The sequence below is a fragment of the Schistocerca piceifrons genome, chromosome 1 (genome assembly GCF_021461385.2).
Source record: "Schistocerca piceifrons isolate TAMUIC-IGC-003096 chromosome 1, iqSchPice1.1, whole genome shotgun sequence".
Classification (NCBI taxonomy): domain Eukaryota; kingdom Metazoa; phylum Arthropoda; class Insecta; order Orthoptera; family Acrididae; genus Schistocerca; species Schistocerca piceifrons.
Window position 1 is genome coordinate 336,551,243 of NC_060138.1, and position 288,358 is coordinate 336,839,600.

At 39.2% G+C, this 288,358-nt stretch overlaps 2 protein-coding genes across 3 annotated transcripts; both read right to left on the bottom strand.

Moving 5' to 3' along the window:
- Positions 1-60,271: 60,271 nt before the first annotated feature.
- On the bottom strand, positions 60,272-225,598 carry LOC124783363 (U2 snRNP-associated SURP motif-containing protein). Of its 2 annotated transcripts, XM_047254015.1 has the most exons (22): positions 225,465-225,598; positions 225,209-225,325; positions 218,680-218,770; positions 210,685-210,883; positions 198,022-198,104; positions 191,093-191,175; positions 190,830-190,995; positions 187,071-187,234; positions 177,769-177,837; positions 162,802-162,845; positions 116,776-116,880; positions 116,572-116,687; positions 113,641-113,749; positions 113,102-113,264; positions 112,789-112,868; positions 107,941-108,130; positions 101,971-102,163; positions 92,391-92,685; positions 90,173-90,326; positions 86,872-87,062; positions 83,181-83,252; positions 60,272-60,844 (listed from the first exon to the last, which is right to left on the bottom strand). In XM_047254015.1, the coding sequence occupies exons 1-22, from the start codon at positions 225,486-225,488 to the stop codon at positions 60,550-60,552; spliced, it is 3,003 nt and encodes a 1,000-aa protein (XP_047109971.1). In that variant the 5' UTR covers positions 225,489-225,598; the 3' UTR covers positions 60,272-60,549. The 2 variants fall into 2 exon arrangements, with proteins under 2 accessions (XP_047109971.1, XP_047109972.1); XM_047254016.1 differs by lacking the exon at positions 83,181-83,252.
- Positions 225,599-226,983: 1,385 nt separating this feature from the next.
- Positions 226,984-227,322, bottom strand: LOC124719911 (piggyBac transposable element-derived protein 4-like). The gene has a single exon (XM_047245131.1). It carries the CDS (start codon positions 227,320-227,322, stop codon positions 226,984-226,986), a length of 339 nt encoding a protein of 112 aa, XP_047101087.1.
- Positions 227,323-288,358: the final 61,036 nt, after the last annotated feature.

Consider the following 288,358-nt stretch of genomic DNA (forward strand, 5'->3'; position numbering starts at 1 on the left):
TGAGTGTAGTGAAGACCCCATGAAGCCATGGACCCAATTTGTCAATAAGGCACTGTGCAAGCTGGTGGTGGCTCCATAATGGAATGGGCTGTGTTTACATGAAATGGACTGGGTCCTTTGGTCCAACTGGACCAAACATTGACTGGGAATGTTTATGTTCAGCTACTTGGAGACTATTTACAGCCGTTCATGGATGTCATGTTCCCAAAAAAGATGGAATTTTTATGGATGACAATGCACTGTCATCAGGCCACAATTGTTCGCAGTTGGTTTGAAGAGCCTGTTGACAATTCAAATGATTAATTTGGTCACCCAGATCACCCCATATAATTTCCATCGAACATTTACGGGACATAATTAAGAGATCAGTTTGTGCACGAAATTCTGCACCAGCAACATTTTTGCACCTGTGAATGACTGTAGAGGCAGCGTGGCTGATTATTTCTACAGGGGACTTGCAACGACTTGTTGACTCTAAGTCATGTCAAGTTGCTGCACTAAACTAGGCAGGGGGAGGTCCAACAGAATATTAGAAAGTATCTTACAGATTTTCTCACCTCAGTGTATTTTCCTCTTGCCATTTGGTGATATTATTTATACTTGCTACATGGATCTCAAGCAGACTGTTATTGTTGCAACTATAAATAAACACAGAATGAATACAATAGAGGGAAACATTCCACGTGGGAAAAATATATCTAAAAAAAAGATGATGAGACTTACCAAACAAAAGTGCTGGCAGGTCGATAGACACACAAACAAACACAAACATACACACAAAATTCAAGCTTTCGCAGCAAACGGTTGCTTCATCAGGAAAGAGGGAAGGAGAGGGAAAGACGAAAGGATGTGGGTTTTAAGGGAGAGGGTAAGGAGTCATTCCAATCCCGGGAGCGGAAAGACTTACCTTAGGGGGAAAAAAGGACAGGTATACACTCGTGCGCGCACACACACACACACACACACACACACACACACACACACACACACACACATACACAGACACAAGCAGACATTTGTAAAGGCCTTTATAAATGTCTGCTTGTGTCTGTGTATGTGCGGATGGATATATGTGTGTGTGTGTGTGTGTGTGTGTGTGTGTGTGTGTGTGTGTGTGTGTGTGTGTGTGTGTATATACCCGTCCTTTTTTCCCCCTAAGGTAAGTCTTTCCGCTCCCGGGATTGGAATGACTCCTTACCCTCTCCCTTAAAACCCACATCCTTTCGTCTTTCCCTCTCCTTCCCTCTTTCCTGATGAAGCAACCGTTTGTTGCGAAAGCTTGAATTTTGTGTGTATGTTTGTGTTTGTTTGTGTGTCTATCGACCTGCCAGCGCTTTTGTTTGGTAAGTCTCATCATCTTTGTTTTTAGATATAAACACAGAATGAGGTAGTCATGCTATGACTTTCAGAAAGGTTGTTAAATTGTTTTTGATAAGGAGAGGATTGTCTGTCCTCCAGTTCAGGCTGATCGTCTCCTGAATTATATGCGTGTGTCAATGGGGAAAAGTGGGTGCTTTGCTTTGGGTGATCTCTACATAGAGTTTCTAAAACAATTAGCAGCAACAATGCTCTGGACTGTGCCTGACAAACTAGATTACCATATAGGGTATGGGTTGCTTGCCAGCAAGTTAGCATTTATAATGCTCAGGAATTGGAGATTGACTATATTGTGTGTCTTTTTGAACCGCCTTCATAAGTGTAATGGAGTCTAGTATCGTCATTGGTGGGTCCGTATGGATTTCTTGTTCCAGTGCTGTGTTTACAGCTGATTCATCTAAATAAATGCAGAGAAAGCTGGTCTCAAAGGAAAATGACAGAGTATGTTTAATAAAATTTGAATGTCAAAATGACAATATCCAGTGCCAATATTTTTATTTTATATCATATTTTTTTCACAATTTTTGATAAATACTTAAAGTTGTTCTATTGAAAGTATAGTAGAGCATAATTTTACTTTCAGTGTGTGAAGGAACCTTACTGCCTTTTGAACTTTCATCATGTTCAGTCTTTGAGTGTGGGAAGCAAGTATATGTGGCACAGGAGAAGTAGTCTGATTGCACTATTGGGGGTGGACGGTGTGAATGGAATAACAGGATTTCTGACGTGAAGAAATAGCACACTAGTCGTGGTTAAAAACAACTTTTAGTGCAACTCGTGTGCTATTTCTTCACATGGCAAGATTGGTCTTTGTGGCGGGCGTAGACTTGCTAGGGGAAATAACTACGTAATCAGCTCTTTGCGCTACCAACAGGAACCGCAACATTTAGTTTCACCATGCAATTTCAACATTACAACTGCTAGGTAACTGGCGTTGACAGAAACGAAAAAACAGGGAGTTATCCTAGACAGATCCAATATGTGACAAAACTGAATGACGGACCCATTGGACACCTTCTATTGTCACTTACTTTCAGTTACCATTATTAGTGAAGTGGTTGTTGCCAAGCATGAAGATGCATCATTTTCCTTTCAGTTCTTGCTCTAAGGGGGATAGGCAGGCTGCAAACTTGTTGATTTACAGAATATCGAATAATAAATCAATACTTAAATATACGGATCTAAAAGTGGCATATTTACAATGTGCAGCCGATATTTTTATAGGCCGGTATGTTGATATTTTTTTCGTCGAAATTTCATTACTTGTTTCTGATATATTGAGAGCCGATAATTATACTTTTTTTTTGCTATTGATGTAGTGGATTCCCGATGTTTTTAAAAATGTCAACAGTCCTAGCTTTGACACCAGAAAGTCTCTCCTCCATTAATTTTATGAAAGCTGAAAAAATGGGAAATTCTTGGTCATCTAGCCAGTGTTTAGTGATTATAAGATCAGTCAATGTTACCTCTTAATATCAGGATGCAAAATTGCTTTTGGAAGTGCGTAATTAGATCAGGATTATTTTATAAAATTGTTTCATGATAATATAAATGTAATTAATAACTTTTGGTATAAACTGCTCAAAAAATGTTTTGCATCATCTGCATATCAATGAATAGACTTAGGAAGAAATGAAAAACAAGCCGTATGAAATTTAAAAAGTAACTTTACTGTGAAACAAAAGCAAAATAATATCCAAAGTTTAGTTCAGAACTATATATCATTACACATATGTGTAAAAGAAAAATATTGTCAGGTAACAGACAATATCACTGCTCTCTGTACTGTGCACTGTAATACACTGGAATGCTTGGCATGCTGGCCCAAGGTGGTCAAGACCTTGCTGCTCGAGCCTGTCCTGCTTCGTGGCAGTTGTCCTCCAGAAGTCATACTGTGTGCCAGGAGGATTCCTGCCATGACAAATTCCAAATTTCAGCTGATCCCAGGCATGCTCAGTTGGATTTACATCAGCAGGTAGTGGAAGTGATATGACGGGCCCACATTCGTGCAGAACTTACGGGACTGCATGTCTGAAATGTACAATTACACTTGATTATCTACACTTTCTTCTACAATGATCATTTGGCCTCAAACAAATCCTGCACTCAATACCATTAATGCGGGTTCTGTTACAGGTTTTTCCTCACTTACATTCTTCACGCAGCAAGGTTCTGGGAAATATGTACTGCTGTTTCTAACAATTACAGGCCAAAGTGATTGTGTCCCAATGGTTCTATGCTGTGTGGGTTGAACTGGCCTCCATTTGCTTCAAAAAATGCAGCACACGGTCCTGTTGCATTCTCCTTGGAGTACCTGTTAGCCACAGTTTACAGGCAGTGATAACTTGCGGGTGCTGTTAACTACAGGTTATTGCTACAAGGCAGATCTTCAGTGTTTTATACCTCACAGTAGCAGTTGAATGTTCAGACGAATTTGCTATTGTGTACACCATTGCAGTGGGCAACTTCCTGTGCTGTCAAATCTTCTTGCTGTAAAGTAACAATGAGTGTAGGGTCGAAAGTTAAAATGACTCTTTGTGGCATGTTGACAGAATGGACAGTGTGCACAAGCCACATTTTCTGCTGACGATTGGAGTCACAGCCCCATTCCACTGAACTGCTGTGCGAATACTGGTTTACTTCCACCTCTGTTAAACAGATGGCTGAAAGCAGTGATCGTTGCACTCCTTCTCTAGCTATGTGCTCACTCAAATGGCAGCTTTCTAAGGTCGACTGGAGGCTGTACTCCTCCCTGGCGACCTTCGACAAATGACATTTCTCCAGTTGTGATGAACAAGTCAAATACCTTATGAACACTACCCTCACCACTGCAGAACATTCCATTCCTCGAACTTCATATTTACAGCACTGTTTCCTGGTCCCTTGGTGACTGAGGCATGCCACAATGCAATTTTCATGCAAAAACATGCTCTCTCTATTTTTAACCATCATCCTACGATGACGAACTGTATTTGTTACCAACAGTTGCAAGTGCAGAGTCATCACGTTCTTTGGCACAGCAAAAAAGCCAGGTGGATTTCATTTACTAGTACTTTTTAATAGTTCCAATCCCTCTTCCATCATGTGGAACAACCTCCGACAACTCTTAGGACCAAGGTTCATTCCCTGATTTCTGGCGTGACAGTAGCAGGTAATGTCATGGTGGACACTATTGCTATCTCCAACATCTTGGGCCGCTATGTTGGAGAGGTTTCGAGCTCCACCCCCTATCACCCTGCCTTCCTTCATCAAAAACGAGTGGACATAACTTGGGCGATACCCAAATCTTCTCAGAATTATGAGTGCTACAATGCCTCTTTTACTATGAGGGAGCTAGATCATGCTCTCACTTTACCCTGATCCTCCACTGCAGGGCCAGACATTGTTCACATTCAGATGTTGCAGCATCTTTCTCTTGCAGGCAAGCACTTTCTCCTTCATACGTGCAATTGCATCTGGGCAGAGGGCACATTTACCAGGTGCTGGCATGAAGCCACTTGTCATAACCATACCTCAGCCCAGCCTTCTCACTATTGCCCCATTTCTCTTACCAGCTGTGTTTGCGATGTGATGGAACGTATTATTCGTGCCCAGCTGGTATGATGGCTCAAGTCTCACAATTTACTAACCACTGCACAATGTGGATTTCAAGCACACCATTGTGCAGTTAACATCTTGTCACTTTGTCGAGCCATGTAATGAACGGTTTTCTGCAGAAATACCAGATTGTGTCCATGTTTGTTGATTTAGAGAAAGCCTATGACAACTGCTGAAGGAATGATATCCTCTGTGCTTTCTACAAGTGGTGCTTCTGAGGTCACGTGTCCCATTTGCTTCAGGGATTTTTAAAAGACCAAGTTTTCAAGGTACATGAGGGTTCTGCCTAGTCAGACACTGTTATCCAGTAAAATGGTGTGCCCCAGGGTTCCGTCCTGAGCATCATCCTCTTTGCTATTGCCATTAACCTTATCATGACCTTTCCCTACAGGGCATCACGGTCTCCCTTTTGGTTGACGATTTTGCCATCTATTCTCCACAGACTTATCTCCTCAGCATTGCCTTCAGCATAGTCTCAATTGTCTTTACTTGTGGAGCATCGACATTGGCTTTTGCTTTTTCACTGACAAAACCATTTGTATGAATTTCTGGTGTCACAATTGGTTTCTTCCAGCACCTTTACATCTTGAACCTATTGCTCTTCCATTCATTGAACCTATTACCTAGGGCTCATGCTTGATAAACTTTTTTGGTCCTCCCACGTCTTACCTGGCCGCCCTACATCTCCTCAGTGGTATTTCCTGGGGAGCGGATCAGACCATCTTCCCCTGTTTGTATTGGCCCCTTGTCTGTTCGAAACTAGACTATGGGAGTTTCATTCATACATCTGTCCATCTTACACCGCCTCAATACAGTCCACCATCATGGCATCCGTTTGGCCACTGGCAGCTTTTACACTAGCCCAGTTGAGAGTCTGTATGCAGAAGCTACCAGACCACCGCTGTCATACCACAATGATTTTCTCCTTAGCAGATATGCATGCCATTTGTCTGCCATGCCTGGCCACCCATTTTATGCCTCCTTCTTCAATGACTCCTTTGATCGCCATTGTGGGATGTGTCTCTCTTCTCTGGTACCGCGTGGCTATTGCTCTGGTAGACTTCATGCAATCTGCCACTTTCCCAGTGGTTGTGAACCCTACATCAACTTGGCTTTGTGCGGCGGCCCATGTTCATGTTGGATGCCATTCGCTTCCTAAGGACACTACCCCAGAATCGCTCTATCGCCATAAGTTTCTTGACCTTCGCACGGAACTTCACAATAGTACCTTTGTGTACACTGATGGCTCTCAGACTGATCATGGTGTTTGGTGTGCCTTCATCATTGGCACCCACTATTTTCTGTATCGACTGCCGAAACACTGCTCAGTATTTACAGCGGAGCTCTTCGCTCTTTATCAGGCCATGCAGTACATCCGGCGACACAGGCTTTTCAATTGTGTCATTTGCTCTGACTCTCTCAATGCTCTTCAGAGCTTCTGTATGCTCTACAACATACATCCGTTCATGCAGCAGGTCCAGGAAAGCTTTCACGATCACGGTGGTCTGACGGGAAATGAGGCTGCTGATGCTGCTGCCAAGGCTGCAGTCCTCGTACCTAGGCTCACTAGTTCTTCCATTCCCTCCAATGATCACTATGTTGCAGTCTGTCAGCGTGTGGTGTTACTTTGGCATCACCACTGGTCTTCCCTTCATGGGAACAAGCTCCAGCGAGTTAAACCCCTCTCATCGGCTTGGCTGACGTCCTCTTGCCGTGAGGAGATCATTTTAACTAGGTTGCACATTGGCACTGTTCTTTTAGCCATTGCCATTTGTTAGGTTGTGATCCGCACCACTTTGTACTCATTGTGCTCAATCTTTGATGGTTCACCATTTCCAGACAGAATGCCCTATTTTTTAACCACTTATGTTCTAATTTATGTTTGCCGTCTGAGTTATTGGCTGTTTTAGCGACTGATGCATGAGCTGTCAGCCGCATTTTACTTTTTATCAGGACGTCTGTTGTCTCTATGATGTATTTTATGGACCTTTCTCCAACTCCCCGCTTTTAGCTGACTTTCCTTCAGTTGATTGGGCATAACGTGGAGTCACTTTTAACTTGTTTTTCGTCTTCATATTCTACAGTTCCGACATGGGTGTGTATGGCCCTAATTGTTTTTGCACCTTTTTTTTTTTTTTAAAAAAAAAAAAAAAAGAAAAACAGTGGTCATTGTGTTCAAAAGAGTATAGAAAAAATTTTCCAGTCAAAAAAGTACTATGCAAATCATTAGGGTGGAGTAACACATTTTTTAATGGATTATATGACCATTAATACTTCATTTCCTTATATGCTCTTCATTTCTAACCAGTGCTCTTATATGTGAAACATACATTATAATGTGCATGCCCTATGTTTTGTGACTGTGATCTTCCTGTGATGTCCTACTGATTTGTTCAACAATCTAGAAAATTTACTAGTGATAGGATGATGGGCTTGCTGTGTCCTCAATGTTCTACACAGCTGCAACAGTCTTTGGGTTTTCTCAATAGTGAGCGCTCCAGGAGGCTTGGTCCAGATCGTCTGGGCTTAGCTTTACTGAAACGGGTGGAGCTGGTGAGTGGGGAGTGTCCTTCAGCACCTGTAAACTCTGGAGGTGCTTCAGCACCACCATTTGGCACGATGACAGAATGCTCACACTGATGATCTCCAGCACTCTCATTGGAGGCAACGGGGAATTCAGAAGTTGGCCATAGGAAACAAAAGAAACAATTATTTGACCGAAATAAGAGCTGGCTAGTAGATGAGGAGCTACAGACAATACCATGGGTGTATCAGTTAGTTGTAGAAACAGTGAGGAAACATAGGAGGCATTAATTTGATGAAAGACTGTGAACATTCATTCCCTCTATATGTTGCAGAACTAGCTATATGCCACGTAGATCAGCCTTGTCTCTAAGAACATTGCTGCTTTTGTAATAATCAGTTAAATTATTTTCATAATATTAAAAGAAAGATCGTATATGTGGCAAATTTTTAACCCAAAAGCAAAGTATCAAGTTTCTGTTGATTGTTTGTAACTTACTTTGATTTCACTGATGGTAAAACTATTTTTAATGCAATTTTCCAAAGACAATAACTTTTTTCCATGCTACAAAAAAAAAAAAAAAAAAATGTGTAGTCTACTGTTCTGAGGCTGTATTAGCTGCCCTCACTGGAGCCTTTTTTTCCTGTTCTCCACACCAAGTCTAGCAATATTAATGTTAATTTAAATTCGATCACAAATCAACAGATCTTTTTGTACCTTATTTGCTGTTACATCCTCATAGAGAACAAAATTCACTTCATACTGACCACCGAGCAAGTTTATACACTGTTATGAATTTGGACTTTCTATTTAAAAGATAGCAATACATTTTAGACACTTTTTCTTTTTATTTTCATTTTTAACCTCTCTCAATGACAGACACAAATAATCTGTATGCAGATTTATCAGTAACTTCCTATATAAACGAATGCAGCCATCTTATCCACCTCTTTGAACTTCCTGCTCTTCCTATTCAACCAGAGGAATTTGGAGATTCCAATTGTAATGCTTCGAAATCTCAGCTTCCGGAAAAACTGCTCTGTGATGAAAACTATGCTTTGTACTTACCATCACATTAACCTCATGACTGTGAGGACCTCAAAGCTTATCAATCAACGTACCGGACTATTTTTCCTTCCAGGAGTTCTCAGTGCAAGTTGTGTGCTGCCATGTTTAACTGCCAGGAAGCTCACTCATATGAAACACAAAAGCCTTTAATCAAAAGGAGCATGGCCTCTTTTAGCATAGCATCATAGTCATTTGCTGTCAATGATCACACTTTTGTTTTCTATAACTTGCAGGTCCTTTTTAAATGGGAAGTGGTGGCAAACCTGCTCACCACTAATTACTTTGCAAGCTGGCTCTATCCTTCAGAATGAGCAGTACCTGAAGACAGACCACCAAAAGTGATTCTTGGTTAGATGAATTATTTTGGGTGCAGACAACATTCAAAATTTGAGTAGATTTGAGTGAAATACAAGGTATGATCAAAAAAAAATTTTAGCAGCAATTGCTGATGCTACAACCATTTGATGTAATTTGTCTCACAGCCTGATCTGTTGAGACAGGCAGTGTTGAGTTGGAACACAATCTAATGTGTCGGTCAGCACCCAGACACACTTGAGTGAGGTCGTATTTAAACCTATCTGTCTTTCATCATGGATTTCAAACAGTGCATAAAATTAAATTCTGTTTCAGATTTCCAAAAACTACAAAATGAACTCATGAAATGTTGAAATTGGTGTAATGCAATAATGCTGTGACTCTGAAGACTGCTTACAAGTGGTATGAGCGTTTTAATAGCGGAAATGAGCTGGTAGATGATGAGCAACATTGCGGACAACCATTAACCTCAAAAACAGAAGAAAGCTTGCAGAAAGTGACAAAAATTGTTCATTCAAACAGGTGAATAACTATTCAAGAGCTTACAGAAAAACTTAGCATCTCATACAAATTTGGCAAAGCATTTTAACCGATGTTTTGCAAATGAGATGAGTGAGTGCAAAATTTGTTCCCAGATTTTTGAGTGATGAACAGAAGGAAAATTGTATGTCAGTTTGCACAGAGTTGAAAGATCATCTTCATTCAGATGCAGATGAAAACTGAGTGTTCTCACTGGAAAACATGTGAATCTCCTTGCCTTAAAAAGGAACGCCAGTGAAAATCATATCAAAGTCGTGATAATTGTTTGCTCAAAAGGCAACAACTGTAAACACCAAATTTTATAAGGGCATACTTCAGAGTTTGTGAAACAATGTACAAAGAAAGAGACCAGAAAAATGGGCCAGTGGTTTCGTTCTTCATCACAACAGTGCGCTATGCCGCTCCTTGGTTTTTATTCATGAGTTTTCAGCCAGAAATTGTTCCTGTCTGTCCATGTCCCCCTTACACACCAGATTTGGCACCATGCAACTTCTGACTCTTCTCAAAAATTAAAACTGTGCTGAAAGGATAATGTTTTGATCATTCCTGACATTGAGAGGGCCATGACAGAGCAGCTGAATGCCCTTCCAAAAAAAAGCCCGTCAGTCAGGCTTTAAATGTTGGGATAAGTGCATTGCTAACCAAGGACATTACTTTGAAGGAGATTAAATCAAATTCCATGTAAGCTCTAATAAAATTATTCACTGTTTTTTTTATTTCATATATATATAAAAAAGCAGGCCAAATATCTCAAGAAATAAGCATCAAACAAAAAAACTACAAAGAACGAAACTCGTCTAGCTTGAAGGGGGAAACCAGATGGCGCTATGGTTGGCCCGCTAGATGGCACTGCCATAGGTTAAACGGATATCAACTGTGTTTTTTAATTTAGGAACCCCCATTTTTTATTACATATTTGTGTAGTACATAAAGAAATATGAATGTTTTAGTTGGACCACTTTTTTCGCTTTGTGATAGATAGCACTGTAATAGTCACAAACGTATAAGTACGTGGTATCACATAACATGTCCGCAGCTCGTGGTCTCGCGGTAGCATTCTCGCTTCCCAAGCACAGGGTCCCGGGTTCCCATTCCCGGCGGGGTCAGGGATTTTTCCTGCCTCGAGATGACTGGGTGTTGTTGTGTCATCTTCATCATTATCATTCATTCCCATTACAGTCGGAGGAAGGCAATGGCAAACCACCTCCACTAGGACCTTGCCTAGTAAGGCGGCGTGGGTCTCCCGCGCGCTCCCCTACACTCTGTAAAGGAGTATGGGACTCATCATCATCATCATCATCACATAACATTCCACCAGTGCAGATGGTATTTGCTTCGTGATACATTACCCGTGTTAAAATGGACCATTTACCAATTGTGGAAAAGGTCGATATCGTGTTGTATGGCTATTGTGATCAAAATGCCCAACAGGCATGTGCTCGGTATCCTGGACGACATCATCCAAGTGTCCGGACAGTTCGCCAGGTAGTTACATTATTTAAGGAAACAGGAAGTGTTCAGCCACATGTGAAATGTCAACCACGACCTGCAACAAATGATGATGCCCAATTAGGTGGTTTAGCTGCTGTCGCGGCTAATCTGCACATCAGTAGCAGACAAATTGCGCAAGAATCGGGAATCTCAAAAATGTCAGTGTTGAGAATGCTGCATCAACATCAATTGCACCCGTACCATGTTTCTATGCACCAGGAATTGCATGGCGATGACTTTGAACATCGTGTACAGCTCTGCCACTGGGCACAAGAGAAATTATGGGACGATGACAGATTTTTTGCATGCGTTCTATTTAGCGATGAAGTGTCATTCACCAACAGCGGTAACGTAAACCGGCATAATATGCACTATTGGGCAACAGAAAATCCACCTTGGGGCAAGATGTTTCACTGCATGACAGAATGGCTATGTACTTCCAACATGATTGATGTCCGGCACATAGCTCGCGTGCGGTTGAAGCGGTATTGAATAGCATATTTCATGACAGGTGGATTGGTCGTTGGAAGCACCATACCATGGCCCACACGTTCACTGGATCTGACGTTGCTGGATTTCCTTCTGTGGGGAAAGTTGAAGGATATTTTCTATCGTGATCCACTGACAACGCCTGACAACATGCGCCAGCGCATTGTCAATGCATGTGCGAACATTACAGAAGGCGAATTACTCGCTGTATTGCCAAATGCATTGAGGTTGACAGACATCATTTTTAGCATTTATTGCATTAATGTGGTATTTACAGATAAACACACTGCAGCAGCATGTGTTCTCAGAAATGATAAGTTCACAAAAGTACATGTATCACATTGTAACAACCGAAATAAAATGTTCAAACGCACCTACATTCCGTATTTTAATTTAAAAAAACCTACCTGTTAACAACTGTTTGTGAGCCATATGTTTGTGACTATTACAGTGCCATATATCACAAAGCGAAAAAGTAGTCCAACTAAAACATTCATATTTCTTTACGTACTACACGAATATGTAATAAAAAATTGGGGTTCCTATTAAAAAAAACGCAGTTGATATCCATTTGACCTATGGCAGCGCTATCTAGCAAGCCAACTGTAGCACCATCTGGTTTTTGCCCCTTCAAGCTAGACAAGTTTCGTTCTTTGTAGTTTTTTCGTTTGACGCTTATTTCGTGAGATATTGGCCTGGTCACGATCAGTGGACCACCCTGTGTGTGTGTGTGTGTGTGTGTGTGTGTGTGTGTGTGTGTGTGTGTGTGTGTGTGAGTGCGAGCGCGCAAGAACAAGGAGTTTCTGGGTGTCATGAATTGTTCCATCTTGCCACAAAAATGTGGGGGACAGCAGGGAGGATTTTGGGCAGAGGTAGGATAGTCTAGCTGATAACATGTTGAAGTACAGACTACTCATAAGCCACCGCAAGAGGTAGCTAGATGATGATGGTACAACATTTGTACACTATAATTTTTAAGAGCCAGAGCTTAGCCTTCCACAGGTACTGTGAAGTTCGGAAGTAACGAAACAAATTTTAACTCTACAAGCAGTGTAGTCTAAGTTGGCATGCTTGTGGGAACTTCTCGATACATTAGCTGCCTCTCACAAACATGACTTCAGGTTGTATGGAATGTTGAAACAACTCCCCAGTGAGCTATCTTGCGCTACCACAGGATGCCAGGTTAACCTTTGCCTAGTCTCATTGTTGGAAGCCAGAAATCTTACTAACCATTATAAGATTGGATTAAGGAAAAATAGACATATTCTTAAGACAATCATAATGAAGTACTGCTGGAAGCACACATATAACACTCATTCCTGCATGAACAACAGATGACAGGAGTATTTTTTGACATTCACAAGTCTTGCGATACGACTTGTGAGTATCATGTGATTATGAATGTGGCTGTCATGGTCTCTTCCCAGTTTATTGAGAACTTTTGTGGTAAAGTGCTATTTTAAATGTAAAGCTGAAAATAAACCTTAAAATTTCCCTGAGGAGACTGGTGTTCATTATGAAGAGCGGATATTAAGTGTCATATGGTTTAAATAATGTGTCATACACAGCTGCAATGCCTGTGCTATGTTCTCTGTTTGTGGAAGACTTTAAATTTTCTATTCCTCCTCCATCTTCACAACTGCAATCCCTTCAACTGCCAGGGGAATAAGTGAGCAAGCCATCTGTTTTTTGTATGAAACTATATGTACACTGTCTGAGGAAAAAAATTAAAAAAAAAGAAAAGTGAAGCGCACAGAACACATGGTCAGATGTGAGTGTAACATTGCACATTATGCACCATTGGCAGGTATGTAAAGGAACGCAATTGCAGTTCTCTGTGACAGATAGAATGACCGCCAGAGTGCATTAGTGTTGTTCGTGTTTACTGTTGTTGCTGGGCATGGTAGGGCATATAAAGGGTATGAACAGCACCAGACATTGACTGATCATTGAAGAACACTGAGATGCTGCATACTCTCTGAGAAAGCTTTGTCGGTGTCTGACAGAGTTTGGGCCTCATTGTGGGTCTACACTAGGCCAGCTGGTTGAATCCTATATTACTGAGATTTATGGGGCATTTGGGTGTAACATGGGCCTGATGGTGTACTGTAAGGGAACGTGAGAGCAAGCATACGCTTCGTTGAGGTTCCAGTCAGTCATGTCTGACCACCACAAGGAGGGATCACTGTATTATGCACTAAGCATTTCATAACCCTTCACATCTGTGCCTGCCATCAGAGAACAAGTAATGAACTCCGTGCAACATTCTGCGTTATCCTGCACCCTTTGGTCGGAGACAACCAACAACTGGAATTACCATCCCATGCATAGGCTGCTGTTAATAATTTCACTACACAAATGGTTGTGTTTGGAATGGGGAGGGAAGGGGGTCAGGGGTGCATGGACTGCTGATGGATGGCATCACATTATGTTGTGTGATGAATCACGTTTTTGCACTACCCAGGATAATCATTATTGGAGTCTGCGGTAGCAATGTGAAGAGAAGGCACATTCCTCCAATGTTTTTGAAGAGGCACAGCAATGTTATTCATGGTCTGATGGTGTGGAGAGCCAACGGAGAGTGACTTCAGTTTGTGGCTGGTAATTACTGAGGGAACTCTGATGGCATTACTATGAATAACAGGCATAGTTCATCCTCGAGTGTTAACTCTAATGCGACAGTATGGTGGTGCCATTTTTCAACAGGTCAATGCTCATCCACACATGGTACATTACTCTATAAAATGTCTAAAAAAAAAAGACAAGGTATATTGATAACTATCACCTTGTTATTGCATTTGAAGTACTCCCGTGTCCAGCCAGATCCCTGGCTGTGTTCTTGATAGAACATGTTTGGCACCAGCTCGGACATAAACTCTGTCCTGGCGCCAGTTTCCATTATATCAAGGACCAGTTACAGCAGCTGTGGGCCAGCTTGCCTCAGAAGAGGATACAATGGCTTTATGCCACCCTTCCCAACCAAATCCGTGCATGCATCCAGGTCAGAGGGGATTTTACCTTTTACTGATAACTGGGCTCAAACTGCCAAATTCTTTGTGAGTCTGACTTAAATTCGTGATCACTGAAATAACATCACATATTGCGTTGATTGACTGTTCCGTCATTTCTTGGTAAAATATTTTATACATTATGAATGATAACACACACAACACTGATGTAATATTCTACAACAGAATATTACACTAATGTTGTTCGTGTTTTCATTCATAACATCAAATACCATCTCAACCTGCGAAGTTTCATTTCGTTTCATCCGCACCTTCTGTGTGCTTCACATTTTGTCAGGCAGTGTATATTTTTTAACATCCTGTTTTCCATCTATCACGTTTACAAGTGATGGATGCCATTCTCAGTTTTAAGGAATCAGTGAAGTTCCTAGGTCTCTTATTTGTTAAACTCACATGGCACCCCACTCTGAAGGATGTAATGGTAAGCTGGCTCAGCCATTAATGATTAAAATGTGTAAAATGAAAGAACAGAGAGGCTAATAGATTGTGCTTATTGCAATTTGCAAGAGCTTCATCCGGCCATGATTGGGTTATGGTTGTGTTATGTGTGGGTCAGTGTGACCACTGTATCTTATGCTCAACTCTTTGAACTATAAGGGTATTAGATTAGTCACTGGCACTTAGCGGACAAGTCGCATATCTAGTCTACCTGCAGAGGGAGAGTCGCGACTAACTGTCTTGCATATGCTACTTATTGTGCAAAATCCTTAAGCTCTGAACACTACCACAGTTAACTGGATTTGCTTCTGATGCTCGTGCATGTAAGTCCGTGAGCTACAAAGCCATTTTAAGTTCGGCTAAAGTGGCACGTGATATGTATTGCAGACATGATTGACCAGACACAAGACTGGAACAAATTTGCACCACATTTATTGATAAGGTCCAGGTTGGTTCCAAATTTCATTTACACTTCTGGCCATTAAAAGTGTTGGACCATGAAGGCAGCAAGCAGCAAACATCAAGTGGGAATGATGCCATGTTCCTTTACTTAAAAATTCATTTGATACAGTTCTGCATTATCATTTAGTGATCAAAAAATGAGCTTGCAGAGTACTGGATCCAGTTTTTTGATGGAGTCAAGACTTTGTAGCAGAAATAACTCTGCACGTTATTCTTCACAGAACGAAACTGACAGATGTAAAAGTAATTTTGGGAGTACCCAATGGATGTTATATGACAATTATGGTTGACAGTGTGCATAAATGATGTGTTGGATATGGTCTGATGTTCCATGAGGATTTTAGTGGAAGACGATGTATTCTATAGGAGGGAAGCAATGCCTGTGCAGAGACTGGAAGTTGACTCTGTAAATAAATGTACCATGTTGTGCATAGTTGCAGACAGGCATAGTTAAAAGACTCTTACATAAAGCTTTCGGCCACAGCCTTCATCAGCAACAGGGAACCACGCACCATTCATTCAATCAAGCAAGCAAACACACCTCATGCACACATGACCGCCATCTCTAGCATCTCAGGCCAGAATGCAACTATCATATTATATGGAAGCAGTAGTCTGGAGGGGGTGGGGAAGGGGATGGGCTATTAGTATGTGGATCAGGAGAGAGGCGAACACTGTCTGGTGGAATGTGTAGGGACTAGAATACCAACAAGCATTGTTGTGGGGAAGGGAGGTGAGGAAAAAAGGAGAGGAGCAGGGAAAGAGGGCGGGTACATTGGCAGAGGGTGCAAATAAACAAAGTCAGAGACAAGAATGGGTAGGAGATGATAGGACAGAAGGGCTGGAAACTGTTGGGTGGAGGGTGTGAGGACAGTATGTTACCATAGGTTGAGGCCAGGATAGTTACAGGAGGGGAGAATGTGTTGTACGAATAACTCCCATCTGCACATTTCAGAAAAGCTGTTAAAGGAGGGAAGGATCCAGATGGCTCGAGCAGTGAAGTAGCCATTGTAATCAAGTATGTTGTGTTCAGCTGCCTGTTGTGCCATATGGTGGTCTACTTTGCTCTTTGCTAAGTCTGGCGGTGACAGTTCATCCTGCACGAGATGCTGGAGTTGGCTGTCATGTGTGCATGAGGTGTGCTAGCTTGTGTGTACAAATGTTGTGTGTTTCTCTTTTGCTGATGAAGGCTGTGGCCGGAAACTTCATGCAAATGCCATTTAACTGTGCCTATCTGCAACTTAATGTGTCTTCTTCATGGCAAATAGTAATCTATCTTATGCTACATTGTTGGTATTCCTACCTGGAGTTTCCATTGTTTCATCTTGTGTATAAGTAGATTAAGAGATCCAGCTTTTCATTACACTGTTGGTGACAAATCACCGGAACCAGCAACAACTGAAAAATACCTTAGAGTAGCCATCCATCAGTGATTGAGCAGCGCTGCTGCATGGCGGTAGCCATCAGTACAGTACAGAGTGGTGCTCTCGCTGCTGGAGTACTGATTATTCTTCATGTTTTACTGTCCCTGTTGTATATAAATAAAACGTATAATGCTGTAGATTAATTTGGAACTACTCTATTGAATTTGCATGTAAAATTCCACTTTTAAAAATCAAAAAATCTTTTCTCATTTTGCCTTCTCTCTCTCTCTCTCTCTCTCTCTCTCTCTCTCTCTCTCTCTCTCCCTCTCTGTGTGTATGTGTGTGTGTGTGTGTGTGTGTGTGTGTGGTTTTTTTCTTTGTTTTTAAAAATGATCTTTGTTTCATTTTCCTGTTTTATTTGTATTATTGCTCCTTTCATTGATTAAATCTAATATCTTGTGTTGTCCAAAGGTTTGCTTTGAAGTTTTTCTGTTGCTTGATGATTCCTATTTTCACCTTCAGTATTTCATTATCACAACTACCCATTTGTCTTCCGTTGTACTCCTTTCTCATGTTTAAAGTAGGCAATCCTTAGTGGCTTTTGAAACACTAAACAACGTCTTGTTCTTGTAATTTACCCTGGTCCCTTCTCATTAATTTTTTACCTTTCTGCAATTCTTTTCAGTGTTAACCTGCAGTTAATAACCAGAAAATTATGGTCAGAGTCCACATCTTCCTCTAGAAATGTTCTGCAGTTGAAAACCTGGTTCCAAAATCTCTGTCTTACCATTATGCAATGTATCTGAAACCTTCCACTGTCTCCAGGTGTCATCCACATATACAAACGTCTTTCTAGATTCTCAAACCAAGTGTTAACAATTTCAGCAGCATTTTTGCCATGCAGAAAACAAAATTTCACAGCTGCATGTTGTTTCCTTGACCTTGACATCATAAGAAACGAAACAAGAACAAAACAGCAGTAACAAAAACAGTACTTGCAGATGATGATAACACAGGTGGCACTGAACTGGCCATGAGTTCTGCTATACATGCCTAGCAGCAGAAATGTGTACTACACAAGCTCCCCTTGTAAGTCAAATGATTTGTGCAAGTCAAGAAATACAGCGTCTACCATGTTGCCTTGATCCATAGCTTTCAGTATGTCCTGTGAGAAAAGAGTGCTTTGGGTTTTCAGAACCAATTCTGTTCTGTTCGAGGTGCCTCATTGTGTTTTAGTTCAGAATCTTCTAAGATTATACAGCAGAAGGATGTCAGTCTTGTTACAGGTGGATGTCAGTGTTATTGGACAATAATTTTGTGCATCACTTTTGCTACTCTTAATCTAGATGAGTTTGACCTGCACTTTCTTCCAACAATTGTGCAAAGGATGTATGGTATATTTTAATTAAACAGGGGCTAACACCTTTGAGAATCCTATAGAGAATGTGATAGGGATTCCACTGGGCTCTGTGGCCTTGCTCAGTTTTAGCAATTTCAGTTTTTGCTCAACATCACTGACACTATATTTAATTTGCTGATCTCTGCAGTGTTGTAAAAATTCCTGGAGAAGCAATCCTTTATCATCCTTTGTAATCAAACATTTGAAATTGTTCAGCACATCTGATTTTACTTTGATACCCTCAATTTCAATTCCTGCATCATCCAAGAGTGTCTTTGGTGTCCCTGACAGTCTTTACATATTTCTTTGGGTTTGTGAGAAATTTTCTTATAAGATTATGCAACAGCAATCTTTGAAAGCTCTGCACATTCTCCCTTTGAGAGCTAAATACTAAATACTCTCTATCTTTCGCCCAATGCTTTTTTTTTATGCTTATTGTGCGGTAGTCACTGTTTCTTTACAGAGACTGTGTGCCATGAAGGATCCCTCCCATCATAAGCTCTTCTTTCTAGGTACATATCTATTGAGTGCTTGATCAACTACTTTTCTAAACTTGAGCCACAATTCCTCTAAAAGCTCATGCCCAGAGCTAAAGGTTTTGAATTCAGGACCAATTGTGTTAAAAGCGAGATCAATAGTTGGCCTATGAGTCCTAAAACCATACTGTTCTTCCTTAATGGTGGTTCAACATATGTGCTTTCCCTGCTTCAAGTACAGGGTGTTTCAAAAATGACCGGTATATTTGAAACGGCAATAAAAACTAAACGAGCAGCGATAGAAATACACCGTTTGTTGCAATATGCTTGGGACAACAGTACATTTTCAGGCAGACAAACTTTCGAAATCAATTTTCAACAACAGATGGCGCTGCGGTCTGGGAAACTCTATAGTATGATATTTTCCACATATCCACCATGCGTAGCAATAATATGGCGTAGTCTCTGAATGAAATTACTCGAAACCTTTGACAACGTGTCTGGCGGAATGGCTTCACATACAGATGAGATGTACTGCTTCAGCTGTTCAATTGTTTCTGGATTCTGGCGGTACACCTGGTCTTTCAAGTGTCCCCACAGTAAGAAGTCACAGGGGTTCATGTCTGGCGAATAGGGAGGCCAATCCACGCCGCCTCCTGTATGTTTCGGGTAGCCCAAAGCAATCACACGATCATCGAAATATTCATTCAGGAAATTAAAGACGTCGGCCGTGCGATGTGGCCGGGCACCATCTTGCATAAACCACGAGGTGTTCGCAGTGTCATCTAAGGCAGTTTGTACCGCCACAAATTCACGAAGAATGTCCAGATAGCGTGATGCAGTAATCGTTTCGGATCTGAAAAATGGGCCAATGATTCCTTTGGAAGAAATGGCGGCCCAGACCAGTACTTTTTGAGGATGCAGGGACGATGGGACTGCAACATGGGGCTTTTCGGTTCCCCATATGCGCCAGTTCTGTTTATTGACGAAGCCGTCCAGGTAAAAATAAGCTTCGTCAGTAAACCAAATGCTGCCCACATGCATATCGCCGTCATCAATCCTGTGCACTATATCGTTAGCGAATGTCTCTCATGCAGCAATGGTAGCGGCACTGAGGGGTTGCCGCGTTTGAATTTTGTATGGATAGAGGTGTAAACTCTGGCGCATGAGACGATACGTGGACGTTGGCGTCATTTGGACCGCAGCTGCAACACGGCGAACGGAAACCCGAGGCCGCTGTTGGATCACCTGCTGCACTAGCTGCGCGTTGCCCTCTGTGGTTGCCGTACGCGGTCACCCTACCTTTCCAGCACGTTCATCTGTCACGTTCCCAGTCTGTTGAAATTTTTCAAACAGATCCTTTATTGTATCGCTTTTCGGTCCTTTGGTTACATTAAACCTCCGTTGAAAACTTCGTCTTGTTGCAACAACACTGTGTTCTAGGCGGTGGAATTCCAACACCAGAAAAATCCTCTGTTCTAAGGAATAAACCATGTTGTCTACAGCACACTTGCACGTTGTGAACAGCACATGCTTACAGCAGAAAGACGACATACAGAATGGCGCACCCACAGACTGCGTTGTCTTCTATATCTTTCACATCACTTGCAGCGCCATCTGTTGTTGAAAATTGTAACTACTGTAATTTCGAAAGTTTGTCTGCTTGAAAATGTACTGTTGTCCCAAGCATATTGCAACAAACAGTGTATTTCTATCGCTGCTCGTTTAGTTTTTATTGCCGTTTCAAATATACCGGTCATTTTTGAAACACCCTGTACTAACATCCAAATTTTTTTGTCCTTGTCACAGCAATGTTTCACCTGTCTAGTGCATGTATTTCTTGATTTTACCCTTTTTTTTAAATAATGGGGTAATTACTATTCCCAGATGCTGTGTTGCTACATTTTCTATGTTCACTTGTAGCAGCTGCAGTTAGTTTCGAATATGCATAACTTCTTCATGCATAGAATGAGCATTTCAACTCATATGGCTGTGTTTATGGTCACTGAACAGACCAATCCTGGCATTAAACATGGCATTAAACATGTTCCCACACAAATCACACTGAACAGTTGGAAATTGATGGGGGTTGATGGAGATTTCTTGCTTGTCGCTTGGCCTCTTTATATCTTCATTGTTCTCCTTCTAACAAGTTGACAGCAGTGGTTTTAGTGTACCTCCACAGAAAGTGGTTCACAGCATGTTCTTCCCATGTTTGCATATTTATACCAGCTGTCTTCATGATATGTTTCAGCTGGACTTAAAGCAGTTAACAGGGGTTCCAAGACATTTCCTACCAGACCAGGTATTGCCATAAAAGATTTGGCAAGGAATCAGTATCACCCATGTGATGAAAATTGGGTGTTCCATGCATAGTTTTGAATTGTAGTCCGTGTACGATCTGTATCCTGATGTATGTGTGTCACCTTTACATCATAAATAATTTTCGAGTGCCGTTCTTGAAGTTGATTATTTTCATGCTCCTCCTATGCAGTGCCATGGTTCTGTGCCATTGGGCATTGTCACCTTGTTGTGATGTGCGAGTGCTGGAAGAGAGCTTCAATCACTCTGAGCTATTAAATGACGTAACAATTTTCCATCAGCTCTTCTGTTTTATTTGTGCAATGTTTTTCTCTTGTACAACTTCAGTTACAATACAGGATGAAGAGATCTATCTTATTTAATAGTTCTGGACAGACTGTTACAAACATTGAGATGCATACCTGCACTACATGTTAAAAGCCTCATCTCAAGTCATACAGAGGATAACTTTAAGTTTGTTCTTACAATGTACCTACTTTTCCCCTTAATTATAACGTATGACACATCTATTTTATATCTCATCAGTTCATCAATCTCAGGTTAAAAGTCAAGGTAGATTGATAACTATTGCCTTGTTATTGCATTTATTCAAATCGTTTATATGCTAGTGCTATCTCTTGTGAGGTAACCTGTCTCTCTTATATTACATTCACTGCTCACTTGTTAATCAATCTGTTAGTGTGCTCTCTCCAGAAATAATTACATTTTCAAAGAAGGCACCAGACAGTTTTCTCGTGGAGTACTGTGTAACCTTTATGTGTATGTTAGTTCATCATACCTACCTTCACTTAGGGGGTGGTTTCCAGGCTTGTGACATGGCTAACACATGTATCACTACCACATATATCATCTGAAACAGTTAACTGTATGTGCACGTTGCCATTGTAGATTAGAAGTTGTAATTATCACAATGTGGTTTCTGGAAAAGAACAGTTTCAGTGATAGAAACATATAAATGTGGAAACAGGGTCGATAGAATAGATACTCCAGTTGGAGAAGTAAAAACAAGAAAATTAAGAATGATGATTTTGTTAAGTGATCACATATTTACTTCAAAAAACTAGGTGTGAACTGTTTTTCAATCTACAAATAATACATATCAAAACAAAACTATCATTCTGGGTCCAACTGATGATGCCTTAAAGTGAAAAAGGGTGAAACAAGAAAAGGTGAGTTTTGTTTACAAAACAAATAATTAAGAATGAGTTTATTATAATCAGGAAGAAAGAAGATAGAACCCCCAAAGACAGAATCCCATATCTCCCTAACCCAGGATTCCCTCCCTGATGGGTTCTTCACTGAGATGCTAGAAGATGAAGTGTGGTCAGCATACCCTACAGAATCGGCTTCTCTTGCCTTCACCCGCACAAGCCCTGAAAACTAATCTTAACATACCTGTATTGTAAGCGTAATGGTTTGGTGTAACAACACATTAATAACTTGTTAAGCAGTCATTGTCATAAGTAAGTATGTTTATTGTCTCTGTCTCCCTACGTTGCTACTAGCTTTCAGCAGATAATCTCCCTTACAAAAAGTCATAGAAACTCAACCATAATAGGTCATTGTATACAAAAAGTAAAAAATTCTCCTTAAACTTAATGTACATTATATGTCATGTATATGCCAATTCTGTCTTGTCATATACAATCAACTGTAATGGGTTCTGTGTTATTTTATCTGTTTCTTATATTTACAAGAGAATTGCATAAGTTTCTCTCTGGCATCATTCAGTGACTAAAATTAGGTTAAGACAGTGAGGGATACAATCGAGTTAAAGGTCACAGGATAGCAAGAGTAAAGAAAACTGCTCCGGAGAAAAAGAATTGTGAAGTACTGAAACAGTTAACTTGGGTATCTGACGTACGGCAGCCTACTGAATCTGTAAAGCCCACAGATTTTCCTGTAAATTTAAATTTCTGTGCCATCTCAATATTGTATAAGCACTTTTCTAATCAAGCCTTAGGATCGACTAAGTATACAGCTTTTGGATATGGAAGATCTAATATCTATCAACCGTATATGGTCTGGTGTATTTTAAAAAAGCACCTCGTAAAGCCCCACCATCTGGCCACAAGGTGCATGGCCACGGAGGAGATTCCTCTCATGACTCAGTACCACCCAACACTGTAGCAACTGGAATACCTCTCATTGTACCCTGAAATGAGAAATATGCTACCCACTAGCCACCCACTCCCCCACATTGGTATTCCATTGCCCACTGAACCTATACAATACAATATACTTGTCCATCCCTACACAACTCCTGCTCCCAACCCCATGCCTCATGGCTTATATCCCTGTAATAGACTTAGATACAACGCCTGTCCCATACATCCTCCCTCCACCACCTATTCCCTCCACCATATATCCCATCAAAGGCAGGGTTACCTGTAAGACCAGTCATGTGATCTACAAGCTAAGGTGCAACCACTGTGCTGCATTCTATGTGGGAATGACAACCAACAAGCTGTCTGTTCACATGAATGGCCACCAACGAACTGTGGCCAAGAAACAACTGGACCATCCTGTTGCTGAGCATGCCACCCACCACATCATCACTCATTTCAGTAACTGCTTCACAGCCTGTGCCATCTGTATCTGTCCCAACACCAGCTTTCCTCAATTGCGCAGGTGGGAATTCTCCCTGCAATATATCCTATGTTTCCACAATCCTTCTGACTTCAACCTTCGTTAGTCATTTTTCTCACCCTTCCCTGTTCCCATTCCAGCACTGCACAGCCCTCTACTCCACCAATGTACCAAGTCTTTTTACTTCTCTCCTTTTCTGCTAACCCCACCCTCTCCCCCCTGCCCTCCATCTAACCTCTCGACTGCACCTGGCTGCACCACTCTCCACCTCGTCCCTGCACACTCCCAGTAGCACTTTACCGTTCCCCATCCCTATCCTGCTATCCCTCCTCCTCCTCCCAGCCCCAGCCTCCTCCTTAACCCCCACCCGGTTGCCTCTCCTATAATGCCCTGCTGCTCACAGTCTGCCTCCAGCTGCCAGAGACTGTGGTCATGTGTGTCTGAGTTGCATTTGCATGTGTGTGTGTGTGTGGGGGGGGGGGGGAGTTCTATTTTTGATAAAGAGCATGTTGGCCAAAAGCTAATTTTCTGACAGTCTCCTTGTTGTGCCTTTCTACGGCTCAGCATCTCCGCTTTATGGCGAGTGCCAACTATCCTTTTCATTATATTGTTACATTCCATCCTGGATTTTCCATTGTTTTAAAAAAATTGCTTGTCTCTTTCTTTAAATTTAAATTCTGAAAGAGGGTGCGGCTTACTTTATTCATAACAGCTTTGACTAAGCATTAAGCAAGTTAATAATAAGGCTGTAGAATCTCAGTTAAATAATAAAATTAATCAATAAGGCAATAAAATAACAAACATAACTAAATATAATTAAACACTTCCAGTAAATAAATAAAGTTTGTACTGTTTTGTACCTAGCCATGTAAGAGAAATCACATCACTAATGATCAGTGGTGTCCTCTACATTAATTATTACCCTCACCTCCCTTATGTCTTTATCTCCCTCTGTTGCCTCAAACAGTACACATACTATTAGCAACTACTGCTCATCTATGTTATGTAGGATACCTAGCTCCACACAGAGGCCATCTGTAACAAGCTCTGCTGTCTCAGCTAATAATAGATGACAATATAAGTTGTTGTTGTTGTTGTTGTTGTTGTGGTCTTCAGTCCAGAGACTGGTTTGATGCAGCTCTCCATGCTACTCTATCCTGTGCAAGCTTCTTCATCTCCCAGTACTTACTGCAACTACATCCTTCTGAATCTGCTTAGTGTATTCATCTCTTGGTCTCCCTCTATGATTTTTATCCTCCACGCTGCCCTTCAATGCTAAATTTGTGATCCCTTGATGCCTCAGAACATGTTCTACTAACCGGTTCCTTCTTCTTGTCAAGTTGTGCCACAAACTCCTCTTCTCCCGAATTCTGTTCAATACCTCCTCATTAGTCATGTGATCTACCTATCTGTAGCACCACATAACATGTATTCACAACTTAATACTCCGTGCATATGTGCATTCATATTTATGTACTGACTAAAATCAAACTTAAAACCAGTAAATATTTTAGTATTTCCACTTGTGGTCTAACTTTCCTGAAACACACTATCTTCAAATCTTTAATCTTTGTGAGATTATTCATGTTTTCTTTCTTTTAGTGTTCAACCCTGAGGTTGGTTTGCAAAAGAGTGCCTTTCCTCTCTTCTGCCTGCCTTCCTCGTCATTTCCACGTATGTGTTACATCCAACATCATTCACGATCTGTTGCATGTTGTTGGTCATCCCCGCTGATTCTTTCCCCCATAGCTCCTACTATTGTTCAGATGATGAAGTTGTGTGTTAGGATGTGCCCTGCAAGTTTGTCTCTTCTTGTTTGGATGTCCCTCCACAGAGATCTGGTTTGCTGTACTCTTCTAAGCACCTCTTCATTTGTTACTTTGTCTCTCCAGCTGAACTTCATCATCCTTCTGTAGCACCGCATCTCCAGGGTCTCTAGCTATCTTCTCTATTCCCTTCCCATTGTCCAAGTTTCACATCCGTATAGGGCCACACTTCAACAAAAGCTTCCATGATACGTTTCCTTACTTTCAGACTGATGTTCTTGCTGGTGAGTAAGTTCACCCTCAAATTAAATGAAATTTTGGCTTGTTGTTTTCTGCCCGCAATTTCTTTCTGGCTTCTATCATCGTGATTTTGCTTCGCAGGTAAGGTAAATTCCTCTATCACTTCCAGCACCTCTCTTCCAATTCTCACTCTCAGAGATTTATATTCTGCTTCTATAATGCACACCATCACTTTAGTCTTTTTCTTGTTTATTCTCATTCCACACTGATTGCATAGAATCATTTCCATTGTTCTGAGGACTTCCTCTAGATCTTCTTTTGTCTCTGTGACTATAGCAATATCATCTGCATAACGTAGCATGTCTATCTTCTGCCCATTAATTTTGATCATCACCTCAGTAGTTTCTCGAACTTGGTCTATAGCTTCCTGGATGTAAGCATTGAATATAAGAGGGGAGAGAGCACATCCTTGTCTTACCCCTTTTTCTAATATTTGCTTCTTGTTCCTGGTGACAGTTCCTAATCACTGCCACCTCATTCTTATAGAAACTGAGTATCACATGGATGTCTTTGTACTTCATTCTACTTTTCCTCAGCACTCTGAATATCTCTTGCCAGATAATCTAATCAAATGCCTTTTCCAGGTCTACAAATGCAATATAAGTTGGTTTATTGTTCTGTAATTGCTTTTCGATAAGGAGTCTCAGTGCCAGAATCACTTCTCTTGTTCCCAGTCCCCTTCTGAAACCACACTGATCTTCATTCAGCATGTCCTCCACCTTCTCTTCAATTCTCTTTAGAATTATTTTTATGAGAATTTTTGATGCTTGTAATATTAGGCTTAAAGTCTGGTACAGTTCACATTTTGTAGCTGCTGCCGTCTTTGGTATAGGAACAATTATGCATTTCTGGAAGCCTGTCAGTATCCCTCCTCTGTTCTAGATGGATCTAATAAGTTTAAACAGCATTCTTTTTTAGTTCTGCAGGCATGTCATCAATACCTGTTGCTTTGTTGTCCCATAGTTCTTTTAGAGCTTTGTCAAATTCTTCTTGCAGAATGTTATCTCCTTTGTCATCTTTGTCTGCTTGCTCTTTTTTTCCTATTACCTCCTCTGAAACAGATGTTCCAGCATAAAACTCCTTAATGTATTCTTTCCATCTCTTCACCATGTCTTCACCAAACAGCATTTTCCCCTCTTTATTTTCTATTGCATCTGAGAGTTTTGTGCCGCGCGGGATTAGCCGAGCAGTCTAAAGCGCTGCATTCATGGACTGTGCGGCTGGTCCTGGTGGAGGTTCGAGTCCTCCCTCGGGCATGGGTGTGTGTGTTTGTCCTTGGGATAATTTAGGTTAAGTAGTGTATAAGCTTAGGGACTGACGACCTTAGCAGTTAAGTCCCATAAGATTTCAAACACATTTGAACACTTGAGAGCTTTGTTTTGTTTGTTAAAAAATTTATTTGCTGTTTTGTAGGCTACATCAGTTCTTCTGTATTGCGTATTTTCTTCCACTTCCCCACACATTTCCTCAAGAAAATTTTCTTTTGCTTTCCTAGCTTCTTTATTGACTAAATTCCTTAGTCTCCTGTATTCAACTTTTCCTTGTTCATCAGTTGCGTTTTTGTATAATCTCCCATTTTCTGTAAGCTCAATAACATCTGCTGTAATCCATTTCCTTTTATTCATACAGATTAAATATTTTTCAAAATGAGGTTTATGAACATTGTATGCTCTAGTACACTTGCTAGGACACCAGAACTCTTCTTGGTATTCAACTGTATTTCCCATAAAACTTAGTGTACTGCTGATGGATACAACTTTTTCTTGTGCTTTTTGTTTCAGATTTCATTGTGAAGGTTCCTCCAAACTAATCAAAGTGTTTGGGACATGAACTACTTCACCAAATTCTTTATTTTGCAAGCTGTGACATGGTCATGAATAAAACAGTGACCAGAATATAGAGTAAATTTCCTTTACTTTACATCTTTGGTCACAAATTTTATGTCATCAGACTACCAGTTTTGATCTATAATGACCATCTTTAGATCTGCAGCAAAATGTGGGAAAACATAAATACGCTAGCAATGTGTCTACAGCTTAAAACAATAAAATTGACCATAATAAAAATTACTTTGACATACATGTACTTTGTGTGCTTTAAGTATGAAGAGGCATACCTGTTTTATAAAAACATGTTGTAATGTACTGCAGCCAGAGCGGCATCATCAAATGTTAAACACAAAATTAGCACCAGCATCATCAAATATATACAAATAACAGCATATGCAAGAGTCATCTTGTTAGCAGCACTACTGTTCAAAACAAACTGCCGTACAGTAGCCACAAGCTGTTTGTGTTGCAAATTCACCAGACGTCGCTACTGTAGGCATAAACATATTCTTCAATGATTAATTGAACAACTTAAAATAAAGGGGGGATACGGTTGGTAAAGTCTATAATGGGCTTATAAGGTATAAGAGGCAATACAGTCATAAAAAGCAATGAAATAAAACATGATAAAAGTTAGATCGTTAAAAAGAGGTGTGCCATAGGGTATGAGGGGCCCCCTGGTGTTCATGTTCCTCTAACCACTTGTCGCCTATGCAGAATTCTGGCATTAGCGCTAACGGAGGGCACTGATTAAGTGTGGCAGTCTGTTTCCTCTCATTGTGGCTTATTTAGCTATTTGTTTTATAGTTTTTATATTATTCAGTGCACTCTGAAAGCTGTTTATTATTTATGTCATTATCTATAATATTGGCACTTGAACATATGTCAATTACTGTCTCTTAAGTCTTCCTCTTTTTACAATCTAACTTTTGTCCTGTTTTATTTCATCACTTTTTATTACTGTAATGCCTCTTATACCTTATAAGCCCATTATAGACTTTAACGATTGTATCTCCCTTTACTCTAAGTTGTTCAATTAATGACTAAAGAATACATGTGTGCCTACAGTAGCGACATCTAGTGAACTTGCAGCACAAACATCTTGTGGCTACTGTACGGACGTTTGTTCTGAAGAGTAGTGCTGCTAACAAGATAGCTCTTGCATATGCTGTTATTTATATATATTTGATGATGCTGGTGCTAATTTTGAGTTTAACATTTGACAATGCCACTATAGCTGCAGTACATTAGGACATGTTTTTATAAAACAGGTATGCCTCTTCATACTTAAAGCATACAAATGTACATGTATGTCAGTAGTACTTTTCATTATGGTCTATTTTATTGTTTTAAGCTGTAGACAATCTGCTAGTGTAGTTATGTTTTCCTATATATTGCTGCAGATCTGAAGATGGGCATTATAGACCGAAACCAGTAGTCTGATGACATAAAATTTGCGACCATAGACATAAAGTAAAGAAAATTTCTTCTTTATTTTGTTCTAACATTTCTACCTGTTCTCATATGCCTGAGGTTTGACTAACTAACGTCATAGGTTCATTGCGTTCCTCAATGAACTGTTCATTCTTTCTGTTTCTCCCCAGGCTACAGTGTCTATTTAGTTTATTGTGTAATAACATGGAATTCTCCCATGTTGTCTATGAGATGCTTCTTCACACACATGCCAAAGGTTGCTTAGTATACCTATGAATCTGCTGCTGTGGTCAACTATTTTTCTTTTCTCTGCTTTTGATACTAATTAGTACTCCTTCATTTTGTTTTTTCTTAGTTGTGTACCCACTTGTATTGTCTAAGCAGAAGCATGTTTTCTTTAATTATTCTTACAAAATTCATGAAGATTCACAAATGCGCTCTCTCCTTTTCATACCACTCATTTGTGTCCTGCACTAGGGATCCAAAATGACTTAAATTTCATCTGCACATATATAAAATGAGAGCACACTATGTTAGATGTTCTACACTTAACTACTACCTAAACCACACTTTCATTTCTCATGAACATCTTTCATCTGCCTAAGAGCATAAAAGTGGGATTTGTAAGAATCCTGTGTTACACATGGCCTAATCATCTCGACTGAAGAGTGATGACGGTTGCCTCAGTGCTGTTTAGGTGGCCTTACTCAAGAACTGTAATGTTGTCACGTAGTCCTCCCATTTGATGTTCAAGATGTATCTCATTTCTTGTTGGTGGGAGTAGAAAAAGTGCCACAAATTAAATTTTGTTAAGATTGCATCATGCAAGGAAGTGACCCACCCTGTAAGATCTTGGAACTATACTCCATGGCTCAAATTAAATGAGGTGTGCAGGTTCTAGAACTGCAACTGATATAGACTCTCGTAGACTCAAACTGCCATTGAGAATTGCATCTTCATTGCTAGTCCATCTGTCATGACCTCATCCACCTCCATGAGATCATTGAGAACCACAAAAAGAGGGTTGTTCCTCCATCGATTTTGCTGTTGGGCCAAAGAACACGGGTTTCCTTTATCCTCCAGCATGACAATAAAAAGGGATGAAAGGTACACCATTAGTAATCATTAGTAGTATTCAACACCCACCGCTGGATAAAAAGGTTGCACTACTGTCTTCAGCTATGTTCATCTTAGAATGAAATTTTCACTCTACAGCGGAGTGTGCACTGATATGAAACTTCCTGGCAGGTTAAAACTGTGTGCCAGACTGAGACTCGAACTCGGGACCTTTGCCTTTCGTGGGGTACTGGCGGAATTAAAGCTGTGAGGACAGGGCGTGAGTCATGCTTGGGTAGCTCAGATGGTAGAGCACTTGCCTGCGAAAGGCAAAGGTCCCAAGTTCGAGTCTCGGTCTGGCAAACAGTTTTAATCTGCCAGGAAGTTTCATGCTCATCTTAGTTTCTGCTGGATGTGTTGAACATTATCTAACCACCTTCCATTAGGTTGTGATGTTGGTCTTTCCTTATCTCTTGGAATTCAGCATGTTAGTTTCATGATGAATGATGAAACAGTGTCGAGATTTCATCACAAAAGCCTCTATGTGTATTTGTTACTACTCAGTATCCATTAGATGTTCCAAATTTCTTCAAAGGGATACGGAATTAGTATGTCTGTATGTTTGGCAGGGCAGGATGGGAGTTTAGCTTGTGAAGACTTTTTTTATATGGTGGGGGGAGGGGTGGAGGAATGTGCAGCTATCCTCCCCCTTAGCTCCTCCCTGGTTATGCCCTTGCAAGTCTTGTGTGTTAATTACAATACCACGTTACTCACTCTTTCCTCTACAATCTTGAACCCTCACTTCTGCTCCCAAATACTCAAAACTCGTGTCTCTACTTTTTTATGATTTCATGCTGCCTGCAACTGTCAATTTGTAATGTATTTTCCACATTACTGCACAATTATGGATGTAGACCATTTTATAGTATTTAGATGCATTTGTATGCTGTGCGATCATCAGAAATCTGCAATAGCAAATATTGCCATACTGGTCTCTTGTACATGTTGCATTATGATCAAACAGCTAACAAACAAATCTTTGAAATGGCATAAGGACAAAATTGTGCAACAGTGTATAAAGTAAATTAAAAATTGACAATTGTAGGTAGCATAGAATAATTCTCAAAATTCTTAGTAACTGTGGATCCTGATTCAAAAAAAATTATTTCTGTGTGTTTATTGTCCTGCTAGTGTTTCTATGTGTTTAAGCAGGACCCTCACAGGCAAATGCATGTGTACACGTGTGCGCCCCCCCCCCCCCCCCCACCCCACACACACACACACACACACACACACAGAGAGAGAGAGAGAGAGAGAGAGAGAGAGAGAGAGAGAGAGAGAGAGGGAGATATTCAAACCAGTATTAACAGAGATGTCACTATTTTTCTGTAGCTCACAAAAAATGATCACATTATAAAAATGTCAGAGAGCTGCTTCATCTAAACGAAGCATGCTGTCTGCAAAACTCACAAAAAGATTCAGTAGTGAACCAAGTGAAACATAGTCATAGCTTTGCAAACACAGTATTTCCTCAGCACTTGACTGATAGAGCTACTATGCAACATGTGATTGTGACACAGTTTCCCTGTCATGTATGTGTGCATCTTGTTAATATGAATCAGAAAATCTCCTGCCATGTATTCACACCACAAGCAATTTCCAGTGGTTGTTCCTGTAAACAAAAGACTCCAATCTTTAATAATTTATTAACAATTAATTAATTAGTCTGTAAACTAATGGAAAAATAATAATGTTAAAAGAGAACATTTTCATTCGAAAATTATCTATACTTCCTGCAAGCAACATGTAACAACAAACTCCCCAGCTCGTGGTCTAGTGGCTTGCGTTGCTGCCTCTAGATCACAGGGTCTTGGGTTCAATTCCTCCCAAGATGGGGATTTTCTCTGCCTGGGGACTGGCTGTTTGTGTTGTCCTCATCATATCATCATCATCATCATCATTCATGGAAGCAGCTAGATTGGACTGTGTGAAGAGTGAGACTTTGTACAGGTGCTGATGGCCATGCAGCTGAGTGCCCAACAAACCGATCGTCATCATCATCATTTTAACAACACAGTTTACAAAATCTCTCTGATTTTTCATCTCTTTCCCTGCAACACTTATGTAAACTAAAGCCGAACTCAATAGTGAGGTCATTACTGATAAGCATGAGTCCAAGCGTTAACTTTTATGGTAGCATTAATTAGCTGTGATGATATTGGACACATTCTTGTTGGAGAAAAGAGAAGATCTAAATCAGGCTATCCGTGATTGCAAGCTTGATGTACTACAGTGCAACAACTTAACTGGCACAATTCAACAATGGAAAATCCAAGATGGAATGTAATAATATTATGAAAAGGATAACTGCTACTTACCGTACAGTGGAGATGCTGATAGGCACAACAGAAAAACTGTTAGAAAATGAGCTTTCAGCCACCCAGGCCTTTGTCAGACATACACTCACACAAATGCAACTCACACACTATGGTCATGGTGTGTGTGAGTTGCGTCGTTTTTGTGTGTGTGTGTGTGTGTGTGTGTGTGTGTGTGTGTGTGTGTGTGTGTGTGTGTGTGTGTGTGAGAGAGAGAGAGAGAGAGAGAGAGAGAGAGAGAGAGAGAGAGAGAGTGTTCTATCTCCGACAAAGGCCTGGTTGACCAAAAGCTCATTTTCTGACAGTCTTTTTGTTGTGCTTGTCTGTGACTCAACTGGCATGACACACAAATTTCATTTGCATGAGGGCACAGCAGTAGAGTTTAAAAGTATAGGAGCTGCTGAAAACATTAACTTACTGGATCAATATACAGCTCATTTCTGAACAAACCAAGCACATCTGTCAATAACTTTTTTCACAATTTGAAACACCTCATCCAAAAAAATATAAAATAATACTCAAGAATGAGTGGTAATGTGTCATGCAACACAGGAACTCTGAGATAATTAATTTCAGCTACCTAATATGGTACATAACTAGGGACAGGACAAATATATTTTATGTAATGGTCAATTTCAGTGTTATTTTCTGACAACTTATTTATCACATTTATTCTTTGTTTTCCAGTGTTACACTGAAATGAAAGTTTACAGATCAGGTGCCAGTATTTTATATTTACCACACATTACACACATCATTTAGATATATTGTTGGTAAGTAAAAGAAACATTTACATTGAAGCTGATAAATCTGATCAGTTAAAGAAAAGATAACATTTCAAACATTGTCAGGATGTCCAAGTTCCATGCTGAGGGACTATGCAGCCTATCTGTCAACTGTTCAGTATAGGGCAAAAATAGCTACTCAGGGTCCATATCAAGACATGGAGGCTAAACTGTCTAAAATCAGCAAACATTTGTTGCATTCAGGAGGAGGATGGTTCAAACCCACATCCAGCCATCCAGGTTTAGGTTTTCTGTGATTTCCCTAGATCAGGGCCCGGCAAATTTCCTTCCCCATACTTGACACAATGTGAGCATGTGCTCTGTCTCTAATGACCTCAATATTGACAGGATATTAAACCCAATCTTTCTTACTTCCTTCCTTCCTTCCTTTTAGACATTTGACAATGTCTACATTTACTGTTAGCATGAAGCTGTACCTCCTATATATACTGAAGGGATTTGTGTACCTGCATAATGTCAGCATTGCTAGAGTTCACTATTATCATCATCCTTGGGGTGAAATAAGAATGTAGGGCAGTCAACACAGATTTGCCTGCATCTATGGCTCTAAGATTTATCACCATACTTTGAAAGTGCAAGATAGTGTGTTTGAAGTTTACCTTCATCTCCAAAGTATTTGTCTCTTCATATGGTCCAAATGGTTGCTTGTTTTATCACCAAGAACTCCTTCCCCATATAAATTAAACCATCTTCAAGTTATTTTAATTTTCAACAGAGTTTGTGCAAAGTAGGATATTTTGAATACTCATTAACAGAGCAGCATGTTCTTTTACAATCATGGCCCCCACAATTGAATTTCTTTCATCATTAGCAAGTGAATTAACAAATCCGATATCTGCATTTAATAACGTCCACTTCTCCAAAATTTATTCAAAATGTTCATCCATGTAAAATGGGAAATAAAGAGTACCTGTGTGTTAATACTGGAAGAGGAAAAACCCCCAGATCTCTCCTCTTTGCCTTCAAAAACTTCAAATAAAGGACCTTCCTGGCAGATTAAAACTGTGTGCCTGACCGAGACTCGAACTCGGGACCTTTGCCTTTCGCGGGCAAGTGCTCTACCAACTGAGCTACCGAAGCACGACTCACGCCCGGTACTCACAGCTTTACTTCTGCCAGTACCTCGTCTCCTACCTTCCAAACTTTACAGAAGCTCTCCTGCGAACCTTGCAGAACTAGCACTCCTGAAAGAAAGGATATTGCGGAGACATGGCTTAGCCACAGCCTGGGGGATGTTTCCAGAATGAGATTTTCACTCTGCAGCGGAGTGTGCGCTGATATGAAACTTCCACCTTGTAGCTCAGTTGGTAGAGCACTTGCCCGCGAAAGGCAAAGGTCCCGAGTTCGAGTCTCGGTCGGGCACACAGTTTTAATCTGCCAGGAAGTTTCATATCAGCGCACACTCCACTGCAGAGTGAAAATCTCATTCTTCAAATAAAGGCCTTCTCGTTCTCCTGGTCATAAGAGCTCTCTTTAAGTTAATTATTGCAGTGTTCAAAATGTAGGCTGTAGAGATGGGCAGTCTGCTTCTAAACTGATTCAAAGAGCTAGATCCTTCTATGGAGAGAGCAATCAGTACTCAGAAACAAGGAATGGTAGCTCTTTGGATCTAAAATCTCTCTCCAGTAACAACAGTGAGCAGAATGAAGATTATAGGGTTATATGCTGCAGTAGCATCCCAAGCAATGTGCTTTGTTAGTTCTGTGGTATAGACCATTATAGTAAGAAACTTCTCCCAAGTGAGAGAAAAATATGATGTAGATGATGTGTATGTATGTAAGCATTTATGTACCATACTAACACAAAAAGTGTTTGTCAGCCAAGAAAAGAACAGAAAGGTCACTTCTTTAGAATGCTGGGTCAATGCAAGGAAACACTTCATCACCTTTTATTTCTGCTCATGATTTGAAAAAACACCTTGCAAGTTGCTACCATGCTGGCCCGTACAACACATCACCTTGACGGGGGATGTTCTATAGAGTAGAAGCACTTGGCAGCTCACTCAAGAGCAAGCGAGCTGCAAGGAAGTTACTCATGAGAGCTGGTGAGCTAGTCTTCTATTCACTGCTCTTCTACAATCTTCTCTCCCCTACTGCTCCAAACTCTCCACAGAGTGTATCGAAATGCAACTGAGGAGTCAACCTACATTTGCACTCAGCTTCCTCACTAATTCAGCTTGCATTGCTTGTTCACTGATTCAGCTCACAGTTCAATCTGATTCCTTCTTGAACCAGTGCTCTACATTCACATTCAGCGCACCTTGAATACTGCTATCTTATAACAATAATAATAATAATAATGGTATTATATCACAGTATTACATTATACGTATACTCATCAAATCTAAAGAGACGTCTAAAGTTCAAGCATCCAGCAGCACCTCTGGAATGGTGTGGGTCAGGAAACCACTGAAGCTCGCAATCAACTCATGTGTCAGGTCACCTAGTCAGTCAGAGGCTATCAGAAATTTTTGTTGTTAATTTAAAATTTAAATTTTCACCTTCAATATTCAGACACCAACTATTGTGGCCTACATGCCAACAGAATCATTACCTCATCAGAAGTTGTTTGCTCTCATAAAATATGCTGAGTGACAAGTCCCCCATATGCCACGAGAGCAACCAAGAAGTAGTGTGGCAGAGGAATCGTGTTGGGTGCAGAAGTGATGTGTGGACATCCTCTCTGGCTCTGACTTCCAGCTAAGCATGACATACTTTCTCTCCTCTCTTACTTAATTGCTCTCAGACTTTATTCCATGGCAAACACACACCACCTGCCCACCTTCCAGCAGCTCAGCCAGCCTTGCTGCAGCTGCATGCCATGCTGTACTCACTGAGTCGGTAGCTTCCTCACCAGTCACACTGCCTGTTGACTGCTTGCTGCCTGGTCCTGCAGCCTGCTTGCCATTCAACATTGCAGTGCTGCCTCATCATGACCAACCTCCCTGCACTTGTCATAGTCTGCCTTTTGCACTGTCTAAGGGTCCAAGGGTGCACTATTTGTTGCCCGGGTCACCTGCATCATGCTGCATTGACAACATCACTAGACGGCATAATTGATGCAAGTGTCACTAAGCAAAGCTTTGCAATTGCCGACCAATCTGCTGAGAATGTAGCAGTCGCTGGAGATTTTACTTCCAGGTGCTGACCCTGAGAGAAGTGATGTAGCTTCTTTGCTTGGTTATAATAAAATTATGTTTCAAATCTTGAGTGGATAAAACGTCCACTACACACTCATAAACATAGAATAGTTCAGAGACGAGCAGTAGTGATTCACTCAGAACTTTTGAAGACCAGATAGTAGCTCTTATACTTAGGACATACTGAATTGCTGCAACAGCTACAAGCCAAACAATGCCAACGCCTTCCCAAAAAGTACATTTAAGCATTCTGGCAACCCCTGATGATTCTATAGGGTGGGTTGATGGTCCTTTGTCACAGCCCAGTGTAATAAACAGTTTTTCTGCAGTTACTTTCATCCCTCCATTTGCATGGGTTGCCTTTGAGAATTTTGCCTCATTTCTGCAAAATGTGTGAAATGTTGGCTGAATTTGCTCATGGCTCAATAGGTTTCAGTTAAATATTCACATTTAAAGTTGGCAGCAGATGCAAGAACATACGAACTCTGTTAAAAAAATTCCGGAACTTGTCCCACAAAATTTTTCTTCTCTTAACTTTTACTTATTGTGCATAGTCTCCTTCAAAATACTCTTCTCCACAATTGAAACACCACTCCCACTGCACTTTCCACTTCCAGAAGCAGTCTCTGTATGCCTCTTGCTGGATTGCATGAAGCACTATCTGCAAATTTTCTTTTATCTCGTGTATCATTGCAAATCTTCTCCCTTTCAATGGGGTTTTCAACTTTGGAAATAAAAAAAGGTCCACAGGGACCCTGTCTGGAAAGTACAGATGACGAGGAGCACGTGATTTCATTTTTTGTGCAATGATCACACACCAACAGGGATGAATGTGCACATGCATTATCATGATGCAAGAGCCATGAATTGTTTCGCCGCATTTCACGCTGTTTCCTTCTCACATTTTCTCACAGGCATCACAACACACCCCAGTAGCATCATCAATTAACAGTTTGTCCCTGAGGCATGAATTCATGATGGATTAGTCCTTCAAAGCCAAAGAAAACTATCAGCATAGCATTGACATTTGACCTGATATGACCAGACATGACAAGGGGTTTTAGTCTTGGAGAACCTTTCCCTTCACAGATTGTGTAGCAGTGGTCTTTCTGGTCTTGAGTCATGCGGCGGTATTCCAAGAAGCTTTGTGAGGATTTCATTACGATACAACTGAAATGTTACATTCTTCTGCATTCTCTCAGTCAGTCCGTCCTTGATTGGCACTCACATATTTGTTGACGTTCCTGACAGGAGCATCATCAGTAGATGAGACAAAGAACGTGATGAACAAGGATCATCTTTAACTCTGGTCTGGCCATTTTTAAACCATGTGAACCATTTTTAACACCAAGTATGGATTAAGTACTCATCACTGTAGGCTTCCTGCATCATTTGGTGTATCTCTATAAGGTTTTCTCGTGTTTCACATAAAATTTAATGCAGATGCATTGCTCCTCTAACTCCGCCATCTCGAAATTCACAAACTGTATGACACAACAACAATGAACAATAACTAACAAAAATACAGTGATGAAGCTTCCAGCAGTTACACATTAAACACAGCCTTGTGTAGGGATGCACACCATTGGTACGAAATTGTGAATGTTCCAGAATTTTTTGAACAGATCTCATATGTTGAATCGGTTGAGTCTCTGGGAAATGCAGGTAGTTTTGATGTGTTGACCAAAAAGTTATCTGACCATTACTCCAACAAAAAGAGTGCAATAATTTATTGTGACAAGCTGTCCACACGTCATCAGCAGACATGGGAAGATTATGAGTTTTGCTGACAGCATATAAGTTGTAATGTTGTGCGAATATCCTGGGGTGAGACAATTAGAGAAATGACAGTCTACTTGTAGAAGCACAGACAAGGGCTGTGTATGTATGTTTATCAAAGAAATCAGTTTGCAAATTGGCAGAGAAGTTAAACTTTACTCCCCACCCCATCTGTCTCTAGAAGATGCTGTACATCTCGCACTGCTGATAGAGGAGGCACCTTCCTCTTGTGGCAGTGGCTTCTGTCCCTTGCTCATAATGAAGAGAAATTGTGGGTGCAGCAAGCATATCGGTACATACTTCTGGTGTGTGTTGTGACCCTTGTTGTACTTACTGTAGAGAGATTGGCCACAGAAGTTCAACTGCAACCATTCACATAACGGGCTAGACCAAGGCTGTGGAAGATTTAGGGGAAACAGAGGGAATGGAATGAAATTGCTCCAAGCTCCTGATATAACCTGCTGATCCAGATAGTTTTCAAGGATTAACCAAGGTGGCAAATGTGATTGTGAAAGGAATATTCAGGGGAGACCAATTACGACTTTAATAGATATGGGCACACAGGTGAGCTGCCTTTACCACCTTGTGATAAGTAGGCTTTGAAGCCACCTCGCTATCACATTGGTGGACTGGGGACAGAGACTATAAATCTCTTGGAATATGCTGTGTCAAGGTAGAGATTGTTGCAAAAAAATATTGTTTCACTATCAAATTGCTTAGAAAAATGGGGCAGGATTTTAAAGCTATACCGGGGAATGATTTCCTGTGCTATTTTCAGGGAGTAATTGACTTTGACAAACCATCCAATTCACAAGATGCTGTGCACCAATTTAACAGTGACACCACTACGGAGAGACATGAGTAGCTTGAAGAAGAAGAAGGCCTATTCCAAAAATCTACTACAAACCACACATCTTAGACTAAAAATCAACAAAAACAGCCTTGATCGCATTTTCGAATTTTTTATTTGTTAGCAACCGGTTTTGGACCTTTCCTCAGACAATCTTCAGGCTTATCGCCACCATTATGGCTACTAGCGATGGCAGATGGAGCAAGATGCATAGAAGTACGGTTGTCACTGCACTTATAGTCGTACTTCTAAGGATTTTATACCAATTGCTGTGCTTCAATCAAGAATTCTTTCTGAATTTTTACTTATCTTACAGTTGAAAGCCATGTCTCTGAAACAATATGTGATGGAACAGGGGAAGCTCTCTGGATAACAACCAAAACCTGAGAACTTACAGGAACTATCCACCTAGTTGAGATCTGCTCACCAGAAATGCCAGAAATGAAGTTTCAGACCACCTGCAGGTTCACACAAAATGAGGCCTTTGTGAAGCAGAAAGCCTAAATAGAAAAATCTGTGTACCAGTGTGCCTGGACAATTTCCGCACACAAGATGTGACAATTCCATATGAAACAGTACTGACCGGTATACAAGAGATAGCAGCAGCAGATTGAACAGTTTCAGATGGAAGAAATTCAGTTTCTGGAGACATAAAAACTACAAAATCAGAAAACATTCCTGACATCAAAATTGTTTGAGCATATAAAAAGAATCCCCATGGGGCTTACCACTCTTTGGTGAGTTCGTGCTTGGCTACCACAGTGCACCAGCCTATGCAGCAGCTCTTCTCTTAACATGCTGCCTGTCATTCTCTTTTCCCCTCCCTTTGGGAGCATGTCTTGGGTATTTTTGGGAATGCATTCTGAAGTTTCAGTAGCCCACAATCAGAACAGTCTCTTGTCTGTTTTTTTCCTCCTTTCTTAGTTCTCCATCTCCTCCCCTTCCTCTGCTTCTCTGTTTATTCTTCCTCCCTGTGAACTTCTGAAGGCCAGCCCAAGCATTTCACATGTAACATGTGACTGGGTAATGTGTAATTCCTAGCCCTGGGTCAACAGGTTTGATTCATGCGTACTCCCAAGTACAGGCCAGGCTCAGGGAGGGATGATTGCCTGAGTTGTTACCTTTCCAACTGCTAATTGGTCCTTCTGTCTGGAATTTGGGAGGTGTAACCTGAAGTGTGAACAATCAGCTAAGGTGGGTGAGCCCCTCTGAGGGGCCCACTTGTAAGAAGGAGCATACAATCAGAGGTGCTGGCAATCATGAAGAATTTTTTTGCAATGAGCCAGTCATCTTTATCTCAGTCTACATCTACTAAATTAAACAGAAAGAGGCTAAAGACCCAACGACTTTCCCAACTTCACCTCAGTTTCCCATGGTGTCACCTGCCAAAGGTGGTCAGTATTTTGCTGCAGTTAATCCATTTATTATTCAGAAAGGTGTTGTTGCAGTTGCAGGCCCTATGGAAGCCTGCTGTCGCTTGCATAATGGGACTTGTGATTTTCAAGCCAACATCTCTTCACTCCTCCATGCTATGAAGTAATCACGGTCATGACCATACATTCCAAACCTGGTTGCTACCAGTGCACTGTTATAACCTCACTCATGTGTCCTGTCAAAAACCAGCTAAATGTGTTACTTGTGGTAGAGATGTTGATGTGGGAGATTGCCTGTCTCCATCTCCCTGCTGTATCAGTTGTAATGGCAATCATGCCACCTCATCCTGTGAGTGTCCCATGTATCCCAATGAGTGGGCCACCCAGGAGATCTGGATGAAGGAAAAAGAACTCTACCCTGTCACTCGCAAGTTGGTGGCTAGTTGAAAGCTCTGCATTTTACCATCTGGCACTTATAGTACCGTTCTTGCTATGCCTTGCTCCACGAGGGACATGGCCACACAGAGTTGCGGCCCCCAATTCAATATGGCAGTTGCTAAATTGCCCAGTATCACAGTAGCATCCCCCATCTCCTTCTCCTACAGCTGTGCAACAGGCCACCAAATCTTTGCCCCCAGCAGTGATATCACCTGCTACACAATCGGCAGGCCAAAAGGACAAAAGGAACACTCTTGCAAAGACTTTTTATGTCCCTTCATCCAACAAATGCCTGAGTCTTTGTATGACTACTGTGATGGCTCCAAGAAATTGAACAAAGGCAAATGGTCTTCTCCTTTACTGAACTGGAGATCCTCTTCAAGGGTGTTGTCATGTGATACCTTACCGGGCTGATTTCCATTTCACTGGTGCACAACACCTTTCATTTTTCTGCTCTGGAATTTGCAGGCCAACCCAGGGAGAATGCTGCTGCCTCTGTAGATTTCATGGATCAGGATCCTTCAGCTTCTGCACCCTGTTGCAGTGTTTCTTTGAAAGCTGGCACTAAGCAGCTGCTGAGGTGACTGCCCTTTGTTTGTTCCCTCCTCCCCATTTCCCATTATGACTCTTCTCCAATGGAACATTCATGGCATTAGATCTATCAAGGAGGAATTATGGTTGCTCTTGGAATTGCAGCATCCAGTTATTTTCTGGCTCCAATAAACGAAATTGCTTTCTGTGAGCACTCAGACCTCTCACATTTCCATCCAGTCACCTTTGACCTTCCCCCTGAGGATGGCATTCCATCTCAGGCTGCTCATTTGAGATGACATCCATAGCTAACCCATCTCACTGAACACCCAGCTGCAAGCTGTTGCAGTCTTCACTTTCCTTCCGTGTTTCACCTTTTCTCTTTGTAACATCTACATCTCTTCTTCATTTGCTGTCAGCAGGGTAGAATTACTTCAGCTTATTGGTCAGCTCCCTCACCCCTTTTTGCTGCTAGGTGATTTCAGCGCCCATTATCTCCTTGGGGCTCTTGAGAACCTGTACGAGAGGTTCCATCTTGGCTGACCTTTTCAATCAAATCAACGTCACCTGTCTTAACACTGATGCGCCCAAATTCCACGCAGACTGCCCACACACTTATTCACATTTGGACCTTTCATTTTGCACTGTCCAGCTTGCCCATCATCTCAAGTGATCCATTCTTTCTGACATGTACCCAAGTGGTCATTTCCTGTGTGCTATCCATTTTCTGACTCCTATACCACCTGCATGTAAATCCAATTGGCAGGTTTCTAAGGCTGACTGAAGACCTCACTCCTCCCTGCCAACTTTTGACAAACAATATTCCTCCAGTTGTGATGACCATGAGGAGTACCTTGTGAATGTTATCCTTACCACCATAGAATGTTCCATATCTCGCACCTCTTCTTTACCACACTGTGTCCTGGTCACCTGGTGGACCGATGTGAGCCATGATACGATTCACGTATGGAGCAGCCATGATATGATTCACGTGTGGAGATGTGCTCTCCATTTTTTTAACCATCATAATATGATGGTGAACTATATTCCTTATGAACAGTTGTGTATGAAATGTCATCACATTGTTTGGGATAGGAAGAAAGCTAGCTGGATTTCCTTTACTAGCTCTTTTAACAGTTTCACTCCCTGTTGTGTCATATGGAGCAACCTCCATCGGCTCTCTGACACCAAGGTTCATTCCCCAATTTCCAGCCTGGCCATAGCAGATGATATCATTGTGGACCCTATTGCTACCTCCAACACCTTGGGCCAATATTTTATGGAGATTGTGGGCTCCACCCACTGTCACCCTGCCTTCCTCCCATGAAAGCAAGTGGAGGAGGTGTGTGTGATATTCTTCTCCAATCAGAATCATGAATGTTACAATGCCACCTTTACTATGAGGGGACTTCACCATGCTCTCATCTCCTCTGTATCTTCTGACCCACGGCTGAACAATGTTCACATTCAGATGTTGCAGCACCTTTCTCTTGTGAGTAAGCACCTTCTCTTTCATATATACAATTTCATTTGGGCAGATGGCATGTTTCCCAAACACTGGCATAAAGCTCTGGCATACCTGTACCTAATATTGCAAGGACAAACATCTTCCTTCTTGCTACCACCCCATTTCTCTCACCACCTGTGTTTGCAAGGTGATGGAACATATGATTCATGGCTGGTTGGTGTGGTGGTTCAAGTAAATGTCAATTGTAGATAATTTCAAGAAGTAGACAATTAATTTAAATTACATACTATTTTATTTTCAATGAAAACATAAGAATAAGTTTTTTAATTTTCGAACTTGATAAAAATACTCAGATTTTTTTGAGATATTTTTAGTGTTTACTGAAATCAAAATGCAGGACTTTTCAGAAATCTTCAAACTACAAGTTATGTAATGGAAAATTATTAATCCTCTTCCTGTGTTCTTCCAAATATGTTAAAACCACGAATTAAAAAGGCAAGGCTTCTTCCTTACATTTGTTGTAGTAAATGAAAAGTGAAAATAGAATCATTAAAAATAGCTAGCTCATTGCAGTGAGTGAGGGGTTCTAATTTGATCCCAGAAAAGAATGGCTTTGGTCATCTCTAGTATGCGGCACTAAAGATGACTTACATGGTCTCCAATAACAGTTTTGGAATATTATTTAACACTACAATAGTGAAGCCATAGTCACCGTATATAAATTTTTTTCTTTAAAAAGAAAGGATTACATTACCGGTGTCAACGAACTACACCATGATTTTCAAATGTAAAAGCATCAGTTGGAGAATATATAATGGGAATTATGACAAAACATCTGACAAAAATTACAGGAAATAATGACACCAGGCAACTGAGGCAATGGTCGTGACTCCAAAAGCCTCAGGTGATCCTGCAATGTATTTTGTCAGATGTATGGTCATAATTTCCATTATACATTCTCCAACTGAGGTTTTTACATTTGAAAATGACAATGTAGTTAGTTGAAACTGGTAATGTAACCCTTTCTTTTTAAAGAAAAAACATTTATAAACTGTGACTATGGCTTCACTATTGTAGTGCCAAGTTTTTAAATTATATTATAGTCACACTCCTTATAACAATCATGTCAGGATATAGAGTTTTGGAAGAGCTGACTCATTTTCTTCACATATCATCATTGGACACTGATGAAATGATATGGCACTGAACAACGAAAGTTAAGGTGTTAGGGACTGCCAGTATCACAAAATGGCAAGTGCAGTGTTAGGATGGAGGAACTAACAGGGGCTAGAGTTTATTATCAATGAAATCAAAATTCATTATGCTCAGTAAATTCTACACATTGCACAGAAACTGAAAGATCAAGAAAAATAATATACAAACATTTCAATGTATGAGCAAGTGTGATCAAATACGAGGGTCGTCCACAAAGTAAGTTCTGTTTCTAATTCTATCCGCGGCAGCGCTACGATTGCAGTTCTGAGCATGCACGGCAGTTACTCTGACTCAAGGAAAAGACATGTACGCCATTTTCAGATCCCTGCTGACGACGTCTGCTTTGTAGTGCTCCTTTATAATGTCAACCATAATTGAAAATGCCACCGCATGTGAAATCACGTCTGTGATTCGTTTTCTAAATACAAAGAAAGTTAAACCAAAGGAAATTCATCAGCAAATCTGTGAGGTTTACGGACAAAATGCTATGAGTGATTCAATGGTTAGAAGATGAGTCAGACTGTTCAATGAAGGATGTGATCAAGCGCACAATAAAGAACAAAGTGGACATCCGTCTGTGGTTACTGTGAACTGGTTCACACAATTTGAAGAGAAGATTAAGCACAACTAGCGACTTTCATCTCTTCTTACACCTAAAATCTGTGCTTGTGGTCAACACTTCAATGATGATGACGAGTTGAAAGAACATGATACCACATGGTTGAATACACAGGTGGCAAACTTCTATGAAGAAGGCATACAAAAACTTGTGCCATGTCATGACAAGTGCCTACAAAATTTTGGAAGCCATGTAGAAAAGTAGTTTAACAGTTGTAGATTTTTTTGCAACAAATATCTTTTCTGTATCTGTACAAGTTTGTTTTATATAACCAAACAGAACTTACTTTGTAGGCATACCTCGTATATATATATACACACAACCCAATATGCAATATTTAGAATGTGATAATTATTTTTTTTTGTTCATTATGTCTTCTTTTATCTCTATTTGCCAAATAATGACAAAAAACTGTATTTATCCCCATCAATAGAGTTGACTTCCACTACTGAAGCAATTTTCATGAAAAACTTTGCTTAACTATATATTTCCTTATTTATGCATAGTGTTGGCTTTTTATTTGACAAGTTATTGTAAAACCTAAATAATTTTTCACTTTCAGATCTTGAGCTTTTTTTTTTTATGGGAAAGCGTTTGAAGGAAAAATAACAATTCTCATCAACCTTTTCAGCATGTCATGAAAACAAGCAGAAGAGACAACAGCATAAAATTCAGTACTGTAACATCAGTCGGCAAGAATATGTTAACTTCCAATGCTAGCAGGAGGTGGTGACAATCGATTCTGTGACATCCTGTATCAACTGCCCATAAATGTCTGTCCACACTGACAATAAGAAAAAATGTCTGTCACACTTGGTTAATTTCCCACTATCATCACAATAAGATAAACTTGCACATTACAGGCAACAGGATCCATTTATGTCGGAAGTAAAACTGCCAGTGTCACACAGTGTATTGTAGAGTAGCTTCACACCTTTGTAAAAATAAAGTTTTAACAAAATGTCAGTTTGGTTTCCAGAAGGGTTTTTCAACAGAAAATGCTATATATACTTTCACTAATGAAATATTAAATGCTCTGAGTAACCAGAAGTCACCTGTTGGGATTTTTTGTGATCTATCAAAGGCTTTTGATTGTGTAAATCATGCAATACTTCTAGATAAGCTCAAGTACTGTGGTATGAATGGGACAGTGCTCAAATGGTTTAAGTCATACCTAACTGGAAGAGTGCAGAAAGTTGAAATAAACGCTTAACATAATATGCAAAAAACTGGTGATTTCTCAAACTGGGAAACAGTCAAGAATGGGGTGCCGCAAGGTTCGGTCTTGGGTGCTCTGCTGTTCTTAATATATATTAATGACTTGCCATTCTATATTCACGAAGATGCAAAGCTGGTACTTTTTGCTGATGATACAAGTATAGCTATCACACCCGACAGACAAGAATTAACTGGTGAAATTGTAAACGATGTTTTTCAGAAAATCATTAAGTGGTTCTCTGCAAATGGGCTCTCATTAAACTTTGACAAAACACAGTATATTCAGTTCCACACAGTAAATGGAATGACACCATTAATAAATATAGACTTCGATCAGAAATCGGTGGCTAAGGTAGAATATTCAAAATTTCTAAGTGTATGCATTGATGAGGGGTTGAACTGGAAAAAAAACATACTGAGGATCTGCTGAAATGTTTGAGTTCAGCTATTTATGCTATTAGGGTCATTGCAGATTTTGGCAATATACATCTGAGTAAATTTGCTTACCACACCTATTTTCATTCTCTGCTTTCGTATGGCATGATATTCTGGGGTAACTCATCATTGAGTAAAACAGTGTTCATTGCACAAAAGTGTGTAATCAGACTAATTGCTGGAGCTCATCCAAGAGCATCCTGCAGACACTTATTTAAAGAGCTAGAAATCTTCACTGTAGTCTCACAATATATATATTCACTTACGAAATTTGTTATTAACAATCCAAACGAATTCAAAAGTAATAGCAGTGTACATGGCTACAACACTAGGAGAAAGGATGATCTTCACTACTCAAGGTTAAATCTGACTTTGGCTCAGAAGGGGGTAAATTATGCTGCCACAAAAGTCTTTGGTCACTTACCTAATAGCATCAAAAGTCTGACAGATAGCCATATAGCATTTAAAAGGAAATTAAAAGAATTTCTTAATGGCAACCCCTTCTACACATTAGATGAATTTTTGGATATAGTAAGTGAGTAATTTCCCAACCCCCACAAAAAAAAGAAAAAAAAATTAAAAATATTGAGTGTCCTGTAATATTTTGTCTAATGTAATATCTTGTATAGACACCTTTTATTGACCTTACACGTTCCACATCATTACGAAGTGTCGTAATCGTGATCTATGGAACAAGTACTAATCTAATCTAATCTCTAACCAGGAAAGCTAACTATTTTCCCACTGATCTTGTGACATCTTGTCTAACTCACAACTACACCATTAATTCTTCACACAAGCAATAAACTCTCACGTTAAGGTTAATAGGTGACCCTTGGCCTTGAGTAAAGGGTCAAGACACAATTTCAGTAGCCAGTATTAGCAATCTGTTGCCCTTGGATTTACTAAATTTTTAAATGGGATGGGGAAAAATTCTAAATATCGCAAAATTTAATTAAAAACCAACTATTTCTCATTATGGGCTAAAAATCTGACAATTTTGCTTTATTTGTCAAGTTATCATTCACATGAAATATCCATGTCCCTAGCTATGACTCAAGCTATAACCCAATAAAGTAAATAAATAGATTCCAAGACACATTTGCTTCAGTGCACTGAACAGTAACTAATAGAATCAGAAAGGACACACTGTCACAACAGTAAAGACAAGACAGTGCTTAAAGTGCTATACGAACATCAAAACTGTATCCTCTCTTAAAACAAAAAGTCATTTGCATGGGCAGTAAAAGTTCCTGTAGAAAGTGAAAGAACAGATCCTGCTTTTTACACAGACAAATGAAGGAAAGACTGTATGCTCTAAATGACAATACACAAGGAAGTATTAGCAGTGATTATAGGTATCATACTTAGCTATCAATCTCTTTGGAAGCCACATTCTTGGTAACAATAAGATCATTTATGAAGAGTGTTCTTTTTCATTTTCAGCACATATGTCTAACACAAAGTTCTAAGTCTATAACAACAAAAATAATAAATTTTTGATAATATCATGTAATTAGATAGATGAAAAATATCTACTCACCAAGCGGCACCAGGAGAACACACACATAAAAAAGAGGTTTTACTTATGCAAGCTTTTGGAGCCAGTGGCTCATTGTTCCAGCAGAAGGGTTAAAGAGAAAGGAAGAGGGGTGAAGGAAAAGGACTGGAGAGGTTTAGGAAAAGGGTTAGAGTTCAGAAAAGTCACCCAGAACCCCAGGTCAAGGGGGAGACTTATTGGACGGGGTGAGAAGGGAACACTGATTGTTGGGGATTGCACCAGACAAGATTAGAAAACCTGAGAGCTTAAAGGTAGAAGACAAAGTAATATGCAAGACAGAGATTACTGCTAACAGACTGTGCACAAGTTGATAAGAATGAAAAGCTAAGTGCATTGCATGTGACATAGGTGGGAGAGGGGACGGTGAAAAATAGACGAGTCAGAAAATGAAAGATGTTGAACACTAAAGTAGAGTGAAGAAAGGAGTAGTTACTGTGAAGAAATGCTGAGACAGAAGAAATTAACATAAATTAAGGGCAGGTTGGTAGCAAAAACCAAGGACATGTAGTGCTAGTTCCCACCTGTGGAATTCTGAACAACTGGTGTCTGGGGGAAGAATCCAGATTTTGTGTGTGGTGAAACAAGCACAGAGGTAACGACTGTCATGTTGTGAAGCTTGCTCTGCAACAGGACATTGTGTGTTGCCAGTATACATCCTCTGCCTATGCCCATTCATTGTAACTTATAACATGATGGTGGTCATGCCTCCATAAAAGGCTGAACAATGTTTACATATCAAGTGGTATATGACGTGTGTCATTTTACACGTGGCTCTCCCTTTGATAGTATATGTTTTGCCAGTTACAGGGCTGCTATAGATGGTGGTAGATGGTGCATAGGGCAAATCTCACAGCAGGTATGGTCACAGGGGTAGGAGCCACAGGGTAGGGAGATGGGTGCAGAAGGAGCTTAGGGTCTGACGAGGATATTGCAGAGAATGGGATAGTGACGAAAAGCTACTCTAGGTGTGGTTGGTAAAATCTAGACAGAATGGATCTCATTTCAGGGTATGATTTTAGGAAGTTGTGGCCTTGTCGAAGTAGCTGATTAACGCATTCAAGACCAGAATAATACTGAGTGACAAGCGGTGTGTTCCCAAGTTGTTTTTTCGGAAGGATTAGGACTACCAGGATTGGATGTGACAGTCTGGGAAATCTGCTTTTCAACTAGGCTGATGGGATAATTATGTCCAGTGAAGGCTGAGGTGAGAATGGTGGTGTATTGCTGTAAAGAGTCTGCAGCCAAACAAATATGTTTGCTTCAAATGCCAAGGCTGTATGGGAGGGAACGTTTGATGCGGAAAGGATGGCAACTGTCAAAATGTAAGTACTGCTATTTGTTAGCAGGTTTAATGTGAACAGAAGAGTGCAGCTGGTCTTCAGTAAGGATGAGATCAACATCAAGGAAAGTGGCATAGGATTCAGAATAGGACCACACAAAAATTAACTGGGAGAAGCTATTTAGGGATTCCAGTCATTAAACAGGTCAGCCTCACCATGATCCAATATATCAAAGATGTCATCAATGTATCTAAACCAGACCAGGGGCTGAAGGCTTATGGATCCCAGGAAAGCCCCCTCCAAGTGACCCATGAAAAGGTTGTCATAGAAGGAGTCATCCTGGTCCCCATGGTTGTGCCCCTGATCTGTCTGTATGCCTGCGCCTTAAAGGTGAAGTAGTTGTTGATAAGTATAAAGTGGATTAAGGTGAGCAGAAAGGACATAATAGGTTTGGTATCAGGTGGGCACTGACACAGAAAATGTTCAGAAGCAGGCAGACTACGTACGTGGATGTTGATATAGGGGGAGATGGCAAGCAAGGTGTGTGATGGGACTGGGACGGCATAGATTTCAGATAATCTAGGAATGTTTGGTGTCTTTAATAAAGGAGGCAATTGATTGATTGATTAATTGAGGGGGCTGATGGGGCCAAACAGTGAGGTCATCAGCCCCGTGATTCTGAAGTTACTCACAGAAATATTGAAGTTAAAACACACAGTAAAAGGTATAAAATGTGAGACCAAATCTAAAAACTGGAAAAAAGGGTGGTCTTTCCGTGAGGGAGTAGTCATGGGGTCCCAGACGGAGAAGATACGAAGAGAGGTCCCAACCTCAACCACAACCATGACCACCCTGCCGTTGCTCCAGGAGAAAAGCAGAACCTTATATCTGGAAATAAAAACCACTTTCATGGAGGAAACTGAGGACCAGTTCAACCATCCAAGAATCATCTACTAATATTACAATTACAGAATCGGGAAGACTATACTTAGCACGAAGAGCCAAAAGCATGTGGGATACCGTCAGTCTGGCTCCACAACCACATTGTGGGGGTGGTTTGTTACGCAGGAGGAAACAATGGGTGAGCCTGGTACGTCCAATGTGTAGACAGCGTAAAACATTGAGCTCCTTCTGAGAGGAGCAGAAGAAAGAGCGCCAAACTGCAGTAGACCCCCTGATTGTGTGGAATTTATTACTATGAGCAGCAGTGGACCAGATGTCATTCCAGTTTTGGGCACAGAGAGATTTGACATAGATCCACGTATCCACAGCTGGAATCATGAAGGGGAGTGGGTGTTCAAGTAACTGCTTCTCCAGCCAAATGGCCAGCTAGTTCATTTTCTGGTATATGCACATGACTTGGGACCCAGAGAGAGACAACTGAGCAGGCAGTATGGCCAAGAGCAGAGAGGTTGTGGACTCCAGAGACCAAAGGGTGACTAGAGTAGCATCGGTCGGTAGCCTGCAGGCCGCTCATTGAGTCTGAACGAATTAAAACTCTGTGGAGGGAGGCCTGAGAAACAAAATGGAGGCTAGAAGCTCTGCTGTGAACTCGCTACATGATCCTGGTAATAAATATTGTTCTAATAATTAGGAGACATGAAAGTGTATCCCAGCTTATCGATTGTCTCAGAACTATCAGTGTAGAAGATGGTGGCATCCTGGAACTTTCCAAGGATGACATGTACAAGATGCTGGAAAACCAAGGGAAACACAGACTTTAGGACCCTGGGGCAGTTTGGTCCTAATCTGTGGTCTAGGCACCATCCAAGGGGGCTGGGGGGTGGGTATGGGAGGAAATACACGGAGTGCATTCCAGTGAGTGGAGATGGAGATCCTGAAAGAGGAAAGTGAGACGCGTGTCAACCGGCAATCCCACCCGTGGGCAGTTGTCAGGAGGGAGACACCCCTCGTTTACAAAGAGGACCGGGTATATGGGATATTCAGAGATTGGCAAATGGTAATTGTGTAAGAAACCATGAGTTGGTTCCATCATATTTGTAAAGGGGGAATCCCCACATCTGTGAGGAGACTGGCAAAGGGACTTGTGTGAAAGACACCATTAGCCAGACGCATCCCACAATGGTGAACAGAGTCAAGTAGTTGCAAGATGGAAGGAGCCACTGAGTCATAAACCTGATTACCATAATCTAGTCTGGACAAGACCAGAACACAGTAAAGATCAACAAGAGTGGTACTGTATGCAGCCCAAGATGTGTGGGCCAGGAGGTGGAGAGCATTAAGCCTCCACATGCATGTAGTCTTTAGGTGGTGAATAGGGGGCAACCATGTCAGCTTTTTATCAAAAATAAGGCCCAAGAAATGACACTGGGCTACAAAATCAAGAAGCTCGTCGCCTAAATAATGTTCTGGATCGGGTTGTACTGTGGGTCGACAACAAAAGTGCGTAACCCACTTGATGGAGTCATCAGCTTCTAGGGAACACAAGGCCTGAGGTTCTGCAGAGGACAGGTTAGGGTCATGTTGTAGGGACCTGAGGAAGGGTTGTGAAGCAATGCTGGATGTGAGGAATTCTTGGAAGGCTTGTAAGGTATGATTTTGAGGTAGTGGTGGTGTGTCAAGTAGGGGTCATGGTTGGAACTGTTCAAGGTAGGGTTCAATGTCTGGTTTTCTGTTGGATTGCTTTTGGAATTGGGTTGCAATGTGGTATTTCCACTCAACATTAAGTGTTAAGGGAAGCAGGTCCTTCATCAAAGCAGCATGATTAGATGCGGGTTTAGGGCTGAAAGTGACGCTGTTGGATAATACAGATAATTCAGGAGGAGAGAGTGCTTTAGATGAGAGGCCGAGAGCACTGTACTATTGTGATTGGTTCTTGTGATTATGAATTATTCTTGATCTGGGAGGCTATCGGATGTTAAGGAAGCTGGCCATGCTCGGCTTGTAGGAGATGAGTGGTGGTTGATGGTGTAGCTGTTTAGGGAGCTGCAGAGGGACAGGAGGAGTAACACTACTGTTGAGGTAGTTTAGGAGAAGGTGGGATAGGTTTTTGAGGTGAAGTCAGGCATGTTGTTGCAGTTTAAAGTTGCCTTGGCAGATGGTATCATTTAGAACTGTAAGAGAGTCTGGTGCAGAACAGGATTAGATCCAGAAACAGTGACTTTCGAAGTTAGGCCTTTGCCAGTAACTCCGAGGGACAAGCAAATTTCAAGAAACAGAATGTGGAACTATAGTTTCCAAGATCATCTGAAATCCCTACACCAACAACCACATGTACATGTCTGCTGCTGAACATTTCCACACTCAGCTCTCACCTGATTCCAAACCTATGACATCTCTCTTGCTCACCTTAATGAAATTTATACTTACCAACCCCTACATCATCTTTGAGGAGCAGACATACAAACAGATCAGGGGTGCAGCTATGGAAACCAGGATGACTCCTTCCTATGCTAATCTTTTCATGGGTTGCTTGGAGGGAGCTCTCCTGGTATCCAGAAGACTTCAGCCCATGGTTTGCTTTAGATACATTAATGACATCTTTGCCATATGAGCTCATGGTGAGGCTGACCTCTTAACATTCCTGGGATCTCTAAATACCTTCTCCCAGTTAAATTTCACATGGTCCTAATCCGAACCACATGCCACTTTCCTTGATGTTGATCTCATCCTCACCATAGGGCACCTACACACTTCTGTTTACATTAAACCAACTAACAGTTGCCATCCTTTTAACATGAAAAGTCCCCTCCCATACAGCCTTCCAATTTGAGACAAAAATTGCATTTGTGTGGATGCAGACTCTTTACACCAATATACCACCATTCTCACCTCAGCCTTCAATGGATGTAATTACCTCACCAGCACAGTTCAAAAGCAGATTTCCTGGGCCGTCACACCCAATCTTGGTACTGCTGAACCCTTCAAAAAACAACTTCGGAGCACACCACTTGTCACTCAGTATTATCCTGGTCTTGAATGTGTTAATCAGCTACTTGACTTCCTAAAATCATGCCCTGAAATGAGATCCACTCTGTGTGGATTTTTGCCTACCACACCCAGAATAGCTTTTCGTCACCCTCCCAATCTCTGCAATATGGTTGTCAGACCCTATGCTCCTTCTGCACCCACCTCCCTATACTATGTGTGACTATACTGTGACTGTCCCTGTTGCAAGATTTGCCCTATGACTCTCCTACCATCACCTATACCAGTCCCGTAACTGGCAAAACATATACTATCAAAGGGAGAATCACCTGTGAAACACTACAGTTAGTTAGTTACTTGTTATACCTAAATATTTCTATTATCTATCCCATTCCCTTAAATGGCACAAAATGCATATGTTATATCTCCAGATTTATTTACTCATATTCAAGAATTCATCTTTGGTATAGAAGGAGTTGTCGAGGAGGTATGATTTCAATTTCATTTTGAAACTATTACTGCTGTCTGTCAGACATTTCATTTTATCTGGTAATTTATCAAAAAGTTTTATAGCAGCATATTTTACCCTTTCTGTGCCAAAGATAGGTTAAGTAAAGGATAGTGTAGGTCTTTCTTTTTTCTGGTATTTTAATCCTGAATGTCGCTGTTGATTTTAAACTGGTCCATGTTGCTGAGAAAAAATTTCATTACTGAGTAAATGTACTGTGAAGCAATTGTAAGAATTCCTAACCTTTTAAACAGACGCCTAAAAGATGTGCAACTATGAATCCCACACATTGTTCTAACTACTTTCTTTTGAGCAGTGAATACCTTTTGCCTAAGTGTTGAGTTGCCCCAGAATATTATTCCGTATGACATCAGAGAGTGGAAGTATGCAAAGTATGTTAGATTACTAATTTCTACATCCCCAAAATTGAGCAATTATTCTGATTGCAAAAGTTGCTGGACCTAGTCGCTTTAGGAGATCCAAAATATGAATTTTCCAATTAAGATTCTAATCTATATGTACACGCAAAAACTTAGTATGCTCTACCCTGGCTACTGACTTCTTTTGATGTGTTATGTTTATTGAAGGAATTATACTTTTTGCAGTAGAAAATTGGATGTACTGTGTTTTTTCAAAGTTCAGAGCAAGCCCATTCGCAGAAAACCAGTTAATAACTTTCCCAAAGACCTTATTTGTATCATTTTCTATCGGACTTTCTTTTACTGGATTAATAATTATGCTTGTATCATCAGCAAACAGTGTCAGTTCAGCATCCTGTTTCACGTAAGAAGGGAGGCCATTCACATATATCAAGAACAGGAGGGGACCCATGATCGAACCTTGTGGAACACCTAATGTAATTTCACCCCAGTTAGATGAAGTGGCAAACTCTGAATCACTTGAAGCATATAAAGAGACTTTTTGCTTCCTGTTCTGTAGATATGACTTAAACCACTCATATGCTGTTCCGTTTATACCATAGAATTGTAATTTCTCTAACATAATGTCATGGTTCACACAATCAAATGCTTTGGATAAGCCACAGAATATTCCTACTGGTGTCATTTTACTATTTAAAGACTCTATTATGTGGACAGTGAAATTATATATTGCTGTCTCAGTGGAACAGCATTTCTGAAATCTGAACTGTGATTTACGAAGTATCCCATTACTGTTGAGTTGGCTAACCACTCCTGAGTACATTACTTTCTCAAAGATTTTTGAAAATGCTGTAAGCAAGGATACTGGCCAGTAATTATTGACATCTGTGATTTCCCCCTTTTTGTAGAGAGGCCTGACAATGGAATATTTTAACCTGTCTGGAAAAATACCCTGAGTCAGTGATGCATTACATATGTGACTCAAAACATCAGCTGTAATTGCTCCCCATTGTTTTAATAACATATTAGAGATGTCATCTACTCCAACAGAACCTTTATTTTTCAAAGATTTAATAATTTTCCTTAATTCACAAGAGGTTGTTAGATGAAACTTAATCTGACTAAAATTTGTCAAAATTGACTCTTCCATGTACTGCCTGGCTTTTTCTTTTGAACTATTCTCACCAATTTTTTCTCCTGCACTTAAGAAGTGGTTGTTAAATGCATTGGCTACCTGTGCACTATTGGTTAGGATGATCTATTCTCCTTAACAGTAATACTAACTACCCCAGTGGTTACTTTTTCTGTCTCCTTTCTAACAACATTCCATATTGATTTGATCTTATTGCTGGAGTTGTTAATTTCTTCTCTAACATACATATTCCTTGATTTCCTTACAACTTTTCTCAGTCTGTTACAATAATTTTTATAGTGTAAAACTACTTCTGGATCATTACTAGTTCTTGCTGTCTCATACAGTTTTCCTTTTCTTTCTGAAGACACTTTAATAGCTGTAGTAATCCAAGGTTTCTTTGAAAAGTTTGTAGTGTTACATTTAGTAATTTTCTTTGGAAAACAATGTTCAAAAAGGGATATAAATTTATCAAGAAATATGCTGAATTTATCATTAGCATTTGGCTCATTATATATATCTTCCCAGTTTACAATTCCTAAACTTTCTCTGAAGTGATCTATAGATACCGAGCTGAGCACCCTCGCACTTTTACTTAATGGTTTCTGAAGTGTACGCCCTGTTAGGTTAATCAGTTATGCATCATGGTCAGATAATCCATTCACCACAGGGAAAGCATGTGTTTGTTCTACATCCTCTTGCTGCACAAATACATTATCTATTAGAATACTACTGCCCTGAGCTGTGTACGGAAATTGATCACTGATTCTAAGTTATATGTTGTTAACAACACTTTAAGTTCACTTTTCCTATCAGAATTGCTTAGAAAGTTAACACTGAAATCACCGCAGATTAATAACTTCTTCTTTTTGTCTGACAGACAGCATAATAGGAGTCAAACTTTTTTTTATGAATAGCTCCCAATCTCCTAGTGGAGACCTGTACACTGTTGCTAATATCAACACATTATCTAGCTGAAGTTCACATGCACAAACCTCAAAGTGCTGATCAACACAAAATTTGCTTACTTCAACAGTTCTGTATTTATACCTTTGTTTTATGAAAATGGCAACTCCTCCTCTATCCATACTCAATCTGCAAGTGTAAGATGCTAAATTATACCCATTTATACAGACATTTTCCATCCCCACAGTTACATGGTGCTCAGACAGACAACGTATATCAATCTCATTCTTATTTTTGAGATCATCTAAACACATTATCAGCTCATCTACTTCATTTTTTATTCCCGATATTTTGGTGAAGTAAGCCCTAAGCTTTATCCCTATTTGCTGTGCATGAAGTTTCTTTTCTTCTATTTTCCTTAGTTGTTATCTGTCTGGAATTTGGCTTTAACCTAAAAACCCTGTATGCTGGTCCCAATAACCATAGGGATCACCCCTTGTGTGACTGTGCCGCCCCCCCCCCCCCCCCTTACAGTATCTGCTAATAGAGAAGCTAATTTATCTTTCCCCTTCCTATTAAGGTGCAGGCCATGTGTAGTGTAACTGCACCTACCAATAGCATCAACTGGAACAACACTCATGTGAAACTTTGCCAGTGTCTGGAGCATCCTTTTCAGCTCAGTGTCGACACGCCTTACAGCAGTGTTTACCCAGGGCTGATCATGGCGCTGAGACCTCCAACCCCACATTCATGTGCCCAGTTTCTGCTCCTATTTTATCCAGGTCACACCTAATACTATATCTTGGATTCATAGCCAGACTGTTTCCTGCTCCCCCAACTATAATCACCTGATCTTCCTTCTCAACATCCTTGCATAGCTGACCTAAGTTTTCTGTCATCTGGCTAAGGCTAGCACTTGGTTTCACAAAACTTGTGACCTGGTACTCTGTCCCTAATTTCTCCTGAATCTGTTGGCCCACACCCCTCCCATGACTGCTACCTATAAGCAGAATTTTTCTTTTCCTATTCTGGTTTGATCCCGACCTGTCTTTATTTCTTTAAGCTAGTATTCTGCTTCAACCTACATTCAACTACATCTGAATGAGTCCCTTCCTCCACTACTACAGATAACAAGCCGAACTGATTTGCTAACTGAATTTGGAAAGTTTTATCAATTGTTTCCCTTTTTCGCCTTTTGCTTGCTATCTTTTCCCAGTGCCCAGAATCCTTTTCCTTCCTTAGCTTACATAATTCCAAATTCGCGATTTCTAATTCAGCCTTAAGGGCACAAATCTTTGCCTCCTGTTCCACGATTTTTCTGTCCTTTCTACATAACCTACACTGTCATGGAAGAGCCTCATTATCTACCCTCGTTTCCTCCTCATTTTTCACAGACCCCTCTCCCACCTCCGTTACATACAATGCATTTAGCTTTTCACTCTTATTAACCCATGCATGATGTTTTAGCAGTAATCTCAGTCTCGCATATTACCCTGTCTTCTATTTTTAAGCTCTCAGCTCATTTTGTGCAATCTCCAAAAACAATCAGTTTTTTCTTCTCACCCGTCTGATATGTCTCCTCTAACCTGGGGTTCTACATGACTTTTTCGAACTCTCCAGTTCTTTTCCTTCACCCTTCTTCCTTCCCCTTCAACCTTTCTGCTAAAACAAGGAGCCAACCTCTTTTCTGTGTGTGTTCCCCTGCAGCCGCTTGGTGAGAAGATGTTTTTAATCTATCAAATTGCATTATAAAACTGCAAGACTATATTTCATTCTCCTTGCCTTCCATTAATCAGTCAAATAAATGTACAATGATTGAATCCTGAAGCCTATTTCTTTCCTTATGATGGCTTTTGTGTGACACATGAAACTGATTTCAGTTCTTAGGAAATGTACCACCTTCACCATGGTAGAAGTAAGCTGGCTCAGAATAAATATTCAACTCCATGGGCTGCTCTGCTAATGTAAACCATCCTTACTGTTCATTTTCTACTTTCCATTTGAGACTGTGCATGCTATATTGTGTAAGTAACATTAACCTGGCAAGACCACAAAATAATTGCCATAACTAAGGGGATTGGTGTAATCAGATAAGAAATACCTGAAAAGACTGAGAGCTGAACTGTTATATTAAGTGTGACAGATGCAAGCTTTTATTTAGATTGATAAATTACTAGAAAGGATTAAAGTAAAACCCTTTTTTAATGAATCTGTCATTATTTAAATATTTTATCTTCAATCACAAAATCACATGACTTGGCCCTATTAAATTATCACATACTTTTCATTAATTCAGAAAAAAATGTTTATATACAAAAGTTGTTATATTCAACTAATGGCATAGATAAATATGACTACAGGAAAAAAACCTTTAAATATTATCCTTTATCCCTTGGGGAACAAATGTCATCTTCTTCTACAACAACTGACACTAACTTGCAGCCAGCATTTGTAAATCTGTCCAATGCAATCTGTTAGGTTACAGCATTCTACGCAGCACCAAATGTGTATGTGGCCTACAAATATTCATTTTCATCAGGTCCTTTCTTTAGATGAGTAAACTGGCTTCTACACAACAGCCATTCAGTATTTGGCTTTCATAGGATGAGTTATGCCCAGGTCTAGAGGCTGCAGTACAGTTGGTAGGAAGAAATACCACATCATTGTTCTTGAGGAATGTCATTACCTTTGAGTGTGCATGGTGTATGTCAATACTAAGAATGATTTTTCTTACTGCTGCATCCATCTTGGCATCTAAGCTTCACACAAATTTCAGTAAAAATGCAGGAATTGCTAATAAAATTATAGGTGGACAATAGTGATTTTATATTTTTAAATCACCTGAGAGTTTGAAATTGTCCCATTATCAGTGGCAGCAACTTCTCACTGTCATCACTATTGACACACTGTAGGGTCATTACTCATTCTTTGCTTCTATTGTCTTTGTTCCATTTTCTGCCCTGAACAAAATAGGCTTAAGTTTTAGAATGCACTTTAGGACAGTTTCTCAGTCATTCTATCACAATAGATTTTTGCCCATGGAAATGTTTCCAGTTCTCACTTCATGAAACTATTTTATTAATAATGGCCTTATGGGGCCAGTGTGCAAAGTGATTTAATATGAAAGCAGAAACTCCGTGAGTCCTGAAGCAATTCATGGTGGTGTAGTGAAGGAAATAAGCAACTTCAGATACATTTTTTAGAAATAAAGCAGCAGCACAGCAATCTGCAGCTTTCTTTTTGACGTCTTCCATTGTCACTTTATCATCATGAAAATTGCAGTGAACATTGTACTGAAAGTCAGAATTGAGAGAACTGAGGAAGAAGCCTGAATGTAGACACTCACACTTCTGTTCACATAACTGTATGTATTTTGACTTGAATAAATAACTGAAATATGATGGTGTCAAGTTGTGTTCTTTACCATGTGAAAGAGTTTTTAATATTCTAACTATCTTCAGTACCACAAATAATTATCAGCTTCTACTGAATCTTAAGTGTTGTTCTTTGTCTACACATAACTACAATTCAACGCAATGTGATCAATTTGTGTAGTTGAACTTATATTTCTGTGATGTCAGATCACCTACATGCATAAGTTGGCATTTGTTTGAAATTACTGATGTACTGGCAATACAAGTTGTTGTGAATTACAAACGTTTTCGGTATCATTAATTTAATGCAACTCATTTGAAAGTGAAAGGGATAGTTGCAAACTGTTTAATATTTATTCCTTAAATGTGGACTAGTTCTTAAAGCAAAGTTTGTTAAAACCGAATATCAGTAATATGGCAATTTCATGGGGACCAATGGAACTTTTCATTATTTCCTGTGACTGCAATATTTGCCTGATTAATTGGCAAAAAGTACTTGTCAAAATATCTATACTGACCAACAGCTTGTTTTGTGCGACCCTTACCACACTGTACAACTTTTTCATCAGGCACAGGTCACGTGGAGGAATAATAAGTGTGAAATATTGTAGTTTTATCTAAGGCTACAGGGAACTAGACTGACACTCAAAATCAACTTTGTCGTATACTACTTCACTCTCAGAAGTACACATCCTGGATGAAGCTGAATGCCTTATATAAGATTAACAAAAATTAATGTAAAATCCTCTTGGAATCTTGTATAAGAGGACCAGACTGACATCAATAAAACATCCAGAACTGCTTAAATAACTTAAACCTCATTAGAGAGAGAGAGAGAGAGAGAGAGAGAGAGAGAGAGAGAATTGCCACAATGATCTGTAACCCCAAACTATACAGATAAGAAAAATGAAGAGAAAGATTTTTTCAAATCTCCTGTAATATTGTGTAATTACAAAGAAACAATAAAAATCAATTTCAACCACAAAATACATAATGTGGCAATGTCTTTTATGTAATTACAGTGACGGATACATGTAATAACTTGCTAATAAATACATCTCATCTCTCATTCATATTTACACTTCCATGCAGTCCACAAAAAAAAAAAAAAAAAAAAAAAAAAAAAAAAAACCTGCAGGATTCTCCTGCAAATATTTTATACAACTTTTTTTCTATTGGCAAAAGACACACACAGTCTTCTGACACTAAAAGTTCATAAATGACAGACTGGGACCATTTCCTCCAATAGTGGAATGCAGCAATATGTGACCCATATCACAAGCTGCTATTACACAAAATTCATTAGTTGTCAAATATATGTACAGTGTCATTCCTTAGTATTTTCTTACTAAGGAAACTGAGCAATTGCCCAGCAATGACTGATGTCCTTCAAGAAGTGCAATTTAATTTTAATATTTGTGTTTGTGCTTGTGTTTCCGAGGAGGTGAAGAAGGCGATGTGGCACGATGCGAAGAAACTGGTGAACCAGAGCCACGTCGTTTACGAGGTGGCGTTGACGGAGATGAAGCTCTCCGTTTGCTGCTTCGGGGTGGAGAAGGGGGTGATGGTACTCGGTGCTTTGTGCGGCTGCTTGACGGTGAAGGAGGAGACGCAGGACGGCTTTTTTTGCTTGTTCCACTGTGGGGAGATCGTGAACGCCTCGAAGATTTTCGGCTACTGGAGGCAGGACTTCTACTTCGTGATCTGCAGATTTATTATTTTTTTTAGCATATGGCATAGTACAGCACATGAATTAATTACACATAAATAGTATACAATACAAACATTAACTATGCATATAAAACATAGAGGTAATAGGAAAAGAAAAAAAAAAGAATAGATATAAAAATACATAAAATACCCAGAACTACTGCCAAATTCTTATGTTGCTGATGAACTCTATTTTCTTTTCAGTAGCATGCAAGATTTTGGATTGGTCACCTGTTATGGCTATCAACAGGCAATTTTCAACAATGGGGTTTACAGTTCACCTAGCAGCTCCACAATAACAGTGCAACAAGCCATTTTCCCCACCCATTTGGGAAGTCAGCACATCTACCACAATCTGTATTTTATTTAGTGTAGATCAAATAGGTACAAAGATGATGTGTAATAGAAATACTTGGGTAACATAAGTAATGCTGAATTTAATTGAGGAAAGGAGACAATATAAAATTGCAGTAAATGAAGCAGGCAAAAGGGAATAAAAATTTTTCAAAAATTGGATCGACATAAAGTCCAAATGGCTAAGCAGCAATGGCTAGAAGACAAATGTAAGGGTGTAGAAGCATATGTCACTAGGGGTGATATCACTGCGGGTAAGATAGATGCTGCCTACAGGAAAATTAAGAGACCTTTGGAGAAAAGAAAACTACGTGTATGAATGTCAAGAGCTCAGATGGATAACCAGTCCTAAGCAGAGAAAGCAGAAAGGTGGGAGGAGTATATAGAGGGTCTATACAAAGGAGATGTACTTGAGAGCAATATTATGGAAATGGAAGAGGATGTAGGAGAAGATGAGATGGGAGATATGGTACTGCATGAAGAATTTAACAGAGCACTGAAAGTTCTAAGTCAAAACAAGGCTCACAGAGTAGACAAGTACTGATAGCCTTGGAGAGCCAGCCATGAACAAACTCTTCCATCTGGTGAGCAAGGTGTATGAGACAGGTGAATACCCTCAGACTTCAAGCATAATATAATAATAACAATTATAAAGAAAGTAGGTGTTGACAGGTTGAAAATTACTGACACGAATTCTTTACAGACAAATGGAGAAACTGGCAGAAACTGACTTTGGGGAAGATCAGTTTGGCTTCTGGGAAAATGAGGGAACACATGAGGCAATACTAAAAATTCTACGACTTGTCATAGAATATAGGTTAAGAAAAGGCAACCCAATGTTTCTAGCATTTGTAGACTTAGAGAAAGCTTTTGACAATGCTGACTGGAATATTCTCTTTCAAATTCTAAAGGTAGCAGGTGTAAAATACAGGGAGCAAAGGGCTATTTACAATTTGTACAGAAACCAGATGGCAGTCACAGCAGTTGAGAGGCACAAAAGGAAAGCAGTGGTTGAGAAGGGAGTAAGACAGGATTGTAGCCTATCCCTGATGTTATTCAATCTGTATACTGAGCAAGCAGTAAAGCAAACAAAAGAAAACATTGGAATAGGAATTAAAGTCTACTGACAAGAAATAAAAACTTTGAGGTTTGCCGATGACATTTTAATTCTGTCACAGACAGCAAAGGACTTGGAAGAGCACTTGAACAGAATGGTCAGTGTCTTGAAAGGAGAATATAAGATGAACATCAACAAAGGCAAAATGAGGATAATGGAATGTGGTTGAATTAAATCAGGTGATGCTGGGGGAATTAGATTCGGAAATGAGACATTTAAAGTAGTAAATGAGTTCTACTATTTGGGTTGGTTCAAATGGCTCTGAGCACTATGGGACTTAACATCTGAGGTCGTCAGTCCCCTAGAACTTAGAACAACTTAAACCTAACTAAGCTATGGACATCACACACATCCATGCCCGAGGCAGGATTCAAACTTGCGACCGTAGCGGTCGCGCGGTTCCAGACTGTAGCGCCTAGAACCGCTCGGCCACCTCAGCAGCAAAATAGCTGATGATGGCCAAAGTAGAGATAATATAAAATGTAGACTGGCGATGGCAAGAAAAGCATTAGTAAAGAAGAGAAATTTGTTAACACTGAATATAGATTAGACAAGAAGAGAATAGAAGCTTTTGAAATGTGGTGCTACAGAAGAATGCTGAAGATTTGCTGGTTAGATCACATAATTAATGAGGATGTACTGAAAAGAATTAGGGAGAAGAGGAATTTGTGGCACAACTTGACTAGAAGAAGGGATCGGTTGGTGGGACACAGTCTGAGGCATCATGGGATCAACAATTTAAAACTGGACAGAAGTGTGGAGGGTAAAAATCGTAGAGGAAGGCCACGAGATGAATACAGTAAGCAGATTCAGAAGGATGTAGGTTGAAGTGATTACTCGGAAATAAAGAGGCTTACACAGGATAGAGCAGCATGCAGAGCTGCATCAAACCAGTCATTGGACTGAAAATGACGACAACAATAACAACAACAGATCAGATTTTACGAGACTTGTTGAATCTGGGCTGTGTGGTGTAGGGATGCGAAAAGCCAACCACTTAAAACTGCTACCAATATATTAGTTCTGAGTAACTGGCATTTGGACACTAAGTAAAAAATGCAATATCAATTAACCACAGCAGTTGTGCTAAAATTTTTGGTTTCTAAATAAACGAGCAACAAACACGTCTCATAAGATTTGGTGCAGCATTTCTGAGACAATACAGTATTGTTACTGTGGTGTGGCCTATTAGATGGTATGCGTGTGTGTGCAGTGTGCAAGACTTGCCCCCACCTGGTTTACATGGTAGTTTCTTATTGTTGTCATCCGACATGGATTGTATTACAGAATGGCACCATCCCTAGACTGGTAATATTTTATGCTCCATTTGCTTTAAAAGATTAAAAATGGGAAGAGCCACAATAAACTTGTGAAATGATATAAAGAGAAAAGTTAAAACTTACAATTAATTCACAGTTTATGACAAAAATAAGAAAGTAACAATCTATTGTCTGTGTCTATGTAATACATTTTATCTGCTTGTAGACCTTGAAAATGGACAAATTAATATGAAAACAGAGTTCTTCAATCTCAGTTTTCAGCCTTTAGCAGTGACTATTCATAATGCCCAAACAGTGGTATGATGATCAATTACAACATGATATTTGACCAGATTTTCAAAAAAATGAGAGTCACCAGGAGATTATTGGTGATTTTTTGCAGTATTAAACTGGTTATTCAAAAATCGTCACTTTTTGTGAAAGGCAGCGAATGGTGGACGGAATAAGTTGTAGAATTTTAGAACATGTTTTTTTGCTCGCATATCATGTCATTTCTGGAAACCCAGAATCTACTCTCTACGAATCAACATGGATTCCGGAAACAGCGATCGTGTGAGACCCAACTCGCTTTATTTGTTCATGAGACCCAGAAAATATTAGATACAGGCTCCCAAGAAGACTTCTGGAAGGCATTCGATACAGTTCCGCACTGTCGCCTGATAAACAAAGTAAGAGCCTACGGAATATCAGACCAACTGTGTGGCTGGATTGAAGAGTTTTTAACAAACAGAACACAGCACGTTGTTCTCAATGGAGAGACGCCTACAGATGTTAAAGTAACCTCTGGCGTGCCACAGGGGAGTGTTATGGGACCATTGCTTTTCACAATATATATAAATGACCTAGTAGATAGTGTCTGAAGTTCCATGCGGCTTCTCGCGGATGATGCTGTAGTATACAGAGAAGTTGCAGCATTAGAAAATTGCAGTGAAATGCAGGAAGATCTGCAGCGGATAGGCACTCGGTGCAGGGAGTGGCAACTGACCCTTAACATAGACAAATGTAAGGTATTGTGAATACATAGACAGAAGGACCCTTTATTGTATGATTATATGATAGCGGAACAAACACTGGTAGCAATTACATTTGTAAAATATCTGGGAGTATGTGTGCGGAACGATTTGAAGTGGAATGACCATATAAAATTAATTGTTGGTAAGGCGGGTGCCAGGTTGAGATTCATCGGGAGAGTCTTTAGAAAATGTAGTCCATCAACAAAGGAGGTGGCTAACAAAACACTCGTTCAACCTATACCCGAGTATTGCTCATCAGTGTGGGATCCATACCACGTCGGGTTGACGGAGGAGTTAGAGAAAATCCAGAGAAGAGCGGCGCGTTTCGTCACAGGGTTGTTTGTTAAGCGTGATAGCATAACGGAGATGTTTAGCAAACTCAAGTGGCAGACTCTGCAAGAGAGGCGCTCTGCATCTCAGTGTAGCTTGCTGTCCAGGTTTCGAGAAGGTACGTTTCTGGATGAGGTATTGAATATATTGCTTCCCCCTACTTATACCTCCGGAGGATATCACGAATGTAAAATTAGAGAGATTTGAGCACGCATGGAGGCTTTCCGGCAATCGTTCTTCCCGCGAACCATACGCAACTGGAACAGGAAAGGGAGGTAATGACAGAGGCACGTAAAGTGCCCTCTGCCATACACCATTGGGTGGCTTGCGGAGTATAATGTAGATGTAGATAAGTTTTCTTTTATATGGCTAAGTTTCCTTTTATTTGCTTACTCAATTTAATATTTTGACTTTTATGTATCTTGAAACTGAGAGTTTCAAAATTTTCAATCTTCGTTCGATTTCTACGTTTACTACAGGAATTAATACAAATAAAACACCAAAAATCGATTATTTCAGAAACTGGTTATTTTAAGTGGTTTTAACGTAAGGTTAAACTGGAATTTAAAAAGCTGATATAACCAAAAACTGGTTGTTTCAGTGATAGCCTGCATCCCCAGAGCGGTGGTGAGGCCAAGGCTGTGGGCAAGGGTGAGGCGAGGAATACTATGAAAGGCAGGGGAGGGTCAAGGGGAGGGTCTGCCTGGTCAAGTCCTCTTTCCAGTGGCAAATTAGGCTGAATCCATTTTTATCCAAAACTGTTTCACTCTTGAAGGGTTTATGTCTGCAGTCTGATTCTCTCACTCAGGGAGGCCTGGATGGATTCGTACAGGATGGTTATTCTTGAGCTTTTTGAGCCCTCTAATGAGTGATTTATCTCATCACCAATGAGGATACCTATATTGCTTACTAAGGGGTTGCCTTTATTGTGCCTGTAATAGGGCACACAGTCTGATTTAGGTGGACATCGGTACGACTAGTGCGAGTACTATTGACCCCAACTGGAGCACAACAGGCCACTACTGCATAGATTACAGCTGCAGCTTAAGTCTGTAACATGGCACCTGAAGATTTCCATCAAATGCCACGAAGTTTCTGCAAGGTGTTGTTGTGAGTTCTAAGTTTGGGACTTCATTCTTTGTGGCACTGCGTTGCAATCTTCAACGGCAAAACCACACTCCACTAACTTTCAGGTCCTTTGTCAAAATGTCCTCAGTAGCCTCTATATCTTTAGAACTTTCTCCCAGGACCCAACTGTCAGCATATTCAAACTTCTGAGAGATGGTTTTGGGTGTATCAGCTATGTATAGGACATCATTGTTCAACTTCATTTTATGGCTCAATCTACTACCCATAATCACTTGGACGCATCTATTAGAAAGCATGGCACTGGTCAGGTTGATGGTAGTTTTGCAGGGGATATCTTTCATGAACCTGAGGAGGAGGAGATTACTGTTTAACATCCCATCAACAACAAGGCATTAGAGACGGCGCACAGCTCAGATTAGGGAAAGATGGGGAATGATATCATCTGTGCCCTTTCAAAGAAATCATCCTGGCATTTGCCTGAAGTAATTTAGGAAAATCATGGAAAACCTAAATCAGGATGGCAAGCTGTGGGTTGAACAGCCGTCCTTCCGAACGCGAGTCCAGTGTGTTAACCACTGTGCCATCTCGCTCGGTTTTCGTAAGCTTTAATATCATGCCATCTCACAACCATATTGTATATTGCTGTAACGTCAATAAATACAGCAGATGTGTTTGCCAGCCTGCTTCTCCGAATGTTGTTAATGAGAGAACTAGATCCAGGCAGCACTGACAAGGTCGAAATCCTGCCCGTTTAGTTGGGATATGTGTAAGTAACTCAGGGCTAATCCTGTTATACAGTAATCATTCCAAATGTTTGTAAATTTTGCTGAGCAGTGCAACTGGTTTATAATTTTGTGGGGAATCATTTGTTTTTCCTTGCTTTTATATGGTGATCATCTCAGCTCTCTTGAATTGATGGGGTAACACTGCCTGTCCACAAGAGATTGGTGAGAAACCTGGAAAGCCACTTTCTTGTATGGTTACAAAATGTATGAGATATTCATGTAATTCAAATTTACTCTTCCACATATAAATACAACCTAATTTGAGAAACTACGTGAAACACAAAATGTGACTTTTGTGTGTTACCTGCAGACTACATCATTTTTTCCTTTAAGGGATGAAATCCTGTATTAATCTCACATTAAGTTACAAACACTAAATGGAATGAAATTATTATTAAAAAATGGGGAAAAGCTATTAAAACTAACAATGGTGTTATAAACAAGGGATATGTTATCCCTGTAATGAAAGAACAGATTTATGTGCCCATATGTTGAATTTCAAATTCATTCAAATCAGACAAAGAGATATCTTGATGATATATTAATGAACCATGGAACTCCTGATGGGGGGCAGCGGCCTTTTCAGTTGTTGCAGGGCAACAATCTGGACGATTGACTGATCTGGTCTTGTAACATCAACCAAAACAGCCTTGCTGTGCTGGTACTGCAAATGGCTGAAATCAAGGGGAAACTAGGGCTGTAAGTTTTCCCAAGAACATGCCCTCTACTGTATAGCTAAATCATGATGGCCTCCCCTCGGGTAAAATAGTTCCCCATTCGGACCTCTAGGTGGGGACTACTCAGGAGGATGTTGTCATCAGGAGAAACAAAACTGGCATTCTACAGATTGGAGCTTGGAATATTAGATCCCTTACTTGGGTGTGTAGGTAAGAAAATTTTAAATGGGAATTGGACAGGTTGAAGTTACATAAAGTGGGAAATACTGAAGTTCGGTGGCAGGAGGAAATCAACTTCCTGTCAAGTGAATACAGGGTTATAAATACAAAATCAAATAGGAGTAATGCAGCAGTGGGTTTAATAATGAGTAACAAAATAAGAATGCAGGTAAGCTACTACAAACAGCACAGTGAACGCATTATCGTAGCCAAGATAAGACACGAAGCCCACACCTACCACAGTAATCAATCGTAACAACTGGTTTAATTATCATAAAAGAAGGTCAAACTTGTGGAAGAGAATTGGAGATACTAAAAGGTTGATTATGTACTGTTAGACAGAGATTTAGGAACCAGATTTTAAATTCTAAGATTTCCAGGGCAGATGCAGACTCTGACGACAATTTATTGGTTATGAACTGCAGATTAAAACTGAAGAAATAGGAAAAAGGTAGGAAACTAAGGAGATGGGACTGGATGAATTGAAAGAACCAGAGGTGGTTGAGTTCTTTAAGGGTAGCACTACACGGCAAGTGACTAGAACAGTGGAAAGGAATACAGAAGACAAATGGGTAGCTTTAAGAGAAGAAGTAGAGAAGGCAGCTTAGGATCAAATAGGTAAAAAGACAAGGCATAGTAGAAAGCCTTGGATAACACAAGATATACTGTCTTTAACAGATGAAAGGAGAAAATACAAAAAAATAGACTGACAAGAAGCACAAAACTGCTATGCAGGAATGGCTACAGGACAAATGTAAGGATTTAGAAGCATATATCGCTACTAGGGAAAATATAGATACTGCCTAGAGGAAAATTAAAGAGGCCTTTGGGAAAAAGAGAAGCAGCTGTATAAATGTCGAGAGATCAGATGGTAAATCAGTCCTAAACAAAGAAGGGAAAGCTGGAAGGTGGAAGGTGGAAGGAGTATATAGAGGGTCTATTCAAGGGAGATGATTATAGAAAGGGAAGTGGACATTGATGAAGGCAAGATGGAAGATATGATACTGTGAGAAGAATCTGACAAAGCTCTGAAAGATCTAAGTTGAAACAAGGCCCCAGGAGTAGATGATATTCTATCAGAACCTGGGAGAGCTAGCCACGACGAAACTCTTCCGTGTGGTGTGTGAGATATACAAGACAGTTGAAATACCCTCGGCCTTGAAGAAGAATGTAGTAATTTTAAATTCAAAGAAAGCATTTGCTGACAGGTGTGAAAAATCACCAACCAATCAGTTTAATAAATCATCAATGCAAACTACTAACATGAATTCTTTACAGAAGAATGGAAAAACTGGTAGAAGCAGACCTCGAAGAAGATCAGTTTGGATACCGGAGAAATGTAGGAACATACAAAACAATACTGACCCTACGACTTATCTTAGAAGATAGGTTAAGGTAAAGCAAATTTACATTTATAGCTTTTGTGGACTTTTTAGAGAAAGCTTTTCACAATGCTGGCTGGAATACTCTCTTTGAAATTCTGAGGGTGGCAGAGGTAAAATATAGGGAGTGAGATGCTATTTACAACTTGTAGAGAAACCACACGACAGCTATAAGGGTCAAGGGGTGTCAAAAGGAGGCAGTGGTTGAAAAGGGAGTAGACAGAGTTGTAGCCTATCACCAACATTATTCAATATATACATTGAACAAGCAGTAAAGGAAACCAAAGAAAAATTTGGATTAGGAATTAAGGAGAAGAAACAAAAACTTTTAGTGTTGCTGATGACATTGTAATTCTGTCAGAGACCACAAAGGACTTAGAAGAGCAGTCTAACAGAACGGACAGTGTCTTGAGGAGGATGTAAGATGAATGTCAACAAAAGCAAAATGAGGAGAATAGAATGTAGTCAAATTAAATCAGTTGATGCTAAGGACATTAGATTAAGAAATGAGACACTTAAAGTAGTAGATGAGTTTTACTATTTGGGCAGCAAAATAACTGACAATGGCCAAAGTAGGACATAAAATGTAGAATGGTAATGACAAGGAAAGCATTTCTGAAGAAGAGAAATTTGTTAATACTAAATATAGACATAAGTGTCAGAAAGTCTTTTCTGAAAGTATTTATTTAGAATGTAGCCATGTTTGGAAGTGAAACATGGACGAAAAACAGTTTAGATAAAAAGAGTAGAAGCTTTCAAAATGTGGTGCTATGGAACAATGCTTAGGATTAGATGGGCCGATAACGTAACTAATGAGGTGGTACTGAACAGAACTGGGGAGACAAGGAATTTGTGGCACAACAAACGACAAGGGATCGGTTGATGGGGCACGTTCTGAGACATCAAGGGATCACAAACTTGGTATTGGAGGGAAGTACAGGTGAAAAAATCATAGCGTAAGACAAAGGGATGAATACAGTAAGTAGATTCAGAAAGATGTAGGATGCAGTAGTTATTCAGAGACAAAGAAGCTTGCACAAGATACAGTAGCATGGAGAGCTGCTTCAAACCAGTCTTCAGACTGAAGGCCACAACAACATATTTATTTTAGTCCATACTTAATGAACAGACAGAACTCTATTCATGTGACTATGAGTGCTGTACTCACTCACAAATAGAAATCAGGAAGATAAGGCTAGAGAAATGTCAAAGTGTCACCATTCCATTTCTCTACCTGTTACTTCATCACCAGTGTTACTTCATCATCAGAAGTCAGCTAACAATATTTTGTTTCACATGAAAAAAATTGGATGTATTACAGGTTTCACATGATGGTCCAATTAACTCTGGCATGGTATAAGGGATCAATATATTTTACTAAGCTAAGGCAGCCAGGAGACAATAAATTGTTTGATTCTGAGACTCATAATATCAGATACACTATATGAGCACAATGTGCCATATGGTGCTGTCGAAGTAACAGTTATGCATGATTTAAGTGAAGTGTTTGATAATGGTGAAGTCAATCTTCACCAGGAAGTGTACATGTAGGTATATTCAATTCGTATCGAAGAACAGAAATTTAAAAGACTGGAAACTTTTTGCAATACATGTTATCAGATGGTGAAACAGATAGTTTGAAGCTGTATCCTATTTGGAAAGTTGCTTGCATAATATTGTAAGGTTCTTCAAGTAGTCCAGCTTATAGATCTATTTCAGAGCTCAACATACTTAACATTACACATAGTGTATCCTAAACTAGACAATCTGCAAATAAATTTTTTAGTCATATGTGAAGGACAGTATACAGAATCAAGAGAAAGAACATTGCATGTTCTAACTACATTATAACTAGACAGATGCAAATGTGTGTTTGGCAAGTCAGCTAATTCTGCAAAAAGCAAACATGCTATGCTTAGAAGCAAGGGTCCACGCCGTATTGGGGTTTGAGGCTTTCACTCAGATATTTTATCCAAGAAATGTAATTTAAATAATAATCACAAAGAAGCTTCCCAAGTTGTAACACTTTTTATGTTTATCAGATGTAACATGGCATGCAATGCCTAGTTTCCATGCAAATTTTAAGGAACTTGTTAAGAAGAAGCTAAAAGAAAATGACAAAAGTTGATACGATAAATGCAGTGCTCTCTCACTTTTATATTCCTGTGTTTTACATTTTCCTGTCATTTACACATTTTTTTCCAGGATCCAGTCAAATTTCGTCTGTTCAAAATGCACTGAAAACCTCGATTTTATGTTTCTGAAATGTTTGTATTTCCCACATCATGCCTGGCACCTCAAATTTGAAAAACTGAGTAAAAGGAACCTTTTGATTTTTGTACAGGTTCCGTAAGAGTACTCTCTTTAAAATGCGTCGTTCAAACTGTGTATAATTCACTAAGATTGGGAGACGCTAAGCCTCCAAGCTGAAATATTGAACAAATACTTGACAAGTGAATTCAATCAAATGTTATTTTTGTGTATTGTTATCAGCTGAACAAAACACTACTGTAAATCATTGTAAGATAATGAAACACATTTTAGGCCTATTTTACCAAAACACAACTTTCTTCTCAGTGTACAAAATTTGTATACCTATTAAAAACAAAGCTCAACTGCAATATATTTTAATTGAAGCTTGGTATGTGGTTTGGGGGTATCATAAATATGCTGCGTTCTGTGCACTGTTCTTAGATGATGTCATAGCAAAAGCTAATAACTGAGCGAATCTCTAGTGTTTTTGCAAATGAAGAGTCTTGTTTTGTGATTACTGTTCTTGCTGTTGAAACATTAAAGTTGCGATTGGTGAGTTATTAGTGCATTTGTGAAGTTTTGTTTTGTTTTTTGTTACTGTTACTGTATCTGAGTTGAGAGGCCAAGTCATTTGCCATAACCTCCTTTGATGAAATCTTCTTGGGCTTCCATTTGGGTAGATGCATCGAAAATCCGTGACGTTTCGATGAGTGTCATTCTCATCATCATCTTCTGGCGAAGTGTCGATGGACCGCGACCGTCCCTCCCCACCCCTTCTACCGGTGCTGGGCTGGTGGTGGTGGGGAAAGCCGCACGAGGCCAGGTGACGCCGGCCGCCTGCCACGTTAGTCTAGCTTAGAATTGCGGAGCATTAGCAGCTAAGCACGGTCCCAGTGTATAGCCGCTATTGTAGGCTTCCACGGGGAACTTAAATAGTAGCCCTTGTCCCTGTTGACGAGATTGTTATGTAATCTTATTTCGACTGATTCCTTGATGACACTCTCCCAGAAGCCACTGGCTCCGCAAAGCGTTTTCGTTTCTTCAAATTGCAAGATGTGTCCCTCATCGAGGCTGTCTTCTGCCATGGCCGATTTGTCCTTGTGCCCCAGCCATATGCGTCTAATGTGTTCCTGGCAGCGTTGCAAGACACAGCGTTGAGTTTGACCAATAGCCCACACTCGCATGGTATACTATATATACCAGGAACTTGTAGCTGCTATTTGTCCTTCACCGAGCCCAGTAACTCTTTCGTTTTTGGAGGTGGTCGAAAAATTGCTATGATGATGTTTTTCCTCATTATTCTCACAATTTTGGCTGACAGAGGACCACTGTAGGGATAAAGGCAAGTTTCTTTTCCTCTTCCTCTCCTTTGTGGATGGCTGTGTCATTCTTTTTCTTCCTCAAAGCACGTCTAATATGCATTTCGCTGTACCCATTCTGACGAATCACATCCTTAAGGTGAAGCAGATGCGGCTGCAGAAAGATGATTTACTTGTCAGCTTTGCCGTAACATCCCTCTTTACACGTGTACCACTTCAGGATGCCTTGGTACTGTTGGCAGATCATTTCAAGCCCAAGATAGTAAAATTATTTGAACATGTGCTCACCACAACGTATTTCAAATATGATGGGGTAGCCATGGGTTCACCACTTGCTCGAGGGATTGCCAACGTCTATATGGGGCACTTTGAGGAGTTGGCACTAGAAACGGCATGGCTTAAACCTAGACACTTCTTCCATTACGTTGATGACACATTCATTGTGTGGGAACATGGAAGAGAAGCGCTGAATGAATTCCATGAAAGCCTGAACAGCTTTCACAAAAACATACAGTTCACAATGGAGTTAGAAGAAGATGGATGTTTTCAATTTTTGGATATCTTTGTAAGGAGAAAAGCAGACGGCACGCTAGGACATGCAGTATACAGAAAGAAGACCCACATGGACCTATATCTACATGCTTCGAACTCCCATCACCCAGTGCAGCGGCACACCATTCTAATGAAACCGGTTCACAGAGCAAGAGCCATCTGTGATGAAGACATCCTTCCAGCTGAGCTGTAGCCCCTTAAGGGTGTGTTTTGTCAGAATGGTTACAGCGAAGCTCACATCAGACGTGCATTGAGGAAGAAAAAGAATGACACAGCCATCTACAAAGAAGAGGAAAAGAAACTCGCCTTTATCCCCTATCCCCAACATTGGTCCCCCGTCAGCCAAAATTGTGTGAATAATGGGGAAAAACAACATCAAAGCAATTTTTCGACCACCTCCAAAAACGAAAGAGTTACTGTGCTCGGCGAAGGACAGATTGCAACTACAAGTTCCAGGTATATATAGTATACACTGCGAGTGTGGGCTCCAGTACATTAGTCAAACACAACGCTGCATCTCGCAACGCTGCCAGGAACACATTAGATGCATACGGCTGGGGCACAAGGACAAATCGGCATTGGCAGAATACAGCCTCAATGAGGGACACACCTTCCAATTTGAAGAAACGAAAATGCTTTGCCAAGCCAGTGGCTTCTGGGAGAGCATCATCAAGGAATCAGTCGAAATAAGATTACATCACAATCTCGTCAAAAGGGACGAGGGCTACCATTTAAGTTCGGCGTGGGACCCTACACTAGCAGCTATACACCGGGACCGCGCTCAGCTGCTAACGCTCCGCGATTATAATTTAGACTAACGCGGCAGGTGGGTGGCGTCGCTAGGCCCCGCGCTCTCCCCCCCCCCCCCCACCCCCCCCACCCATTCCATCGCTGGTAGGAGGGGTGGGGAGGGGAGAGGGACGGTCGCCGCGCACCGTTGACCAGCTATATATAGAGGATGACTGCGGTCCATCGACACTTCGCCAGAAAATGATAAGAATGACACTCATCAAAACGTCGTGGATTTTCGACGCAGCTACCCGGATGGAAGCCAGAGAAGATTTCATCAGCAGTATACACCGGGAAAGCCTACATTCACATAACCTCCTTTGTTTCTTGTATCATTTTCTTGTTAATCTTCATGTGAAACAGTATTTTTATCATTCTGTTACCAGATATTTCTGGCCAACAGAGAGAAAAGAAAAAAAATCTTTTACTATGGAGGTGGTCTGGATTTTGGAGAAAGGGGATTCCTTCCATGGAACACGAGTAGAACTTGCATGCGAATTTCAACGTTCAATATCAAGGCTGAACTCTAATACAGAAAACAAAGAAAATATCATATCTAGTGCTACAGAAAGTGGACCAACAAAAAAAAAACAGAAGTATGTGGGCTACTTGAAATGCAATAATTTGGAGGAAATGAAAAAATAGTGGTTTCAGACATCAAGGGCAGCAGATATTCCAGTTGTTGACATGCTTTTAAGGAAGAAAGCACTTAAAGTGGCCAACATTCTTGACATTGAGAATTTCTTCAACTTCTATGCCTGGATTGACAGGTTTAGAAAAAGGTGTAATGTCTCTTACAGAACTGTCCGTGATGAATCAAATGATGTAGACAGTGATACTGTGCATCAGTGAATAAATGGAAAATTACAAGCTTTAACTCAAAAATATGAAGCCAAAAAAATATTTAAAACACTGACAGAAGTTGACTTTTTTTTAATGTGTTGCCAAAGAAAACTTTGTGATTCGAAGTGATAAATGCCATGGTTGCAAACACAGTAACAGTGATGTCTGCAGCTAATGCTGACGTCTCTGGGAAGCTCCAGTCCTGTGCAATAGGGGGCGGGGGGGGGGGGGGGGGGGAGGAGGAAACCTTGTTGTTTTATGAATATATGTTCACTTCCAACTTTGTACTATGCCAACCAAAAAGCTTGGGTGACCTCACATCCTTTTAGAAAGCAGTTAACTGCGCTTGAAGTGAAAATGGGAGCTCAAAATAGAAAAATACTTCTTTTTGTTGATCACTGACCTCCACAACCTGCTGATATGAACTTATCAAATGTGCAGTTAGAATTTTTCGCAGCTAATAGCACAAGCAAACTGCAACCCATGGATTTGGACTTACACGCTCCTTCAAATCATTTTATAGGAAGAACCTTAGTTAAAGACTTTTGTCCAAGATGGATCTCACATCTAGAAGGATTTCAGTGCTGAAAGCACTTCATTTTATTTCTAAGTCATGGAAGGCTTTGAAGGCTTATACAATGAAGAAAAGCTTTTTAAAAGCAGGATATGAGGTGTCGGCTGTCAAACAAAAAGGAGGAGGAGGAGGAGGAGGAGGAGAAGGAGAAGAAGAAGAAGAAGAAGAAGAAGAAGAAGGCTTGCTTCCTGCTGTACGGGATACATTGCAGCCAAAGTGCGCTTTTAATGAATTTCTGCAGGTAGATGACAATGCTACAACTGCAGACAACAGAACTGTAGAAAAACTTCCAGGTAATTCCAGACTAAGGATAAGAAGACGGTGTGCTCAGGCAACTGCAGCAGTGGAGGTGCCACAAAGATACAGGGTAACAATTATTGAACTATATGAAATAAAAATTGTCATAACTTCTGAACAGTTTGCGTTAGGATATTAAAACTGCACGGTTGACTGCGGGGCATCATGGGAATTAGTATGCGCAGTATGGTTCAGTTTAGCGATGAAGCCCACTAGGGTGGGTTCACCAATGAGCAAAATTGGTGCATTTGGGGGACTGAGAATCCGCATTTCGCTACCAAGAAGTCTCTTCACTCTCACTCTCAACAGGTGACTGTGTGGTGTGAAATGTACAGTCACCGAATTATCGGTGTGATACCTTGATGACACGGTGACTACCGAACACCATGTGAAGATTTTGGAAGATGATTCCATTCCCATTATCCAGAATGACCCTGATTTTGACAAGATGTGGTGCATGCTAGACAGAACTTGACCTCATCGAAGGAGGAGAGTGTTTGATGTCCTGGAGGAGCACTTTGCAGACCACATTCTAGCTCTGGGGTATCCACAGGCCACTAGTATGGGCCTCTATTGCTCACCATATTCTCCAGATCTGAACAAATTGTAACTCCTTTTTGTGGGGCTATATTAAAGACAAGGTGTACAGCAGCAACCCCAAACCATTGATGAGCTGAAAACAACCATTCACGAGGTCATCGACAGCATCAATGTGCCGACATGGCCATAGCCTAAATTCGAATATCCGTAATGACATTTACACATTGAATAAATTGTGCACATGCCGTAGTTTGCAACTATTTTCAATTTTTTTTCACACAATTCAATAATTGCACCCTGTATTTTTCTTCTATTGAAGGTGTGAAAATAAGCTCAACACTCTATGAACTGTAGAAACAGATTGACTGCATACCAAATTATTTGAAAATCTATTATTGACTTCTTTGGTTGAGAATAATAACTGTTACAACTGTCTTTTTTTTAATTGTAAATACTGAGTTGTTATTAAAATCTGAATAACATTTCTATTATGGAGAGCTCTATTTTCCAAATTGTAAAATATAAGCACAACACAAGAATCAGACCAAAGGAAGGCTATCCCACAATGTTGTAATTGCCATTGGATAAGCAGAATCAGAAAGCAGAGAAATAGCAGCAGTTGCTTTTCACTGGAGATTTGAGGTAAGTACTAGAAACAAGACCTTGCACATTATTATAAATCAATAAGCATTGTGAAACCTCTGCTTGGCTTTTCCAGAGCATTTCTACCTCTGAATATGATAACCCCTCCCGTTTCCCAGTTTACGCCACCAACCCTCTGATCCACTGAAAAATGTAAAAGAGAGATAATACTGTGTCTTACTGCCATTTGGACAGGGCATTAGCATGAAATGTTTGCCGAACATCATTTGGATTTATTATGGACACTGACAGCAGATATTGCAGTACAATACTGTTGTTGCTGATGGAGGAGGTGTAATCTTGCATCGCGCATGAAATGCAAACATATATTTTAAAAAATGAGTTGCAAAACACCAGTTTTCTTTTATTCTTCAAATAGGTTGGTGACATAGCAGTAGTTAATGAAGCAGTTGCCAATTGCATGATGTCACCTAAACTAGCAACAGGGAGTAATAAGTTCCAAAAAATAGATGCTACATTTTCAGGTTCCTATGTATCAGTTTTACCCAAGATTAAGAAGATGCAGTAGGAATAGCCTAGGAAAGAAGTCCGAGAAAAATCACTGTGCCACTTAGCATTTCAGTCTAGTGAGTCAACAGCTTCTGCTCATGTAACTACCCTATATCCCAACAGAAACCTTAATGACCAATTCAGACACTGTTGCTCGCCATCAGTACTGCGACTGGCTATTGCAGTCAGTGCATAGTGGAGAGGTTGATCCTGAAATGCTCCTTTTTTTATACATAAAACATGGCTGCATTTATCAGGGACGTAAACTCAAAGAACAATCAATGCTGAAGGTCTAAAAATCCTCATCAGTTACGTCAAAAGTCTCTGCAATATGTGAAAATAGGAGTTTGGTGTTCCATAATGGCAACACAAATTATTGGACTTGTCTTTTCCCACCAAAAATTGACTTCTGATAGGTATGTGAACAATATCTTCCAACTTCTACTTTTCTTTCTCCATAAAGCTAATGAGAACAGCTACAATTATTTCACGCAGGACAATGCCACAGGTCACAACAGAAATGCAATGAGGTGTTCTTGGTGATAGGAACCAACCTAATATTAACAACAGTATGTGAATTGGAGAAGGGAGAGAAGGAAACATAGTGGGTGAATATGGATTGGGGGAGAGAAATGAAAGAGGAAGCCGTCTGGTAGAATTTTGCACAGAGCATAACTTAATCATAGCTAACACTTGGTTCAAGAATCATAAAAGAAGGTTGTATACCTGGAAGAAGCCTGGAGATACTAGAAGGTATCAGATAGATTATATAATGGTAAGACAGAGATTTAGGAACCAGATTTTAAATTGTAAGACATTTCCAGGGACAGATGTGGACTCTGACCACAATCTATTGATTATGAACTGTAGATTAAAACTGAAGAAACTGCAAAAAGGTGGGAATTTAAGGAGATGGGACCTGGATAAACCAACTAAACCAGAGGTTGTACAGAGTTTCAGAGAGAGCATAAGGGAACAATTGACAGGAATGGGGAAAGAAATACAGTAGAAGAAGAATGGGTAGCTCTGAGGAATGAAGTAGTGAAGGCAGCAGAGGATCAAGTAGGTAAAAAGACGAGGGCTAGTAAAAATCCTTGAGTAACAGAAGAAATATTGAATTTAATTGATGAAAGGAGGAAATATAAAAACAGTGAATGAAGCAGGCAAAAAGGAATACAAACGTCTCAAAAATGAGATCGACAGGAAGTGCAAAATGGCTAAGCAGGGATGGCTAGAGGACAAATGTAAGGATGTAGAGGCTTATCTCACTAGGGGTAAGATAGATACTGTCTATAGGAAAATAAAAGAGACCTTTGGAGAAAAGAGAGCCACTTGTATTAATATCAAGAGCTCGGATGGAAACCCAGTTCTAAGCAAAGAAGGGAAAGCAGAAAGGTGGAAGGACTATATAGAGGGTCTATACAAGGGCGATGTACTTGAGGACAATATTATGGAAATGGAAGAGGATGTAGATGAAGATGAAATGGGAGATACAATACTGCGTGAAGAGTTTGACAGAGCACTGAAAGACCTGAGTCAAAACAAGGCCCTGGCAGTAGACAACATTCCATTAGAACTACTGACGGCCTTGAGAGAGCCAGTCCTGACAAAACTCTACCATCTGGTGAGCAAGATGTATGAGACAGGCAAAATACCCTCAGACTTCAAGAAGAATATAATAATTCCAATCCCAACGAAAGCAGGTGTTGACAGATGTGAAAATTACCGAACTATCAGTTTAATAAGTCACAGCTGCAAAATACTAACGCGAATTCTTTACAGACGAATGGAAAATCTGGTAGAAGCCGACCTCGGTGAAGATCAGTTTGGATTCTGCAGAAATGTTGGAACACGTGAGGCAATACTGACCCTACGACTTATCTTAGAAGCTAGATTAAGGAAAGGCAAACCTACATTTCTGGCATTTGTAGACTTAGAGAATGCTTTTGACAATGTTGAATGGAATACTCTCTTTCAAATTCTAAAGGTAGCAGGGGTAAAATACAGGGAGCGAAAAGCTATTTACAATTTGTACAGAAACCAGATGGCAGTTATAAGAGTCGAGGGGCATGAAAGGGAAGCAGCGGTTGGGAAGGGAGTGAGACAGGGTTGTAGCATCTCCCCGATGTTATTCAATCTGTATATTGAGCAAGCAGTAAAGGAAACAAAAGAACAATTCGGAGTAGGTATTAAAGTCCATGGAGAAGAAATAAAAACTTTGAGGTTCGCCGATGACATTGTAATTCTGTCAGAGACAGCAAAGGACTTGGAAGAGCTCTTGAATGGAATGGAAAGTGTCTTGAAGGAGGATATAAGATTAACATCAACAAAAGCAAAACGAGGATAATGGAATGCAGTCGAATTAAGTCGGGTGATGCTGAGGGAATTAGATTAGGAAATGAGACACTTTAAGTAGTAAAGGAGGTTTGCTATTTGGGGAGCAAAAGAACTGATGATGGTCGAAGTAGAGAGGATATAAAATGTAGACTGGCAATGGCAAGGAAAGTGTTTCTGAAGACGAGAAATTTGTTAACATCGGGTATAGATTCAAGTGTGAGGAAGTCGTTTCTGAAAGTATTTGTATGGAGTGTAGCCATGTATGGAAGTGAAACATGGACGATAAATAGTTTGGAAAAGAAGAGAATAGAAGCTTTCAAAATGTGGTGCTACAGGAGAATGCTGAAAAGTAGATGGGTAGATCACATAACTAATGAGGAGGTATTGAATAGAATTGGGGAGAAGAGGAGTTTGTGGCACAACTTGACAAGAAGAAGGGACCGGTTGGTAGGACATGTTCTGAGGCATCAAGGGATCACAAATTTAGCATTGGAGGGCAGCGTGGAGGGTAAAAATTGTAGAGGGAGACCAAGAGATGAATACACTAAGCAGATTCAGGAGGATGTAGGTTGCAGTAAGTACTGGGAGATGAAGAAGCTTGCACAGGATAGAGTAGCATGGAGAGCTGCATCAAACCAGTCTCAGGACGGAAGACAACAACAACAACAACAACAACATCTGAATTGGTAAGCCTATGTACTTTTGTTACTTTATAATATGTTGTTGTTATTGCTGTTGCTGTGGTCTTCAGATCAAAGACTGGTTTATGCAGCCCTCCATATTACTCTATCCTGTGCAAGCTACTTCAAACTACATCCTTCCGAACCTGCTCACTGTATTCATCTCTTTGTCTCCCTCTACAATTTTTACCCTCTACACTTCCCTCCAACACTGAATTGGTGATCCCTTGATGCCTCAGAACATGTCCTGCCTACCGATCCCTTCTTCTAGTCAAGTTGTGCCACAAATTCCTCTTCTCCCCAATTCTATTCAGTACTTCCTTATTAGTTGCATGATTTACCCATCTAATCTTCAGCATTCTTCTGTAGCACCACATTTCAAAAGCTTCTGTTCTCTTCTTGTCTAAACTGTTTATCATCCTTGTTTCCCTTCCACACATGGCTACACTCGATACAAATACTTTCAGAAAAGACTTCCTAACACTTAAATCTATACTCGATGTTAACAAATTTCTGTACTTCAGAAACGCTTTCCTTGCCATTGTCAGTTTACATTTTATATCCTCTCTACTTCAACCTCCATCAGTTATTTTGCTCCCCAAATAGTAAAAATGTGACTGATTTCTGAATCTAGTTCCCCCAGCGTTACTTGATTTAATTCAATGACATTCCATTATCCTCATTTTGCTATTGTTGATGTTCATCTTATATCCTCCTTTCAAGACACTTTCCATTCCGTTCAGCTGCTCTTCCCGATCCTTTTTTGTCTCTGACAGAATTACAATGTCGTTGGCAAACCTCAAAGTTTACATTTCTCCTCCATAGATTTTAATTCCTACTCCTAATTTTTCTTTTGTTTGCTTTACTGATTGCTCAATATACAGATTGAATAACATCGGGGATAGGTTACAACCTTGTCTCACTCCCCTCTCAACCACTGCTTCCCTCTTGTGCCTCTCAACTGTTGTAACTGCCATCTGGTTTCTGTACTAATTGTAAATAGCCTTTTGCTCGCTGTGTTTTACACCTGACACCTTCAGAATCTGAAAGAGAGTATTCCAGTCAACATTGTCAAACACTTTTTCTAAGTCTACAAAGACTAGAAACGTAGGTTTGCCATTCCTTATCTTTTAAGATAAGTCGTAGGGTCAGTATTGCTTTATGTGCTCCAACATTTCTACAGAATCCAAACTTATCTTCCCCAAGGTTGGCTTCTACCAGTTTTTCAACCATGACTTATTAAACTGATGGTTTGGTACTTTTCACACCTGTCAACACCTGCTTTCTTTGGGATTGGAATTATTATATTCTTCTTAAAGTCCGAAGGTATTTTGCCTGTCTGTCATGGTTGGCTCTCCCACGACTATCAATAGTTCTAATAAAATGTTGTCTATTCCCGGGGCCTTGTTTCGACTTAGGTCTCTCAGCGCTCTGTCAAATTCTTCATGCAGTATCATATCTCCCATTTCACCGTCATCTATATCCTCTTCCATTTCCATAATATTGCCCTCAAGTTCATTGCCCTTGTATAGATCCTCCATATACTCCTTCCACCTTTCTGCTTTCCCTTCTTTTCCTAGGACTGGTTTTCCATCTGAGCTCCTGATATCCGTACAGGTTGTTCTCTTTCCTCCAAAGGTCATTTTCCTGTAGGCGGTATCTGTATTACCCCTAGTGATATATGCTTCTACATCCTTACATTTGTCCTCCCTCTACCATCCCTGCTTAGCCATTTGGACTTCCTGTTGATTTCTATATATCAGATATAATATATAAGTTTATATAATACATCAGTTTCAATTTATGCACAGCTCTGTGAGTAAACACAATTCTGAAGTGCTACATGGTGCCACGATTTTCTTTGCCTTCTTTCCAAAGCCATTACTGACTAAAACCAATAATCCACCTGCCACACTGATTGAATCATGGCACAGAGCGTGTGATGGTGCAACCTCCCTACAGGAGTATTGCTTCCCATGCAATGACTGACACTCTGCTTGTGTTGTACATGGAACACCCTGTATTTTTTTCCATGGAGTTGTGTTGATTCAGATTAACTTAAAGGTGGAACACTTTTGTTGGTTGGCTGATTTATTTGGGGGAAGGCACCAAACAATGAGGTCATCGGTCCCATTGGATTAGTAAAGGATGGGGAAGGAAGTCGATTGTGTCCTTTCAAAGGAACCATCCAGCATTTGCCTGAAGTGATTTAGGGAAATCACGGAAAATCTAAATCAGGGCGGCCAGACTTTGGTTTGAACCATTGTCCTCCCCAATGTTAGTACAGTGTGCTAACCACTGCACCACCTCACTTGGTGGAACACTATCTTTTAGAATGTTCGAGGTGTTTATTACAGCGAAGGAAGGGAAATTAAAGGGTAATGAGCAGTAGACAACAAGTTTACATGAAATAGAGCAGAAATTTGAATTAAGGAAGCAGGAGCCATCCCAGTGTTTCAGAGAAACTATGAAAAGCCAGATCTGGAATGCTGCAGGAATATCTGAACATCACTTTCCCCATGCACCTGCTCACTTGGTGATGATGTTATTGATGAACAAAACTTCATATGCAGAAGGGAAGTCACATGTTATTAGGATGCTGCTGATACAGCTCAAACAGGTGCAGGGATTTTTTTAATACTAAATATGAACAATACAAGAAAGAAATAAACATGTACCATGTTATGAAGATATTTCAGCTTTCCAGATATTAGTAATTATTGAGATTGTACTTGTAGGAATTCTCACCTGTAGCGTTTTGTAGCAACTGGACTATCAGAAGAACTTCGAGATCTTTTTGATTTGGACCTCGAACTTGAACTGTGAGAGATTGAAAGAAAGCTGTAAGTATATGGAGTGTAAAGCCCACAATTATTCTTAATTAACACCAGCAAATTCCATATTAAGTCATCTAACAAGCATTCTAATCATAATGTTATGTCAGCTTTTTTTATTTTGCAGTTATTATTGTTTCAGAATGGTGAAAAGTATTAATTTCATCATATTATTTATTATTCCTTAATAGCAACATTAGTTATTAGTACCTTCTTAGTGTATAAATTCTTCTTCTTTAAGTAAATAAAAAATGCCAGATGTGTTTTGCTTCTTACTATAATCAAACAATGTGGTCAGAAACAGTCTGGAACACTTGTAAGGGTGTTGAGGGATAGGTTGTGTTGTGAAATAATTGTTAAGAAAACAATATGATATGTTGTCATTTTCAAGTTAACCAGCACTGAAGTCAGCCAGCCAATCAGGCCCTTGTGTGCACAAATTCAAGCACCCTGTCAGAAACAGTGTTGGCAGACAAGTCCTTCGTTGGGCATGGGATGGTAGAAATGATCAAACCTGAGCCAAAGGCATAGTAATCTTGTATGCTATTATCTACACTACGTGAACAACTGACACTAACTGTATCTGGTGGGCTGCTTGAATCTGCAAGCACAATGGCCTGATTGGCTAGCTTCATTGTCAATTACCTTGGCAGCGGCACAATATATCGGGCTAACTTCAAGGCTCAGCAGTGCCGCAACATCCATTTTTTTTCTTAGCAATTATTTCTCAGTAGAATCTATCCAGCAACATCTGTCCAAGTTTTTCAGACTGTTTCAGACCACCCTTAGATTAGGTATGTTCTCAACATGTTCATACATTAGTTTCTTTTGGTTATTTTTAGGTTAAAAACAACTTTCTGGTGCAGAAGCTACTCTAGATTTTTAATAGCTTTTTTCTTCCATTTATAATTTTGCATAGTAAAACATTAACCCTATTCTGAATGTTTTACCAAAGTTCACACGGAAGTAAAATTAAGCTATTACTGCAAATAATGCTACAAAAGCATGAAGGGAGTGTATAGATTAAATGGAGCATAGCACACTTTTATTAAAATGGTACTGGAAAGTCCTGAGCGTAATGTAAACAATGGAAAAGATAAATTAGCTTCTTACTGTGAAGTTGAGGCATTGAGCAGTAGACAGGCACACAAACAAGCCAGAGACGCACACAAACAAGCCAGAGACGCACACACAATTCAGATTTCAAACTTTTAGTTTAGCTTTCAGACAATACCCTTCTCCAAGGTTAATAAACATGCATACACACAAGTAGCTACAATGTCCTATGACTGTTAGTTGACTGGGATGAGATGTGTTGCATGAAGCGTGATTCATCCAAATCAAGTCTTCACAGCATCTTTTCCCCAAACCGCCAGGACAATATGTAACTATGTGTGTCTTTATGTTCATCAGCCCTGGAGGATGACGCTGTCCCAAAGATGAGCTACAAGCTCCAAATCTTGTTTACATGCCAGTCTACTGCTCAACAAATTAACAATAAAGTGAGTGGTAAACATTGATTATCTCTCCTAAGAATTATCAGGTGGATTTTATTTGGTGTTTGTCCAAATAAATGCTGTGCACTATGTTTTTCATGCAATGTCCAGTATCAACAGAAAGTCTCAGTTTGTTTCTCCTTACAAACAAATTTATTTTTAAAGCAGAATTTTTGGAGCAGTCCCAAATTAGTTTAGTGCAAGATTCATTTTACTGATACATTTTAACAGGAACAGTAAAACATGAAAAATAACCAGTACTCCAGCAGCAACAGCACTACCCTGGTCCGAGCTGACTGAAGCACTGCTCAATTATTGCTGAAGTATGGGTTACTCTTTGTATTTTACTGTTCCTTTTAACACACATGGATAAAATGAACATTGCACTAGACTTATTTGGAACTGTTCTATCCAACGGGCACATGAACCTCACACATTAAAATAAGTTTGTTTGTAACAGGAAACAAACAGGCACTTTCAACCGACACTGAATGTCACATGAAAGATGTGATGAGCGGTGTTTGTTCAGGTTGATTCCAGCTACACATGGCAAGAAAAAAAATTGCAAATATTTTACAAAACACCAGAGGAAACATGTCTGATGACCCTACATATGATAACTAGGTGGAAAAATATGAAAGAGTGTGAAAGATATACAGGGGGCGAACAAAAATATGGAACACCAATGACACAAAACATTAGCATGCCTAATATGGCGTAGTAAAACAGTTGGCATTCAAAACAGCTTCCAGTTTTCTTGAAATAGATACATACAGGTCCTACATGGTTTTTAAGGGAATTTTATACTAGTCTCGCAGCAAAATAGTGGCAAGTTCATGGAGGTGGATAGGAATCATACATACTCCTCTCCAAAGTAACCACAAAGCCTCAACAATAATGACATCTTGTAACTGTGGTGGGCTGGGGACATGTGGCAATTCATTCTTGTCCTCACAAATCCGGTGTTGGATGATGTCAGCAGTGTGAACAGGAGCCCAGTATCCATGGACCACAGCATCTCCATTGGGGAACAAACATTGTACCATGGGCTGGACCAGATCAGCCAAAATGGTCACATAATCTTTGGCAGTAATATGACCTTGCAGAGCAACCACAGGACTCATGGAATGCCGTGATGTGGTCATTCAAATCACCATTGAACCCCTGCCAGAACACCATTGTTCTGACCATGGTTGATGCTTGCAAAATACAGAGGATGCTGCACAAGTGCTGATCTTGGTCAAATACAACAGTGCAACCTGCAGATTTGGCTTGCATCTGCATCTATGTTCACTTATGCATTCCTCACAGTCTTTCCATGTTTTTGTCCATCCCGTGTGCCGTGTCATACTTTTGAAAGTATTTGCACGCATCACTGCACTGCTATATATAAAGTACCTGAACAAAGAGCTGAAACTGACTGAAAGATATGATGACATAAATGAAGAATGGCATATCTTAGTTATGGCCACAAAAGTAGCAAATGAGATCTCAGAAGTAGGGGGAGGGGGGAATTAACAGAAAGGAAAAGAAAGCAGTTAAAGAAAAAGTGGAAAATACTGGATGGAATAACTACAATATTATGAAAAGGATAAATTGCTACACCATATAGAGGAGATGTTGAGTTCCAGACAGGCACAATAAAAAGACTGCTACACATTTAAGCATTCAGGCAAAAGGTCGTCTTCGCAGGTAGAAAATGCAAACACATTACTGCAAGCACAACTCACTGAATCCAGTCTCAGTGGCCAGAGACTGTGGAGACAGTGATCTTGCGAGCGAGCGAGTATGAGTGTGTGTGTGTGTGTGTGTGTGTGTGTGTGTGTGTGTGTGTGTCCGCAGGTGTTCTACTTTAGAAGAAGGCCTTTTGGTCGAAAGTTTAATGTTGATTAGGAGGCAGGAGAAAAATTGAAAAAAATGGGAAGCTCCACCTAAATTGGGAGTGTGGGCAGGTATAACAGTGGTGTCAGTCAGAAAGAAGACAGTTTCTGTACAGTAATTCTCAATCCTCAGCAGTGGGACTCCAGTCCTCAGAAAAATAGTGTACACTAAGCTGGCTGTAATCATTGTTAATAGCCTATTATCAGTAAGCACATTATATTTACTTACGTCTCTCTGTGATAATAATTCTCATCTGGTGAAGAGCTTCTCCTGTTACTGCGCTCAGACCGGTTTTCCCTGCGTCTCCTGTCAGATGAGGTCTGACGTTCCCTCTCACGTTCTACAGGAACCTCCTGAACATCCTTATCAGCCTCTCTTTCATCTCTTTCTGTCTGTCTCTCTTTCTCTCCTTTCTCAGCCTATAAAAATCAAAAAGCACTGTAAGACAAATTATGAGTATCCTCACATCTTAAACACAATACTGATTAACAGGTTTGTCCTTAGATAGTTAATCACTCACTAAATCTTCCACTTCACTGGAACATTCAAAGGAGGTGTAACATTACCATTAACTTCTCCGTCATTCTTGCAGTCATTTAACCAATCAGTGAAAATAGAATAAAATTTTATGCAACACACACATCCTGCAAATGTCACTTATTCACCCTGAGTGAAATGTGAGGACTTTAAAATTAACCTTTCAAATGAGTAGAAGCCTAATGAGTTTCCTGTAGGTTCTATCACAACTTGAGCATACATCTGCATTAACTCCAAACTGCAAATTTACAATATAGGATAAAATGAATATTCATATAATAATGTGAGAAGAATATTTCCCTAAACATATGGTCCACAGATTAAATGACAAATATTTATCAGGTCAAAGCAAGTGGTAGCAAAGTCAAATGGAAGTGAACACACTTAGAAAAACATAAAAGACAGCTCAGTTATTATTGTATTTAACTAACTACAAGATGAGTTTTTCTTCCTAAATTTGTCATTTGAAAACTACAAGTAAATTCACAGCTTAAACTACTGTATCTGAGGTCAGCATTTTTATTCTCTGCAACAGTTTTGTCTTACATTTACAGATGAAGCTTTGGCGACTGAAGTCTTGTGCATATTTAATTTGAAGAGTTTGGAAGTTTGGGAGGGGAAACAGCATTGTCAGCTTGACAAACCACTAAGATGAATGTGGGAATGGAGTGGTGACAGGGCAGCAAATTTTGCTGTTCTGCCAACCACAGAAATGTATTTCACACACTTTGGTATTTTATGAACATATACCGTGCTTCAACTACAGTTTACTTTGATCCAATTGTAGTTGGAATTGAATTGACTTTAAAATTGGACAAATACTCAACAATAGTACATCTTTCTAAAGCAGACAAATTTATTTAATGCTAAAAACATGTGTTTGCACAAACCACAAGCATAAGCTTCATCAATGGCACTACAGCTGCTACTGCTTTATAGCACTGTTTATTTTCAAGGTTGCCAATAATGTTGACCCCAAGTGATATGATTTCTGAGTTGTTAGGAGATAGGCAAGACAACACATTGTTGTCATTGAGTTTGTTTATATTGTCAGTACTGGAAAAACTGCAAATTGTAGCAATCTATAATGGATGCAAATCACAACCATGACCCTGTTGAGAAATGTGTATCTATGAGTTCGTGGTTCACAACTGGCTAACGCAGACAATTTTAGGTTAACATAATTCCTGAAGCAGAGGCCATAAACAATTGTGCAACAGGGAGAAAATTTGGTGTTATAGAAGCGGATGTTCATAGGTGGAGTCAGTAGGAGGATAAATTAAAGAGTGCCCATTCTAAATGCCAAACTTTCAGGGGACAGAAGCAGAGATCGTTTCAAGAACTGGAGTAGCAAGTTGGTCAGCAAGTGCAAGAGAAACGTAATGAAGACTTCTTGATTATTGGAGAAATTATCCAAGTGAAGGCACTGGAGATACAGAAAAATTTTGCAACTGAATGCATTGCAGAAGTAAAAGTAAGCACTGGCTGATGCATGGGATGATGATGAATGCTGGGTTTACATTAAGGCAGAGAATAACATTAGCTCTGCAACTTCCCAAAGCATTTGGTGAAAAACTGCTATAATATCTGTGTCATAATCACTATACGAAATGGGCATGACTATTTGCTGGGCCATATGAACAAGACAGATCAGATGCCTGTTTGTTTCAATATGCCTTCAAATGTTGTTATCAACATAAAGAGTGTAAAAGCATTCCTATAAGAAGTTCTGGCAAAGAAAAGGACACAATAATAGTAATGCCAGTGGAGCTACCAGAAGGAAGAAAGCTCCTCCCACATGCGATTCTGTGTGGGAAAACCATACCGAAACCAAGACTGCCTGCGGGGCTAACGTTTAAGATGCCAAGAAAGGAGATAAGTGACAAGTGGCATGATGTTAAATTGGTTGAAGGTTGTATGGAACAGAATATCATGTACTTTGCTTAACAGAAGAAAAATTGTCAATGCTGAATTCTTATGGGGACACTTCAATCAGGAAGTTAGTGGTCTGATATCAAAGAACAATGCAGGTCGGGTAATAATTCCTTGTAGCATGACCTCACAACTTCAAGTAAGGGATGTTGTTGTTGTTGCTGTTGTTGAATATACCTTTTAAAGCATACCTGTGACATCTTTACTATGAGTGATGTCTTCAAGGAGACCATGTCTTCACTCCAGGAGGGAAGGCTCTCGAGATAATACCTATACTGGGTCAGTGGAATTTATCGCCTGAGGCAGAATCTCAAATGAATTTATAATCAAAGGATTCAAAAATGGATGTACACCCAATATTACAAATGGCTCACAAGGTGACATAATATGGGAGAGAGCCAGGAAGGAAGAACTGGTAGTAGGCTTACAACGAATACGATACAAGTGATGGTAGTGATAATGACTAAAAAATAGTAGTACAACTAACTAATCACTTACGTGGTAAACAAACAAGGAAGTGAAGACAAAAATTAACATAATCCATTTCTTTTTGTTTATTTCACCACTAAAATGTAGAACATCAATAAAAGACATTAGTTTAGAATAGATATGTTAATAAAACTATTTGTAATTTTGAATAGTCAGAACGTGTAGACAATAAAACCTGTCAAGGAGCCTCTTGCACTCTGATGAACCCAGTATATTCACATCATGAACTCTTGTACCTTTAATAACTTAGGCCATGGAAAGCATGAAAAAATACATATGGCTTACATAACACTCGATATATCCTACCCACTTTATCAAGTTTCTCCTATCTGTGTCAGTTTCCTTGGGCCCTGAAGTAACTCTTATAAATCTTCATATTTTTCCACAGCTAATGCAACACTGACATTGTAACCAAAACATGCTATCCACAACTATGCAAACCTGCATTTCTGATATGACATGTGGAATATTGTGCATCTTCCCACGTACACCACCTTTTTCTAGTACTAAACAGCAAAAATATTTGTACATTTGCTTCTAGACTTCTTACCAATTTCAATGGCAAACTCACCTTTCTTAATAATTTTCGCCTGTAATGTTCCACTTGCTGTTGAATTGTCCAACCACTTTTTAGACTTCTTTGACCACATTCCAATTCATCCTGATACTGTACAGCTTTCAATTCAATTTCTCGTAGCCTGGCTCGTCTTTCTTCATTTAAATCTCTGGTGTAGAAAAGAACATTGGAAAAATAGCTTAGGTGAGACTGCACTACAAACAAACACAAAACTTAAGACTCACATGGTTACAGTGTTTGTCTCTCTTTCTATTTTTATTCAAGAGGGAATAAAATGAAAAGCTTGGTTGGTGTAATGCACACAATGAGAAATACAAAATCAATACAGAATTATACTTACGCTGGAAGCTTTCTCATTTTCATGCACTGTTACAGATGATGAAAAATGTGTTTACTATTCTGTATCATAATCTAAAAGACAAATTGTGGAATCACAACACACACTGTACTCTATGAGCAAAAATGCAAGTTTGCTGCTTCCATTTAAAATACTTTTCTTGAGACTGTTTTGGGATTTGAGCATACCAAACACAGAAAAGTTTCTGTTAAAAAGTGAAGAACAAAAAACTTAAAAGTGCAACATGATGCTGTAAGAAAAAAATGAAGATGCAAGTCAAAAGAAACACAGGAGTTCTCAACAAAGTTAACAGCCCCCACCCACTTCAAAAAGTGTAAAAACCAGAATAATATTCAACAGTTGTCATCATTCAAAAATTGAAATTATAAATCAAACTTAATATGCTCCAAAGGTTCTTTCACTGTTTAAGAAACTACAGAAAGTATGCAGATCGATAATACCATGAATGAAGCTTTGGAACCAATCTGAAATTATTTTTCCCTCTAGGAATCTCAATGAAACATAATTTCCCTTAATCACTCTTTTTTTAAACTCAGTTTCTTTCTGTAATACAGTTCCCGGCATGTGTGTGCTGCCTATCATTTTAGATAGCCCTTTTAAAACAGTTGAAAAAAAAAGATTTATGTATTTGTTCCCCAGTTTTCACCACGTCCATAATGCAATTTAAGGCAACAGTGGGAAATCTATGTTCTAACTGAAATAATATGAACCCAATATTAACTTTTCTGGTTCTGGCAGAAGGAAAAACAGTTATAGAAGGAAAACAAAGGATAACTGCAGAACAAAGTCAACTTTTGTTTCATTTACACTTGACCAACAGAGTAGATGGAACATCACTCAGTATGTTAGTTTACCAATATTATGAAAAGGAAAGTTTGCTAGTCACCACACAGCGGACATGCTGAGTCGCAAATAGGCACAACAAAAAGACTGTCTTTTCGTTGTACCTAATTGCGACTCAGCGTCTCCACTATATAGTGTGTAGCAACTTTACTTTTCACAGTATCTTAATTTACCATAGACATAACTATCCTATGGATAACTTAACACTTCAGATAAAAAAATTATTTCTGACCAATGCATCTTTCTTTTTTTAATCTTTTATCTAAAACCTTTTCCTCTTATAAAATCAAATACATAGGATTTTCCACAGAAAAAAAAAATCTTTTTTATTTTTTACATCATCTTCAAACTAATGTATCCTTTACTTGTATAATGAGATAGTCAAATCCAAGTGAATTCACTGTTAATTGCTATTTATAAGCATCTCCAACTGACATTTCCACAAAGAACATCATGAATCCTAAGATGAATGTTTTCCAATACTGTGCTTCAGAAATCAGTATCTTCACTGCTAAAATGACCATATTCTAATAACAAACAATGGAAACACCTGGTAGGAATATCAACAACATAGGAAAAGACAGGTTGCAATTTACCATAAAGAAGACACGTCAAGTTGGCAGACAAGCACAATTATAAAGTGTCTTTTAATCATGTCTGTCTGCAACTTGGCATGTCTACTTCAGGTAAGTAGCAATCTATCTTTCCCTACCTTGTTCATATTTTAAATATATCTGCTTTTACTGCTACCATCAATTTTTACAATGCTTTGTGAAAGAAGCTACTTTGTGTTTCATTTGGTCCAAAGAATTCTACCACAAAATGAAATAGCTAATTATTATATTCAAGACTGTACAAACTGTTTTGTTAAAAACTTAAGCACAAGGAACGTCTTTATAACTAAAGAATGTTTTTAACTGAAAAGGCATGGAGCAAATATTTTTTCATTCTACAAGACCTAGTGATTCCAACATAAGAACTAAAAATTGTATAAATAAAAATTTACTATACCTTGACTCATAGTTTGAATACTCTCCTTCTTGAGAATCTTCTCCACCACCAGGGCTCTCACCCTGGTCCTCACTTATTTCCTGGTGTTCTGGTGGTTCAGTCTGTTCCAGCATGTCCCACTTGCTGGTGGTCATTGCTTGAGCTTCAACCTGTTCAGGATCAACTGTTTCCCAGCGAGATGGTACAAATCCTGCAGGCATGTTTGGTTTATCTTGTTTCATTGAATTCATTGAAGGATGTGTATCGAACTGTCCAATATCCTCTTCCATGGGCTGACCGTCAATATCATCATCCACTGAAAAAAGATTTAAGAAACCATATTACTTGCAGAAAAAAAAAGTTTGATTTCCATTGATAACTAGTTAATTAACAAAATTTAGTTATCTTATAGATGATGTGAACACGGGGGGCTTTCTGAGCCCCTCACCTCTCTCACTACTGATGCCATTGTGGGGTTTCTGTTACAACAGATATTTCTGTTCTTATACAATTGATATTAATTCTGACATTAATATGAGACACTGTTTAAAGATTTTTCTTGACTTTTGCCAGCACGAGTGACTGTGACTGTCACTGTCAATGTGAACAATGTGTTTCAAATGTGAACACCAGTCACTCCTGCTGGCCAAACTTCAGGAAGAGAGTTAAACAAGCAATGGCAGAGGAGCCCAAGACAGAAGCCAAAAGACAGTATGTCATAAGCAGCCACAAAAACCTCAAGAATTTTGTATAAATAAGAGACTCTTCTTCCTAGTTTTGATGTTAAAATCATATTGAGAGACTGTCCATCTGTTTTCATGAACGTGTTTATCGATAGTATGTTCAAACATCTTCATAAACAAATGGTAACATCAGATTAACAAGTGTCTCCATACTCCGGAATGATTTTTTCACTCTGCAGTGGAGTTGTGCACTTCTTTTGAAAATTCCTGGCAGATTAGAACTCTGTCCCAAGGCACACTGCTTTAATCTACCAGGAAGTTTCTCAATACTGTCTACTAACAACTATTTAAAATCACAATTTTGAAATAAAGTGATCAGTTTGGTAGTGGAAATGGAAACAGTAAACTAGTGGAAGAAACTTTTATTAATAAAAATATATACCATTTAATTCTGTACATAATGAGAGTAACACCACGTTCATAAAGAGGTGTGGCCTAAAGAGCTCTCTGAATAAAGTTTTTGACAGCTTATTCAGTAAGTGTATTTTGTCCCTAAGGCTGATCAAAAGCTAAGAAGATTAGCAATTTGATAATATATCTGATGAACATGACAAATCATAAGTTTACAGTGTTTACTCTTTTATTTTTTATTTTTTTAATTGCTGGGGTTGCTACTTGAAACTAATTTCTACCGAACAGCATACAGTAATCAACCATCAATTTGGTTATGTATTTAATATTGTATTTTCCGAGGTTCGCTGTTTGATTAATTTTGAAGCACAGTAGAAGTGTATCAATCAAGACCACACTCGTTCTGAGATAAAAAGTTTCTTTCAGTATATAGATAATGGCAGAGGCAGAACTATAGGCAATTTTTCTATGTTAAAAGTATGGTTTGGATTGTTATTATTCTGAGTAATTATAACATCCAAATAGCATTTTTGGTCAATATTGTCACAAAATATCTGTTACTTTTAAGTAATTAAAGCTTAAAAATCATGAAATTTCAAGATTTGGTCACATGATCAAAAACACAGTATGGTGACATCACAGGTTAGCAGAAAGACAAAAGATACAAATGTGTTAAATGGTGCTAGCCAAAGTTAATAGGTTTTTTCTGTACTTTTTCTGCAAACGGTTCAGCTATTTAGTGATGAAAAGTGTAGATACAACTTTTAAGTAACAATGGAAAGAAATTTTGTGAACAACGATAGAGGAAAACTTCATAAAGTTGATGCGTTTACACTCACTCATTTAGAGTGCGGTACGTGCAAGGATGGGCATTCTTTTCCCTGCTCCATGCAATTGCATTAAACTTGCTCAAAGTGGGTCCATATCTTACATCTAGATTGTTGAGTATCAGATTCATGTGAAATACATTTTCGGAAACTATGATGAGCTTAACCTGTAAAACGTGCCCACGTCCGTTGTCACTGCAGATGTGAAAGATGACCCAAAACACAGTAAAATTCTTGGCAAATCTCAGTACTGACTTCCTCGTATGCAATACCGTCAGCAGAGGTAACAGTGTGGGTCAGTTCTGTGGTGCAACAGGTAATGCGTATGACTGGGTCACAAGATTCCAAGTATGAATCCCGATGACATCATAAGTTTTTAAAAGTTGCAAGGTCGTAAAATTTAAAAGTGTTACATGAAATATGATAATAGTTTTGGCAAGAACTCACTGTGGGAGTTGTTTGTATGGTTTTTCATTAATTTTAGTGGAGAAACGGACAACTGAGGATAAATGAATTTGTGTACACACGAATGCCAACAGTACAAAAAGGTGTAGGGGAATGAGGTTTTGTATGTCAAAATAGATAAAGCATTTGCAAAATGCAGGTAACATACATGTAAGGGGTGGGAAGTTAGTGAGTTGAAACTGATGTTAATATCTGAAGCACACTTTCTTCATCTTTATGTACGGCGACGAAACTTTAAAACAACAATGATGCCAGTCGGACAGCATGAAAGTAAAACAGGATCGTTTCCAATAAAGTAAAAAGTGTGTGGCCACATTAGAAAGCTTCTTAAAGGTGATGTGTGTTAATAGTGATTGTAAATGTAAGTGCATGTAAATGGCAGGAAAAACTCAACAGTACTGAGTTTCTGATCAGTTTTGCGAAGTTTTGCAACTTTGTTTTCTTAATGAGAGGACTGTTGAGTCATTTACAAATAAGTTAAAATTTTTGTTTGGGTTGGATTTGAACAAGTGACCAACAGGTAATGTTTATAATTTGTCACAATCCATTGCTCTACCAGGAGGGTTACTGAAGCTTTCATGTAGTATTGGATGTAACTCAACAGTCAGTTCTCCCAATTTTCACTTGAGTGTAATTTCAGTGAGCTAAGCTGGATAGTTGTATGTTACAATATCGGGCAATGCAAGAATGTGCTGCCATGTGTAGCAGCGATATACATGTGAAACAAAGACTTAAGCTAATGAGACTGTTGATGAGGTAGCTGACAGAAATAACTGAATTGACAGAAGTCGATATACATTGATTTGGAATTGCTATGCTGTTGGTATCAATTTTAGCTGACCACAATCATGTTGTTTATTGTTTCTTACGTATTATCTGATAGGATGATTTCAATCTCAGTTACACTACACATTTCAGCAGTCCAGAATGAGATTTTCAATCTGCAGCGAAGTGTGGGCTGATATGAAACTTCCTGGCAGATTAAAACTGTGTGCCTGACCGAGACTCGAACTCAGGACCTGTTCACAGGAGAGCTTCTGTAAAGTTTGGAAGGTAGGAGACGAGGTACTGGCAGAAGTAAAGCTGTGAGGATGTGGTGTGAGTCGTGCTTAGATAACTCAGTTGGTGGAGCACTTGCCCGCAAAAGGCTAAGAGCCAGAGTCCGAGTCTCGGTCCGGCACACAGTTTTAATCTGCCAGGAAGTTTCATTTCAGCAGTCATTAACTCTGTGTGTTGCTACTAGTTTTATAGATATGGTTGCCTCAAACACAATGTTATCTGCTAATTACTGTTGTGGTAGCGACCAGAGACCAATAAATGCTCGTCAGTGTAATCTCATAATCAATGCCACTCGCAGCGTGATTATGTCAAATCTGAAAGACTTTCTCGAAAGCTCATGTTGAAATTTGAATTGTTTTGTTTTTACTGTTTCATTGTTTATATGTGAATTGAGGGTTGCAAGTCTGTGAAAACACATGATGCAGCAGAGCAAGATGCGAGCCAAGGTTTATACGCTACAGATTCCCAAACAGTGTTCTGCAAATTTTGCAACTGCCACATTGGGTGTGAGTATAAGGATAATATAAAAAAACATATTAAATCAGAGAAGCATTCTGCCCACCATTAAGTAAATGTGGCTGTTGCTTTTCACAAGAGGCAATCATTGATTGTTGATTGCTTAAGCAGAGCCGAAAGAAGAAAGCAGGATAAAGACATTTTCGGGAAAAACTGTTGAGGCATTTTTGAAAGCCAATATTCCAATGGAGACGTTGGAAAACGCTGCCTTACAATCGTGGATTTCTGAATTCTCCAACGAAGATCTGCTATGTGGGAATACACCGCATGAGAAATATTTACCAGATAAGCAATTTATTTTTGTGACTTCAGATTGTGGTGTACAATAGAAATAAGGGAAACAAGCAACCCCTCAGATCTGGTGCGTTAAGTCTTGCATGAAAAATACTTGAGTTTCGTGTACAATGTGAGTATGCCATTATTCACAGACCTTAGGTAGTGAATAAAACAGCAGATTCTTGTGGTTGTTCTAGTCTTAAATTCAAGCAGAATTATCAAAATGACAAGTATACTTCCCGAATGTGTGGTTTCTGCATGTAAATAGGCTGTATTGTGTTTCTTTGGCAACGTCTGTTATATAGTGATAACTGATTTATTGAGCTTTGTTTCAAAATACGCTGCCATAAAAATGAGAAAATCATAAAACAGATACTTTAGTACTCCTTGTTTGCTATGCTAGTTTTTTTCATTTACAATTTTCCGAGTAAAATTTAAGAACTAATGTTGAAAGTTAAGTTTCACAGTGCACAGTAAAAACACATACTCCGGGCGTTGGCACATCCTATTAGTTGCTATATTTGTAAAAAGAGGTGGTTTAGTTTTTCATTTATCAAAATGTTTACTGCATTGTACGATTTTTGTTTCATGTCTGACATAATTTGTATAAGTGTGTTTTATTGTGTGATATAGCATCTTAAGTATGGTGCTCACTGTGTTGTAGTTGCTGTAATAAATTGATTACATGTTATTTTATCGTTATGGGTCTATCTTGTCTTATAGGTCCTGCCAAACTTTGCACAAAGTCATATGCTAATGACCACTTACAATTCACTTCTAGATACCGTCACTGTATTCACTTTCACATTTATAGGCCAAGATACACCAGTAACAATAAAATTTTCATGTGTTTAAATACAGTAATCACCTCCATGATGCAGCAGTTCACACAGGTCTACAGCATCATACTTAAAATGCCATAGTGCACTAAGAAAACTTGCTTGACGAAATTACTTGCTGTAACATGCTGTGCAAAAAATAATACACACTATTACACGTAATAAAACCATGTCAAGTTCCAACAATCATTTTATACAATAGAATGAACTCGTAAAAAAGCAGACCTACTAATCTAACTTAACTGCCCAAATTAACTTCCAGCCTACGTCAGACTATGATATTTATTTTGTGATTTGTGTTTTATGATAGAAAAAAAAAAAACAATCGGTTTTAGAAATTGCCCTGACCACAAAAAACGCACAAGTGGAGCTCTAACTAGGAGAAAAATAAACATCTTGTGTGACAAAACAACAGACAAGATGGAACGCTGTGTTTTCATTGTCCTGTTTCAAGAGCCGGTCTTTGAAGACTGCAAGCTATTCCCTACTTCAGTGAAAGTCCTAGATACAGTTAATGCAAGAAACTGCTCTTGCATAATATTAGACATTAAGTGATCACACAGTTGCGTATGAAGCTGTATGGGTATTAGTGCGTGACAGTGTTCCATACATGACTCTGTGATGCTGGACAACAGCTATGACCGACTTAAATCAAGTAGTGACAATGGTAAAACTGGCTTTCTTAAACACTCGGAAACACAAATATAAATATGTCCAGTTTTTAAAGTCCAATAGTGCAAATGTAAAAGAAGCCAAACTTTTTCCAATATCAGTTGTGACTCTTAGGAAGAGCTGGTTTTGAAGCTGTGTCTTATTTGGAAAATTACTTTCATGAGAATCTCAGTTTTTTTCAGTTGCCAAATATGAAAGACACTTGCAACAGTGGTGTGAATTTTTCAAAAAAATTTGATGGAGACATGAAAAAAATTCACACACACTTGGTGTTTGTTAAGGATCATGCCAAGCCACTTATGGATCTGCTAAAATGACTCAAGCAGTCAAAATATCCCATATGTCACATGCTGTATCCTACATTAAACAATCTGGATTTAAAGTCTGCAGACATGTGTGAAGGACAATACTCTGATTCGACAAAAAATGCGCTGCAAACTGCTTTGGAGCAAGCTGCTTGTAAGGACATCTTTTTTAAGGCCATTCATGCTGCCAAAATCAAGCTTGCAGCATTTAGAAGCAGGGATCCTAATTGTAAGGAATTTGAGGCTTTGGCAAGGGCATTTTATCCAAGAAATGTCATTCTAAATAGTGCTAAAGATCCTCAAATTGAGACACTTGTGAGTTCCACAACAGTAGCAACACACACTGTGTCTAGTGGGTATGCATGTTTCAAAGTACTTGTTGGGAAGGAGCTGAAGGAAAGCAATAGAGTTGATGATGTGATCATTGCTTTTAGCGTCATGTGGACAGAAAGTGAATATGAAATGTTTGCCACACATTGTTTGGATTTATTGTGGACACCCGCAAACAATGTTAATAGTGAGGGAATTGTGTCTCATTATAATACCGTTGTAACCTATAGGAGATGTAATCTAAAAGAAAGTAGTGCAGAAATTTGTACGCTCCTGTCTTTTGAGGAACAGAATTTGGCATAACCGTAATGGTATTACTGCTGAAATTTGTACTCTATAAGCAACAGAAATACACATTTTAAAAATTCTGTTTTAAAATACCAGTTTTCTTTCATTTCTCCAACACATTAACTGTACAGTAGTATTAAATGAGACATTTGCCAACAATAGGGTGTAACAGTGAGAAATCAGATTATTTTATTGGTCTAATTGTTGCCAAAAAATGTATGTTAATTTGTCCCAAACAGATGCAAATCTGGCTAAAAATAGACACTAATTTCATAAAAAATATAGGCTACAAATTACATTCCCTAATTATTCTTAATATCTATGATGGAAAAGGCCACAAAATGAGTTACTTAAAACTCAGGTTCATCAAACCAGTATTTAATACCGTCTGCTGTCTGATCTGCAGTACTGTCAGCCTGGAAGACACAAACCCCTAATGGTAACAATCATATGACACTGCACCAGTTAGCATAAAGTGGTTTTGCAGACACTAATGACCATATTTACTTTACTCTTCTTCAGCTCTACATCCTCTCTTGATTCTACTCAACAATCTATCACAATCTACCTCCACACATCTGTGTGTGTGTGTGTGTGTGTGTGTGTGTGTGTGTGTGTAGGGGCAGTCACCCCCCTTTCATCTTTGGATTTCCATTTTGGTAAGGTCAGCCAACACAATGTCCATCCATCTTGCTGTTGGATATCCTTTCCTTCTGTTAGAATACAATCTTCATTTACTTTTCTGTTGTATAATTTTCTGTATTTAATGATTATATCTTATTCTCCAATCCTCCGCCTCACCCAAATGACCATAGATCTTTCATTAAAATACTCTTAGGTTGTTCATGTCAGTTTCTGCCACTGTTCACATTTTTTTACTCAAACGTAGCAACTAGTAATACAAGGAAAAAATGTATTTTAATTCTGTTGTTCTTGTAATTAGAGAATTCTTAAACACCTGTTAGTTCACCACACAAGCTCTATTCCTATTTGGACCCTTCTTTAATACATTGTTTCATGTTAACACCATTGGCTAAAAGGTCACCTCAATAATTTAAGCAGCTGACATCAAAATCTTTAGCTAGAGACTTTACGAACACGTGGTGTTCATATGGCCTTAGAATTTGATATCATCATATATTTTGTCTTCTTTCATTTATAGTGAGTCCAATATCTGCACCTTCTGTTTCCATTATTTGATATATTTCTTTAAGAGTTTTTGTAACTCTTGCCACAATTGCAATATCATCTCCATATGCAGATATCTTACTGAGTTTCATCATTATGCATGTTGCACCTCTATTGTGTACGTTCTTTTTTTTATCAGACTAGATAGTGTTAAGTTTAATGGGATTGCAGAATGACCATCATCCTGTTTCAGTCAAAATGAGAAGATAGACGATTAGCTTATTTTGTTATTTATGTTTACTGTTGTCTTTGTTCTGAATATTTCTCTGGTATGCTGTTCTGCATGTAATGATAGTACACTAGAGTTGCTTTTTTTATACTTTTTTTTTTAAATTTATTGTTAATGGTTTCAAGCAAGGCTCATTTTCAAGTGGTACGCAATGACACTGTATGTGTTACTCTGAAAAATAGCATTTACTATAGTATTGTGTCCAGCTTGAAAATGAGCCATGCTCAAAACCAATAGCAACAAATAAAAAAGCAGCTCTGGAGGATTATCATTACAATGTATTTTACTATCTATGCATCCTTCAGTGCTAAATAATCTTTATTTGGGAAGTTTCTTGTGGTGGCCATTTTTGCAGCAGTTTTACACTAAATTGCAGTAGTTTGCAAGAAAAATACACTTTGCAAGCTGCTCTTTAACATTTTAATTTTATTTATGCACCCAGCTGTAAACTCATCAAAACTGCATTTTCATACTAGAAATGTTCCGTAAGTGGCCCTCTTTTCACACGATATGTGTCCAAATGGTAATCAAGTTTGTTCCACACCTTGCGTAGCAACATCCTGTCAATGGTTGTCACAGGAGCAGTGATACATTCCATTTGCTGATCAAGTGCTCTTTTTAATCTGTCATTTAGTGTGCAGTCTATACTTTTAAAGATTTTTAGTGTGAAATTTGTTTGCTGCATCTGACTTCAATTTTTCAATATTAATTTTGTAAAATGAACTCTTTAGTTTTGTCAATTATTGTTTGATCAAAAACAATAATATGTTGATAAACTTTGATTTGAAAATAATTATGTTTTCAGTTTCTTTCTCCGTTTATTTAGTGTTATGGATTTTGTGTTCTTATTGTTTTTGTCATTCCTCTTTTTCATGTCTACTATAGTTCTACACATTTCTTTTTTTTAATCAGTTATCATTAGGCCCAGTGGTCATATAATTAAAAGCAGTAACAATGAAAATAACAGCTGTGAAAGAATGCATTGTATGATCAAAAGAAAAAATGACATACTCTGAAAACAGACAGTTTTGTTTTTGTTTGTGCTGATTGACTTACAGATGTGTGAGTGGAATATCTGAAGCACCCTGGGAATTTCCAAATATATATTCACTTTTAAGTTTACATCATCTAAAAAGCAGTAACAAACTCTGTTTGAAACGGATGATACTTCACTCGATAAAAGGGAAGAATAAAATACTACAAAAAGAGGAGGGATGATGTACCTAGGAAGGAAGAGGTACATCATAGGAAATTGTTGTACAGGTATCAATCACATACATCTTTGAACAAAGATGTAGACCACCAGCAAAGAACCAAATTAAAAGATTTTTTTAAAGCCAGCAATGAATATCTTTTTGGTCTCCCTGTTCCTTCCCTCAAACCTCTTTCTCATCATAAGAAAAAATAAGTTTTGAAATTTCAAGATAAACAGACATTTTACTTCTAAGGTAATCACACTTAAAATAAAATTCATAATACAATATTTTTAATTTTTTAAGAGGAAAAATCGTACTTGGAACTCCATCAATGTCCTCTTCAATTGGTGGTGGCCTATGTTTCATAGCTTTTAGTAATGCTGCACCATCAAGAGGTACACCATCTAAGTCCTCCACTTCACCTTCACCACCGGACATAGGTTGCCCATCAATATCAGCTTCCCTTGCATTGTCCATATCATCATCCATATCACTCTCGCCCCGTTCAGACTGCAAAAATATCAGATATTAGTTAACCACAGAATGTTGACACACATTTAATAAAAAAAAGACTTCTGTTATTTACCAGAAAGTGAAACAAAGGCCAGCAACAATACATAGCAATTGGACATCTCAGTTTTCAAGAAAACTGAGCGCGGAAAAAAGACTACATAATTCATACTATAGATGATGGTAAAACAAATCACATAATGTGCTGTTACAAAAACAACATAGCACGCTAGTACCATGTATAATGGGATTCAATTTCGATTGCATTTGTTTATGTACTGAAAGTAAACCAATAGTTACCATACAAAGTGAAACTATGTCAACACAAGGATGAAAAAAATGGTACAAAATAGTGCTGAAAACATATATTTTTGTAGCATAAGAGGTAAATACATGGTCCAATCACATTAATGTGACTACCACTTATGTTCAACATCAACATGCAATAACCACTCATAGATGGCACCTGGCACCACTAGCAGTGGAGGGCATATAGAACATATCATGGGAACACAGAAAAAAGTGTAGTCATTGTTGTAAAGTGGAAATGGAGTGATTTAGCTGGCTTCCAAAAAGGCATGATCATTGGCTTTCAGGCCAAGGGTGGAAGCATTTCCAAAATGGCTAAGTTTCTAAATTGTTTGCTTGCTGGCATGGTTAAAGCAGGAAACGAACTGTGATGCACCATGTACCATAGATGACAGGGGTGAACGGCAGCTGCAAAGATGTGTGCAGGAGAACAGAGGTGCAACTGTTGAGTAACTGACCGTCCAGATGAACCAAGGAGCTACCAACAGTCTCTCCTCAATGGCCTTTCAGCAAACAATGCTGTGTATAGGCCTTCAAAGAGGGTGCTTGGATCATTCACCCATGGATACAGCTGTTTATCAGCAATGAAGGCTGGAATTTGTATGCCAACACTCAAATGGAGGTCCACTAAGTTGGGAAAAGATGGCGTTTTCAGACAAATCACATTTTATGCTTTATTGGCGTGAAACATCTGAAAGCAAACACTCTGCAATACTTGCCAGAAGGGACCAGGGTGTAAGAGGGGGCATTCTGGTCTGGAGAACATTTTTGTGTAATTCCCTGGGTGATATCAGAATTCTGGAAGCACAATTGATTAACACAAATCTGCATCTATCCTTGGGGATCAGCCCCCCACCCCTCCCCCACATGCAATTTGTTTTTCCTCGGCATGATGGTATCTACCAGCAGGACAATGCAATGAGTCTCACAGCTTGCAGTGTACATGCACGGTTCGAAGAGCACCAGGATGAGTTTACCGTAACCTTCTGATCACCAAACTCCTCAGATATTGACTGGGCTGTTCGCACCATGTATCCTCAACCGAGAAACCTAACGCAGCCGGACACAGCACTGGAGTCAGCATCCCTGTCAGTATCTTCCAGAGCCTCGCTGACTCCCTTCCTGCATGTCTCACAGCAGTATATGCTCCAAAAGGTGCTTATTCAGGCTTCTGACAAGTGGTCACATTAATGTAACTGGACACCATAAAATCATCAGCCCATCACACTCTTAGAAACTGAATGTTACTTTTATAAGCAATGGACTAATCTGTAAGGATTATAAAGAAGATGCCAGTAAAAACTGTTATACAAAATAGGTGCACAAATAGATCTCCCCTGTGGTATTCAAGTAAAAAAGATGCCAGTAAAAACTGGAGAACTGAACTGAAGACTTTTATACAGGAACTGCGAGTCATCTTTATCTCCATTTTACACATGTATTCAGGAATGTTGCTTATGCTATGAAATACTTGTTTTTATACACACTTAGATAGTTATGACAATATCATCTGCTAGGCTTTGTTATCTTGTTCTTCCCTGAATATAATAACATACTAGAATGAAATTTTCATTCTGCAGTGGAGTGTGCACAGATACGAAACATCGTGACAGAGTGTAAGTGTGCACAGCACACAGTTTTAATCTGCCAGGAAGATTCATGCTAACATATTGTCACCAATACTTCTTTCAGATATACACTATGTGCTCAAAAGTATCAGGACACCTGGCTGAAAATGACTTACAAGTTGGTGGCGCCCTCTATCAGCAATGCTGGAATTCAATATGGTGTCAGCCCACTCTTAGCTTTGATGACAGCTTCCACTGTTCATCAGGTGCTAGAAGGTTTCTTGGGGAATGGCAGCCCATTCTTCGCCAAGTGCTGCACTGAGCAGCAGCACTGATGTCGGTCAGTGAGGTCAGGCACAAAGTCTGCGTTCCAAAACATCCCGAAGGTGTTCTACAGGATTCAGGTCAGTACTGTGCAGGCCAGTCCATTACAGGGATGTTACTGTCGTGTAACCACTCCGCCACAGGCCGTGCTTGATCGTGTTGAAAGATGCAATCACCATCCCCAAATTGCTCTTCAACAGTGGGAAGCAAGAAGGTGCTTAAAACATCAAAGTAGGCTTGTGCTGTGATAGTGCAACATGAAACAACAAGGGGTGCAAGCCCCCTCCATGAAAAACACGACCAAGGCGTAACACCACCGCCGCCGAATTTTACTGTTGGCAGATGATGTTCACCGGGCAGTTGCCATACCCACACCTTGCCATTGGGTCACCACATTGTGTACCATGATTCATCACTCCACACAACGTTTTTTCACTGTTCAATTGTCCATTGTTTACGCTCCTTACACCAAGCGAGGCGTCGTTTGGCATTTACTGGCGTGATGTGTGGCATATGTGCAGCCACTCAACCATGAAATACTAGTTTTCTCACCTCCTGCCTAACTGTCATAGTACTTACAGTGGATTCTGATGCAGTTTGGAATTCTTGTATGATGGTCTGGATAGATGTCTGCCTATTACATGTTATGAACCTGTTCAACTGTCGGTGGTCTCCGTCAGTCAACAGATGAGGTCAGCCTGTATGCTTTTGTGCTGTACGTGTCCCTTCACATTTCCACTTCACTATCACATCAAAAACAGTGGAGCTAGGGATGTTTAGGAGTGTGGCAATCTCACGTACAGATATATGACACAAGTGACACCCAATCACCTGACCACTTTCGAGGTAATTGAGTTCTGCAGAGCATCCCATTCAGTTCTCTCATGATGTCTAATGACTACTGAGGTCGCTGATATGGAGTACCTGGCAGTAGGTGGCAGCACAAGTCACCTAATATGAAAAACATTATGTTTTCGGGGGTGTCCGGATACTTTTGACCATGTAGTGTATCTACGATTTTAGATGCGCTCTTTGTAGACTTCCCTCTGTTGACATATTTCTTACTCTCAACTGATAAAAAAAAGTCAGATTGTCAACATTTACCCAATAAGAAACATTGCTACTGATCACTTTCTCATTTTTCTGCTAATTCTGTAATTGCTACATAACTGTCAGCAAGGGCTGCCTCTCACTATCATGTGGTGTTGTAACTAATGCAGTGTCATCTCTGTAACAGTTCTAATAACTGTGCCTTATCCAGGGGGCATGTCATCCAGGTATCCCCCTCAGTGAATCACAGACTCCACCACCTCTGCCAACCATGACTTCCCAATGTTACCACCCTAATAAACTGAGGAAACTGTTAAAAAGAGCAAGAGCAGCCGTAAGCTTGCCTTGTTTATGATCATGTCTACTTATAACAACAGCTCTTGCTTACTAAGGCTGTTCATCAATCATAGAACTAGGCTACATCTCTGGACTACACTCTTGTAAACTCTGCTTGCCATACTATTGTGTATTATATTTCCTTATGACAAACTTATATCCTACTACTATTTTGTTCTGACAACTCCAGATGGGTTGTACTAACGAATTTTGCTTGCCGCCACAGTGTATGTTACACTTTCTTACAAAGAACTTCCAGTACAATTGCAAATATTAACACTGGTAGTTTTATGCTTTTACTAAGAGCCATGTCCTACACTGCACTTGGATTGCATTTGGCAATTTCACATTGTACGAGGGTAAGTCAATTATTATCTGCAATTTAGTTGTATTTTCGTAGTACTGTCGTTTTACTTTGATGACACATGCTTTATTTATTTTTTGTTATGTCTTTGCAATTTTCAAGCTGCTAGGTTAGTTTCATTATCGCTTCCGTGTTGTTAATCATGGCTGCTCGGCTGTCTATTTGCACCAGAGAAGAGCAACATTCAATGATCTGTTTTTTTGTGGTTGAAAGACATATCGGGCCGAAATTCATTGAAGACTTTTCGTACAGTACGGAAACAGTGTTTTGCCACAATGGAGTGTCCACGAATGGATTGAAAAATTCCGAAATGGTCGCACTAGTGTTACGCATGATGAAGGAGCCGGGCGACCATTTACCGCCACAAATGTAGAAACCATTGAGCCTTCATGTGAAATGATTCTCTTAGACAGACAACTAACTATGGATGAAGAGGCACATCGTCTGAAAATTAGTCATTGTTCTGCCTACAAAATCATCCACAACAAACTTGGGTTTCATAAAGTTTGTGCAAGATGGGTCCAAAACAACTCACACAGTTGCATAAACAAACGCGCTTGAACATCTGCAAAAAACATTTGGATCGCTATGGTAACAAAGGGGACAACTTCTTAGACAGGATCATTACTGGTGATGAAACATGGATCAATCATTACGAGCCGCAGAGTAAACGGCAGAGTATGGAACAGAAATGTCCAAATTCACAGTGCAAGAAAAAGTTTGAGATCCAACCATCCGCAGGAAAACTGATGGTTACGGATTTTTGGAGGCACAAGGTCCAGTACTGGAACATTTTGGGGAAAGGGGCACAACAATAAACAGTGTATGTTGCAATGTGATGCTTACTACCAGGCTAAAGTCTGCAATTCGAAGCAAATGCCGAGGACTGCTGCCAAAAGGTGTTGTGTTGCACAACAATGCCCGTCTGCATACCGCTGCCCGCACTGCTGAAATGCTCCAGAAACTCAAATTTGAAGTACTGGATCATCCTCCATATAGTCCTGATCTTGCCCCTTCTGACTATCACTTGTTCGGTCCACTCAAATAAGCATTAAGAGGCAATCGATTTGCCTCCGACGAAGCAGTGAAAGACGCGGTACATTCCTGGCTCACAGCTCAACTGAGAACCTTCTTTTATCAGGAAGCTCATACAATGATGGACCAAGTGCATTGAAAAGCAAGGAGACTACGTTGAAAAATGATGTTCTTGTAAGTTTCCTACTTGATTACAAAAAGATTTTATAACTACTTTGAGGGTAATAATTGACTTACCCTCGTATTATTTCTCTTTACTATCATTGTTTTTGTTAAATAAATGCCGTTCCTTCAATAGAATATGTTATGTGGAACTAAAATATTGTAGCTTTTTGGAGCCTGTCTCTATGGCACTTATTTCATCAGCATACAGTGTGGATGAAAATGAAATTCTGATCTGACATGGACAAATGATATAATAGTTGCCATCTTTTGTAAAATTTAACACGCTTGATTCTTACTGGGCAAAAACTACAAAAGAATACTTGGAATGCTTTTGCGTATTAGCTGACTAGGGTCAATAATTTTCTCAACAGAAATCCTGTGTGTGTCATGACAATATATCACTTGACAATTAAATTTACACAAGCACATAGCCAGGTGATACTTTCAGCAAACTAATTATGCCAAACTGTACAACATATATTTGCTACACTGCCTTCTTCTTTTTTTAAAAAAAAAAAAAAGAAGAAGGAGAGAGAGAGAGAGAGAGAGAGAGAGAAAAGAAAAAAAAAAAAGAAAAAGAAAAGAAAAGAAAAAAGATAAGTAGATCACAAATACAGGGCACTTACTGTGTTTGAAATTCCAAGAAAAACATTCTGTAATCTAATGAGAAAGTCCTTAGGATACACAGCCCATTCTTCCCAAGCTCTGAACATCTGCATGACACGAACTTTAAATCCTTCAGCTTTCAGTCTACTGTCCAAGTTAACATATGCTGCATGAACATCTTGAAAGATCTGAAGCAGCCTGCTTTCCAATCTGAATTAAAATTCAAATAATCAAGTACATATAATACAAATTACATCAAATAACAAAATTTAGCAAGAAAATTAAATGTTAATACAAATAATGAAAATTTATTCAAAAAACCTTCCTCAACCTTCACTCCACCAATGATCTACAGTAAAAAGCTGCTAGAAGAGGAGCACGTTCTTTTGCATACGACGACGAGCATTCAATAAAAAATCCAACTCATTTTTTTTTCTCAGCCAATTTCAATTGCAAAAATGAGGAATTTGTTGTGGGACACCATGAAATATTCTCGTTTCAGTCCCTACAGTTTCATAAGGTTCCAATAGATGGAAGTGCTATAATGTAGCCTACAAGATGGCATCTGTAACGGAGGTATTTTTCAGGCAAGAGAGCTGTCTTTTGACGGAAAACCAGAACATTTCAAATATTAATAGGTGCTTGTACAATGCCTATGGAGACCTGGTAGTGAACAAAAGCACGGTGAGTCATTAGGCAAGGTGTCTGTCGACAATGCAACAACCTCGTGCAAACCTGTCCGATCTCTTAAGTACCAGCTGGCCGCACACAGCTGGGACTCCTGCAACGTCGGAATGTGCTTTGGGGTACTCTAAGGTGTGTTCCCACTGGGTTGCTCACCGCCAAACAGAAGACCATAAAGTGTGGAGTTGCTTGCGCATTATGAGACTGATAGAGACAATTTGTTGTTGAACATTGTCACAGACAATGAAACATGTCTTCATCACTTTGAACTGGAAACAAAACGGCAATCCATGAAGTGGCACCACACTACCTCTCCCCCAAAGAAAAAGTTAAAAGCCGCACCCGCAGTAATGGTCTTCTGAAGCTATTATTCTGCTCGATATCCTCCTCCACCGTGCAATTATCAATTCTGAAATGTATTGTGGTACCCACAGGAAACCTGCATGTTGGTTGCCACAAAAATGCAAATGAACTTCTCTTTTTCCGAGACAAGGCAAGGCCTCAAAACAAGTCTGCACACCCGCGAGGAGCCACAGAACTTCACTGGACTATTCTTTCTCATCCACCCTACAGATTGCAATTCACCTCTTCCGACTTCCATCTCTTTGGCCCAATGAAGAATGTACCCCTCAGGAAGCAGTATGTGGATGATGGAGAGCCCATTGCTGCAGAAAGACATTGGCTCTGATGTTGAACACTAAAGTGGTACCATGCAGGCATACAGGCACTCCCAATAAGGCACCGTAAGGCTTTCACACTGAATGGAGATTTTGTTGAAAGACAGGGTTTTGTAGCCACAAGAGTGAGGAATAATATAGTGTATTTTAATCTTGAATAAAACCAACATGCTTACAGAAAAAATTTGTCGCATTACTTATTGAATGCCCCTCGTATATACTTTGACATACATAAAAAACAAGCGAGTATGCAAAATATAAAATTTACACAAAATCATTCACTTAACATTTTTTCCAGATACTCTCCTCAGCGATCGCAATACATCAGAAAAGCCTGCTTTATATGTTAAAATAATGGAAATGTTATGAGAAATATTTTACTGAATTGTCAGTCTTTCCAGTTTTACATAATTTTTGCCAGTCATTTTAAGTCCTTTTTGGGCCTGTTAAGATGCTTTTTAGGCTGTTTTCTGTCGCTGCATATTTGTATGGTTGTAAGTTACCCACTACACAGAGACAGTGCATCATAAAGTTTTATTGGTGAAAAAATGCTGACAAAAATGTAGTTTGATGACCTCAGAAGCCTTGTGATGATCCTAGAACTATTGTCGTGTGTTCACTGTATCAGTTGAAACTACATTTACACATCAGAATGGATATTATGTGCGTAGGTATGGTAACTTTGAACCTCTGTATCTCGGTAATGGATAATGATATATAACAAAGTTTCAATCTTCCATGAGAATATCATCTTAAGAATGTATGGTAAAAAAATTCTATGGTTTGCTATACAAAGAAATTACAGAAGTGGTCATTCCCACAGATGATACTTTTCATACTCTGAAAAAAATTGTTTCTTTGGAGCTTTCTCACGGAGCACTCATGTAGTACAAAAGAACCAACTGATTTGCTCACTTTGTCTGGGCTGGAGGATACACGTAATGTTTAAATTTTGACCTTATAATGTAGGATTTGTACAGTATGACTGTTCTTCCAATAAGTATACAAATGGTTGCTAGACCAATGGCTATCCAAAACACTTGACTGCTTATCTCTGTGATCAATGGAACTCGAGACATGAGCCATGAAAAATTGCATTTTTGTCCACGGCTTTCTGGCACATAACTGTACTTTGCACAGACTCATCACACAGGTCTCTGAAATTGACATGAACTGCAAAATGAAATCTCTGCCTTTAATCAAGTCCTCTGGGTTTTGTTTATTGCTAGGGAATATTGTAATGGGTGGAGACTGATCTTAGTATGATTCTGTGAGTTTACATTTGTACACAATACTAGAAGAATATATGAGATTTTCTTAATAGAATCAATCCTACAATTTGGTTGGTCGGCTGATTTGGATGGAGAGGACCAAACAGCAAGGTCCCATTCGAGAAAAACGGGGAAGGAAATTGACTGTGCCCTTTCAAAGGAACCATCCTGACACTCGCCTGAAGCGATTTAGGGAAATCAAGGAAAACCTAAATCAGGATGGCCGAATATGAGTTTGAACCATAGTCCTCCCGAATGTGAATCCAGTGTGCTAACCACTGCACCACTTCTCTCTGTTCTCTACAATTTTATTCAAATAATTAAAGAAAACCTGACATCTGTTGAGAGAAGATTTTTGTTTATGACAACATTTAAGTTGGGAGAGCAGCACAGAAGAACAGCTGACCTAAAAAATGGCAAGAAGTATTTGGCAACAGCTATTAACTAAGAAAACAGGAGGAACTGTAATTCCAGAATACATGGAATTAATATCGGTGTTTTGGGTACTGGGTTATGAGTTAGTATTACGCCGACACAGCGATCTGGAATAAAGGTGCCATAAAGCAGCTGTATCTGGTTGTTGATATCCTGGATACTAACACAGGGGCAGAGCTGACGTCCAAGCTGGTCTTACACGTGTTCTATTGAGGACAGTTCTGAGGCTTTTGCTGGACATGGGATTACCTCAGTATCACTTGGAAAGTTCATAGAACCATGTTCTGGGTATGGACGAGCAGTGTCCTGTTGAAAAATGGCACCATGATACTGTCACATAAAAGATAACACATGAGGACACATGATGCCCGTGACATGTTGCTGAACTGTCAGAACTCCCTCAATCACTATCAGCCGTGACCTGAAGTCATGTCCAATGGTTCTCCGCACCATGACACCAGGAGTAACACTGCTGTGTCTCACCAAAGCATAGGAAGGAAGGAATCTCTTCCCAGATTGCTGCCTTACTCATCGACAGTGTTCATTCACGATAGTGTACAACCGCAATTCATCGCTGAACACAATGCAATGCCATCCATCAGCAGTCCGCGATTCTTGTCAACCCACCACTCAAACAGAGCTCTTTGTGTTGTGGTGTTAATGGCAGACTATGCATGAGATGGTAATTCGTTAGCCCTGGTGCTGCTCATCTCTGACCGACAGTGTGGGATGACACAGAATGTTGCAGCAAGTCTATTACTTGTTCTTGGATGGCAGATGCAGATATGAAGGGGGTTACAAACATGCTTGGTGCACAATACGGTGATACCACCTAATGGTGGTCAGACATGGTTGATCGAAACCTTGATGACTAGTGTGCTTGCCCTCATGTTCCCATGCAATCCAACATTGGACCACTGTCATATTAAAATGCCCCCAAATATGTATAAGGCACCATTTGACCAGCCAGCATAATGGAGGTACACAATATGGCTCCTTTCAAACACTGCCAGGTGCTGATAATGCTGTATCACATGAGTATGCAGTATCCTCACGTCTGCCACAGTGATCACTCAACATCTGACTCTGTAAACACCTCTATTTACTCTACCAGTCTTCGTAACCACACTAAACAAGAACAATACTAATGCACTCATGTGTCTGTACTATGCACCCATCAAATCATTTACACGCTTGCTGATACTGTGTATATGTACATATGTACGACATTATGCTGACATCTGACCATTCCTTCAGAGTGCTTCACTCCCCCCCCCCCCCCCCTCCCCCCGGCAACATAAATAATGCCTTCATTCCAAATAATCTCTTGTGAGTGTTCTCAAACAATCTTCCCAAGGAGTCTTCTCAAAGTGGAAGAAAATGAATTTGTGTATTCAAATTGAAGGTTATTATCTGAGAAGATGTGCAAGTAACTTGTAATACTTACTAGAGATGTCTCGTACTTCTGCTGTGGAAATACCTATTATCACATAAACTGGAGATTACACAGCAAGTGTGTGAAAACAATGATTTTAATTAATTCCCCTCTCAGACAATTTATAAAACTTAGCCTAGTGCAATACGTAATTGTAAGGCAAATGCATTGTTGCAGTGTTTTTAGCTGATGCTCATGTACATACTCAACACCTTTTCATGATACTTATTTTTCAAAATATCGTATTAACTAAGCATGACGTTACTGCTCTAGCTTCACACAGTTTCTGTACTCAGAAACTGTGTGAAGCTAGAGCAGTAATGTCATGCTTAGTTAGTATCACTGTGAATGTTATTATTAACTCACCCTTTTCGATAATATGATGCGTTGGTTATCTTAACCCCACAGTTGTGCAATATATCAGAAATCAAATACAGGCGAGCAATCTGTAAAACACAACATTAAATTTCTTGATTTACAGACAAATAGCAGCACCAAACAACTCTTGACTTATTTATTAATGAAACCAGCATCTGAATTTCACATCATGAGCATACACTTATATTTGATGATTGAGAGCTAGACAATACACAAGCATAATATGCATCCAAGAAAATACTACAATATATATTCAAAATTTATGAAATAAACTACTTAAATTGCAGCTAACCACATTTACCTTTTTTGGAATAGGTGTCTGCAATATTGAAAGTGATTCTGCTATGCAATCACATATTTCCTCTGCAGCTTCACTGTGTTCAATACAAAATACCATGGCTTCTGCAACCTTCATGCGTTCTGGAGTCATATTGCGCAGTAAATCTTCAAGCCTGTCCCTCTGACTGAAATCAAAATTTGAAATATTTTTGGATATTATCCATGATTAAACAATGAATATTTTGTATATTTTCTCCCCATTATGTGTGACATTTATATGAGTACCAAATTCTAATTTCTGAGCTACTTAATCCTTCTTTTAGTTTAATCATCACAACTAATGCTTCATTGATAGGTTTTCAAATATATAAACCCCAGCTCAAGGGAGGAAGTCAGTACAACCGTAGTTCAGAAATGGGGATTGTTTTCATGGGAAGTAGTATGGCTATAATCCATTTATTTTTCTTCACACAGAAATGAAATTCCCAACACATTTGCAGAACAAGAAATAAAAAGAAAGAAAGAAACCATTTTAAAGTTAACAGAAAATAAAACACTCACGTGTTGGAAAGGCTTCCCTTTCTTGGTTCTTTTTCTTCTCCTTCAACAAGCTCATCTGGCATGCCCTGTGTATATGGATTCATAGGTGGCGGTCTCCATATTGATCCTCCTAATAAACATGAAACTACTATGATGAACACACAAATTACAAGGGACAAAGGACACAAAAGCACAGGTAAGTAGGTCTAACAATTAAAATCTCTTCTATCACCAAATTTACAATTTACAACAAATGCACAAATAATAATTTTCGAAAGTTAGATTCTTGCATTATTATGCACTGACAATTTTTCAAGCCCCTACACCGACAAAAAAGAAAAAAAAAATGTCTTACGACTTTGTCTTGATGGATACTAGCTTATCAGTTATCAGAACTTGTCATTTGCATGTGGTTACTTTTACCTTCTGCAAATTTGTTTTACTTTGAAGTTCAGTACCAATGATAATGAAGATCAATGGTATGTGTTCGTCCAATGGATAAAAATGGGAAAGCTGCTGCACTGGCATGACTTAATACAGAAATGGCCAGCAAAGTGTATCAGAAAAGCTAAAATTGAGGGGAATTTTCTAAACTAGTAAAATCACAGCAGATCTATTTCACAACATTGAGTATGAGGAGTCTCAGTCAGATCTTTGCAAAAACAAACTGACGGCTTTCAAAGGGCAGACTATGAATTTAATGTGTACGAAGGATAACAGGCTTACATTTTAAGTGGATAAAACTTTGGTTTCACAAAAAGACATTTGGCATGGGTCCAAGGGGAAAGGTGGCCTGAAAGTACCTACAGGTCATGGTGATGAAGACGACATGGCACATGCTGGTACCATAAATACCAGGAAATGCATTAGATTTTTCATTACTGCAAGAGTTGTCACACTTTTTCCCAACTCTGAATTAAAAAAGGCACTGCTTTCATTGATAATTTCATTACCTGGTTACCCCCAGTGGAAGGAAGGTTCATTATTGTAATAGGTAATGCTACCAGTCCACATAAGTTGACAAGCTCCTATCTTTAAAGTGATTGAAGGCATAATGGACTGGTTGTATAAGAAAGGTGTTTCATTCTCCCATGCTGAAACTAGGGACGAGCTTTCATCCAAGCACATGAGAAGTGCAAACTTTCATCCTATTCCTCTCAGAGCACACAGATTGAGCTGATATGACCCAAGTTAAACTGAATATAGCATAGAGAAATATAATGCAACAGGAGAATGAATTATAAAACGAATGAGTGAAAGCACTGCCAGTTGACGTTGATCTGAATCAAATGGTGAACAAATTATTTATGGAATCTTAAACATAAAACTATTGATTTTATTCCAAATGTAGATGTTAGTACAATACTACACTTTTTTCTTTATTAGACAAATTGTACACAATTTCAACATGCTATACACAATTTAGTAACTTAATCAGTACAATGCTTTAAAATTCACTGTTCATACTGTCAAGGTAATTACATTTTTCACTCTTATGTTTTTTTCTGTTCTAAGGTCTCCAGCATCATATGTGGAGTGGTGGGTGTAAGTTTGACAGGGTTGCAAATATTAAATTTTTGGGAGATATGAATTATTTGCTCTTGTTTTATGGTACACCACCCGACCATCCCAGTTTTCTAGTCGGTTAACGTGAATCCTTGCACCTTACAATAGATAGAGTCTTTTGAAAATAAAATAAGTTCCGAAGCAGTGTGATACAATGATGATGTGTCACATTTTACAACAATTGATTTAGCATCTATTTAACAACTTCATCATCAGAAATTTCTATGAAGTGCAAGAGAACACAAATATTTTAGTTATGGCAATCTCTACAAAAGCAAAATTTCTTATAGCATTCTATTTTATCTGCAAGGCTTTTTCCACAATTTGAAAAAGGAAAATGTTTTTCCTGAAAATATCTTGTAAACATGGGATTTTACTTATTGCAACAACTACTTATGGATGTCATCTTATTGCTGACAACTAACTTTTTTTTGTTATTAGTATACAAAATTATCACACATTTTCTGTGCTCTTGAGCGAATCTTGAGGTACCTACTTTCATAATGATATCTATAATGGTGCAAGAAAGTCAGCTAAAACCAACAATTTCATTATTTTTTTCTATAAATGTTACACATTACTGGGAAAAAAAGCTGGTTTATGGTGCTGTAACTTATATTTGTAGTAATATTACATCATCTAGTAGCAAACACATTATTGTAATAATTTGTAGTGACTTGTGATGAGTAATAGTAAATTAAATTGTTATTGCACATACTGTGCAAGAATTTTTTTAATTAATACATATTGTGATTGAAGCATACAGCGGATGATTAATAAAAGTGGTTAGTTACAGTTTATAGTGAATTTCAATTGATATTATTAATTATTCTCAATTTTACTGGACATCTGAACTGCAGCATGATAGCAGAGTTCTTTGAGAAATATTAACCCGTTCAGCAGAAGTTACTCTTTCACACAACATTTTGCAACTAGCACTACCAAAACCAATTGCTGTAGTCACACTGCTGTTGATATATATATATATGTAAGGAAACTGTAAACTAATGCAAAGCAATTACAGAAAGATACAAACATGTACATTTGTTCCTGCTTGTGCTAAATAGCAAAATGGCTCTGAGCACTATGGGACTTAACATCTATGGTCATCAGTCCCCTAGAACTTAGAACTACTTAAATCTAACTAACCTAAGGACATCACACAACACCCAGTCATCACGAGGCAGAGAAAGCAAAATAGCAGCTGTTATGTTTTGTTCATACCAAACATTAATGAAGCACTTAAAAAAATCACCTTTTCTATTACTTTCCATGCCAAACCTTGTTCAGAATACAAAAGCAGCAAGAAGGGGAAAAAAAAGGTGCTCTTTAGATCCACAACAATTTTAGTCTTCTACTGTATATGCCGTTGGTGCTAGTTCTCACCTTTAAACATTCGAAATTCCTGTGTTCTCCAACTGAGCTGCAAATCTCCTTGTAACATTGAAAATAATTTCCATCGATAATACACATGGGCTGGGCTTTGATTTTCAAACAGGAATCTGTAACCAATTACAAATTTTATAACACCTTGGTTATACTACATGATAGATGGATAACAATTCATTTTGCAACACGAAAGTAACCTACCTGAACATGGAATTGTTGATTTCTCGATTCATGATCATTGCTTCAAACATTGGACCTTCCCGTATCACAAACTCAATCATACGATGTATCAGCATTAGGAGGTTCCTGCAAGGTAAACAAACACAACATAGTTGCCCCTCCTTCCCAGATATGGATGCTTTTGGCAGAAAGAAGTCTGTTACATCTTAGAAGTAATCATATCATTTGAGATAATTTTCCCTACTGTATGAAATATGGGTTCAAAGAGATTTAATAACATCATTTTTTTTGCATTGTTTATTATTATGTCTTAACAAAAATGTATGTGTATGTTTTTATTTGTTAAGTTTTATGTGGTTCATAAAGTCTCATACCTCCACTTAGGTTAATATTTGTAAAGGACATTTTTTTTTTTTTTTCGCTTATTCAAGGCATGCCTCAATACAATTTGCTTTGGAGCACCCTACCAACCGTCCAGTCATTATGCTTCTGGTCACGTTGATGAAAGTGATACAGTCTTTAACTGCAAACATTGCAGATAAAATCATATCCTAGTCCGAACTACAATATTAAGAAATATACTGGGTGGGAAAAATAATGCAAGGAGTAAATGTAAACCTTCTCCTCATAGCTGACACATTGAGAGGTCAGCAGGCACATAAAGATGAATGAAAATACACAATGGCCCTCTTAAAAATTAAGTGATGGAAAACTAAAAACACACACACACACACACACACACACACACACACACACACACACACACACACACTGTCTCAACGTATTACAGAAGTCTGAATGGTCAGTGGAGTTGTTTGTGTTTCTGAAGGAGGGACGTCATCCAAAAGGTGAGCTCTTTTTGCGATCTTGTTAATGTGCCTATCTACCTGCCTCAGCTATACAGCATGTAGTTAGTTTTTCCCTGATGTCTTACTACCACAAACATACAGGAACAAAGACTAGGGATTAATGTACCATCAACATCGAGGCCACTGGAGACGGAGCACAAGTTCAGAAATTGTCAAGGCCGGGAGGGGGAGGAGGGGGATAAAAAAAAATTAAGAATTATCGGCTGTGCTACTCCAAAGGAGCCATCAATGGCATTTACCTGGAGTGATTTAGGAAGATCTTGGGAAACCTAGATGGCCAGGTACAAATAACTGCTGTACCCCTGACTGTGAAACCAAGGTATTAAATGAAAATACAGATATATTGTGTTGTTGTTGTTGTTGTTGGTGGTGGTGGTGGTGGTGGTGGTGGTTATATACTTCCAGAACTCATGAAAGGGCACTGCTGTAACTTTATATGAAGAAAAATCAAATAATAAATAGCACACTTTATACTGAGGCTAACATAGTGTTACAAGGTATTTGTAAATTTAATCACATACTGAGCCTCTCAAAAGTGTCGCGCTGTTCAATACTAACTATTTCTTATGTACGGACATCTACACTGTTCAAAAACTAGAGTAACTTTTTTTTTTTGTTCTAAAAGATTTAGTACACAGTATTGTTCTTCATTTCTAAGAGTGCTGTATTTGAGAATATTTAAAGATGACTTCATGAGAAACTGCATATGCATGACATGCCACTCAATCAAAAGCACTCTTGGTATCAGAAAGATCATGCACTTGCACTTATAACAACTGTCAATAGCAATGGAGTAAACAGGATTTCTTTACTCTCTAAAAAATAAAACAGAATCTGAATATTCCTGACTTACAGAGGAAGCATACCATTCACATTTGAAATAACGCAGGGATTGACAAATGGAATACAATGAGAGAATATATGATTTCTTCAGTTATAAATAGTTTTATCCTCAAACAATAATGAAAATCACCTACAAGCCAAGGGCTTCCGTAAGTGATTGACACAAAAAAATTGTGTTGTTACAAAATGGCACAAAAAGGTACAATCTGAGAGCGGCAGAAAAAGTTAATCAGTACACAAAGGGAAATAATACACAAAGTTAGTGACAACCAGTGTAAAATAAACAAAATATGAAAAGGATAACAGCAACATGTGCCTTTGCTGTTCTTCACACTTCAGACTTTCCTCACTTTTCTCTTTTGTCCTTTCTGCTCTATTACACTTATTCTTGTAAATGCATTTAATATTACTCCTTTGGTTGATTACATCCATAATTAAGCTTACATGTTCTGCCAAAAACTATCAAGAGACCTGCCACAACCATCGTACTACATATTCCCCATTTTTTCCAATAATAGTGCACCTATTCCTACAGGTATTTGTGTAGTTCGTCTCATTCTAATGTATTTCTTTTCTCTCTTGTATTTTGCTTCAGTAAGTACAATTTTGTAGCAAATGGGAAGCAGAGGAGGGATGACACTGTCCATGAACCTTCCTGAATAATCAAAGCTGTGTGCGAGATTAAGACTAGGAAATCAGAGTTTCAAGGCTCGATCCATCATAAAGGTTCAAGTTTGAAAAGATTATATTACTGAGTGAATGTTTCGTTCCACTCCTGTTATTATAGTTCCCGATCAAAGCTTACAAAGTAGAGGACTACTCGTTTCCTTATAAACGCTTTTAATCTATTTCATAGTTCCAATGCAATGAGAGAAAGTTATCTACAAAGAAAGTGATCTCAAAATTTTTTGCAATGCTAAAGGATGTGTGGAGTGTAACTGGATAAAAACTGGGGTGTACAAGGTTTATATATCAGTTATCATTATAGAAAATAACTGTAAATGAAAAGTGACAGAAACATTAGAACATTGATTGGCCTCCAATCAATTTAAGCTTTTAGTAATTTTGAAAAAGTTGTATATTCTTATCCATAAACACAACAGCATCATACTACACTTTACTGGACAACCATGAGAAAGTACAAAGACAGATACTTGTAAGCAACACAACATCCAGATATGACTATTGATGTGTTGTCTTTAGTGCAGATAAATAGAGTAGTAAATGTGCCATGACAAATTAAAATGTCACATTGGGTGGATGCGTGGTTTAAAATTAGATGAAGAAAGCATGAAATAACATAGATACAAAAAGTAAAAGAAACATGGGAGTGCACAACACACAAGCAACTTAAAAAAACCAAGCACACTGTCTCACTGAAATACATTTGGCTCAAACGGGCTACAAATAAGGCTAGAGGTAATTTTCCTACCTCAACAGCAACTAACTGTTATGAGAGAGCAGAGCAGTTGATACAATATCTTCCACTTGGTCTCTCCTTTGATGTATCATTGTGATTCATTAGTTCTAGAAGACAGTGTTTTAAATTTTAAATAGGCTAGTCTGTGTTTCTGGCACCTGAATACTCTATTTTTGTATCTCTAAATATCATGTTCTAAAATTTGAAATGTAATTATTTGTATGATGCTCACAAACATCACAAGTAACATCTCTTAATAGCTCATGAATAATTTTACAGCATTCCGAGACCACACCTAAAAACAAACTTGATTAGCACACAGGGCGAAGGGGGGGGGGGGGGGGGGGAGGATGAATACAGCAGCTGTCAGACTGTCAGATACCTGCCATGCACCAGTTACCGTCACGGTCACGAAATATTAATGCACAACAGTCTGAAAGACATCAAAGTCCCAGAAACAGCACAGGTATCACCAAACTACATATTATTTTGACACCTCCATTTTTGTTTAGAACCATTACATGCAATTCCTTTCAAAGAAAATTTTGAGTGAAGGTGAAATGTTTGCTACAAACAATTTGCCTCATTATCAGGCAACCTTGGTTGAGTCTGCTTCTTAAGGTTAATGCTGTTCCTTGGGATGACTTCTAACATATGTTGCAGGCAGTAGGAGCAATAATACTAAATGCAATGGGTGTTGAATAGAGCACACTGTGACACTGTTATGTTCTTCCCAATCACGCACCCTTCTTGAATCACAGAAAAGTGCATCATGCTGGAGAACAGGCGAGTCGTACAACTGATAAAAAAATAATCAGTAATAAGCAGTATATATGTGTAATATTTTGTTGTAAACTTTGTGGAACTGCTTCAGAATTGCACAAAATATTAAAGAATGCATTTTGTAAGAATAGTCCAGTGATTACACAAACATAAACTGCAATAACTGTTTTGAAAACAGCTAAACACTGATGACAATGGTCATTTGATACAACTATGAACTGCTATCACACCAGAACATTAAAATGTACTGATACATGGTGGAGAGATGTTCTGTGCCCAGATCCAGGATGATATGTAAGTTGACAATTTGGCAACAGTGGTACAAGATTGACAGAAGCATGGTGGCTGTGGAAGTAAAAGTAAAGTAGTTGATTGATCTCCATTAGAGCCTAAATTTCTCTGAATTTACCACCATGACCATTTCGCAAGACATATGTGGGATGAAACATGTGTGATTTTTCTTAGATCAGCTGCTTTCAGAATTTTAACAGGATGCACAACACTTCTCTTGTGGCATCTACCACTAAAGTGCAATGAAAACATTAGGTAATGCTCTCATGAACCAGTGATAAATGTTGCCATTCTCCCTTGGCTCTTCCCCATCTCCACTATCAATTGTAGCTGGTAAGGGTGCCAAGACTTATGAGCAACACTCAAGAACCTACCAAATAAGAGTTTTGCATAATACCTCTTTTGTAGATGAAAAGAAGTTGGCTATTTTTGAGAATATTTCTCGTGGAGAAACAGCTGTCTGGCTAAAAATACTTAAAAAAATGGACACAGTTGACATTTGTGGAATCATAATGCCTGCTCCATTCACTGCCACCGCCTACCATCATGGTATAAAGGTCTAAGAATTGTCACATACTGACCAAGATGGGTAACCAGTGAAATAAACTTTTTATTGTAGTCGAGACTGTTTGTAATCCAGTTTTAAAGAAAAGAAATTTCTTGAAGTTCGTCAAATTAAACTGACAGTGGGACCTGCTTTTTCTAGAACTGGTTTAATGCTTTCTTTTTAACCTTAGGCTGCCACTATTTTCCAGTGACTGATTGGTAATTGTGTATAAAACAGTAACTGGTCTTCCTCTCAAGGTATACGCAATACAATGCATGTATTTATGCTGAGGGTCAATTGCAAATCTGGGAACTGAGAATCAATCTTCTACAGTCTTCCTGCATTTCACTACAATTTTCTGTTGCTGCAACTTGAAAAGTTTTACATGTAAAAGCACCATCCTTGAACAACCTCATGGAGCTTCTGGCAGTATCCATCAGATCATCTGTATCTACTGTGAACAGTAACAGCTCTATAAAACTCTTGATATACCCAAGCTTACACTCCCATCTGATGATTCTGGACTGTTTAGAATGACTTTTTATCTGCAAAAAAGTCTTGAAACCAGTTGAAAAACTAGTCTGATATCCCACAGACTCATATTCAGTCAGGGTGTATACGAGGGGGTGGGGGGAATTCCCAGATTTCCCAGTTAAAAATACACCTTCTCCCGGGTGAAAACACACTTTTTCCGTGTTAAGTGACAGTATTTTTCCCTTGGAAGTGCAAAACTTAGCAATCCTTTGAATGTTTATGCATAGAATTTCCCTGCACTTTAGAAAACGAAACTCAGGGGAAAAAACACGTTTTGGAAACATCTTTGATGTGCAGCAACATATACGCTGCGTCTTTTCGTATTACTAAAGTATACCTTGGAATTCCACCAAACACCGCATGATACTTTCCAAATCGTTGAAATTGAGACTTCGATGCGCATTTGTAAGCCAGTCATAGCTCATGTCTCGTGATCTCGCCAGCCGATGATAGTGGATATTCAGAGCATAGGACACGTGATGTAGTCAGCCAACAGCAACATCACTGTTTCGACGCACAAGTCACCAAAGTGGCATCAAATCGAAAGACTTGCACCCAGCGAACGATCTACCCGACAGGAGGCCCTTAGTCACACGAAAACATCACTGTTAAGCAGCACGAACACAGAAACAGGGAAAGTTAATAGTTTAAATACATATACATAATGATGCTACAAGAAAAGTAAAGCTTTCACTTATAATATTGGTCTCTTAGGTTAATAAGCTGGAAGAGAAGCCAAGCTTTCACATATAATGTTGATCTTTTTTGGGCGTGTTACACTTTTAAGATATATCACACAAATGTGCCAGTAAAATGTTTAATAATGACATAAATGTCTGATTTTCAGGGTTTGAAATTCTTCTAAATGGCTCATCATCAAAGAGTTGATTTTTAAATGAGAGTCTAATGCTGTGTGGTTTAAGAAATTAATGGTACATTCTCGCGCATAGTTCAACTTAAGTAAAAGGATATTGACTTTGGAAGTAACGCTTTTCAAACCACCATTCGCAATATTTTCCTCCAACCTTTTAGAAAGAGGTTCATTTCAGCAGGTGCCAGAGTGTGCAGATACCAGGCGACACCATGCTTGCACGGCTACCAAGCCCGTATGTTAGTACGTGTAAAACATTAAAAGATCATACATTATGTCATAAAAGAAGCAAGACAAAAACTTCGTTTCGAATACATTAACTGTCTCTGCGGAAAAGGTTAATAAAAGTCAAATTTCTTCAGCAAACAGACAAAAATAAATTCATTGTTCTACAAGGCGATTAATGCTTGACTGCCAGAAATGTGGACATAAAATAGAATCTGAAACTAGTAACATATTTTAGCCTTCCGTCAATATGTGAATGTATTTTAATTCACTTGATAGCTCTCGGCCACAGATATCCATTTTGTTTTCATTTGACATGAGAGTAAACGAAGGGGAAACAACAAAATCACTAAATGTAAACACAGGTAACGTAGAGACTATCCCCTATAACTCAAGACTGCTCTGCGCATCATCCCCGGATATTTGCGAACCGGGTCAATACTGAAAAAAATCAGATTTTCAAAAATATGTTCATCTTGTAGTGCAGATCTTCCTGAAAAGTCTGAAACATAAAACATATGTGTTCGAGGAAATGTAAGACATGTTATTTGGTCTTAAGTGTGCCAAAGTGTAGTGCCACGTCTCTATAACAGCATTCTTCTATCGCACGTCACTGTATTTCACTATGTGGAATTGAAACGTGTATATTTTGTAATGGATACCATCAAACTATGCTCATGACAGTGGAAATTAAAATGTTCTGTGGTGCCTCTCCTGCTCCCAGTCGGCCGGTTTGACATCCTGCCCCTCTTAAAAATACTCACGATCTATACTGGATGGGATTATTTGTAACTGGGAGAACAAGAACTTTTCAGAAAATTTGCACTCTTTATTGCCTACTGGCTAATAACTTGCTGTTTTGTGTGACATAAAATTAAATATAGGATGCATAAAACCAATAAAGACAAGAGACAAGCAATACAGTACACATTTCTTCAATCCTTAACTCCTAGCATTTTTTTATCTCTAACCTTGAACAGCTTTCCTTTCCTTTCTGTGAAACAATCTATTACCTCATCAATGTTCGTCAAATGTTTTGCTACATGAAAAATCGAAATGTCGTCTAATACTCAAAAAGCTGTTAATACAAATAGTACTCAAGACTGGTGTGGTTTCTTGATCTGATTACGTCCTTTTGTACTTGTCTGCTAGATAAAACAAAATAGGCCTCTCTAATATTGCAGCAATTGTAACACACACCAAATAAATGAAACTGTTTTGACACAAATGGTCATTTTTACAGCACGACATAATATAATTCATGAAGTACCAATATCAAATGCCTATGAGGCCTACTACAGGCAAAAAACTTTCTGTTAGGAAATAGTTTCACATTTCATTCACATGCTCCAGTTTCTCAAGTATGAGATCGAAAAGAAGTAGTAGTAGTAGTAGTAGTAAGAAATGTTTATACAAATTTGTAATCGTCATATTCTTCCATAATTTGTGTGATGTCCTCGTTTCTTCTCCTTCCTCATTCTAACAAACAATCTTGTCATCACTAATTCTGTAACTATTCCTGCCATTGTCAAAACTTATTTCAATTCATTTTCTTGGATGCATCGAGAAGATAATACATAATCTTTCTTGCCTGTTATTCCTGCTGGTCATTTATTTGCACTCTGGTAGTCCGAATCTATGCATTTCGCTAGTAATTATAACAACGCTGATCATTCACAAACCCAATCAACCACATAATCAGACAGCGATTGGCATTCATCCGTTCGGCTTTATTCCGATCAGCTCGTATCGCCCCGTCCCCCTTTGTATGCAGAAAGTTTATTTCTAGATGCAACAAGGATTCACCTGACAGACACATCACGTACACTATGCACGCATCCAAAAATCAACTTACGATTCATTCAGAAATCAATTTAAAATGTGTTCAAAAACCAACAGGGATGCGTTTCAAAATAATATGAATAATTGATAGACCAACGTGCACTGGATGCTAGGCAATTTGTGTAACAAAATTTTTTTCCTCAAGAATATGAATTTGGCTGTCCCTTTTCCCGGTAACACCTAGCTGCTTGCTGCGACTGCTTGCACAGCCAACAGCCACATTCCTGTAGCCAGAAGCGGGAGAATCTACTATTCAAACACGACTCAACTGCGCATGCGCATGAACCCACCAGTAACTGCTAAAACAACCATTACAATTTATTTTCGTTTTTTTCTCTCGTCTATGTTTTACTGTTGAAGCATTATTCTGCAAGAGTGGGATACAGTAATATTCTTTGTTAGAGTAATGGTTCTTACCAGTCAAAACCACCAAAATTTAACTGAAAACTAAAACAATGAAAAATTCCTGGAATTTAAAAAAATTCCCGGGTTTTTCCTGGTTTTCACTCGAATGAAAAAATTTATGGGTTTTTCCTGGATCTCCCGGTTGCCCCGGGTTATATACATCCTGTCAGTCCACTTGATGAAGATGGTGGAACTGTATAAATAGCTTCCAGAACACAAGGAACACATGGCATCAACCTGAACACCTTTACCTATCATCTTCTGGATCTCATGGAAGAAAGGCAGCTGAGTTTTGAGTATTGTAATATTGCTATTTGTGGAATCCATATAGACATTTTTTGGTACTAAAAAAATATATATACACAAGCATAAAATATGTTCCCTAAATCTATAAAATTTTTGTCAAATAATAGGCCATCAGTTATCTGCTTCTGTCAAACAACTTTACAGGAATAACCAGAAACTTTTTCGGATTGTTGGGAACACTTTGTTGCTACAGTGAGCTATTTAAACTGCTGCTAAAATAAACTTCTTTCACATAATCATACAAATATATAATCAGTTCCAGTTGTCTTTCCTAAGTTATGCAATTTTCACTGATTTTTAACCGTGCAAGCAACTCTCTTGATATTGGTAATTTTGGCGTTTGTGCAGTAATTGAAAGGACAAACCTTATTATGATCATCTGTAATGAATAAAATTCAGATGACTAATTCAATATTTCTATCTTCTCTGTGTACTCCTCAGTTTTGGTAGTAATATGATCACTGACTGTATCAACCAGCATCTGTAGTTGAGGCGACTGACTCGGTGATATGCTGGTTTGAATGCTGGTTGTGGATGAAATTTTCAGTGCCAGTATTTGGTCACCAAGGTGAGGAGAGGTGTTGACATATAGTTTCTGATTGCCTATCATTGAGCTAATGTCTTGGACTAAATTCCAAACTTTTCTGCAGTGTCTCATGAAGTGGGAGCATGTAACAGTGTAGATGATGATCTGTCCATCAAATGGGGACGTTAAGCTTGGAGACTCCTTTCATACTATTCAAGGAGAGTAGGCCGTGTGCCAACACTGGGTTTTACCTGCTCCCTCCTTTCATCATCATCATTATCACTAACATACACTACACCACGCACACACCCATTATGCTATGCACTCACCTGCTCTCTATAAATACATATAAGACACAACTCTCACATATCTGCAAGGAAAGGGACCAGTGCACATCGAAGAAGTGCAGCCTTTCCAACAGGCAGTTGAACTCACTCCTTGGGATATCTCAGCTAACAACGCCATATGGCATTTACATTTTTTTTTTTACCAACTACAGATGATTTTGATCTACTTAAATCATTTTTTATCTATTCACTGACTCTGCATAATACCTACTCTTCTTAAGACTCTTGTCAGGTCAGTACGGATAAATTTACTTTCAAATTCACAGAATGCTTCTTGCACCTCTTCTCTCATAGCAAGTATTTTAATACAGAAAAAGAAAGATAGCCAAAGCCTTACATATGTGAAATGTAAGCACATCCACTTTATATGAAGCAATAGTCATTAGCCGCATCTATGAAAGGGAACTAAAGATAATGAGAATTTATTTCTTGTGGAAGTAAGGGCAGTACTGACAGATCCCCTCCAAGAAGCTTATGGTATACATTGAATTGGATGAAACTTACCAATTGTTGCTGGCTCCATGCTGACAACACTACTCCCTATCACTACATCTTTTCAACCACAAAATTATTTTATTTGTGTGAGAACATCAAATTCTTTTTCCTATTACAGGAATCAAAGTTGCAAACTAAATGGTTTTGACCCCAAAACCAACCAATACCAAAGTTTTACCACTGTTACTGAATAAAGTAAAACACATGAGAACCAATGTGAGTAGTTACTGCTGTAAACATATATGCATATTTCACCATGATTTTGTTCATTCCAGCTATCAAGTAATAACATGACTGCACAAAGCAATGCAGAAAAACTGCTTGCATTTTGGTTATCAAAGGATTAGTTCCTTCAACATCACAATGCTTCTATCAAACTGTGTGGAATGCCCGGTTGTATTTGGCCAAAAACAAAATCAGAATGGTTTTGCATCAATCATAGTTGTCATATCTGGCCCCTGTGACTTTTTCCCATTCCCCAGAAATGGAAAAGGGCAAAAAAGAAAGTTTTATCTGGTCATATAGGAAATGCTGGACATATATGAAATGACACAGAAATCACCGGAGGAAGTACATGTTGGGAGTTTTGATAACGGTAATTACGATTTTTGTCAATGAGCTAAACACTGGGGTAAGTGTTTTAGGCCCAAAGCACACTATGTTAAAGTAGATACAATTTTTTTTTAAAATTTCTGCAAAATACAGAAGGAAACATGGTACAGCCATGATCTGTAGAGTAAAGTAGACTACATAACATGTGATCAGGACATAAAGAATACAGTCACAGATGTCAAAGTAGTATCTTTCACAGACAAGGATAGCGATTACCATTTTTCAGTAGTGAAAGTTACGCTGTGGGGGAGAAGCAATGGCATGAAGTAGGAGCAAAGTACAGTGGAGACTGTGTGTGCGTGCTCCGAGATCGCTATGCTAGCCGTGAGGCCCTGCAGGAAACCTAAAAAGTGACAGCCAATGGGGCTCTGGTGAAGCTACAATACACCCGCACGCCAGTAATGGATAACCCATTTGCTTCCAACAATCAAATGAGCCTTCAATCAAAATCAATACTAAAAGTGATAAAGCCTTCGAGCAGATCTGCTAGGTACAATGATTAATGTGGTCTCAATGTGTCCAAACAAATATGTAAGAATTGGGGCTATTACTGTTGTATCCTTAGAAAAAAAATGCAAGAATCCTAGAAATCACAAAGATAATGACAGAAGGGAACACACTGACAATGGGAATAAGTGAGATAAGAAAGAGAGGGACTGGTAGAAAGGTTCTGGAGAAAGGATATAAAATGTGGTGGTCAGGAAGAGACAAAAGAAGAAATGGTGTCACAGCAAAATAAATGAACTGACAGAAAGAAATATTCTTATGTACTCCAGGTTTATTCTTCCCAAATAGGGTGTAAAACAGAAGAGAAGGAATCATTTATGACTAAACTGGAAGATACTGTAACATCTAACAAGACTGTGATTATAGGAGACTTTAATGCTAGAGTTGGGAATGATAGAGGCAGGTGTGAAACAGTCATATGAAGCCATGGAGAAGATCACAGAAATGAGGAAGGCAAGATATTGGTAGACACATGTCTGAGAAATAAATAGATAACTGATAATGAATGGTGTAAAAAAAAGAGATAGTAACACGTTTACCAGGGAGAGCTGGAATCTGGAACAGACATCCATAATACAGTATAATATAATTAGTAAGTAAATCAGAAGATGCCTGACAAAAGTGAATGTGATACCAAGCATTAATCTCGATGGAGACCACAGACTGTTGGTAGGGGCACTGAAGAAATTCAGAAAAGGCACATACAAGGGAAAGAGACAGGAAAAAATCAAGTTCTGGAAACTAAAAGACAGAGAAACCCAAGAGATATAAACGGAGAAGATTAAGACAAGCTTCCCAAAGATGAGGGGAAGGATGTAGAGGGAGAATGGAGATGGTTCAAACAAGACCTAGTCAAAGTAGCAGAAGAATCATGTGGAAGCACATCAACAAAAAGACACAAAGAAACACCATGATGGGGCAAAAGAATTGCAGAAGCTGTCAAGAAGAAGAATAATGCATGGAGAGAATGGTTCAAAACCAGGACTGAACATAAAAGACATAGATGGAAACAAGTACGCAAAGCAGCAAGGAGGAGGATTATTGCATTGGCTAAGAAGACGTCTTGGGAAACATTTATGAAAGAAATACAAAAATATTTTAAGGATGACAAGAAATTATACCGTATATTAAGTAATAGAAGGAGCCCGCCAGGATAGATGAGAGCTGTAACGCGCCGCTTCCTGGACTCGGGTAGGCGCGCCTGCCCCGGATCGAATCCGCCCGGCGGACTAACGACGAGGGCTGGTGTGCTGGGCAGCCTGGATGAGGTTTTTAGGCGGTTTTCCACATCTTGCTACGTGAATACCACATTGGTCCCCACGTTCCGCCTCAGTTACACGACTCGCAGACATTTGAAACTCGTTCGTACTATTCCATGGATTACACTAGATGCAGACAGTTGGGGTACACACATTTCATCCCGGGGGTGACAGGAAGGGCATCCGGCCACTCCTTAAAATTAACACGCCAAATCCGGTTAACCATAACAGCAGACCCCGCAAGTCGGGATTACTGCTTGGAAGGAGAGATTAAGTAACAGAAGGAAAAAAACGAAAATACTGCAAAAGTCATCAACAAAGAAGGAAAACCAATGTGCGAGGAAGAGAAATTTTGGAAGTATGGAAAGAATACTTCCAAAAACTATATAAAACACGGAAAGAAACAAACACATATGACGAGACAGAGGGAGATGAAAGAAATGGCACCATCACAGAGGAAATACAAAGAGAAGATCTGGAAATGCTGGATGTAGAGAGAGCTGTTTTTGGGGGGGGGGGGGGGGGGGGGGGGGGGGGGAGAAAACCAACAACAACAACAACTCCTGGAGTAGATGACATCACAGTGGAAATGATCAAAGTTTGTGGGATCCATAGGAATTCAGTGTATAGAATAATGTGGATATTACAGACATATGAAAAGATACCTGATGACTGCAGAAAGGCAATTATCATACCCAACTTTGAGAGGTGTAACAAGGTGCTCTGTGTGAATCATAGAGGAATAGCACTACTGTGCCATTGCATGAAGATTTATGAAAAGATAACTTTACAGAAAATCAGGAATAAGACAGAACCACAGTTAAGGGAAGAACAACAAGGATTTAGACCTGAAGGATCAACTACTTACAGCTAGACAGGTTGTAGAAAAGAAATGGGAATTTGGGAAAGACATCATACTTGCATGCATAGATATAAAAAATGGTTACGACACTGTCAGAAGGGAAGAGATATGGCAAGGTTTGACAACACTGCAACTGTCAAGAAATATGTACAAAAATGCCTGAACTGTGTTTGAAACAGACGGCAAAAAATCAGAACGGTTTAGAACAGACAGAGGGTTCAGGAAGAAGTGTGCTCTCACCAGCGCTTTATAATATAGTCATGGACGAAGACCTGAGGCAGCAGATGATACGGAAATTGTAGCATATGCAGATGATGTTATGATCAGAGAAGAAAATCAGCAGAAACTGGAAGAAGAACTAAACACCTGGCAGAAAGTAATTGAAAAGGTATGGAAATAAGCTTAACAAGTGAAGTAATAAAAACCAGCAGGAAAAATTAAACTTAAGGATGTAACATAATTGGGAAAATTATTAAAGAAGCAGATGCTTCCAAGTATCTGGGAAATAACTGGACCAAGAAAGGAAACATCAAGGATAAAATTTTGAAGAGAATAGAAAATTGTTCAAAATTATATTACTGTGTATCAAACATAATAAGAAATTGCAAAATACCTGACAAAGCAAAGATCATGATGTACAAGTCATATCATTTGCCAGTTTTGACCAATGGATCAGAATGTTGGCCTTGGACAAAGAAAGATCTGAGCAGAATACAAGCAACAGACATGCAGTTTCCATGAAATAAGATAAGTGGGGACAGGATACGGAATAAAATATACAGAAGACCCAATTTTAATAAAAAGTGGAAGGAAACACCTTGGTGGAAAGACAGAGTATGAGAGGAAGTTGCAAGGAAAATCAAAATGTCCACATATGGTTTCAGGACGGAAAAGAGGAAACAAGTACGGAATAAGCAGAGAGAAAAAGGGGTGGTTAAGAGAGTGATAGCAGCGGTGCAGAGAACATGGACGAAAGATTGGACAAAAATCATTGAAGAGCACAGTGGTGGAAGTAAGAAGGTTATCTATGGAATGAAGGCCATGAAAAGAGGCACGATGAAAAATGTCTGGATGGTCAGTAAGAAGTAAAGGAATATTTTGAAAAGTTACTAAACCCCGGTGGAAATATGGATGAGGAAAATAAGGAGCCAGGGGATATAGAGGAAGTTGAGATGAACCAAACCTGGATGGAAGAAGATGAAGCAATAGAGACCATCAAAGGATGAAAAGCACCTGGAATAGGTGAAGAGTATGGAGATGGTGGGAGCAGCTGGTGCTGTTGCACTGCAGCAGTTCTATCGGGTTATGAGAATAACATGTTGTTGTTGTTGTGGTCTTCAGTCCGGAGACTGGTTTGATGCAGCTCTCCATGCTACTCTATCCTGTGCAAGCTTTTTCATCTCCCAGTACCTACTGCAACCTACATCCTTCTGAATCTGCTTAGTGTATTCATCTCTTGGTCTCCCTCTACGATTTTTATCCTCCACGCTGCCCTCCAATACTAAATTGGTGATCCCTTGATGCCTCAGAACATGTCCTACCAACCGATCCCTTCTTCTGGTCAAGTTGTGCCACAAACTTCTCTTCTCCCCAATCCTATTCAATACTTCCTCATTAGTTATGTGATCTACCCATCTAATCTTCAGCATTCTTCTGTAGCACCACATTTCGAAAGCTTCTATTCTCTTCTTGTCCAAACTATTTATCGTCCATGTTTCACTTCCATACATGGCTACACTCCATACGAATACTTTCAGAAATGACTTCCTGACACTTAAATCAATACTGGATGTTAACAAATTTCTCTTCTTCAGAAACGCTTTCCTTGCCATTGCCAGCCTACATTTTATATCCTCTCTACTTCGACCATCATCAGTTATTTTGCTCCCCAAATAGCAAAACTCCTTTACTACTTTAAGTGCCTCATTTCCTAATCTAATTCCCTCAGCATCACCCGACTTAATTAGACTACATTCCATTATCCTTGTTTTGCTTTTGTTGATGTTCATCTTATATCCTCCTTTCAAGACACTGTCCATTCCATTCAACTGCTCTTCCAAGTCCTTTGCTGTCTCTGACAGAATTACAGTGTCATCGGCGAACCTCAAAGTTTTTATTTCTTCTCCATGAATTTTAATACCTACTCCAAATTTTTCTTTTGTTTCCTTTACTGCTTGCTCAATATACAGATTGAACAACATCGGGGAGAGGCTACAACCCTGTCTTACTCCCTTCCCAACCACTGCTTCCCTTTCATGTCCCTCGACTCTTATAACTGCCATCTGGTTTCTGTACAAATTGTAAATAGCCTTTCGCTCCCTGTATTTTACCCCTGCCACCTTTAGAATTTGAAAGAGAGTATTCCAGTCAACATTGTCAAAAGCTTTCTCTAAGTCTACAAATGCTAGAAACGTAGGTTTGCCTTTCCTTAATCTTTCTTCTAAGATAAGTCGTAAGGTCAGTATTGCCTCACATGTTCCAGTGTTTCTACGGAATCCAAACTGATCTTCCCCGAGGTTGGCTTCTACTAGTTTTTCCATTCGTCTGTAAAGAATTCGTGTTAGTATTTTGCAGCTGTGACTTATTAAGCTGATAGTTCGGTAATTTTCACATCTGTCAACACCTGCTTTCTTTAGGATTGGAATTATTATATTCTTCTTGAAGTCTGAGGGTATTTCGCCTGTTTCATACATCTTGCTCACCAGATGGTAGAGTTTTGTCAGGACTGGCTCTCCCACGGCCGTCAGTAGTTCCAATGAAATATTGTCTACTCCGGGGGCCTTGTTTCGACTCAGGTCTTTCAGTGCTCTGTCAAACTCTTCACGCAGTATCATATCTCCCATTTCATCTTCATCTAAATCCTCTTCCATTTCCATAATATTGTCCTCAAGTACATCGCCCTTGTATAGACCCTCTATATACTCCTTCCACCTTTCTGCTTTCCCTTCTTTGCTTAGAACTGGGTTTCCATCTGAGCTCTTGATATTCATACAAGTCGTTCTCTTACCTCCAAAGGTCTCTTTAATTTTCCTGTAGGCGGTATCTATCTTACCCCTAGTGAGATAGGCCTCTACATCCTTACATTTGTCCTCTAGCCATCCCTGCTTAGCCATTCTGCACTTCCTGTCGATCTCATTTTTGAGACGTTTGTATTCCTTTTTGCCTGCTTCATTTACTGCATTTTTATATTTTCTCCTTTCATCAATTAAATTCAATATTTCTTTTGTTACCCAAGGATTTCTACTAGCCCTCGTCTTTTTACCTACTTCATCCCTCAAAGCTACCCATTCTTCTTCTACTGTACTTCTTTCCCCCATTCCTGTCAATTGTTCCCTTATGCTCTCCCTGAAACTCTCTACAACCTCTGGTCCTTTCAGTTTATCCAGATCCCATCTCCTTAAATTCCCATCTTTTTGCAGTTTCTTCAGTTTTAATCTACAGGTCATAACCAATAGATTGTGGTCAGAGTCCACGTCTGCCCCTGGAAATGTCTTACAATTTAAAACCTGGTTCCTAAATCTCTGTCTTACCATTATATAATCTATCTGACACCTTTTAGTATCTCCAGGGTTCTTCCATGTATACAACCTTCTTTCATGATTCTTAAACCAAGTGTTAGTTATGATTATGTTGTGCTCTGTGCAAAATTCGACCAGGCGGCTTCCTCTTTCATTTCTGTCCCCAAATCCATATTCACCTACAATGTTTCCTTCTCTCCCTTTTCCTACACTCGAATTCCAGTCACCCATGACTATTAAATTTTCGTCTCCCTTCACAATCTGAATAATTTCTTTTATTTCATCATACATTTCTTCAATTTCTTCGTCATCTGCAGAGCTAGTTGGCATATAAACTTGTACTACTGTAGTAGGCGTGGGCTTCGTATCTATCTTGGCCACAATAATGCGTTCACTATGCTGTTTGTAGTAGCTTACCCGCATTCCTATTTTCCTATTCATTATTAAACCTACTCCTGCATTACCCCTATTTGATTTTGTGTTTATAACCCTGTAGTCACCTGACCAGAAGTCTTGTTCCTCCTGCCACCGAACTTCACTAATTCCCACTATATCTAACTTCAACCTATCCATTTCCCTTTTTAAATTTTCTAACCTACCTGCCCGATTAAGGGATCTGACATTCCACGCTCCGATCCGTAGAACGCCAGTTTTCTTTCTCCTGATAACGACATCCTCTTGAGTAGTCCCCGCCCGGAGATCCGAATGGGGGACTATTTTACCTCCGGAATATTTTACCCAAGAGGGTGGTTGCACCTATGGTACGGCTATCTGTATCGCTGAGGCACGCAAGCCTCCCCACCAACGGCAAGGTCCATGGTTCATGGGGGGGATGAGAATAACATATAAAGAAAGAAAGATACCCAAAGATTGGAAAAAGGGAATCATTTTTAACCTTTGAGCGAGAGTGCCTAATGTATAAAGTACACCCACTGCTATTAATATTGTCACCCACCATTCCACTGTTTTCTTACAACTGCGAGCCCATACCCTTTCTTTCATTAACACTTCAGCGGTAAGCTGCGTTGTGACACGTCCAAGTGAGCACAGCAGTAATATAAAATAAAGAGTGGGCTTGGTGAGAAAAGACTTACAAACCCCGCAAGAAAATGCCCCAGACTATAAGATAGCAGCACAATCCCATGATGAGGAAGGTGTCTACAAGATAATTGGTACTCAAATAAGCATTTGGTAGGGATCTGATGGCATTGTGTCATTTAATTCTTCCAGTGGGTCATTACTATGGGGTAACACTTGTACGCTGCAAGAGAGTGATATAAGGTAAGTTTATTTTATTATTGTTAAATGAAACTGTGATTTAGTTTATGTTATATAAGTTTATTTTATCATTGTGTCACTAATATAAGATTTATCTGTGATTTTGCTCATACATGTTTAACCTGGTAACACAGAGATAGCTATCCTTTACACAACGTTCAGAAGATTGTAGATGAGGGCTCAGAGAGGAACAATATTGGTTTCAGTCAGAAAGGTGAACAGTGGATCTAATTTTTAGTGTAAGACAGCTTCAAGTCAGACACTATGTATATGCGAAGAATTTAGTAATATACAATATGAAAAGAAAAACAATGGTATGGTAGAAGACAATGTTTGACAAATTTAGTAAAAGTGTTCTTGGCCACTAGAGAAGTTTACTATAACGTGAAAAGAAGTGACACGTGGGAAACATTCAGAAAAGGGGAATTGGAAGGATGACTATGAAAAGAATAAAGGCAACATACCAATGGATTGTAAGCTGTGTAGAAGTAGGAAGAGAAAAAGACAGCTGGTTTTAACAGAAAAATGGGCTGAAACAAGGGAGTGCAGTATTCCCTCTACTTTTCATCACCATTATGGACAAGAAAAAAGACAGGTGTGGCTACGTTAATAGGAGATGAAAATATGAAAGCGATAGTGTTTAGAGATGATTTAATGGTGTGAGGAAATGCAGGAGGAGAGGTACAAGAAAGGCTACATTTATGGAAGGAAGTGATAGTACAGTACGGATACAATTTCAATGCAAAAAAGTGTGAAGTGATGGTGGCGCGAGGAATAAGAACAGAGCAACAACAGATATAAGTAGTCAAGGGCAAGTACCAAATAAAGTTGTAAGTTTCAACTACCTGCGGAGCATAATAGAAGACAGTGGGAGGAATGATAAGGGATTAGTGAAAGGGAAATATAAGCCCTTGGTTCCCTGCAGTGTAAGAAGCCTGGCCTGGAGCAAGTTGTATCTCCAAATGTATGCAAATGTTATACCAAGCATATTATGCTCCAATATGTGTGCGTCAGCAACATGAGTAATGAAGAAAAGGTACGTGAGCAGGATGCAAGCTTGCTAGTTGCAATTTCAGACATACAGAACAGGGCTTACTAGAGTGGATAGAGTAAGGAATGAGATGATGAGAGATGTAATGAAAAAGAAGCCCTTGCACGAGACAATAGAAAAGACAAGATGATAACAGAATGTGATATGGCAGGATACCAAGATGGGCCCATGAAATGATAATACACTATGTGTTCAAAACTATCTGGAAACCTGGTTGAAAATGACTTACAAATTCGTGGCACCCTCCATTGGCAATTCTGGAATTTAATATGGTGTCGGCCCACCCTTAGTCTTGATGACAGCTTCCACTCTCGCAGGTATACATTTAATCAGGTGCTGGTAGGTTTCTTGGGGAATGTCGGCCCATTCTCCATGGAGTGCTGCACTGAGGAGAGGTATTGATGTCAGTCTGTGAGGCCTTGCACAAAGTCGGCATTCCGAAACATCCCAAAGGTGATCTATAGGATTCAGATCAGGACTCTGTGCAGGCTAGTCCATTACAGGGATGTTATTGTCACGTAACCACTCCACCACAGGCTGTGCATTATGAACAGGTGCTCGATCGTGTTGAAAGATGCAATCACCATCCCAAAATTGCTCTTCAACAGCGGGAAGCAAGAAGGTGCTTAAAACATCAATGTAGGCCTGTGCTGTGATACTGCCACACAAAATAACAAGGGGTGCAAGCCCACTCCATGAAAAACAACCACACCATAACACCAAGCCACCGAATTTTACTGTTGGCAGATGATGTTCACCAGGCAGTTGCCATACCCACATTTTGCCATTGGGTTGTCACATTGTGTACCATGATTCATCACTCCACACAATGTTTTTCCACTGTTCAATCATCCAATGTTTACACTCCTTACACCAAGCGAGGTGTTGTTTGGCATTTACTGGCGTGATGTGTGGCTTATGAGCAGCCACTCGACCATGAAATCCAACTTTTCTCACCTCCCACCTGTTGTAGTACTTGCAGCGGTTCCCCTTGCTGATTGGAATTCCTGTGTGATGGTCTCCTGGTCAACCGTCGGCGATCTCTGTCAGTCAACAGACGAGGTTGGCCTCTATGCTTTTGCGCTTTACATGTCCCTTTATGTTTCCACTTCACTATCACATTGGAAACAGTGGACCTGGAGACGTTTAGGAGTGTGGAAATCGCACGCACAGACGTACGACACAAGTGACACCCAATCACCTGACCACTTTCGAAGTCCGTGAGTTCTGCCGAGCGCCCCATTCTGCTCTCTCATAATGTCTAATGACAACTGACATTGCTGATATGGAGTACCTGGTAGTAGGTGACAGCACAATGCACCTAATATGGAAAACGTATGTTTCTGGGGGTGGCAGGATACTTTTGATCACATAGTGTAGGAGGCAAGACATCTACAGCAATACCAACCGAGACAGAGTGGAGAGGGAAGAGTGGTGGGGGGACTGATAAAGATGGAGACGCTTATGTTCTAAACAAACCCATCCAGGGGCTGGAAGCTAGATGATGATGATGATGATGATGATGACGATGACGATGATGATGACGACGACAGTGTAATTCTGGTTATTTGCTGTGTGTGCAGTCACATGGAACAAAATATCTAAAGAGGGTGTCACCATTCGGTCATTCTCCATACCATATGTCACCCATTTCTGATCTGTCACCATACAGATGGTACTCAGAAACTGGAAATCATTTATCCTTCTGCCACGAGGCCTTCACAAATAGTTTGCTCCATATCCACCTGTAGAAATCTTAGCTGCCACTTATGGCGCTGATACTTGGAACTACTTCCTCTTCTGCAAAATAGAGTGTACATAGACATCATTCTGACAGTTGTGGATAAATACAGATGTGCAGACACACTCAGCCAGTTCGCATAGTTGCTGTTCATCATCAGCAACAGTTGCCTACTGTTCCAGCTGATGCCGATCATAAGTTGCTGCTGCTATAGCAAGCTGTAATCATCAGACAGTAACCACTGAGTGTGTAAGTGATATTGGTATTCAGAGACTGAAGTAAATAACTGGTAGTACAACAGTCCAGACTGAACTTCTATACATTAGATAATTCTCTTCCGATGTGTTAGTTTAGATCAGCATGTAGAACCCTGACTACAGAGCCACACACCATCCTTCACTAAGCTGAATATTTCATTGAACATTGTGTTGCTTACTTTGCTTTCTATGTCTGGGTAAGAATATCTGAATTCTCTTTTTCTCTGTGCATGGATCTGCTTCCTGTCTATCTCACTGGCTACTTTGTATCTGATATCTAGTTGTGCTATGGCTGCAGATTTGTCAATTTCGTGGTGATGTGTAGGGCTCAGACAGGCAGTTACAATCCTGACACCTGACAGTCTCATCTGAAGTGACATCTACTCTCGCCTGGAGTGGAAAGATGCCTCCCATACTGGAGCCACATATTCTCTAGCTGCAAAATAGTGTCCATTTACCAATGATTGAAGAACTTTAGGCTATGTCCCTGGTGATGATCCAGTCAGTTTACTTATACATTCTTCCTTTACTTATACATTCTCCTTTTTCTTTAAGCTTGGTGCAATGTTTTTAAATGACAGTATATGGTCTAGGCTGACTGTGAAGTATTTTGGATTGGTGTAATGATGTAGTCTACACCCTCTCCATTCTATTTCAAAGTGCCTTGTGGCTTCTCTGTTACTCAGGTGAATGTATATACTTCTGTTTTTTCTGGATTAGGTTGCAGATGATTTTCCTCGAGGTTTCCAAACCCTCTGTCAGGAAAGAAGTCTCTGCAAATGATTGTTGTACAGACAACATACACAGGTATAGCCTGTACATGTTGAACTAGTGTCAAGAGTAATCCTTCCACCACTGAGAATCATCATCAGAGAAAGATGGCAAACACACAAAATTTTTGAGACCTAAAATTGTGACAACTTCATTAAACAATGAAAGACCATCAAGACAGAAAGAGGTTTTACTATCATACAAGTGCAAACATCATTCGTGGGATGTTTCAGCATGCAAGGAACACACAAAAGGTAAATGATCAAAGGCCAAAAATTGAAGAGATAAGGTACCAGAATGCCCTAATAAACAATATGTTACTGCTAATTTCTTAAGACGAGATACAGAGATTAAGTCAACAAGTACCATGGACACACACAACACTGAAACTTTAACAATTGAGCTACAGTCATGTACACTGGTCAGCATCCAAACTACGTAATATTGATTTTACCTCCCATAAACCAAATGATTTTCATAACCAAAACATCAAGATTGTACTGTGGTATTTTAACTACCATATTGTCACCTGTGGATATAACTCGACTGATAAAAATGGGGAAGAAATAGAAAGTTGGGCAAAAAGAGAGGCACTGAAGCTTGTTTTAAACCTAAATGAAGACCGTCATTTAATACCGATGGATGGCAGGGAGGGAACAATCCTGTGAATATCTTCATTACTGAGGACAATGATGCTGTAGGTTTACGTAGTGGTCATAGTCAGTCACCTGTATTATTTGAGTTGCAGACAAATTAGTTGTCAGTGAAACATTTGGTTGTTATTTTTATCTGTTGTCACGTCCCAGAAGGCCAACAGAAACTATCAACCAGCTATCAAATTACTACATGAATTTATCATTATAAAAACAGCAACACTGATAAAAGGATTTGTACATCACGCCCAACTAGATGTAAGTATACAAGTACAATTACCTCTATACACAAATATTGCACCGAGCGAGGTGGCGCAGTGGTTAGCCCACTGGACTTGCAGTTGGAATTATGATTGTTCAAATCTGTATCCAACCATCATGATTTAGGTTTTCTGTGATTTCCCTAAATCCCTTCAGGCAAATGCCGGGATGGTTCCGTTGAAAGGGCATGGCCAACTTCCTTCCCTATCCTTCCCTAATCCGATGGGACCGATGGCCTCACTGTTTAGTCCCCTCGCCCGAATCAACCCACCAACAAATACTGTAAAAGTAAATAAAATTTACCAACTGTAATATTAGCAGGTTACTTCACAATCGCAATACTGCCAAAATAGGCATATTGTGTGAAATATATATAGCAGCTAACTTGGATGATTCACTTCTAAATGTCATATTAGGGCATGTTTCAAGCTAATACAAGCAACATTTTTCTTATAGAACTCCTAACTATGCATCTCACATGTGGATGTCTATGAAATATCTTTTCATTCATGAATGACCTCTAAACAGAACTACAGTTAAATATGTGACACACTAGGTTAGACATAGGTCCTCAGATTTACTGATGCATTTTGACACTAAAACCAGTAATTGTCCTTCCATTACTGCAATCAATATGGATAAATGAATAATTCATTCGCTGTGTGGGTTGTATTTCTTCACTAGAAATGGTGTCATTTGGTAAAATATATTACCTTTCATATTCTGATTCAGTACACGAATAAATAGGTATTATTGCACCATCCCGATTCTCAAGCAAATTTCTTGTGTCACATTAACCTTCTCAGCATTACTTTGCTCCAAATAAGACTTCTTGTTATTCTAAACTATCAATGCCTGGATTTCCTCTCACTTTACCATGTTATTCTTCCTTCTGACACAGTACAGTGTGACTTTTCCAATTTAATTTAATCTAATTTTATAAAATTCTTTATCATAGGAAGGATCACTTTGCTCTAAAAATTATTCTTTTCAACCCTTTTGAACACCTCACTAGTAATTATAAATCTTGGTTAGGTTATTTTCTTTTTCATGCTTTATATTCCTTCAACAATGAGATCTGCTTCATGCCACGGAGATGCTGAGTCGCAGATAGGCATAACAAAAAGCACTCATGCAAATGAAACCCACTCACACATGACCAAAGTCCCTGGCAATTGAAGCCATACTTCAGCTGCCAAAGATTGCGCGCGCGTGTGTGTGTGTGTGTGTGTGTGTGTGTGTGTGTGTGTGTGTGTGTGTGTGTCGTTTATTTTTGACAAAGGTCCTGTAGGCCGAAAGCGTATTGTGTGACAGTCTTTTTGTTGTGCCTATCTGTGACTCAACATGTCCGCTACATGGTGAGTAGCTACTATCCTTTTCATAATGTTGTTGCATTACATCCTGGATTTTCCATTGTTAGATTTGTAAGGAACTAGGGAATTTCAGCTGTAATAGGGCCCACAAGGGGTTGTTTTTCATTTTATGACCCATACAGACTACGCCATAGTAAGTGAATTATTTCTTTCTATTTTCAGTAAGGATGAATCCTGGAAGAAATTAAGAGTATATCTGTCATCCCATTCATGAAGGTACTCATAATTTTCTACTTTAATTTGTTACCTCTTGGCAATTATGAGATCATATTCCCTCCGTTGCACTACAGCACTTTAATTGTGAGATGTCTTATTAACACAGAGTAATTCTGGATCCACTGACTTTATCATTCAGAATTTTATTCATTCATTCACAAGGTTGAATGTTAATTCAGAGTTCACAATGGTTCTTTTGGTCTGGAGTATCTGATTATCCCCATGGTAGTAAAACCACTGAAAGGAAATTTTGAGTTCAGCATTTTGTTGTTGATATCATTAAAGAGCAGATACTAGCTTGGTTGGAGAAAGGAGGAGGAGCAATTGGCCTTGATATTTACATGAGAACCTTTCCAGCACTTGCCTAACATGATTTAGGAAAACATAAAACTGGATGACCAGATCAGAATTTGAATCCCACCTTCCCAGACAACTGAGCCAATTTGCTCAAAGTGCCTGTAAGTCTGAGTTCTGAATACTGGGGTTTATGTGACTAACATTTCTCGCACATTCAAAAAGAAAAAGACCAAGAGCATGGCTCTTAACATGTACAGTAGAGGCTATGACAAGAGTAATCAAGTATTCAAAAATTGAAGTCGTAGTTGAAGAAAGAAAATTAATACTACAAGTAACAACCATGCCATTTCAACACTCTGACATAGGCAAGGATGCCCTGGTGAACAGGGAACATTATTTTAACATTAGTTAATACAACATGCCTGTAGGAGCTAAAACAAAATATAAATATTTATTTCCAGATAAGAGTATGTCTGTAAATGTAAATATAATTACTGTGCAACTTACTCATTTGTTGTGAAATGGATTTTTTTGAGCCACAGGAGTATTGGGTATCTAGTTCATACAGCATTTACAAATGAAGAAAGGAAGATAGTTAATGAATCTGCCAAGCATTGCTAAGACTTCTCATACAACATGACAATTCTTTCTGAAAACTGGACAGTTTCTTGCAAATGAGTGGACAGTATTGAGATTCCAGGCACATATTTTTTACAAATTCAAACATGCCTATACTACTACTACTTTTGTTTTTGATTTAACAAAATTAATTTGTTTTGTGCTGTACAATACATATGAATACAAAAATACTCAAATACTAAGCATTAAAATGACTAAATAACTGACACAGAAAATCAATAACTAGCAGGCAACAGACTTTACATCATTAATGTCCACCGATTCACTCTAAAGTTTTTGTCACTTGTTTTCACATTTCTGAATCCTTTAGAATTCCATACCCATTTTTAATTTTTCAGAGCTTCACATGACTAACAATATATTGTTCATTTGATTTTACACAACACACATCCGAACAACGTCGCTTTGGTTCACTCCGAGATGCCTTTCCTGGCCCAAAGTAACAATGCGGATGCAATCGAACCATGGTATTGACCATCTAGACATGGTTGAACCACAGACAACATGAGCTGTGTACCTCCTTCCTGGTGGAATGACTGTCGGACCCCCTCCGTCTAGTAGGTGCTGCTCGTGCATGGTTGTTTACATCTTTGAACGGGATTAGTGTCATTTCTGAACAGTCAAATGGACTGTGTCTGTGATACAATATCCACAGTCAACGTCTATCTTCAGGAGTTCTGGAAACCGGGGTGATGCAAAACGTTTTTTGATGTGTGTATGTAGGAAATCTAAATTATTTCTTCCTGTTCGTATACATCTTCTACCAGCAAAAAAAGGTGTCAAAAAAAGTGAGCATGTTGTTCATTAATCTTGTGCTAACATTCTTTGCTTCTTTTCCAATAGGAATGTCATTGTGTTTGTCTTAGAATATGTTCAAAGAATATGCAAAAGGCGGACGCTAAGGATACTGGTTGTCTGCACCCAAGACTCAGAAATTTTGTTCATATCCCTATCTTTATATTGCACTGAATTGCAATTTTCACTTCTAATGCTTTCTCCGAAACCATATTTACCACTCTGGATGATTTATCATATGTATCACCAAACAGTCCCTTCTCTGGCAAGGATTTTTCAGGGTCAATTCCACTTCTACTTTTCCCATTTCTTCTTTGCTCTTCCATCTATTCTTCTACTAAACATTGCACAATCATGCACAGTTTGTTACTGAAATTTACCATAAACAGCTTTTTACACATCACTCCAAATCTGAGGCTCCTCTCGGTGGAATGTAGGCCATACGAATCATGAAATGTAAAGCGGCCAACTCAAGACAGCAATATCTAAAAACTTTAGCCAACTAATTTGCTTGAATATTTTTTATGCAACCATAGCGAACTCAAGAGGTCAAAATTCAAGTGGATGTTATAACAGAGTTTCCTAAATGACAATTATTACTGAAAAACTAACGAAATTTACATATGTAATTGGGCATATAAGCAAAACCATAGCAGATGGAACAACCCCCCCCCCCTCCCTCCAGCCTCCAATAGTAAATTTGTACTATTTAGTTCTGGTGAGGAATCTGCAAAAGCTCTTTGGTGTCAGTCTGAACAAGTTATTCAACAGATGTTGGATGAGTGCACAGTGATCTAAATTATCAAGCATACTAATTCTCTATTATATTTTATACAGAATATTCAATAAGGGTTTCCCTGCCTTTAAAGAATGAACATTTGGTATGCACAATCCACCAATGAAGACAATGTTCGAGATGGAACACAAACTCAGATTGAGGAAGGCTGAAGAAAGGAACTGGCTGTGGTCTTTTCAAAGAAACCACCCTAGCATTTGCCTTAAGCCATTTTAAGAACATCATGTAAAATTTAAATCTGGGTGGCCAGGTGGTGATGCAAAGTGTCATTGTCCTAACTTAAGTCACTCACATTTCCAAGAATGATGAATATCCAATTTCCAGTACTACATAAATATCTTCTTCACATCAGTAATTTGGAATAAATTTTCTGATGTTAAATTATTACTCTTCTTCGATTTATAAGAATTTCACGTGGGTTTGACGTATTTTCCAAAAACTATGCCCATGTGAAACCAAGCTCACTCACTACTCATCAGGTACAAAATGCACCAGGTAAAGCATATATTCTGATCTTTAACTTTTGAAATTTGACTCATAATTACAGTATGAAGACAGAAGACTCCCGGGAGGCGTCCGTAGGTCGCGCAGCGTGTTTCCCAGCTGTTGCTACTGCACCTGCCGTTTGTCGCTATGCCTAATTCTCAGACAATACTTTATGTGTGACCCATACACTGATTGGCTCAGAGTTCGGGTGTTTTGTTTTGAGTTTCCTGTCGAATTGCCATTCGGTATGTGATACAAAAAGGAAACGAGTGTTTCTTGCATTCAACGAATCATATGTGGAATGTCAGCTTAAATTCACATTAAAATTTCCCGATGTGCATGTTCCCAATGATTCAACTATAAGTAGATTAGTGAAGAAATGTCATGAGACTGGATCTGTTTTACACAAATGAAGACCTAGAGAACCTACTGTTTTAACCGAAAATAAATTAGATGACATAGGGGAGACCTTGGAAAGAAGTCTGAGACAATCTCTGCGCCGTTTGGCACATCAGACTGGTGTGTCAAGAGCACCTGCTCGCAGAACTGTGCAGAAACTGAAATTGAAACCACTCAAAATAATGGTAATGCATCAACTGAGAAACTCAGATACCGTTGGTTGACATCGTTATTGCAACTGGCTGTTACAATCCATGAATGATGGGGAAGTTAATCCTGAGATTTTTTTTCTGATGAAACATGGCTGCATTTGTCAGGGTACATATATTCTCAGGACAATCGATGTTGGAACTTTGAAAATCCTCATGAATCACATCAACAACCTCTCCGTGATGTGAAAACAGGAGTGTGATGTGCAAGTAGCAAAAAGACGAATTATTGGACAAATCTTTTTCCACGAAACAATATGTTCTAACAGGAACGTAACAATATACTACATCCCCCCCAAGAACCAACACCTAACGAAAACATACAGTTATTTCATGCAGGACAATGCAAGACCACCAATGTTTTTATGACAGCAATACGAAGTTTACTTGATGATAGTATAGTTGACTGACGTTCTATTTCTCCAGATCTAAATCCATGTGATTTTTATCTTTGGGGAATGTTAAAAGACAAGGTGCGCACAACCAATACCCACATGCTCGAAGAGTTGAAAGACGGGTCTACTAGTCATTTCCCAGATTTTGGCAGCTGAAATTCGTCGAGTGTTTGCTAATGTGTTCAGAAGATTTCAGGCTGCTCTTATCACACAGAGTAATCATTTTGAGCACCTGCTGTAAATAAAGGTGAGTGTAAGTTACTCAGATGGCAATGTTGTTTATGCTTAACTCCAGGGAAGCGCATGCAGCCGACTACCTGCAGATTAGTGTCTGAGAGTCAGATGGGTGGCAGATGCGGAGGTAGTGGCTGGTGGCCATGCAACGCAACCTGCAGACCCCTCCCAGGTATCTTTTGTGAGGCACCCTATATTTATGACATATCAAATCAGATATTTCACACTATTTAATAAACAAAAAGACTATCATGCACATCATAGCTTCCCTTTTTGAAACCCATTGAACTGCTGGAGTAGTAGCCACTTAATGTAACATCATTTGGTTTCTGCTGTGATATTACATTATACTTGGAGCAATGTAACAAATTGCCAACTGCTTGTTTACAGAATTGCTGCCATAACAACAACCAATTAGAGAATGAGCTTGGTCCTGCCTTCTCTTCTGTTCACTGTCGTCATATCGCTCTGCTTCCTCAAGCTCCAGTTACAACAGTCAATTTGTAGATGATGCTTGTGAACATACAGTCATGATTTGTTTTCATTATCTGAATTGTTTTTCTGAGTGATGTTTATTTTCACTATGTCTGGAACAAGTTGTAGAAGTGTACAGAAAAGTGATAAGACTATTACTATTACACTAAACCACCTAAAATGCTGCTTAAGATTCTTCAGCTGGAAAAATTTGGGACCACTCCACCTATTGGTAGCCAATGCTCTGTGGTAGCATGTACTATTGTCTCAGAACGGAAAGAGGTGGTTAGGAAGGGGTACAGTGTGATGCAGTGGCAATACATACTGTTGACCAACTGTTCATGGAAGTAAGTATAATGGAGTTATACATCCGTTTGCACAACTAATTAAATACACCAGACACAAAAAAAACCTTTCCAGCAAACAAACTGCACCGTTTAATGCTGATGCTAGCATTATATATGACAACCCACTCTGTAAAGTGGAGAATGTACCTCTTAAGGTACAATCTTTAGTTTCAATCTGAGGCTCTCTGTACTGGCCTAGTCACATATGTTGATGAGTCATCATTTAACACAGATATTAAGATTTCAGCACAGGAAACCATCTGGCACATGTGCGCTTGTTATACTGTATAGTCTGCAGTTAAATACTGATACATCTTCTGGTAAGTATGTGAGGTCTTGAATGGGATACTTGACTTTTGTATCAATCTTCTGCTGTCCCAACAGATTATATTAGTACAATTTGCAGCTTCCCCTTTTGGGCACCAGCTCTACTGTAGCAAAACCATTCACAAATGAAAGATCCAAAAGCACATCTGTACACGAGAAATATTTTTTCAGTAATTTATCTTTAGTTCAACCACATTAAGCTTTTTACGAGGGCAAGCTAAAAGTAATGCCTGTGATTTTTTTGTGATAAATCGAAAGTTTTTATATAAAACTAACATTACTAACATTCTAAATCTTTATTCTACTTGTCAACATATTTGCAACCCTCTGCCGTTAGAGGGTTCTAAAATGTAGAATATAACATTGCAGTGTGTGACATAACTACGCTAGGGTGTGAGAAACAGCGTGTTGTAATCAAATTCGAAGAATTTGTCCACACATGTAGCACACTCCCCCTCCAGCATGACGACGCCAGACCACACACGAGCACTGCAACAATGTGACACCCTGTGTTCACTTCTATGGATCATATTCCCTACAAATCTGACTTGGCCCCATTCAATTTTTATCTGTTTTCAAAATTTGAAGACCTTCGAAGACATCACAGTGATGATGAGGTGCAAGCAGAGGAAAGTTGGGGTTCCGTCAATAAAGTCAAACAAACTACAGTGATGGTGTGAACAAACTGACCTCTCATCGGGAGAAATGCATTCTTTCTGGGTGACTGTTGAGAAATAAATATGTAGACATGAAGAATAAAGATGAAGGGTGTTAACAAATTTTGTTTTACTTAAAATTTTTTTAAGAGGTTTAACATAAAAAAATCAGAGGCATTGCTTTTCAGTATGTCCTCATATATTTGTTACCTCTCTAATCAACCATGATGGTTAAAAGTGTGTAAGTAATGATATACACAAAAACATAATGTCATGTTCACTGTTACTAAAAAAGAATTAATAGAGAAACTATGTAAATAATTATAAATTGCCTGTTGGATTTAGTCTCAGGATCTTTGGCTGTTGTTTGTTTAATGATTTTTCCGATGTTTCACAAGCACTAGGTGCTGGCATTCACAGTGATCTTTCCTCCATTGCTGGTGGCTGATTGGAGTCGAGCCTGTGGTTAGAGGTGTATGTACGCACTGTGCTAACACCCTTTGGTGGAAGGAGGAGGTCACCTGCAATACTTGTTCATTTCCAGCATACAGGTTCTTGATGTGGAGGTGAGCTACTATGTCCAATTGTTCTGGGAAGCCACTGAAATTCATAAACACGACAACAGTTTTAACAAGAAAAAAGAAAGTCTCAAGATAAACAGGTCCCGTATTCCTGTTCTGAAATAAATATCTGCTGCAAATAACAATGGCGAAACTATAGCAGTAAGGAGCAGGGAAACAAGCTCTGCAGGCATTACCGAGGAGAGTACATATAACCTCTGGTCAAAGGTTCAATTGCAGTCTTGCATGAACAACTAAGTGTGAATCTTTGAGAATGCCGGCCATTCATGCTGATAAATCAGAAAAATCATTAACCAAACATGGGCCAAAATACTGAGACAAAAGCCAACAGGCAAGATGTCAACAATGCTCAATAATTTGTGTAAATTAAGGTAATACCTCTAACACCTCAATATTCTTTACACGATATGTCCAAAGCAAATTGCAGAACAGACAAGTGGTAGTTTAAAAACAATTTATCATAACAGAAGACATACCCATTTAACACTTGCAAATGTCTCATCACAGATCTAGTAATAATCAGATTGCCCATTCTTATGGAGAAACAGGGAAGTGCATATATATTGTTTTGCCACTGGACAACAGATGTTGCAGGCTATGCTACAGTGCTAGTTAAGCTACCCTATAGCATGATGTCACAGAATTGGCAACACTGTTGTTTTTGTTGGTGAATAAGGTTGGTTACTGATCAACAGTACTCAGCCATGCCATGTGGTTCACCCCACAGCCATCTGTAATGTCAATTGGTTGCAGTTTCTCAAGAACAGTTTCTCCTGAGTTTTCAACGAATGAATGCTGATTAGCTTCAGCAGAACCACATATGAAGTTTATTTCTACTGTTGGGATACGTGGAATAAATAAGGAGTGAAAAGTAATGCTTACAAACATTTCTCACAAGCTAATGTCTGAATGTAGAATGTATAGCTTTAAGATTTTCGATAAATACTGAATTTATGCAATCACACACTTTATACGTTTGTCGTCACATCTCTATGCCATGTGTTGCCATGCTGTTTGTCTGATATGGATTAAGGGGGGAAAACCTCCTTTAACTTACCTTTACATTCAGAATATTTTCATTTGCAAATATAATAGGAAAAATTTTCAATTATTCTCAACTTCTTTGAATTTCATCTATTACTTTACCGACATATATTTCACATCAATGCATTAAGCAAACTTTCCGGAGTAGATTGATATTGGTCACAAGAAGTTAAAAGCGCTCTAGAAAAATCAAGACTATACACAGCACAGTGATTTAGTAGATCTGGTTTCTTGCACTGCTGTTTCGCTGCTGGTAATTGCTGGCAAATAAGACCATTCTCTCAGATTCCTGCATATCATTCAACAGCAGCACTGATAAATCTGACTGATGGGAAGTAGCGGCCTTAAGCTCCAATGGCAGAGCTGCAGCTAGTACAAGTAAACAAGCATGTGTTGCTGCTTAAATACCATTTTCTGTATGAGGCTGCTCCTGTCTCGAGTTAAAATGAACATACACAACCAAAGCCAAAAATATCACTACATCACATCCAAATTTTGAGTGATCAATAACAGATAGAGAAGTTTCATTACTGTCACTGACGAAATAAATGATCCTGTAATAACTCGTGTAATATGAAAAACTCTAGTACTGTCGTGTCTGGTGCCGACACCATGGACATACTCTCATCTTACACAAAAGTATTTGTATGGAAATGAAGGGAATTATAATGATAGTGAATTTTTCACAGTTCGACCAAAACTTATTTAAGAAACATTTTTGTTTGCTTATAAGCTTTTGTGGAAACTTGCTTATACACAGTTATCCTTTTATATCCATTTCAATTAATTTACATTGAGCACCATTTTATCTACATACTGACAGCTGAATCTCAAAGATGCTGTTGAACAACAAAAATGTTCGACCTTAAAATTAATGTCTTCAATATGCTGCCAGCTTATCTACTGTTGGTACAAACAATAATGTTTTTCTCAGATTTAACATCTTACTTCCTTTCAGCTAAATGGGGAAGGGTGATAAGAGAAAGACAATGAAACAGATTAGTTCAGTATAATAATGTCATTTTTACATTTTTTTATTTGGCATTTAACACAACATTATTTTAGTACCATGAGTTCTGACCAAGTTTTACAGATTTGCTTTTGGGCACTGCACTGTCAATGCCATACAATTTGCATTTAGTAATAAGATTTAAAAGAAACAGCCTGTGTTCTGCAAATTGTTTGTCATCTAGACGGTGATAATGTCCAAGTGAGGATTTCAGCCAGTTTAAGTAGCCTTTTCACGAAGCTATGAAGCTCTTAGCTACAAATAAGTGTTTCCTAATATTTCAGACAACAAAATGATTCAGTTCGTTTATGACTTAAGTAGTCACCAAAGTATGCTATTAAACACCATTCAGAAAGTAAGTTCTTTCTGAGATGATGAAGATATTCCCAGCCTCAAAACCACTCCCTTTTCAAACAATAGTGTTTACGAGTTCCGTGTTTTCAGAACCCTCCATCAGTTAATTAGTTAATGTTCATCATTTTCGTTTTCAAATTCACAATCATTTAGTAAGATCATTCAAATGCTGTTATTCTCACCATCTATAGTGTCAGGAGACTCCATAATGGAGTTAGTAGTGACTGTCTGGAGCAAGCATTTAAGTGCTCTTATTGCTCGGTTCCAGTCGTAGCTATCTTTCCAATAGTATAATGAAAACCAATCCTCTATGGCGTCTTGATTCACCACGCTCACCAGTAAAAATGTTATACCTCTAGTTTGTTCCTCTACATAAAACTGAATAACAACATTAACAGTTTTTATCAGTCTTACAACGCAGGGAAGTGTTGTGATTTTACCTGTCTTTTTGTCAATTGTATGCATGGAACTGAGAATTTCTTTTACACTTCTCACTGTTTCCAGTACTACTGGACATTTTTGAGATAATTCACACCTATTTGGGTTATAAAGATATTATAGTCTAGTATTCAAATTTTCAAACAGACTGTTCATGAATTCTATTGGTTTTGTTCCCTGATGTATTAATCTACAATTCTTTAATGCTATTCAAGTTCTGATTGCTGGAGCAACAGTGTGACTAAGGACCTAAACTGCTGTTTTCACATTTATTTTCTGTAATGAATCTAGTAACAAATGACTGCTAGTTAGTTTTACCGACATGCAAGTGTTTTCAATCCTCGTATCAGTGTCTTTGAATGAAATTACAGAACTTTTGAACATGAAGACACCAAACAGATTATTGTATTTGCACATGAATAAATGTGAGACACCATAACAAATAGTGAAATTTTTCTGCTCATTTAAAAGGAAATTAGATCTTTCTGGAGTAACCTGCAAATATGACACCAGGCGTGAATTATTGCTCCTTGATCATCAACAATTAAGCTTGACTATGTATGCTTACTGTAGTAACAAACTGTACATTCAAAGTATCAATAAATTCTAATCTTTCACTCCTAAATAAGCCATAGTTTCCAGTTATTGCAAATACCTTTAATCACTAAAGTAAATACATGATTTTTCAACAGTGATTTCCTTCCAATATCACCCGAATTCTCTACATCCTCTACTAAATCTAGATCTTTTGAGTATTCCAGATGCTGCATTATCAATCTCTTATCAAAAGATATTACATCCACCCTTTCTAAAGGGGGCAGTGCTACCAACTTCTCACTAAGTTCATTAAAAAGCTTTTTGTTACAGCTTGTAGAAATTTTTTCACACAAATCCATCATCTAGTTGCAGAATTGGGAGTACAGATGATGTTCGGGATATACGAACAATAATTTTGTATGCGAATGTGTATGGAGCGAAGTGTGGTGCATGGAGTGCAATAAACTTCTATGACTACTTCGTATACTCTGTGGCATTACCTTAACTACTACTGTAAATGTGCTGTTCTATGTAAGGGATGTTAAAATCTAGCTTGTCTTATTCCTGAATTTTTTATATTCAGAATTATTTATCTTGCTGCGCTAGTTTCAACAGGTTATGGACCAAGGCACCAGAGCATGCTTTTGCAATAAGTATTCTGACATATACAAGGAATTATCATTGGAATAGTCCTGGAAATGTGCAGTGAAAGCTATTGGGAGGAGCCGATTGTGGCATAGTTTAATACTGTCTTTACTGCAAGTAAAAGTAATTATGAAAATGAGTGCAGGACAAATTCTGCAAATAGAAGACTTGTAGGTCGCAAGAACTAGACTACATGGAAATTTGACCTGGAACCATACTTACATTTGGACAATTTATGGGATGTAGCGAATGGTACACAGAAGCCCACTGGGCAAAATTACGCAAATAAGGACCGGAAGGCAATATCAAGCTGATATTATCGACTAATCCAGTGAACTTTTTACACATAGAGAAAGGAGTGATGCACAAGAAGTTTGGGATAAGTTACAGAGTACATTTGAAGATTGTGGCCCTACAAGGAAAGTCAGATTACTCTGTGAACTTATAACCACACAACTGGATAACAGCAAGAACATGGACAAGTATGTCAATCAAGATAATATCCACATTAAATCAATTAAGAAACACTGTGTTCCAGATTGCTAATGAATGGGTAGGCACATTACTGTTTCTTTCACACCTATAAGTGCTCCACACTTCTGTGACATCTCTTTGATTTCTCCCAGTAAGCAAATAGCTTCACCGTGTGTTTTCCTTGGTGTTCTTTCAATTAAGAAGGTGGCAGCAAATTTAACTGCTATAGCACCAGTATCAGATGTAAATTTTAGAGGAACTGCTGTGGACATGAGCTGCAGTTTTTTTTTCTGTTCCTGAATGATTACCTGTTTTGCAGCCCACCTGAGTCCATGCCAGCACCATGGCATTATCTCTGACAATGATAACTTTATATATATAAAGTACTAAAATTTGCAAGCCTTCAGAGCCAGAGGCTCCTCCCCCTCCTCCTCACATGAGGGCATGTCTTACAGCTGGTCACAGGGTATGATTCATAGGATAGGGAGAGGGGTGCACAAGGAACACAGGATCTGAAAAGGATACTGCAGAGATTGGGAGGGCGACAAAAAGTTATTCTATGTGTGGTGGGCAAAATGTCGGACCGAATGGACCTCATTTCAGGGCATGATTTTAGGAAGACTTAGTCTTGTCGAAGTAGCTGACTAAGACATTCAAGACCAGGATAACACTAGTTGCCAAATGGTGTACTCTTAAGTTGTTTTTTTTTTTTGGGGGGGGGGGGGGGGGGGGGATTAGAGAGCCAGGATTGGACGTGATGGTCCGAGAAATCTCGCTTTTGAACTAGGCTGTTGGGGTAATTATGTCCAGTGAAGGCTGAGGTGAGAATGGTGGTGCATCCGAACAAATACGTTTACCTCAAATGCCAAGGCTGTACGGGAGGGAATGTTTGACATGGGAAGGATAGCAACTGTCAAAATGTAAGTAGTTTGTCAGTAGGTTTAATGTGGACAAAAGAGTATAGCTGGCCTTTGGTGAGGGCAAGATCAAGGAGGGTGGCATGGGATTCAGACTAGGACCATGTGAAATTTAATTGGGTGAAGGTATTCAGAGATCCCAGGAATTTCAAATCATCATGAGTCCATATGGTAAAGATATCAAAAAAACCAAACCATGGGCTGAAGACTTGTGGATTGCAAGAAATCTCCCTCCAAGTGACCCATGAAAAGGTTGGCATACGAAGGAGCCATCCTGGTTCCCATGGCCATACACATGATCTACATCTACATCTACATCTACATCTACATCCATACTCCGCAAGCCACCTGACAGTGTGTGTCTGCCCCTCAACAGTAAAGTAGTAGTTGGTAAGTATAAAGTTGATTAACATGTGCATGAAGGATATCATAGGTCTGGAATCAGGTGGGCACTGACTCGAGGAAATGTTCAGCAGCAGACACATCACATACATGATAATGTTAGTATAGAGGGACGTGGTATCAATGGTGACAAGCAAGGTGTGTGGTCGGAGTTGGGTGGGCACAGACTTATGATGATCTAGGAAATGGATAGTGTCTTTACTATCGCTTTCAGCCATAAACCTGCATTTAATCATTCTGCTTAGGTGAAGGACCTACTTTTCTTCACATTTAATATCAACTTTGCAACCCAATTGCAAAACCATTGCCACAACAAATTGAACGCTGCTTTGAACAGTTCCGATTATGATCCCACCACCACTCCAAAATCCCTTCCACCACCACTTCAAGATCCCTTACAAGCCTTCAAAAATTCTTCACTTCCTGCATTGTTTCACTTCCATTCCTCACATCCCTACAACATGACCCCAACCTGTTCTCTACAGAGCTCCAGGCTCTTCATTACCTAAAAGCTGACGACTGTCATGATCAAGAGCCCACCCTTGTAATTCAAACTGACCCGCAATCCCTCATTAAAACTTCAGGTCCCTCAGGACGACTAATATTTCAATCCACTAAACTTCTTACCCCACCGAAACCACACAGCACCACGTTTTACCTTCTTCCCAAGATCCAAAACCCAATCACTCAGGGCATCTCATATTTGCTAGCTTCAAAGCATCCACTGAACATACATCTGCCTTAATTGACCAATACCTGCAAACCCATAGTACAAAAACTTCTCTCCTATATTAGAGGAACCAACCATTTCCTAGATCATTTGAAATATGTACCCATCCCACTCTCACTACACACCTTGCTTGTCACCACTGATGCCGTCTCCCTCTATACCAACAACCCCATGTACATGACCTGCCTGTTGCTGAACATTTCCTGTCAGTGCCCACCTGATTCCAAACCTATGACATTGTTCCTCCTCACCTTGATCACCTTTAAACTTACCAACTACTACTTTACCTTCGATGGCCACACATACAAAAATCAGGGGCACTGCCATGTAAACCAGAACCTTCCAATGCCAACCTTTTCATGGGTCACTTGGAGGAGGCTTTCTTTGGATCTGTAAGTCTTCGGCTCCTGGTTTGATTTAGAGACATCTTTGCCATAATGGGCTCACGGTGGGGCTAATCTGTCAAAATTCTTGGAATCTTTGAATACCTTCTCTCAATTAAATTTCACATGGTGCTATTCCAAATCCCATGCCACTTTTCTTTATGTTGATTTTATCCTCACATCCCACAGAGCCTTGGCATTCGAGGCAAACCTATTAGTTCCAATGCAGACTCTTTACAGCAACACACCACCAGTCTCACCTCAGCCTTCACTGGACGTAATTACCCCATCAGCATAGTTCAAACACACATTTCTGGGCCATCACATCCAATCCTAGTGCTGCTGATCCCTCCAAAACAACAACTTAGGAGTACAACACTTGCCACCAGGTATTATCCTGGTCTTGAATGCATTTATCAGCTACTTTGACAAGGTTATGACTTCCTAAAACCATGCCCTGAAATGAGGTCCATTATATCCAACATTTTGCCAACCACATCTAGAGTAACTTTCTGTCATCCTCCCAATCTCCGCAAAATCCTTGGCGGAACCTATGCTGCTCCTGCACCCATCTCCCTACCCTATAGCTCCCACCCCCGGAAGTGTCCCCACTGTAAGACTTTCCCTATGCATCCTCTTACCACCAATTATACCATGCCTGTAACTGGCAAAACATGTACCATCCCTTGTGAAACAACTTGTCGTATACTAGTTATCAGTTAGGATGAATGGGCTCTATAACATGACCGTCATGACCTCAGTGCCAGTTTCTCCACATGTGCTATTCTGACGTGAGACAACAGTTTCTCAGAACTTCACAGGTGAGAGTGCCACAACATCAGCATTTTCTCACAGTTACTATTCCTTTCTTCACTCTCTTTCATTTTATGGCCTGTCTTGTTTCTGCCACCCTCCCAAACCCCTATCATGTACAATGCACTTAGATTTTTGTTCTTATTAAATCATGCAAGATGTTTTGCCAGTAACCTGTGTCTTGTGTATCACCTTATGTTCCACCTTTGCACTCTCAGGTTTTCAAAGCTCATCTGGTGTAGTCCCTAACCATCAGTCTTTCCTTCTCATCCCCTCTGATAGGTCTCCCCTAACCTGGGGTTCTGGGCGACTTTTTCGAACTCTACCCCTTTTCCTAAACCTCAGCAGTCCGTTTCCTTCACCCCCAACAAAAATTTGCACACTTACTTTGCAGCGTGATTCCGCACATAGTAGCAATACAAAAATGTCTCCACAAAATTTTGTCCTGTGCTTACTTCAGGCAGTGAATGGATGTTAAAGATAGGCAATCTGGCAACACTGTTATCACATGTTCTACCTCTGTCAGGATATTGCAGTCGTGCTGTGCATTTGGTGCAATGAATAGTGTTTTGGGTTGGCATGCAGGAGGTTGGGGGTTGGATTCTGGGTCGAGTCTTTTTTTTTTTTTTTTTTTGCTAAAAGTAGTCTGCATGGAATGATATCTGGAGTCTTAATCGTTATATAGCGATTAAGTGGGTTGTCCACAAAACATTTGCAGTTACATAGAACAGACAAGGAAATCTAAATAAAATCTTTTTCATTGTTCATCTTTTAATGAAACCTTTTGTGCGTCGTGAACACAAACTGTTTCACACCACTGCATCTACTAGATTCCAAACTTGCTTTGTGTGTACCCTCCCACCAATAGTCCCATCGATTAATACAAACTATTATTCTTGCCACATTTAGGTCCATTACATTTCATTAGGGCCTTACGTCACCAGTAGGGCTAGCAATGTGCTTTGCAAATAATTTTGATGGGTCCATTTGGGGAGCATACACAAAAAACAGATTTGCTAATAGATGCAGTATCACAAAACCATTTGCTTTCACAACACGCAAAAGGCTTCTTTAAAAGCTGACCAATGAAAGTGACTGTACTTCCATTTTTGTGTTCGTAGTATGTAACTGCAAATATTTTGTAGAAGACCCTCTGTAATTGCTGTATGATGATTAAGACACCAAATACCACACCACACAGACTACTTCTAGCAAATAAAAACAACTATGCCTCGAGCCACAATGGAATCCACAACCTCCTGCGTGTCAACCCAAAACGCTATCCACTGCACCAACTGCACAGCACTACTCTACCTCCTGACAGAGGTAGTTACCGTACATGTGATTACAGTGCATGTGATTACAGTGCTGCCAGATTGCCAATCTTTAATGTCCATTTACTGCCCGAAATATGGACAACACAAAATTTTGCGTCAGACATTTTTGTATTGCTAGTATGAGAGGAATCGAGCTGCAAAGTCCGAATGTGCGAATTTTTACAATTTCAGAGAAATTGAATAATTTATTCAAGGGAAAGAGCTTATGAACTGAGCAAGTCAATAAGTATTGGTCCACCTCTGGCCCTTATGCAAGAAGTTATTAAGCTTGGCATTGATTGCTGGAGTTGTTGGCTGTCTCCTGAGGGATATCATACCAAATTCTGTCCAAATGACATGTCAGACCATCCAAAACTTGAGCTGGCTCAAGGGCACTGGCCTTAATGCTCAAAACATTCTCAATTGGTGAGATATTCAATGACCTTGCTGGGCAAGGTAGTGTTTGGCACGCTCAAAGACACACAGTAGCAATTCTCACTATGTATGGGCAGGCATTATCTTGCTGAAATGTAAGCCCAGGATGGATTGCCGTGGAGGGCAACAAGATGGGGCGTAGAGTACCATCAACGTACTACTGTGCTGTAAGGGTGCCACAGATGATAACCAAAAGGGTCCTACTATGAAAAGGAATGGCACTGCAGAACATCACTCCTGGTTGCAGGCGAGATTCTGATCGTTATGCCACAACTGTTGGGGCATCTCCATATGCACCTCCGCCAGTCATCAGGGTCAATTTGAAGCAGAACTCATCACCGAAGAAAATTCTATTCCAGTCAATGTGATTCCAGGCTGAAGACATGTCCAGAGACACCCTAGACAGCAGTGGTATACCAACCATACTGTTGATCACCATAAGGCCGACAACCAGGAGTGGTGGTCTGCGATGGCATTCTTTTCATAGCAGGACACCTTTAATTGTGATCTGCAGCTTCCTTACACCACAGTGGTACATAAACAATATTCTATGCCATGATTTGCTACCGTTCACTGCAAGCCATCCTTGGCTCATGCTCTAGGATGATGATAACTGTCCACACATGGTGGGAGTTTCTACTGCTCATATTCAAGCTTGCCAAACCCTAGCTGGGCCAGTGAAGCAGCCAGATTTCTCCCAATTGAGAATGTTTGAAGCATTATGGGCACAGCTATCCAACCAGCACAGAATTTTGACCATTAACACACCAACTGGACAGAATGTGATATGATATCCCTCAGGCAGACATACCGCAACTCTCTTAATCAATGCCGTGCTGAGTAACTGCTTGTATAATGGCCAGTGGTGGTCCACACATTACTGACTTGCTCCATTTGTGAAGCTCTTTCTTTTGAATAAATCATCCAATTTTCTTTTTTTGGAAATTGTAATCATTTGTCTGTACACAAGTATCACTTCTATCTATTTCCATCTCATTCATATAATTTCTTCATGGTGTATCACTGTTTATTTCCGTCTTAGAATGTATATTATTAAACACGTATACATATCTGCCTCCTCGAGTAGTCGACTAGACATAAAACTGATTTGATTTATTACGAAATTTAGCACACTTTGCTTGTTAAATTCTTGGAATGTAATCTCTCATGCAAAGTTATTTTAAGACTGGTCAGCACTGAGTGAATGAAAATCAGCAAAAACAGCATTCTCTCAGGTGCAAATTGTAGAGGAGTATGAGCAAACAGCATCTGGTCATGTTTGGTTCACAGGTGTTCATGCAGTTACAATGCACCTCTGACACTTCAGCAAAAGTTCAGATACATAAATTTTTACTCTTTTCTCCTGTGTAATTTTATTAGCTTCTTAAGTAATACAAATCAAACATACACAAAAGTTATCTCCTCTTAGTACATAGCAGTTTAGTAAGGGCAGCCAGCATTATAGCAAATGCTCAAGTCCACATTTGCAGCTGTTTGTGTGACAAGGTGCTGCTCATCATATCATGTTCTATTTTCTCCAATGTAAATACTTGTAGAACAGACACAAAGTAAACAGCAATGGTGAATCATTCACTTTCGCTCTAGTTATAAACACAGAAATTAAATCATATAGTTATTGCGCAGGAAGTGTAAGTGCTGTACGATAATTAACATGTAAGATCAAATCAATTTAGACAAGACTGAATGCTTGGGTTCCTTATTGCAGGTTACTCCTAATTCACATATTCTCTCTCCTGAATTCAAAATCCACTTCTGCAATCTTTCTTCAACTTTGATAGTATATCCGAACAATTTTAGTTCAAAATTGATCCTCCTCCTACTCCTCCTCCTCCTCTTGCCATTGAGTGGTTGTGTCCGCAAGTTAAGGGAATGACTCTGTCAGCTCCTTGAGGTGCACGGGTTGCTTGCCAGATTCAAGTCTTCAGTCAATCTGGTTCTTATTTAGGAATTTGGGGGCATTCAAAAATCGTCCCATTTCCACTGTTAAGTTTTTCTTCCCTTAATAAACAATCTGTTTACTAAAGTTCAGAGTACCTCAAACCCTACACACAGAAAATGTAAACTTGAAACGAAAATATATCAGTCATAATAACAACAACTATTATTTAAGCATCGATAGGAACACAGCAATCCATTGCAACCCCACTGGTTTTTTATTCATTATTTTTGCATATCCAAATTTTGACTATAGATATCCATCTTCAGTGTTAAAATACAAGGAAATTGCAAAACTAAAATTAATTTACATAAAACAATTAGCAAAACACCATGTTATCCAATAGCAATGACCCATTCCAGTTAATATGCCATGTGCAGTCATCAAATGACTTTATTGGTGCCTAGGCAGAAGGAAACTGAGGGGATTGTTTACAATAAGTACGGCAGCCTCAGTTTGTGTTATGTAGTGGAAGTACCCAGTTGCAGTCAAAAACAGTAGCTCAAAACCACTTTTAATAAATAACATTTGCATTTCAACTTTAAATTACATCATGCAATGATGATTTACAATGTGTTTGTTCATATATTAGTGGTAAACGAACCCACCAAATCTTATGCAAAAGATCATTAATAGGTTCATATAAATGTAATATAAGAACTCTTGCATCACAGTAGAAATAACAAATTAAAACCTTTTTGAAGACCGTCTTGATAAAATATAGTACTATACCAACTTGAAATTTGTCAAAAGCTAAAAATCTAACATAGTTGCTTGTATCAGAGTGATTAAGTGACCCCTTCGATAATTAATATAAAAGAGGCATAAACAATATAATGAAAAGGATAGTTGCCACTCACCATATAAGGGAGATGCACGCACACACACACACACACACACACACACACACACACACACACACATGGTCATGCACAAACGCAACTCACTCACACATGATCACAGTCTCTGGTAGCTGGAGACAGGAGCTGTCATGCGAAGTTGCCTTTCTTTCTCTCTCTCTCTCTCTCTCTCTCTCTCTCTCTCTCTCTCTCTCTGTGTGTGTGTGTGTGTGTGTGTGTGTGTGTGTGTGTGTGTGAGTGTGTGTGTGGGGAGGGGGGGGGGGGAGATTTTTGACAAAAGGCCTTGTTGGCCAAAAGCTACCTTTCCAACAGTCTTTTTGTTGCGCCTTTCTGCAACTCAAGCTCATGGTTTCGCGGTAGCATTCTCACTTTCCAGGCACGGGGTCCCGGGTTCGATACCCGGTGGGGTCAGGGATTTTCACCTGCCTCGAGATGATAGGGTGTTGTTGTGTCGTCTTCATCGTCATCATTCATCCTCATTACGGTCGGAGGACGGCAATGGCAAATCACCACCGCTAGGACCTTGCCTAGTACGGCAGTGCGGGCCCCTGCATTGTCCCCTAAGCTCTGTATAGGAGTATGGGACATCATCATCATCATCATCATCTGCGACTCATCATCTCTGCTATCATTATATTGTTACAGTCCATCCCAAAAGCAGCATACAGCAGTTCATAAAACTCATTTTTATGAAGATCTGTTAACATCAAAGTAAAATACTAAAGATCACCATGACAAGGCTAATTTAACCAGGTTCAGGTCAAACATCCCCTACTGTCACAAATTTCTTAGCTCCAACTGTGGTATTCTGCTTGCAAAGAACAATGTAACAAAATAGCTGTATACCTTGGCACTAAGACTAATAGCTGAATAATGTTTTACTTGTTTGATGGTAAACCCAATATGACATTGAAAAGTATTAACAAAAAGGGAAACAAAATGATGCATTGATAAAAATACATTATGTTCTCACATACTATCATTCCCAGTGTTTTCACGTTAAAGTCAAGCCAAAGATGATCTTCAAAATTTTTTAATTTATAATGTGATGTAACAATTCTGTCTAAGTCAAATGTATGAACCTATTAATGATCTTTTGCTTAAGATCTGGTATATAGTTTCACCACTAATATATGAACAAACACTTAGTAAATTGGCTTTTCTCAATGTGATTTAAAGAAGACATGCAAATTTTATTTCTTAAAAAAGGATTTTAAACTACTATATTGGAATGCAACTGGGTACTTATACTAAACGACACACACTGAGGCTGCTGCACTTGTAAACAACCATTTCAGTTTCCTTCTGCCTAGACACCAGTTAAGTTCTATGATGATAGGCACCACTGTGTGTTCGTCGGACGGCAACTCATACAGAAGATATACTAACTATAATGTATCATTGTTATCTGTTGGATAACATGGTGTTTCGCTTACTGTTTTATGTAAATGAATCTTAATTCCATATTTCCTTATATTTTAACACTGAAAGTGGCTATTTACAGCTGACGTTTGGATATGCAAAAATAATAAATGAAAAACCAGTGGTATTGCGACTGATTGCTGTGTTCCTATCCTTCCTTAATTAAACCAGAGTCACTATGCATGTGAATTCCTTATGAAATCCAAATTGGTTAACAATCATTATGTCATATCAAAATCATGACCATTATTTTGAGATTGCTGATATCAACTTGTTTATTGATTTAGACAGGAAGGCAGAAAGAAGGTAGCTTATTGGAGGAAAAATTGAGTATATTACCTTGCAATACAACTTCTGTGAGCACTACATCTAATTACAATGAGTAAATGAATATATCACAAAGTGATGAGTAAATGACATGGTTACGCATATTTAACTTTTGAATATGTCTCACCTATTCAGCTGGAAGACAACACAAAAATAAATGTGCAACTCCAGTAAACTGACTTCCTAGCAGCACATGTAAATAACCAGTATCTAGCACAAAAGACAGAGAATGAGCTGCTCATATGGCAGCTCCAATCAGTAGAACTACTTCATTGATTTTTAATTTTTCATTAAGTGAGTCATCATGCGATAAAAGTTAACCCCAAAAATGTCTTAAAATACTTTATTAATATCTTTTATTTGAATTTTGCAGGCCGCTTATTTAAAAACCAGTACAATAAGGGTTTATGATGAAAGACAAAAATCATCAGATTCAATCAAATTTCTTGAAATTCTAAGATATTACTAAAATGGAGTTAAAAATTTCATAACTCAACATTGTATATTCTACTCTTTAGCAGCACATTAATCAGAGTAAGAGAATAACAACTATTGAGAATACAGATATTTAAACGACCTAGAAAAATTTACCTGCAATTCTGAAAGTGATGTTTTCCCCTTTTCAACTCTTTACTTACCTATTACGTGTTAAAAGAAATAAACTGGGTTTTGCCTGTGTACATTACCTTTCAGTCGGGATAACCACTTTGACAACAGCCTGGGATAAAATCTGTGAGGAGAGCAGCAGCATCATCAAAATACACACTCATACCCATGAAACACCTGACTGCAACATATGTGAATTCTGAAGGTAGACAGACTTCAGACATACAAATTCAATAACATCATGTACTGTAGGAAATGAAAAAGTCTCCAAACTTATTTATTTATAATTTGAAGCATGATTTTATACTGAGAATACATCTGCCTCCAGATCACATATGTTGTGTGGCCATAAAACATTGTTTAAAAAACAACTGGTAAGAAGATAAACAAAAAAATTAACTGTAAATGGAAATGTATTTACATGTGCAATGCATTTAAAATTTCTGATCACCTAGCTGAAAAAATGTGGGTTACTATTTAACTATACTGCAACATTCTGCAAAAATAAAATAATCTTAGAAGGCACAGTAGCCTCAATGAATAATTTCCTGTTATGAGCTTTGTTCAGATAAATACTTGGAATTTATAATGAATCAAAGAACTTTTAGGTCATTACAAATTATATAATGAACAGTGTTAGTAAAATATTGAGTGTCAGTGCTTAAAATGCTGGAACACATTTCAGTCATAATTAATAACAAAATAACTCCAAGCATACAAGAGCATCAGTATATTTACAGGAATAATATAAAATAAATTGCACGCTATGTGCAAGGGTAACAGCTTTTGTTCACCTTTCTCTTGTATTTACTGTTCAAAGTAGGGATTTTTCTGTCAGACACATTAATGTCAAATGGAAAAGCATGACACATACAAGAAGAGACAGTAAATATTTTGTTGATAAGAGATTTTCAGACTTTGCTCTCTCATCTTTATCTGGGTAACTTTTTCCATTCATTAGTGGTCCAGAATACTGCCGAAAGCAGGGAAAATCTGCCAGTTACTTCTCTAGCACTCTGAACTAACAATCCAATACGTTTAACATGTATTTCTACCTTACAATCATTTCCATAGATAAAATAACAGCATTACTACTGCCATATGGCAGAATAATGGTCATTTCACTGCAGACACTTAAGCAGATTCCATAATAGCATATAGATTGCAGATTCAAAGCAGTATTGTTGGCATGTTACATACAAAGAGTTTTGTAATATCTTTATCATTAATTTATAATGTTATAAATGGGAATCTATGGTGCTGCTGATATTTATGTTGTTTACTATCAGTTTTTATGAATGGTCTTTATTCTTGTTTGTATGAGTGTGCTTTGAACATTCTATGTTTACATTAGTATAGTAAAATGTTTTCTTGTGTGCTATTTCAAACTGTAATCATTTTACTGAACATGAAACTGAAAAAACAACAGGTCACAAGCCCATACTATACTGTCCAGCCAATAAAGGCAGTTTATTATAAAATTACGAAAAAAAACTAAGTTCAATGATTTATTCAAAGCTGGAATTGTGGCCTTAAATTCATTACAGCTTATAGAAAAACTGAAAGCAATAGAGAACTATAGTATGTGACAATTTGCAATGAAAATATATCTTCAACATGAGATGGTATTGGAATGCAGCTCAAGTGAAGTAAAAGACAAGTTGAAAGTGTATAATGCTAGTGTCAGTTGGTCCAGCAGTTTACATGCACCTACACAACACAACAACCACAAAAAAAAAGCCTGCGACAACTTTAAATGGTTATATGAAGAGTCAGGATTTTACAAAAGAACTGTTCAGCTGACAACGCTTCCCACAACTTGACTGGAGAACTGTACATCAGTAGAAGAATGTGTATACAAAATAATTCCCACTTCTAGCAAGTTAAATGCTTTGAATCTGGAAGAGAAAGATGAGTGAGTAGGTGCATTTTATTGGCATAGTTACCGTATGACTAAAAATCAATGGTTATGAGACTAGAGAATTCCATTACACCTGCAACTTGAGACACTATTAAAACTAAACTGTTGCAGGAAGTGAAGGATGAACAGCACTGCCGCTCTCCTAGTGAACAAGAAAGATAACAAAAACTTTACACACAATTTCCTCAAAGAAACTGAGATGTTATGGCCATATTGAAAGAAACTGCCACAGGAAAACCAAGGGAAGTAACAAGTCTTTGGAAGGGGCTTCAAATTACAAGACAGTCTTCACTACAGAGGTAAAGTCATTAATAATGATTGGTATATTGACTCTGATGCTTTAGCACACATGTTCAAACAAATTTATGTTGGTTGGTGTTAACGTCACAGATGGTAACGGCAAAAGATGAGAATTTAACTACTGATGGAAATGGCGACACTCATATTCAAGCACAAGTTTAAAAAAAAAAAAATTTGAACAATAAATGTTCTTTACATGCCAAAGTTAAGCACAAATTTATTCTATGTAAGTAGTGGAAAAAAAGAGACATTTCATCACCTATGATAAACGAACTCGCATTTACAATAAGGAAAAGTATCTATTAACAACACCCATGCTTGATAATGGCACATAGAAACTGGCCCAATCAGATAATTATTTAATAGAGCCAAGTTTGTATCACTATTAAATGACTCCCACATGCGAAATAGAAGACAGGACATTTAAGTCGTGGCAGAACGGGAGCTTTGCAGGAAGGTAAGGCCAACAGCATTAATTACATGGGAACTATTGAGTCTCCATATGTTATGTGCTTGGAAGATAAACAGACAAAACTACCTTTTCAAAATTCTGAGTCGAGAGCAAAATGTATCCTTGAACTAATACATTCTGACTTGCGTAGGTCAATGGAAACAAGATCGATTAGAAGTGTCAGATATATCCTGACTAATAAATGATTATCTGAGGGAGATTTTTTTGTATACATTAAGGGAAGAAGATCAAGTACAGGAAACTATTAAAAATTTCAAGAAGCTTGTGTAAAAACAAAACGGTAGCAAAATTAGTGTCTTGTGCACAGAAAATGGGAAGGAATATGTGAACTACGAACTGGCAAACTTCTTAAAGAATGAAGTAATAATTCGTCAAACAATAGTGTCCTACACACTGGATCAAAACAGAGTAGCAGAAAGGGATAACAGAATATTAGTACGAAAAGACCGATGCTTATTTTTGATGCGTGCTTACCAAAAGCATATTGGAGTAGGCCACTCTATAGCACCTTAACAGATTACCTACACAATCTTTAAAAGGCGGGACACTAGAAGAAGCATTTACTGGAAGAGCCAAATCTTAGTCATGTAAGAATATTTATCAGCAAGGCCTTCAGTCATCTACCAACAGCAAGCAGACATAAATGAGATAAGAAGAAAACTGAATGCATACTGGTAGGATGTTGTTAACAGGGCAAGGAATATCAGCTATTTCAACCCAACCAATGAAAATTAAGCAAGAGATGTGATATGCCAAGAAAACACTGTTCAGAAGAATGATGAAATAACACTGCTCAAAAAGTCTCTGAATTAAGCAAGATGAATCAGAAATAGTTGAATCTGATCCCATTACTGATGAGAATCAAGAAGATTCAAGAAGTATTTTACCAGATCAAATCAGCTCTGATAAGAGCAGCTTAGAAGATTCAAATTTATCAGATGCAAATATAAATGCTGCATCCTCGCAGCAAAACTGATCAGAACTTCATTCCAAAACCGATAAGGATGAATGACTATGTGACCTATTACTCTACAGACATGGATAAATCAGATTCATCATCATTAGAAGATCTAACAAAGTAAAGAATCACACAGCTGGCTTGAGGAAATAAAATGATTGCAGTCACATATTGAAAATCATATGCAGAGAAAACTATCCTGCCTTCAGGTACAAAGCCAACAGACACCAAATAGATTTTAAAAACCAAAATAAATATACAAGGATACATTTAAGGATACAAAGCACAGCTAGCAGTTGAAGAACCCTCACAAAACAAAGGGTTCAAACTATGAGGAGATGTATGCTCCCTGATATGCTATAATTCATTAATGTATGTTTTGGTTTAGCTTCTAAAAATGATGCAGACACAGATCACTTGGACATTTTTAGAGCATTCATACAAGGCGATTTGAACGTGTAGATTTTTGTCAAAATCCCCGAGACAGATTTTAACACTAGAACTGTTAAGGACAAATGTATCATAAGGTTTAAGAAAGCAGTTTATGGATTAAAACAAAGTATTTGTCACTGTAACATTAAGCTATATGCAACAATTTTGTAACTTTAACTTTTGAAGAAGTACAGTACATCCATGTGTTTATCAGAAGAATAACGGAAATAACACATTAACTGTTGTTGATGACTTGTTCATCAGTAATAACCCATAAGAGAAAGAAAGCTTCTAAAAAGAACTCAATGAGCAATTTAAATTACAAGGGCCAGCAGAGGTGTCATGTTGCTTGGGCATCAGAATATTAAGAGATTGCAAAAGGCTACTATTATGGATAGATCTATCTTTTATAAAGGACAAATATTAAAAATAAATATAACATGGACAATCAACAGTATCAACACCTGTGAATAACAACCACATACTTACAATGCAAAATCCAGGATGTAAAGTAACAATACAATGAAAAGGATAATTGCTAGGAACTATCCTTTTTTGTTATATTGTTACAATCACATACTTACACTAGATATGACACTAAAGACAAATGAAGAGAGAACATTTTCCCTATAGAGAAACTAAACACAGTTTGATGTATGTGCAGATGGGAACCAGAGCTGATTTTGTACATGCAATCACAGTTGTAAGTCACTTCAACCATGCTCCAAGTGTGCCTATTTGGCAGGCAGTTAAGAGAATCAGAAGACACTTCAAAGGTACTGAGAACTTTAAGATGTAATCTTCTAGGGAAGAAAAAACAACAACAACACAGGTTACAATGATGCAGACTGGGCAGGAGACAAAGAGGACAGGAAGTCTGTCAGTGTTTTCTGTTGAAATCACAAGGTGTTGTAATTTTCTGGCCTAGCAAGAAAGAACCCACAGTTGCTTTATCAACTACTGAAGCTGAATACATGGCCCTGGACTCAGCATGTCATGAGGAACTCTGGCTACAGAGGTTAAAAAAGAAGCATCTTCATGCCCTGAAAATTATCCCATTAAACGTTATAGTGATAGCAGAGATGCAGCTGGTTTATCCAAAACAAGTGGATATCGCAGAAGTACAAAACATACTGATATCAGACACAATTTTATTCAAGAAAAGATACTCAGCTCAAGTTATAGAGGAACAAATCCCGACGCAGCAGGTGCTCAGTGACATGTTAAACAAGTTACTCGCTAGAACATGACATCATCAAATGATTAAGGAATGTGGATTGATAGTATGAAGTGTTTTAATTAGATACTGATTCTAAAGAGTGTTTTAAATGAGAATCTATGCCTCTGCTTATATGTATGTTCTACACATATTCTTTATTCCTTTCCATATGTGTACGTTAATAACATGTTTTCTTGTGTGCTGCTTAAAACCTTGATTGCTTTGCTGAATATTAAAGGAAAAAACATTTCAGATTTTTAACACATGTGAAGCATACTACTGCATCAATCTCAAAAGTAAGTGCAATTCCAAACGCCTACTTGGCATGTGCAACACAAAAAGGATGGTATGGCTCACAAAATGCTTATTGTGTAAAATAAATGTTGTTGTGAGGGATGGGAGTGGAGCTAAGAGGAACCAACTTTCAAACTTTTTGTCTTTTTTCTACTGTAAAAAATTGCCATCCTTTCACAAAGGCCTTCATCTTTTCCAGCTCTATCATTCCCTAATCCCCGCCACTTTGATCTTACATAATGTACCCATTCACACACATGCCCTACTAAACTTCCTATACTCCTTTCAAGAGACTGTTTTACTTTGTAACATTAATGTCCTGCAATCTTCATCCTCCTACAGCTGAAACACTACTGTGAGCATTATTTGAGGAATATACCTCAGTTAATTATATTCTACTCTTCCTGGTTGAGTAACTACTCACTGTATTCATTAGTCCCCTGCTGACCTCCCAAACCTTGTACTGTTGACCTGCTCCACTTTCCAGACACCTCAAAAATCCCCTTACCATCCTTAACAGACTGCTCCCAAACACCCTCTCCAAACTCTCATCACTGCACACTGCACCTTTTAATAACAGTGACTATTGAAGAAATCTCAGACTTCTCAAAATGTCTTTTTATCTTCAGCCCCATAACTTGATTTAACCATGCTATACTTGTAAACGACAAATTCACTTTTCTTTGAGCATTATCTTCACTGAAAGTTCTGCACGACTCACCACAATGAGCAGTCAGTCTGAATTACATACTCAAACTTTTCTCTAAAAGTTCACATCTCTTTCATTCATGATCTCCCCCCCCCTCCCCCCCCCCTTTTCCAATCCAGTAACTCAACGATCTCACTTGCCTCTTCTGCAAACTCCTTTTCTGGTTAGTCCAATCTGAGGTTATGAGAGCAATACGATCTCAAGAACTTAATACAAAGCCTTACATAATGATTCTTCTTACTGATAAAGAGAAATCCAGCATAATATTCAACACCTTATGATCACTCCAAAACCCAATACTTTAACCAATTTCCTTTCTCACATTGGCAATCCTTTCATACACCGGCCCTTTACTTCGACCCAAAGCAAAGTTACACTAACCTAATTCAAAAGGTCTTCCTCCTCATTGTCCCACTGCAGTTGGTTTGAACATACTCACAAGATCCTCTGCCAGGTTGACAAGCATTTCCAATTGACTGGCACAGTGTCCCTTTACATTTAAGACAGTAATCACTTTCGTACGCATTTTTTCCCTGTTTCTATTCATTACTACCAGTCTCTGAACTTATCACTGCAGACCTCTCATACCGATACATAACGACCCCCCCCCCCCCCCAGCCCATCCATAAGTAAATAAATTCCCACAAGTTGCTGCCACAAAACACTATGTTCTACATTTTAGAGTTGTTGAGATTCAAAATGCACAACCATAATTATTCTGAACAATTATTATTTCTTGTCTGAAGACCAAATCTACAGTGATAGGCACACATGTGGCACCTACCCATTACTAATGAGTGTTGCCTCAACTGTATGTGCGCCTCCTAAGAGGCGAGGCAGTGGGCAGTGTTTTTGTATTTACATTAGAAAGGACCAAAAGTTCGAAAGTGTCGTTCTTCTAATCTGCTAAATGTGTCATCATTCAGCTGGATGAGAATGGTTGCATTTTCTCTGTTTTTGTTTTACGTTTAATTCTGAAATTCACCCCTTACTATAATCAAACAGTTATGCTTCAATTATTAATTCTGAAAAGAGAAAAACTTAAAATACGAATTCTGATATAGATGTTTTTATATTATGTTCACTGTCCCCAAGCTTGGGATCAACATCTTATGGTAAACAAATTCAAGTATGGTATACAGATGATGGGAGATCAATATCTCCTATCACCACAAAACTAGTACTACAAAAAGCTACAATTAATAAAACAGAAAATATGAACATAAAGTGATACAGGACTGATTTTACTGTAAAACAGAAAGTAAATGAAATACTCCAATTAATTTGTAGGATCAGTTATCATGAACTGTTCACCTCTGAATTACATGGAATCACGGAATACATTTATGCAGATGTAGGGGCAAGAGTAGGAAGATGAGGTACTTACAAAAAGAGCGTTTAAAGAAGACAACAGCAGAAAAAGGAACAAGGAGATTAAGTTTAAGTAACATAACAATAAGCAATGCAAAATTTGCAGAGAGGAGATAGTAACATAAATGAAATTAGCAATTATTTTGCACAAGTTAAAGTATTTCCCACAAATCATGGACACTGCCACAGTGGGGTGACTTGCACAGTTCAGTGGTATAGACAGCCATACCGTAGCTACAACTACATTGGCGAGGAGAGATAAAGCTAACATATTCTCCCCAATGAAAGAGTGGCAGCCTTTTCCATAGTTGCAGAGGCAACAGTCTTGATAACTGATTGATCTGGTCTTTTAACATAAGTCAACAAGGCCTAGCCATGTTAGCACTGTATACAGCTGAAACTAAAAGAAAACTGTAGCTGTTATATTTCCCATGTAGCTTTACTGTATGGCTTAATGACAATGACATCCCCGTGGGTAAAATATTGCAGTTGTAAAATGCTGGAATTCTATATGTTTGCATGTGTAGAATGTAATATATATTAAAACGGTAAACAAATTAGAGAATTTAAAATGGAAATGGATGGGCTGAAGTTAGATATAGTGGAATTAATGAAGTGCTGTGGCAGAAAGAGTGTGATCTCTGATCAGGCGAACAGAGCTTTATCAACACCAAGTACAATGGGGGCAATGCAGGAGTAGCTCTAATAATGAATAAGAAAAAATGCTCGAGTATCTCTAATAATGAATAAGAAAAAAATTAATGTAGGTAAGTGACTGAGCACATTATCACAGCCAAGATAGATATAGAGCCAACATCCACTACAGCAGAACATATTTAGATGCTAACTAGCTCTGCATATGAGAAGGAAAAATAAAAGTAGAACATGGATTGGGGAAAAGAAATCAAAGGGAAACTCATGGGTAGTATTTTTAATTATTGTATACATGTTATTTAAGAAGAATGAATGAAGGTAGTGTATATGGAAGAAACCTGAAAACATCAGAAGGTTTCAGATAGAGAACAGAAAGATAGTTAGAAATTCTGAAACCAGTTTTGAAAACATTTCTGGTGCCGATGTGGACCGTAACCATAACTTATTGGTTGCAAACTGCAGAGTAAAACTGAAACATTGCAGAAAGGAAGGAAATTAGATTGCTGGGACATGTATAATTTGAAAGAGCCAGAGGTTGCTAAATGTTTCAATGGGAGCATTAGGCAATGATTGACTGAAACATGGTAAGAAGTACAACGGAAGATTAATAGGTAGCTTTGAAGTGGAATAGTGAAGGCAGCAGAGGTTCAAATAGGCAATAACAAAAGGCCTAGCAGAAATTCTTGGATAAGATAGTGGCACCAACAAGCACTGCATGTAAGACTGAGGATATGAAAAATCAGGGCTGATACAGAGGAATTTAGACAGAAATGAAATGACTGTAAGTGGTACAGGGTACCCTCCGCCACATGCCATATGATGGTTTGCAAAGTATCTAAGTAGTATAGATAACACAGGAGATATTGAATTTAACTGATGAAAGAAGAAAATATGAAAATAAAGCAAAAGAAGCCTGTGAAAGAGAATACGAATGTCTCAAAAATGAGATTGATAGAAAGTGTCAAATGGCTGTGGAGAAACAGCTGAAGGACAAAAGCTAGACAGCAGAAGTATGTTTACCTAAAGGTAAAAAGATGCATGCAGCCCCCAGATGATTTAAAGTGCCTTTGGACATAAGAGATGCACCAGTATCAATATCAAAAGCCCAAATGGCAAGACAGTACCAAGTAAAAATGGGCTATGAAGACAGAATTATAGAAAGGGGACAGGAAGTACATGAAGATGAGATAGGCTACACGATACTGCGAGAAGTGTTTCACAGAACACTGAAAGACCTGAGTCAAAACAAGGTCCTTTGAGCATATGACATTCCGTCTGAATTGTAGAGATCTTTTGGGAATCTAGTCGCAACAAAATTATTCCACCTGGCACGCAAGAGACACAATATAAGATAGACAAAATAGCATCGGTCTTCAAGAAGAATGTAATAATACCAATTCTGAAAAAGGCAGGTACTGACAGGTGTGAATTTTACTGAACTATCAATTCAATAAGTTGTGCCTGCAAAGCACAGAGAGAAATTATTTAAAAAAGAATGGAAAAACTGGTAAATGATGGCCCTGAGTAAGGTCAGTTTGGGTTCTGAAGAAATGTAGGTGCAGGAGAGGAAATACTGATCATATGACTTATTTCAGAAGACAAATTAGAGAAAGACAAACCTACACTTAAAGCATTTGCAGATTTAAAATAATAATGTGGCATTGTTTACTATAGTACACCCTATAAAATTCTGAAGGTACCAGGATTCAAATACAGGGAGCAAAAGGCTGTAGATAATTTCCACACACCAGACTGCAGTATTAAGGACTGAAGGACATGAAATGGAAGCAGCAACTGACAAAGGAGTGAGACAGGGTTTTATCCTATCCCCAGTGTTACTCAATCTGTACAGTGAGCAAGCATTAAAGGAAACTAAGAATAGCATTGGAGAGGGAATTAAAGTTCATGGAAAAGAAATAAAAACTATGAGGTTTGCCAATGACATTTCAATTCTGTCAATAGACGGAAGCAAGCATGTTTGCTGCCTTGTAATAGTGGCAATTCAGTGGAAAAGATGGATTTTCCATTCTCTGTTTACCCAACTCCAAGGTCAAACTAGGCGCATATTCTGCGCGTACTTTGCAGAGAAAGAGTTGCACAACTGAGAAACACAAAAATTAAATATTGATATAATTTTGTAATTTGTTCATAGCATTATGTAGAATGATGTAGACACAAAAAATACCAAGCTTGAGCAAAATCCAAGACGTAGTTTCCACAAAAAACACTGTTTTTCAAAATTTCACACTGCAGGGAAAAAGATATAAACAGTTGGAATTTTGAGATTATACAAGTTTTGAAGTTAAATAGTATGTATAAGACTTGATAAAATTATCTTCCATACTTTGAGCTTATTAAAGAAATATGAATTTTGAACTAAAAGGACAGAAAATCTTAATAGTAATAATAAGCCATATGGTTAAATATAAGCCTGAGTTCGGACACTACAGCACTATATCCCACATAACAAATAATGACAATGCACCAAACTACAGTGCATTTAATGGATTTTACAAAGGTACAGCAATAGCAGAAGAGACAGTTCAGAGGGTAGAGTCCACTCAAGGTTCCTTTGAAAAAATTGCAACAATTACAATTAATCAGATATTACAGTAAAATTAAATGGAAATGTTCTTTAAGCATAGATCGATAGTTTCACAGGCAATATGATATCAACTGGACAAGTCATTAATTATTTAGTTGGAGAGATGGCTCTTTGTAAGAACAGAGGAAGGGGTCTGGCACTTCAGTAGCAACCATTTCGTTTCACAGTCCACTCCAGACAAAACCAAGGCTACATAAGCAACACTGAAGCTGCCACATGGTTCACTCACTGAAAGTCTTTTGCCAACAGCATGTGTCGCTATCAAACAGGCCAGTGTCAAGTTCTGCAATGGAACTTTGTTGTGATGTAATCTGCAGTTGCAATGCTTGAAATGCCTCTTTCATGCTGGTCAAAAATGGTTCGTGTACTGCCCCTCATATTCTAAATGTATGTGGCATGTGAAGTAAAAAAAATTACCAGTTTTATGTAAGCAATAAACAGTATTTTGAATTATTAAAACTATTTATTCGTTACAGAACAGTAATCCACATGAAATGAAATTCTCTGACCTGTCCCATGTGATTTTTAGAGGAGTAAAAATTGATGGATTTTACATAGGATCTTATGCCTGTGAAACAACAGAATTCTATATATGTGCTGTTATTAAAGACAGCGAAATTTTAATTTGTCATCAGTATTTCCGTACTCAGTTTCAAATTAGAGAGTATGACTTTTTCAGTTTAGGTGAACTGAAATGTGGACAAGTGGACTGTAGAATGTAAGTACAGTATCATGTTTTAGAAGCAATTTACAAGCTCTTGTGGCATAGTCGCAGGAACAACCTAACAAACCCGTCACTTCACTACAAGGAATAACTGAATGGACTGAATAGTGTCTTGAAAAGAGGTTTTAAGATATCAACAAAAGAGAAAAAGGCTAATGAAATGTAGTCAAATTAAATCAGGTGATGCTGAAGAAATTACATCAGGAAATGATACACTAAAAGCAATAGATGAGGTTTGCTATTTGGGCAGCAAATTAACTGATGATGGCTGAAGTAGACAGAATATAAAATGCAGGCTGCCTGTAGAATGAAAAGCATTTCTGAAAAAGAGGAATTTATTAAGATCTAATATAATTTTAAATTATAGGAAACGTAACTACTCATCTACAGTTAGTGGGGTGTGGTGCACAGAAACACACAACAGAAAACTGTTTACATTAGCTTTTGAGTTTTTGCTCCTTCCCTATTCCCTAGTGGAAGCATGTGTGCTCTTGCACCCCCCACCTCCCCCCCCCTCTCCCCAACAAACACACAGGGATATGAACAGGGAAAGGGAACTCCTTTGGTCTTGTTGTGCAGTGAGTTATCTGTGGAAATATCCGGCTCAATGCACTGTCGATAATCCACAGCCAGCCTCACCATGGTCACAGGCTTGTGCATTTGAGTACTTCGGTGGTTTTTTTGTGTGTGTGTGTGTGTGTGTATTTATCTGAAATGAAGCATTGTACAGAAGTGAAATGTGGACAATACCAAATTCAGACGAGAATATAAGTTTTAAAAAGGTGGTGCTTTAGAAGAATGGTGAGATCAAGTAACTAACAAAGAGCTCCTGAATTGAACCAGAAGAGGGTGTGGGAAGGGGGGGGGGGGTGGGGGGGGGGGGGGGACCTGGCAGAACTTCACTAAAAGAAGAGATCAGCTGAGCTGATAGGATACATCCTGAGCCATGAAGATTCATCAATTTGGTAATGGCAGGAGATGTGGAGGGTAAGAACTGTAGAGACCAAGAGATGAATACAGTGAACAGGTTGAAATGTATGTAAGCTGCAATAGTTACTTGGAGATGATGAGGCTTTCACAGGATAGAGCAGTGCAGAAAGCTGGGCCAAACCAGTTTTTGGGCTGAAAACACAGCAACTACTTTCTTAGATTTTTGGTATGTTGCAGAGTAAAATATTCATTCTGGAAAAAATTCACAATCATGGTCATGGACAAGCTCTTCTCTGCTGCTTCCTTTCTTCTAAGGATGCCAGTCTAACAATGTATGAAACAGAGCAACCCTGAGATGAATTAAGAAAATAGGAAACAATGGCCAATGAAATTCCTAGTCAAACTCTAAGCCATCTCTACATGACTCAAGTGGTGTTAGTGGAATGCAATGGTCCTGGTACGATTATAGTTCCATTATATAACTGAAAGCTATCAGAATGTATTGTTAGAATACACATTGTCCAATCACATTAATGTGACCACCACCTATGTTCGATGTCACTGTGCAATAACCACTCACACACGGCATGTGGCAGCACTGGCATTGGTGGGTACATAAAGCATGTTCAAGGTCAGAAACTAGTGCATGTGCCGTCGTTAATGTGGAAATGGAGTGAGTCATCTGACGTCCAAAAGGATATGATCACTGGATTTTGGGCCAAGGGTGGAAGCACTTCCAAAATAGCTAAGTTTGGAAACTGTCCATATGCTGCCATGGTTAAATGGTGCAAAATGCTGCTATCCAAAACTGGGGCAATGTCAGCTCTGGTGCACCAAGGGCCGTAGGTGACAGGGGTGAATGATGGCTGCAGAGATGTGCATGGGAAAATAGGTGTACAACTGTAGAGCAACTGACCATCCAGATCAACCAAGGTGTTGCTAACAATCTCCTCAATGACAATTACTGCATACTGGCCTCCGCAGCAAGTGCCTGGTTCATGCACCCATGCTGACTGCAGGAATTTGCACATCAATACCACAACTCGACATACACCGAGTGGCGACAGGTGGCCTTTTTAGATGAATCACGTGAAAAATCTGAAAGACGACAACCTGCAACAATCGTTGGAAGGATCCAGGCCAGGGGAGAAGGCACTGTGGTCTGGGGAATGCTTTCATAGCATTTCATGGGTGATCTAGTCATTCTGGAAGGCACAATGGATCAAGATAAGTATCACCTATCCTTCGGGACCATGTCCACCCCTACATGCAACTTGTTTTTCCTTTTCCTCGGCATTATAACGTCTGCTAGCAGGACAATATAACATGCCACGTAGCTCGCAGTGCATGTGTGTGTGTTTTGAAGAGCACTAAGATGAGTTTATCATACTCCCTTGGCCACCGATCTCCTCAGTTTGAAACCCAGTCAAAAATCTGTGGGATCTCCTCAATTGGGCTTTCGCATCATGTATCCTCAACTGGGAAACTCAGTGCACTTGGCCACAGCACTGGGGTCAGCATGGCTCCACATCCCTGTCCTCACCTTCCAGAATCTCAATAACACTCTTCCAGCATGTATTGAGCAGTCTTTGCAGCAAAATATGGTTATTCAGGCTTTTGCCAAATAGTCACATTAATGTGACTTGACAGTGTAGAAGCTGCCACAGAGAGAAAGACTCACTCTTAAAAGCTGTTGTTACTGTCTTTTGTATGTTTATTTTTTGTATCTGTAGCAAGATCTTGCCTTAGGATGACTACTACTTATAATATCCGTTCTTAGGTAAAGCTCTCACAGCTTATGAACTTGACAGTCACTCTCAGCAGACTACAGTTACATTTCTGGAAACAATTATCATCATTATGTTTATAATGATTTAATTCTCTTTCTGTGATAAAAGCACTGTCAAAGTACTAGTCTTCAACAGAAAACTAAAGTTCAGTAAAGCTAGCACAGAATAAACAATAAATAGCCTTAATCCGGACAAAAATGAAGTATTACTGTTGAGAAATTAGACATATAAATTGCATCAAGTAGTATGTACAGAAGTTTGGTGGAAGTGTTAGTTGGAACTGTGTCACTTAAAAAGTTACGTACACCGAATTGCATATTAAAGACTGAAAGAAAAACTTAAGCTGATGGCTAAACATCTGGAAAGTAGCAATGGGCAGATTTCCTTTGACTAATGCACTCAAATTATCTTTTCTTGGCGAAATGCTTCATAAATACTTTCCTGTCAAGAATTCTTCATAAAAATTTGTTATTTTTCAGTATACTGCAAAAGATAAGGATGAAGAGTTGTTGAAAACATCTCATCAAAAATTCTACCCCACCTGAGAGAGGGCAGGTGACAGTCTCTCATTTGTTTGAACAGTTCAATACTATTGTTTTCCCCACAACAAATCTAAATACTCAGTAATATAATCCAAAGAGCTTTTTACAAAGTACTGTAGATGTTACCTTGTCCAATTCTGCCTTTTGCTCTGGCTCAGTTGGATAGGGTTCATTTGGTCGCAGCAGGTGCAGAACCTGTGAAAACCAAATTTGTATTCTGATCTAAAATGCACTACTATCAGAAAATTGCAGCAAAAGCAAGATTGCAATGTGTGTATGTCTTAAGTGTAACCTACCACCACAAGATAAACAAGCACACGTGTTGTGAACAGCATACACCTCTTTCCCACGTAATGCTCAATCTACTTAAAATTTTTCCTAACCTGCCTTTCAGTACCCTCACATGATCTCATGATGAGAACTCAGACTAACAGGAGGCTACGAAAAAAGGTCAGTTTTTGTAATTACTTAGCATGTTTTGGGTCCTCATGAAGAAATCATAAATCTCACCAAATGAGTAACATCACCACCTCCTACAGTTATGCAAAGAAGAAGAGAATTAATGACTGAAATAATCTTACAGCACTCAACTACAAACATAGAAGTAGATACTATTAGTGAATTCTGGTTCTCAAAATACACCTTTCTAGAATTCTTGCCATCACTTGATACGTATAAGTGGTCTTACCAATCAGTTTAAGTTAAACATAGCAAATATTACACCATTAGTATCAATGTAGCTACTAGAACCAGGAACATTTTGCATAAACAATATTTTTTGAAATATTGTGAAACATGGCATTTTTCGCTTTTCTGAGAAAGAATGTTGTAAATCTGAATGCAGTTGTTTACTAGTTTGGCACCTTATGGTTACTGAACACTGAAATTATACTTTGTTTTTTCTGAAGGCCGAAGTCCACATATAATCTTAAGATGACAGTTGACTTTCCACATAAGAAATAAGGCTCTAGATTTTAAGTCAAATGAAAATAGCCTACTTTCAAGCAAAAATAGCTGCTTTCAAAGAACTCCATTCCAGTAACAGTTTGTCACCAATATCATATTTCTGGGCACTTTCCCACAACCAATAGTACCAAAAATCAAATGTTTTTGAGGGATCTTTAATGTGTTGCACTAATTACATCGCCTATTTTCACAATAAACAAGTATAAATATGAAAAACTTGGAAAGTTCTGGTAGAATGTAAATACTTTTGGATTAAAGCTGAAAGCAGAGGTATTAGATTGTTGACAGGCACACACAAAAAGAATGAAAACCCACTAGCTTTGAGAATAATTCTTTTACAAGCTAGAGTAAAGCATGCGCATGCGACCTCCCCCACCCCCCCCCCCCCCCCCACACACACACACGCCCTTATGTCCCTACATGGTGCTGGCCAGACGAATAGTCAAACATAACTTCAGTTGGCATGCCCTTCCGCGTGTTCATAAGTGTGGGCCTATGAGCTCGCTACCTGTCACATCGCAAAACCCCAAATTAATGAACCTACTATTAAGGAAATCCCACTTTTAATGAATACTTCCATCATCCCAGCAAAACTCCCTTAAAGACAATGTCATTTCTTCCTGCTTTTAACAACCCCACTTTAAAAAAAGTCTGCCTTATAGGAACTAACATAAAAAATTTTGCAAATTGAAATCCTGGTTTTACGTAATTTCTAATGTGTTCAAATGAGTTTCTGATTTCTTTCCATTTCACATAGGTTGTATTTTTTTAGTGTGATGCAGTAAATGGTAATCAATTCATCTGGTTGACATGTAACTATGCCAAAGTAAACTGCTCAACTTCCCTTGCACAAATACAAGCAGAAGCATTGAAGGAATCAGCAGAAGCATTGAAGGAGTCAGAAATCTGTTTCCATGTCACTTAGGTCTGACATCAATGCCATTGAGTCCACAAAGTGTGAAGAGTGTATTTGTTCGTTTAATGAAGTCTCGACGTTATCAAATTTATTTTTATAGAGATATGAGCTGCAAATGTAAACAGCTTACAGTTCAACAAAAGCTGATGAGCATTCACAATGCCCATGACAATCTTCATGAAAATTTTTCCAACACAGCAAAGAAATACATTTTAATGCCGTCTACATGTGAGGTTTATTCAAAAATAAGAAAGTGTTCTGAAATGCCAAAGCTATGGAATGATTAACTTAAAAAACATCATAATCTGTTGTTTCAAAGTGTAAGTGGACACAGTGAGGCTTTGATAACAGAAATTATAAACTATGGGAAGAACACTACAGTGCCACGATTGATGCAGGGTTATGAGTCCAGGTAAATTTTCAAAGCTGATGAAACGGACATCTTTTATAATTTACTTCCTACAAAATCATATTTCATTAAACAAGAAAAATGCCATAGACAGGGAGGGGCGGGGGCTAAGGAAGGATAGCAATGTTACTGGGTGCCAATAATAATTAAAAGTTGCCTCCAGTATTATTACCAGGTATTTTTCTAAAATATAAAAAGACAGTACTTTCTTTCTACTATGAGTACAACAGCAGTCCCTGGAGACAGCAGAAATGACTTTTTCACGTGTTCAGATGCCAAAGATAGGTTCAGCAGGAAGGAAAATTGTACATATTATTGACCTACGGCCCTGTAAATACCAAGGAAACAAAATTTCCAAGGAGCATAAATGTTGAGTTCCTTCCTGTGAACTGCAGGAGTCATTTGCCGTCTCTGGATATGAGCATAACACAAACTGTTAAAGCCAAATGCAGAGTAGCAGTTGTACAGAAGTTGATTCAATTCTTTAAGAGGAAGAGATGAGGCTCAGCACTGCTATGCATATGTTTGTGGTAGCCTGGAATTCTGCAACATAAAGACCGTATCGAATATTTTTTTTTTTTGACAAAGTCTGGCTGTGGTACATCACTTGCTGCTGAAGACGACATGGTTCCAGAATAAGAACAGTATAGCAAAACTTATAATTTTGAAAATGGAGCATTCAAGGACATTGTGTTTGTTTCGATGATGACATACTGACTTCCATACATGAGACCGATTCAAGTGAAACGCTTCTAAGTCAAGCAACACAAGCAGGAGCTGGCAGTGACAAAGATGAAGAAGAAGAAGAAGCAGAAGAAGAAGAAGAAGGGCAGTATTGCATCAAGTTTTGCTGCTGCAGTGCAAGGAATTGACACTGTCAGAAATTTCTTTTCCTCTTTTAATGTAGGTGTATCAATTCTAACCAGCTGGAGCAAGAACTTCTTTCACCACAATATGCTGGAAGGACAGAACAAATAATACATCGTGTTAAAAAAAAGGTGTGTTCTGCAAAATATATAATAATTGCATATTTACTGCATTTACATTTTGAGCACAAGGTATTGGTAGTTTTGTAATTAAGTAGTGATCTATCACCTAAACGTGCTTTGAATATGATTGTGGGTCACTCTTTCCATAGACTCTGGTAAAAAATCCCATTTAAGGAAAAACCCCATTTAAGGAAAACCCCCATTTAAGGAAAAAAATACTTGGGTCACCAGTGATTCATTAAAACAGGAGTTTTATTATACTATAATTGTCACTTGTTTAGTACCGATGACTACATAAAGTTGAAAAGCATCTCACCACTGAACATAATTTTTCCATGAAAAGACTCAGTCCTTCCTATGTCATCATAAACTGCTTAACAAAAGTAACTTACAGGCCTATTTTTAGAGTGATACACTGGTTTAACTTCCAGCTCCATCCAAACCTTTTTCATGTTTTAGGAGCTAACTAGCTAGAACATACTGTAAAGAAACATCAAGACTTTTTCATGTTCTGTGTAATATAACATAGAAGAAGGAAACTTTCTTCCTTTTTGGTTTTCTCCAGCACATATTGACTTGGCAATTAAATGAAAATAAACATGTAGCCTTGAATGTGTGAATTACAGATAATGGCTGTTCATAGCACACACACACACACACACACACACACACACACACACACACACACACACACAAAAATTTTGTAGTCTGAAGTAAAAATGTTGAAAGCATGTAACATAAGTAAATGCTTATCCAGGCACTTCACATGGCCTTCAAATATTTGTCAATTGGGGAATGTTGTTTCTCATAGAGAACAATGACCATGAAGATCTGCAACAGGATGGCACATTACAAAGATGTATTATCAATATGAAAAATAGATACATGAGAAAAGTTATACTATGTAGAACAAAGGAAACTGCAAAAGAAACTGTTCTCCTAATCCAAGTCAGCGCGTACAGTTTCAATCAATGAATAAGTCACAGAAATGTGGTTCCAGAATGCGTACCATATGCTCAGAATCTACTTTTGTGCCGAGAATCGGTGTAATAAACACTAATTGATAAGTTCATATCTTTGTTTCTCACTAAACGATCTGCCGCTAATGGTCTACACCTGTTCTGTATTGACATACAAAAATTTCATTTTCTGATCAAGAGCAACATACTCACAGCCATCTGAGCTAGTTCCCAATTGCAACATTCTATACTGAAAATCGTTACAATTCAGAAAATGTATGTACAGATGTCTAGAAAGCCAAGAATTAACTTCCTTAGAACAGCAGCATCGATTTCGAAAACATCTATCATGTGAAACCTAAGTTACACTTTTCTCGTGAGATACTGAAAGTTTTGGATCAAGGCAATCAGGTAGATGCTGTATTTCTTGATTTCTAGAAAGCATTTGACTCAGTACCACACCTACACTTGTTGTCAAAAGTACAATCATATGAGGTATCAAGTGAAATTTGTGACTGGACTGGATGGAGAGTCATCATCAGATGTAGATGTATGGGTATGCCATATGGAGGTGTGTTGTGACCCTTGCTGTTCATGTTGTATATTAATGATCTTACACGCAATATTAATGGTAAAATAAGGCTTTCTGCAGATGATGCAGTTATCTATAGGGAAGTACTATCTGAAAGAAACAGTCAGATCCTGATCAGATTTCAAAGTGGTGCAGAGATTGGCATCTTGTTTAAATGTTCATAAATGTAAAATTACGTACTTCACAAAATGAAAAAGCATAGTACCCTTTGACTTTAATATCAATAAGTCACTGCTGGAATCAGCCAACTCTCACAAATACATCGATGTCACACATGAAACGGAATGATCACATAGATTCAGTCGTGGGTAAAGCAGGTGGTAGGCTTCAGTTTATTGGTAGAATACTGGGGGGAGTGCAATCAATCTGGAAAGGAGATTGCTTACAAACCACTTGTGTGACCGGTTGTAGCATATTGTTCAAGAGTGTGGGATTTGTACCAGATAGGAGTAACAGTTTACAATGAATGTATAAAGAGAAGGGTAGCACGAATGGTCACAGGTTTGTGTAATCCAAGGGAGACTGTCACAGAGATACTAAAGGAATTGAAATGGCAGACTCCTGAAGACAGATGAAAATTATCCCGAGAAAGTTATTAATAAGGCTTGAAGAAACAGCTTTCAATTATCACTTTGGGGGTATACTACAACCCCCTATGTATCTCTTACACAGTGTCCATGAATATAAGATTAGGATAATTACTACAGGCACAGAGGCATTCAAACAATTATTCTTGCCACACTCCAAACTACAACCCCCTACGAATCACTTACATAGTGTTCATGAAGATAAGATCAGGATAATTACTACTGGCACAAAGGCATTCAAACAATCATTCTTGCCACACTTTGTATGTGAATGGAACAGGAAGAAAACCCAATAGCTCGGCTGTATCCTCTGCCATGCAGCTCACGGTGGTTTGCAGATTATAGATGTAGACGCAGAACAGTGGACTAAGATCATCGAACTCAGACTAAAGTATACATGGGGCCAATCTCAAAAGACGATTACTGGATGGAAACATAAGAACCAGCCCCTGGCCACCTTGAAATCTGGAAATAGCTTAACAAATTGCAACAGGAACAAGATTTAGAGCAAATCTGCAAAAATATATTAGATGAACTGGTTACAGATCCTTTTCAGGTTCGTCTTCAGATGGTTTCTAAGGTTACATTATTATTTCTAGCATAATACTGGGTGCTGCCTCTGTGACAAGAGGATGGAACACACACTAATGTATCGCCATGACTATTGTTTGGGTATCTGTTGATATGGATGTAGATTTATCAAACTAATTCATACACAAAATTAAATCAACCAACTATTGAACAACCACCCACAAACAAGGCAACCACATTTTTAAGTCTGCCTTTCCTAGGGAAGACTTCTCACCAAATTGCCAACCTCTTCAAGACGTACAACATAAAAATAAGATTCTTCACCAACAATAAAATACAAAATAAAATCATACACAGCACCAAAACTACACTCATGCTCATAAATTAAGGATAATGGTGATACATGGTGAAACAATACTCTGGTGGGCATTTTGCAGGTTTAAATCACCTCGAGGTATAACTATGCGGTGCATTTGACCTGGGGTCATTGCATGGTGGTACTGGCAGCAGACCACACACACACAGAGGTGTGTTGGTGCAAGTCAGAGTACGGTGCAGCGAGGAAGTGTGCAAATTTCTTCAGTCGTGCTAACCATGACTGTGTGTTGAAAATGGCTCAAAGAACACATATTGATGACGTTATGAGGGGTAGAATACTAGGGCGACTGGAGGCTGGTCAAACACAGCAGGTCATAGCACGGGCCCTCCATGTGTCACAAAGTGTGATCTCAAGATTATGGCAACGATTCCAGAAGACAGGAAACGTGTCCAGGCACTACAGTACAGGACATCCACAGTGTACAACACCAAAAGAAGACCGATATCTCATCATCAGTGCCCGCACACGGCCACGGAGCACTGGAGGTAGCCTTGCTCAGGACCTTACCGCAGCCACTGCACAGTTGTCTTCAGACACACAGTCTACAGACGACTGAACAGACATGGTTTATTCGCCCAGAGACCTGCAAGGTGCATTCCACTGACCTCTGGTCAGAGGAGAGCCTGTAAAGCCTGGTGTCAAGAACACAGTACATGGTCATTGGAACAGTGGTCCCAGGTTATGTTCACGGACGAGTCCAGATATAGTCTGAACAGTGATTCTCACCGGGTTTTCATCTGGCGTGAACCAGGAACCAGATACCAACCCCTTAATGTCCTTGAAACGGACCTGTATGGAGGTCGTGGTTTGATGGTGTAGCATGGGATTACAATTGGTGCACGTACACCCCTGCATGTCTTTGACAGAGGAACTGTAACAGGTCAGGTGTATTGGGACCTCATTTTGCACCAGTATGTCCTCCTTTTCATGGGTGCAGTGTGTCCCACCTTCCTACTGATGGATGATAATGCACGGCCCCACCGAGCTGCCATTGAGGAGGAGTGCCTCGAAACAGAAGATATCAGGCGAATGGAGTGGCCTGCCTGTTCTCCAGACCTAAAACCCCATCGAGCACGTGTGGGATGCTCTCTGTCGACATATCGCTGCATGTCTTCAAATCCCTACGATACTTCAGGAGCTCCGACAAGCAGTGGTGCAAGAATGGGAGGCTATACCCCAGCAGCTGCTCGATCACCTGATGCGGAGTATGCCAACCCGTTGTGCGGCCTGTGTACATGTGCATGGTGACCATATCCCATATTGATGTCAGGGTACATGCGCAGGAAACTGTGGCGTTCTGTAGCACATGTTTTTCGGGGCGGTTCTCTCAACTTATCACCAATACCGTGGACTTACAGATCTGTGTCATGTTTGTTCCCTATGTGCCAATGCTATTAGCGCTAATTTTGTGTAATACCACGTTGTGTGGCACCACATTCTGCATTTATCCTTAATTTATGAGCATGAGTTTACTATAAAACAGTATCAAAAGTCAGGTGTTTACAAGTTCACTTGCAACTCATGTCCAAGCTTCTACATTGAACAATCTGATAGAAGCTTCACAGCACGATTTAAAGAACACATAGATGTGCTCCATCGTAACAACCTGAATAAATAAAACTTTGCCTCACATCTTGCCCAACACAATCATTCTACAAACGGCACAGAACAAAACCTCCAAATACTTCATTTTGCCAACAAATGCACAATACTTAACCTTCTTGAAGAAACTGAAATACTTATCTACACAAATACAGCATCTGACTACTTACTCAATGACCAAACTGAACTGAGAAACAAATTTTTCCACCAGAACTTTGAAGATTTACTAGTTCAAAACAAGTAACCACTCAATCAACCCTACATCGCCTCCCCACCCCATCCCCTCCCTACTCCCCCCCCCCCCTATCCCTTTCCTTACATCTTAACGACATTGGTGTCAATGCAAATATCCTACCACAGAATAAAACCTGTACTATGTCTCTAAATGGTAAAGCCCTCTACTGTTAAAATAAATAAGTACTTTTATACATATTACTTCTAGCTGGAACAAACAGAATCTGCCTTTACCAATGTTCCAGGTCATATTAATGCAAGAACAAAAATAAGTCAACAGTTCACATAACCTTTTGTTCTTGGTTTTTAAATATGAAGTGTACAGTCCATTACAAACACTATAACTTTTCTACATATTACCTTTAGAAAAAATAAACAGAATCTACTCTTTTTAACATAACAGATAATATTAACGTAAGAACAGAAGTAAATCAACAGTCCATTTGGAGGTTTGTTATTATTATTATTATTATTATTATTATTTGAAATTTAAATATAAAGGTCATGGTCATACAAAAAGCTCTACCTCATTACAAATTCAATAACTCTGTATTATTGAACACTGGGCATTCAGGTTAAGGCCAATCTTAATTAAAATATTTGCTACAAACTGACTGCATTATACGTTAATATACAAATAGAAATAAGACATCAGATCACTTGAAGTTTGTTCTTGTAGTAATTCATTTATTTATTTTGTGCTCTTATGTTATCGCCAGTCTGATTAAAATATTTGACCTTATATCGACTTTACTACAAGTAAAAAAGAACAAATAGTGTCTCTATGCAAAGTAGGCCTATGCTACATCTTTTTGTCAACATCTTTGTTACAAGCAACAGTTGTACAGCACATGCTGGATGCTGGCAAAGTTTCACTGTCAGAGTGCAAATTCATATAGATGGTGTAAAAGTGTGCAAACTGCTATACGAACTGGCCATCAAAATGGAAGCAGACAGATGGACACTAATGGAAAAAATCCACCCATACTGTCGCAGTAAGTAAAAAACTAAATTTACATCCATACTGAAAGACAAACAATATTCATGGTGATACGTTAAAGTGTGTTCCATCTTCTTGTCACAGAGACAGCACCCATCATTATGATAGAAATAATTATGTAACCTTCAGAAACCATCTGAACATGAACCTGAAAAGGTTTGAGAACTGGTTCATGGAATAAAACATAATCGTTCAAAAAAGTAGCTGGTTGCAGTTTTATGTAACTTATTTACAAAACAGAGAATGCTTCAGCAAAAATCATACCTTGTGCCTGTCCTTTTTGTGCGGCTGAGCATTGAAGGGCAATCCAGATGGTGGTGGTGGCATTGTTAATTCCAACATTGCTGGAGGGATATATATGGGGTGTGGTGGTATAGGCACAGCTTTTCCCCAACCCAGTTTCATTTCGTAAGACATAACATCCTTGCCTGTAAAATAAACACACATTCCATATGAATTGAAGTACAATTCAGACATTGTCATATATTGGGAGCACCCAATATTTCAGGGAAATATCAATCAAATGATATAATTAAACAGTTTTTATGCATAAGTCATAACTTAACATTAATACATTATAACACACGTATTGTTCCCAGAAAAAGTCCACTTTGACAATTTCAACACCAAATTGATGAAAGACACTTTTAAATTCTTTATCTTCCCACAACTCAATTTTTATTTTTGTATTCCTGGAATCATTTGTGTCACCGAGAGAGGCCACACCTCCACAACAGGTTTCAAATTTAATAAAATCCTTGTGCATGCAGTGAAATATCATACGGTAAAATAAATAAAACACACTTATATTCTCACCACAACACAAATGTCTCCAAAACCGATTGTTGTTTCTTAGGGGGAATCATTTTACTTATTGCATTTGGATGGAGTAATTATCCAACTTGCTACTGCTTACATGAAGGATCCACAAAGGATGGCGTAGATGCTATTCACACTGGAGTGGTGAATGAAGTTTGATGAGAATGTGGTGGCATCCACACCAGGAACCAGAAGGCCTATATACGGATACATTTTGAAGCACAAATGGAACATGCAATTACAACAGCATAACACACTGGCAATAACAGAACACCACATGGTTTGTGAGGAGCCAATAAAGATACATGGGAATTGCTAATCAGCGACAAATGGCACAAGCTGGTACAGCAGAAAATAACAGAATGTGGAACATTATACACTGCATTTCAACAAGACTGTGGGGCACCCACATGAGTAACTACAAGGAAATGTCTGGTCTCTGAGATGACTGCCTAAAGGAAAGCACTTCCGTTGCTAAGAGGTTGTCAATGAAACTGTGGCACCATAAAAGTGGCTCAACTCAGGAACCAGTACAGAGGGAGAATTTTGTGAGATAGCTGAAATATCAGGACATACTTTATGTATTTTAAAGTATGGAATAACTTAGACAGATTTTTCTGAACTTTTAGAGTTGATATAACTTGTCAAAAACAAAATATGGTTGCTTACATAACTAAGGAACTATTTGTTGTGGTACATTAGGCTCAATAGTTTTTAGATCTTGAGCTCCATCATAGTGCTGTGACAAGTTTCACGAAAATCAATAAATTCAGTAGTAGTACATGGGGGAGTACTGCAGAAATATTCCTGTGCTCTGTCATAAGGCAATAACAGGCAAACTGCAGAGATTCATGTATAATGAATGACAGAAATATTTTGAGCAGTGTGAACTCAAGTGGGTTCTACTTTGAATGTAGCCACCAGTAACTAATCATATTCAGTAAATACAAAAATTTATAGCACATGCCTCATTTCTTTGATGTCGTATAGAGTAGATGACATTTTTGGGAGGAGCACAAAAGTTCCTCATCTACAGAACTTCAATTAATAATGTATTACACACACCATTATTTTTTGAAGAGAAGGGACAGAATTATCAATATCTATTCTGCAGTCACATAATTAATCGCTGCCACAAATTTGTTACAGAACATTGTTCTAACACCATACAAAAAGAATTTAAAGGTTTAGCTGATCCTGAAAGAGAAAAAAAAGTCAATGTCCAACAGACAATTTTTACAAGATTTATTGTTTCGAACACCAAAAACCATTATTTGCCAAATTTGCAGGCACTGAGCATGTGATAGAAGTGTTGATACAAATAGTAAACTGAAGTCACACACATTATTATGCCTTCAGTTTCAACAGTTTTTGGTGTCACTGAAAGAAGAATGTGGAGATGTTTTATATTGCTGTGAAATATATTTGTTTAAGTCAAGGGGAATGTCGGGACAGATTATTCGATTTAAGGCCTGCTATTGTTGAAATTTTGAATGAAAACAGAAAATAGGCAGCAAAATTAGAAGATCCGTAATTGATTGTGGCCCTCGCATTTTTAAGGGACTTGACTGCACAGGACTGCAGTAAGACATTTAAAAAGAAAATCACATTGTGGAAGGGACAACTTCTGAAAAAGAACACACTCAATTTTCCTAGAATTAAAGAAAACATGAATTTTGAAGAATTCATTGCTGTGTTTAAATAATTACAGGAACAGTTTTTTAAACTTTTTAGGACACTGCCAATCTCACATGTTTTTGAGCTGTTTGCCATTTCAGCACCACTGTGCACTTTCAGATATGTCAATGAACAATCTGCATTGTAATTTCCATTTAAAAGATTGAGTGGTTTACTTTAAAACAGTCCAGGAGTTCTACGAAGTTTGCTTGGAAAGGGTTCCCATATCGCCATGATGAAGCTGCAAGCATGATATCAATGTTTCGATCAACATATGTATGTAAATGGCTCTTTTCACTTATGTAACTAAATATGTCATGATTACATGGTAGCTTGAGTGAAAAAAAATCTGTGAAATTATGTCTGTCCATGCATTGACAATTTGTGACACGTACAAATGTTACTTTGTATCCAGTGAGCCAAAATATTTTAAAATAATAGTGAAAAGCATTCTGTTTGTGATGCACGTTGTTGAGAAATATGAAAGTGAAACCAAGCTGCACTCAAACCATTCGCTATTCTTTTCACTACTGAACTGTGGCGTGCTGCCGTTTTCCCATCCTCCCACTGAGATAGCGTCGCGCAGTAGTGCTGAAAGTGTGCATTCAGACGGGAGAGACCTGTATGCATGCAAATCCTCTGCATATTTAGAGTTCTTGGCCATCCCTAGCTTACATTAATACACACTTTGCCCATTTTTAACTTTATATCTGCATGTTTCATGGCGTTTGGACTTTATATATATAAAAAGAATGAAAAAATCAATTATTGACAAAATTATTTAATTGCATAGATAAAATATCGACTCACCAAGCTTTCGGAGCCAGTGGCTCTTCTTCAGGCAGAAGGGTTGAAGGAGAATGAAGAGGGGTGAAGGAAAAGGACTGGCGATGTCTAGGAAAAGGTGTCCATTTCGAGAAAGTCACCCAGAACCATGGGTCTTCCACCTTTAAGCTGTCAGGTTTTCAAATCTCGTCCAATGCAGTCCTCAACACTCAGTCTTTCCTTCTCATCCCGTACAGTAAGTCTCTCCTGACCCGCAGTTTTGGGTGACTTTCCCAAAATCTACCCCTCTTCCTAGACCTCTCCAGTCCTTTTCTTCCACCCGTCTTCCTTCCCTTCAATCTTTGTGCCTGAAGAAGGAGCCACTGGCTCCAAAAGCTTGCAAATTGCAACCGTCTTTTATGAGCGTGTTCTTCCGCCACTTGATAAGTAGATTTTTTATCTATCTAATTAAATACTTAAAGGGGAAGAGTTCAGTAACACAAATTCATCACTAATGATTTTGCTGTGTCCTGACTAAAGTGTGGTTAACCTGCTGACAAAAAGGTCCAATTTTCTGCAACTAATACAGAAAAGAATATGGGATGTACATAGTAAATGCTGTCAACCAAGGGTCATTATGCTATTACCATAACAAGATGCACAACAATCCAAAAACTTAAAAATAAACTAGAATTAATGCAGTCCACAACAGAACAAAATCTTCTGAAACTACTGATGTAAAAAAAATGACACAATACATACCATTTAAACACTTCAGTGCACGCTCACCGTCCTTCCTGTTCATGAAAGCGACGAAGCCACAGTTTCTTCCACGTGCTTTTTCTTCATCAGAACGAGGCCACATAATTTTTATGCTTGCCAATGGACCATACCGCCCAAATACTTCCATCAATTGCTTTTCAGTAATCTAAACAGACTCTTCAGCTCAACATGTGATCCAAATTAAGCAGGAGAAATTTTGTTTCAATCTCAGAACACTTATTTGTAATTATCCTCTTTCTTACCTTTGGATTCAGGTTGCCAAGGTATAAGTTGGTGGTTGTTGGATCTCCATTGTCATAAGACCCATACTTTGCATCATCTGGAGCTGTTAACACAATAAAGAAACATGTTTAGATAAATCAATAGGAAGTAAATCATCATCTCCTAGTTTAATTCTAATATATGGACATTTTTGAACAAAGTAAAACATAAAACATGGTGTCCCTAAAATCCCACTCTCATTTTTTTTAAAAAATCCATAATTGGAAATTAATAATGGTAGCGGCTTTCAAAGTTTGCTTTTTTTATCCTCTATTGAGGATTTGAGTTGGAGCTTATCAAAATGATGACAGATCAGGAGATGGTACAATGTGTCATCTGGCACACAAAATCCAAATCTGTAACAATGGTGCTGTGTAATTATCAACAGCGGAATGAGAGAACACCATGGGCAAAAACAGCATAATGAGGTGGTTCAAAAACTTTAAAGAGAGAGTCTCAGACATTCATCGAAGTGAGCATCTCACTGTGCCTCAACAGGTGTTGACAGGGTGCAAATTGCATTTCAGTGCAACATCAGGAGTCAATTTGTCGAGCACCTCACAAATTGCAGGAAGCAAGATCAACTGTCCATAAACGATCACACTTTTTTGTGTACAAAGTGCAAATGGTCCAAGCACTGCAGTCAAATGATTGTCATCTGCGGCATGCATTTTCCATTTCCCCATTGGGCCTCCCTACATGCTGAAAATGACTACCTGAAAAGGTGTCTGTTTCCAGATGCAGCAACGTTATACATTTTTGTACATGTAAATCACTATACTAGGATTTGGGACTCCAAAAAACCACGTCATCCGTGAATAGTGCAAAGATTATGCAGCCATCCACCGTTTTCCAGATTGAAGGTGCACCCTCACAATGGAGTTTGAATGTGTTGGATGTGCTGAATGACACATTTCCTAAGAAGTGGATGGGTCCCAATGGCCCCATCACATGGTCCCCGCATTTTCTGAACATACATCTATTTAAATGTACACAACACCAGTCAAAGGCATAAATGAACTAAGTTTCTTGGAGACTCAGGTTGATAATTTTTGCTTTCACATCATCTATCTAATCGGTTATGGTAAATGACAGGTAAGTCTCCTGAAGATTTTAACCTTTTACTGCTGTTTTTCTTATAACATTCAGTAAGATTAATAACTTGTGACTATGCTGGAGGAGAGTATGTGTCATTTTAGGCCAGGAAAAAAGCTTCAAATAGTCTTGACCAAGATGAGTGAATCCAAGTGTGCACTTCCTGTTCCTCTGGCTGACTGCAGGGCTCTCTGAGTATCGGAAATAGTTTCCCAAGGAACTAGTGTCTGCGGAAGTCAGCAAGGCCAGGCCAACTGTGTGATTCTGTCACACAGCTGGTGCTCACCTTCACCTTCAGTCTGTGTTAAGTCATCATGATTCCTACAGAATCACCAGTGTTACTAAAGGCACCTTCCTGCAGGCAGACGTAAGAACATACTGCTGTAGCTACGGCGTGCATCATGTGCTAATTTGGTGTTCCATCACTGTCATCCAATCAAGTAAGTTTGTGTCTGTGCCTTGGTGTGAAGGGCAAGACCAATGAGTGGGACACTGCAATCATCCAGTACCAACTCTTTGACGTTAAGTTACATTCTGCAAGTTATGGATGGGAAACTTCAGCAGGAAGGCACCTGCTACAGCTTCAGCATGGTGCATTTGATGAATTTTTGAGTAAGTTTTATACTTCGCATTTGTGCTATCTGCTTTTCTGAGCAGCTCACAGTTTGCGTGATCTGCTACTCAATGTGTTGCAACATTAATTGTTGCTGTTTCATAGATCTTCAATCCATTTATTTCACAATTGCACAAGTTAGGAGAGCTTATCAAGTTTACCAAGCAGTCTTCCAGATAGTTTTAAGGTATCATCCAAAGTGAGGTATCATCCAAAGTGTCAGTAGTACATAATGCATTTGACCATATAGTGAGCCAAGCTTTGCTGTAAATTTTACAAGAATCACTGTTTGGTTCACTATTAATTGATTATCAATCATTTTCATTGTGACTCGTGTCAAACTTTGAGTCAATATATAAATATTGTTAAACACACACTTGCCTTGCATTTCCAAACTTAGTTGTTCTACACCTGGTCCTGATTAGGCTACTCTTAAACAGTAGTCAGTCACTTGTTCATCTAATTTGTAATCTCATTGTAACAGTATATCCATTACAAAATGAATGTCCACACTTTGTAGCATTCAGATTTATTGATAAAGATTAGAATTAATTTGTTTGAGTAATGTCCAATGAGCACTGCCCTTGCTTATACAGCATCTCAGTGTTGAGTTCTCAGGTATTTTTGCAGGTGGTGTTGTTAATTTGATTATATGATGTCCAATAAGCATTGCAATTGCTCATATAGCATCTCAAATGTGAGTTCGTAAGTGTGATAGGTAGACAGCACACACCACTGTCGAGCCCCAGTACAACACAAAGCAAGAAACTTTTAAAATTATGCCCTACTTTCTCATAGTGGAGTACCCATTAGCAAGAGCTGCTGGGCAAACAAACTCATGTTTCAGGACTGTTAAGGTGAAAGGTTATTCACACCAGTCTAGCTGAAATTTTTAAATAACTGACAATAAAAAGAAACCTTTATAAAATGTATGTAGAGTTAGGCATTCAGAGATATTAGAGCAATTAAGAAATTGGGAACACAAATTATTAGTTAACTGGACAAAATATAACTGTAAATGTTGTGGAAAATAAAAATCATTTTGTTAAAGTGATTAATTGTGATTATTACAATCAAACTTCAAATGAAATGTATAGTGGGAATGACTTTCCATAAATTGGTATGCCCCTGCTACATTTTCTAGTACATCCTTCCCTGAGAATTTTTCCCTACTAAATCAGACATACATTAAGCCACTGCACTGTTTGGCATTTAAGTGATTAACAACAAGAAATGTTGTTTCTCCTTCTAGTGCTACCCACAGATTCTATTTCAAATGCCCATATTCTCCATCCTCCATGTGCTTCATGGATCTCTTGTAACTTGGATTGAGACTAACCTACTATCCCTTTTATTAATACTTTACCCAACTACTGTCTCTTCTCATACCTGAAGGATACTTTGATTTAGAAAGTTAGGGTTCCTGTTAAGTGTTGAGCATTTTTACAGGGTATGGGGCACATGAGCGCCATCTCCAGCATTTTATACAGGAATGTAAATGTCATGTAGAATGTAAGCAGCAATCTGGAGGGGACAGGGAAGGGAAAGGAATAGTAGGCTACAGGCAGGGGAAGACAAGCACAGTGACAGTGTGCAGGGACTAGACTACCAACAGGTAACAGGTCAGGAGGCTGTGAGTTGTGGATGGGGAGGGGAGGAAGGGAATGGAAAAGGAGGGAGCAGGGAAGAGAAATAACGGGTGGATGTGGTGGCAGAGGGTGCCACCGTAGGCTGAGGGTGGGATAATTTCGGGAATGGAAAATGTGTTGGAAGGATAACTCCCATTTGCGCACTTCATAAAAGCTGGTATTGGAGGGGAGGATCCAGAGGACTTGGGTTGTGAAGCAGTCATTGAAATCAAGCATTTTCTGTTCATCTGCATGTGGAGCCACAGGGTGGTCTACTTTGCTCTTGACCACAGTTTGGCAGTGGTCATTCATCCCAGTGGACGGCTGGATGGTTGTCATATCAACATAAAAGGCTGTGCAGTAATTGCAGCAGACAATGGAAACGATATGGCTGCTTTCACAGGTGGCTTGGCCTCTGATGGGGTACGATAACCTTTTGACAGAACTGGAATAGAAAGTGCTGGCCGGGTGGACTGGGCCTAAGTCTTTCTTAGGGATAAGATCCCTATGGTAAGAGGTTGGGATTGGGAGTGGCATCGGGATGGACTAGGATATTGTTGAGGTGGGTGAATGATAGAACACCACTTTAGGAGCAGTGGGAAGGATCTTGGGTAGGCTTACCCTCATTTCAGAGCATTATGATATGTAATCAAAGCCCTGACGAAGGCTCAGTTGTTGCAGTCTGCGATGGCACTGGGTGACAAATCGGGCACTCCTTTGTACCTTATCTTGGGGATGGGTGAGGATTGTGAGGATTATGAGTGTGTGGGGAAATGGCCCGGGGAGATTTGTTTGTGGACTATCTGGGGGAAAGTGCATGTCTATGAAGACCTTGGTCAGGCCTCAGCATACTGGGATGATATATATGCAATAATACTCAAGGTTGACAATGCACATTTGTGCGGCAGCTATCAAAGCAGAGGGAGACTGTTTGAATGCTTGCAGTGAAAAATTTTCACTGCCAGTGTTTGGCCAGCAATAGAAAAAAAGATGGCACAAAATTTTTGTTCACCAGAAATCACGTTAAAATCCAAAGCTCTCTCCGCTCTCCCATGGAGTGAGAGCACGTGACACTGTTGTTGGTGATCCATGCATTGGATGGAGGCATTAATCTTTATGGTCTCTTTGGTACTGTTATGGAGGAGCAGGCTACATGCCAATAGTGGGTTTAATTTCCCTTTCTCACCACCATTATGAAGTATCTTTGTTGCATTTTGCAATTTTTTGTAGGTTTACTGCTTTCCATTACTGCAGAATGTGTGTTATTTTACTGCACCTACTACTGCTTTCGCCATGCTCGACATGTTAAGAGTTATCTTTGCCCCCTGATGATGATTTCTGAAATGGTGATTGTTGCTGCATGCACATGCTTGGGGCAGCACTGAAGTAGCGAGTGAACAGTTTCATCACAACTGGGTCAGCATTTATCGCCTGCACTCGCTAATGTGTTACGATTTGTGCCACATTCTTATGGTTTTAAAGTTTCAGTGTGGAACAATCAATGTATTGTGAAATAAGAGACACTGCTAAAACTGAGTGTAGTTGAACTAGTTTCAAATGACTAATAATTTCAGTAATAAATCATACAGTTGCTGATCCACTAACAACTGTTACATAATAGAATGTTTCATTATCCACTTTCTAAAAACTACCAGCAAAAGGAAGTATATAATTCGATCTCTGGAATGAAGAGGAGGTAAGCAGCATCCAACATTACAGCACATTAGCCCATCATCTTAAAAAGTCTGAAGCACTGTCTAAAAAATATACTCTTCCCAACAAAAAAAGGCCTGAACAGCACAAATGTATAAACATAGGCCCAGATATGGTGTCTATGTAGACAACTTTCAACCACAAACCAAGCATCTCAATACCGAGAACCAATAAAAAAAGTTTCAGATGAAGTGAAACTGTAGTATGTGTTGCAGACAGAACTTACTATTGTATCAAGGCTAAATTTTCTGGAAAAATTCAAATGCCATTATATAGAAACATGAAAACTGAGAAATAATGATTACTTTCCAGTGCTAAAAATTGTTTACCAAGTTGAGAAAATAAACACTGCTAGTTTCACATATATTTCAAACACAGCACTTTCAGGCTGAAAATAATTTTGCATCATCATTATTGTTGAGACAAGACCATATGCTATTTTGGTTGCAACGGAAGTAAGAATGCTATTATGCAAATTTGGCATCACAAGAGAGGGTTATTAAAAATGATAAATGTTTTAACTGTGTGCCAGAACAAGCCTCACATTTACAACCTTAAGTTTCACTGTGCAATCTGTCCACACAGCTTCAAATGATAGTGTGATGGTGGGTCCAGACTCGTACTTCAATTTCTCAGACAGTGAAACTACTGGCTTTGGAAATTGAAAATGTGAGAAAGTGTCATGTTTTGCAGGTGGGTAGATTAGTCAGTAAGAGCACTAAGGTACGCTTCTTGGTTTGAGTAAGTCCTGGACATAGTTTTAATATGTCAGTAAGTTCCAAAACAAAGCACACACTACTGTAGTGTGGAAGATTCATATTGGATGAAATCTGGAGCTTAAACCAAATAAATTTTCAAATGAGACATTTGAGAAATGATTAGAAAACCAATAAACCTGGAACAGTCTGTAAACATTTATATGCCTGTATCAGAAAACAAAGTGAATGAAGGACAGTTGGTTATGGAACAGCTATCACAGTGACAACTAATCAGAGAATGTGCTTTGTCATGTTGTCAATTCATTTTAGCATTGCCACTCTGTCCCCTTCAGCGCCAGTTGACACTACCTGGTAATGTACCTATTTTTGATTCACTTACATTGTGTGCTTTGTCTCTTAGCAACATGTTTCTTTCAGGCAAAAGATTGCTTGAAGATAGCAGTAAAAGTGTGAAGAAAAGTATATGGTTGTAATGGCTCCTGTAAATCAAACTCCATATTGCATATTAAAAGGGAAGTGCGAACGTATACAATGTAGAAACACGCAGCTGTTGCTGCAAAAACTAAATTGCACACATGGGTAAAGACAAATCAACAATGATGACCCTTTCCTTTGTCAATGAATTCAACTGCAAATTTGTTATTTTAATCCAGGGGTGGTGGTGATCATGGTGTTGTTGTTGTTGTTGTTGTTGGTGGTGGTGGTGGTAGTAGTAGTAGTAGTAGTAGTACATGGAATCATGCGATTAATTATGAGTTATCATCATCTATCTCATACTAAAATTAACAAAATCACTAATGGACTGAAAATTGCCCATGAAATAAAAATGACTAGTTCTGAAATTAATTTCACAACTTCGACATCAGAAAATTAGTTACCAATCAGAACCATTTTGCCAGAGGAATCAGATGAATAAGACAATGTGCACTAACTTAAAAAATAATAAAAAGCTGGAAGAAAAAATATGCTTGGGAATAACAACATTGTTCTCACAGGCCTATTGCTAACATTAAATATTTATTTTTATTCATATTAAATGGTAGTTTAACAAACCTATAAAAAACATTTTAGTGCAACATTAATATTGAAGTAAATTTTTAACTGATACTGATAATAAATATTAAAAAATTCATAAAACATACCAGCCTTCGTACTCTGAACATCTTCAAATGTAGATTTAATAACACCCTTATACTTATGTCTCTCCTCTCGCTCTTCTTGGATCCTTGGGAGAAAAAAAAATAAAAATAAATTGAAACTGATGATAAAATACAAATTCAGAAAGCTTAAAAAATACAATAAACTCTTAATTTACATATCTTCCTGCTGTCTACAGAGCAATGCCCACTTCTTAGTCTGTACCAAGCATCCACAACTGCAATTGTTGGGACTACTGTTGACCAAAAGAAAGGCCATCTGCATAGTTCCACCATCTCATTTTTTATTTTGAATAATCTGTAACTTAAAACATCATTCTGTATACTGTCTTACTGTGTTGTGTCCCATATTACTTTTGCTGATTACTTACATTGTTTCTTGCAATTGCTGTTGTGGAGTAGGAAACTTAGATAATTGTGTAATATGAATGGATAAGTCAAATCAAATGATTGGTTATTATTCTTTCAACAGATGGCATTTCAAAGGGTGGAAATAGCTGATGATCTACTTCTTTGTGATTTATGTAATTAATGATTTAATAGGCTTTCAAAAAAGATAAATACATGGAAATGGGAAGGCAACGGGGGATACGCTCTACCTCTGAGTCTGTTGTAGAGGTAGGGAATTATTTGTCAGGAGAAGGAAACAAATACTGAGAAACTGCTCTTTCTCCAGCTCTTGCTGAAGCAGACAGTAGCTTACACTTCCTGTGCTTCTATTTCATAATTTCTTCTCCTTAATTCGCAATATTTTTGTATATTCTGTAACTGCTGCAAAGCTGTACAAACAATAATAATTAAACATGCCAATTGCTGAAGCAGACAGAGACTTGGCTACTACAATGAAAGTATGTGCATGAGAGCAACTGCAAGCTGGGTAGCATTGCAGTCAGTATTGAAAGTGGATAAAACTAACTACCGTATTTACTCGAATCTAAGCCGTACTTTTTTTCCGGTTTTTGTAATCCAAAAAACCGTCTGTGGCTTAGAATCGAGTGCAAAGTAAGTGGAAGTTCTGAAAAATGTTGGTAGGTGCCGCCACAACTAACTTCTGCCGTCGAATATATGTGGCGCTACACAGGCATGCTTTGCAGGCATGAAGATAAATACTGGCGCCAAAACCTCTGAGTCAGTAAATAAGTTTAAAAAAAGGTGGAAGATGAGCTTTTTTTCTCCGCCTCGAGTTTCGACCACTGCATTTTCATACATTATCCAACGAAGTAAATACAAATTCCGTATTGTTCATCTTCGAATGTAGCAGCATTTCAATGTACTATGAAAATCCGACTGGCAAGACTGTTTGCGATGTTTGTCAATATGGCCAACTCTACATTCTGAATTTTTTCCTACCTGTGAGAAGAGATGGTTGCTAACAGGAACTTTTATGAATTGAGAATCACATGCAGTAATCTCTTCACCATAAGAATAATATGAAAATAAACATTTTGCCATGTATTCTTTCGTATTTGCTGCTATCTCATTTAAATCCTGTCTGCCTAATAAACTACAAAACTAGTGTGAGACAACAGCAAACGCGGAAGAATATACATATCATGTCATGTTTATATTCATATTATTCTTATGCCTAATAGTGATACAGTCACAAATGAAGCACGGCAATTGACTAGATTTTTAAATCTAAGACGACTAATTTCTGTGCAGAATGTAATGTACAAAAGAGGCGCCTGCAGAGATTTTCAACGGCGAAAAATTTTAGCTAACTCTCGTTCAGAACATCTTCTATCATACGCAGTCTATTATTTGGTCCTTGTTGATCATTATCAAAGAAAGCAGCAGTGTAAGTAACAACAAATAGCAGTCTCTTGCCATTGTTTTGCTAATGAGACACTTCCTCTTTTTTATCGTAAGCGGCGGTAGCGCGTACAAAAGAAGCCATGCTGCGATCGGCGACAGGTGGTAAACACACATTATCAGAATGCGACAAACAATGCATGACACAGTACAGTAATGCATTTTCAGCTTAGAGTGACGTAAACACCTATAACAAAAAGAACAGCACTTATCAGATCAAAGAAAAATAAGCAATCGATTCAAACCAGACGAGGCACGTGAGAAAGGAAGGGTACCCGTATAAATACGGGCCTGACGCATAGAAATGACTACCTGGTAAAGCTTAACTGCTAAACTTACGACTCGAACCAAACTACTGTAGCTGTATCGTCATTCATTCGACCTAAATTGTGTCTCATATTACGATGGACCAACTTTGTTTCGATTTGGAGGTGCGGCCTAAAACTTTTCTCTCCCTTGAATTTTGAGTCTCAAATTTCAGGTGCGGCTTAGATTCGAGAATTTTTTTTTCCTTGATTTCGAGTCTCATTTTTCAGGTGCGGCTTAGATTCGAGTAAATACGGTAGCTACACACAAGAATTGGTGTAGCAAACGTTAGGAACATAATTCTTGCAATGTGAAAATTGATTTTGTAAAAAGTCAACAAATGCAGATGACGTCTGCTAGTGATAATCCATAGATTCTGTGAAACTAGGTAAAATTCCAATGGCTTTCCAATGCAACAACCAATTATGCAACAGAAAATTGTACAAAAGTATTTTCATTGTACCACATGGATCCAGCACCAGAACAGCATTCAGGTATCAGTGGAGGATAGGATTAATCTGCAATTAATGAGAGATTGAGCTAGCATTATAGCCAACTAATAAATTAAAGGCTGCAATTCCAGATGTCAATGGTCCAATCCCCAATCAGTCCTATGATTTATTCCTGTCACTTACTACTTCTGTCTAGGTGCAAAATGCCACGTTTAAGAAAATGTAACACAAAGCAGGTGAATCAAAAATGTAATGACAGCACGAGGCATAAGGATGAACGGTGCTGAAAAGAAATTTTCAGGTGGTGTTGACATGTGATAATTTTTGGCCACAGGAGTATTCTGAAACATATCATAGTAATGTAAACTTTTTGTAAGAACAATTCTTACAAAGTTTTTTCCACAATAAAAGCCAGTCTCAGTAAAATATTTTGTATGCCTAGTACAGACAATACATTATAAAACAATCCCATTAATGTACAGGATTTGAACTTCTGTGTTTACATCTGATTCAAACTTAATCCATACATTGTCACAAAGCTTCAATTTTTGATATATGTATCAAAATCTCAGATGTCCATTAAAATTTATTCAGGGACAGCTCCACTTACAATTACTAATTTCCCATAGAGGGTATGATGTGGCTTGTCTTTCCTAACACTTGTCAGGGAATAAGGAGTTTTGACATTAAAAAATAGTGGATACCACACCAGGTACAAAAAAATAACTGAGCAGCAGTTCACTCTGACAACATTTGTAGTTGATAACTGAAGGATGAACTAAGAAAATCTGTTTAATATAATAAATGAAGACATGCACAGAAAAATGGGCTAACCCTCAAACATAAAAGCTTAGAGATAAGTGTTGCCAATGTCAATTCTGATAGTTCCCGTACCCAGCAACAGATGGCAACACTTATCTCCAAGTTTTTATATTTGAGGGTTAATCCTTTTTTTCCACACGTCTTCCAATGAACTTTCGTAATTTTTTATTTGATTTGGTACCACCATATATTACTGGTGCCAAAGAAAACTGTACAGGCACACCTGGTAGGCGTGAGCTGAGCTCGATGGAGGAGAATATACTACTGGTAAAGCAACACAGCAATGTCAAAAAAATGTGTAAATACATATTTAAATATTGAACTGTGTTGGAAAAACATATAAAATTAAATATGTATCTACAATAACTGAATTTTTGAATTACACACTCATAGATGTCCATTTATTGTGTTGTTCCTTTTTACATTCATGGATTTGGCCTTTTTAAGAGTTCCACTCCAGTCATGCCATCTTTTGTAGTGTGTTCCTGATCATTATAGTCCAACACGTAGAGACTCATATCCTCAAGATTCTGCAGTCTTCCACGCATTATTCATATGTCTTCATTTTTTGAAGACTGCAGTATCTTGTCTATCCAAGTGTATCCTAATATACTTCCTAAAGAATTTACGGTGATGTTTTAGCAAAGTATGCCATCTATGCAAGTATCTCATAATATACACACTAAATCATTTACGGTGATGTTTTAGGAGAGTAAGTTTAAATCATATAAATTAAAGAAAATCCATAAAATGATACAGCTTCAAGATTTACAGTTACCAATTACATTAACAAACGCTATGGAAGGATTTAGACTGTATGCAGCACTTTGAGAAAGGAGGACTTCAAGCAGATTTTTTTGAAATAGTAAAAGAATAAGAGGTAATTTCACTGAAAATGCATTTAGAAGAAGCAGCACGACCTTAACCATATGATATTAAGCTGGTGGGAGGGACTGAGGGAGTAAAGAAAGAAAAGGTTGCAACATACAAAAACAAACATATCACCTTTTAGCATTATCGCAAAATTTGTTAAGATACTATTTTTTGCATCACAATATTTACTGCTTTGTGATTTGTTCTAAATACTAAAGTGAAGAATAATTAATGTCTTGCCACAGCCACAGGAGTGTGTGTTGGGACATCTGTATGGTTTTGTGTGTGTGTGTGTGTGTGTGTGTGTGTGTGTGTGTGTGCACTATTGCAAGAAACAGATTGACAGATTGATTAATTGAGGGGGATATGGGACCAAACAGGGAGGTCATCAGTCCCGCGACTTCGAAGTGAGTTACAGAAGAAAGAGGGTCTGCTAAAAGTGGACAGATCCAATCATGGGAGTCAGATTATAAAATAATGAATATAACATTACACACACACACACACACACACACACACACAGTAAAGGTACAGCAGGTGAGACCAAATCTAAAAACTGGAAAAAAAGGGGGCTGGTCATGGGGTCACAGACGGAGAAGACTAAAAGAAGTCAAAACCACAACCAACGTGCTCCTACTCCAAGACTGAAGGAGAACCTTATATCCGGAAATAAAAAGCACTTTCATGGAGGAAACTGAGGACCAGTTCAACCATCCATGGATTGTCTGCTAATATTAAATTTAAGGAATCGGGAAGACTATGCTTAACACGAAGGGCTGAAAGAAGGGGACATTCCACCAGTATGAGAGATATCATCAGTCTGGCTCCACAAGCACATTGTGGGTGTGGGTCGTTACCTAGGAGGAAACAATGGGTGAGCCGGGTATGACCAATGCGTAAATGGCACAAAACAGTGGACTTCTTCCAAGAGGAGCAGAAAGAGGAGTGCCAAACTGCAGTACACTTCTTGATTATGCGGTGTTTATTACTATGAGCAGTAGCACTCCAGATGGCATTCCACTATTGAGCAAAGAGAGATTTGATATAGATCTGCATATCTGCAGCTGAAATCATGAAAGGAAACGGGGGTTAAGTATCTGCTTCTCTAGCCAAATGGTCATCTAATTAATTCTCTGGGACACTCACATGACTTGCGACCCAGAGAAAGATGACTGAACAAGTGGCATGCTGAAGGGCAGAGAGAAGGCCGTGGATAGCAGAGTCCAAAGGGTGACGAGAATACTTCGGTCGATAGCCTGCAAGCTGCTCATGGAGTCTGAACAAATTAAAACACTGTGGAGGGAGGCCTAAGAAACAAGGAGGGCCCTGTGAATGGTTAGAAGCTCTGCTGTGAACACACTACATGACCCCGGCAATAAATGGTGCTCGAAGTCAGTAGGAGACGTGAAAGCATATCTCACCTTATCAATAGTCTTGGAACCATCAGTGTAAAAGATGGTGGCACCCTGGAACTCTGCAAGGGTGGTACAGACAAGGCACCGTAAAATCATAGGAGTGACAGAGACCTTACGACCCTGGAATAGATCAGTCCTAGTCCATGGTCTAGGCACCATCCAAGGTGAGGGGGGTGGGGGGTTATGGAAGGAAAGACATGGGGTGCAGTCCAATGAATGGAGGTGGAGATCCTGACAGGGGGAAGTGAGAAGCATGCCAACTGGCAATCCCACCACTGGACGGGTGTTAGGAGGGAGACATCCTCATTGGTGAAGAGCACAGGCTACAGAGGATGGTCAGAGAATTGGCAAATGGCAATTGTGTAAGAAACAAGGAGATGGCTCTGTCGGGTGTGTGCAGGGGGAATCCCCACTTCTGTGAGGAGACTATCAACAGGACTAGTACAAAAGGCACCAATAGCGAGATGTACCCCACAAAGATGGACAGGTTCAATGAGTTTCAAAGTGGAAGGAGCTGCTGAGCCATATACCTGACTACCATAATCTAGTCTGGACAAGACCAGACCACAGTAAAGATGGAGAAGAGTGGAATGATCTGCACCCCAAGATGTGTGGGCCAGGAGGTGGAGAGTATTAAGTTTCCGTATACATGTAGTCTTTAGGTGGCAAATGTGGCACAGTCATGTCAGCTTGTTATCAAAAATAAGGCTGAAGAAACGGGACTGTGTTGCAACATTGAGGAGCTGGTTGCCTAAATATAGTTCTGTGGCCCGACGACAAAAATGCAAAACCCGCATTTTGTAGGGAGACAACTGGAAGCCATGAGCGGTGGCCCACGCAGAGGCCCGCCGAATGGCGCCTTGGAGCTGGCACTCAGTAGATACTATGGAATGGGAGTTGCACCATATGCAAAAATCGTCGACGTACAACGCCGGGGTAACCAGAGGCCCAACAGAGGTCGCAAGCCCATTGATGGCAATGAGGAAGAGTGTGACATTTAGCACAGAACCCTGTGGGATACCATTCTCCTGAATCTGAGGGGCACTGAGCGATGTATCAACTCGGAAACAGAAGAGCTGGTAAGATAAAAACACACAGATATAAATTGGAAGGGGACCACAGAAGCCCCAGTCATGGAGGATAACTAAAATGTGATGGCGCCACGCCAAGTCATACACCTTATGTAGGTCAAAGAAGACCTCAACAAGGTGCTGGAGGTGAGTAAAAGCCTGTCGGATGGCTGATTCCAATTGGAGTAGAGGGACGGTTGGAGGTCGCCTGCCCGGAAGCCACTCTGGTACAGGGACAAAAGGCCCAGAGATTCGAGCACCCAACATAATCTGAAGTTGACCATCCTTTTGAGCAGTTTACAAAGTACATTCATAAGGCTAATTGGGCGGTAACTGTCAAGAGATGTTGGGTTTTTCCAGGGCTTAATGATGGGGTAACTATACTGCCTCGCCATTGAGACAAAAAAAGCATCCGTGAGTCAAATGTGGTTGAAGAGCCTGAGAAGCTGCTGCCTCTGCGGAATGTTGGATCATCTGGTTGTGGATGGAATCCGGCCCTGGGCTGTGTCTCACGAAGAGCTAAAAGCCTGCGCCAATTCCCATTCAGCAAAGGGTGCATTATAGGGCTCAACATGGTGCAGAATGAAACGGGGGGGGGGGGGGGGGGTCTTTGAGTTTGACGGGGAAATGTAGTAGGGTAGGAAGAGGATGCCAATGCTGTCACAAAGTGTCGCGAAGTGTTCTGCAAGGACCAATGGATCAGTGCATAGAGCACCTTGGAGGTTCTGACCCTGGACAGTTGACTGTCGCTGGCAGCCCAGAAGGCTACGGAACTCTGACCAAATCTGCGATGAAGAGGCATACGTCCCAGGGAGGAAACATGGGGCTCCCAGTATTGCTTTTTTACTCCGTTTAATCAAGTAATGAGCCTTAGCACGGAAACGCTTAAATGTGAGGATGATGGTCTGTGAAGGATGCCGCTTAAATCGCTGTAGTGCCTAACGGTGGTCCTGGACAGCGACTGCAACATCCTTGGTCCACCATGGTACTGGCCAATGATGAGGGGGGACCTATGGATAGGGGGTCAGCAGTGCAAAGTGGACAGCAGACCTATATAAAGGCCAATGGGCCCTGCGGAATGCCCAACATGGGGGCCTGTCTGCCTGGCAGCAGCAGGGGAATGGTAGAATCACCACGAAGTGGTCACTGTCACAAAGTCATCATGGGATGACCAATGTAGGGAAGCCACAAGTGCAGGGGAGGAGATCATGAGACCGATAGCAGTAAAGGTGCCATGAGCCGCACTGAAATGGGTAGGGGAACCATCATTGAGGAGACACAAATCGAGGTCCGTGGTAAGTTGGTCAAGTAGGATACCCTTACCCATTGAAGTGACACTCCCCCACAGTGAATGGTGGGTGTTGAAGTACCCAAGGAGGAGAAATGGGGATGGAAGTTGCTGGATTAAGGTAGGCAGTGCAATGTAAGAAAGTGGTCTACGTGGGGGGAGGTAGACATTGCAAATGCTGATTGCCAGAGTCATTTACACTCTAACTGCTATTGCTTCCAAGGTGGGACGTAGGGGGATCCAGTCACTAATGACATCGGAGCGAACCAAAGTGCAGACCCCACCAGATGCTACCCCGGGGCCAGCACGGTTCTGACAGAATGCCCGATAACCATGAAAAGTTGGAGAGTAGTCATCATAGAATGCGTTTCTTGAAGAACTAGACAGAACGCAGAATAAGAGGAGACAAGACATTGCATTTCCGGTAGGTGACCATAGTATCAGTTGCAATTCCACTGGATGATCGTGTGGCGGGAGTCCAAAGTAGACACAAAGAAGCCGAGAAAGAGGTCAGGTCACTCCATCAGTAGTTGTCACTGACAAGGCTGGTGTGACATCCATAAATAAGATGTCAGACTCAGGTTGCGAGGGGGGAGATGGCACCTCAGGGGGCACTTGTCTTGGGATTTATGTTTCTTCTTCTTCTCCTTCTTCTCTATCTGAGGCAGAGGAGGGCAAGGCACAGAAGGAGTACAGGCTCCTGCAAGATCTGGAACTAAAACCGAATGGGTAACCTTGGGGCTCCCAGATGGTGTGCCTCGTGGCTGAGTGGTGGTAACTGGCCTGAGACACACCAGGGAGAGGGGTCCTGGGAGGGAGCTTGATCACCGGCAGATGCCAAAGAAGGAAGGCACTTCTTCGGCTGGGAAGGGGAAGCAGTTCCCTGACGGGAGGCCGTGTGAACTGCAGGGGAGGGAGAGGGGAGAGTGGGACGGTGCTGGGGTAAGAACAAGGGAGGAGGAAGAGGAAATGAAGTAACAGAGGCAAAAGTTGAAGATAGTGACACTGGATGGAGTTTCTCACATTTTTGGCAAGCCTCAGCATAAGACATGTGATCCAGAGACTTGTATTCTTGGATCTTCTTTTCTCTCTTGTAAGCCAGGCAATCCGGCGAGTGACGGGAGTGGCAGTCAGCACAATTTACACACACAGATGGTGGAACACAAGGGCTTCTCTCATGGAGTGAGTGGCCACAGTCTCCACACAAAGGGTCCGCCTTACAGCGGGAAAACATATGCCCAAAATGCAAGCACCGAAAGCACCGCATAGGTGGAGGTATGTACAGTTTCACATCACATCTGTAGCACATAACATTGATCTTCTCTGGGAGGGTATCCCCCTCAGAAGCCAGAATGAAGGCGCCAGTATCAGTGCGGTTGTCTTTGCATTCCTTCTGCACACATCGAACAAATGACCACCACGCCGCTCCAGATTAGCCCCGAGTTCATCAGTTTGCAGGATGAGGTCCCTATGAAAAATTACTCTGTGGACCATATTCAGAGATTGATAAGGAGTGATAGACAGCGGGAAATTGCGAAGACGATCACAGGCATGAAGAGCTGCAGATTGGGTGGCAGAAGCAGCTCTGATCACCAGGGAGCTTGACCGCATTCTACTAAGAGACTCCACTTCCTCGATATTTTCCACAAAAAACAACGGCTTTGTGGCAGTGAATGAGTCCCCATCCATCCTAGTACAGACACGGTAATGGGAAAAGGGTTTCATCCCAAGATGGCGAGCCTGGCCCTCCTCCGATCGTGCAGGCAGGGAAGGGAAGGTTGCCGAATCATACAAAACGGCATTCAAGGATTCTTCACCATTCAAAGAGACGGCCATTTGAGGACAGCCAGATTTTTGTAGCTTGATACACTTCATGAGCCAAGCATCCACACTGATAACACCAAGCACGCGAAAGAACTTGCCCCCCTTCTAACAGCCGTGTACCGCAAGTCTCTAGAGGAACGGAAGGTTCCAAATGATTGGAAAAGAGCACAGGTAGTCCCAGTCTTCAAGAAGGGTCGTCGAGCAGATGCGCAAAACTATAGACCTATATCTCTGACGTCGATCTGTTGTAGAATTTTAGAACATATTTTTTGCTCGAGTATCATGTCGTTTTTGGAAACCCAGAATTTACTATGTAGGAATCAACATGGATTCCGGAAACAGCGATCGTGTGAGACCCAACTCGCTTTATTTGTTCATGAGACCCAGAAAATATTAGATACAGGCTCCCAGGTAGATGCTATTTTTCTTGACTTCCGGAAGGCGTTCGATACAGTTCCGCACTGTCACCTGATAAACAAAGTAAGAGCCTAAGGAATATCAGACCAGCTGTGTGGCTGGATTGAAGAGTTTTTAGCAAACAGAACACAGCATGTTGTTATCAATGGAGAGATGTCTACAGACGTTAAAGTAACCTCTGGCGTGCCACAGGGGAGTGTTATGGGACCATTGCTTTTCACAATATATATAAATGACCTAGTAGATAGTGTCGGAAGTCCCATGCGGCTTTTCGCGGATGATGCTGTCGTATACAGTTGCAGCATTAGAAAATTGTAGCGAAATGCAGGAAGATCTGCAGCGGATAGGCACTCGGTGCAGGGAGTGGCAACTGACCCTTAACATAGACAAATGTAATGTATTGCGAATACGTAGAAAGAAGGATCCTTTATTGTATGATTATATGATAGCGGAACAAACACTGGTAGCAGTTACTTCTGTAAAATATCTGGGAGTATGCCTGCGGAACGATTTGAAGTGGAACGATCATATAAAATTAATTGTTGGTGAGGCGGGTATCAGGTTGAGATTCATTGGGAGAGTCCTTAGAAAATGTAGTCCATCAACAAAGGAGGTGGCTTACAAAACACTCGTTCGACCTATACTTGAGTATTGCTCATCAGTGTGGGAACCGTGCCAGATCGGGTTGACGGAGGAGATATAGAAGATCCAAAGAAGAGCGGCGCGTTTTGTCACAGGGTTATTTGGTAACCGTGATAGCGTTACGGAGATGTTTAACAAACTCAAGTGGCAGACTCTGCAAGAGAGGCGCTCTGCATCGCGGTATAGCTTGCTCGCCAGGTTTCGAGAGGGTGCACTTCCGGATGAGGTATCAAATATATTGCTTCCCCCTACTTATACCTCCCGAGGAGATCACGAATGTAAAATTAGAGAGATTAGAGCGCGCATGGAGGCTTTCAGACAGTCGTTCTTCCCGCGAACCATACGCGACTGGAACAGGAAAGGGAGGTAATGACAGTGGCACGTAAAGTGCCCTCCGCCACACACCGTTGGGTGGCTTGCGGAGTATAAATGTAGATGTAGATGTAGAACTCCGACCAGGGCTCTCCCCACAGGCGCCGCCCATCCACACCAAGGGCTGTCTGGCACGGCGGCTATTGCTGGGAGTTCCGATGCTCCACGAAGATAAGCAACCACTCCTTGGCATATATGGGGAGGGAACAGCTAAGGTATCAGCAGTGTGATCCTTGTGTTGTCAGGGGCTCAGCAACATGAGCATGTAACAGCCCCACCACACAGACTGGCAACACATGCTGGTGACCTAGCAGGGTGGAAGGGACCTACGGTGGGGAAGGGAGAGGGGACGGAAAGGGGGGGGGGGGAGGAGAGGAATCCACACCGTAGATGCTAGAGAGGGACTTCTTCCCCATATGGCTCACACTAAAAACAGGAAATTTTGAAGTGAGGTCCTAAACAGATGAAAGAACACGCAAAAGGGACAGAATTGCAACCAATACAGGAAACCAAGTGGATAGCCAGGGCGACATAAATCGGAACACCGAGAGGGGGAAAGGAAGTGGCAATGGGGAAGGAGGGAGGATAGGGACGGAGGGGGGCAGGGTGAAGGAAATGCAGCCAGGGAATGAAGAATTGGTCGCTATAGCTCGGGGCTCTGTTTGCGTCATGCATGAACTAACGAAAGAACTGTGAGCACCTTCGGGGCGGGGGTAAGAAACAGAGCTAGTGCTCAAAACCCAGTGTAAATGCTTTTTTCTGTTACGTGTTTCTGTGCTCCACGCACTGATCTGCTACATGTGAGTGGTGGCATTACTTTTATTTTACGTACGATTAAAAAATGTAGATCAATGAGTACAGTACTGAAAATTTCTTATCAACTACTAATTACTCCACCAAATTTTTTCACTTGCAAGGATTAATTTCTTGTAATGAAACTAATTTAAAAAATTGGTCAACGTGTTATAACTTTCCTTCCAGTTCATGACAGTTTAATTAACTGAAACCGATAAATAAATACTACATATACTCAGCAGAGCACAATTAAAACGAATTTCTACAAATTGTTGCAAGTTTCCTGGAATGAGTAGCTTTCTGTGGGATAAAATACATGGAATGGGAAGAGGAACAATTTGGTAACATAAAGAGTGAAAAAAAGGTAGGCATAACATTAATGCAAAGTAACATTTTTAAAATATTGAAAACAGATGCAATTTTTCAGGTTATGAAAAACGCATAAAGCAAGAGAGATTACAAAAATTAATATACATCCATGAATTGGTTAATCATCAGGAACGGTAAAAAGCAGCATGAAATGAAAGTGTAAGTTCTGGCACAGTGACAATTATACTCACAGTTTTAGTTCTTCTTTAAATAGTTCCAAATTACTTTTTTTCTTTTCTCTGTCTCTCTTTTTGCCAGGTCTATCTGGTTTCCGATCCCCAAGTAATCTCGCATATTCCTGTGCTCTCTCAGCAGTAGAAGATTTTTCAGCCTGTTCCGATAACCTAGACTGAGGCTTATACAGTTTTCCTTTCTCTCGAGTATCTTCCTCTGCAATTAAATAAGTATAACAAATTAAATTACTTCCACAGTACAATCTCATGTATATTCTAGAACTGCATTGTATCAGCCACATAGAAAAGATGCTAATTAAATTTATAAATAACAACCCAGATTGCGAAGAGTATGTACTATATTCTTATGCATTCTGTGCATATGCCTTCAGAAGTAAACATACTTATTAAACCCAGGTATGGGATTGGTGACAAATATTATGCTTCTATAGGAAAGACATTTGGAAATATCTCTCTCTCTCTCTCTCTCTCTGACACACACACACACACACACACAATATTTACTACTATTAAACTGACTGTTGTAACAGTTACTAAAAAAGTATCAGGTGAGCATGTGAGGAAAGAACCAATAGGAAAATGGAATGAATTGTGAACTCTGTAACATGTCTAAAAAAATATGAGGGACATACAAGGAGAGAGACACTCCACAATAATACGTAACTGAAATGGGGGGGGAAAAAAGGAAAAAGAAGAAGAAAAGTAAGAAAATACTCAAGTCTCTTACACCGTATTCAAACTGAGTTTCAACAAGTTTCCAACAATGTTTCAAACCATGTTTCTGTCTACTACTTTGTGGTCAATGTTCGCAACACGTTGCAGACATGTTTGGAAATGTGCAAACACCCATCTGTAAAGAACACGCAGTGTCTGCCACAAAAGCATATGGAAGGCCCTTTGTTCCTTCAAGTAAGCATTCAACTTGTGACAAACTCAGTATTTTTTGTGAATTAGTTAACTTATGGCCATGTTCTTGACTATGCTTCTGTCTGAAATACTTCCTTGACAGCCAACATCCAGATGCAAAAAGTTGTAGCAGCTGTCAATGACAGCCAGCAGCACAATGCTAAATGACCCTTTTTAAGTCTAAAATTCACTCCCACCAGCAACAGGGCACTGTAGGACTATATGCTCCCCATCAATCACTCTCATATAATTGTGAGAGCACATAAGGAATTTCACACCAGCTGTTTTAAGTGCCAGCAATGATTTTGGCTTTGTATGATTTACCAATAGGAAATGGTGATGCAGATGAGGAAGTTGCTGGCCATTCCACATCACCTCCTCCTCAGAAAAGAAATTAAAATGAGTGATAGCGAAGCAAAATAGCTACAATGATGTTTCCCAATAGCGTAAAAAGCAGAAGCAAAAGGGTACCTATTAATGTGGTGCCTATTCTATTCTGTTCTATTCTATGGCCAGGAGTGGCACGCATACTGAGGATACTGCCAAAAGTACAGAGGACAACGACCAAACAAAAGCTAAACGGGGGCTAGCTGCAGGCCAAATTAGACTTTTTACAACAAAACAGTACAAAGATAAGAGTTTAACACCCCTTCAATAGCATCGTCATTACAGACAACACACAAGCTTGGATTACGAAGATTGCAAAAGTTTGGGTACGGAAATAGACTGCACCCTTTCCTAAGGAACCATCCTGGCATCTGCATCAAGTTATTTAGGGAAATTGTGGGAAACCTAAATCTGGGTGGTTAGGTGGGGATTTGAAGTGTTGTTCTCTAGAATGCAAGTCAGGATGCTGACCACTGTGCCACCTCACTCAGTACTTTTTAAACTAAAGTATGTTTCAATTGTGCGTGTGGATGTGTCAGGGGCACAACAAGTACTGTTGAGTCTCCTGTCACATTCATATGGAATGCTGAAAGCGAAAGTAGACTGAGAAGTCGCCATTCTTGGCGACATATACTCATTATGGAGAATGAATAATTGATAATATACATATTTAACAATGTTTTTCATTTAGTTGCATTTACATGATCCTTCATGACTTCTACCAGTAATCCGCAAAGTTCAGGTACTATTTGATATATAGCTTGCTTCAAAATGTGAAATAAATACACAAGGCTCTGAAACAAATCTCTCGTTGCCAAAAACTGAAGAGTAACAGCAAGTCTTTGGATGACTGGAATTGGTTTCCCAAAAGTTATGTCTTTTTTTTTAAATAAATGGTGTTACTATATTTCCTACAATTTCAAAATCAATGGATGACACTGACTGTAATTACAGAAACAAGAGCTATCTATCATATTCATCTCCTGCAGCATGTTATTCCTGACAGTTCTTTTAAAGTCTATTTTCATTCACCAATGATGCCAATACCTTTATTTTCATTGACTTGAACTTTGGCATATCAACAGTGCAGCATCACATATCAATATAGTTTTCTCATCACTAGAGATAACATAGCAGACAATGCAAATAAAGTACAAGAAACAGCACTGCAGATGATGTAAATACACTAGGAGAACTGTTTGCCACTAATGTGGACAGAGACCTTAACAATAACCGAGTTGCACACATGTTGCAAAACACCATAGGAAACATGTTTGCAACAGAAACATGTTTTTATTTCATAATTAGGTCTCTAGCCATCTAAACACTGCCAAAGCCATCCAAACACTGCCACTGGAAACAAGTTTGTTGCAGTGAGTGTGTTTATGTGGTTAGAGACCTAATTACGATAGATATGAGACAGTTGTCACTACAGCTACAGTTTCATTTGGGCTCGAGCCTCCCACAAATAGTCATTTGACAAAATTCACAATTAAAATGATGTTATAGCCTCTTTTGACAGCAAGCATTACCCATTATGAACGTCTACCCAAAGGAGACAGGAAATAGGATGAACAAAATGCCACTGACTGTCATTGGACTCTGAATCATACTGATAGCAGTAGATATCTCCAGTAATGACACTGATATACAACATGTCACTATGTTGCTTCAAGCAATCCCACAAGAAGTGTTTGCTGACAGTTTCCACAAGCTTTACAACTGAAGTCAGAAATGTGTTGCAGCTAATGGTAACTATTTTGAAGCCAGTATAGATATTTTGTTTGTAAATCTTGTCTCCTTTGTTTTCTGAGATCAGTCATAACTTTTTAGGTGCACACTGCATTTAAGTCATTAAATAGCAAACCTCCAAAATAAAATTTCATCCGAGCATTGAAAAATCTAGTGAAAGGCACTGACCTACTTCAGTCAGTCATTTAGAAAGCTATTTAATGAATAATATTCACAATTTCAGTAATTTTTCAATGAAATAGCATCTGTAATCACTGAGAGAATATTTGTAAATGGAAAAGGAGCACTTTCATTAACAGACATAAGAGGTTCTGGTTTTGTTTTTAAAATGTAATCAATATACTTGTTTGTTGCCATGACCTCCAGATTGTGGTCTTATACATCACTCCAGAAGAGTGATGTGAAACACTGTGTGTATCTTTCCTACAAATGATGTTTGCGAACAATAAAATGATATACAATGATTTAGTGTATATGACAGTGCAACTACTATGCAATTTTGTTGTTTTCTGGTATGGCAAGTCATCTCGTGGGTTAACGCATGTATTTAAGGTACGACAGCAGTTACAGTAATATTGCAAGAGGTAAGTACAGATTGATGGAAAAAAAAACACGATAGAAAAATTAATACATTCTTACCGATATTCCGAACTGTCGAGTTGACACTGATTTTGATATACTGAGTTTTAAAGTTGTGGTAATGTTTTTGTAGAAAAAGCTGTTTACCATGAAGAGTTAATGGGATCCAATTCATGAAAACACAGAGGTGACAAAAGTCATGGGATATCTCCTAATACCGAGTCAGACAACCTTCTGTCCAGCGTTGTGAAGCAACTTTAAGTAGCATGCGTTCAATAAGTCACAGGAAGTCCCCAGCAGAAATATAGCCATTCATAATTGTGAAAGTGTTGCCGTTGCAGGATTTTGTGCACAAACTGACCTCACGATTATGTTCCATAAATGTTCAATGGGATTCATGTTGGGCGATCTGGGTGGCCAAATAATTCACTCAAATTGTTCGGAACATTCTTGTGGCCCCATGAGGTGACTCACTGTATTCCATAAAAATTTCATCATTTTTTGGGAACATGAGATCCATGAATGGCTGCAAATGGTCTCCAAGTAGCTGAACATAACCATATCTAGCCAATAGTTCAGTTGGAGCCAAGGACCCAGTCGATTCAATGTAAACACAGCCCACACCATTATAGAGTGCCACCAGCTTCCACAATACCTTGTTGACAATTTCAATCCATGGCTTCTTGGGGTCTATGCCACACTAACCCTATCATCAGCTCTTACCATCTGAAATCTGAACTCAGCAGACCTGGCCATGGTTTTCCAGTCGTCTAGGGCCCAACCAATAAGGTCACAAGCCCATGAGAGGCATTGCAGGTGATGCCAAGCTGTTAGCGAGGGCACTCGCGTCAGTTGTTTGCTTCCATAGCCCATTAATGCCAAATTTCACTGAACTGTCTTAAAGGATACATTCGTCGTGTGTCGCACATTGATATCTGCGGTTATTTCACACAGTGTTGCTTGTCTGTTAGCACTGACAACTCTACACAAACACCACTGCTGTCAGTCATTAAGTGAAGGTTGTTGGCCACAGTTCTGTCCACAGTAAGAGGTAATGCTTGAAATTTGATATTCTAGACACACTATTGACACTGTAGATCTTGAAATATCGAATTCTCTAACAAAGTGGAATGACCAACGCATCTATCTCCAACTACCAGTCTACATTCAACGTCTGTTAATTACCTTTGTGCGGCTATAATCACATCAGAAACCTTTTCACATGAATCGCCTGGGTACAAATGACAGCTCCAGCAATACACTGCCCTTTTATACCATTGGCAAATGTGCATATCGCTGTCCCATGACTTTTGTTACGTCAGTTTATATGGCACATAGAACCGAGAAGCATCATATTTATTTACACAATTCCATATTGTGCTAAATTCTAGATTTCCAGCACCTACAGCAGAATCAGAAGACTGAATCTGAGATTTTAGAATCCACAGCCAAGAATAAACGTGGGCCAAATGTTATTCAGGGATTTTAGCTTAAGAGAAAAAATCCAACTACAAACAATAAGAATCAACATTGGAAACATTACCTTACAAAATCAGGGCTTTTGGCTACGCTTTGCTCAAACATCTATTTTCCTGTACTTCGAAGAGTATTCCTTGTACCTGAAAATGATCCAATGTGCTTCTGCTTGTTACTCTAAATGCTCCACTTCTAGTTTCCTCATGGTTGTTCTCAGGAAGGCATACCCATGTACGACAATGTTCAGCCTGTAGCTATTGTTTAGCTGAGAGTTCTTTAAGGGAAATGGGCATTTTGTTGAAAGAATTTAAGATTTTATGCAGAAACATTCTTTAGAATATGCTGATTAATTTGGTGTGCAACTTACTAAATTCAGCTGACTCGAAGCATGTAGAACATTTTTAGGAATTCATAAACCATTGTTCAGTTAAAATTTAATATCTTGTGAGCTATAAGGTCTAGAAGGCTGTCATTTGATTAAAATTCTAGTGGAAATCTTGCTGCATATATTGGTAGGACTGGCATAACAGCTGTGATTCTTATTTATGTTGTGCATGTAATGTTCTTGGTAAAACATGTGTAACTACTTCATTCTTTGTGCTGGTGTATAACTGATCTTGTGTGTTAATTACTATGTTTGATCATGAAAAGAGCAAAAAGGAAACCACAAGTTGTAGTTTATGTGGATGGAAAGTAAACATAGATTGACAGTTTCATGAGAAAACTGTAAAAGCCATAATCAATTTTTTACTTAATAAAACTGCACAGATAATGATTTATTTGAGTCATAAATAAGGCGTTTTTGTGGACTGGGTTCATTGGGAAAAGGCCTGCTGCTGGGAAAATATTGTGAGTTGTAATGAATCTGCCATGCCACACTACAAGAATATCAAAACACAGAGATGTTTTACTACACAAAATGGTAGAAGTAGCAGAAAAACGAATGGAAACAGCAACGCAGGAGGTTATTTAAGAAAACAGTGAGAGGCATTACATTTGATGATACTTGTAAAGGATCAGCCATCAGTTTTTGAACTCTTGTGCTGCTGCCACAGGTAAGGCCCTAGATGCAGAAAATTTATGCAAAAATTAAGATGGATGTAATATTGCAAAGTCAAGTGCAGGCTACAAGACACAGCATGAACCAAAGTGCATTACACCGGCTCTAGTGAAAGAATGGAAAATATCTCAGCTGTAAACAGTATGCATAAGGCCTCTACAAAAACAATAGATTCACTATGTGCAGTTCATTGGAGCTGCTGACACTAGCTGACTCAAATCTGTTGTTAACAGCAGACCCTAAAGCAAGAAGACACCTGAAAAGTAGGTGTGTGAACAGGCACACAAATTCAATGGAGTAAGCAGGAGCTGTTGAAGATGCTACTGTATGGTGGCAGGACTATTAGGGCTCATCTACACGACAATACCATAAATCAACTATTAGAATACTACAGTCACATCATAAAAAGCAATGAATACAACCTTGCTGGTATGAAAAAGGCTATGCGGGCAATCTCTATCATAAAATATCCACAATCTTTGTTCGGGTAAGTGGTCGTTGTCTTCAGTCCAAAGACTGGTTTACTGCAGCTCTCCATGCTACTCTATCCTGTGCAAGTGTCTTCATCTCAGAGTAACTACTGCAACCAACACCAAGCTGAATCTGCTCACCGTATTCATCTCTTGGTCTCCCCCTTCGATTTTTACCCCCCACGCTTCCCTCCAGTACTAAATTGGCGATTCTTTGATGCCTAAGAATGTGTCCTACCAACCGATCTCTTCTTTTAGTCATGTCGTACCACAAATTTCTCTTCTCCCCAATTCTATTTAGTACCTCCTCATTAGTTATGTGATCTACCCATCTAATCTTCAGCATTTTTCTGTAGTGCCACATTTCAAAAGCTTATAGTCTCTTCTTGCTGAAGCTGTTTACTGTCTGTGTTTCATTTCCAAACAGGCTACACTCCATACAAATACCTTCAGAAAAGACTTCCTGATACTTAAATCTATACTTGATGTAACAAATTTATCTTCTTCAGAGACGCTTTTCTTGCCATTGCCAGTCTGCACTTTATATCTTTCCTATATCAACCACCATCAGTTATTTTGCTTCCCAAATAGCAAAACTCATTTACTACCTCAAATTTCTCATTTCCAAATCTAGTTCCCCAGCATCTCCGGATTCAATTCGACTACTTTCCATTATCCTTGTTTTGCCTTTGTTGATGTTCATCTCATATCCTCCTTTCAAGACACTGCCCATTCCATTCAACTGCTCTTCCAGGTCCTTTGCTGTCTCTGACAGAATTAAAAAGTCATCGGCAAACCTCAAAGTTTTTTTTCTTTTTTTCTTTCTTCTCCATAGATTTTAATTCCTATTCCAAATTTTTCTTTTGTTTTCTTTACTGCTTGCTCAATATACAGACTGAATAACATCGGCGATAGGCTACCACCCTGTTTCATTCACTTCTCAATCACTGTTTTCCTTTTGCGCCCCTCAATTCTTATATCTGGGATCCGGTTTCTGTACAAATTATAAATATCCTTTTACCCCCTGTATTTTACCCCTGCCACATTCAGAATTTCAAAGGGAGTATTCCAGTCAACATCGTCAAAAGCTTTCCCTAAGTCTACAAATGATAGAAATGTAAGTTTGCCTTTCTTTAACCTATGTTCTAAGACAAGCTATAGCGTCAGTATTGCCTTGTGTGTTCTAACATTTCTACAGAATCCACACTAATCTTCCCCGAGATCAGCTTCTACCAGTTTTTCCACTTGTCTGTGAACAAGTAGTGTTAGTAATTTGCAACTGTGACTAACTGAACTGACAGTTTGGTAAATTTCTCACCTTTTCAACAAAAAGATAATACACTTTACAAATTATGTACTTACGCCTTCGCCCTGCATCATACGTGCCAGCCTTAACCCAAACCTTTCCAGACTTTGGTGCTTCTTGGAAGGTTGCTACAAACTCTTCAAATGCCTGAAACAATTTAATTCCCAAAGAATTACTGCTGGTAAGATGTAGTAATGCATAATAAAGACCTATATATCATTGTACACAAACAGCATACAACAAATTCATAGCTGAATTCAAAATTTAAAAGTAAGAAACTAATATTAACACTATTTTAAACAGAAGACTATACACCAGCCTACTGCTGAAACAATCCCACCTGGAACATGTAGGCTAAACACACAAATGAGAAGGTATGGGGGAGCGGGTGGTGAGAGAAATTTTATCAATTTTAATTACTAAATAGGCACTCCAAGCAGAGCAAAATGATAGCGAGCAAGGCAATGGAAATTTAAGACGTATATATTCCTTGAGAACAAAGTTTGTTGCAGTGACATTCTTGGATAAATGCTCCACAAATTTCTTCCTGTGTCAGATTTATATGTTATCTCAAGCTTTCTATGAGACTTTCTCTACTGTCATCCCCAGAAGATATCTGTAGGCTGTGTAGTACTTTATTTGGTTAGCCATATTATGTCATGAAGATGTCATTAAGTCATTAAACTTCCATATGTTACCCCAGTATGTCAATGCCTGTGGTGCAAGAACGCCAACTGCAATGCTGATTTTGGTACATGCTGGATAACTCCAAAATTTACTTCTCTCTGGCATTTCAGTGCATCAACAAGGGTGATTCTGCTGCCTTGTTTAACGGATTCTTGTGTCACATTATCCCACCAAGTAGACGGAAGGGGTAAGACTTCAGTTTCATTCAACAAACAAAATAGTGTGTGTGTGTGTATGTGTGTGTGTGTGTGTGTGTGTGTGTGTACTGCTGACAAAGTCCTTAATGACCGAAAGCTATAATTGTGCAAATCTTTTTATTGTGTCTATCGCAACTCAGCATCTCTGCCATATGGTTAGTAGCAACTTTCCTTCTCTGGTATTGTTAAGACAGGGACTGTCTTTTACTTTGTCCAGCACCTGTGATTTTCTTGAGTGGTTGGATAATGAATTGAATACCATGTCTGCCAAGGATTCTGCCTATATTATTTGTTGCAGCTCCAAAGAAACGAAGAAATGCTGTAAGCTGATCAATGTTTAATTTAAGCACGATATTTATTGGAATAACTTGAGTGTTCGATATTCCTCGTCTGCCTTGACCTGCGACAAAACTGTGTTGAATTGTGTAACGTCATGGTGGCACAGTGAATTTGAAATGCACTGAGTCTGCAGAGAGCGCAGTGCAGTCTGCAGTTTTGATTGGTTTGGAGTATAAAGGGACCAAAATACAGGGTCATCAGCCCCTTTTCCGTGACGAAAGCAAGGTTCAAGGTACAAAAACAACCAACACCAAACCTAAAAAGAAAACGAATGGAACAAACAAAAAACGGAGAAAACATACACACAAGGAAAAGTAGAAGAAGGCATTAAAACCATAGAGCAGATGGTCTGGGCTGGCTGATCACAATAATAAAAGAGGTTGGTGGGTGGTTGGTTTAAAAGAGAGGATGTGGGGGGGGGGGGGGAGGGGGGAGGGACATGACCAAACTGCGAGGCCATCGGTCCCATGTTACCAGTAGAACAATTACCCAAGGGAAAGAAGAAAACAAGGAAGACGTACAGCACAATAACAGGAGAAAGGAAGAACCAGAAGAACGACAGGAGGACAACAAACACTACTACAATGGACAAAACAGGACAAGAAAACCACAGAGACAAGCAAGAAACAGGGAGAAAAAAAATAAAAACAAGAAAGCAGATTACCATGGCTGGCTGACCATGAGCATAAGAAAGTAGCCAGACACTCTGAACACACTAAAACCTCCACCTTAAAAGCCCCAGGGCGGGGGACACTGAGGGACAAAGGACATGCACTAAAACTCAATGAGGACTACATATAATTTCATAAATTATAGCTTCATTTTACAAATACATTAAAAATAATCAATAATTAAACGATAGTGCAGCTGTTATTATTTAACAATGCGCTATTTGAGTGTCTTGCAAAGAGAAAGTCTTTATTTTGTGTGTGTATATTAAGCCAATAGTTTCATTCTTCATTAACATCCTTAGGTGAAACAGTGGCACAAAAGTCCCAGTGGCATGATATAAAATGACTAATATTCCACTCTGTGGGCTGCACTTGGCACCTGTACTCCAACATCCACCTTTCAGTGTTTTATAGGATGATTCAGCACTTTAAATAATGACAGTGCCTTTTTGTCTCCTTAGTACATGTTCTTATAGAGTTCTACACGAACAAAGCAACTTGGTCTTCTTTCCCTCCTCATCAATGCCTTGCTAATTTTATCTCAACAATCAATCTCTACTAAAGTGAATTACTGTCAATAGATGTGTATGCTTTTGTTTTAAATACGCACACTTTGCTTTATTATTTTAAATTCCACTAATAGATGCCACATAATTTACATGAATAATAAGGATTGTGAGGATACAGTCTGAATTCTTACTGCTCGCACATAAGCATTCAATCCATCATTCTTCCCAACGTCCTTACGTGAATGGATCGGCAAGAAACCTTTACAACTGGTACAAATGGATGTATCCTCTGCCATGCACTTCACATTGGTCGGCAGAGTACGGATGTGGATGTAGATGTAGAATGTGAGGGATAGTACGCACTTTCCATTTTATATACACACATAAAAAAAAAAGTTTTGCATCACCTCGGTTCCCAGAACTACTGAAGATAGATGTTGACTGTGGATATTACATCACAGAACAGTCCCTTTGATTGTTCGGAGATGTCACTAAACCCGCCCAAACATGTAAAAAACTGTGCATGAGCAGTGCCCCCTGGACGGAGGGGGTCCAACAACTGATCAGTTCCAGTCATTCCACCAGGAAGGAGGTACACGGCTTGTGTTGCCTGTAGTTCAATACCACAGTTCGATCACATGTGCATTGTTACTTTGTGCCAGGAGGGCTCTTAGCAAGGGAAGTGTCCAGGCGCCTCAGAGTGAACCAAAGCGATGTTGTTCACACATGGAGGTGATATAGAGAGACAGGAACTGTCAATGACATGCCTTGCTCAGGCCACCAGAGGGCTACTACTGCAGTGGATGACCGCTAACTGTGGATGTATGTTGAATTATGCTTTTTGTGCAGCCACAGGACGTCGTGTTATGACTCAAACTGTGCGCAATTGCTGTACACATCAGTGCTTCTAATACCCAGGAGCACGTCCTCTTTCAGTGATGCATGCCTGTATTCGTCGTGGCATACTATACACAAGTTCACCAAGGCACTGTTGGTCCAGATTGTCCAGCGCAACCACAACTTCAGTCCTGACGTCCATGACGAGGTCCACCTTTTGTGACACCATGCAGTGCAGTACAGATGGGTCCAACAACATGCCAAATGGACCATTCAGTGTTTGAAATCACTTTCTCTTCACTGATAAGTGTCACATATGCCTTCAACCTGACAATCGTCGGAGGCGTGTTTGCAGGCAACCCGGTCAGGCTGAACGCCTTAGACATACTGTCCAGCAAGTGCAGCAAGGTGGAGGTTCCCTGATGTTTTGGGATGGCATTATGTGGGGCCGCTGCTGGTGGTCATGGAAGGCTTAATATTGTTACATTCCATCTTTGATTTTTCATTATTTTATACCATTTTATTCAGTTTAGCGTAGCATGCTGGATGAGCAAGTTCATTAAAATTCTAATTTTTCATGAACAAAAATTTTGGCAATTTCAAACCATATATTTTTTAAAGATGTACATTGGCTGTGAGCTATTTGTTAATGTGTCTGCCAAATTTTGTGGTGATATTCCAAGGGGAACATATGGAAACAAATTTTATTTTACAGCTATTCATACAGCTGACTGTATCTCAACTGCACTTCGTTTGAAATCCAATTCATTAAACTACTGTTAGAATGAAATTATTGAGTACTATTTATGTGCACTTCACTTTACGACTTTAAAATTGTGCTAAACTATGCTATCTGACAATTAACATAAATAATGTAAGGGACACTATGCATTTTCCATTATATCTCGTGGATGACTTCCTTCAGGATAACAACACCGCTCGAGTAAAGTAGCCAGCATGTTCTCCAGACATAAACCCTATCAAATGTGCTTGGGATAGATTGAAAAGGTCTGTTTATGGACAATGTGACCCACCAATCACTCTGAGGGATCTACACCGAACCGCCATTGAGGAGTGGGACAATCTGGACCAACAGTGCCTTGATGAACTTGTGTATAGTATACCAACACGAATACAGGCATGCATCACTGCAAGAGGACAAGCTACCGGGTATTAGAGGTAATGATGTGTACAGCAATCTGAACCACCACCTCTGAAGGCCTCACTGTATGGTTGTACAACATGCAATGTGTGGTATTCATGAGCAATAAAAAGGCCGGAAATGATGTTTGTGTTGATCTCTATTCCAGTTTCCTGCACAGGTTCCGGAACTCTCGGAACTGTGGTGATGCAAAACTTTAGGATGTGTGTAATTTTCAATTTACAGTAGGCCTAATTATAGGGCACACATGCACACACAGTGTTGTCTACAAGCATGACCTAAAACTACTGTAGACTAAAAGTTATATGTATTGGCCGAAAGCTCATTTTGCGACAGTCTCTTTTATTATGTCTATCTGCAACATGCTTTATGGTGAATATTATAGCATAAATTTCAGATGTATTCTATGTCAAATACATTGTGATATAGGCCTATGGCCATTTAAAAGCTTCAATATGTGACAAAAAGGTACAGTTTTGGAAACTTTAAAAATTAATGACTCATAATCAAAATTTCCAAATTTTTTTTTACTTTTTGGTATTATGCTTGGTAGATTAAATATCAAAAATTACAAAATACTCAATGATCAAGGTTCACATGGAATGACCCACTATGAAGAAGATACTGAATGCATGTAAACAAGATAAACACAAAAGATAATAATTTGACACCTGCTAATGCACGTCTACCATAAACCAAAGAAAGATCCACTAAATAAACTTCAAGCATCAAAATGGTCATACACCATACTTCTCTCTCCAACATAGCTTTTCCAAGGCTATCCAAACCAGGCCTAAAACTCCTCCACACAACTCACACTGAAGAAAATTTTCGGGATATAACTTGTCCTCTCTGAGGAAGGATATGGCTGTGGAAATCTTCAACATTCCACCCTCATACTTTTTTCTTACAGATTACATGAGCATGTGTAAGAGTTTTAATTCTGTGGGCACTAGAGATACAAATGATTTATATGCAATCATGTTTCATTGACATACTGTTAACTCCAGAGATAAGTCCTCAGTAGCCTTGCATGATTGGTATAGTTAGGTATAACCTTGGAGTAGAAATAATGACTAACAAACCTTCATGTCCACTAATTCAGTGTACTCTTTACCTTGTGCTGGTAAACAATAATGTGACTGACAGAACAGCCCTTATTTCATGACATCCAATACCAGGTATAACCTGTGCATTATTGTAGTTGATAGGCCACACTTTGTCAGCTGTGTACGATCTGCTGCACATGATATACCAGTACTAGATATTCTAGTTGCAACACACATATAATGGGCCTAAGTTGTTTGCATAAACAGTGATTAATTGAAGGGCATTGTTTCAGAGCAATTGAAAACAATTTTTTGTACGTATGAATGACTTCAACTAATCTCTACTGCAATATATTTCTCCTATATTGTCTATTGACAAGAATGCCACAATTGGGTGGTTATCCAATAAATAATGCAGGTCTAATGGAACATTCAGTCTTGGTCTTGATGAGATTACAAATACTGTGTTGCTCATTACAACACACATTACCCAGCACTAAAAGCACCGCAAATCTACAGTAACTCCAGAAGTGCAGGTCACAAATATGCGTCTATTCTCCGGTAGCCTATGCATACTTTCAAAATAAACAAGTGTGCGCTGAAACTTTACGTCCAAATTTACTAATAGACTACACAACATGTCGTCGAGTGATTTGAGTTGAAGGTAAGGGGCTTGACGATATTCAGTGTGGAGAACAATCAATAAGATTTATCCTCATTTATAAATATATCAAATACCTACAGTAACCTTGTAACATTTCCAAGTCTCTTCAATATTTCGTTCGGCGTTACGTTATCTACACATGAAATGAGCACTGAACTTGGCGAACACAAGCTAATATTGCAAATAATTAATTGGAAGTATAGCCACACTTATATGAATTGATTTTTCCAAAAATGGTTCCCAAGTACGACCGTATCAAATCAGTGAAAAATTTGTACGACCCAAACATTTAGTGTGCCAACAGTCTCAACCCAAACCACTTACAAAATTATGATCATTTATTTGTTTCGTGGATCTTATGTGAGTAAAAGATAGAGCAGAGAAGGCAAGATTTTAAAGAAAAGATTTTTCTTGTAAACATTACTGTTTATTCAAAAACAATAACAATATTGTTTATTTTTTTCTCGTACCTGAGCGGCAGCTACTTCTTGCTCCTTTTTTCTCTGCTCCTCCAGCTCCTTCTTGGAGAGCTGACGTTTTCCCATTGAGCCGATTGAAAAAGCTTTAAGTTTCTGTTCGGCGATTTGCTGTATAAAGAGAAACACAAACACTAGCAAACCTTACTTTAACACAGTGCATGCCGTGATAAAACTACTACGCATGTTCACCCTGCGTCACACATATTACGCATAACTTGGAAATCAATTGTATATCTCATTCACCCACCTTCATTATCGACTTATCAGCCATTTTTTATGTTATCCTACTAAAATTTCTTATCCACTTAACCAATGATCGCAACTAACTACACAAAACAATATTACCTCAAAGAACTTTAGAGTACCAGTACACAGAACTTCCTCATCTCACTTACAACAGCTTTCAATTAGCCCTCTACATACCGCGAGCGTCACAGTCTCATGAGATACCGCGCGCGAACCCGGTTGCCGCGTTTCAAAAATCGAACCATTCCTACATTTTTGTAAGTATCGTTGCTTGTATAATGTTAGTGCGATACAAGGACATAAAACGTCACAGAAGAATAATATTTATTTTAACTTCCGTCCAATTTAGGGGAAAAGATAAATGAATATGTAACTATGATTTATGTTATAATGGCAATACTTTTGCTTTCAATAAAGTATAATATTGAATAATTACAGTATATACATTTATTTCTCATATTAATTAAAACCTAATGATATTATAAATTACAACATAAATAATTATGAAAACACTTACTATCAATCGCTCTGCACTTCTTTTTTTAAAAAGGAACACACTGCCATTTGATAGTTTAATTGTTTATTGAAGTACAAATCAGGTTTCGGCCTTTTATACCATTTTCAAGTACTTGGTTTCATGTCTTTAACATATGTTGCATGACACTTAACATAATGTCAAGCTCAAAGTTGGCCATAAATTATATTTATGGATTAAATTATATTTACTGCCAACTTTGAGCTTGAGTGTTCAAGACATATAATCAAGTACCTGGGATTTGCATAAAAGGCCAAAACCTTAGTTGTACTTGAATATACAATAAAACTGTCAAATGGTGGTCTGTTCCTTTAACAAATATTGTATGACTGTTGTTCAGCAAAATAAAAAACCGCTCTGTGCTTCCATTTTCCCATCTTCTCTAAGATGACAGCAATCACAAACTACTTGGCATGTTAAGTGATTCTTACATACAAAACGTTTGCACTTTGCGTGTCAAGCAACGTGCAATAGGCTTGTTATCCTTGTGTGGATCACTTTCCTGGAACAGATCTACTGAACCAACTAATACCTAATCGGTAACACAATAAAATGAAAAAAGAGTATATATCCTTTTGCAAATTCTGAGGTTTTGCATGGTCTTTGTAGTGTTCTTCAAGAAACCTGAAAGCCATATTTTCCAGGAAGTCGTGTCTACTATGTGTTTGGTCTATATTACTCTACATCCACAATATGTGTGCATTTATTCCTACCATGTCCAAAAATCCCAAGAATATTGTCAGCAGCCACCTTTTAGTTTTTCTTGAAGTCAAATAAAGTGAACACTGTTGGTCAACTGTATCCATGCTCCCCTTGGTATGGTTATATTCCATTATTGCGATAGGTTTTTCCCGTTTCTGCGACTATTTCCTCGCAATCATGCCATGTAGATAACAGGAGGACACATTTTCCTTCTGTGGCATACAGGAAACCACAATGCAATTCTCCTGGAATCCAAATACCAAAGAGTCCCTTTCTTTGGATTTCAGATCCAGAAAGTCTGAGGGGATTTCTTTTTCATTGTACAAAGAAATGTTACACCGTTTTCCAGAAGAAAATGCGCCAATGGATAGACTGTGTAGTAGTTGTCAGTGGTCACATTTCTGTGAGAACCTAAAATGGGCTGCACCAGTCGCTTGATTATGTTAAATAATGTGTCCCATGTAAAGTAAGGATCTTCCCTTTGTTTGCCGCAGTATATCTCAGAGTTGTGCACATAATACATTCTACTGTTGCACATGTCATACAATTTCAGGCCATACTTCACCAGCTTGGCAGGTTTGTATTGAATGAAACTACACCAACCTCGAAAGGAAAGCAGCATTTCATAAATGGTCACAAATTCCGACAGGGGTAATTGTTTTTACAATTACTTTCAAAATTCCTGTATACCTTTCCAATGGCTGCTAATTTATCATGGTTTTCTCGTATTCCCCTGGTCACCCTCTTATCAAACCTGATGCTACTCAGTAGGAATATAAATCTGTTACAGTATAATGCATCTCAACAAGCCATCAGCCCTGTTCCATTATGTTTCCAAGCTCTTTGCGTATTGGTGCAGCTATTTTCGTTGAGATCGATCAAGAACAGATCCACAAATAGCTTTCATTTTCAGAGAAGAGGTAAACCTAGAATCTCTTTCCCTCGTATATTGAATCGTACATCTCCTTTCAGAAATATATAAGTTTGTGTAACCAACAATTTTGTGAGTTATATTTATAGGAATAAATCTCATAAACATGTCAAGTTCTGAGGAAATATGTCTGCCTGCAAGGGTCGTCCTGGCAATAATTTTATAATGTTTTTTTTTATTTAGTTTTATTCGACAGAGATAAGGGATTGCCTATCCAAAGCGTTTTCCCATCTTTTCCGACGTAAAAACGGAACGATTGCTTTGAATATCATCTAAGGGAGTGGAATGTTTGTCCCTGGATTGTTCCAGATTGCTACTGTGCCAATACACGTTCACACTTTCTTCCTCCGCATTACTTTCATCAATGAAATTGCATGGAGGCTCTACCCATTCATCTTCAACCTCGGACCGCCCACGAAGTATTTGAGGTATAACTTCACCATGTATATTGTCCGTATTCCTAGAAAAGCGAAAGGGAGCAAAGACATAATTATGTGTGTTGCACGAACCGCAGTATGCAGCAACAGTTGGCACAAACAATGGTAAAAGCAAGTAAATAGTACATGATTGACGATGTGAGAAATGGAGTGCCGCCGATGTTTTCAATTCGACGGATAGTTTCTCACTCAGTATACAAGGAAAGAGGAGACAGATAGAAGCAATATTTGCGGAAGGGTAAACCTCGGAATTCCTATAAGCAGAAAGTGGGAGGGCTAAGGACTGACACATACTTCTGAAAACACTGGGATTGGGGTGCACTCTGCCACCGTACGCTATTTAGAAGGTTGAATGAGAAGTTCTTTGAAATATTCGATTGGATTTCCATACCAGATCTTCACCAAAATGGTTCACACATGCTCTTGAAACTGACAGACATGCAATGGTTTCTACAAACAGCTGAAAGGAACATTAAGGAATGATTATACAGTCGATTTCCCATAAGCCAGAAGTATGAGAAATGTTAGTGCTATGAAGACAGCTGACTATCGACATTGTTTAGTGTTCTGTGAATATTTTAGATTACAATCTTCTGACTTAGTGTGCTTTGACATTTATGGGACCTGGTAAAACGTTTGCAAATTTGTTCAAAGAGCGCTGTATTATTTATAAATGTGAGTTATCATATTGATTTGCTATGATATTAATTAAATTATGGTTATTAATTTAATTAAATTTTTAAGATATGAAGCGGCCAGGTATGTGCAATCTTCAAAGTATTTATATGTGTGATCAGTGGCACTGTACACTGATTTTCTTTTCAAACTTTTGAAACAGCTTTGAAAAAATATTGGCTTGTCTATGTAGCGCTTTTGATGAACGACACAAATGATTTACTGGTATTTTAATTGCTCTATAGGCAACAAAATAAACCTACATATAAAGTTATGTGGGTTATCAATGTTTAAACATAGCTGCACAACAGCAACAGTTTCACGTAATAAAATTATAAACAACCGACCAGTTGCAATGGATAAAGACATCCTTTACCTAGGTTTCGACAAATATAAATTTGTCTTCTTCAGAAGTTAGCAATTTTACATTAGTAAGGACTAATGTATCATCACTGTTTTCACAATTGTCAGCATAGATCCATGTGTGAAAAATAAAATATAGCCCTAGAATTAGGGTTTGTCATGTAAATATAAGATAGCTCAAGGATCTTGTAGAGTTCACAACCGACTTCCTGCCAGGCTTTGGAATGATCTCCCACTCGACCACAGGTGAGGGGGTCAACTTCAGTGCAGGCAGTACCTGGGGAGGTTACACCAATGAACCGATCGGAGGAAACGTTGGACGTGCTCAACGTCCCTCAGATCCCCGTGTCCGATCCCCCACAGTGACGCCCCTTGGCAGCAGCCTCAAGCTGTGCGACGGAAGCCAACGCAGCCTGAAGCTGTGAGCGAAGGGTCGCCAAATCAACTCGCATCTGTACACAGCACTCACACCTCCTATCCATTACTGCAGTCTCTCCTGTTTGAAGCTCGTAAACATATGTAACAAGCAAACGGCGTACTCGCATTATAAAGTAGCAGGAACTAGTGGTGCGCTCTCACTGACGGTCTAACTGACTCTGAGCTGTTCTAACCAAACAAACAAAAGCCTGCAAGATACGAGAGACAATACAACGGTCGATAGCAATGGCGGTACTGTACACTACACTGTTATTGAAATAAAAGGTTGTGCCTAGTAAGCACTCGAACACGCAATAAATTACAAAAATAAACTAGTAACTAAACAGATAACTGAAAATAAGTTGCTCCTGTTTGGAGCTCATAAAAATATGTAACGAGCGAACGGTGTACTCTCCTTATTAGTAGCAGGAAACTAGCGATGCGCTCTCGCTGACGGTCTAACTGACACTGATGTTGCTGAAAGCTGATAGCTATATAACAGGCGAAAATTCCTACTTGCCTGGCTTCAGTATATGGGCGGAAATATCTGATGCTTTCATATATCACCAACAACTCTCTGTTGTAAACACCCCATTTTGTCTGTCGGAGTTGGCACCCAGTGCATTTGTAAGTGGTGCCTATGTGGCAGCAGTAATTGGCAAATGACGATTGTAAAAGTTTTCCATACCCAGGAAACACCTAAGTTGTCTGTAGTCTGTAGGTTAGGGTAGGTTGTGCAGCATGTCAGTCTTCTCCAGTAATGGTTGTCTTCTGTGGGCTGAGACTGTATAGCCAAGAAAGTTTACCTGACTTTCGCGCTTAGTACACTTGTGTATCAAACCTCTGTCATACCTCCTGAATATGTTTATCATAAGACTGCACTTCCTCTGAGAATATAAAAATATCGTCCAGGTATGAGTAACAGGAAGGGAAGTCCTGGAGCTCCTCATCAACGAATCGATGCCAGGATTGGGCCGCATTTTTGAGTCTGAATGTCATGAATAGAAATTCGAGTAGCCCAAATGGTGTGATCACCGCCATCTTCACCACATCAGCTGAAGCCTCCAGAATCTGGTTGTACACATTACGACAATCCAGAACTGATAGCATTTTCGCACCTGCTAGGACATAGGTAAACTCTTGAATGTTGGGTACAGGGTATTTATACAGGATCGTTTTTGTGTTCAATCAGCAGTAGTCACAACAGGGACGTCATTGTCTATCTTTCTTGCATCCTGTATGAAGAGGGGATGCCCAAGGCCTGCCTAATCTTCTGATTACTCCAACCTGAAGCATCTCATCAGAATTCACTTTTGTCTCCCCTGATATTTTGGAGCTAATCTGCAGACACGTCTTGATACTAGCGGGCTCGGTGCGGTGCATATACGAGGGCTGTTCAGAAAGTAACCTCCGGTTGATTTAAAAAAATACACCAAGTTAAATAAAAATATTTTAATATATACATCTTACAACTACATCTTTGCACTATTTTTCTACATAGTCTCCATAGCGATTGAGGCACTTATCGTATCTCTTCACAAGCTTTGAAATTCCTTCTGCATAAAAATCACCCGCTTGTGCCTGGAGCCAGCCTGTGATCGCATCTTTGAGCTCTTCGTCATCATCAAACCGCTGTGACCCGAGCCATTTCTTCAAATGCATGAAGAGGTGATAATCACTTGGCGCCAGGTCTGGGCTGTAAGGTGGATGGTTGATAACGTCCCACTTGAAGGACTCAAGAAGGGCCGTTGTTCAGCGAGCAGAGTGAGGACGGGCGTTATCGTGCAAAAAAACAATACCGGAAGTCAGCATACCACGGCGTTTGTTCTGTATAGCCCGTCGTAACTTTTTTATTGTTTCACAGTACACGTCTTGATTAATGGTCGTACCACGTTCCATGAATTCAACCAACAACACCCCTTTGGCATCCCAAAACACCGTTGCCATCAGTTTTCTGGCAGAAAAATCTTGCGAGGCTTTTCTTGGTTTGGTAGGCGAATTTGAATGTGCCCACATCTTTGATTGTTCTTTTGTCTCAGGGTTCACGTACTTAATCCAGGTTTCGTCACCGGTCACGATTCTGTTTAACAATGGTTCTCCTTTGTCCTCATAACATGACAGAAAGTCTAATGCAGAGGCCATTCTTTGAGTTTTGTGGTGGTCGGTAAGAATTTTGGGCACCCATCGTGCACAGAACTTACGGTAACCCAATCTTGCTGTCACTATCTCGTACAAGAGAGTCTTAGAAATCTGTGGAAAACCAGTAGACAACTCCGACATTGAGAAACGTCGATTTTCTCGAACTTTTGCATCAACTGTCTGAACGAGTTCGTCAGTCACCAATGATGGTCTACCACTCCTCTCTTCATCATGAACGTTTTCTCGTCTACTTTTAAATAAACGTACCCATTCACGGACAACTCCTTCACTCATAACTCTTGGTCCGTACACGGCACAAAGCTCACGATGAATAGCTGCTGCAGAATATCCTTTGGCTGTAAAAAACCTTGTGTCAGCACGCACTTCACATTTGGCGGGGTTTTCTATTGCAGCACACATTTCAAACTGCCACAAAAACTAAACTAGCGCAGGTACGACGTTCACTCGACCACGGCTTGATGCCGACTGACCTGTTGAGTGCGTGAACGCACAGATGGCGTCGCTACTCCCCCCACAACTCGCACTGTGACCAATCGGAGATTACTTTCTGAATCGCCCTCGTACAGTGCACTACACAGGATAAGGCAAAAGTCTGGATACATCTGTACAAAAATCTGATGCTATAAGGAATCATGAAGCTGTCTGGTAAGGATGTCTGTAGGTGAGGGTGCAACTTATAGGAGCTATGGTGACAGTTGCTGAATTCGCCATCTTGAATTGGGTTATGTATTTTCAAATGGGAAGGAGGTCATGAGGCACATTGGGAGTATACACATGAAATCTGTTTTAAGAGATCTTTATTTGAGTTGGAGTTGTGAGCTCTTAAGATTTAGGACACTTACCAGAGTTGGCATTACATCATATGCTCAGTATGATCTCTATTGCGCTGGACACACAATCAGAGTCTTTTTTGCCAGTCCTGTTGCACACACACAGGATCTGTTGGTCAACAGAGGCATGTGTCTTCTCAGTACACCAGCAAAGATGGGCTATATTCTTGATTTTTACCTCATACACTGTTGATTTCAAATGTCTCCACAGATAAAAGTCAAGAATCGTATGATCAGGGGACCATTGTAACCATTCGATAGGACACCTCCTACCTATCCAGTGACCTCCAAGCTGCTCATCCAGAAACTGTCTGACTTCAATTGCGTAGTGGGGAGGTGCAACATCTTGTTGAAAGAAGGTTGGGATTTCACCCTGAAGATTCAACAGCGTTGGAAGTACATAATCATGGAGCGTGTTAAGGTACTTCTCCCCTTTTAAGGTTCCCTCAATAAAAGACTTATGATTCTTGTGTCCCAACTCCAACACCAAACTATCACTTCAGCACCTTTAGAGGGATCCACGCACAAGGGGTTTGCATGTGACCAGTAACGATGATTCTGCTTGTTTCCTTCCCCTTGCACATAAAAATTAGCTTCGTTATTGATGAACAGCTGTCGAGTGATGTTTGGATTTCTGTTACACTGATCCACTGCCATTTGGGGGCCATCCTCTGAGAGATGACGTTGCAACTGTAACTGGCATAGGTGCCACTGGCCTGTGTGCAAGACACGCAGGATTGAACACTGACTGAAACCAGACATTGTTGATAACCATCACATACTGTGATGTGGACTTTTCACAAACGATGCCACAATTGCTGTTGCAGTCTCCTCATTGGTGACTGTTCTTGGACGTTCACTGCATGGTTTGTCCATCACAGAACCTGTTACGCGAAATCTGTCCTATAACATGGATCTGTCATAAGTGAAATGTCATTTCTTTGAGGATGGCAGGAACTGAAGTCAGCAGCAATCTCTCTGGTATTTCATCCATCGCTCAGTAACACGATTTCAATACGTTCCTGCTGCGCAAGTGCCATCACTGTGAATCACCTGCAACAATAAACAGAATTGATTACCTCCTTTCAATTTCAAACTTCAACAGGTCATACCTCATACACAAATAAAGATATCTTAAAACAGATTCCTCTATTGTATTCCTGAGAAAGGGGCAGTTCAAACTCATGTGCCTTCCCAATTGAAACATGTAACACATCAAGGTGGAGGCTTTCAAGATGGCCACTGCTGTCGTCATAGTTCCTGTAAGTTGTGCCTCCACTTACAGACACCACATACCAGATGTCATTACTATTCCTTAGACTGTTAGAATTTTATAGGGGTGTATCCTGACTTTTGCCTCACTCTGGATTGTGTTTTACTACTAGAGTCTTGATGGTTTCCTACTGCAGAGACTGTATACCTGAGCTACTGACTACTCCCATTACAACCTCTGCTCCACTGCACAGATGGTCTTTTACCATTCCCCTATGTGATCCGGCAAGGAGGCAGTTATTTGCCAAGTGCACAGTGAGTGTGAAATGAGACAAAAAAATCTGCGCCTAAGATAGGCTGTAAAATCTCTGCCACTACAAAGTTCCACTATTAACAGGCAGACAAACCAATATCAATCACGAGCTCTTTATAAGCATACATGTTTATGCTTAAATTGTTAACTGCAAGCAAGTCCAAAGGCTTGCTCGTGTGCTTCGTAAACAAGCTCGAGGCTCACAGTATACTCTCTTCCAAGCTTGTGTCTATCAGGAAACTGAGACCTGAGAGACCATCAACCACTTGTAATCCATGCAATGTTAGCTTATTATTTCAGAAAGTCGCAGAATGGCATACAAGAATAGTGTTAAGCATACTTCCACAGTCCTTATCTTGAGTGTTTGTGTTGCTGCATACAACTGTAGCTTGGTTCTTCATTTGTTTGTGGCATGGTTCGTGAGTATCAAGGCCCATGGCAACTACAGTCTGCTGCTGTCGTAATTTGGGAACCCACAAGGTTTTGTGCATCTCGTAGTTCATGGGCTGAACCACCTGTGGTACCAGCAAAAACTGTCAGTGTGAGCCTGATCCCATTTTAAGTGTGATTGTGTCATGTTACTGTCGCATATTCGGCATTCCAAGTCTTGTAACTGAGTAGCCATCTTTTCCGTCGTGGCTTTCAGCTGTCCGATCCCCTCAACGCTGCCTGTCTTTTGCCTGTAACTTGCGGCTGCACTGCTTAACTTTGAGTCTTCTAACCTCCCCGATAAGTCACCATCAGCTTCCAATGCAGAGAGGTCTGATGATGTGCGGCTGCTGGGTAGGAAAAGCTCTGTCAGCTATTTGCAGTATCTTGTCAAGAGACTGTCCTTCATACGCGATCGACGTGAGCTGCACTTGGTGACAAAGGTGTTGTCGCCAGACGTGTAGTAATAATTTATTGGATATTATGCTTGCACCAACTATAGCGTGTAAATGTCTCCAAAACTCAGATGGACCTCTGTCCCCACTTTTGTCCTGGCACATCAACTGGAAAGGTCACTGCTTAGGTAATTTCATGCTGCAAGCCATCAATGAGGTTTTAAGTGTGATGTATGCTTATTGGGACGGAGGATATAGGATCACATTGGAGACTATCGCTGTTGGCCTTTGATCCAGGTCGTTAATTGCGAGAGAGAATTTTCTGTGGTCTTCAGCTATGTGTTGTTGCTCGAAGATATTCTCTAGTGCTGAAAACCATATGTGTACTTGTATATGTGAGAACTGAGGTGCTTTTAACTGCAGTCACGGCGTGGTTGATAATGACGCATTCGTACGCGAAAAAAGTGTGTATGCTCATAGCTTGGCTGTTAGTACCAGAACTTGTAAATTCATGAAATTCGTTCTGCTATCGTCCTTCGGTATTGCAAGCTCCAAAACCTCAATCTCTTGCTTTAGCTGTCGAATGTCTTTGTTTATGGCTTTTAGAAGTTTGTTAGCTTCTTCCATATTTAGCGTATCTGCTGCACAATATCATCGTTGTGAGAGCTATTCTTATTTTTCTAGGGTCGCTAATTATGTAGGTAACAGATTAAACCCACATATATTTTATTTTTTTAACTCAGAACAGTATACTCAATAGAATATGAGTCAAAGAATAAGTACTCCACTTTCGAATAAATTCTTCACCTTCTAACTTCCATTGCACTTGCATGGACTGAACATAGCAACATAGCGCACATCATTGGTTACCTCTGCGTTCCCACAAGTCTATTATATTCTAACACCATAGCAGCTCATGATTGGCCTAGAATATTGAAGTTTTGTAGCAGTAATGTTCAGTAGCTGAAAACACTTTTGGGGCTGAGTTCAGTAACCACTTACATGATATCCAGCGATAATACATTAATACCATTAGGTTCAAAAACTGTTTGGTGAGAGAAACTAGACATTTTGGTTAGTTGTGTAGTCTCTCAGAGTATAACTGAAATTCTGAGATCGTTATGATAACTTAATTATATCAGATAAAATGTATGAAATTACTTGGAGAATTGGCTGCAATGGTGGGGGCTAAGGGAAAGGTAAAATCTAGTATCACACTGTTTCAATCAGAGACAGAAGTCCTTTTGCTATAGTAAAAGTGTTGAAAGTTTTATTTTGCCTGCATAATTCTCTTTGTGTCTGTAGTGAGCAGTGATCTCTGTACTACCCGAATGGAGAACTCTGATGCGTGAACATAAAACTGAGCCATATATGCCGATTCCTGTCGTCTGCGTAGTCCACTGTATTGTAGTTATCAAAAATTTCCATTGGTCTGTAAGTCATAAGGCTTTATTTCTGGTTATGAAAGTCAGTTCATTTACTACATGAGTATCTTAAGTAGGGAACAATCAGATTGGTATTATTTTCCAAATACGCATAAACCATAATAATCCCTTTTTTCAAATAAGCTACGAATTTTACATCCTCCCTTGTGGTGCTGTTCTTGCTAATGAGATCAGAAAATGCAGTGTTCCAGAAATACTTCATGTGAGCTTCATCTTTACCATGTATATCCTACATCTAATAGACAAGTATTTGTAACATTATTGCTAGAAATCATTTTGTGTCCCCTTGTATTGTGACAGAGTTTTTTAGCACTGCTTATCTCTCAAGTGTATCTTAGTGAAATCTGTGTCTCAAGGAATTTTTTGCCGTATATTTTTGTAAGTATCGACTCAAATGGAAAAACTAACATCAGTATATGAGGAGCTACTTTTCAAAACGCGTTGTCCCAAAAAGCAAATTTTTCAGGAGAAGCGAAAAACATATACCACAAAAAATATTCGATTAATTTTTACGAATTTTACACCACATACTCAAGTATGGCTGTTGATCAAAATTTGTTTAACACAAGGAAATTGCTTTTTATACTTTCAAGCTATGAGCACTTTAGTGATGGACAAAATGCGTTTCATTGGACTCTGTTGGACAATCTGCCTTTTGATGTAAGCTGTTGTGGACATAATACGTTTTGATTGGTTTTCAGTGACATAGAACTGATAAAAATACATTTTATTATTGGAAAATACATTTTTTACTTTCAGTAAAACATACTAACACCAGAAGTATGGACAAAACGAAAATGTGTTTCATTTACAATAACAAAGTTCACAATATTTTTCCCTAAACAGACTCCTCTTCTAAACAATCACATATAGTGACTTGGTCAATAAATTCGTTACATGGAAGGCTGACAGTCTGAGTGAAAAATTCCGGTATTTCATTTTCTCTCCAGTTGTTTCCATATCTGAGGCTTAGTAGTTTTTCCACATTGTCTTTCTTTTCATGTTTCAGCCTCATCAGTGGTGACACTTTGGGGATATTTGATACTTGTTCAAGCTGTATCCACCTTTACCTAATGGCAAAAATGCTTTGAAGGATCATCAGAATAGTATGGGATGTGTGTTTTGATTTTGACACCGGTTACCCTTTCATCTACCATATATTTCTTCAAATTTGTCCTTTTCAGATCCCTGATCATATCTACAGGCCTCAAAATTGTACTTAGATCCTTGAACTCAAATATTTCCCAGTATTTCCCTAAATCCCTGTTTCAACCACTTCTGCATAAACGTCCTAGTATGTGTTTGGATTCAACATTTCTGAAATTTTACGAAGTTTATTTTCTACTCGTCCAAATACTCTGTTAGAAGGTAAAAAGGAATGTCCTCAAAATGGAAAGCAGAGAAGTACATCAGTCACATGCACTGGACATTCTTTGAATAACCAGAAAGCAATTGCATGAATAACATGCTGATTTTTGTTTTGTCCAGCACATCCATTCACGAACAATCTGAGAAATGTGACAGATATGTCAATGGTCAATTTCTTTAAGAAATCGGCGATGGTTGGGGAAATTTCTTGTGACCCCTCTACCTGCCTGCATTTAATTCCAAATTTAAAATGTAGGTTCTGTACCCGCCACATCAGTTACACAAAAGGAGTACAGAGATATCTGTCTTGCATAGTATGCCTCACCGAAAGATGATTTTGGGAGAGGTTGTATCTGCTGTAAATCATAGGCGAATGTCAGGCTACAGTCATACGTTTGCTTCATTAACTTGTGAAAAGCCCTAGTTCTTAATATATGCGAGCCAAGTTCAATCATTAACTTATTCTTTGTGCTGATGTCACTAGCACTTTCCATTTGGCCATACATTCTATGGCAGAAGCTACAGGTATCACTTGCTAGAGTTCCAAAACCTTGATTAAATTCTCTATTAAATATTTTTGTATAAAATATTTTCTTCACTTTCAGGTCACACGTGATTGAATTGTTATACATGAGAAAAAGGTTGTTTATACTCAAGTCACTTGGTAGATAAAGGCGCTGGCTCTTACTTTTGGAGTAGTGACTCTCCCTTGCTTCTAGGTGTGGAATGAATTCAGTTACCTTTTTCCTTTTTGCACTATACTTTCCAGTTTTATGATCTCCTCTCTTGTCAAGCACTCCTTCACCTGTTTTAATGCCATAAGCGATGGCACGCACTCTTCTTTGACCATTGCCAAAAAGCTTCCTGAAGAAAGCAGCACACACAGGAACCCTACCACCTTTTGAAAAAACCTGAAAATCATTAAAGGTAGTAATTACAATATTATTTCTCTATCACGTTTTATTAGAATAATGAATCATAAATTTGACGTTTTTTTACTCACATGATACTGCACTGTTGGAGCAGTCAGTTTATTTTTCACTGCTCGCATTGAGAAGGAAGGAAATCCTTTCATCTTGTTCCTTTTTATATGGTTTATCAAAAACACTACCCTTTTAGTTTTGTGTAGACTGTTAACAGGAATTGAACAACAGCAAAAGCGTCCTAATTTTCTTGTTCCATGATTCATTTATTCTCCAACAGTCACACATTCACTCGTTATAAGACTCTCCATCTTAGTACAATAACGTTTTTATGTCTGACATCTATAAGTCTAACAAACAAAATGATAAACATCTATACACAACAATGCTGTAATACTGAAAATGAATATTAACTGGTCATTGTTGGTCAGTTAAAGGGTTTCGCTTTAGTCCACCAGTCTTACATTGTAGCCAACATAGCTTAATAAAACAAAATAAAGGCAACTGTTGGACATAATGAAATTTGATTCAATCGTTCTAGAGGAAAAATGCTATTTGTTGCATCTGCTACTTTTTAGTGCTCTTTTTGAAGGTGTTAAAATGTATTTAGACACAATCTGATTGCAGAATCGTATAGAACGGACAATAAAATACCGGATTTCACATCAAACTCAGTCTTGTCCACCAGTGGACATAACGCATTTTGAAAAGTTGCTCCTCATATGTATCTAATGTTTTATGTCATTTTATATTTCATATGTGTGTAAAAGAGATTTCTTTGGTCTAATAGGTGAAAGCAACAGATGATGATGGGACATTGACTTGTAGATATATATAGAATATATATAAAAATAAATATATAATGTAAAGGAACTAGTTACTGATGGACAGTTTAATGTGAGGAGGAGAATCGAAATATTGATGTGTGCACACTTGAAACAAGTTGGCTTAAGTGTAAAGGCAGAAAAAATGATATTTTAACAGGGAGAAGTGATTTTCTTCGTGGTAACAGTTGGATGGTGTAAAGTGGAAAAGAAAGTCATGGTACTGAGACAGTGGGAGAAGTTTTACAGATCAAACGTGAGTGGGATGAATAAGTTACAGGTGCTTACCAGGGTGTCATTGTTGAAATAAATCTTCAGATTTTAGGAAGAGTCAACTAAATCTGAAATTATCAACAGAGAAGATGCAAGAGAAATGACTGAACAAGAGGAATTCATGAGAATAAGACTCAAAACTGATTATTTAGTAAGAAGATCGGCACAGAAGACGATAAGAAGATGTTGAAAGGATGAGAATTTTGGATAGTTTTATCACAAAATGCGATTATACACTGCTTTAACAGTGACTGCATACAAAATAGACACTAGTGTTATTGTGATTAATATGAGTTAAAGGGAAGAGAATGTGAATTACAGATGGACCCTGGTATAGTTAAAAGTGATTGTTTATTGAAATTTCGTGTTTGAGGAGGTGGACAGTGAAACAGTCAACTAATGTTAAAGATAATTACTGCCAAAACCAAATCACACGTTAAATATGAAAGAGACATGTTAATAAACAGATATGTTACTTAAATAAATATCTACATTGTCATCCATTGTTGTGCTTAAAAACAATGTGAATCTGTGCATCAGACTAATAAATCCTACCTTCAGACTACTCCTGAACATTTAAAGAGGTTTTATCAGCAAGATGGAGGTACAAAGTGAAAGTTGAAGTTAATAGCATGTTTTTTAAAATTTATTTGTTTATTTAGTTTTGATCCTGTGACATCTTACGCAAGTATAGGATAAGTTAGTATGTCTATTGACGAGACATCTCGTCATCATTTTGTATCTTTCTGTTTCGATAAGAACCTCTGAAGCATTACAGATCTAACGGCTGTTAGCTACTGCAGCAATTACATCTCGAGTGATGGAAGCTACATACTCTGGGCAGCCATTTCTCTCAACACATCAGTGAATATTTAAACTGGAATTAAATAATACACAATAGGCTTTATAAAGAGATACAGGTTGTTCCATTTATCTGATGACCAGCTGCATGGGGTTGTGCAGACAGGCCTGCCAGTCAAATGGGTCCCACAGGACCACGTTATGACTCCTTTCTGCATGGGTTTTAGCCTGAAGGTCGTACTGACATAAGCTCCTTGTCAGTCAGTGTCGTTCCAGCAGTGAAACAGACATCACGAGGGTACCAATGAAGTTTGCGAAAGCAACAATGGCAAGAGGGAATTATTAAACTCCACAATGAGTGGTTATTTACGATTTCTTTGCGTGTACAGAGTCTGTTCATAGTGTTCGGAGATTGTATGAACAGAAGTTTCCAGGTGTTCAATTTCCGAGTCGTGATGCATTTCACAAACTAGTGAATAAATTTCGTGAAACGGGAAGTGTTCAAGACAAAAAGTGCAAACGGCGGCGTTCAGTGCTCACAGAAACACAAATATCATGCACCCTTGCACAAAGAGGTGCTAAGCTGCTTGGGCTAAGGCCCTACAAAGTATCAGTAGTACATAAACTTCGACCTATTGATCCCGCACACAGGGTTAAGTTTTGTGAATGGGTTTTAAAAAAGTGCATGATGGTGGAATGGATCCTTTCCTCATTCTGTTTTCAGATGAGGCTTGGTCCCATTTAAACAGGTATGTTAATTACCAAAACTGTCGACACTGGAGCGCATATAGACCTGTTGTGCTTCATAAGGAACCTCTTCATGAGCGGAAAATAGGGGTGGGTGCGCAGTTAGAGGTGACAGAATAATAGGCCCAATTTTTTAACGACACAGTTATACATGAAAGATATGTGCAAAACATTTTGGGATCCTTTTTTAAGGAAGTGAGTGAAAGAGAACGAAGCTTCGGATTTTTTCAACAGGATTCGGCAAGGGCTCATAAGGTCAATGTTTCTTTGCACAAATTTCGTGATGAGTTCGATGAAATAGTGATTAGTAACAATATCTGGCCTGGTATAAGTCCTGATTTAACTCCACGCGATTTTTATTTGTGGTATGCATTGAAGAAGGTCCAAGGGCACACAACAAATCATCGCACAATAGAGGAACTGAAGGATAATATCCGTGAAACAATTAATTCAATATTTCAGAGGGAATTACATAGTGTGATTAATAATTTCTTGAGTAGATATCAGAAATGCGTGGAAAATCATGGCAGGCAGTTGCAGCATCTCCCTACATGACATGGGTCGGTATAAAATTTGTTTGCTTCTAATTTAAATCTAGTCATGTCATATCACGTAGTAGATGGGCGAGACAGCATCTGATAACTGGGCAATGGAGCACTCACTGCCTGGCATCTACTGCACCACACAGGCAGTCATCAGATAAATGGAACACACTGTAGATTGCCATAAATGTATTGTGAGACAGTTATTCAGAACAATAATAATAAAGCTACATATTTTCTGTTTTACATTCAGGCATGTGGTATGCATTGAAGAAGGTCCAAGGATACACAACAAATCCTCACACAATAGAGGAACTGAAGGATAATATCCGTGAAACAATTAATTCAATATTTCAGAAAGAATTACATAATGTGATTAATAATTTCTTGAGTGGATATCAGAAATGCGTGGAAAATCATGGCAGGCAGTTGCAGCATCTCTTTACATGACATGGGTCAGTATAAAATTTGTTTGCTTCTATTTTAAATCTGTTGTTGTTGTTGTGGTCTTCAGTCCTGAGACTGGTTTGATGCAGCTCTCCATGCTACTCTATCCTGTGCAAGCTTTTTCATCTCCCAGTACCTACTGCAACCTACATCCTTCTGAATCTGCTTAGTGTATTCATCTCTTGGTCTCCCTCTACGATTTTTACCCTCCACGCTGCCCTCCAGTACTAAATTGGTGATCCCTTGATGCCTCAGAACATGTCCTACCAACCGATCCCTTCTTCTGATCAAGTTGTGCCACAAACTTCTCTTCTCCCCAATCCTATTCAATACTTCCTCATTAGTTATGTGATCTACCCATCTAATCTTCAGCATTCTTCTGTAGCACCACATTTCGAAAGCTTCTATTCTCTTCTTGTCCAAACTATTTATCGTCCATGTTTCACTTCCATACATGGCTACACTCCATACGAATACTTTCAGAAATGACTTCCTGACACTTAAATCTATACTCGATGTTAATAAATTTCTCTTCTTCAGAAACGCTTTCCTTGCCATTGCCAGCCTACATTTTATATCCTCTCTACTTCGACCATCATCAGTTATTTTGCTCCCCAAATAGCAAAACTCCTTTACTACTTTAAGTGCCGCATTTCCTAATCTAATTCCCTCAGCATCACCCGACTTAATTAGACTACATTCCATTATCCTTGTTTTGCTTTTGTTGATGTTCATCTTATATCCTCCTTTCAAGACACTGTCCATTCCATTCAACTGCTCTTCCAAGTCCTTTGCTGTCTCTGACAGAATTACAATGTCATCGGCGAACCTCAAAGTTTTTATTTCTTCTCCATGAATTTTAATACCTACTCCGAATTTTTCTTTTGTTTCCTTTACTGCTTGCTCAATATACAGATTTAAATCTAGTCATGTCATATCACGCAGTAGATGGGCGAGACATCATCTGATAACTGGGCAATGGAGCACTCAATGCCTGGCATCTACTGCACCACACAGGCAGTCATCAGATAAATGGAACACACTGTAGATTGCCATAAATGTATTGTGAGACAGTTATTCAGAACAATAATAATAAAGCTACATATTTTCTGTTTTACATTCAGGCATGTGGTATGCATTGAAGAAGGTCCAAGGATACACAACAAATCCTCACGCAATAGAGGAACTAAAGGATAATATGTGAAACAATTAATTCAATATTTCAGAAGGAATTACATAGTGTGATTAATAATTTCTTAAGTAGATATCAGAAATGCGTGGAAAATCATGGCAGGCAGCCAATTATTTAGCATTACTATTTAAATCGAGTAGGAAAATCATAAGTACTTGACAGAGAAGCGCTAAATTCATTTTAATTCAACTTTCTCTTCTTTTAGTGAGTATGTATTTTAAATTTGCTTTGTTAAGATTTGTCGATTTGCATCATTTCATCAATATAGCTCTTGACATATATACATCCATACACAGTCGTAATAATCTTTCTAGAGCCACTACATGTTTTGCTTCTGTCTGACCATTACTTTTACATTCAGATTGCTCAATGGAAGCGACGAATTTACAGCAGTTTAAACGTTTTAATTTTACACAAAAAATTCACTCTAGCTACAGTGATATACAGCTCTCCCATCAACACTGAGATGTAGCTTACCTACCTTAATTGTGGTATAAATATTATTGTAATTTTACATTTCTTGTCTGTTTTGTGGGTGTGTAACTGTGCATATGTGTATGGAATTAGTCATGTATTATCTTCAATGGCAGCTGTGATACCAAGCCACATATTACCTAAATGTAGGTATCTGCTTAGATACGACTTATTTTGAGAAAACAGTACTAGGTGTGAAGGAAGTATTTTGAGTGTTGCTCAAAAAAGTATTAAATCGTATTACAGGGATAATCTAGTTTTGATCAGATGAGCAGACTCTCTGAGAACATGATTTGTATTGTCGTATTGAGAGAAATTAATTGTCGCATTTGCAGTACATGGATCTATGATTTTTCATGGGAACTTAAATGTTGACGGATGAAGAATCACTTCAGATGTCAAGCATGTAAAAATTTATTTCGCTTAATTTGTGTATTGATAATTCAATGAGTTCTTACTCCACTTCTAATTTTTATTATCAGTAGTCACATGCCCTGAGTAAGCAATGTCAAGTTTGCTGAAGTGTCAATGTAGTTTGGCGCTTGCATCTCATGTAGTCATTTCATATTACAGTAGCACATATGAGTGAATTGTATGTGAAATACAGCAGAATCAACTGTCTGATCAGCGTTTGAATGTTTAGATGTTTTGAAATGATACAACTGAACTGTCACAGTTTTTGCATTACTTTCAAACAGTTCATTTAGTGCTTGTGTACAGAGCTAGAACATCAAATTTAATGTGTTCATGTGGATGCAGAATCGAAAAGTATTCTCTTTACAATCTAGTGATGCATTGTGACCACCATACTGAAACGCAGTGAGCATCTTTGCTGGTGTGCTCAGAAAGGAACAGTCTGATATCCAGTTTCGATGGAGATTACTGGCCGAGATAAAGCAGAGAAATTGCTCACAAGTGGCCCATCTATTGAAAAAAGCGAAGAAATAAATAGTAACTAATGTAGAATAAAAAAGCCTGGCCTGTTTGCCGGTAACAAAGTGATGGATGGTCTCAAATGATCAACTTTACGTGTAATATTGCTGTGTTAGAAACACTGAATTACTACAAACACAATAATAATTGGTGAGTTACAATTTTGTGTGTTGGTCACATTATTTAGAATAATCTGAAGATCAGTTCTTGTTCAGGGTCAAGATATTTAACAGCACTGGATAAAATGAAGGTGGTGACTCATGTCCACATCCTGAACTGCAGTATTCACAAGGAATGCTAGTTTTTTAAGGAAAAATATTAATGGTAATATGTATTAATAATTGCTATGTGATCCCGTTTAAACTTCTCCAAAAATATACACTCAATATGATGAGGAAGAGAAAAGAATAACCCAGAATGAAAAGGAAGAGAAAAGTATTAAAGACAAAGGAAAAGAGTGATACTAAACATTTGTAAAGAGCAATGAAAGGTAAAGTCATGCAACTTCACAATTTATAATTTGTTATAAAATGTCTCTCTTACTTTAGTACATTCGTTTTGGTGTGTATAAAATTAGTGTCTGAAGTGCCTCATATTTATTGTTGTAGTGTACAAGCATAATTAATGACAAAGAGCGAGTGCATACATTGTTATGCACCACTAGTTTGTTTTGTATAAACTACTTGGCACTGGCTGAGTGCGATTTTGCGTTGGGAGCAAATACTTAACTCGTTGAGCTAGCTTAAGTACTTTCTCTCTATGTTTTCTTTTCGTAATTTGCGTTCAGGATAATCTGATTTTATAAATATGGCCATTGCAGAACAGTTTGCCACTTTACTTGCCAAATTACAAACGGTAAGCAAAAGTTCGAGATGGTAGATGAAACTGCATCTTTACAAAGGACCATCAGTGAGAAACTGTCACTTTAAGAAGAGATATCTGAGCAAGCAAACTTAGCATGGAAAGTAAAAGCTTCATTGACGAACCAGAAATGCCGATACAAAACTTTAATGAACATGGGAAAGAGGTAGGACAAAATCTTGTCTAATGTAGCCAATAACTAGATCAAAAGATGGTGTATTTTTTAAAATCGAATTTGATAAATAAAAAAGGAAAATAGTAGAACATTTGGCCATTGGAGTGAAATTAAAAAGGGAATTTAAAAACATCTTTCAGCACAACGAAACAGAGAACTTCATTTCATTGAAGATAAGTTGACCATCAAATTGGCAACTGTTGAAAGCTGAAGAGATAAAATTGTTTAAATACGAATTCTTAAAGACCCAAAGAAAGCTCCAGAGTGAGCTTCAAATCGTTTAGATAGAAGGTAACACTTTATAGCTACATGTCACAAATATGACAAAACGTTCCACAGGAGCCACTGCTGAAAAAGAAAATTTGCAAATTGGGCTTGTATATTTTCACACAAGTTCCATGCAAGCCAAAATGTTGTGTATGTGTGACTGAATAAGGAGAAGAAACAGCTGATCAAATCCTTAATGCAAGAACAAATATTCTGTGAAGTTCCTTGGTGTATCGACAAGCAGGTGGGACAAATTGTAACCAACTCATTTGGTCGCCAGTTACCTGCAGCTCCATGTTAAGTAGAAATGCAGTTAAACATGGCAAATTATTGGGACATAGAGATGTTAGGGTGCTCCATTGATCGTGACCAGGCCAAATATCTCACGAAATAAGCGTCAAACGAAAAAACTACAAAGAACAAAACTCGTCTAGCTTGAAGGGGGAAACCAGATGGCGCTATGCTTGGCCCGCTAGATGGCGCTGCCATAGGTCAAACGGATATCAAGTGTGTTTTTTAAATAGGAACCTCCATTTTTATTACATATTCGAGTAGTACGTAAAGAAATATGAATGTTTTAGTTGGACCACTTTTTTCACTTTGTGATAGAGGGCGCTGTAATAGTCACAAACACATGGCTTACAATTTTAGACGAACAGTTGGTAACAAGTAGGTTTTTTAAATTAAAATACAGAACATACATACGTTTGAACATTTTATTTCGGTTGTTCCAATGTGACACATGTACCTTTATCAACTTATCATTTCTGAGAACGCATGCCATTACAGCGTGATTACCTGTAAATACCACTTTAGTGCAATAAATGTTCAAAATGATGTCCGTCAACCTCAATGCATTTAGCAATATGTGTAACGACATTCCTCTCAATAGCGAGTAGTTCGCCTTCCGTAATGTTCGCACATTCATTGACAATGCGCTGATGCATGTTATGAGGCGTTGTTGGTGGATCACGATAGCAAATACCCTTCAACTTTCCCCACAGAAAGAAATCCGGGGACATCATATCTGGTGAACGTGTGGGCCGTGGTATGGTGTTTGGACGACGAATCCACCTGTCATGAAATATGCTATTCAATACCGCTTCAATTGCATGCGAGCTATGTGCCGGACATCCATCATGTTGGAAGTACATCGGCATTCTGTCATGCAGTGAAACATCTTGTAGTAACATAGGTAGAACATTACATAGGAAATCAGCATACAATGCACCACTTAGATTGCCATCGATAAAATGGGGGTCAATTATCCTTCCACAATGCCACACCGTACATTAACCCGCCTAGGTCGCTGATGTTCCACTTGTCGCAGCCATCGTGGATTTTCCATTGCCCAATACTGCCTACAGGAAAATTAAAGAGATCTTTGGAGAAAAGAGAACCACTTGTATGAATATCAAGAGTTCGGATGGAAACCCAGTTCTAGGCAAAGAAGGGAAAGCAGAAAGGTGGAAGGAGTATATAGAGGGACTATACAAGGGCGATGTATTTGAAGACAATATTATGGAAATGGAAGAGGATGTAGAGGAAGATGAAATGGGAGATATGATACTGCGTGAAGAGTTTGACAGAGCACTGAAAGACCTGAGTCGAAACAAGGCCCCAGGAGTAGATAACATTCCATTAGAACTACTGATAGCCTTGGGAGAGCCAGTCCTGACAAAACTCTACCATCTGGTGAGTAAGATGTATGAGACAGGCGAAATACCCTCAGACTTCAAGAAGAATATAATAATTCCAATCCCAAAGAAAGCAGGTGTTGACACATGTGAAAATTACCGAACTATCAGTTTAATAAGTCACGGCTGCAAAATAATAACGCGAATTCTTTACAGACGAATGGAAAAACTAATAGAAGCTTACCTCGGGGAAGATCAGTTTGGATTCCATAGAAAAATTGGAAAACGTGAGGCAGTACTAACCCTACGACTTATCTTGGAAACTAGATTAAGGAAAGGCAAACCTACGTTTCTAGCATTTGTAGACTTAGAGAAAGCTTTTGACAATGTTGACTGGAATACTCTCTTTCAGATTCTGAAGGTGGCAGGGGTAAAGTACAGGGAACGAAAGGCTATTTACTATTTGTACAGAAACCAAATGTCAGTTATAAGAGTTGAGGGGCATGAAAGGGAAGCAGTGGTTGGGAAGGAAGTGAGACAGGGTTGTAGCCTCTCCCTGATGTTATTCAATCTGTATATTGAGCAAGCAGTAAAGGAAACAAAAGAAAAATTCGGAGTAGGTATTAAAATCCATGGAGAAGAAATAAAAACTTTGAGGTTCGCCGATGACATTGTAATTCTGTCAGAGACAGCAAATGACTTGGAAGAGCAGTTGAACGGAATGGGTAGCGTCTTGAAAGGAGGATATAAGATGAACATCAACAAAAGCAAAACGAGGATAATGGAATGTAGTCGAATTAAGTCGGGAGATGCTGAGGGTATTAGATTAGGAAATGAGACACTTAAAGTAGTAAAGGAGTTTTGCTATTTGGGGAGCAAAATAACTGATGATGGTTGAAGTAGAGAGGATATAAAATGTAGACTGGCAATGGCAAGGAAAGCCAAGAGATGCATACACCAAGCAGACTCAGAAGGATGTAGGTTGCAGTAGGTACTGGGAGATGAAGCTTGCACAGGATAGAGTAGCATGGAGAGCTGCATCAAACCAGTCTCAGGACTGAAGACCACAACAACAACAACAATAGTGCATATTATGCCGGTTTACGTTACCGCTGTTGGTGAATGACCCTTCGTCGCTAAATAGAACACGTGCAAAAAATCTGTCATCGTGCCCAGTGGCAGAACTGTGCACGACGTTCAAAGTCTTCGCCATGCAATTCCTGGTGCATAGAAATATGGCACAGGTGCAATCGATGTTGATGTAGCATTCTCAACACCGACGTTTTTGAGATTCCCGATTCTCGCGCAGTTTGTCTGCTACTGATGTGCGGATTAGCCACGACAGCAGCTAAAATACCTACTAGGGCATCATCATTTGTTGCAGGTCGTGGTTGACGTTTCACATGTGGCTGAACACTTCCTGCTTCCTTAAATAACGTAACTATCCGGCAAACGTCCGGACAATTGGATGATGTCGTCCAGGATACCGAGCAGCATACATAGCACACGACCGTTGGGCATTTTGATGACAATAGCCATACATCAACGCGATATCGACCTTTTCCGCAATTGGTAAATGGTCCATTTTAACACGGGTAATGTATCACGAAGCAAATACCGTCCGCACTGACGAAATTTTACGTGGTACCACGTACTTATGCATTTGTGACTATCACAGCTCCATCTATCACAGCCGGCCGGAGTGGCCGTGCGGTTCTAGGCGCTACAGTCTGGAGCCGAGCGACCGCTGCCGTTGCAGGTTCGAGTCCTGCCTCAGGCATGGATGTGTGTGATGTCCTTAGGTTAGTTAGGTTTTATTAGTTCTGAGTTCTAGGCGACTGATGACCTCAGAAGTTAAGTCGCATAGTGCTGAGAGCCATCCATCACAAAGCAAAAAATGTGGTCCAACTAAAACATTCATATTTTTTTACGTACTACACGAATATGTAATAAAAAATGTGGGTTCCTATTAAAAAAAACGCGATTGATAGTTGTTTGACCTATGGCAGCGCCACCTAGTGTGCCAATCATAGCGCCATCTCGTTTCCCCCTTCAAGCTGGACGAGTTTCGTTCTTTTTAGTTTTTTCGTCTGATGCTTATTTCGTAAGATATGTGGCCTGGTCAGTATCAATGGACCACCCTATATATATATATATATATATATATATATATATATATATATATATATATATATATATATTCATACTGCAGAATAGACTACCAACAGAATTTTGTGAAAAGCTTTTGAGTGTATCTGACCATGATGTCGAAGAGTCTCTTACCGTGATGGACAACTTGTTACAGGAAGAGAGATGATCGATGAGCAATCAATATAAATGCATGTGTGGTTGGTATGAGGGGTGTAGGCAAGATGGCACTGGCCCTGCAAATAGGAGGTGTAGTAGTGATGTGTCTAAGTTAAATCACATTAATACAAGGGTGTGCAGAGCAGAAGCTGAGCAACCTTTGTGACTCCACCTTTCAAGATACGAGTGGTGCCGATAATCCCAAATTGACTGGACAAATGGATGAAAATGAGGATGATACAAAACGCCCACAAGTTAGCCAGGAAGGATGAACTAAAAAACTAAGGATGGCTCGTGAGTGCACTGAAAAGATGATCGGTGATACGAGAAACGATAGATTATGCACTACCAACATGGTGACAAACTTGACAATTAATTGGTTTGCAAGTCTGGGAGCCAAATTAAAGCAGTCACTAATTCTTATTGCAGTCATCCTTACATAACTGACATGGACAGAGACCACAGTAACCTTTCTCTGGAAATGTGCGGCAAAATGAAGAAATGCTGGAAGATTTTAGTGTTAGTGCAATGAAATGATAGCTGTCGTGTAGTACCTGGAATAATGGTAGATTGTATTTTAGGGAATGACTTTAGCAGGAGATCACACACAGGCTAAAACTTCTCCAAAGGCAAGTTAATAGTGCTGTAGAAGGCCATGAGTTACTGGCTGAGTTAATTAAATCCCCAACAGCTTTCAATAAATTTTATAGGCAAGTTTAAGTGTGTGATATAATGGGCTTCAAACAGAAACGAGCCGGAGTCTTGAATTTACAAATTAGTGACAGGAAGGTAATATCGTGGCGTGTGTAACAAGGTGTGGTTTTGACCGAAACTAGAGGGCACGCGTGCACATAACGTGACTATACAGAGCTAGCAGCAGCATGCATCAATCGTCTAATGCTGCCAGTCGCATTGAAAACAGTGACATGGAGGCGTCAACAGAAGGGCAAAGAGGTGTTTTTCGTTTTCTGACAGCGGAAGGTGTAGGAGGAACGGACATTCATCAACGAATGCCACAAATGTACAGCAAACACTGCATGTCCCTTGCAACACTTTAGGGAAGGATGGGTGTCGTCAGCCAATGACGCATGGTCTGGAGCACCACACAGTATTACCGATGACATCGCCCAGCTGATGGATGCACTCATTACCCAGGACCGCAGAGTGACAGTGAAAGCCATAGCTACTGTGGTCGGATTGAGCGTCGGAAGTCATCATGAAGGAACGACTGCACATGTGTAAAGCATGTGCCCAATGGGTACCCCACAGTCTTCAACCACACCAGGAAGCATTGCATTGGGGCTTAATTAAAATGCAAAAATTTTAGTAGCTGTGTATCCAGTTATGAAGTCTCGTAACCGGTTGGCCCTGAGTAGTAATAGTACGCAATCTGACTGCATAAAATAACAATAAAGAATGAAAGGAAATTTCCGTTAACACAATTGATTAATTAAGTCCCCTGCAACTATAAAAGCTACGAAACAACAAAGCACAAGTGTAACTGTTGTGTGTGTGGTAGTGTGATTCAATGTACATGTATCTGGCATGGTTCTTCCTCAATACGACAAGAAATTTTAAACACCATTTACAATGAACTAATTGAAAAACCAGAAACACTATAATTGCACATAGAAACCAGAATTACAAGTCTAACACATGAACATGAGCCAGATGCTTTATTGACTGACCTGAGACCCAGAGGCATTCTCATTAAGGAAATGTGAAATAAATTTTTTTTGTTACCTCCATATATATTGACGAAAAATACATTGTGATCATTGCAACATCTTCCATCTATACATTACACCAACCGAACAGCATCTACTGTCTCGCCCAACAGAACAACAACTGCACACGACATTGTCTGAGCTAGTACTGCTCTCGACATCCTCTCACCAAGTACTGCCCAAGCAACCTCTGAATTAGTACTGCCCCAGTGGAGGCGGCGGAATAATAATCTTTGGCGCAATCTCTGGCGCTGTGACTCAGTGTAGCCACCTTTCATATGCCCCTCGTCCACGGGCTAGAATTTGATGGCATTTTTGCCAGCATTGGTGGTGAAAATACCACCAAATTCGTCCAAAAAAATACAGACAAAATAAAAGATGATATTAATAAGTAAATATCACATAACTAAATAAATTTTGGCTTTGCACTGACCCTTCAATAACCTAATATATAAAATACAGTAAGGAATACCAATGCTTGCGTACATGTGATTTTACATAACAGTTTACACAAGTATCATTTGTCAGAGTGGTTAAACAATTCAATCAGTTTATACAAATATTCACATAAAATCTTTTCAATAGTTCAATAAACAAGTTGCACTTCTCAGAGTAGTTGACAGTTCCATCAGTGGCACCCAGCAATGTTGACAGGTGTAGACAGCAACAAGTAACATTAACTCAGTAGAAGCAGTTCCATCAGTGGCACCCATTAATGTTGAACAGGTGCAGACAGCAACAAGTGACATCATCTCAGTAGAAGCAGTTCCAACAGTAGCGCCCAGTAATGTTGAACAGGTGCAGACAGCAACAAATGAGATTACCTCAGTAGAAGCAGATCCATCAGTGGTACCCAGTAGTGTTGAGCAGGTGGAGACAGCAACCAAGTGGCATTATCTCAGTAGAAGCAGCTCCAACAGTAGCACCACGCAATGTTGAACAGGTGCAGACACAAGGAAGTGACATCATTTCAGTAGAAGCAGTTCCATCAGTGGCACCCAGTAATGTTGAACAGGTGCAGGCAGCAACAAGTGACATCATCTCAGTAGAAGCAGTTCCATCAGTGGCACCCAGCAATGTTGAGCAGGTGCAGACACCAAGAAGTGACATGATTTCAGTAGAAGTAGTTCCATTAGTGGCGCCCAGTAATGTTGAACAAGTGCAGGTAACAGTCCATAATATTCACTATCAATAATTAAACAGTTCATCAGAGTTCATCAGCAGAAATTAAACATTTCCAAGTAGCACCCATCAATGTTGAACAAGTGCAGGTAACAGTCCATAATATTCACTATCAACAATTAAACAGTTCATCAGAGTTCATCAGCAGAAATTAAACATTTCCAAGTAGCACCCATCAATGTTAATAGTTGCAAGCATGAACAATAGTTTGAATGCACACGCAATTGCTGTTACAAAATTATTATCAATGCTCTTACACTAAACATACAAATTATAGTAAACACACAAATTATATCAGATAATTGTCGGATTAACTATTACAAATACACAAATATCAGAAAACCTATAATATTTATGGGTGTCAGTGCAAGCCACCACAAACAAGTAAAATTATATTTAGGAGGTAGGTCTGTACCAATTATTTGGGGTTAGGAAAGGAAAACACACAAAACACACTCACTCATCTTTGTAATTGAATGGTGTTAACTGTGTAAATGCAATTCTGTCAAAATTTGATGTTCAACATGTGTATCAAGCAGTAGTGGCAGCAGTGTATAACAGTCAATAATAGTTAGTCAACATCATAGTCATCATGTCAAGACCAATGTTTGCCAAGCTAAATCAAAATGTACGGTTGCTGAGCAACTGTCAGTGTGCCAAGATATGCAAATACTTCCTCTCTCCAAAAAAAGTATATACTGCATATTGATTTAACAAAGTGTGTGTGTAAACAATCTTCCTTCCACTTGAGTGTTCTAGTCTGCCATCTTCCTCCTCCTTGTTCCATATAAACCAACAAAAAAAATGCTCCTCACTTACTTTACCTCTTATCCACCAAAACTTCAATAATCATCAGCATCACATAATCTTAATACTTCAATAATACCTCTCATGTCGATACATATAAACCTTATCATCAATATCATTTACCTTACCTCTTGTCCACCAAAACTCCAATAACCATCAACATCACACAATTTTAATACCTCAATAATACCTCTTCAATACATCAATACATATAAACCTTATCATCAATATCATTTACCATCCATAAAAACTCTTTCCTCTAGTCAGTCTCCTCGAACAAGTACAGATAAAATCCTAGTGCAAACTTCAATTCATCATCCCATACAACTGAAGACACAATGTCCACACACAACCTCTGTGTAATCCACCTGACCCAAATCTTCTATTCATTATCAATTATAAAATACATTTTGATTACCTTGTCCATCATTAAATAAAAGAAATGCATACATGACCTCTAATAGCCTTTAGTTTGAATAACTTTCAGTAAGTGAGTACGAGTACGAAGTATAAATGATTACATTAGACTTTGAACGAATAAATCGTAATATTTCACAGTGTGTACACCACTTCAAGAATCATGGCAAAACAGAAGCAAACATGTCGAGTATTTTTTTTGTGTCAAGTGTCACTTGCTAATTCAATTGCTCACGAAGAATGCAGTGTAATAACTGTCAATGGTCTAAACCTAGTGTTGGTATTTCATGTCATTAGCTTCCTTTCTATTAGCATAAATTTATACAGCTTCCATAAAACCTCCAGCTCATGTGACTTCAATAAAGTTTCTTGTACCAATGTCGTTTGTAGAATTATAGCGGTTCATTTTCTTATCTTAAAATATAAAGCACTGAGCATAAGCAAAACATGCGATAGCGAATAAATATACCAGTAGAGAACTGAATGTCAACAAGTGGATGTAGCACAATCCCTACAACGAGGCTCTGCCAAGCGAATAATCTATAATTAATACCATAGTGTGACCTAAACTCCATGTTCGTACACAGTATATCAGCATTTCTATACACCAAATTAAAGAGTAATTATGACAACAAAACAGAAATGTGTAAATATGCAATCCATACGCAAAGCAGCAACTATATATCTTACATAATCAACAGGTCATTAGCATCATATCAGTATAAGCAAATAAATGTTCATATGTAATCTTAACAAGTAAACATGAAGGCGCAAGCAGATAAATCACAAAGTATGACGTACATAGATAACCATATCAGCACAACTAATCAGGTGACAATTATAATTTAAATAAATAAGCACAGCAGGCACATAATAAAAAATATGACATCAGTGAAAAAGCAGAGCAGCCATGCCAAAGTATAAATCACGTAATCGCGAGCAGCAAATTACGTATAAAGTACATACCTAAGTAGAAATATGTTACCTGAAAAATAAACTCAGTTAATAGTTACCTTTTTAGTTTATTACTTTCTTCTTCGAAATTACATTCTTCCTGAAATTTTCTCGATAGTAAGTCCTCTTAGCGTCGGACACACACAGAATTTACCTGAAGCTCTTAAGTATTTTATACAACTGTATCCTGAAAAAAACTGAACGTTAATAACATAATTTATCAAGTCACTATAGCTTTATACTGAATTTAATCGGAGAAATTAGACTGTGCATTTGTTTACGGCTGTCAGTGCTTTCGCACTGAGCGCTCGATCAGCTGTAGGTACGCGTGACGTAGGAAGTAATTGTTTGCGGTCAACGACTGCCTTGTGCGGTGCGCAGACTTGACTGTTGCTTTGAGTATGTGCCGCCGCCAGAACACTGCGCGTCATCCTTGTATTCTCTGCGTGTTTTTTTGTAGCTGTTAATTTCTCAAAAGTATGTCATTCCACAAAAATTTTAACGTTCGATATATGATGTATTCCCTTAGAGCGCCGTGATTTAAGAGTTTCTACTTCGACAGTGTTATCATGAATAATTTTGCGAACTCTATATGGACCGTTATAAAGCAGAAAAAATTTGCGACACAAGCCTTTTCCTTTGTGAGACAAACGATGAGACTTAATTAACACCTTTTGACCAACTGACAAGGATTTAAAGGACCAGGACGTTTAGCTGATTTCTCTCTTCTAGCAGCCGCAGATGCAATATTTTGTAGAGCCAGGTTGACAACTTCAGAAAGCCGCAGTTTCCGTGTAGGCGGAAAAGGAACGATTTCAGAAATGCGATTTGTCAGTGCTTTATTTTTTAATATCAATATAGGCGGTAAAGAAGTTGAATCATTAGGGAGTTCATGCAGAATGTTTTGAAAAATATGAAGATACTGATCCCACGTTCTATGATTCTGATGACAATAAAGACGACACAATTTATTGATTTCGTTCATCCATCTCTCTGAAGCGTTAGATTGAGGGTGAAAAAGTGAAATGAAAATTGGTTTAATCTTACGACGCCATAAAGTACGAAGCCAAATTTTAGAGCGAAACTGTGATCCATTATCTGATATAACTTTATCAACATGGCCCACTTCTTTAACAAAATGTTTGATGAAAGCATTAGATACTGAACGAGCTGTTGCTTTGCGTAAAGGTGTAAAACACACATATTTTGATGTCAATTCCACTGCTACCAAAATGTACGCAAAACCATTAGTAGAACGAACCACTGGACCGAACAAATCGACTGCAGCCATCTCCTTTAATTTCGCTGGAATGATAGGAAACAACGCTGCTCTGTGAGAAATAGTTGGCGGCTTAGCCTTTTGACATATATTCCATTTGGCAAGAACAAATCGAATACGTTTTTCCGTTTTACTGAAGCAGCAATTTTCTCGTAATTTATGAAAGCATTTTCTGGAACCAAAGTGTGCATAACTGAAATGTGTATACCAAATTAATTTATTAACCCACTCATCAGGAATGCAAACTAAGCAAACAGAATTGTCAACCGACTTTCGTTTAAAAAGAATATCATTGTGAACTAAATAATACTGTCTAATCGCTACGCTTTCCTTTGTCATAAGGCTGGTATCTATTGTCCTGTCACTTCCAAAATTACCGTTATAACGTCCGTTCCGATCAATATCATTTTTCTCTGAAAATCTATTGTGATTACCGTTACTGAAAAAATTACAAGAAGTTCCATCGTCGTTGTCATACTCAAGTTCTTGTAGCAAAGTCTTAAAAGTTTCAATGTCGTCTTTACATCTTCCGGCTAAAGCAATGTGTCTTATCGATTGTGGCAGCTTAGTCAAACAAATGCGAATTAATTCATTTGGGCTATAAGGGTTGGAAAGGAATTGATTCTTTCGAATCATGTCTTCAAAGTATTCTGCCGGCGTGCGGAATTCAGACTGTTTAAAATTACGCTGCGTAATAAGACTATGTATGACTCTGGCTTGCGTGTTTTCGGACCAATATGCCGATAGAAATGCATGATAAAAATCATTTAAATTATTACAATCTCTAATAACTGCGCGTTTGCGCGTCGCCCGTTCGTTTTCTAAATATCCACACATAAATTCCAGTTTGTGACTTAATGGCCAATTTGGTGGAAGTGCGTACATAAATTGATCTAACCATGAACTTGGATGTATGTCATTATTAGAATTGCGAAAGATCTTAAATTTCCTTACAGTTAAAAAGTGTTTATAGTCAAAGTTTCCGCCTCGTGGCGACAAAGACCTACCGCGTCTGTCCCAGTCCGAATGTCCATTATTGTCAAGTTTGCGCGCCTGGCGCTCTCTTGTTGCATCTCATAAATAAAATAAATTATTTTCTTCAAAACCCGCTGCTATCGGTGATTCCAAATTTCTTCTACTGTCTTTTTCTACGATTTCACTTTCAATTTGTTTAACTTGCTTTCGTAACGCCTCAGATTCCCTGTTAACGCGTTCATTATATTTTCCCTGATTTTCAACATGTTTCTTATATTCCGGTACTCTTCTGTTTCTGCAAATGGCAATGGAGCTGTATCATCTGAATCTCTGTCCCCGTTTAAACTAAGATTTGTCAATTTATCTGAAATCTCCTCAACTCTTTCCGATAAGTCACCTATTTGTTCTTTCTGTTTATTTGCGTCTTCCATAAGTGTCGCGACTCGGGTTTCAGTATTGACATTTGGTAGTTAACTGTTCATATTGTTGTGTTAGGTTATTTATTCTGACATTTGGTATGGATTCCTCGATTCTTTCAAATATTGCTTCCTTATCGTGCGCACGTTGAAGATTTAGGCCTAACTCTGAAAACTTTTGTACTATCACACGATCTCTTTCTTCCTGTTCTCTATCCTGTTCCTTTTGTCTAATTTCTATTGAAATTAATCTATTATTATTAGCATTCAAAATCGGTTGTACTTCTTTTCTAATTTCTTTCTTTAACTCATCTTTCATGTTTTTAAAACGTCCCTGTTCGTGAGTCTAACCGTGTTTCCGTTGTTTCCATCTCTGTTTTTAATTGAGATCCTAACTGTGATCCCAAATTTAATATTGCACTCAACAAGTGCTCCATATTAACTGGTTCGAAATTCTTTTCGCCCCTAACATCTCCCATAAAACTAACTTCCTTCGTCGTAGCTGTAAAGCTATCTGTGCCCGATACTGTTCCAGAATCTTCTGTCGTTAATCTTGTATTCTGTGAATTTTTTGATTGTGAAAAATTTTGAACTGGTTCCGGACTATTTTCCCGGCTTATTAAATTGTTTTCTACTTCATTATTCATCATACTGTTCTCCTGTGATGGCGAGTTCGCCATGTTAACAATTTCGTTATTCTGACTATCCATCATTTTTGCCTTTTTCATTGATGGCGTAATCATTTACAGAACACACAGAACTCGTCACTATACGAAAATTACACACAATGTAACACTTTATCACCAACAATTCCATTCACACGAAATGCTTCCCGACAAACACGATTAACGAACAATTAAAATCTTCATAATCACACAAAATTGTCAAACCCGTATAGGAGAGATCAAAAATTAAATTCTGCGAAAATACCATTAGAGGAGTGACAAGACAACTACAAATGTTCAATTACCAAATCTACACATGAAATATAGACTACACTTACTAAACTACAAATTACTGCAACAATACTACTGTCTGCTATTTTTACTGTCAAAAGAATTCCAATGCAGCATCCAAGAAGACATCTTGGGAAGACTTTGGAAACAGGTTGGAGACTATGGGTCAAGCTTCTGGAAAACCATTCTGGAGTGTAATTAGCAGTCTTCGAAAGGGTGGTAAGAAGGAAATGACAAGTATTTTGGACAGGTCAGGAAAACTGCTGGTGAATCCTGTGGATGCCTTGGGCAGATGGAGGGAATATTTTGAAGAGTTGCTCAATGTAGGTGAAAATATGATCAGTAATGTTTCAGATTTCGAGGTAGAATGGGATAGGAATGATGATGGAAGGAGGATCACATTTGAGGAAATGGAGAAAATGGTCAGTAGATTGCAGTGCAATGAAGCAGCTGGGGTGGATGACATTAAGTCGGAACTCATCAAGTGCAGTGGAATGTCAGGTCTTAAATGGCTACACAGGATAATTGAAATGGCCTGGGAGTCGGGACAGGTTCCATCAGACTGGACAAAAGCAGTAATCACACCAATCTTTAAACATGGAAACAGAAAAGATTGTAACAACTACAGAGGTATCTCTTTAATCAGCGTTGTGGGTAAAATCTTCTCAGGTATTGTTGAAAGGAAAGTGCAAGTATTAGTTGAGGACCAATTGGATGAAAATCAGTGTGGGTTTAGGCCTCTGAGAAGTTGTCAGGACCAGATCTTTAGCTTACGGCAAATAATGGAGAAGTGTTATGAGTGGAACAGGGAATTGTATCTATGATTTATAGATCTAGAAAAGGCATATGACCGGGTTCCTAGGAGGAAGTTATTGTCTGTTCTACGAGATTATGGAATAGGAGGCAAACTTTTGCAAGCAATTAAAGGTCTTTACATGGATAGTCAGGCAGCAGTTAGAGTTGACGGTAAATTGAGTTCATGGTTCAGAGTAGTTTAAGGAGTAAGACAAGGCTGCAACCTGTCTCCACTGTTGTTCATATTATTTATGGATCATATGTTGAAAACAATAGACTGGTTGAGTGAGATTAAAATATGTGAACACAAAATAAGCAGTCTTGCATATGCGGATGACTTAGTTGTGATGGCAGATTCGATTGAAAGTTTGCAAAGTAATATTTCAGAGCTAGAAGATCATAAATGTAAGGACTGTGGTATGAAGATTAGCATCTCCAAACGAAAGTAATGTCAGTGGGAAAGAAATATAAACGGATTGAGTGCCAAATAGGAGGAACAAAGTTAGGACAGGTGGACGGTTTCAAGTGCTTAGGATGCATATTCTCACAGGATGGTAACATAGTGAAAGAACTGGAAGCGAGGTGTGGCAAAGCTAATGCAGTGAGCGCTCAGCTACGATCTACTCTCTTCTGCAAGAAGGAAGTCAGTCCCAAGACTAAGTTATCTGTGCACCGTTCAATTTTTCGACCAATTTTGTTGTATAGGAGCGAAAGCTGGGTGGATTCAGGTTACCTTATCAACAAGGTTGAGGTTACGGATATGAAAGTAGCTAGGATGATTGCAGGTACTAGTAGATGGGAACAATGGCAGGAGGATGTCCACAATGAGGAAATCAAAGAAAAACTGGGAATGAACTCTATAGATGTAACAGTCAGGGTGAACAGGCTTAGATGGAGGGGTCATGTTACATGGGAGAAGCAAGCTTACCCAAGAGACTCATGGGTTCAGCAGTAGAGGGTAGGAGGAGTTGGGGCAGACCAAGGAGAAGGTACCTGGATTCGGTTAAGAATGATTTTGAAGTAATAGGTTTAACATCAGAAGCGGCACCAATGTTAGCACTGAATAGGGGATCATGGAGGAATTTTATAAGGGGGCTATGCTCCAGACTGAACGCTGAAAGGCATAATCAGTCTTAAATGATGATGATGATGATGATGATGAAAGAATTCCAAGGGACGATCCTGGCATGGTCGCAACGTGCATGGGGTCTTAATTAAAATGCAATAATTTTAGTTGCTGTGTGTCCAGTTACGTAGTCTCGTAACTGGTTGGCCCTGAGTAGTATTAATATGCAATCTGACTGCATAAAATAACAATAAAGAATGAAAGGAAATTTCCGTTAACACAATTGATTAATTAAGTCCCCTGCAACTATAAAAGCTACGAAACAACAAAGCACAAGTGTAACTGTTGTGTGTGTGGTAGTGTGATTCAATGTACATGTATCTGGCATGGTTCTTCCTCAATACGACAAGAAATTTTAAACACCATTTACAATGAACTAATTGAAAAACCAGAAACACTATAATTGCACATAGAAACCAGAATTACAAGTCTAACACATGAACATGAGCCAGATGCTTTATTGACTGACCTGAGACCCAGAGGCATTCTCATTAAGGAAATGTGAAATAAATTTTTTTTGTTACCTCCATATATATTGACGAAAAATACATTGTGATCATTGCAACATCTTCCATCTATACATTACACCAACCGAACAGCATCTACTGTCTCGCCCAACAGAACAACAACTGCACACGACATTGTCAGAGCTAGTACTGCTCTCGACATCCTCTCAACAAGTACTGCCCACGGCAACCTCTGAATTAGTACTGCCCCAGTGGAGGTGGGGGAATAATAATCTTTGGAGCAATCTCTGGCGCTGTGACTCAGTGTAGCCACCTTACAGCATATCAAATGGCCCACTGTCTTGCTCATCAGCAGAGCTATGCCTGGGAAAGGAATGCATTCCTGGCACGAATGGTGGCTAGAGATGAGTCATGGTATCACTTCGAACCAGAATCAAAACGACAGAGTCTCCAGTGGAAGCATGCAGGGTCACCACCACCAAAAAAAGTCTAGGCTATCCACACAAGTGCAGGAAAAGTTATGCTGACGTTTCTCTTTGACCAAGATGGCCCCCTTTTGATACACTTTTTGCAGCATGGGACAACAGTGAGTGCCCATCATTACTCACAAACCTTGACCATCCTTTGCCAAGTGATCAAATCAAAACAACTAGATAATCTCACCCATGGGACCATTCTGCTCCACGACAATGCAAAGCCTCATACAGCCAACACAGTCTGGGCACTCCTGCAGAAATTCAAATGGGAGGTTCTTGGCCACCATCCATACAGTTCGGACTTCTTTTCCTGTGATTACGCCATTTTTGGTCGTCTTAAGGAAACAGGATACTTATAAATGGTGGAGAAATCGAAATTTTTTACGACTTTCTTAAATTCTTTAGTCTTTCCTGATAACATTGATATATACATTATAGGGTTTCAAATGAAAAATGACCTCTAAATACCAAATTTTAAAGTTACAGTCACGTATGCCACCACACCTCCTTTTTTCTTTGTATTTTTAACTTTATATTTTTACCTTGGTAACAAAACTGGAGTGTTATAGACATGTGCAAAAGAGGATGAGTGCTAGATTGAGGAAGCTACAACGAGAAATGAAAGGAAAATTGCTATCTGATGGAAAATCTCTCCGGCCAAGGCAGATTGTCAGAAACTGAAATAGGCCTTCTTCAGAGTTATTATGGACTGGCCATTAGACGAACTGCACCTCTGAATGATGTTACATAAATGAGAAAAGCTGTATGGGCCACCTACTTTCATAAGTTGTCCTCAGATGACCACCTGTTCACGGACTTTGCCAAAAAGGAACAGATTTTTGGTGTGGTTACCAAAAAGCAAAAGAATGTGGTAGAATACACCATCATAAGCATTCTCTTCTTGAGCCTGTTATGAATAAAATAAAAACCAACTTTTAGAGACCTGACTGACCCTGTTTTGCTTAGTAAATGTCTTCAGGGGGCACACAGAATACAAATGAAAGTTTCAACCATTGCATATAGGAAAGATTAGCCAAGAATGTTTCTGCAGGACTAAATACATTAAAAGTTGGCGTACTAGATGCAGTGATATGTTTCAGTGTTGGAATGATAGGAAGGTTGGAAGTTCTGAGAAATTTAGGCATAAAATGTGGCTCTAATATGAAAGATCAATTTCTTGTGTATGATGAACTATGGGTGCATGAAGCTGAAAGATTCGCTCTTCAAGTTACCAAAGAAGCAAGAAGTGCAGAAAGAATGCCAAGAGAAAGCTTGAAGATGAAGAAATGCTGCAGGATGAAGACTATCCTTCAGGAGTTTTCTGAGGCACAGTTTAATTGGACTCATATCTTCATTAGAAACTTCCCACATGTTGTATTTTTCAGAATTCAGGTACAAATATTTCCTAAAGTTTATAGATAAGTGTTCTAATTTTTTTCTGTAACTTGTAATGGTCCATACTTATGTAGTAGAGCTAAACTTTATTGCAGAATCAACTAAATTACAGAAAAATAATATTTTTATTAGGAAAAAAATATAAAAATTAAAATATAGGATGTGATATTTTTGATCCTTGCAGTATACATAATAGGTGGAATTAAATAAGTCTATTACCATCATGTCATGCATATCTGGTAAAAATTTGGTCTCCTTCAAATGTACAACATTGGATTAAATAGTACCTCAATTTGACGAAGCATTTAGGAAAAAACTTACATCAATTTCTTTGTAATTTTTTAATAACCATAAGCAATTTCAAAAATATTCAAAATACTTCTACTTTATTTAGAAAGTGTGCTGCATTATCTGATATCAATAAAAAATGTGTAAAACATATACATTATTAACAGTGCCTAAAAGAAATATTGAGCCAGAAAAGTACCCTGTATCCTTAAAAAAGGCTCTGAGGGGCAAACGATTCACCTTGGAAGATGATGTCCAGCTGTATGTGTGAAACTTGTAAACAGCGCAGCCCCAGGAATTTTATGAGACAGCCATTCACCGCCTTGTGTCACAGTGGGAAAAGTGTCTCAACAGCCAGGGTCAGTACTTCTAACATATAGGTACTGGTTTCTGTAATTGTGCCTCTGACTCATTTCTTTTTGAACGCCCCTTATATGAGCTTATGGAATAAGTTCAAAGATATGTGAGTGGCTCAAAGATTTCTTAAATTATTGAATCCAGTATGTTGTCCTCAATGGGACTGTTGATCAGAGACAATGGTATTGTCGGAAGTGCCCTAGGGAAGTGTGATAGGACCGTTGTTGTTATCTATATACATAAATGATTTAGCTGATGAGGTCGGCAGCAATCTGCAGTTGTTTGGTGATGATGGTGTGGTGTACAGTAAGATGTCGAAGTTGGGTGAGTGTAGGAAGATACATGACAAATTAGAAAAAATTTCCAGTTGGTGTCATGAAAGGCAGCTAACCCTAAATGTGGAAAAATGTAAGTTAATGTGGCTCAGTAGGAAGATCAAATCTGTAATGTTTGGATACAGTATAGCTAGTGTCCTGCTTGACATAGCCAAGACGTTATATATCTGGGCATAACGTTGCAAAGTGACATGTGGTGGAACGAGCATATGAAAAGTGTGGTAGGGAGGGCCAATGGTCGATTTCGGTTTATTTTAGGAAAGAGTGATTTTTGAGAAACACTATAGAGAAAATTTAGAGAACCGGCGTTTGAAGCTGAGTGTCAAACGATTCTACTACCCAGAATGAGATTTTCACTCTGCAGCAGTGTGTGTGCTGATATGAAACTTCCTGGCAGATTAAAACTGTGTGCTGGACCGAGATTCGAACTCGGGACCTTTGCCTTTGGTGGACAAGTGCTCAACCATCTGATCTATCCAAGCACGACTCACAGCTTCACTTCTGCCAGTACCTCGTCTCCTTCACAGGAGAGCTTCTGTGATGTTTGGAAGGTAGTAGACGGGGTACTGGCGGAAGTGAAGCTGTGAGGACGGGGAGTGAGTCGTGCCTGGATAGCTCAGATAGTAGAGCACTTGTCCGCGAAAGGCAAAGGTCCCGAGTTCGAGTCTCGGTCCGGTACACAGTTTTAATCCACCAGGAAGTTTCGATTCTACAACCGCCAACATACATTGCGTGTAAGGACCACGTATATGAGATACGAGAAATTAGCGCTCATATGGAGGCTTACAGACAGTCGTTTTTTCCGTCTCTCTATTTGCGTGTGGATCAGGGAAGGAAATGCTACTAAAATGGCCGGCACGATATTAGAGTCCTCAAGGTCACGGCCGCTGCCTGTCACCAACAGGGGCTGCGTGCTATGATTCGCCTGCCTCTCGGCTTTGTTGACATGTAGGTACCGTTAGCTGTGTGGTAGGTCAGAGCAGCTGAAAGCTCAAGACTTACCGTGCTATATCGAGTGTTCACGTCTGATCTCAGTGTCTTACTGCCTTTAGAAAGGTGCTGTGAGGTGTGTTCAGTGGTGAGCAACAATGCACCAAAAGCGGCCTACTTGTAGTACTCCTCCGGTCGGTGTGCGTAAAGGGCGGGAAGACATTCGTAAACAATCGAAAACTATCAGAGCGATTGTACTCAAGTTTTTTACTGATCTGGCCGACAATGAAGAAGCGAGGAATAACTTAAATTTTGAACAAATTCATGAACTTACTGCTAAAGCGTGTGGTGTCTCCAAGTCAACCGCAGGCCATTTAACAAATCTGCGTCATTGGGAGAATCTCCAGACATGAATGGGAGTTTCGATTCTCCAAGAAAGGGATACGAAAGTGAACGGAAATCAACCGACTTTGACAATTTTAACAAAGAGCTCGTGCGTTGAACTGTACTTGGATATTACGACAGAGGAGAGTATCCAACGGGTAAAACAATACAGGCTGACCTCTGTGAAAAAATTAATTACTCGGGCCCAGAGTCCTCCGTTCTTCGACTTCTCCGGTCCCTTGGTTTCCGATTAAAGACGTGTAATGGCAGAAATTCTGAATGGAACGCAGAGATATTGCAACAGCAAGAGCGAAGTTTTTGAATACAATGCACTTCGTGCGTACTGAAGACACCAGGCCTGTAGTGTACCTGGATGAAACTTGGGTTTCATAGAAGCACATCAATAAGTAAATATGGCACGACTCCAAAGGAAACGGTGGTTTGAAAATGCCTACTGGCAGAGGTGGCCGATTAATCATCGCCCACGCTATTTCATTAACCACAGGCTTCATATCAGAGGCCAAACTTGTTTTTCGTGGTGGGAAAAGTTCTCGCCAATTCGATTACCATTCAGAAATAAATGGAGAGGTTTTTAAGAATTGGTTTATTCGACTGTTGTCTGCGCTGGAAGAAGGGTCAATTATCTTGACGGATAACGCCAGCTACCACTTCATTCAGATAGAAAAGCTGCCACGTTCAAATTGGAGCAAGGCAGATATTATGGAGTGGTTAAAGAAAAAGAATGTTTCATTTTCACTCGATGAAACGAAGGCTAAACTCCTGTCTAAGGAAGAAATCGTAGGTGTCAAAAAGACTTACGAATTAGATCAACTGGCAAACGAAATGGGGCACCAAATGGTACGTCTGCCACCGTATTACTGCCAGTGTAATGCCACTGAATTGATATGGGGCCAAGTAAAGCGAGAAGTAGTGAAAAGAAATACTACTTTCAAACTTGGGATGACGAGAAGCTAACACACGAAGCTCTTGACAAAGTTACTCAGCAGGACTAGGTGAGGTGCGTAAAACACGCAGAAGCATTGCAAGAAACTGATTTTATGAACCAGGGTTTAAGAGACACCATAGTGGAATCTGTGATGATACACCTGGCTGAAACAAGCGACAGTGAATCTGAAGACACGGAGCCAGAAGATCCTTCAGTTTAGGTAAGTGCTGTCTATGTAAAAAGCTGTCTATCCATTTCAGTTATAGAGGACATACTGGGAATGTTTTTCCCTTACGGTAGACGTCTGATAAATTTACCACAAGTGGTGGCGATTAGTTTACTCGACAGTAACTGCCAATTAACATAACATTGACAATTCTGAATTAATTAACAGTAGTTTTTCCAACAAACCTGTATCGAATGTCTTTACAATCGGATATAATCTTACTGCGTTCGGTTTTGCTTGTACATTCGAAGATTAACTCATTTTTTTCATAGAAGGACTTACGGGCTGATTCGTAGTAAGGATAATGCAGTTCATAAAAGGACAAAACGTTGTGGTGCTTCTGTATCAACTGTATATATAAACAGTGCAGTGACATCAGAACAGTCCCAGTACCTACCGTCAATCTCCGAGAAGAGCATAGAAATCTATGATATCTGCAACTTTTACGAAAAGCTAGAACGTAGTATTGTACCAGTATTACTTTATTATGACAGAGGATAGTATCCGGTGGCTGGAGAAATACAGGGTAATGTCCGTCATAAAATTGATTATTCTGGCCAGTCACTTCAATGCACTGTCTTGTCCGCTCACTTGGTTTTTAATTCAGGAACTGTAATGATGGACGAAATTTGTCACACAAGACAGGGACAGTGCAGTAGTAAGAACGAGGTTTTTGTGTACCAAGCACGTATTGCATGCTGAGAAAAATAGGCTTACAGTAAATTTATATAAAACTTGGGTTTCACAAAAACCCTTCGAACAAATTTGCAGCTCCTTGTGTTGACCGTGTTTGCAGTTAAACTTGTACGACGTCAATACACAAGTGACATGGAAAAATCATGTACACCAAGTGTAAAGAATAAATAAAGCGGAAACCCACTGATAATGGCACAGTGGTGCTGTAACATTTTTGGGTACTGAGAATAAACGGTGTTTTGCATAAGTGGCGGACCTGACATCCTATACTTTCGAACAAATATTTTCCTCGACTTCAGTGAAAATATTGGCTTCAAAATAAGTACAATTACTTTTGCGTAGCGTATATTGTGATGGATGCAATGACGAAGGCTATGTATAGCAGCCACTAAAATATTTTTGGGAAGTAGGGAATATTCTCGGTCATATTAAAGCGAGCCGTCCAAACAAAACTCTTGACAACGGCCTACGACTCGCGCACTGCTGCACACGGAATATTGCGGATATAATTTGCCTCTGTGCGTGGTACGATACAATAATGATGTCCGAAATGTCACTAAAAATAATTTTGTAATTTTCTTAACAACTTTCTCAAGGGAAGTTTCTTTGCAGTCCTACAGAACGAAAATTCATCAGCGACTACAGTTTTTGCTACACAGTCGGCACAGTTTCACACAACTCTTATAATATTTTATTTTTTATCTCAGAGTACTTTTATGTTTCCGAAATAAAAGACGCAGCATATGCATCTGTAAACTTTGAAGATGTTCATTTTTTTTCAGTCCAGTTACATTAGTGATTTGTTACTACCACATGTTGAAGTAAAAAATTATTTTCTTCGAAAATTTCTTGTAACATTAGTTTTCATTTTTCTCCTAGCAGCTAGTGAGGATTTTCTTTTGGAAAGTACTCCATCATATTATAGGCTAAAAATAGAGTTGCCCAATTTCTTTTTAATTTTTATGAACATTTGAAATTATCGCTATAAAAAAAACTGACAGTGCTGTAAGACGGCGAGATGACTTTGAAGCCCTATTTTCGTGCCGGCCATTATAGTGGTACAGGGTAGCCTCCGCCACACATAGTACGGTGGCTTGTGTAGTATCTATGCAGATGTAGATCGTTCATCGACCTTTCACTGGAACTATCGCGGCACCACCCCCAGTGTGGCGCACAAGGCTAGCTGGCCCTTTCTTCGCAGCAAACATTGCTGCCTCTCCTACAGCAGTCGACCCCAATGCTGCACCACACGGCACTGCAACCAGATCGTTAAGATGAAAGACACTGTTGTTTAATGTTGTGTGTATGCACTGTGGTGAGATGTTTGGTGATGGAGAATTACGGTACTGCAAAAAGTAGGTTCATGTCCTGCTATATTAAAATTTTATTTATACGTTTTCACATCTGTAAGATTCTGGGACTTTGTTATTGATGCAATATAGACACATATTCTGCAAAATTCGGTGTTGTTTACATAGAAGATCGCGCTCTCTCTCAAGAGTGAGAGTTGATTTCCTGACTTCAGTCTTATTTTAAAAAAATAAATAAATAAATAAATAAATTTATGTGCTTATCGCTGTTTATTTTCAACTGTGTCTCGATTTCCGAAGGTGTGTTTCGATAGGACCTAAGAGTACGGGAATGACACATTTTTACTTGACACAAATACAGGGTGACACACGGGAGACGACGGTTTTGAACTGCGTGGTACTGAGGGCGCGGTGGTGGGAGGTGGTCGTGGTGGGGATATTTCTGATCCACACAAGACGCCATTTCATTTACTCAGTCACTATGGAGCAGTGGGACTTACAGCGTCGAGTGTTTGTCTATGACAGTTTCGTGAAAAGTGGTGAGTCTATTATTGCTAGGCAGCGATTGTTTCGTGCGCGGTTTAATGTCGGTCGACATGGAGCTGTTCCGAGCCGTAACACAATCCTCAGATGGGTGGAAAACTTCAGATAAACTGGAAACATACTGGATAAAACGCATCCTGGCCCGACACGCAGAGTAACGACACCAGAAAATGTTGAAAGGGTAAGGCAAGCGGCAGTCAGAAGCCCAGGCCGTCAGCTAGATGTCATGTTAGTGAGTTACGAATCAATCGTGAATCGGTTAGACGAACTTTGCATAAAGAATTAAAATTCGATCCCTACAAAATGCACATTGTCCAATAACTTCATGAAACTGATTTTGCTGTACGAGAAGACTTTGCTTACAGAATTCAAGTGCTTTTGGGATCGAATGAAAATGAAATTTTATTGATGAGCGATGAAGCTCATTTTCATTTAAACGGGACCGTGAATAAGCAAAACCTACGTTACTGGGCTCCAGAGCATCCACACCTTATCCACCAGCGCCCTCTACATTAAGAAAAAGTAACAGTCTGGTGCATTATTGGACCCTATTTTTTTTTTTAATAGAACGGGGCCACAGTTACTGTTAATTCGGTTCATTACATTCGTATTCTTGATACATTCTTGAAACCAGAACTAAGAAGACGACGAATCCCTTTAAAACGCGTTTGGTTCCAGCAGAATGGGGCAACATTGCACACCGCAAACACTTCAATGACAGTTCTTAGACGCATGTTTCTTGACCGGATTATTTCACGTTTTGGCAATGTTCCTTGGCCTCCCAGGTCTCCTGACTTGTCAGTATGTGACTTTTTTCTATGGGGGTACCTTAAGAACCGTGTCTATAACCACAAACCACGTTATTTGGACGAGTAGAAGAATGCAATCATTCAAGAAATTGCTGCCATCCTTGCAGAGATTTTAGTCCGTGTGATGGAGGATTTCGAGAAGAGACTTGAGTCCTGCATTCGAAATGATGGACATCACCTTGACAACATTATTTTTCACAAATAACTTTGTTAACTAAAATGGCAATTAATGAGCTTTGATTTTGTGTAAATAAACATGCATTAATTTTAAAGTTGGCTGAGTATTATTTAATTAAAAACCGTCTGTCTCCCATGTGTCACCCAGTATTTGGCTGTTTTTTTTTGTTTTTTTTTTCCAGAAAATGTCACAGTTTCTGGCAGTCCACTTGTACACCTTACTTCTTTAAAATTCGATGCTGCCACGAAACTTGATAGCACTCGAAAGGTGTGCTGGACAGGCACACGTCATCGTAACACCACTGCCCGGTAAGTTTCAAGTGAAACTAACTTCTCCACTGGCAGTTGTCGCTGCCGACATGTAAGAAAAGAATCAAGGAGGTTGGAATATAAAGATATGGCATTGTCCATGCCGTGAAAAGCAACTGATTCATGCCAGATGGCTAAGAAGTCCCCATATTGGGAAGGCAAAGGCGATAGTTTCTCTATTAAAGCCCTGTATGGAACTTGAATTCTACAATATATTTCAGTAACTAACAGCGAATACACAGGTCAAGAATCACAAGAGGAGGAAGTATACTTGGAAAAGGTCGAGAGACACGGGAAGAGTTCAGTCATGGTCAGGCAGAGATTCTGAAATCAGATATTGGATTGCAAAGCCTACTGAGTAGCAGATATTAACTCATATTACAATTTAGTAATCATGAAGAGTAGGTTGAAGTCTAAGGCAACAGTCAGGAAAAACCAATATGCAAGGAAGTGGGATGCAGATGTACTAAGGAGTGAAGGAATAGCGTTCTACTTCTCTGAGGCTATAGGCTCTGCGATAGTGAATAGCTCAGCTGAAGAGGAATGGACACCCTAGAAAGAGAAGTCACAGGAGTTGGAAAGAAAAACATAGGTACAAGGATGGAAACTGTGAAGAAACCATGGGTAATACAAGAAATAATTCAGTTGATCGATTAAAGAAGAAAGTAAAAAAAAAATATTCAGGGAAATTCAGGAATACAGCAACAAAAATTCACTTAGGATTGAAATAACTAGGCAGCGCAGGGAAGCTAAGGCGAAATGGCTGCATGAGAAATTGAAGAAATCGAAGAAGAAATGGTTGCCAGAAGGACTGACTCAGCAGACACAAAAGTCAAAACAACCGTTGGTGAAACTAAAAGAAAGGGCTGGAGCGTTAAGAGTGAAATGGGAATTCTGTTGTTAAATTCAGAGGAGAGAGCAGATAGGGGAAAAGAGTACATTGAAGACCCCTGTGAGAGGGAGAGCTTGTCTGATGACGTGATAGAAGAAGAAGAAGAAGAAGAAGGAGTCGCTAGGGAAGAGATAGGGGATCCAGTGTCAGAATCAGAATCCAAAAGAGCTCTACACGACTTAAGAACAAATAAGGTTGAAGGATAGATCAGATTCTATCGAAGTTCCTCAATTCGTGGTAGGAAGTGACAACAAAACGATTGTTCAGCTTGGTGTGTAGAATGTATGAGACTGACTGTATACCAATAGACTTTGGGAAAAACAATTTCCACACAATTCCGAAGATTGTAAGAGCCCACAAGTGCGAGAATCATCGCACAATCAGGTTAACAGCTCAAGCATCCAAGTTCCTCACAGAAATAAAATACAGAATAATGTAAACCAAAACTGAGTATACGTTAGGTGACAATCAGTTTTATTTTAGGGAATGTAAAGTTACCATAAGGCAATTTTGATGTTATGGTTGATAATGGAAGCAAGACTGTTGAAAAATCAATACACATTCATAGGATTTGCAGATCTGGAAAAAGCGTTCGGCAGTGTACTTCAACAGTAGGGGCGAAAGACTACACAACTTTCTTACATCCTTTCTAATCTGAACACTTCATGCTTGGTCTTCCAGTCTTAGTTCCCTCTTGTTTCTTGTACATATTGCACATTATCTGTCTTTCCCTATAGCATACTCATATTGTTCTCAGAATTTTGAACTACACTGCCGAACACTTCAACCCATACGTTGAAGAAGCGACAGAAACAAAAGAAAAGTTAAAAATGCGATTAAAATTCTGGGTGGAAGGATATCATTGATAAGATTTGTTGATGGCTGGCATTGCTATGCGTAGTGAGAGCAAAGAATAACAGGATCTATCGAATGGAATGAACAGTCTAATGATTACAGAATATGTATTGAGAGCAAATCGAAGAAAGACAAAAGTAATGAAAAGTAGCAAAATAACAACAGTGAGAAGCTTGACATAAAAACTGAAGGTCACGAAATAGACGAAATTAAGACATCTGCTACCTAGGCAGCGAAGTATTCCATGACGGGTGGGGCAATGAGGACATAAAAAACGGACTAGCACTGGCAAAAGGAGTATCTCTGGCTAAGAGAAGTCTACTAGTATCGAACGTAGACCTTAATTTGAGAAATAAATTTTAGAGACTGCGTGTTTGCACCACAGCATTGCATGGTAGTAAAATATGGACTGTGGGAAAACCAGAACAGAACAGAATCGAATCGCAGCACTTGAGATGTGGCGCTGCAGAAGAACATTGAAAATTAGATGGATAGACAAGGAATGAGGAGGTTCCCTGCAGAATCAATGAGGAAAGGAATATACGGAAAACACTGACACACAGAAGGGACAGGATGATAGCATATCTATTAAGACATAAGGGAATAACTTTCATGGTACTAGAGGGAGCTGTAGAGAGTAAAAACTATACAGGTAGACAGAGCTTGGAATACATCAAGCAAATAATTGAGGATGTAGGTTACAATTGCTGAGATGGAAAGTTTGGCACAGGAGAGCAATTCGTGGCAGGCTGCATCAAATCAGTTGAAACACTGAGTACTCGAACAAGAAAAAAAGAAAAAATTGAACTTGCTCTCTCAGCTTAAAGTCTTTGAACTGATACTCACTTCTGGGGTTGTACTTAGACACAACTTACTGTCATGATGGAATACTCATCATCAAACAGCAAACAACATAATTTCATGATGTGAAATTTTCATTTGTTATGCATAGGCTACATCACAAGAAAACAGCCAATTACTTTACTCCTGTTTTGATTGAAATCAAAGTGTCAGCTGTAGCAGCTCACAGTAAAAATAGCATAAACTCCTTCCAATCATTTAACTACAAAGATTTTCGGAGTTTTGGCACTGAAATGGCGACTTTTTGTCACAATAGCAATGAATGAAAAATATTGGTTGAGTTCCTGTGCATTTTAGCAGTCCTGCTAAAATGAAAAATGTACTCATTGGGGTGTCTCAATAAATCCTATTCTCTTTGACACCAAAGCACAATATGTTGTCGATGGCCAACTAGACATCTAGGGCCAGCAGATATAACACATTACCACCCACACGTCTCGTACAAAGTTATTCACTTGGCACCAGCAGCGCTGATTTGGATTACTTGGCTTGTCGCTGGCCTTTCTTCACATTATCGGGAGATTATAAATTGTTAAGTTTTACTAATCTCATCGTTAGTTCCCATAAACTCTCAACCCTGTTCCTCTAATTTCATGAAATTTGAAGACATATATATGTAAATAAATACAAAATTTGTTTATTACACATATTTCTTTATTTGCATTGTATTTGGTACTTACTGCCGCCATCCTGTACCCCCCGGGTCAGAAGTAGTGTACCCCAACTGTCTGCAACTAGTGTAATCCATGGAATAGTACGAAAGTGTTCAAATGTCTGCGAGCTGTGTAACAGAGGCAGGATGTGGGGACCAGCCCGGTATTCACCTAGGGGAATGTGGAAAACCACCTAAAAACCACATCCAGGCTGGCCAGCACACCAGCCGTCATCGTTAATCTGCCACGCGGATTCGATCCGGGGCCGGCGCGCCTACCCGAGTCCAGGAAGCAGACCCTGGCGGGTCTTACTTAGTACTTTTCATATGATATGCAGCAAAACAGTCTCCAAGATGTAACGGAACTCGACAAGACTTACACATTAAGTTTGTTATTCTTCTTTTTTTGGTTTTTAGAACATACATGGCAGTTTCTTCGTTTTGTTTATTCTTTTCGGAAATAAGTATTAGTCGGCGTTGCTTTATGTGACCAGAAAGTCTGTCAACCCGATCATGATGAGATGTACTCGATGTAGTGGCAGCAGGTACATGGTCTTTTATCAACGAATGTATAGGGTATGTAATGGGTAATGGGGTTCTATTTAATGTTGTTGTGGTGATGTGTATGTGCTATTGTAAAACAAATGAAAATGTAGCAGCAAGAATAACAGTATTATTTGAAAGAAATAAATAATCTCTGATAATTCTTATTTATGTGCTGCTGGGCCCGACTATGACGAGTTTCAATAATTTTTTATTTGACATTAAAATGTATGCACCAAATAATTAATATATCACACCACAACCTCTACCCATAACAACACAGGTGACGCAAATATTTTTATTTAAAGTCACTGATAAATTATTATGAGAAAAATTAATCTTATGCACCAGCCATAAAATTATTTCATTTACGTAAAGTTAGTTCTACTGAATGTTATTTTCACTGTAAGAATAGAAAAATACTAAATTTCTGTGGTTTCTTGTCCTCAGAGTTCAAATATTGTAATAACGATCGAAAGAATTAGCGTCTGATTATTTCTTCAGTTTAAATTTGCCGCTCTGTACGCTCACGTAATGGCGTCAGACAAAGCACAGTCTGGGCTGCTGCGGATACAAAACTTAAAACATTCATAGTAGGTTATTTAGTTACAAATAAAAGTCCGTACACTAGAATTCCATGTAATAAAGTATACATTATATTTTTCCCTTGATCACTTATGACTACCTTTTACAATATTTAAAAGAACAAACCTCAGCTTATCTTCGATCTCATTTGCTTCATATATCATAGGGAAGAAGAACAGAAAAAGGAAAAATAACACAGACAATACAAAGCCAATACATTCTTTTAATGGTATTATCTTTTGTTATATGATTATTCTTTGTAGGAAACTGGTTATAAAACAATAAAACATATTATTGTTATTTCATAATATAGTAATAAGTCATAATATAATATAGGCTTAAAAGTCATTTCTGGAAAAATATTCGTTAATTCATAAGTCTCGAGCACTGTCGGATACGCTGGCGACACAAAATATTGGCGTTGACATTACAAGTAATAACTAAAATATTGGTCTGCCTGATCCACTCCTTTCATGTGTTTGTTGTCGTCTAATACACTTTCAGGTTTTTTAATTGTATAATTGCTTTTTCTACATTTTCTTTGAGTGTCAGTCAAAGTGGCATTATGTATTGTACAGATCATTCGTATCGTTTTAGTTTTCGATACTCTCCGTATGTGTACGAGTACTTCACCTTTCCGTTGATGACGATCTTCAAACACACTGACCTTTGCGCGCTTTAATTTTTCGAAGTTCTCTATTTTGCCGTATCGTTTCACAAACTCGAATTTTCTTTTCAAGCAATGTTTCTGCAAGTTCTACACTGTTATCATAATTAACCATGTAGAGGTAATGCCAGTTTCCATAAGAAGGTGTCAACAGTTCCATCAGTGCTTTTGCTAAATACTGTCCACCGCAGGAATATATCTTGAATGAGGAAATGTATCCCATACTCGAATCACACAGCATCCGAATGAGTACGCTATGTTTCGTAATTTTCGACGGACTGTTAACTTTAAAATTTCATGCCACGGTATCATTCATTCATCAGTTGAGATGTTTTTACTTAGATTAAAAGTTTCTTTAAACTTTTTGGAAAAATAATCAGTTACGAATTGCACTTTGAAAAGCCTGTCGGCATTATCCGATTTATTGTTGTTGTCGGAAAAATGTAAAAATGATAATATTTGTCTGAATCGGTTGCGGGACATCGTTTTGCGAAATATCGGTGTGTCTATCAACGGATTCGTTGACCAATAATTCTCGATCATTGCTTTTTTTACAGTTCCCATAAGGAGAGCAAGCCCAAAACATTTTCTAAGTTCGGGTCACGTAACGTCGACAGATTTGACATTTTATCCAGTTTCCCTCTATTGCAAGCCGGCAGGGGTGGCCGAGTGGTTCTAGGCGCTACAGTCTGTAACCGCGCGACCGCTACGGTCGCAGGTTCGAATCCTGCCTCGGGCATGGATGTGTGTGATGTCCTTAGGTTAGTAAGGTTTAAGTAGCTCTAAGTTCTAGGAGACTGATGACCTCACAAGTTAAGTCCTATAGTGCTCAGAGCCATCTTTTGAACCTTCTATTGCAATTTTGACTGTAGTATTTGTTAGTTTCGTTGCTAATATATTCCAATAGATCGTTCCCAACATATAATTCTACGGTATCCTCGACGACCTGTGTACTTTTGGGAAATATGTGTGGACCCGGAGATAGTTCAAATTTGTTATTGGTCCTCGGTAAATCGAAGTCTGGCCACTGTGCACTGTGTTCTTTCGTCTGATTCATCCGAATCAGTTGGCAACCGTAGCGTCCGCCGAGTTTTTCTTGGGCATATTTCACTATCTTCCGACAATTCTGCTTCACTTTCATTTTTTTTGATATCCGGTATCTTCTTCCCAATCAGCCAAGTCGTCGGGAATCTCAGACAAGGTGTCCGCGCATTCATCGCAGATAATCGTATCGTCTCTTTCGTCTGCCATGATAAAAGGGCACAAGTACTTATAAAAACAAAACAAAAACGTGTTGACGTGTGTAACTTATTGTTACCTAAACAAAACACGAACAGAATGCAAAAGATACTAAAGTGCTATCGCCGGGCACTGCGCGATACTATGCTCACGACACCACAGCGGTGTCGCCGGCCACTGAGCGATTCTATGCACTCGACACCACTGTGGTGTCGCCGGCCATTGACCGCTATTTCGCGCACGACACCACTGTGGTGTCGCCAGATGGCAGAGTGACGCTGGACCGATAAATGTACGTTGTTAAGATATGGTGATCCTAAACGTCGGTAGCCATTGCAGCAGACGAATTAGAAAAACAGCCATTATATTTTCAGTTGGTACAATCATTGCACCTTTCTGAAGCCATTGCTGCGTTTCCTTTCTTTGAAAATGAGAGCCTGTCAACTTCATACTCGTTATTTACATATATATTATGAAAAGTAACAATAAGCCCGCACAATAAATGTAAATTAGTGTCTTTTTATGTCATAGAAGGGTGCTGTGTTGTGGTATTGTATTTCAGTCAGTAAGTGCTACTTCTACGATCGTAGAGGCCATGTGTTCAAACCATTCTGATGGTACAATTTTTGTTCCTTATGTGAAAATGCCAAAAATTGTGACGTGTTACGGAGCCTATGTTAAACTCCAAATTTAGTTGTAAGATCGGAAGAAGAAGGCAAGGGCATACCAGAATTGACAGGGCTGTTCCAGTGGCAGCAGTATTCATTTATTACACTGCCCTTTAGTAGTATGCATTATTATCCACAGAAATTTTTGCAGAGAGAAGGGGGAGGGACAAGACTTTAAAATTCACATTTTTTATGTAAATTAGTAGATCAGTTTCCAGACATGTCAAGCCATAAGAACTACACTTTATAGGTTGCACAAAAACCTTATTATATCCCTGAGAACCGGTAGTTATCCACTCACTGTATGAATAGAGAACCTCGGCATTCCAGATTTCCTGGAACAGGGCGGGAAGTGTCTCCTCTTGTCGACGTCTATGCTTGTACATCCAAACCAGACTGAAATGCATGGCAGAGAGTGCGTCCCACTGTGCCACATAAGTGTTTCTTCCCGTTTCATTTACGTGTGGAGAGCGGGAAAAATGACGCCTAAACGCCTCTGTAGTGAGTGTAACATTGTCTCCACGGTCTCTGGAAAGTGATAAAACAGAGCGTTGAAGAATATACCTGGGTCCTTCACTTAATATTTGATAATTGACATTTATCTTCAAGCGTCTGTCAGTTTATATTTTTCTGTAGTTTAGTGATGCTGTTCCACAAGCCAAACAAATTTGTGACGATTATTCACTCAATATCCTCCGTTAGTAATACGTGCTACGGGTTCCACACATTTGAGCAACATTATAAAATGGGACACATGAGTGTTTAGAAAGCAGTCTCTAGTTTCTGAAGCGTGCTAGTTTACAAATATAGACTTACTTTCCTTTTGGGTTTGAGCCCTCTATTTTTCGAACTCTGCGCTGTCTAATATCACACTGTCTATTCCATATTAATCAAGTGTTATTAGAAATGTTATGGAGAATTTTTGCTATCGAATTTCTGTCCACAAATTGGGCACAGTTTAATCCTTTCATAGGCGCTGGCCTTCTAATACACCAGAAAAATATGATACTTTAGTATGCGCGTGTTTGAAAACTTGCGACACTGTTTCAGTACGATATTGCAGTACCTGTGTCATTCCGAATTACGATGCAATGATCTTTCGATTAGCATGCATGTCGAAAGGAATAGGCACTGCGGCGACTACAGCTGTTATGAAACACAGGGCGTACATAGTCCGGGACACTTTCAATTGTTTATTGCACAAGAACCAAACATTGTACAGATATCATACATTTGTCATTTTGAAGAGAAAACCTGAAAGTTTTTTATGTATACCGCCACAGCGTAGTTTGGTGATGATGATGATGAGGTCCTATACTCTGAGGAGCGTAGGTTACGATGCGGGAGACCCACACCACCGACTAGGCAAGGTCCTAGTGGAGGTAGTTTGCCATTGCCTTCCTCCGACCGTAATGGAGATGAATGATGATGATGAAGACGACACAACAACACCCAGTCATCTTGAGGCAGGGAAAATCCCTGACCCCACCGGGAATCGAACCTGGGACCCCGCAACGCAAGACCACGAGCTGCAGACAGCTTAGTTTGGTAATTTGCCGATTGTCAGCGCTTGTCACAAACATGGCGAGTTCAGGTGCGGAGCTAGCTTTCTGTGTGTTGGAGTTAACAAAAACAAGTGTGCTACAGCTGTTCAACGGATGTTAGAACCAAGTACGGTAAGAAGCCACCAACAAGGAAGACCATTTAACCACTGGCACAACAAATTCGTTACGACGGGTTGCTCGTGCCTGGCATAGAGAAGCAGATGTTCCAGTGTGAGTAAAGTGAATGTGGAGCATGCACAAGGAGTTCAAAGAAATTGGTGACATGTTGCAGCAATGGCTGATGCCTCAAATGCAATCAGACTCTCCATTTATCTTTCAGCAGGATGGGGCTCCACTCCATTTTCATCATGAAGTTCGTGTGTACCTGAACACAGAGCTACCACATCGATGGGTCGGCCGTGATGCAGAAGGGGACAGGTGTTCCATGAAATGACCTCTACGATCACCAGATCTCACTCCATATGCCTTTTTTCTGTGGGGACACATTAAAGATCTGGTGTATGTACCGCCTCTACCACATGCTGTAGCAGAGCTCAGGGAAAGAATACGGGAAGCGATTGCCACAGTCTACGTTGCCATGCTGAGCCGGGTATTGACGTCTGCCGGGTCACTCATGCTCCGCATATCAAATGTTTGTAAATAAAGGCTTTCAGAGTTTCTCTTCAAAATGTAATATGTATGACATCTGTACAAAGTTTAGTTATTGTGCAATAAATAACTGAAAGTGTTCCTGGACTTTATGTACATTCAATACATTAAATGTATTCGCAGTTTTGAATATGGACAACCATCAGCTGTACAATGACGCAAATGAAAATTTGTGCCGGACCAGGACTCGAATCCTGGTTTCTCGCTTATCGCGAGCGCTCTCCTTATTCTGAATTACGATGCAATGTTCGTTGGCAGGTGCAAGCATATCCGAAGGAATATTGCATCGTAATTCGGAATAACACAGGCACTGCAATATCGTATTGATCTGCCGACACCAGGCAAGCGACTTTCAAGTAAAATGTCTCCCCTGTATGGTAATATACGTAATGGATGTACCAGTACGGGTGGTAGACATGTGGTTGATGGCATATGAAGTTTGGATGTCAGATCCGCAGCTCAGTGTGTTTGGTCAGAGGGCTAGCTGCTCTTTGTAATAAAAAAAACTGAGTAAATGGATCAATGATGAACTTAACGGATGTCACGGGACATCCGCCCCACATAAATTCAACGAACAATAGCGAACACAATGAGATCAATTAAAAAGAAAATCGTTAGACGACCGCTTGCGATAAGCGGTAAATCCGGGTTCAAGTCCGACACAAATATGCATTGTCGTCATTCCATTATAAAGGTGATGGTTGTCCACTTTCGCACTGGGAATACATTTACTAAAACACTTTCAATATTTTTCACACTTAACTAAGAAATCCACTCTTGAATATTACCACTATGGTAACATTAGAACTCACTTATTGAGTTTAACGTTGATCAGATTGCAACTTGCCATTTTTCAGATGAATAGAAAAAATGTTAGTTTAATGGTAGTTTAGCACGCGAGACCTATGAGTTCGTAGCAGTAGCGTTTAACTGACTGAGCTACAGTGCATATGTAAAATCGTTGCATTAACGTAAGAAGGTACATATTTACCTTTGGGAGCTTATTGTTATCTTTCGTATTATTCGGACACTATACATAATGGCAGTCGGCCGCTACCGTGAACAACCGTAGACTTTGGTTGCTAGAGGGGTGAAGAGAGGTGCGGGGGATAACCCTGCCTCCCTCACGCAGGGCAGCCAACCTGCTCCCGTGTTTCGCTCTTCTGCGAAAGCGGATTAGAAGCATGGTGATAGTGATTACTGAAACCAATAAAGACATGTATTGCTACAAAGTGCATTAACAGTTGCCAGAAGTGATATGTATTACAGATAAACAATTTTAACACAAGACCAATATAATAAATATATACAGCTTTTACATGCCACATGAAACTGTTTCAAAATTTATGTTAATCACTTTCACAGCTACTCTGGCCGTGTCGGTGGGTGAAGATTCATTGTCAGCTGCACCCGTGCAGGATCAGTTCCATGTTCCGGTGTGTCTGTATTAGATGAGCCCTCACTAGAGTGATTAGCACGTATCATAATGTCAATTGCAATTTTCATTACATCATCGCACCTCATATAATCATGCTCCATTTTTTGCACTTTTCTGCAGTATCCTTCCAAGCCTTTGAAGTGTCAGAATTGAAGGCATCTTCTTTCCGTTTCTTGAGATTGTCTGCGAACATGTCGCCAGAGACGTTGTGCTCCCTGACATACCGTTTAATTTTCGCCCATGCAAGTTCAGTTGCGTTCTGGTCGCAATTGTACGGCGGCAGGCGAGCCATTGTGTGGCCTACACTCTTAGCCAGTTCGTCTATTACATACGGTAAGTCTTTTCACTCATTTAACTTGTCTGCACCAGAGCATAGAGCTCAGCCTTTGCCATGCTGTCATTACATTTAAAGTTCCTTATTCCCAGGCACTCTATCATTGTCACCCTTGGGTAGTATACTGATGGTGTTTCGTCCACATGCCTAGAGCGATACGAAGCTTTAGCCAAAACAGTCACAGAATTTGGCGAAAGATTTGGGAGCACCATTTCCAGAAACCACTTTCGAAATTTTCAGAATTCATTTGTCCTTGATAATATCCAGAACCTTAGCTCCGCTTACTTCACAAACCCGTTTTTCGAGCCGACGCTTGTCACCATAATCCTTCAGGAGGCACCTCCTCACACCATAACACCCAATACATCTTGCGGCCTGTGACAGCATTTGCTGCTCGTCAGATTGCTCTCAATCCAGGACATCAAGATAAAAAATATTTTGTTGAACGTCCCTAATGCTCCTCATCTGTGCAAGGAAACGAGAGCGCCATAGAACAAAATAACCACGTTCTATCAAGAGATTTCGTTTGTTCAGTACGGATTTCCATAAGAATCTGATTGACTTCAGTAAAGTTTTTACTGAGGTACCGCCCAATCTCCTATTTATCTTCTCGCCTAGCACTGGAAGCGTCACGCTAGGAACTACTTTCTGTTGTTTGTAAAGCTCTGCGATGGTATTCCTTATAACTAGAGCTCCCAGCTTCTTCACTGCTCCTCTTCCTAAGTGAAACAAGATAAAAATAAAATAATTCGAACCTGGCAGCTGCCTAGTTCGATGCACTGTCGAATGTAAACAGCTTTACACATGTACAATACAAATTTTCTTCACCTGGATGAGAGCTTGCAAACTTTCTAATTCTGTCTAGCATTCGTACATATCTGCCAGTGTAAGTGGCAGCTCTGATTGACAGAATGTATAGGTCACGCAGGATACAGTGGCTGGGGTGCAGAGACCAGTTTTCGTCCAAGGCGCTGGGTGAGCTCCTTCGTTTATTCAGAAGGGGAGGCCGACAAGCGTTTTCCACGTTTCGGCCGGTCGACGATGACAGAATCGACGCGCACGCCCTGCAGTTTTTCCGAAACGATTTTACAGAAACTAGTCGGTAAAAAAAATTCATTTTTGCTTTACTTGTAACTTTATATGTCAGCTTTATTATGATGCGCCTACTATTTCGCTAATGGTCACAATTATTGTTATGTTTACAAGGAAGTAAGACACTGCGCGAAGTTTGACAAAGTTAGCAATTAAAAATAGGGCTCACTATGATTTTGCGTTTGGTGTATATTATATATGTTGCTGCATATGAAATATAGTTAAGAGATTGAACTTTCCCGACACCAATCTCGAGAAAATGATCTAACATAGCGCATTCGTTTCCGATCGCCACCGCGCCAGCGATAAAGTCAGAGCGACATATCCACAACATTCCTCATATTTCATAAACGGTTGGAGATATAGAGTTCTTGGCAAATGATAGCTCACAAAGAGGAGAGTATTTTCCCATATGGTTATCATGCAAAACTTCATTATCTACCTTTAACTACTGACTTTTCTGATGAAAGAATGTAATTTTTATTGGTCATCGATAGCTGGTGAAACGAGAAATGCTGTGGGTTTGGGAACAACATAAGTGAGGTCATTACACATTTATTTTGTACCAAGGATGTGCTTTTTCATCAGATGCTGACCATACTTTTCCTCAGTTCCCACTTAATAAACTTAATAACCCATTGTTTCAGAATTCTCTCGCGATTGCATCTGCACAACATGTTAGTGAGGTGAGACTGTATAAACTCTGCAAAATTTTAGCAAAACGAGTAAATTTTAAAATGGAAGCAAGAAAACTGTGTAGGTTTTACTCAAAATTCCCCACTCGTGACACTTCTCTGAAGGTTACAAATCGTTGAAAATCAGGTGAAAATTAATCGCTGCATCTTCGGCGGAATTCTTTTTAGATACCAACCAAAGAAGAGGTGACACATCTTTTTGAATGGTCACCATGGGCGTGAAGGAGCCCCCATAATATTTATAAAAAATGTGAGTGTAGGCTTCAGTTTAGGACAGCACTTCCCCTCCAGCGCTCGGCATTTTCCCTCGAGCCCCCACCACTACCTCTCTCCCCACCTGTGCCCTGTCATCTGCGCATGTGCCGGCCACGGTATTCTGTGTGCACTATAGCAGCTTTTTGCTTTCTTTTTCTTCCTCACAGCACTCAAGACACATTATGCATCATTTTATGAGCACCACTCCATACTATAAATCACTCTTTCCTTTTAGTTATGGGAGTTGTACTCAAACCACATGATGTAGCTGGAGTAGCACCTTCACTCATTTCAAAGTATGAGACAAGTAACAAGCAACGTATGACAGAAATAAAAAAAGTGAAGAATACACGAGGCATTCGATAATGTTTGGCAGTGCTGTAAAAGTGGTGGGACAGGCTCGACCTCTACTGGTGACTTCAGCAACCATAGATCAAAACACCCCCCACCCCACCTAAAACTGCCACACTATAATGTCTGAACAATAATACATATGTAAACAACGAGTGTGTAGTTGACAAGATCTCACTTTCAAAGAAGGAAAAGGCAATAATAGTTTCTGTAACTGCATTGAATGTACCAACTGAAAATACAGCGACTCTTTCTTTAATTCGTCCTGTACAGTGGCTTCCGCGTTTTAAAATCTTGATGCCTTGACAACAGAGACATCTGTCGCTGCCTTCGGTAGTCCGCCTGGCTCTTGATGCTCATCATATCCAGTGAGTGGCACAGTATCGGCAGTTGTGGCCGTTACGTAACCAGCCTGCACACACAGCCGTACCTTGAGCGCCAGAACAGTTGAGGTAACAGTTATTCCTATTGTCACAGCAGCTTTGCTTGTTGACATCCTGCTGGTTCACTCCTTAAGGCCCGTCCACACGCAACCACCTTTCAGTTCAGACGTCTGTGCAAACAAGAGCGTCGACTTTCCAAAATTTCTGTGGGTGCATACCAATGGCACACTGTAGGGATTTCATTTGATTTCTAATATTTTATGAACACTGCCTGTGTCATAAAGATCTTCGCTGTGATAAAGTAAAATATACCGATACTATTAGTGTATGTTGAGATTACCCTAGCTCAGTGGAAAACACAGCTGTCTGAAAAGCAACGCAAATGAGATCAAACTCGAGTTCAAATGTACTTGGGCGCTCCCGCAGACCCAGAAGCGCAATGTACGCAATATGAGTCCACTTGCAAAAATAAAAATACTGACCCCTATAGTAAAAAGTACAACCTATGGTTAACTAACGTAACTTTCATAACAGCAGGTAGAAAGAGAATTTTAATGGAGTGTGTTGTAAAATAGCATATAACATAAAAAAGAGATCATGCGCTTACTACATTCAAAGTACCAAACAAAAATTAGTAATACTGATAAATATTACTGACAGTCAATATCAATAAGCATAGGCCTATAGTTCTATCTGTTGTTTGATTGATTTGTACTTATAAAACCTCACTGTACTCACCTTGACCTCTAGTGAAACTGCACCATGCGGCGTACTTTCTGTGATGGAAGGTATTGATTATTACACTGGCATCAATACTTCAGGCCGGCCGAAGCGGCCGTGCGGTTAAAGGCGCTGCAGTCTGGAACCGCAAGACCGCTACGGTCGCAGGTTCGAATCCTGCCTCGGGCATGGATGTTTGTGATGTCCTTAGGTTAGTTAGGTTTAACTAGTTCTAAGTTCTAGGGGACTAATGACCTCAGCAGTTGAGTCCCATAGTGCTCAAAGCCTTTTGAACCATTTTCAATACTTCACTTTGGATACTGTGGAAGCTGAGTTCACAAACTCTGTCTTTGGTCATAGAATTTCGCAGACAGTTTTTTTATAAGTATGAGCTTCAAAAATAAGCGATCGGCTGGAGAAACAATCGGAATAGTTAAAAACAGGTAAAATTGTGTGCATTAATCTGGAAATCTACAGAATACAGAACACTTTCTCCAATTCTTTACCCCAATAGGTCCAAGGAAATGTGTTTTCCATCCTTCACGGTATGACCTTCCTGAGATTTCTTGACACTTCTTGCTGATGTACTACAGAAGACACATTCTTGGGTTCCTTTATTTTTTGGCTGAACATGCTTCTCACTGTTGACGGTGTTAGTAATATACACCTGTGATGATGAGGACAAACGTATGACGAATTTAGCCTTAGCGACTAGGAGACTGATAGAATTCGAAGGTATATATAAAAGCAATACTCAGTATTGTGTTTCAGCTTTCCAAACGCGTCCAGTAGTCATTAAAAGTCTGAAAACTGCGAAAATTTTTGCTCAGCGAAGAGCTTTTGCTCCACGCATCCCATTAGTAGATCCACTTCTTTGTACTACCTATTAATTGCGGTAACACTCCTTCAATGAACGATATAAGCTCCCGCGTCCTTCAAAGCCATTGTTTCAACAAACAAAACGATAGCAACCAGGTTACGTGAAAACAATTTCACAGAAATCTTAAAACATTCCGTGTTTGAAAAAAATAATTATTGAGGTGGTCTGTAACAATAGACTTTCTTGTATCCCGAATTATTCTTTATTATTGCTCAATATTGGCAAGCTGATATTTTAAAATAATTGTTGACGAATGGAGTGTGTGTATCGTAGCATGTCACTTGTAAGGAAACATGAAAGCAAGCCGAAAGATGGGATTCTATTCACAGTATAGTGCGACTGTCATTCTGGAGAGTGCCTTTGACTTGTCCAGAGAAAGGCCTGCTTGGTTGCCTTTTCACAAAGACATCTGAAACACTGGTATGTTTTCGAGGTCAGAAATTTTAACTCTCATCTCGGTGTTTAAACTGATCATTACTTTTTCATATGTGAATGTCGTGTGACTAGGGCCTCCCGTCGAGTAGACCGTTCGCCGGGTGCAAGTCTTTCGATTTGACGCCACTTCGGCGACTTGCGCTTCGATGGGGATGTAATGATGATGATTAGGACAACACAAACCCAGTCCCTGAGCGGAGAAAATCTCCGACTCAGCCGGGAATCGAACCCGGGCCATTAGCATTGACATTCTGTCGCGCTGCCCACTCAGCTACCGGGGGCGGACACTTTTTCATACGATGATGAAACTGAGCGTTTGGCGTCTAAGCCAGTGGGAAATGTTTATTTTGTTTCTATCGAACTAAAAATTTTGTGGGTGCGGCGCCTCCACAACATTTTATATGTGGGTGCTCGTGCCCCGTCGCACCCACGTAGTCGGCCGCATGTGTGCAAACATCTTTGCATGCAATAAATTGCTGCAAATGTGGTGCGTTGACACGAGTGATTAAATATTGGAAGTACGTCTGCAACTGTGTTGACGTCCCTCAATCTTATTGTGCGATCTTAGTCTTGAGTGAAACATTTACACAATTGTTCTTAAGGATTCCATGGCAGCAAAATATTATGACAAGCACAGCTATAAATATGATTGTTGCTCGGTCTGTTCATAGTTGTTTAAGTTACCCACGTAAGTTCCTATCTAACCACACGCCCGAGAATCGTGTCGCTGGAGATGTCCAAAAGAACAAACGCCACACATTCATATAATCATTCACCTCGATGGGCAATGAATCCACTACTTTCACTGCAGATGCACATTTACGCTCGGTTCGGGCTGCAGCGGAAACATAATCGTTGGGCATGGAGGACATGGGTGGGAAATGCAGTTAGGTGTCTCTGTGTGTGAATGTGAGTCTGTCATGGAACATACTGAGACAGTACGCGCATTTGCAATAAACACTGTGTCCAGGTGGTGTAGTGGTTAACTGAATTGCCTAGTAAGCAGGAGAACCCAGATGCGTGCACCGGTCCAGACAAATTTTCACTCGTCACTTCTGATTCTGCATGAAGTTCCGCTGCAACTGATGATATCATTAGTTCCTTCCTTTTCCTTTCTTCCCTTACCAACTTCGATTTACATAAAGTGCATGGGTGATTTCATATCAAATCATACAGGTCAGCCGGCCGCGGTGGCACTTCAGTCCGGAACCGCGCGACTGCTACGGTCGCAGGTTCGAATCCTGCCTCGGGCTTGGGCGTGTGTGATGTCCTTAGATTAGTTAGGTTTAAGTAGTTCTAAGTTCTAGGGGACTGATGGCCTCAGATGTTAAGTCCTATAGTGCTCAGAGCCATTTGAACCATACATGTCATGTCAACTCGTTGTCATGGATTTCTGTGAAAAAATATATATTAGACTTCTATATCATAAGTTTCAAGAAATAAAGTATTTTCGTTTTATCTTAATTTCTGTAAATAGTATGGTTCGTTGAAAAATGTATATTTTGTATATAACTCTTAAAACGGTATAGAACGGAAAACATATAACTAATTAACCAAAAGCAGTGCAGACCTAGCAGATGTTTTACATTAAAGCCCCCTCTTAGTGTGTTGAAATTTAATTGACACCCACACACTTATTAGCTACCTTTATCTTACAAATTTAAGACGAAAACACGAAATTTAAGTTAATTTTTCCACTTAAAATGTTTTTTTTTCATATTTGGAAAGTCACAGAACGCTATCTTTTCTGTCATATTACCAGATACTACTGATGTAAATATAAAAAGTATCTTTTCTGCTCCAGCTAACTGTATTAAGTAAATACTTATTACTAAAAAGGTAAAAAATGCATTTTTAGGAGTTTTTTACGAATTATTTTCCCGAAAACTCCCATCCGAAAGCTTCTGAGAATTACATAAAATAATGTTTGGTTAATATGTTGGTAGCCAGTACAAACACAGTGGGTAATATTTTTCTGTGTAAAGTGTTAAAAATCTTTCAAAATACTTCATACTTCGTATCACTGACTTTCTAGTGTAAAATATGTATGCTGGCAAAACTGTTTCTAGCGCTCTTATGTTAATAACAAACGAGTGAGAACTTACACATAAGCCATTCTGCATCGAGTTTTGTGTTTGGTTTGAACTTTTTGTAAGATATAGTAACATATAATGAAAGAGTGAGGTGAGTGGATAATGAAAAAAGCCAAAAGAAGGTGGTGTTTAAGTAGAGTGAAAAAC

Coding starts and splice junctions, on each gene's coding strand:
- LOC124719911 (XM_047245131.1), bottom strand. CDS start 227,322: ATGCTGCTTTCCTTTCGAGGTTGGTGTAGTTTCATTCAATACAAACCT.
- LOC124783363 (XM_047254015.1), bottom strand. CDS start 225,488: ATGGCTGATAAGTCGATAATGAAG. Junction 198,105..210,684: donor TTTAAAGAAGAACTAAAACT/GTGAGTATAATT, acceptor TTTTCTCCCAAG/GATCCAAGAAGAGCGAGAGG. Junction 83,253..86,871: donor AATTATTATCACAGAGAGAC/GTAAGTAAATAT, acceptor AATCTCTCACAG/TTCAAGTTCGAGGTCCAAAT.